This window comes from Ursus maritimus, unplaced genomic scaffold (assembly GCF_017311325.1).
Source record: "Ursus maritimus isolate PB19 unplaced genomic scaffold, ASM1731132v1 scaffold_13, whole genome shotgun sequence".
NCBI lineage: Eukaryota > Metazoa > Chordata > Mammalia > Carnivora > Ursidae > Ursus > Ursus maritimus.
In genome coordinates, this window is record NW_024423675.1 from 19374068 (window position 1) to 19641779 (window position 267712).

A 267712-nucleotide genomic window follows, 5' to 3' on the forward strand; every position below is an offset into this window, starting at 1 on the left:
TCTCTGTCCAGGCAGAGAAATGGAGCCAGAATGGAGATTATATCTATTTTTAATTATTAGAAGAGGAATATTCATGATGTGAGGATCACAGAAATATCTGTCCAGTGTGATGTCATTTTGGTAAACAAACAGATAAAAAATAATATATAAAGATAGATACATCTATATGTGCAGATTTTTGTATGTGCATGGAGAAAAGTATGGAAAGATATATAACCAGGCTGTTAACACTGGTAACTCAAGAGAGAGTGGCAATTGCAATGGGGAAAGGGATGGGAAGACATCAGCATATTCTAGGGATAGACTAAGATGTTAGAAATCTATAAACATAAAGTTTTCCTAAATGACCTAATTCTAGAAAAATAATTTGTTAGTGTACCTGTATTACTATGGGACCATGAGATATGAGAATTGTGTCCCTTAAGTAGTATACTAGAACATACACACACACACACACACACACACACACACATATGTATATATATACTTTTGTATCTTGTTTCATTTAACAGTGTATCTTGAAGATAGTTCCATATTTGTACTGCAGCAAAGTATTCCATGATATAATGTGCCATAATTTAACTTGTCCCCCTATTAATAAATATATATGAGATCTCAACCTTTCACTATTACAGTGTTATAATGAATAGCCTGAATATGCTATCATTACACACACACACATACACACACACACACGGGATTATATTTGTAGGATAAATTTCTGTAAATGGAATTACTAGATCAAAGGCTGTATATGTATTTATGAGAGATATTGCAAAATGTCTTCTGTACAGGTTTAACCAGTTTACACCCTGTTCAGCAATGTATGAAAGTGCCCGTTTGTCCATAGCCTTACCACCATGAAGTGTTATCAAACTTTTTAATCTTGAAATTGTATCTTTATTTGTATGTTCCTTATTCAACTGAGCACAGTTGAGCATATTTTCATATGTTTTCAAGGCATTCATATTTCTTTTTTTTGGTGATATATTTGTTCAGATTCTTTGCCCATTTTTCTATTGACTTGCTCTTTTTCTTGATATGTTGGAGTTTATTAAGTATTAAAAAGTAACCATTTTGTGTGATATAAATAGCAAATATCTTCCCCAGTTTAACTTTTGACTCTGCCAATGATGGTTTTTACCATGTATTTTGTAATTTAATTTATGTAGTTGAATTTATCAATCTGTTCTTTTATGGCTTCAGAGTTTTGAAGCATGCTTAGAAAGCCCTCCTCCTCTTATAAAAAAAAATCCATTTTTTTTCTAGACTACAGAATTTTATTTTAAAATTTTTTAAAATTTTTTTTAAAGATTTTTAATTTGGGGCACCTGGGTGGTGCAGTCGTTAAGCGTCTGCCTCCGGCTCAGGGCGTGATCCTGGCATTCTGGGATCGAGCCACACATCAGGCTTCTCCGCTGGGAGCCTGCTTCTCCCTCTCCCACTCCCCGTGCTTGTGTTCCCTCTCTCGCTGGCTGTCTCTGTCAAATAAATAAATAAAATCTTTAAAAAAAGAATAAAAAAATAAAGATTTTTAATTTATTTGTTTGAGATAGAGAGAACAAGCAGTGAGGGGAGGGGTGGGGGGAAGAGAGAGAGAGAGAGAGAGAGAGAGGCACACTCCCCGCTGAGCAGGAAGCCCGATGCAGGGCTCTATCCCAGGATCTAGAGATCATGACCTAAGCTGAAGGCAGAGGCTTACAGGACTGAGCCACCCAGGTGGTTTTTTTAATAGGTTTTTTTAAAAAAAATATTTGTTCCATCTAGAATTTCTTTTGACATAAGAGAAATGTGGATCTAAATCCCTCCCATTTGACTACCTAGTTGTTGCAACACCATTTATTAAACAATCTATTTTTTAAAAGTCTATTCTTTACTCAGTGATTTGAGATGGTTGTATTATTATACTTGAAGTCACATGAGAATTGTATTTCTCTTTCAATCCTGTATCTGTGACTGTATCTGGTATAATAAAAAATATACTGTTTTTTTGTCCCTGGATCTCAGCACTGAGCTCCTACTTTGGAACTTTCTGAGTGGTTGGAGTGTCTTTTATTATTCCTAAGGAGCCCCTTTCAACCACACCTGAGTTTATACTAATGAGGTGACTCAGGGCAGGGCCCCTAGGTAGCTTCAGGGTGGGAGCTGGTCACCAGAAAGGCCAAATGGGAAATTTCAATGTCCTGGAAGGTGACAGTGAGGAGAGGATATAAAAGTTCCACACACCCCTCCCCCAGACCTTGCCCTATGCATCTCTTCCATTTGGCTCTTTTTTTAACCAGACGGAAGAGATAAACCAGAAAACATAAGTAAAATGTTTTTCTGATATCTGTGAGTCGAATTATCAAACCTGAGGGGGAGAGTATGAGAACCCCCCCAAATCTGTAGTTGGCCGAGAAGAAGTGGATAGCTTTGGCACCCGATTTGTGGCTGTGGGGACAGTCTTGTGGGACTGAGTCCTTAATCTGTAGGGTCTGTGCCAACTTCAGGTAATTTGTGTCAGAATTGATTTGGATTGTTGGACACCGAGTTGGTGCTGGAGGATCAGAGGCCTTGGAGATGGTGGTAGTCTGTTCCAGTAGCGCATCACACAGTCCCTCTCCTCTCAAGGTTGACCACTGTACTTCCACAGTCAGGCAGATCAGCAGGGGGTTGCTTCTTAGTCTCAAGAGTTTGGAATCTCTGGGAGGCTTATACTTTAACTGAATACATCTTCACACTGATTTTCTTTGTATATTTGTTTGCAGTTTTATTTAAAGAGGCCAGGAGCTGGAGCTGGAGCTGAAGTTAGCCAGGCCCAGGTTGCATACCCCACTCTGCCAAGAAAACCTGTGACTCTCACTCTCAGCCTGCAGGTTAGTGACCACCTGTTGTGTTTTAGGCATGCCTTTTGAGGTGTCTTAATCCCCGCCCTGAGATTCTTTACAGAACCTTTCCTCCAAAACACAAACAATTCTGCATTTTGTTATTTTTTGTGTGTGATTGAGTGCCTTTTCTGTATTGATAAATCAGGCAGTGCCCAGCTGGTTGTATTAACATCAGAACCACGCTCTCTTGCTTTTTTCAAGTTCTTCTCTGCTAATTATTTCTTTTTTCCCGTATCTTCTCCTTACTCTTTGTGGTAGCCATGAGAATGTGTCTCTCAGATTTCCAGCCTCAGGAAACATAATTAACCTATGGCCTCAGCTGCTGTGCTCTGAAATTTATTACTGCATTTGCTCCAAGGCCGTATTTCCCACAGGCTGCTCCCAGCCAATGGCTGAGGATTGCTCAGGCATCAGGGATATAAGGCCCATTCCTGGGAGAGGAAAGACTCTTCTGATAGATAACATTGGATTCACTGTCTAGAAGTCAAAAGCAGCCATGACGAGGAGAAATTCCTGTTTCCAGTTAAGTGGTTGATTTCCAGGGTGGGGGAGTAGGAGGCAGGCACAGGATTCCTTTTGAGATAGAAGGGCCCCTGACATGCAGAGTGACTTGTTTCAAACATGTAAGGACAGGCAAGGTTAGTGTATACCTGGATCAGGGCGAAAAGAAGTCCTCAGCTGTGGGAGCACTGGAAACCATGCATTTGCATTCCTTCTCTCAAGAAAATGGATTACCAGCTTTCTGAGTAAAGAACCACCAAAGTTATCTTGAGCAGTGTTTCTCAAATATTTCTGTGTGTACAAATCACTAGGGGACCTTGTAAAAATTCAGACTCTGATCCAGGAGTTCCAGGATAAAGTCCGAGATTTTGTATTTCTAATAAGGTCCAGGTAATGCCAATGCTGCTGGTTTCCAGACCACAACGAGTAGCAAAGATCTAGAAAATCTCAAGAATGCGAGATACATTAATTAATTGGTGGAATGGGGAAAAAGTCCCATTCCAGAACCAGTGGCATCATATGGTCTCTTTAGCTGAACAGATATGTCCTTCTTAGGACTTTTAGGCCCTTCTGGCCATCCATGTGACAAATATGTACTGAGCACCTACAATAAACCAATGTGCTGGGTGCTGGGGTTAAGGGAGAGTATGGAGAAGAGGGAAGGTGGTAAACAAGATACAGTTTTTGCTTCCAGAATCTTTCGGACTGGTTATAGACACATAAAAATGAATAAGCCACGTCAACAGAGTGTGATGAGAGCCACTTAGCCCAGTCTTGAGGGTAGTATGGGAAGAATTCCAGGAGGAAGTAGCAATAAAACTAAGACATAGGGTTGGTGTTTGAGAGGCAAGGTGCCTGTGATTTGGGTGTGCGTGTGTGTAGGAGGTACATTCTGGAGATAGAGATAAACACATGCAGGCGCTCAGAGGAAAGAAAGAGCATGGCACAGCTAGGGAGCTACACGTAGTTCAGTACTACTGGAATGAAAAGGGAATAGAAAGGACTAAGGCCAAGAGGGACAAGGCCATGAGGGGGCATTACAGTCCATGTTTATGGTTCTGGATGTTATCTAAAGACTTTCTAAAGGAAACCACTGAATAAGAGTGATTTGATTTGATTTTTGGTTTAGAAAGATCACTCTGGTGGAATTAAGATGGTAAGCAGTGGGAATGTAGAAAAGTGAATAGTCTTGAAAAATATCTGCCCCCATTTCCCTGGTTTGACTCAAAGAAAGTACTTCACTAAGCAACTGAAGACTGTGGAGACCAAAAGTTTGTGAGATGCTAAGTCAAAGGAGGGTGTCGGGATGCAAACAGCACCACAACTCCTATTGGGACATGGAGGGCCCGGCAAATCTCTGTGAATTGGTGCCAGTGTTCTAGTGAAAGACATTAGCCACCAGCACATACACTCTCAGGCATACCAGGTTGGTTCCTAATCATATTTGTAAAGGAAGTAAACTCTTCTAACTATTCATTGGGAAACTTATCTGCATAAGAGATGTATTTGTCCAGAACTTGTGGGTTGGGTTTGGTGGAGAGCTTGACCAAACCTGCTGGACCAGGGCTTGATCCACTAGGCTGTTTAATGCTCCCAAATCTGTAAAGATCGCAACTTGGAGGGGGTGTATCACTACAATGTTTGCCACTCATCATCACATACTTACGCAGGTACCCATAGGCTATTTCCGTTTGTTGTCTTATTGGCTAAATCCAACTCAACATGTCTGAAATCAGTCCCGTCCCATTTACCCTCAAGCAATACCTAATATTTACATCCTTTTTGCTGTAAATATTATGAATATTTTTCTAATCACTTGAACTTACAACTATGAGCCATCTTTTTTCTCTTCTTTTTTGTCCATCCGTTACTCCCCTGCCACGTCTTAGTTTTGGTTAATGTTAGACTGCAGAGATCTCCATAGTGCTTTTTTTCCCCTCTAATCTCTCTTATCCATTATTTACATATTACCGTTCTGATATGTTTTTATATTATAAATACCTCGGCTAGAATTTTGTATTTCATATAAATGTGTCTGACTTGAAGACAATACTATGAGGAAATCAATTCTGTTTAATCAGGGCTTGGTAGAGGAGATGGGCAAATCCTTATAGCTGTGTAACCCTAGAAAAGTTACTTTGCCTGTCTGTGCCTCCATTTCTTCACATATAAGATTGGGAAAATAATAGTACCTACCTCACGAGGTGGTTATGAGCACTGAAAGAGTTAATATTTGTAAAGCATTTAGAACAGTGCTAGATACATGCTAAGCCCTGAAATCTGTGTAGGAGTCTCTAAGGAAATAGGTTTATCTAGAAAGAAAGAACATGGATGGAAAATCATAGGATGAGGCCCTGAACCATAATCAGGAGAGACTGATGGTGTGTGGCTAGGTTTGTGAGGAGATGATATTGAATGAATATTTTATCTAGATGAATCTAGTAGTGGAAAGCTTGATGATCCTCTTGACCGGAAACCTGAGCTTAAATCTATGAACAGAATGTTTCAAAGCCTTGATTTATTTACTGTTGTTTTAGATTCAAAACATTGGTTTTCACAGGCATTTCAGTGTAACGCAATGCCAATTAATTAGGTCCCAACTAAGACAGCTGTCACAGGAGGTTTACATTACCATAGCTTACATTTGAGAAAGGCAAAATTTTCAAAATATGGTTAGTTCCAAAGTATATTTTTGATAAACCAGCTTGAATACTGCATTGTGGATAACAAGGTTAAATAAAGGTTCTAATAAGACAAACAGCGACAATTTAAATAAATCAGATGTTTTTGCAGAAGATTACTCTGTGATTTTCTCCAATTATTCATGACATTTCACCCATTCATATTGTGATCTGCTTTAATAGTGGAAAGAAAAAAAAACCTTGTCTCCTTGTTTATTCTTTGTTCTCAAGGAGATAAGCTGTTTATAAAGATACGTTATTTGTTATTTAAATCACTTTTACTGAAGTTGTTTATTTCCTTGTTTCAGTTTCTAAAAATATTGCAACAATTGTAATGCTTCTTAGAGATGTCTATTCAATTCAGAAATGATTTGTACTGAAATTCCTTGCTAAATGGGCACAGGTGCTGATGTGTATAACGTGCTAGCGTGAGTCAAAACTAATAAATGCTAAAAAAAAAAAAGACAACGGGGATATACTTGTGTCAACTTTTGAAGTGTACGATTAAAAATATTTTAGACCTGAAGTCCCAGATATTTGTAAAGGTTATCTCTATACTTGCCACTTCATAACTATTTGATAATAGTAATAATAATAATAAATTAGGTAACACCAAAACTATAAGCAGAAAAATTGCATAATTTAAATCCAGAAATCTATTTCTTAGAAAATGCCCTTTAATCACTTTGTAGACTTTCAAGATCATAATTATTATATAAAAGTAATTACATTAGAAGATAATTTACCTGGTAGTAAAGTATAAAATTAAAGCTGAAAAACAGTACTTGTAAACAGAATTACGTTTAAAAAAATTTGTTGAACAGCAGATATGGAAAATTATACCTCCTTCTTTCTTCACTATGCATAAAATTACCTCCAGAAAAATTTTTGGTAATTTGATACTATAATGCTACATAGTAGTATAGCATACAGCTCTATATTATAAGTCTTGCATATCAATGTACAAACCCAAACTATGGCTTATCCTAAGTAATCAACAGGATTGATGTGTAAAATAAAGCCAAGTGGATTAGATATTTTATGGGAAAGTTGATTATTTGCAAGAACTGAAGCTTCAAAATCCAGCTGAGTTGATTTGGACTAAAAAATGAAGCCTGGTACCAGAAATTATAGTATGTATTCCTGCTGAGTAAGCCCTGGATACTGCAAACTTGGATCTGTGGATGCACATCTCTCCCTTTGAAGTTGATGAGAATTGCTTGGTCTAAGTGAGATACATGCTGGGAAAATTGGGTCCTTACAATTAGTGTGTATAGACATTAGAGGTCTCATGACACTTTCCTTATCTGTTCCCTCAGTTTTCCGCACACAGTCTTGGTTTTGGCAGAAGACACTCAACTTTGGAATGAACCCTTCTTGAATTAGGTATGTCCCATGACTAAAAGGTGTTCAGGTTTTATCATCCAGAGAGTCTAGATGAAGAACTTCTCTGTTGTTTGGGCACCTGGGTGACTCAGTTGGTTAAGCGCCTGACTCTTGATTTTGTCTCAGGTAGTGATCTACAGGTTGTGAGATTGAGCCCCATGTTTGGGCTCCGTGCTCAGTGCAGGGTCTGTTTGTCCCTCTCCCTTTGCCCCTTCCCCAGCTCTCTTTATGTCTCTTTGAAATAAATAAGTAAATCCTTAAAAAAATTATTTAAAAAACCCCAAAACTTCTCTGTTGTCAGTAAAGTTGGATAAATAAAACCCACCTTGATTTAAAACTTATCCAAGTAATCTCCCCAAGATGTCCAGTTGAAAACAAAACAAAACAAAACACCCAGCTGATTCCTTTGAAGTCTAGGCCAAATCATGGCCAATTTTGAGACTAATCACCTGGTGCAAGTACTAATACTGATTTAAACAAATGAGTTCATACAGTTTTATGATTGCAACTTTGATTTTCAAAGACTGGTTGCACTGTAGGCCAACTTAAGTTCCTCTGAGTAACCAGTCTATAGAACTGAAAAACAATCTATTTGATTGCCTGATGCATTGAATCAACCAACTAACCAACCAACAACACTAGATTGTTTTGACCATAACTGAGTGTCAATCAAAATTCTATATAGCACGATCTACTTTTTGTCTATATACAGATCTGATTTAAGGGCTATTTGAAGAACTATCTCATTGAATAGGCAGGGTATTAGCCCCTATTATTACTCAGTTAACTTCAAAAAGGAGTAGTACCTGTGTCATTGTGGGTAAGTTGTTTTTTTCCATTAAGTCTGGATATCCATTTATGTGAAGGTTTTTTTTTGTTTATTTTTTTGTTTTTTTGGTAATAATGAATACTGAGCATGTATACAGTATTAAATCTGGAATATCCTTGGAGTTGCCCTGGAAGTATTCAACTTCAAATTTTTTGGTAAATTATTTTTGTAATTATTTTTATTAATATGATTTTTTTTTCTAATTACAAAAAGAACACACTTAGGAAATAAAGAAAGGGGATAGGGAGTTGAGGATGGGATCAGTTTTCTGGTTTTTCTAAAATATATATAGCGGTTCATGAAAACAAATGAGATATTTGGTAAATCACTCATGACATGTTTTCTGAATCTAGATCATTTGACTACTATGAGAAAATAGTAAGTTAGGTAGCAGCCAGAGCTTGATTTTCTTTTTTTTTTTTTTTAAAGGTTTTATTTATTTATTTGACAGAGAGAGAGAGAGACAGCCAGCGAGAGAGGGAACACAAGCAGGGGGAGTGGGAGAGGAAGAAGCAGGCTCATAGCAGAAGAGCCTGATGTGGGGCTCGATCCCACAACGCCGGGATCACGCCCTGAGCCGAAGGCAGACGCTTAAGCGCTGTGCCACCCAGGCGCCCCAGAGCTTGATTTTCTAAAGGCTTATTATAAAGAAATTGTATTTCATTCTGTAGACAGTAAGAAATCATTGCAAATTTAGAATCTGTGATGGGTTGTGGTCAGATAGGTCATAGTTTTGGAAACAAATCTGACAGCAAGCTGAAGTAGAGGAGAGAGAGATGTATGTAGCCAGTTAGGAGGTGGCTGCATTTAGCCTTGGGAAGACAGGAGGAAGACCCAATGATAATGGTAGATTTAAGCCATATTAGGATGATAGGATTCAGGCTTATCTGGTGAAAGATTGGATGTGAGTGATGAAGAACAGAAACTAATTGAAGGTGGCTGCCAGATTAAAAATTTGCATGTGGGGTTGTGGAGGTTAGAATTGGTTGGGGGTCACTACTCTTTTAAAGAAAGATGGCAGAGAGGGCATGTGGAGAAATTATATAAAGAAAGGTTCCACTCCCCCCTCAAAGGTTGGGTAAAGAACATTTAAGAAGGAAAAATATAGGTAATACAGACCTGTTGTCCTGTGGTTCAAATTAAAAAAAAAAAAAAGAATATCCTAGTGAAGGATATTAAAAACTAAAAGACAAACAGAACCAGTTATTTTTAATCTGTTGTTGAAAATAAGTAGAAAGTAAATAAAGATTGGAGCACGGGACTTGACTTCCAAATATTTTGTCTTTGGGCAGTCTGTAGTTAAACAATGTTTCAGTAAAGGAAAAAAATGGTAATTTTTGTTGGAAAGTTAGCAAATATTTAATTCTTACTTATTAGAAGGAAAGGACTGCTTGCCCCAAAATTTATACTTTATGTAAACTTATATTACTGAAGTAGGTGTATCTTGTTAAGAAGTTTCCATAGTTAATAAGGCACTTAACCATATTTAATTAGTTTGTTGAAATTAAGTAACTTAAATTATATTTTTGGTTCAGAATTTTTAATTACGAACATTGGAATTTAGAAGCTAGATATTTGATTTTACTTTACAAAATGAGTTGTTATAGTTTTAAATCATTCCTTATGTGTCTTTGCGTGAACTATGTTGTTTCTTGTAGCTCTGAAGTATTTCTTTGTTAAATTAGAAGAACCTATAATTATGAGGTGCTGTAATTATGAGGAGCCCTGTGTAATGACAAGTCAATGAATAAATTAATAAGTGGAAAATAAGTGCTCTTTGGTTGTATTCCACTTCTGTGATACTGAGATTTGATGGTGTTTTTAATCTTTAAAATGGGCCACCTGGGTGGCTCATTTGGTTAAGTGTCTGACTCTTGATTTCAGGTAATCTCAGGGTCATAAGATCGAGCCCCGCCTTAGGCTCCACGCTCAGCAAGGAATCTGCTTGAGATTCTCTCTTCCTCTCCCTTTGCCCCCCTTCCTGCTTGTACACACTCTCTCTCTGTCTAAAATAAATAGATAAATCTTTAAAAATAAAATAAAATGGGCTCAAAATATTAGGAATATAACTGATTTCATGAAGCAGGTTATTTGCTTTTTCGTAGAGATTAAAACAACATTTTACTAATTTTTACTAAGACTTCTCATTCAGTCATTCAACAAACCTTGTCTACTAACCTAGGTGCTATCCTAAACCTTGGGGATACAGCAGTAAACAAAACAGACATAATCTCTATCCACATGGAGTTTAAATTCTGGAAAGAGCAGATAATCAACTAATAAATCAGTAAAGAATATATTATGCCATGATGGTAAACTATTATGGAAAAAATAAAGCTGAGAGGGAGGAAAAGGAGTGCTGGGTGAGACTAATTTTATATAGGTAGCCAGGGAAGGACTTAACTGAGAAGATATAAGGAAGTATGGACACGTGGAAGTGAACTAAGTAATCTCTTGGAGGAGAGCATTCCAGGCAGAAGGCATAGGAAATGCAAAAGCCTTGGGGGTGGTAAGCAGATTTGTGAGTTCCAGGAATAGCAAGAAAGCCAATGTAGATGGACTGAGGGAAGGTAAGGAAGAGTGGCATGAGATGAGATCACAAAGCCAGTTGGGGTCCAAGTCATGAGGCCTTATAGGATGTTTTAATAATTGAGTGATGGGGAAGGCACTAGTGGATATTAAACACAGGGATGGCATGATTCCACTTAACATTTTATTTTATTTTATTTTATTTTATTTTATTTTATTTTATTTTATTTTAGAGATTTCTTTATTTATTTTAGTGGGGAGGGGCAGAGGAAGAGGAAGAGAGAATCTCAAGCAGACTCTGTGTAGAGTGTGGACTCCAAGTTGGGGCTTGGTCTCATGACACTGAGATCATGACCTGAGCCGAAACCAAGAGTTGGATGTTTAACCGACTGTGTCACCCAGGGGCCCCTCAACTTAACATTTAAAACATAAATCTGGCTGCTGTGTGGAGAATGGATGTAGGGGACAAGAGTGGGAGCAGAGATGAGTTGGAAGGCATCTGCAACAACCGAGCAGGGAGATGATGGTGACTTAGACCAGTGTTGGTGGTGGCAATGTTGATGGTGTAAAGTGATGGGATTCTGAATACTTTCTAAGGTAAAGCCAGCAAATTCATTGTTGGACTTGATGTGGGATAAGAGAGAAAGAGGATGACTCTCTTATGATAGATGGCCTGAGCAACTGGAAGGCCAGCTGCCAGCTGCTATGATGGAGGGCCTACAGATAGGGTAGTGGAAGTGGGAATGTGGTCTTACGGTATCCTCCTCCCCCAAAGGAAATGGTCATAGAACAACAACAATAATAACAGTTATTAGGAAATGGTATACTGGCTGGTTCATGTCAGTGGCCTATTCCTTCTGCTCCTCTGCAGTCTATTCTGTCTCTACATGGCTTAAAGGCACTCTCTAAAATGGCAATCTTATGAACCTAGGTTTGGAAAATCATAGTGTATTAGTGCTGGAGAAAAATTAGATATTCCAAATCACCCATATTTATTATGGATTTTCATCTCATTTATTTAAATCCTACTTAATTTTTTTGCTTTTAATGAGTTTCATAAAATTGCCACTTGAAATACTAAGTTTCAGTAGAAGTTCTATTTATTTAAAAATTTCTCTCTGCTTTTTGCAAGCTTTAGAGTACATTACTTATTTTTACAATTCTTGGATATCACGAATCCATGCTGTCCTAGACTCATTATTTTAGATTTTGACCTTATCCCCTTTCAGTTTCTGTTAACAAGTGTACTTGATTCACCTTTTGTGTATATACATTATCTCATTAAATTCTCACAAAACCTCTGGAAGGTAGTTAGGATAGACATTATCTTAACTTTATAGATAAGAAAAACAAAGGGAGAGGTTAATTTAGTGACAAAATCAGAACCCAAATATTACTTTCCGACTCCTGCCATAGTATGTTTTCTGTCGACCAGACCACTTTCTTTCCCATTTCCTTCATTACTTTATTTGTCCTTCTCTGGATACTTCCAGTTTGGTTTTGTCCTTGAGATTAGATGCCAGAACTACTTGGCATTTTCTCTAGGGAGGCTTTTAAAAAAGGACAAGATAATGCTTTCTGGTTTTCTGATTTACTTTTATTACTTTTTCTGATAATGTTAAAAAAATTACTTTCAGGGTTATTTTTGCTTTTTCATTTGTTTTAGCAGTTGTAGGAACTGCAGGAACATGTATTTTAGTAAAATGGTTTACAATGGCTACTTAATTAGTCTTCTGGTCATAATGAATTCTCTTGAATATAACAAATGTAATCTAAGTTACCTCATACTGGCATGCAGTAAAGTTCACTTGCCATGTTTCTGTTCACTTGCACAGCCATGTGAAAATTTCTTGTAGACGTTCCTGCCAAATTGTCATTAAACTCTATGAGTGCTGTTTCACTTCTGTAATTGTTAAGCTGTTGGAATCTCTAATAAAAATAATTTCATTGACCAAGGCAAGCAACTATTTTCCCAAAGCAAACAAAATGACACTAGATAATCTCTGAAAGTCTTGAGTGTGATAAATATGTAAGTCAAGGAAGAGTAGTTCAGTTTTTTCAAAAGGTTTTTCACAAAGTGTCACACCCCAAATTAATAATATTAAATGAAATAAATATTCACTATAGCATGGAGGAATAGTCATGTCAGACAATAGAATTAAGGTAGAAAACAAATAGTGTAAATTGACTTATTTTGAAAGATACAATCAAAGTAACTTTTTCATAAATAATTTGACAGTAGAGAGTCTGCATATTATTATGCTATGCTATGCTCTCTTTTTCCTGTTTCTTTGGAATTTTCTATTGTGGATGAACTGCTTAACTTCCTGGAATGCTTTCTAGGGTAGTCGTTTTAATTTTCACTCAACTGAAATGTGGCTTTGTCCTTCCTATAATTCAGACTCTCTTGCCTGCCTGCCTTAGTTCAGGCTTTTTCCTGTTTTTGGAAGGTCTTCATCTCCTGTTAAAAGTAAAGCTTCCAGAAGGCCTTCCTGATTTCCCAGCCAAAGTGTTCTCCTTTCATTGATTCCATAACATCTGGTAGAATCTTTTGTTGCTTTTTTCATCCCTCTTGCTGGATTGCCAGCCTCTTCTGGACAGCAGTTTGTATTCTCAGTACACTTATAATAATTCAAACATTTTTTGTTTAATCAAATTAGGGCAACCACTTAGAAATTCCTCTTTGGATACGCTATCCCATGGCCACTCCATCCACTAATTGTCCATCTCGGGCCATTGGCTTTCCCATGACAGTTATAAATTCTTTCAAAGAATTTGAGTATATGCCATATTGAAAATGATTTATGCTATTCAAATATAGAAAGTAAAGTGGAAGGAGCACATTTCAGGTACTCTGCCAAAGATGAGTTGGATGCTGGAGGCAAAATAATTAGGGCTACCATTTAGGGAGTGTGACCAGGTAACATAATATTTCAGGTACTCAAACTGAGAAGACTCAGGGGTGGTTACGTGACTACACCTCATAATCACGTTCCAATTCCCTGAAACGTTTTGGGGTCCTGTTCCGCGAAAGTGGGCGGGCCCTGGGCGCAGGGTTACCCTACTCCCGAGCCCATCCTTCGCTTGGCTCCCCTCCGCCCCCTGCGCGGCCGCACTGCATGCTGGGAGTCGTAGTTCCGGCTGGAGGCACCCGGAAGAACGGAAGGGCTCCGGAGTCTAGCCAGACCTCTCGCTAGTAGAGGTCGCGTTCTTCCTCTGGCTCACTTTCTTTCTCTCCGGCGTAGGCTTCTGTGAGCACGGCTTCATTCGTCTGTGCTACCGTTTCTCTTTTGGGTTTCAATAAAGTTTTCCTCTTCCCTTGTACAGAGCTCAAGATGGCGGCCTCCTGGTCGCCCTTGGTTACCCTGCGCTTAGTGCAGAAACGGCTGAGAGGGAGATGTGTTGGGTGCGGGGCCTGGGCTGCTGCTCTCGCCCCTCCGGCCACCGCCCCTGGAAACACCTTTTGGAAAGGTCAGTGACTGTGCCATGAGTAGGCCGAGCCGACTGCATATGACCGGGGAAACCTCGGGTCAGTCACCCTCCCTACTTTGTTTCCCCCAGTTGCCTCCCGGTTTCACGATTTCCGGAGCTAGGATCCTTTGGAGAGGAGTTTCAGCCTCTCTTGTACTAGTCTGGCTGCTTATGAAGGAGCACTGAGGAAGCTGACCCAGGGCGACTTTCATTTTGAGGTCACAGGTCGATTAAGAGTTTGTCCCCAGAGTTAACACCTGGTGAGCCCAGGTGTGAGAGTGCCAGGCTGAAGGGATGCAAATGTGGGATAGGGGACTGGGGACCCTTATACTTGTGCCTTCCCTGCTCTGTAGACTGGTGACTGTGCACTGCATCTAAAAGCCAAACCTCAGACTTAACGCGGGCCAAGCTGGCTCTCGGGATTCTGGGAATGCAAGTGTGCAAGTATTCTCAGATTGAGGAATCAATTCTTGGTCTTTTCAAGTCACTAGAGGCTTCAGTGGGGTGTATTTTGTTACTGGGCTTGCTCCATTCATTCAAATCGTTAAATGTTCATGAGTGAATGATCATATATTATGAATAACCAAGTCTTCAGGAGTGCTGATTTTGCTGTTACATTCATATACCCCTGTTAAACTGCGGGCTGCTCAGAAGCAAGGACCAGGTGTCTTGTTTCTTCAGCACTTGGCACAGTGTTTGGTGCCTGATGGGCAAGGTATATTTTCTGAATGAATGAATGATGTTATTCTTATTGTCTCTTCCATCCACATACTTGTTTTCTTTTTTCTCATCTCTAAGCACCCCTTCCTCTGTCTTAATAAATTGATTCTCGTTGTCTTATCTAGCTAAAACCCTATCTTTAATATCATCAATAGAGTCGAAATTAATACTACAACTCTGATTAAGTCACCTTAGGTTTTTCTGCAAAGTTTAGCATAATTTACTTACCACGTAAAGGAATATTATGGTAGTGTAAGGATTGGGTCATAATATAAACTTTATTTTTTTATTTATGAAGTAGGTAGTAAAAGCAAATGATACAAGAAAGAATATGGTAAAATGTTCCACCCCTATCACTTAGCCACTTAGTTTTCCTCCCCAGAGGCAGCTTCTAATACTAGTTTCTTACATATTCTTCAAGACAGTCTGTGTATGAACAAACATGTATGTATGTAAGCATCTATATTTAAAAAAAAAAGTGGTAACATACATATCCTCCTGTATCTTTCTTTTTTTTCATTTAATATGTCTTGGAAATCATTACATATCAATACATATAGAACTGCCTTATTTTATTTTTAAAAATTAATTAATAAATTAATTTGACAGAGAACACAAGCAGGTGGAGTGGCAGGCAGAGGGAGAAAGAGAAGCAGGCTCCCCACAGAGCAGGGCTGGATGCAGGCTCCATGCAGTCTCCATCCCAGGACCCCCGATCCTTACCTGAGCCGAAGGCAGACACTTAAACCGACTGAGCCACCCGGCGCCCCAGAACTGCCTTATTTTAAATAGTTAAAATAGAATTCTATTTAATGCGTGTATCGTAATTTATGAAAATTTAAGATTTAAGGAACATCATCTTAATAATATAAGATCTACTGAATGCTTATTCTGTGCCGTGCAGTATGCTAAGTGCTTTCTGCATACATTATCTTATTTAATTCTTTTTTTTTTTTTAGATTTTTTTTTTTTTTTTTTTTTTTTTAATTTATGTGACAGAGAGACAGCCAGCGAGAGAGGGAACACAGCAGGGGAGAGGGAGAGAAAGAAGCAGGCTCCCAGCCGAGGAGCCTGATGTGGGACTTGATCCCGGAACGCCAGGATCACGCCCTGAGCCAAAGGCAGACGCCTAACGACTGCGCTACCCAGGCGCCCCTCTCTTATTTAATTCTTATTATCCTCATTTTGGGATGATGAATTCAAGGTTGCAGAAGTTATACAGCTAGTTAAGTATCAGAACTTTTGGCTTCAAGTAAAGGCTATACTTGGATTTACATCTGACCACAAAGGGTTTGCTATTAACCTGTACTCATATTTAAAAAAAATTAAACCAGGATATTATTGCTTCCAGAATTATCTCTTGGAATTTCAGAACTCACCAGAAACCAAAGGGTTAATGGGACTAATTGCAGCAGCAGGCTAATAAGCACAGCTGCAACTTTTCCTCCAGACCTTTTTAATTTGCTTTTAAATTTCCCTCCTCCTTCAGAGAGGTGGATTTGAGGTTTGTTCTCCCATCTTCTCATTTGGCTGCCTCTCCAGTAAACACTTTTCCTGCTGCCTACTTGATGTCTCAGTGATTGTCTTTGCTGCACATTGGGCAGCCAAACTTGGGTTTTGTTACAGATTTGGCAGGCTAGCCAGGAGTTCTTTGCCTGCCTGTGGGTGGTTTGTTGGCCCCCAGTTGGTGATGGGGGCCTGGTGACAAGTCCAAGCAGCTGCCTCGGTTCTTTGCCCTAGGGTCTGTCCCTGTGGCCCCACCCCAACTGGGTACCTTTGATTTTCGGCACCTCATTTAACCTTTGTGGCAAGGAGATGTTTTTTGGATTCAGTTTATATCTCTTGACAGATATCTCTTGGTGAGTAGTACTTCATGTGCGCTGGCGCTTGAGTTTATTTCTTCCTCCTGTTTGATTTGGCTCTTAGATTTCTTCCCAGTCGGTTGCCTCCAAAGAGTGGGTTTTGGTTCTCTTAGCCTCCTTTTCTTAAGAAAAGGCTGACTAGAAAGCCATTTGGTTCAGTCTGTGAAGCCCCAACTTTTGGGGAGGAACTGATGTTCACAGAGGTACTCCGGGCTTCATTTTGTTGTTGTTGTTGTTGCTGCAGCTTTTGGTTTTTTTGAATAAAACAAGCTGTGTTCTAATTAGAAAATGGGAAATGACAATTTCATCCCCACATGCAGCCCTTTGGGCTGTGTTCTTCAAAATTGGGCAGTCTCTTTTGGCAACACTGCTTGGCCACATCCATTAATCATAATACCATCTTGCAATTAGATTTGTGTTGTAAAAGGGGTGTATTTGGAAATTGGGTCTTTAAGATTTTGTTTCCATCTTGTGTATTTGTGTGTCCCTGTATGTTGTAAATGTGAAATATTTTCTCTACCTCCGGATGTTATTGCTAAAATTAATTTTGTAAAAGAGGCTCTATTCAGTTGGTTTAAAGGCAAGTAGTTGTACGAATTGGGCATTCTAAAACTGAAACAGATGGAAACTAATCCAGCTGTTTTTTAAGTTCACATGATCTTGGAAAATATTCAGTATTAAGGCTAATGAAAGGTTATTGGTTTAATTAGAATGGACATATCTTTAGAATTATCAGCATTAAATGTAAAGGTTTAATTCTTCCTGTCTTTACTGAAAGTCAAATAAATTCATGTTATCTCCATTGCAAAATTTGTTAGAAAAGAAAAAAACCCTTAGAACTTTGTCTTATTAAGTTTTATGGGCAAGCTAAGAACAAATAGATGAAATAATTTTAACAAATGTAATTAAGACTACTGGAAATAATAAGGGTAACAACTCTATATGCAAGGAAAGTGAGCCTGATTACCTAAAGAGGGAAAACTTAGGACAAAATTTGAATGTGAAAAGTAAAGTTGTTGTGAGGAGTTGTGAGAAGTAAAATTTTAGAAGGTTTGTGAAAAGGGGATTTTTGGAAAGGAATTTTGTGGGGACTAAAATTATGGAGATTAGTATGTAAAGAAGTTTATTAATGATCAACACCAGAAGAAGAGAAGGGAGCATAAAAGAGTGAGATTAGGCAGAAGTTGAGCACTGATACAGTATCAACAGAAGCCTTAACTGATTCTCTTAAGGAGTTCCAAATGTTGGATTATCCTTCAGAACCATCCTAAATTGAGACAAAAAGGCTGGACTTTTATAACAGTGATTGGATGTGACCACTTGGGAAGAGGGCATACCGTTGGCAAGGCAGCCGTCTTCGGTCAAGACAATCCTGATGGTGTCTGAGAGTTGAGGACTGTTGGGAGTGTTCCTACTGCTGAAAGTCCTTCATTCCTGATGGAGATATGTTTATGGATGGGAACAGTTCTGTGGATCGAAGACAGTGAAGAGCTGGATGCAATGGTGTCCCATCAGCTATTGTCCATTGCTGAGGACACCAGAAACTGGACTGAATGCTCAAGGGAACAATGGGCAGATTAAGCTGCCAGTTTGGCAAAGACTCCAAAAACCTTCTATAATGACTTCAGTGCCAGACATGGGCTTAACTAAATATCAACCTAGTGTTTCTGGTAGGACCTCAAAAGAGCTAAGAAATTTTTAGGAATAGAAATTTGGACACCGTGTTGGCACTAAGCCAGTTGGAACTAAAATGAATCTTTATCCCAGAACATCTTATGGAAGAAATGATTAACCATATTCACCAAAACACCCATTATAGTTAAGATACTATTAAGTGGATGCGGAAGTATATTGTGGGTCCCAATTTTCAGAGCACTGTTCAAAATGTGACATTTGTGCTAAAAACCATCCTAAGACTGGCCCCCACTAGATCTAAAAGGTGCACAACTTAGAGGTACCAAACCTGGAGAAAACCGGTAGGTAGACTTTATACTATTATGCCCAAAACAACAGGTAATTGTCAATATTTCTTAGTATTTGTAGACACCTTGAATAGCTCACAGTCTTGGAAGAGCAATGAAATTATAATAGCTAACATTTATCGAGCCCTATGTTCCAGGTGATCCGCTAGCAGTTTCTTTCTCTCATAATTTAATCTTCATAAAAACCCTGTAAAATTCTTGTTAACTCTTTCATAGGTAGATAAACAGGCATGTCCACCCAGCTGGGATATGAACCCAGGCACTTTTTGCTCCAGAACCACAAACTTAACTGTTGCCTTCTAGCTCCTTAATATAACAGTAGACATTAATAAGCCATCGTTTAGGCTCATCTTAAGTGTTGCAGGACAAAGTGAAAGCAGCTCTGCTTGGAGAGGGGAGGGTGTTGTAGCACAAGTGTAGAAGTGGGGTGTACCCGTACTGGTTTATGGGCCTTCAGGGAGAGTAGCTGGAGGTGAAGCTGGGAAGGTGGCCTGGATCTGGTTAAAAGTCCTGTATGGTGTGCGAAGACATCTAGGCTCAGCAGGATGCTGGTGGAGGTTTTATAAGAAGAAAAGTTGTATTGGTTTTAGCATGATTATTTTTATAGCTGCCTGAAAACCAGATTGGAAATGCCTGGGTGGGGAATACTGGAAGCTCGGTGGTGATTTAGGAGGAAGTTGTAGTTCTGGAGAGAGCGGTTCATAGCCTGAATTACTGCTGTGGTGAAGTGGGAAGCAGGGCAGCAAGGGAGGGGATTCAGAGACAGTTCTTTGGTAGAACTGCCAAGCTTTGGGGGAGACAAGGGAAGAGAAGACTTAGGAACAACTTAGGTTTCCTAGTTTGGGTAATTTGATGGCACCACCATTCATCTGTCAAGGGAAACAAACCAAACACACAAAAAGTAGGGCCAGAGGCATTTTAGGGAGAGATTCCATTTTGGGCTTGTTAACTTTGAGGTGGTTATGACAGTTTCGGGTAAGTTTAATTAGTTGTAGGAAATATGGGGGTCTGAGACTAAGAAAGGAAATATAAGGTGTTGAGAGGCATGAGAATGGAAGAACTACCCTGGGAATATTTGTAGAGTGAAAAGGAGAAAACACTTGATGGTGAGTCCTTGGGACTCACATTTTGTGAGAAGAACATGACCTTGTCGGAGAGCATTAAGAGAGGCCACAGGAAAACTAGAAGACAAACCAAAGAGGAGAATGTTTCTAGGTTTTCTAAAATTGAAAACTAGCGTATCTGAAAATTCTATTTTATTTAAGCTTACCTTAAATAGTTTTTTATAGAGGCAAGGTACTGTGAGAGCCACATCTTGTGATTTTTTTCCATAGTGTCTTTTTGTATCTCAATGTTGTATTTTTAGGTGTCTTTATTAAATGATGACTCATGTTTACCCTTGGTTCCACAATCTCTTTGCTATGTGTAACAGAAGATCTCAATTAGGCATTAATATGAGAACTAATGTACCTCAGCCATATGAATTGGTATAATTTATCAGTAGTATATATTAGTGATTAAGAAAATGGGCTTTGGACTTTACTACCCAATTAGATGAATACCCTATGTGAAACTTCATGTTTCTTGGATTTTCATTAACATCTGTTATTTTAGAAAAGAATGTTCATGCCTACTCCTGAGATTGATAACTTCATGGTAATGTTTTTTTCCAGTTAATTTTTGAAAAGCATAGCACAGCTTATTACGTAGGGATAACTGGTACTCTAGATGTAGTTCCAGGGGAGGGAGGGACAGATGACAAAGGGTGGGCCTAAGAATAGACCTGATAGGAAGGAATGTAAGAGGTGCAGAAGTGGGTGATTGATCTGTAGATTAGCACTGCTTTATACCTCAAGAGCTTCATTTTCTTTGTTTAAGAAAATAGTATTTAAATGGGGTATAACTATTCTTTTGATTTGTCTTCTCACTAAAAGTACCACAGAAATAATAGGTGTTAAGAGTCTAGAAACTGGAAGTTCAGCCTTGGGCCCAGTATAGTAATACGTTACATCTATAAATTCTCTGACAAGTGGTCTAGCCTCTGCTTGAATATATCTAACACTTGTTTTCCTAGGTCACTCATATTTTTCATTGACCTGTAACTAAGATTTTTTCTAATCTCTCTCTTAAAAAACCTTTTCTTTTTTTCTTTCTTTTTTTAAAAAAGATTTTATTTATTTGACTTAGAGAGAGTACAAGTAGGCAGAGCAGTAGATAGAGGGAGAGAGAGAAGCAGGCTCCCTGCTAAGCAAAGAGCCCGATGTGGGGCTCAATCTCAGGACCCTGGGATCGTGACCGGAGCTGAAGGCAGATGCTTAATTGACTGAGCCACCCAGGCGCCCTTAAAAAACTTTTTCGATATGTCTGTTCTTCCTGCTGTGTTATGTCTTCCATATCCAAGTTCCTCAATTGTAGTCCCATTTCTACTCTGCTGGAGGTTCCTCATACTTTAATCTCCGGAATCCTTTCTTAGCTTTTGTTTACTGTCCTGCTCGTGCTACCTTATTTCTTCTCTTCTTTGAGCCCATTCTAGGAGTTACTTTCCAATGCATCATCTATCCGTATTCTTTTTTTTTTTTTTTTAAGATTTTTACTTATTTGACGGAAAGACAGTGAGAGAGGGAACACAAGCAGGCGGAGTGGGAGAGGGAGAAGCCGGCTTCCCTCTGAGCAGGGAGCCAGACACGGGGCTCCATCCCAGGACCCTGGGATCATGACTTGAGCCGAAGGCAGACGCTTAATGACTGAGCCTCCCAGGCGCCCCATCTATCTGTATTCTTGACCGGGTAGCAGTTTTCAACAACTTTTAAAGTCTGAATATGTAATTCTTAGAGTAGTTCCTTCATAGATTCATAATGCAACTATATGTTAAATGTAAACCATGTAGATTTCATTAAAAAATTCTTACGTGTGGGAGTATGTAAAATTTTAAGTAAATGAACCTAACAAATGTTATTTTTCTTTAGCACTTGAAAGAAAATAGATCCCTTAGATCTCATTATTAAATAGTGTATGAAAAGGGTGAATATTAAGGAGTTACTCAGTATGCTAGGCCATGCCTATAATTACTTCAGAATAGCTTTATTCAGATTTTTAGGTGGTATTTTACTGATTTGTTATCATGAAATTTAAAGTACTGTTTTTTTCCTTTTGTAAAGTTATACACTGGCACATTAAGATTAACCAGCTTCTAAAGGAAAAGAATGATAACCAGCAAGCATTTAGTTTTAATTTTCATAATTTTTCTATTTAAATCAAAAGCACCCTTTTAAAGCCCCTAAATCAGCCTTTTATAAATAAAGTAAATCATCTTGTGATGCATTCCTTGATGATGGCTTATGTTGTTTTTCTAAAGAAAGAGTTTAATTAAGATTTGATTTTCTTCTATTCTGCACTTTGTTTATTCATCACTGAATCAAACATGGGTCTTTAATGTCACTGGTAAGTCTGACTTTTTGGGTCATTGATGACCATTGCAGTTTTCAAAAAACAGCTGAATATTTATATTTTGGGGTATGATTAGAACATAATAGAGCATAAATGGGCTGCCTATGACCTAAGTATGGGCTTCTGTCATTGTAGGAGAACATTTCTGGTCAGTGGCCACTGTTTACAGTCTGTTAAAATCAACACAAATGTACAAATAACTCATGAATAATTGTGAACACAGTATTTGAATGGATGTTTAATAAATATGCATTAAAAATCTAATTACAGTAATGAAGTTTACAGCTGAAATTTTAATCCAGCCCTTTAGAAATATTAAATGTGCTTTTCCTGATTGTGCATTTTTCTCACAGCAGTTGGGTAAACATTTTAAACTGGAAATCTAAATTCCTTATATAGTTTTGATTTCATTTAACTAAGCATGTGTTCTTTTTGGCAACAATCTTCTTCCTCTTTGTGAAGAAGTGAACCTCCTTTTATTCCATAACTGTTACTTTGAAGAATTTTGATCAGTTCTATCTTAGGACTGATGAACATATGGGATACCAGATGAATAATAAAATATGACCTGCAAAGACTAGATTGTGATTTTGGTTTCATTGATCATATTGGGACAGTCATTTAATTTGGCATTTCCATTTTCTCATCTTTAGAAATGGGATTAATTATCCTAATTCTACCTTCCTTGCAGGTCATTTCTGAGGCTCAAATAGGTTGTTATGTGAGAAAGTACTTTGAAAACTGTAAGAATTGTTATATAAATGTGGAGCTATGCTAGAAGTAATTGAAATATTAAAATGCCAGAGTCAGTAGATTCTAGTCAGTGAGTAGAAATGGAATGAATTCAACTCTGTACGGAATTACTGAAGTAATTTTAACTTTGGGGGAGGATTCATTAAATTAATGGCAAAGGACCCGGTCTGATTTCAGTGCGTTGAATTCTACAAAATACAGCTTTGATTTTTTTTTTTTTTAAGATTGTGCAAAGGCCCTCTGTAGGTAACCAGTGATGGTTTTTGTTCACCTGGATTTAACTACCTTTTCTCTGGATACTCTAAATACCTAGAGGTTCTTTGTCAGGGTGTTTCAAAGAAAACTGTTGAAGTTTTATTTATAGTATGCAAGTAAAATATCTTTAGTAAGAAGTTGATACTATTTTCAAAAGTAACTCAAGTATTTGTGAATTATTTGCTGTGCAGAAGGATATAAAGATAATATTTTATAGAATCAAAGAATATTAGAGCTGAAGAGGACCTCTGGGTCATGTAGTCAAACGATGTTAGATAGGTGTGTAGTTTCTGCCTTAATTGTTTCTTTCATTTTTGGATGCCCTATGTAAGAAATTTTTTAAAAAATTTTATTTACTTATTTTAAGTAATCTCAATACCAGCATGGGGCTTGAACTCATGACCCTGAGATTAAGAGTCTCGTGCTCTTCAGACTGAGCAGCCAGGTGCCCCTAGAAAATTCTTTAAGTAGAATGAAATTGGAGCTTTTCTTTACCTTTTTTCCATTCATCTTGAAACTTTCGTCAGGCACAACATACATAACTCTGGTCCTGATTGCACATATGACAGTTCTTTAAACATATCAAGACTGATAATATAATTTACTTACTTATTCATTCATTCACTCATTCATTCATTCATCGTCCTTGTCCTAATTCCATTTGGCAACCTTTCAGACATTAAAGACTTAGACTTCTTCCATTCATTCATTTATTCCCTGAATGTTTTTTGGTGCCATCTATATGCTAGACCTAGGGTGCTGGGATATTGTTACTATGTCTCTTCTCAGTGTCAGCCATCCCTTGTCCTGTTAGTCAAATCTCATGACATGGTTTCTAGATCCCCTAGAACTACTTACCTTCTTGAGATTACAGTCTACTTTCTGAATGTTGCTCTGAAAATATGGCCCCCATATCTCAATATATTCCTTCAGATATGTCTGGCTAGAGTAGTATTGTGGTTACCATTCCTGTGTCCTGTTACATTCATGTTTCACTTTAAGACTCCTAGGGCTGTTTAAGACAGATCTCTCCAATTTGTATTTGATTAATTTTTTCTTATTATAAAAATAGTACATGTGCATAGTAGAAAATACAGAAGAGACAACTATTATGTATACTTAAAAAATTAAAAAGTTGTGGGGTGCCTGCCTTTGGCTCAGGTCATGATCCTAGAATCCTGGGATCAAGCCCTGCTTCCGCTCCAGCTGAGCGGGGAGTCTGCTGCTTCCACGCCCTCTGCCCTTCCCCCACTCAATGCTCTGTGTGTCTCTTCTCTCCCAAATAAATCTTTTTAAAAGTTATTAAGGTATAATATTCATTTAGAAAAGTACACAAGATAATTATAAAGTCTACTGAATTTTCATAAGGAGAGTAGATCTGGGGGCGCCTGGGGAGCTCAGTCATTAAGTGTCTGCCTTTGGCTCAGGGGTGGTCCCAGGGTCCTGGGATCGAGCCCTGCATCGGGCTCCCTGCTCTGCTGGGAGCCTGCTTCTTCCTCTCCCACTCCCCCTGCTTGTGTTCCCTCTCTCCCTGGATGTCTCTCTCTCTCTGTAAAATAGATAAATAAAAATCTTAAAAAAAAAAAAAAAGAGAGAGAGTAGATCTGTGTAAGTACAACCTAAATCAAGAAATAGAACATTTATAGTGCCCAAGGCAACTGTCGTGCACCCTTTGAGTTGCTAGCCCTTTACTTGCAATGGTAATCAACATCCCGATACATATTACTATTAATTTATTTTGCCTGTTTTTAAATTTTATATAAACAGAATCCTGATTCTGGCTTATTTCATTTAACATTATGTTTGTGAGGTTCATCAATCTTTTACATAGAGTTAATTCATTTGCTAAATATAATATGACATTGTATAATTATACCACGGTTTTCTTAAGGATTATTTATTTATTTATTTATTTTTTAAAACGATTTTATTTATTTATTCGATAGAGATAGAGACAGCCAGCGAGAGAGGGAACACAAGCAGGGGGAGTGGGAGAGGAAGAAGCAGGCTCATAGCGGAGGAACCTGATGTGGGGCTCGATCCCATAACGCCGGGATCACGCCCTGAGCTGAAGGCAGACGCTTAACCGCTGTGCCACCCAGACGCCCCTTAAGGGTCTTTTATTTTTTTAATTGCAGTATAGTTGGCACACAACGTTACAGTAGTTCCAGGTGTACACCATAGTGACTGGACAACTCTGTATGTTATGCTGTGCTCACCAAAAGTGTCGTTACTATTGGTCACCATACAGTGCTATTACAGTTCATAGATTATATTCCCTATGCTGTCTCTTCATCTCCATGACTTACATGTTCTATAACTGGAAGCTTGTACCTCCCAATCCCCTTCACCCATTTTGCATATTGCCCACCTCCCTCTCCTTTGGAAACCACCAGTTTGTTCTGTGTTTATGGGTCTGTTTCTGCTTTTTTTTGTTCATCTGTTTTTTAGATTTCACACGTAAGTGAAATCCTATGGTATTCATCTTTCTGTCTGACTTATTTCACTTAGCATAATACTCTTGAGGTCCATCCATGTTGTTGCAAATGGCAAGAACTCATTCTTTTTTATAGCTGAGTAATATTCCATTGTATATAAATTCTATATCTTTTTTATCCATTCATCTATTGATGGACACTTAGGTTGCTCCATATCTTGGCTATTGTAAGTAATGCTGCAATAAACTAGGGGTGCATATATTTTTTCAAATTAGTGTTTGTTTTCTTTGGGTAAATATCTACTAGTGGAATTACTGGATTGTATGCATTTCTATTTTTAATCTTTTGCATTATCTCCATGTTTCCCAAAGTGGGTGCATGGATTTGTATTCCCACCAACAGTGCCTGAGGGTGCCGTTTTCTCCACATCCTCACCAACACTTATTTCCTGTCATTTTGATACGAGCCATTCTGACTGGTGTAAGGATTCTACCACAATTTTTAAATCCAATCTCCAGTTTTAGGTATTGGGGTTTCCAGTTTTTGGCTACTGCTATTCATAGTACTGCTATGAATTATATTTTGGACATATATTTTGGTGTACATACATATGCTTTGTGGTGGGCAGATACCTGAGCTGGATCATACAATATATGTTCATCTTTAGTAAATAAAGCCAGTTTTCTGAAATGATTACATCAAAATATATTTCTACTAGCAGTGCATGAGATTTCAGCTGCCATGTGTCCTCATCAATACTTGTGTTCTTTTTAATTGTAGTCCCTATACTAAATGTGTAGTGATATCTCACTGTGGTTTTATTTTGTTTTTCCCTGATTACTTTTGAGGTTGACTACCTTTTTTTACATATTTATAGGACACTTGTATAGAATAGAATCTTTTGTGACACACCTTTTCAAGTGTTTTGCCCATTTTCTTAATGCATTTTTTTCTATTAATAATTGTAGTTCTTTTTATATTTTGGATGTTAGTCCTTTGTCAGATGTATAAATTGCAAATATTTTCTCCTGGTCTGTGGCTTGTACTTTAGGTTTTGTGTGTGTGTGTGTGTGTGTGTGTGTTTTAATTTTAGTTTTTTAATGGAGTTTTTTCATGATCAGAAGTACTTAATTGTAATCTTATCAGCCTTTTTTTTTTTTTTTTGTATCTTATTTAAGAAATCTTTGCTTACCTTAAGGTCATGAAGGTATTCTGATATCTTTTAGAAGTTTATTATTTTATTTTTCACAATTAGATCCGTGGTCCATCTGGGATATTTGTATGTTATGTTAAACTGGGGTCAAGATTCTTTTTTTTTTTTTTTTTCATTTGGATATTCATTGACCTGGAACATTTTTTGAATAAACATCTTTTTAGCAGGCTACTGCAGACTACCTTTGACGTAAATCCAGTGACCATATATATATGTGGGTTTCTGTTTTTTCCTTTGGTCTGTTTTTGTGCTGATACCCACAGTGCCCGAATTCTTTAGCTTTATAATTTTAATATCTATCTGTATGAGTCCTCCAACTTCACTCTTTTTCAAGATTGTCTAGACCTGAGGGAGCTGTCTGGTACCACAGCCACTAGCCACATGTGGACATTGAGTGCTTGAAATGTGGCTAATGTGACTGGGGAAGTAAATCTTAAATTTTATTTAATTTTAGCCAACTTAAATACAAATTTTAAAAAGGATACCTGATTCAGATATTGGAAAACATTTTTAAAAAAAGACTATTTTTAGAGCAGTTTTAGGTTGACAGCAAAATTGAGCAGAAAGGAACAGTTTTCTCAGACACCTCCTGCCCTCATACTTACATAGCTTTCCTTGTTATTAACATAAGTATTCTTGGAACAACTCAGGAATATGAATCTACTTTCTCAACTGTAGATTTTGTGAAGTCTAAGTAGATTAAATATTTCCAGTGAAAATTTAGCATCCAATATGAGATATAGTCTAAGTGCAAAATACATACAGAAAAAATACGAAAAAAGATATTTAAAAATGTAGAAATCTGAGTACATGTTGATTACAGTTCTTGATGTCAAGAACTGTGAAGGATCTGAGATTTTATCCTGCTTGCAATAAACATGTTAGCTTGTCAGGATTTCACGAATGTTGGCAGAAGATGTGAAACCCTGGGTCAGAGACAAAGAATTTTATTACTCATGGCCAGCAGGCGATGTGAGTGTCGTGTTTGCCTCCATTCCCCTTGTCCCTCAAGCCCCATGGGGGTGATGCAGAGGTTGGCCCAGGTGGATGCTGACGTACTCCGTGGTTTTGTTTCACAGTTGAGGAACCCTGAGCTTTGGAAACCCTATCTTTTATAAGGGTGTTGCAAGCAAATCTTAGCTTTTGACCTGCAGGGAGACATCATTATACTAGACAACAACAACTATTGTCAAAAGACTCTCTAGAACAAAAGCTGTCTGTGCCACTACTCACAGTGTGCAGAAATGCAAAAGATCTATAAAAAATTATCTAACATTGAAATAATATTTTGGATATGTTGGCTTAAATAAAATATATGATTAACTTCACGTTTTTTAAAAAACCTTTTCATTTAACTTTTTAAAAGATTTTTTAAAATTTATTTTTGTGTGTGTGGGGGGGAGAGCACATGAGCAGGGAGAGGGGCAGAGGGAGAAGCAGACTCCCCACTGAGCAGGGAGACCAGTGTGGGACTGGATCCCAGGACCCCGGATCATGACCTCAGTTGAAGGCAGATGCTTAACCGACTGAGCCACCCACACACCCTTAAAAAACTTTTTTTTTTAATGTAGCTCTTGAAAAAATTTAAATGATATATGTTCACATCATATTTTTTTAGTGCTGATTTAGTCTATTCTAGGTCCTGTGCTTTGCTATATAAATTTCAGAATCAGTTTAGGAATTTCCTCAAAAAAATATGTTGGGATTTTTTTTTTTTTAAAAGATTTTATGTATTTATTTAACACAGAGAGAGGCAGTGAGAGAAGGAACACAAGCATGGGGAGTGTGAGAGGGAGAAGCAGGCTTTCTGCTGAGCAGGGAGCCCCATACGGGGCTCAATACCAGGACCCTTGGATCATGACCTGAGCCAAAGGCAGACGCTTAATGGTTGAGCCACCCAGGCACCTCTATGTTGGGATTTTTAAAAAAGTGAAGTAAAATTTACCTAGAGTGAAATGCACAGATCTTAAATGTATTATTCAATGAGTTTTAGTAAATGTATTCATAGTTACTTGCACCCAATGAAGATACAGAATAGGGGTTGACATACTTTTTTGGTAAAGGGCCAGATAGTAAATATTTTATGCTTTGTGGGCTATAGGGTCTGTATCACATTTTTTTCTTGTCCTTGTTATGCAAAAGCAGCCATAGATAATATATAAATGAACATGGCTGTGTTCTAGTACAACTATTTATAAAAACAGGCAGTGAGCTGGATTTGGTTCATGGTCTTTAGCTTGCTGACTTCTGATAAATAACATTTTCGTCATCCTAGAAAGATCAGTCTGCCCTTTTATTCATTCTTTATATCCTGTAAAGGTGATGGCTGTTCTGATTTCTAGCACCATAGATTAATTTTGCCATAGATTAATTTTTCTATCACAATGATTTTATCTGTTCTTGGAATTCATAAATGGAATTATGTAGTATATATTTGTTTATGTCTGGTTTCTTTCACTTTACATGTTTTAGATAAACTGCTAAAACATGAAATCACATGAGTCAGTTTTTATTGTTGAGTAGTATTCCTGTATATGAATATACCATAATTTGTTTATCCATTTTCCTTTCAATGGACATTTGAGTTGTTTCCAGCCACTACAATCTTATATTGGTTATTTTTGGATATGTTTTCATTTCTCTTGGGTATATACCTAGGAATGGCATTTCTAGTTCACATAGGGAGTATAGTTTAACTTTATAAGAAACTGCCAAACGATTGTCTAAAGTGATTTTACTATTTTATACTCTCAATAATGTGTATGAATGCCCTGGTTGCTCTGTATCTTTACCGACAATTGGGGTTGTCAAGGTTTTAAATTTTAACCATTTTAGTGAATGGAAATGGTATCTTACTGTGGTCTAAAGTTGCATATACCAGAGCACCTGGCTGGCTCAGTTGGTAGAGCATGTGACTCTTGATCTTGGGGTTGTGAGTTTGACGTTGGGTGTAGAGATAGCTAAAAAATAAAAAAAATAAAAAACTTAAAAAAATTTCCATCTATCCAATGACCAAAGATGTTGAGCAGTTTTTCATGGGTTTATTACCGTTCATGTATCTTCTTTTGTCAAGTACCTATTGATGCTCTTCTATCCCTTTTATTATTTATTTACTTCTTTATTTTAAAGATTTTATTTTTTAGAGAGAGAGTGAGAGCACAAGTTGGGGGAGGGGCAGCGGGAGAGAGAGAATCTCAAGCAGGTTCTGCAGTGAGTATGGAGCCTAATGCTGAGCTTGATCTCATGACCCTGATATCATGGCTTGAACTGAAATCAAGAGTTGGCTGCTTAACCAGCTGAGCCACCCAAGTGCCCCAGTTCTGTCCCTTTTAAAATTGGGTTGTTAGGCTTATTGGGAGATGTTCTTTATATTATACCAGTTACAAGTTTTTTGTTCTTTTAAAATATGTATGTATTGGGAATACTCCTATTGGAATTTTTAAAGAACTTTTTAATTAAAAAATCATACAATTCATATTCCATAAAATTTACCCTGTAAAAGCATACAGTTCAGTATATTTAGCATATTTACAAAATTGTGGCGATATCACTATTATCTAATACTCTTGAGCAGTCACTACGTGTTCCCCTCCTTCTACCCCCTCCACTGCCCCCAGACTGTGGCAACTACTAATTTACTTTATGTCTGTGTGAATTTGCCTACTGACATTTCATATAAATGGAACCATAAAACACGTGGTCTTCTCTTGGATTCTTTCACTTAGCATAATATTTTTGAGGTTCATCCAAGTTGTATGTATCAGTACTTCATTCCTTATTATGGCTGAATAATAGTTAATCGTATGGATGGATATGCCATATTTTATTCATCAGTTGATGGACTTTTGGCTTGTTTCCACCTTTTGGCTAATAGGAATAATGTTGCTATGAACATTTGTGTATATATTTTTGTGTGGACGTGTGTTTTCATTTCTCCTGGGTGTATACTCAGGAGTAGAATTGCTGGGTCATGTCATAACTCTAAGTTTTTGAGGAACTGTTACTGTTTTCCAAAGTACCTGCACTATTTTACATTCCCGCCAGTAATATCTGAAGGTTCTAATTTCTCCATATCCTCTTCAACACCTATTATTGTTGTTTTGATCTTTGTTCCCCTGGTGAGTGTGAAGTGGTATCATATCATGGTTTTGATTTGCATTTCCTTGTGGTATACTTATACTGAACATCTTTGCATGTATTTATTGACCATTCATATATCTATGTCTATTCAACTCTTTTGCCTATTTAAAAAATTGGGTTATAAAATTGAGTTGTATGAATTTTTATATTCTGGAGCCAAGTTCCATAGCAGATATGTGATTTGCATATATTTTCCTCATTCTGTGGGTGGTTTTTTCACTTTCTTGATAATATTCTTTGTATGAAAGTTTTAATTTTGATGAAGTTCAATTAAAATTTTTTTCTTCGGTTGCTTTTTGGTGTCATTTCTAGGAATCATTGCCTAATATAAAGTCATAAAGATTTACAATTATGTTTTCTTGTAAGCATTTTATCGTTCTTTACATTTAGGGTTTTGATCCATTCCTACTGGCATTTAATTGGGATTCATTAAGTCTGAGTTTCACAGGTGATTGTGATGTCCAGACAGGATTGGGCTTAGAAAGTCCACACCTACTAGGAGAATAGATCAGAGACTAGCAAACTTTTTTTTTTTTGTAAAGGAGCAGATAAAAAATATTTTTGACCTTGCAGACTGTATGATCTTTGTTGCAACTACTCAGCTCTTGTATTGTAGTGTGAAAACGGTCATAGACAATACATAAACTAAACTAATGGGTATGGCTGAGTTTGGCCTCTAGGCCATAGTTTGCAGACATCTATACTAAATGAATATTCATATGTAGTTTGTTTAATTTAATATTTATATTTAAAACCACCTGGAATTTATTTAGGTATGTAGTCTGAAGGGATAATCTAATTTTTTCTGTTGTCTCCTAGTGGTCCACATGTCACTTGTTGAATAATCTGTTGCCTCCCATTGCTTAATTTATTTATTCAACAAATAGTTATTGTGTGCCTGTCATATGCCAGGCATTGTAGGTGCTAGGTATATAGTGAATTGAACAGACAACCTATCCTCTTGTAGCCTGCAGTCTAGTTGAGAGGGACAGACAGATGAATAACAAAAATGTAAGATGTTAGATGATAAAAGAACAGTGATAAGATTTAGTATGCTTCCCTCTTTTATTATATATTAAATTATGCCATGAAGCCTTTTTTTTGAGTATTGCGTTCATCTTTTTTTAAAGATTTATTTATTTATTTTAGAAAGAGAGAGTGTGCGTGTGTGCACGTGCAAGTGGGGGAAAGGGCAGAGAGAGAGGGAGAGGGAGAGAGAATCGCCAGCCTACCGCGCTAAGCACAGAGCCTGACGCGGGGCTGGATCTCAGGACCCCTAGATCAGGACCTGAGCTGAAACAAAGTTGGATGGTTAACTGACTGAGCCACCCAGGCATCCCTATTCATTGATCTTTTGATCATAATGTTTTACATTTATTTTCATATCTGGTAGGCAAGATCCCCCACGTTACTTCTTCACAATTTTCTTTTTTTTCTTTTTTCTTTTTTTTAAAAGATTTTATTGATTTATTCGACAGAGATATAGACAGCCAGCGAGAGAGGGAACACAAGCAGGGGGAGTGGGAAAGGAAGAAGCAGGCTCATAGCGGAGGAGCCTGATGTGGGGCTCGATCCCATAATGCCGGGATCACGCCCTGAGCCGAAGGCAGACGTTTAACCGCTGTGCCACCCAGGCGCCCCTTCTTCACAATTTTCTAAGGATTTTTGGTGGAACTGTATTTAATCTGAAAATTGTGAAGAATTGAAGAATTGGCAATGTTGGTAAAGTTGTGTTTGTTTCTAATAATATGTCTATTTTTACAAATTTTCATTTATGCCTTTGAGATTTTTTATATGTCTTACAAAGACAATATTGTTCATCTTTATTTTAAACCTTTTATTGTAATTGTTAAGTCGGATCCTTTTTTTTTCTATTGTATTTTCCAACTGGTTATTGCTAGCATTTTAGATAAAACTTAAAATATTTTCCAGTAACCTTCTTTTTTTGCTTAAGAGGGGCCATAATCAAGCTACTGCATTCTTTATAACTCTTAAGTGGCTTCCTATTGTCTTCAAGGTTAAATTCAACTTGCTTATCATTGCAAGGCCCTGTGTCACTTGGTTCCTTTATATTTCTCTAGTAGCTCATCTCTTGCCCCATTCCCTTCTACTTTATGTCTCAGCCATGCTGAACTTCTTTAATTTTCTTTACTGTGTGCCGTACTCTTGTGTTTCAGAGCCTTCTCTCAGATGCTAATGGATCTCATTCCCTCCCTCCTTCCCTCCCTCCCTTCGCTGGGTAACATCCATTTGTCCGTTTGCTCTCAACTGAAACATCATTTCTTCCGAGTACCCTTCCTTAACTCCCTAGGCTAGGTTACTAGCTTTGGCTCTCTGCTCTCCTAGCGCCTCCTCCTTTACTACTTCCTATACTTCATTAGAGTTGTTGATGCACTTGTTTGTATCTCTCCCAGTGCACTGTCAGTATTTTGAGTGCAGTTACTGTGTCTTTCCAACTCACCCCCGATTGTATTAGAAGTTCTTAGCGCAAAGCTTTGCATTCTATAGATGCTTCATAAATATTTGTTTAGCTGCTGACTAAATTCAGTTCTTTTATTTCATAGGTTTTCAGTTGATTCTTTTCAGTCTAATTAAGCTTTTGAACTTATATGCACCTTAGTTAAATTTTATGTTGGGAGTTTCATCCAATTTTTGTAGCACATTAACATCCTCTTGAATCAGGATTGTTATCCAGCATTGATTTGTCTCCCAACTTTGTGTCCTCTTCATGTTTGAGGGCTAGGTCATTGTCTTATTTAGTGCCAAATATATTAATATTTTGTCATCAGAGCTCAAATAGGTATACATAAATTTGGTTTGTCAAAACCGTAAAAGCCAACAATGTGAAATATAAGGGCTTTCTGATTTATAGGGAGAGGAATTTTTTCATCCAGCTCTTCAGTTTGGGGCTTTTAATAGAAAAAGCTGCTGCTGGTGTGTTTTGGAAGTGCTGTTTCTTAACACAGGCAGGCTGACCCTAGCGTGCAGGCAGGGCAGAGCTCTGGCAGGGCTTGAGGAGGATGGAGATCCAGGAGGAGAAGGGGTTGGTGGTTGCTCCAACAGGCTTGAGTACTTCAGATTAGAGGGCCTGAGAGAGGTTCCTGTTTTGAGTTTCTATTGCCTGGCTACGACAAGTGGGAACACAGCCTTCACTTATCGGTAGTATTATGGTTGTTTTAATGAGAGTGACATCGTGGTGGTTTGGGTCACTTAGCTTCAGATGCTGACTTGGTCATTTACTTAAGTTTTCTAACCTTTTAAGTTATTTTAATTTCCTTGTTTGTAAGGAATAACAATAGCTACCTCACATTTTTTTGAGAGGAGATAAGTACAGAAAGTGCTGTGTGCTAAGCACGTAGTAGGCACTTCATAGTGTTAGTTTTCTTTATCTTTCAGAATTCTGTCACTCATGAATTTTCTTTTTTTCCCCTCACTCATGAATTTTCAAATGAATTCAAGTTTTACAAAGAAAACTTGAAGCTGTTAAAATGAACATAAAGCATATAGCTTTCTGGGTTATATAAATACCTCTTGTAGTCTGTTGATTTTGTGTAACTTTGATTATTCTACTGCAGTAAACATGCATACTGCCTTGAAGTGGTCAGATTCATCACACTGTATTGAGTGTTCTGGATATACAATTGTTCAGGAGTGAATAATGCAAAAAGATAGTTACCTTGGAAACTCTATTTTGTATAGTTGTGTGTCATGATGCATATCTTTAGTTCTTTCCTTTAATCATAGGATATTTTTGAGCTGAGAAGTCTTTATAGAAGGTTTTTGAACCAAACCCCACTTTACTAACAAGTTATGTGTAAAGTTTCTGCACATTAAACCACATCTTTACTGATTTTGAGTATAAAGTTAGAGATAGGTTCTCAAAAAATATTTAACTTTGGGGTGCCTGGGTGGCTCAGTTGGTTAGGTGTCTGTCTTTGGCTCAGGTCATGATCTGAGGGTCCTGGGATTGAACCCTGTGTCAGGCTTCCTGCTCAGTGGGGAGCCTGCTTCTTCCTCTCCCTCTGCCTGCTGCTCCGCCTGATTGTGCTCTCTCTCTGTGTCAAATAAATGAAATGTTTAAAAAATATTTAATTTCAAGTATTAGAAAAACTTAAGGATGAAGCAGACCTTTAAAATAACATTTTTTCTTAAATTTTTTATCTTAAGTAATCTCTCCACCCAGTGTGGGACCTGAACCCATGACCCCAAGATCAAGAGTTATACGCTCCATGATGGAGCCATCCAGGTGCCCCTTAATAACATTTCTTAATGGTAAAATGCTTACCTTCTGCTGAAATAGTCTGGTCTCCCATTTTGCTTAAGTCTCTAAAGAACATCTTCAAAATATTCTCAACTATCTACCTATGTGTAGAATTAAAAATCCATTCCAATTTAAAGCACCAAAGATTACAAAGTTCATTTATTCCCTTTGCTATTATCATTCCAGCTCTATAGAAACTGTGTTAATACAGTTAAGCTTTATAACCTAGGTATTAGTCAGGGTTCTCTAAAAAAACACAAGAAGTAGAGTATATATACATTTAGAAAGAGAAAGAGATTTATTGTAAGGAATTGGTTCATATCCCTCTCTGCCTCAGTTTCTAATTATGGAGGCTGATAAGTCCCAACATCTGCAGTCAGCAAGTTGGAGACCAAGAGTCCCAGGAGACTCAGTGGTGTAATTCCAGTCCAAGTCTGAAGGCCTGTGAACCAGGAAAGCAGATAGTGTAGCTTTAGTCTAAAGACTAGCAGGCTCAATGCCCAGGAAGAGCCTGTATTTCAGTTGGAGAGCAAAGACAGGAGAAAACTGATGTCCCAGGTTAAAGGCAGACAAGAATTCTCTGACTCAGGGAGGGTCAGCCTTTTGTTCTATTTAGGCCTTCAACTGATTGGACGAAGCCCATCCACATTAGGGAGAGCAGTTTGCTTTACTCAGTCTAGTGATTCAAGTGTGCATCTCATCCAGAAATACCCTCATAGACACATCCAGAATGATGTTTGACCAAATGTAGGGGCATCTCATGGTCTGATCACCTCGACACATAATGATCACAACATATCATCAAGACTATGATTGTCCTCCATGTATCACCGTTTTCCCTCATGTTCTTAAGATGCTTGCAATAGTCCAGGTACCCCATTTGACAGATAAAAGTACAAAGCACCTGTGTGGCGCTGTCGGTTAAGCATCCGACTGTTGGTTTTGTGTCAGGTCCTGATCTCGGGGTTATGTAATTGAGCACCTCCACTGGGCTCCATTGGGCTCCATGCTCACTGCAGAGTCTGCTTAAGACTGTCTCTCCCTCTCCTCCTACACAACCCCCCCTCTCTGCACTTACGCACACATTCTTTCTCTCTGTCCCTCTAATAAATCTTTAAAAAAGTACAAAGGCAGGAACGAATGAGTTATTTTTCTGCCTTTTAGAGATCACTGGGGGAAACTTTGGCAGAAGTTGACTTCCTCTTAGGGATCAGGCATCATTGGCTAGGATGGTGATCACGTGCCCAATCTGCCATGAAGAATATTACCCTGACTGAGAGTTAACTCCAGAGCCCATCCTGTCTCCCTGCTGTACCTGTGGGGACAGATGCTGGCTCTGCCAGTACGTGACTGTGGGAACCCAGACAGATTATTTACTTAGCTCCTCTCTGCCTCAGTTTCTTCACCTTTAAGAATAATGGTAGTACCTATGTCATAGAGTGGTTATGAAGATTAAATGAGTTAATGTGTGTAAAGTACTTAGACAAGTACCTGGCACCTAGTAAGTACTTAGTAAAAGTTAGCAGTTGCTGCTGCTGCTATTATTGGCCGCATGATTTTTGTCAGTTTACAGTGCTAACTCTGGTCCAAATTATGGACATCTTTGAACTAGACTGTTGTGATAGTTACCTGACTGGTCTCTCTGCTTTTACTTAAAAAAAAAAAAAAAAAATATATATATATGTAATAACTTTATTGAGATATAACTCACATACCATACAATCCATCCATTTCTGTTTCTACTTTGCATTCCTACCATCTTATTTTCTATAGAAGTAATCTTTTAAAAAATCATGTCATGCTTTTGATCAAAACCTACTTGTTCTTAATCCTATTTGTAAGTCTACACTGTTTACCATGGTTTATAAAGACCCTAAATGATCTGGTCCTTGCTCTTCTTTTCTTTTTTTTTTTTTCTTTTTTTTTTTTTATAATAATGATTTTTTATTATATTATGTTAGTCACCATACAGTACATCCCCGGTTTTCGATGTAAGGCTCGATGATTCATTAGTTGTGTATAACACCCAGTGCACCATGCAATATGTGCCCTCCTTACTACCCATCACCGGTCTATCCCATTCCCGCACCCCCCTCCCCTCTGTAGCCCTCAGTTTGTTTCTCATAGTCCATAGTCTCTCATATTTCATTCCCCCTTCTGATTACCCCCCCTTTCTTTATCCCTTTCTTCCCCTACCGATCATCCTAGTTCTTATGTTCCATAGATGAGAGAAATCATATGATAGTTGTCTTTCTCTGCTTGACTTATTTCACTTAGCATTATCTCCTCCAGTGCTGTCATGTTGCAGCAAATGTTGAGAATTTGTTCTTTCTGATAGCTGAGTAATATTCCATTGTATATATGGGCCACAACTTCTTAATCCAGTCATCGGTTGAAGGGCATCTCGGCTCCTTCCACCATTTAGCTATTGTGGACATTGCTGCTATGAACATTGGGGTGCATATGGCCCTTCTCTTCACTACGTCTGTATCTTTGGGGTAAACACCCAGTAGTGCAATGGCTGGATCATAGGGTAGCTCAATTTTTAACTTTTTAAGGGACCTCCACTTTTGCCATTCTAACTGGCGTAAGGTGGTATCTCAGTGTGGTTTTGATTTGAATTTCCTTGATGGCTAATGATTTTGAACATTTTTTCATGTGTCTGTTAGCCATTTGTATGTCTTCATTGGAAAAGTGTCTGTTCATATCTTCTGCCCATTTTTTGATTTGTTTATTTGTTTCTCGTGTATTGAGTTTGAGAAGTTCTTTGTAGATCTTGGATACCAGTCCTTTATCTGTAGTGTCATTTGCAAATATCTTCTCCCATTCCGTGGGCTGCCTCTTAGTTTTTCTGACTGTTTCCTTGGCTGTGCAGAAACTTTTAATCTTGATGAAGTCCCATAAATTCATTTTATCTTTTGTTTCTCTTGCCTTTGGGGATGTATCATGAAAAAGGTTGCTTTGGCCGATGTCGTAGAGGTTGCTGCCTATGTTCTCCTCTAGAATTTTGATGGATTCCTGTCTCACATCGAGGTCTTTCATCCATTTGGAGTTTATTTTTGTGTATGGTGTGAGATAGTGGTCAAGTTTCATTCTTTTGCATGTAGCTGTCCAATTTTCCCAGCACCATTTATTGAAGAGACTGTCTTTTTCCCACCGGATGTTTTTTCCTGCTTTATCAAATATTAGTTGCCCAAAGAGCCGAGGGTCCATTTCTGGGCTCTCTATTCTGTTCCATTGGTCTATGTGTCTGTTTTTGTGCCAGTACCATGCTGTCTTTGTGATCACAGCTTTGTAGTACAGCTCGAAATCCGGCATTGTGATGCCCCCAGCTTTGTTTTTCCTTTTCAACAGTTCCTTGGAGATTCGGGGTCTTTTCTGGTTCCATACAAATTTAAGGACTATTTGTTCCAGTTCTTTGAAAAACGTTCTCGGTATTTTGATCGGGATAGCATTGAAAGTGTAGATTGCTCTGGGTAGCATGGACATTTTAACTATGTTAATTCTTCTGATCCATGAGCATGGAATATCTTTCCATCTTTTTATGTCTTCCTCAATGTCTTTTAAGAGTGATTTATAGTTTCTAGAATAAAGGTCCTTTACGTCTCTGGTTAAGTTAATTCCAAGGTAACGTATGGTTTTTGGTGCTATTGTAAATGGGATGGATTCCCTAATTTCTCTTTCTTCGTTCTCGTTATTCGTGTACAGAAATGCAACTGATTTCTGAGCATTGATTTTGTATCCCACCACGTTACTGAATTGCTCTATAACTTCTAATAGTTTGGGAGTGGCTTCTTTTGGGTTTTCCTTGCTCTTCTTTTCAACTTCATCTTATATTCTATTTTGTTCATGTAAATCAGCCACATAAACTTCTGTTTTCTCCCTCAAAAATGTAAAGCTTATTTCCATTTTCACTTGAGGTTTTTTTTTTTTTTTAAGATTTTATTTATTCATTTGACAGAGAGAGAGACAGCCAGCGAGAGAGGGAACAGAAGCAGGGGGAGTGGGAGAGGAAGAAGTAGGCTCCCAGTGGAGGAGCCCGATGGGGAGTTCGATCCCAGAACCCCGGGATCATGCCCTGAGCAGAAGGCAGACGCTTAACGACTGAGCCACCCAGGCGCCCCTCATTTGAGGGTTTTTGCCAGAGCTCTTCTCTCTGCCTGGGTGTTCTCACAGATCTTCCGCAGACTCCTTTTGGCATTCAGGTGTCAACTTAAATGTCCCTTCCATAGGAAGGCTTTTACTTACTACTCTTAGGAGTCCCCAGTCATTCCCTAGCATTGTGCTTTTTAAACTTTAATGTGCATATGAAATGCCCAGGTATTTTGTTATACTGCACATTTTGATTCAGACCCTGGTAGGGGGCCGAGATTCTGTTTTTCTCTTAAACTCCCTGGGGATGCCCATGCTGTTGGTCAGAGACCCTAAGATATCACTTTTATTTTCATCAGTGTACTGATCACTGTCTGTTCCTTTCTTTAATTTTTTTGTCTGTTTTTCCCCTTGAGTGAAGGCTCCACAAGGAAAGGAATTTGTTTTTAGTGTTTTTTTTTTTTTTCCACTGATAGTACCTCAGATATAGTTGGTTTTCAGCAAACAGTGAATGAACAAATTTATCCATGAATTTTTTAGTTATTGTATAATAGGATTATTATGAGGATTAATAAAAATAATTATGTCGTTACTTACCCTAGTCCCTGGCACACAGTGAGTGCTCAATAAAAGTGAGCTGCTATTAATAGATTTTCCTTCTAAAACTCTAAGTTTTAGCAATTCTTTAAAACAGTGGTTCTTAACCAGTTTTTGTTCACAAACTTGTTTGAAAATCTGAAGGAGGCTATAATATATTTAGAGATGTTGTCTCAGAAAAAATACACAATAACACATACACAACACATAATTTTCTTTTAGTGGGCTCCCAGGCCTCTCCACCCCCACCACCATCATGGATCAGAAGTTAAGACCTTTTTAAAAAAAGAACTGTGTGTTATATAACAACTTTTGTCAGGGCTATTGGTGACAATTTGCCTTTTTCTAATTTCTTTTGTAATTGTGCTGTTCAGTTGCCTCTTCTTTCTGCATTGTAGGCTACTATGTGCCATTAAGACAAGCATAACTGTAGTTTATTATTTATTAACGTAGTGATATTAGTTAAGTGGAGCATATTAACTTGTTGACTGCAGAACTTCAGAAGAATTTTTTTCTTCCAAATTTCTGTCTTAAAATGAAAACTTAAGAATTGGGGGAGAAGAAACCCAGCTCTTGCTCAGCTCCAGTCCTTGGCATCGCAGTTTGGGCCAAGACACAGATAGGGACAGGAGCCAGGTACCAGTGGGTATGTTGCAGTCCCGGAAGTAATTCTGCAAACTGCATTGATGAAAAGGGACCGATATTCAACCTACTTCCAGGTGAATCCAACAGAAGTGGCTTGCCAACTGAAATTGAACAAGAATACAAACCAGTAGATGAAAACAATGCTTTTTCTTACAACTTCAGGCCTCTCAAGAGAAGTCTGCCCTCAGACACACAGGACTTGGGCCAAGATGGACCAGAAAAGATGATTTTATTATGTAAGAGAGAGGGGTTCCCATCTTCATGCCAGGCAATGCATTCGATGTATATTATGTACTGTAGTACATTTTGGAACAAAATATTTTGTGGAAATTTTAAAACATCTGAAAAAGAAGTTTGTTTTATCTTTTTTTTATCCCCCATGAATTCTTTTTTTTTTTTTTAAAGATTTTATTTATTTATTTGACAGAGAGAGAGACAGCCAGCATGAGAGGAAACAGAAGCAGGGGGAGTGGGAGAGGAAGAAGTAGGCTCCCAGTGGAGGAGCCCGATGGGGGGTTCGATCCCAGAACCCCGGGATCATGCCCTGAGCAGAAGGCAGACGCTTAATGACTGAGCCACGCAGGCACCCCTCCCCCATGAATTCCTAAAGCTTCCTTTACCTGTCCCATTGTCCTGGAAAATACCTGTTTCCTTTGTATCATATTCAACCAAAATCACTATGAAATTAACTAGACTGCCCATGTCTATAAAATTGCTGTAAAGAATAAATTATACTGTTTTTTAAAAAAATTCAGTTTGAGAAGCAAATTGACAGTATTTTGGCAGTGTTTCATATCTCAGTCTTCAGAAACCTGACTCTAATTGTGAATTATAGATATGCTTCAATTCTTATGAAAAACCCAGATGCAACACGGGGTGAATTTATAGAGTGGGTATTTGACAAGTCCAGTGTGAAGTGCTCTAATGTTACCATTGCATGTGCTTGTAGAGCTGGTGGACATTGTTGAGAAGTATGATTGCTGTCACAATTAGAAACTTAAGACCCAAATTAAAGCACAGTTATGTTCTCAATACTTCATACTGTTTTATTTTTTTTTCCTGGATATCTGTAAATTTTCAAACGTTACTCTATCAAAGCAGAACTATAACCAATGGAAAAAAATTGGGGGCTATCACTTTCCCTAGTAATAGTGCCCCAGCAAACCTGGTGAACATTCCCAAAAACAGTGGCGTTTCTTATAAGAAGGGGGGCACAAAGTGACAAGGGACAAGAAGCACAAAGATTCTTTGTATGCCCAGGGAAAGTGGCCTTTGATGTGAAAGTGTGGGGTTTGGAGCAAACAGTCCAGAAAGAATTCTTGAGACATCTTCAGTGCAAAAAGGTGGTTTTATTAAAGCACAGGGACAGGACTTGCGGGCAGAAAGAGCTGTGCTGGGGTCGTGAAGAGTGCCCGATTATATACTTTCAAGTTGGGAGGGGTTAGGGATAGTGTAAGTCTCTAAGGAATTTGGAAGCAAGGTTTCCAGGACCTTGAGGGGTCCTCTATTACTGTCTAGTAAAACCTTAGTCATGAGTCCCTTCAGATGTATATCAGTGGGCCATACGCTTGGCGGGCGATTGCTAACATATATCTTGGGAGGTAGAGGTAAAGGAAGTTTCCAAAGGGATTTTTATTTCTTAAAGTAGACTTTTAGGATCCTGGAGGTCAGGATAACGTTAAGCTAGGATTGCCTTTTGCCTTTAGCAAACTATTAACATCAAGGCAGTTGAGTTCCTAGACGGGGGTCACACTGCCTGCTCTCAAGGACTTGTCAATGGGCTGTAAGTTATAAGGAAATTTAATTTTTTTTCTTTTGCCTTTGTTCCCCACATCAGCCTTATTGCAGGAAGCAGAGAGGCTATGGTGGCAGACTAAGCAGATTTTCGAGGAAAAAGCTAAAACTACAAAGGAGATGGTGCTGTTGCCTGAATGTGTTGAGCCCAACTGCAGATCTAGACAGTGTTGGCCATTAAGACATTTTAAACCGGGAGGTGATTAAGATGAGAAAGGGTCAAGTGATCCAGTTCTAAGCTTCATCTCTTGTTTAATATGAAGACAATAAAATCTTGAGGTTATGTTCACTTCAAAAAAAAAAAAAAAGGAAATTGAAGTAATCACAAATGCAGTCAAAGGCTGGGGAAACTATTTTTTCTGGGGGTGGGTGTGTGCGGATAGAAATAATTGTCAAAATACTATCTAGGAAGTTATAATCGTTCAGACAGGAGGACATCATGATATTGACTAAGTCTTACAGCACATGGGCTATGGAGTTTAGTGGGATCTTCCTAAAACTTATTTAGGAGAAAGTAGTAAAACAAGGTACAAAATTGAGATATTAGTGCAGGCTTTATGGGCTTCTAAAATCTCCCATTTATGTTGTAGATCAGTGTGTGGATCTTCAGAATGGCATTTTCCCACTGTCCATTTGGAGTACAATAAGACAAATTAATACAAATCAAAATAATATGGCAGCAGCATCCCATAATTTGTGTACACTGATGTAGTAACAGATTTAATTTAGTGCAGCTTTTGAGAAGTCTTTTGTGTTTCAATTTATACAGCTGCTATCCAGGCCTAAGCTGGCCAATCTCTCAGCCTTGAGTGTCTTGTCTGACTGATTCTCTCTCTTTTTTAGACTTTTTTTTTTCCAAGATCAGTTTTAGATTCATAGCAAGACTGAGAGGAAGGTACAGAGATTTTCCCATATTCTCCCTACTCCCCCCTCCCCCACACATGCATGGATTCTCCTATTTTCAGTATCCCCCACCAGAGTGGTGCATTTGTTAGAACTGATGAACCTATGTGGACTCATTATAATTACCTAAAGTCCGTGCCTTACATTTGGGTTCACTCTTGAACTATGGGTATATATGTATAATGCATGACGTGTATCCATCGTTACGGTATCATAGAGTATTTTCACTACCCTAAAAATCCTCTGTGCTCTGTCCGTTCCCTCCTTCCTACCTCCCCACCCTTTGTCTACTGCTGATCTTTTTACTGTTTCCGTAGTTTTGCCCCTTCCAGAATGTCATATAGTTAGAATGTCTGACCTTATGATATGCAGCTTTTTCAAATTGGCTCTTTCTCCATGTGTTTTCATGGCTTGATAGCTCATTTCTTTTTAGTGCTGAATAATAATCCATTGTCTAGATATACCAATTTATTTGTCCATTTGCCTACTGAAGGATGTCTTGATGGCTTTCAAGTTTTGGAAATTATGAATACAGCTCCTGTAAACATCTGGGTGCAGGGTTTTTTGTGGATTTAAGTTTTCAACTTCTTTGGGTAAATACCAGGGAGCAAGATTGCTAGATTATATAGTAACGGTATGCTTAGTTTTGTAAGAAACTGCCAAACTATCTTCCAAAGTGGTTTTACCATTTTGCATTCCCACCAGGAATGAATGAGAGTTCCTGTTGCTCCACATTCTGGTCAGCATTTGTTCGTGCTCTGAATTTTGGCCATTCTAATAGGTGTATAATGGTGTGCCGTTATTGTTTTACTTTGCATTTCCCCAATGACATACAATGTAGAGATTTTTTCATACGCTTCTTTGCCATCTGTATATTTTCTTTGCTGAGGTGTCTGTTAAAGTCTTTGGCCCACTTTCAAATTGGATTGTTTGTTATCTTGTTAGGAGTTTAAAGAGTTCTTTGTATATTTTGTACAGCAGTCCTTTATCAGATGGGTCTTTTGCAAATATTTTCTCCCATTCTGTGTCTTGTCTTCTATGACACCATGGCATTGGCTTTCACAGAACAAAAGTTTTAAATTTTAATGAAGTCCAGCTTATCAATTATATCTTTCACAGATTGTTCCTTTGGTGTTGTATCTTAAGAGGCATCACCATACACAAGATTACGTAGGTTTCTTCTGTGTCTTTTATGTTTCTCCTATGTTACCTTCTAGGAGTTTGATAGTTTTGTGTTTTACATTTAAGTCTATGATCCATTTTGAGTTGGAAGGGTCTAAGGTCTTTTACATTTTTCTTCAGATTTCTTTTTTGACCCATATGTTAGAAGTGTATTATTTAATCTCTGTGTATTTTAGAAATTTCCTGTTATTTTTCTGCTACTGATTTCTAGTTAAATTCTGTTGTTTAGAGCAGACATTGTATGATTTCTTTTAACTTTGTTAAGATGTGTCTAATGACCTGGAATGTGGTCTGTTTTGGTGAATGTTCTGTGTGCACTTGAGAAGAATGTGTATTCCACTGTTGGATGAAGGACTCTATAAATGCCAGTTATAGCTAGTTGATTGTTAGGGTTGAGTTCAGTATGCCCTTACTGATTTTTCTGCCTGCTGGATCTGTCCATTTCTGCTAGGGGGATGTTAGAGTCTCCAACTATGATAGTGGATTCATCTATTTCTCTTTGTATTTGTCAATTTTAGTATCCTGTAGTTTAGTCTGATATTCCGTTGTTAGGTGCACATGCATTAAGGATTGATTCTTCTTGGAGAATTGATGCCTTCATCATTATGTAATGCCCTTCTTTATCTCTGATAACTTTTCTTTAAAGTCTGCTGTGTCTGAAATTAATACAGCTACGCCTACATTCTTTAGTGTTAGCATGTATATTTTTTGCCATCCATTTACTGTTAATCCATATGTCTTTATATTTAAAGTGGGTTTCTTGTCGACAATATATAGTTGGGTCTTGTGTGTTTTGATCCACTCTGACCATCTCTCTCTCTCAGTTGGTGCATTTATACCATTGATATTCAAAGTGATTATTGATTTAGTTGGATTAATATCTACCATGTTTGTTACTATTTTCTGTTTGTTGCCCTTGTTCTTCTTGTTTTTCTTCTCCTTTTCTCTGTTTTGTGGTTTTGAGTATTTTTGTATTTCATTTTCTCACCTTTCTTGGCATGTCGGTTATATTTCTTTTTACTTTTTTCAATATACATTTACAACAGATCCAAGTCCACTTTCAAATAACATTACACCACTTCAGGGGTAGCTTCAGAAATGTTTTTTCTTCCCTCTTAGATGGGAGAGAATGGTTGAGTGGGCTGCAGTTTAGTATTTCCTTTCTCCCACATGGAAGCCTAGAGTTGAGTGGAGTTGGGTGTTTTCCGTTCCCCCAGGTCATTTGGGCTCTGATAAAACCTAGCAGGTTAGGTTCCTTAACTGGCTTCTCCCAAGGGCAGGCCTTGTTAGGAATAACAAAGTGTTCTGGTGTATTTTAAAATGGTTTCTTGGGGTACCTGGCTGGCTCAGTTGGTGGAGCTTGTGACTCTTGATCTCAGGGTTGTGAGTTTGAGCCCCACATTGTGTGTGGAGATTACTTAAAAATAAAATCTTAGGGACTCCTGGGTGGCTCAATCCATTAAGTGTCTGCCTTCAGCTTAGGTCATGATCTCAGGGTCCTGGGATCGAGTCTAGCATCAGGCTCCTTGCTCATCGGGGAGCCTGCTTCTTGCTCTGCCTGCTGCTCCCGCTGCTTGTGTGTGCTCTCTCTCTCTCTCTCACTCTGATAAATAAATAAATAAAATCTTAATTACAAAGATCTTAAAAAAAATAAAAAGGTTTCTTTTCCCCTCCCATGCCAGAAGCATAAGGGGATTTTCCCCATATTAACATTAAGAACTTGGTTAAACTCCTGTAGGTAAAATTTAGAAAAGAGCGAGGGCCCCTGTATGACTGCGTACCCCTGGAGTTTTTAACTCTGAGTTGTCCATATTGAGCTTCCAGCAATTTGTCAGCTAAGTTCAGGTTTTCCTACCGGTTTCCACTTGTGAGTCTCTGCTCTTATAAGCCATTACTCTCTGTATTTGCCTTTCTCTTTAATCTTGGGGGCAGTGGTTTGCCCTGCATCCTCCCATGTCTTACGGATCTGAGAAGAGATGTAGATTTTTCTGTCTGTTCAGCTTTACATTGTTAGGATGGAGTGGCAACTTCCAGGCTCCTTGCATGTGGAACTGAATAACCGCTGTTTCTCTTTTTATGTCTGCTGACTAGCTCAAGTGATGTCTTATCTTCAGTATGCATTGGTTTTCTTTTTTAAAAAATGCAAATGAAGTATATACTACTAAATAAAGATGTTAGGCTAGTACAAAATAAAAGTAGAAATAAAGATAGTTAAGCTTCTCTAAAGGCAGATGCCAAGAGAAACAACATACTTTGCCCGCAGTCCTGATCTTTCCAATGACTAGTTTTAAAAAGTAGGTATTTGATGTGTAAAAAGGAATATGAAGACTGAGGAGTAGCTTCTGGATTCGGCAACAGTAGGTCTTGGGTGGGCTTGGCAGAAGCTATCTCAGGAGAAGCTTGACCACAGTGGGTTGAGAATTGAGCAGGATTTGAAGGAGTCACCAGAAAAAAAAAAGGTAACTTTTTCAAGGGTTTGGCTGTGAAGGAAAGGAGGTAGAGCAGATGTCTCATGACTGTGGGGTCAAGGAGGTTTTGTTATTATAATTTTAAGATAGGAAGGGGTTGAGTTGGTATGAAAAAGTGGGTAGAGAGGGGAAGGTTGATGATATAATACAGGGCTGGTTAGCGAAGAGAATGACATCTCTGAAAAGGTAGGAAGAGAGAGGATTCAAGATTATTTTTAATAAGCACCAATTGTATACCAGGCACTGTTCACTGGGGGATACAGCACTGAACAAAGCAGACAAAAATTCCTGTCCTCAAAGAACGTATACTCTGGGGAAAAGAAACATCCACTCTGGTGGGGACAGACAGAAAACAAAAAGGTAAATAAGTATAATATATGGCATTTAATATAACTAAATCTAGTGGTTCTTGGCAGATATATATGTCATATATATGTAAGTATATATAGTAAAATATATATTAAAAATATTGGACTATATCATGCATAGTTGTGTGTGTGTTTTTTTTTTTAACGATTTCATACTCTTACTAAATCTCTTATTTCATGAAATTTGTTTTTCAGTTGTATAGATGTGTGTGAATATTGGGTCGTGATATTCAGGAAAATTCGAAAGCCACTGATTAGAGGACAAGAAGGCTTTAATATCCTTGCTGGAATGAGTGATAATTCCTAGGCTAAGGAAAGAGAAAAGGATGGGGTAAATACAGGCGAGTTTGGAGGTTTGGTGGTAGGGAGCTGAGTGACTTTGAAGGATGGTGAGATTTTTGTGAGGGAGAAATTAAGCTGGCAGAGATTGGCAGAGGAGGACGTCCAAGTCAGGGAATCTGCATGAACAAAGGCATGACTATGAAATGAAGTAATTGAAAGTGTTTGGGACACAGTAAGTAATCCACTTAACTAGAAGGCAACTCACAATATTATTGAATCTTCCTTTGCATTTTCCAGTCTAACTAGCTTCCTGACATTTCTGCTATTGCCCATCCTGATTTGGGCCTTGATTATTTCCAACTTAGAATAGTTTCATGACCAGTTTCTCTGTATCCAAATTCATTTTACTTGCTAATGCCAGTTAATCTTGATACATTACTGCTGCAATTTTTTCCCTGCCCCCCGCACTTAAAATAATAATAGAAAACCCTGATATTCTCTATTACCCCATTACACATTACATGTGGTAGACAATCATTTCTTGTATGAGTGACTGCTTTCTGGAGAGTAGAAGGAGAGTCGTCTAGAAATGCAGGCTGGGGCCCTATTACAACTATCTTGAACCCGAGAATGAGGACCCTGTTTTTGGGGATCCCCAAAACTACCTCCAGGTTTGATAATTTGATAGGGGGATTCACAAGACTTAGCATATAGTTGTACTCATGGCTATGATTTATTACAGCAAAAAAATATAATAAACACAGTCAGCCAAAGGGAAGGCATGTGGGGCAAAGTCTGGAAGAAATTAGGTGCAAGCTTCCAAGAGTCTTCTAGTAGAGTCACATAAGAAATACTTAATTTTTCCAGCAATGAACTGTGACAACAGATGTGAAATGTTATCTATTAGGGAAGCTCATTAGAGGGTGGTGGGGGGTGGTGATGGTCGCATAGCTACTCTTTGCAGCATGTACCAAAATTCTGGCTGCATAGAAGGAAACTAGGTGTTCAGCATAAACCACATAGCTTGTACATGGTACAAACAGTTTAGGCACAACTATGCATGATATACTCTGGTATTTTTAATATATATTTTACTATATATACTTACATATATATGACATATATATCTGCCAAGAACCACTAGATTTAGTTATATTAAATGCCATATATTATACTCTTAACATTTCTGGGAATGGTGGGAGCCCTCTTGGAATCCAAGTTCCCAGCCAAGAGCCCACCTTGCAAGCAGATCTTTCTAAGGACAGTAATCTCAGGCCTGCTGTGCTCTTTTCTGTACACTGTTTGTACTTCATGTGCTGCTATCCAGTGGAAACGTGGCTTCAGGGGCTTCTTTGGAAGTGGGGGTGGTACAGTTTTAGAAAGGAAGGAGATGTGAAGAGGGTGGGATTTTGTGCCCCCTCTATTTTTCTCTAATAAATTGAGGATTGCATAGAAGGTTTTGTACATAAAAAAAAGAAAGAAAAAAAAAGGTGCTGCTGTTAAAATTGTGTTTGATGTTTGAAAACCACTCCTTTAAACAATGAGATGAATTTTAAGAAAAATATTAATAAAATCACAGTTTGGATTTTAGCAAGATCATCTCTGTAGTTAATGGAAGATATTTTCCAGATTGTTTGTGGTAAATTTGGAGCAGTGGAGGTGATCAGAGGCAGGGAGGCCACGCCAGAGATATGAGAGCCCCAGCTAGGGTGGTAGCATGAGGAAGAGTGGGAGGGGATGAATTAGAGTATTTGCTCTACAGAGTGAGTAGTATTGATGGATGATTGGCTGAGGACCTGGTTGAAGAGCGAGATAGAAGTTTATTCTTTTACATAAAAATCCAGTAGGTGCCCCAGGGCTGGTTTGGCAGCTCAGCATTGTTGGAGAACTTCGCTCTGCTTTGCTCAGCATTCTGTGGGCCTCTCCTTGCCAGGTTGGCTCTTTCAGCTACAGGTGTCACATCCCATTGGTTGGAACTGGTAGTATGGCTGTGCCTGGCTGCTTGAGAGGCCAGAAATGGGTTATGTAACTGCGCAGCCTTGTACCCAGCTAAAACTTCTATTAAGAAAGGAAGAACAGCTATTAGAAGACAGCCCTGCCCTCTCCCCAACACTCATGGTTTATTTAGGATTTTCTTTCCTTTCTTGGGAAAAAGATGGAAATAACATTGACTGTTAATTTTTCTCCCCAGGGTACATAATTTTCATATTACTGAAACAAAGGAAACATGGTATTCAATGAAACAAGGATAATACTGGCAATGTATCTTTGCAAAATCTTTGACTCAAAGAAGGGTGCCAGACCTGCCTAAAAAATATGCCTGTTTGCTGCTACTTATTGTTGCTTCTAAAAAGTACAGAGAGAGATAGTCAATAATATTATAATAACTTTGTATGGTGATAGGTGGTAACTACACTTACTGTGGTGAGTATTGTGTGTAAGGTATAGAATTGTTAAATCACTGTGTTGTCCACTCGAAACTAATATAACATTGTATATCAAATATACTTATATAAAAGAATAAATAAAATAAGAATAGAAGGGAGTTACTTGCTCATTGCACCTGGCCCAGATAAGGAATTGAGTTATGATTGATCTTGCCATGGCCAATCATTTCTCTCCCAGGAGAGGCTAAAAAAAGGATCAGAAAACCTCACTGCTTTGAAACAGACCCTCTGTTGTGTTTCAAGTCTTTGTGTTAAACTTAAAAGTTATGGAAAAGGAAAGGAATCTTACAAGCATTGAAATCAATGTGGTGATATCTGAATGCTGTGTGGTTTTGGATAGGGAGTAAAGGGGCAGTAGAAAACCCTTTGTGACTAGTCTCTGTCTCTGCTTTGGTACTCAAGAACCAGAATTAGGCTTAACTCAAAGGTGCCAGCCCTGCTGTAGGGAAGGATCTGATGAATCCAGGTGGCCCATTTAGTGGAGCGGAGGCAAAGCAGAGACTCTATGGCAGGTTAGGTTTTCTAGAAGAGGAGTTACAATGATAGCTTATGGGTTTGGGGTTTACTCTCTTTTATTAAAATGAGATGGTTATATTCATTGAACAAAATGTATTTTATCTTTTTATTTGTATTTTTTTAAGTAGGCTCCATGCCCAAGGTGGGGCTTGAACTCATGACCCTGAGATTGAGTCTCACGCTCCACCAACTGAGCCAACCAGGTGCCCCAAAATGTGTTTTATTTTTATCAAAATGAGATTTATAATAACTGTTCACATATATATACTTGTAATTGAAAGGTTTTAATGTGACCATTAAGAAATACGTGGAGTACTATGAAATATCTTCATTTAAGAAAGTCTAAAATTTTATATGTATTTTTATTTATAGCCTATACAGTCCAGACACCTGAGATTACATCTCCAACTGCGGCTGCAGAGGTTTATTCAAAAGCTTTGGCTGTTTGCCATGGACCACTGGACCATTATGACTTTCTGATCAAAGCTCATGAGCTAAAGGATGATGAGCATCAAAGAAGAGTCATACAGTGTTTGCAGAAATTACATGAGGACCTTAAAGGATACAGTATAGAGGCAGGAGGCCTTTTTTCAAAGGTGAGTTTTGTGTGATATTAAAGATGGACCAGTTTAAAGTAAGCATTTATAAAATGGATTAAATGCAGTCAGTACAATCATGAAACTGCTTGAAATTTCTAACCAGTTCCTTTTTTTTTTTTTTAAGATTTTATTTATTTATTAGAGCACAAGCAGGTGAAAGAGGCAGAGGGAGAGGGAGAAGCAGACTCCCTGCTGAGCAGGGAGCCTAACACAGGGCTCGATCCCAGGATGCTGAGATCATGACCTGAGCTGAAGGCAGATGCCTAACCCACTGAGCCACCCAGGCACCACCCCCCCCCCACCAGTTCCTTTAAACAAGCTTTGTTGGATCCCCATTCCTGACCTCTTGGTACTCCATACCTTTGAGGGGGATTCAAATAGCTTCATATTTAGGTAATGATTGATGCTGTCTAGTCGAAATGAAAATTGTACAATTTAAAAATTTCCCTTCCCTCTAGCTCAGGTCTGCCCCAGCAGTGCAGAAGGTGGAGTGATTTGTTCTTTCCCTTTCCCTCCTCCTCCTGTGTCTGCTTGCCTGGCTTCTCTAAGGTCGGGATGAGAGGATGGAAGATTAGAGCAAAACAGCAAAGTCTTAAGTGAACAGTTAAGGGCCTTTTGTGTGGTAGACACTGACATGCTAGTGCTTTGTTGAGAGGCACACTGGTGGGTTCTTTTGGACTCCCGTGGGGACTTCCCCACTGTTCCACTTTTGGACATCTTATGACTCTGAACACCTTCCACCACTGCATTCTGCTGGTCCCCCTTGTCTTTGCACTTAACGTTCTTGGGTGGGCTCCTGTCAGGACAGCTGTACCCAGTACACCTTTTATGGTGTCTACTTAGGCCACAGGAAGAGTAACATCTCCTTTCTCCAGTCCCTACTCTAGCTTCAGTCAGCCTCCTGGAGACCTATGGCAAGTTCTTCCACGGACACTTCCATAGCCTGCTTTGGTAACTGCCTGTGATTTCCTCACCTAAACAAGCATCCTGCTGGGGAGGGGGATGCCCATCTCGTCATACACTCAATCCTAATCTCTTTGGGTGCTTTCCTTGGGGAGAAGCACCTGCTTTTGGCATGAGGTTTATCTGCAGGAGGTACTACAACATTCCTTACTTAGCTAACAGCTTTCTAGCTTGATTATTTTCTTCAGTTCCACTTTGGTTTTAGGGCTGTTTCTGCCTCTTTTTTTTTTTTTCCTTCTTAAAGTAATTCCTGCATGGATATAACTAATATGTGTTTTTAGAATGTAGGGGAACTTGTTTCTCTTTGTCCTTAGCTTTGAGCTTTTGCTGAAATTCTGAGACAGGAAAACTCCCATTCCTTATCCCATTATAGAAGCTGTTGTCATCAGCAGTGTCCTCTTCAAATTATGAGGGATATTAATAGTAAGAAGAGTTAGAATATGGTTCAACCAAAGAAACTAGTTTTCCTTTAATTGACTGGCCAACCATCCTCCCCCACATACAAATATGCTATTATTATGAGGTCTTTAGAGGAAGGTAATATATAACATATGTTAGTAGTGCTTGATTTAAAAACTCTAATCAAAGTAATTTTACTTTTTTAAAAGCACTTTAGCGTATACTTACATAGTTTTGTTTTTATAGAAAGAAAAATGCGGCCATTGCGTTAACATCTTTTGGTTGAATGGACTAGGGATTCATTTTTAGGTTACAGAAAGAAATGGAGATTCAGAATAAGGCTGCACATGCAAATAACAGTGGAGGGCATCTCAGTTATACAGCCAGGCCTCCCGAGCCAGAGCCTGAGTCTTTGCGTCAGTGGTTTTGAGAGTCACAGGTACCTGCTGATTTTCACGCCAGTGCTCTGCCATTCATGTAAGTAGCACACTCTGTTGTTCCTTCCCCCACCTCTCTTTCCACTTCGGTTTGTCCTACCAGTTTATTAATTCTCTTCCCATACCTGTGGTTTAAATTCCCCAGTAAGAATCTGATAGGAAACCCAACCACTTTATCCCTGTTTGAGCAGAGCTTTCATACCAGGTTTTTTGGAGGCCACTAGCCAGTGTAAAGATCAGATCTCTGCGTAAGGTACCGTTTAGGGCTCCCATGAGTATGCTGGTTCCCTCCGAAGTAGACTGTGAGTGTGGTGGCCACTGTGATTGGCTGCTCTAGCATAATGGTTATAGGAACTAATAAGGAATTATCCCTTTTGATGGCCACCTTTTCTTCGTCTTCCAGTATTTCCAAAAGTTTATAGGCGAATAAAGAACTAAAAAGTTTAGAAAATGTAAACTGCTTATGTGCTGTGTACCTAATTATAGTTTGTAATACAGATGGTCTTCCAAATAAAATATTGGCTTGGTTATGTGTCACAGCCAGGAAGCAGGATGCTTTACTTAACTGGGTTTTTGGTTATCCGAGAGTGAAATTGCCTTCATGAATTTTCTGTTTTGTTCTCTTTCTAGTCCTTTCCCTTCTAGAAATACAGTCCTTTTTTTCCCCTCCTCCCCACTCTGTATCATCCCTAGGGCTCATCTTACTGTGACTGGTGAACTCATATCCAGTGAAAAGTATCCTTTAATCAATAATGTATCTGGTTGCCAATTCAACAACATGTTTTTTGTTTTTTTCCTTTAAAATAATTGTTTGGCTCTTCCCAGGGGTATTCTCCCACACTTCCTCCTTTGATTTCTGAATTGGCAATGATGGGTCTGCCTGGTTAATTGACAGTTATTTAGCAGTAAGTAAATGTAATATTTCCTACCTACAGTCCCTGGTTTTAATGTGTAGCTGAGTTTTTAATGTGTCTAATGAAAGCTTATATTTGTTTAATCCTAACGATATGTGATTAAGTCTTCTGTAGATCAGCATTTCTTTGTGGTAGTATTTGTTCTGTAGTTTCTTAAACTTGCCAAATCTTTAACATTGAAAAAGACCCAAACATCTAATGTAATCTGAGTAAAACATATATAAAAGCTTTAGTTTTTGTTTATTCATTTGTTTTTTAAGGAGGTAGAAGTTTTGAATAGAGGAGGGGAAAGGGGTCCTTTGCCCTCACAGGCATGGGCAGTCTGACCTATTTGCTGTTAGAACTTCAGACCACACCAGGGAGCCACCCTGGCTGGAGACCTTCAGTTGTCTGAGGAGTAGTCGGATTAGACTGCTGGAAGGATGAAAAGGGAAAGGAGAGGGAAGGAAGAATCCCTCCCAAGGGCAAGAGGGGAAATCCCTCACCCTTTTGGGCAAGGGCAGTCTAGCTGGTGCCTCCTGGGGCTTTCGATCCTCATCTAGGAGTAACCTCGGCCAGGAGGTGGGGGCACAGAGTCTCCCCATATGGGCCACCAAACGTGGTGTCTCTCCCGATCAGTTGGGAGCCCCCAAATATGGGGCAAGCAGTCAAGTGGATACCAGCAGTGTGGGTGGTGAAAGAAGTCACCCGAGGCAGAACAAAGAAAATAGAAGTTTATTGAATACATTGCAAGGGAGTGGCAGGCAGCATAGCAAAGCACAGACTGTCTGCCTAAAAGCTTTAGTTTTTGAAGATTGTAAAGACACCACAGACCCTTTTTTTTTTTTTTCAAGTTTTTATTTAAATTCCAGTTAGTTAACATACAGTATAATATTAGTTTCAGGTGTAGAATTTAGTGATTGAACACTTAACATGCAATACCTGGTGCTCATCACAAGTGCCCTCCTTAATCCCCATCTTCTGTTTAACTCATCACCCCTCTCCCTCTCCTTTGGTAACCATCAGATTGTTCTCTATAGTTAAGAGTCTGTTTCTTTCTTTGCCTTTTTATTCCCCCTATGTTCTTTTGTTTCTTGAATTCCACATATGAATAAAATCATATGGTATTTGTCTTTCTCTGACTTATTCTGCTTAGCATTATACTCTCTAGCTCCATCCACGTCATTGCAAATGGCAAGATTTCATTCTTTTTTATGTTTGAGTAATATTCCATTACACACACACACACACACACACACACACACACCACTGTTCTTTACCCATTCATCAGTCGTTGGACATTTGGGCTCTTTCCATAATTTGGCTATTGTTGATAATCTTGCTGTAAACATCAGGGTGCATGTATCCCTTTGGAGTAGTGTTGTTGGGTAAATACCTAGTAGTGCTATTGCTGGATAATAGGGTAGTTCTGTTTTTAACTTTTTGAGGAACCTCCATACTGTTTTCCAGAATGGCTGCACCAGTTTGCATTCCCACCAGCAGTGTAAGAGGGTTCCCTTTCTCCACATCCTTGCCAACACTTGTTTCCTGTGTTGTTAATTTTAGCCATTCTGACAGGTGTGAGGTGATATCTCATTGTAGTGTTGATTTGTATTTCCCTGATGATGAATGATGTGGAACATCTTTCCACGTGTCTGTTGGCCATCTGGATGTCTTTGGAAAAATGTCTGTTCATGTCTTCTGCCCATTTTTAAACTGGGTTATTTGTTCTTTGGGTGTTCTTTGGGTGATAAGTTCTTCATATATTTTGGATACCAACCCTTTTTTGGATATGTTATTTGAAAATATCTTCTCCCATTCTGTAGGTTGCCTTTTAGTTTTGTTGATGGTTTCTTTCACTGTGCAGAAGCTTTTTATTTTTATGAAGTCCTAATAGTTTATTTTTGCTTTTGTTTCCCTTACCTTGGGAGATATATCTCATAAGAAATGTCAGAGAGGTTACTGCCTGTGTTCTACTCTAGGATTTTACTGCTTTCCTGTCTCACATTTAGGTCTTTCATCCATTTTGAATTTATTTTTGTTTATGGTGTAAGAGGTCCAGTTTCATTCTTTAGCATGTAGCTGTCCAGTTTTCCCAAAACCATTTGTTGAAGAGACTGTCTTTAAAAGAGACTGGATATTCTTTCCTGTTTTGTCAAAGATTAATTGACGATATAGTTGTGAGACCTATGTCTTCTAAAAATAAACACTGATATGCTGAGTATCGGAGAAGGAAAATTTGGGCTACTAGGTTGTTTTAGTGAAAGGAGAAGTTTATTTTTAGATTTGTTGATTTTGGAAAGTAAGATTTATGATTTTAGTTTTTTTCTAAGCTTATTGAGAGATAAAAAGTGACAATTTGATACTCTTGTATTGCAAAATGATTACCACAGTAAGGTTAGTTAATAATCTCCATCCTCTCACATAATTACCCTTTTTTTTTTTTTGGTGTGGTGAAAAATTTAAGATCTATCTTAACTACTTTTGAGTAGTTTAAAAATTTTTTAATTTAAATTCAATTTAATTAACATATAGTGTATTAGTTTCAGAGGTAGAATTTAGAGATTCATTATTTGCATATAACACCCAGTGCTCATTCCATCAAGTGCCCTCCTTAATGCCCATCACCCCATCTCCTCCCCTCCAGCAACGCTCAGTTTGTTTCCTATGATTAAGAGTCTCTTATGGTTTGTCTCCCTCTCTGTTTCTGTCTTATTTTTCCTTTCCTTCCCCTATATTTATCAGTTTTGTTTCTTAAATTCCACATATGAATGAAATCATGATATTTGTCTTTCTCTGACTGACTTATTTCACTTAGCATAATACCCTCTAATTCCATTCATGTCATTGCAAATGGCAAGATTTCATTCTTTTTGACGGCTGAGTAATATTCCTCTGTGTGTGTGTGTGTGTGTGTGTGTGTGTGTGTGTGTGTCTTTATCCATTCGTCTGTTGATGGACATCTGGGCTCTTTCCATATTTTGGCTATTGTGGACATTGCTGCTATAAATATTGGGGTACATGTGCCCCTTCGAATTGCTATGTTTGTATCCTTTGGATAAATACCTAACAGTGCGATTGCTGAGTCATGGGGTACCTCTATTTTCAACTTTTTGAGGAATATCCATGCTGTTTGTAATACGGTATTGTTAATTTTATTATTTTTAAAATTTTATTTATTAGAGAGAATGAGCAGTGGGGAGGGGCAGAGGGAGCAGGAAACCTGATGTGGGCCTCAGTCCCAGGACCCAGAGATCATGACCTGAGCAGAAGGCAGCTGCTTAACCAGTTGACCCACCTACGTGCCCCACCGTATTGTTAATTTTAGTCCCCATGCTGTGCATTAGATCCCCAGAACTTGTTCATCCTATAGCTGGCAGTTTATGTTCTTTGACCAGTATCCTGCCATTGCCCCCAGGCCCCAGTAACCACCATTCTACAAATTTGGCTTTTTTAGAATTCTGCATATAAGTGAGAAAATACAGCATTTGTCTTTGTCTGACATATTTCACTTAACAATATGGGCATTTTTATGTGTGTGGGTTTTTTCTTTTAATGTAAGCTTTATGCCTAATGTAGGGCTTGAACTCATGACCCCGAGATCAAGAGTCACATGGTCTACTGGCTGAGCCATTTAAGGGCTCTTGGGCATTTTTTTTTTAAAGATTTATTTATTTAAGAGAGAGAGTGCACGAGCGCACACAAGTGGGAGGGGCAGAGGATGAAGGAGAGAGCATCTCAAGCAGACTCCGTGCTGAGTATGGAGCCTGACACAGGGCTCAGTCTCAACTCTGAGCAGAAACCAGGGTCAGGCGCTTAACTGACTGAGCCACCCAGGTGCCCCTTGTGCATTTGTTTTTAATGCAGATATTTAAACATTCATTATAGTGAATGTTTTTTTTTTCATTGTACTTCTAAGAAACTTGCTGTAAGGCCACACTATAATATAAAAAGCACTTTCACAAAAATGTCTGAATTATTGATGAGAATAAAACTGGTGGCAGTCTATTAGGTTGCTTTTCCCCTACCTGTATAACAGTGTTTTCTCTAATAAAAATTTGAAGAAGTTATGAGCAGATGACCATGCTTTAGAAGCAACAAACTCTGAGGAATGAGCATTTCTGAACGCTTTACCTTTGTTATCAAATAAAACTTACAACCAGGTTAATCTGACACATGTAATGTATGCATAATTGTTATTGTGCTGTGAGGTAATTAGGCATAACTGGTAAGTAGTTCATGTAAATCACTATAATTAGAATTACTTTCACACAGCCAAATCAAGCATTTCTAGAGTCAGGGAGGGAGAGAATCAGAGTGTGGAGCTACTCTGCAAGTCTGTTTCCGTTAATCAGGACTATAGAGGCAGCCAGGTTTTTCCATCTTTTGGGAGGCAACATCATAGCCCAGGAGACTTGGGAATAGGAGTGGAAGGCATTGTATTCCTTTCCTTTTCCTCCTGCTCTCTACAAAATAATTTTCAGTTTTTCCCTAATGAGAAATTATTTCCAACTTCCTTTTACATCCTATCATCTTTTATTTGGATAGTTCTCCTTAGCCTCCCAAAAATGATGTGTGTATCACATAGAAAAGACCTGCCCTGCCTTTAAAGCCAGCTAATCTAAGGTCTTGATGCTTTCCTTGTCCCGGCTTCTAGCACCTGGAAGCTATGAACGGGATACCTGGAATGCTAGCTGTGGCCTTCTAGGAGATGTGGGAGGCCTAGTCTAAATCCCTTTAGTTATTAATCCAGAACTAAGCTATTTGTTGTTTTTCCTCAGTTCTTCCATTCTCTCTTCCACCTAAGGGACTGAGCACTTCTTCTCTCCATTCCTTCTTAGAACTGGAATTTCCCATGGGTAAAGTAGGTTGAGCAGCATGATTTGGGTAAAGTTTCCCTGATCCCTTTATCCATTAGAAAATCATAAATAATGTTGAATACAAAATGGACAATATCTATAGCTACAGTTTTATTAAAGACCAGGATTTTTAAAAAATTTATTTAAGTATCTATATCTAATGAGGTCAAGAGTCACATGCTCTACCAACTGAGCCACCTAGGCACCTCAAGACTAGGAGTACTTTTAAATGAATGTTTCTTATATCAAATTTTTATGACAACTGAAACAAAAGCATTATGTCCTAACCCAATGATGGCATTGTCTGTAAGAAGTGAGATCAGGAGTCAAACTACATTGTTTTTTGAGAACTAACACATCCCAGACTCATTTAAAGTCTGAAATTTGAGAAACAGTGTGATAGGCCTATTTCCATCCCCAGAATAATTAACCAATGTATTCAATTACATTTTAAGTTTTGTCGTAATTCCTAAGGTGAAATTATGCCATCAACATAGATGAGAATATCTTTAGTAAGTCTTTTGAAATGAATTTAAAGGAAGGGCTATAGCCCTATTTCATAATGTTTAGGATTGGAATTTTTTCTGTCTTTATCAACCAAAGCTGACTACTTTGGTTATGAAAGCAAAATTATATAGAGGCATCTGTACTATGGAATCTGTGCTGAGATTATAGTCAGATCTTTGCATCAGGGGTTGGTAAATATTTTCTTTAAAGACCATATGGGAAACCTTTTAGGCTTAAGGGGCGATATGATCTCTGTCCCAACTACTCAGTTCTACCATTGTAGTCAAAGCAGCCACAGAAATACATAAATAAATGTACTCCAGCAAATATTTATTTACAAAAACAGGTTTCAGGCTGAGTTTGGCCCACAGGCCCTGATTTGCTGACTCCTGCTGTAGATAACTGCTGTCTGACCAGATTTTGAAGGCTGTTGGGAGACCATTAATTATATTCATGACCCTACTTGAACTGTACCTAGTCTTAGTCTAGCTTTCCAATCTAATTTCCCATTACTTGTCTTTATATATCCCTGCCTCTAGTCAGTAGAACCACTCGGTGTTCCATTATATAGACAGACAAATAAGACAAAGTAGAAAGTTCGGAACTTGCATGAAAACTTGATACACCATTGAAGTGGCACTGAAAATCAGTGGGGAAAAAGATGGTCTAGTCAATAAATAGGGATGAGACAACTGATTATGTGAAAAGTAAAATAAAATTAGGTACTTTTTTCTCTAAACATAAACATAAATTACTTAGAATTAATGTCCTGTACTTACATTTCTTGAAGAAAATATAGAGGAGTATCTTTATGAAACTGGGAAAAGGAAGAATTTATTATACAAGATATGAAAGCCTAGGGGTGCCTGGGTGGTTCAGTTGGCTAAGCATCTGACTCTTGATTTTGGCTCAGGTCATGATCTCAGGGTTGTGGGATCGAGCCCTGCGTTGGGCTGCACGCTTTGTGCGGAGTCTGCTTGTTGCTCTCTCTCTGTTCCTCTCCCAGCTCCTGCTCGCTCACTCACTTGCTCTCTCTCTCTCTCAAAAAAAAAAAAAAAAAAAAAAGATATGACAGCCTAAATTATGAAGGTAAAGATGGATACATGGGGTTATACTAAAATTTAAAACTTCTAGCCAAGAAAAAGCATCATAGGAAAAGTGAAAAGGCAGAACTGGGGAAAATATTTGCATCAGAAATAATTGACTGTGGATTGTTATCTGGAATGTGTAAAGAACTATAAAAATAGAAAAAAAAAACGGTAGAAGAGTGGATGAAGAGTCTGTTTTGGGATAATTACTAGCAGATGCCACAAAAATGGATAAATAAATCAGAATGTATTTCTAAAATGGAATGTTGCATAGCATGGGATGATTTCAAAATCAGGTTTGTTAACTCTGAGGGAATAGGACGCAAAGGGAGACTTCAGCTATATCTAATGTTTTACTACTTAAATTTTGGAATCAGTATGTCAAAATGAAAAGATTTGATAAAGCTGGGTGGTAGGTAACCAGTTATTTGATATTCTATCCAATTTACCCTGTTTATTGTATTCTATAGTAAAAATATTTTTAAGTGTAATTGTTAGATATTTCAACAGGTTATTTTAATTTATTTTGAGGAAATTACAACTTGATAATGTAACTTTAGACTTGTTCATCATTTGCTTCTTACAAACAGATTGAGGAAGGGGAACTATTATCACAGAGTTCAGAAAGGCGTAGAAAGTACCTTAAACTTCTTAGCAATGGACATTTTTTTCTGAAATTTCATAAGCTAATTTTCTTGGCCTTAAATCTTCTTCGTGAATGACTGATGTTTCTGAGTTCTATATGTGTAGTTATGTGTTCATTTAATATTGGATTTAATCTGCCCTTATTTTCAGTTATGTTTTGTCTTTTTCAAGTAAAGTACCCATTTCAAGTACTGGGGAAATAATGAGCCAAGTGTTTTCTTGTCTTCTAAAGGAGAATTAATAAGTCTTCTCAGTGGACACTGGGGAAAGTAGTTCTGTTGTGTAGCTGGGAAAAGCAAATGATTTTTAGTTTTATAGAAAAGTCTATCATTCTTAGCTAGAAAATGTATCTCTCTGCTTATTGGAGGACACTGAATTGTTATATATAAATTCAATTCAACAAAAAGAGAGTTGGTCCTCACTATGTGCTAGGCTTCATGATGGAAGCCAAGGATAAAGATGTAAATAAGAATAATGGTTTCAGATTTCAGTCATACCTTGTTCAGTAGAGGGAGTGATCATAAACAGTTACAACTCAGTGAATTAAATAAAAATTCAGGTGGGTATGAAATGCATATGGGAACAGTCTTTGAGGGCTGACTAAATAAAAGGATTTTAAATTTATTCTGTATTACTCCTTCACTTGGGACTTACAGTTCTAACTCAATTATAAAGAAACTTTGTAAATCCGAAGTACTATTGATTTACTCTTGAAGGACCAGATTCCAAATGTGGATATATACATTAAAATCAACAGCATTAAAGCCCACAAAAAAATATATGGTACAAATTTATATATTTAAGTTTATATGTATTAACTATGTACTCCTGAGAAGGATCAATATTAACTATATTTAAAATACTGTGTTCAACATGTTTAAAAATATGCCAATTAAAATATGTTCAAATTACTTTCACATTTGTGTTATTAAAATAAGTGAAGATACTACTATAGGCATATGATACTGGCTTTACCATGTTTCCAGTTTCTGAATTGGTGATGTGACTTTCAGTATTAAATAAATTTAGTAGTATTCCTGTAATCATTATTAAATATTACCGTTAAATGCAATATTTACTATCTACAGAGAATAAAATGTAAATAATGCACTTGATAAGATTAATAATTAAGCACTTCATAAAACACTTCTGAGAACCATTCTATAAAGCTTCCATTTGTGCTATTAAATAATAGCAATTTTTGAAACTAAAGTTGAGAATTCAAAATTAAGTTTGAAGAGAGACCAAAAAAGTCTCAGATTTCTTCTCAGATTCAGAATGTTCAGTAGACTTGTGTGAAGACTGAATGAAACCTAAAGGCAATCCTATCATTTTCAGTATGTGGGGATTATAGGGGGAAATTCAGCACATAGAAAAGGAAAATCAGGATGGAGAGATGGTAGGCTAGAAAAATCTCTTGGCAGAAAGTATTCATGGAGTAAGAAAACAGGTCTCCATTTTAAGAATTGTTCACTTAGATACACTGGCAACAAGGCCTTTGATTTGGGGGAAGCAGTGGGGAGGGAAGCATGGTAGCAAGGGTGAGAATCTGAGTAGTGGTGAGACATCTCTTTGCAGATGAAGGCTGACCTTTGGGTGAAGGGCACACTCTAATCAGGAAAGCCACATGATGTGATAGATTTTGATTTGTGTTCTAGTGATTTCATTCTCCCTGTAAAGTCACCAGTCAATCTGGTGCTGAATTGTTTAGATTTTCCTTTTATTTTCAGTTGTTTTCCCATAAAATCTATTTCAGCCTGAAGTTCAGAGTTGTCTCTCTGAAGCTCTTCACTACTTGCTTTCACATTTGCTGTTCCTGAAGATTCTCTGTGAAGGTAGCATCTTTGAAGGATAACTCTAAGAAGTTATTCCCTTTTAACAATATTAAGCCTTTCCAGAATTAGATATTTGCCTTCATTTAGTTTAAGTTGAAAAATAAGTGGATTTTGCTTTACACATTTTTTTTTGACTGAGTGAAAGCCTTTATTCTGAAATAGGTGATAGAAGAAAAACTGAGCAGTTGCAACCCATGCCCGCATCTTTCATGGAAATGTGCAGATACTAGGATCTGAACACATGTTTCAAGCCACACTGCTGTATCATGTACATTTTCTCTAAGAGAAGCTTAAAGCATAGTTCCAAGGCCATCTATACGTGCTTCATGACAACAGATACCACCACAGGGCTGCCTTCAGTTGCCTTTGCCCCAGTGAACCACACAAATGCTGCCACAAGTATTTATTCCTGGACCACACTTTTTTTTTTTAAAGATTTTATTTGTTTATTTGTCAGAGAGAGAGAGTAGGGGGAGCAACAGGCAGAGGGAGAAGCAGGCTTCCTGCTGAGCAAGGAGCCCGATGCAGGACTCCATCCCAGGACCCTGGGATCATGACCTGAGCTGAAGGCAGATGCTTAACCGACTGAGCCACCCAGACGTCCCTGGACCACACTTCTACCTGGCAACCAGAAATGCCTTGTCCGTGGAGCAGTTGGGAGTGGCGGTGTCCTTGCCTATAGTTTTCTACCATTCAGTGTATTCTCCAGTGTATCAAGACCAGTACTTCTAACGCATAATCTGATTGTTCCATTCTCCTGCCTAGGACTTTTCAGTACCCTCAGGTGGAAGAACAAACTCATTAGTGTGTTCTAGAAGGTCCTGAGAATCTGGTCCCTGCCTCTTGCCAGCTTCATCTGTCTTAGTTCTCTGCTTTTAATCAAAGCTCCAGCTGTGACAAACCACTTGAAGATTCTTGACAAGACCAGGACCTTCTCTTGCCTCTGGGTCTGCCAAGGCTGCCCCTCACTTCATCCTTTTATCTTATTTATCTCATATTGCTCACCTGGTGACCACATACTCCTTTAGTAAATACTTTGTTTTCTGGGTCTTTTAGGTCTGCAGAGCAAGGCTTACTGCCTGGTACAAAGTAGGTACTCAGTTTTCAATCCATGCTTGCAGAATAAATGAAAAATGAAAAACAAAGCCATCACTGAAGATTCACAAAACGATCTCTGCTGACTCTGAAGGCTGTCACCTTCTCTGCTGTCAGCCTATCCGTGTGTCTGTGTGAGAGTGTTGGTGTCTCTGTGAGTTTCTATAACCATTTGCCTCTCTGTAGATGTGTTTGTGTTCTCATTCCCTTTGTAGCATCAGTGTTTTGATAATCCAGGAGAAGCCTGGAAGGTCACTTTAATTCCTCAAATTCAAAACCTCAACCAGGTTCTGAATGAGGGGTATTTTTCACATCTTTTTCTCTTTATGAATTCCGATTGGTTTGAGATATGCTTATGTCTTGGAGATCCATCTGAACTAGTAGTGGACTGGAATAGATCACACCTAGCGTTTGTCTAAGCCAATCCAGAATCAGAGTATCAGTTAGGAGTGAGTTAACATGGGAGATATGCTGAAGAAATTGCCTCCTGCCGTTTATCTTCTAGAGGCACATATGAACACTCATAAATGCTTGTTGCTTGAATACATGAGGCATTAAAAAGTCATTTGCATCTTCAAACTCTGTTATAATCAGAAATTGAGCCATTTCTTTTGCTAGTTGTTCAAGAGATTTAAGCTCACCCACTATACACACTTGCTAGTTGTTTAGATACTTAAATAGCCTTAATTATACTAGTAAACTGAACAAATTGGTGTACTTTAGGTTATGAGGGTTCTTTTGCAATTCAGCTGAAGGCATTTAAAAAAAGATTTTTATTTAAAGAGAATTTATGGGTGCTAACATATAGTTCAGTCTTTTAGTTTTTAAAGATCTTCTTAGAAACCTGAAGTGATCTACTTTTATCAGAAAGTGGTCCATGTTGAGAATGATATAATGCTAGTTTTTAAAAGATGTAATTATGCTCAGCATTCCAGCTGGAATCATTGTCTCTGATTCTAACATTTTTGGAGATAATAATGGAATGATGAGGGGAGTGGGGAGAAACAGGAAAAGTAAGTAGTATTCCTGCATTTTAAACAAATTGAAAACAGCCCTTTTTATTTTCAAGCACCACCCTTATTATCTAATTGTCCTAATGGAAATTATGCTGGAGTAGCAGGTGGATAGTAACCTGGAAGGGTGGAGGACATGCTGTTTCAATTTATAAGTTTGATGGGAGTCACCTTGGATTACATTTAATGCTAAAATTTTAATATAAAACAAAACATAAGTTAAAATGATTAAATCAAAATATTCGGAATGAGGATGACAAATGTTTACTTTGCAGCAGTAAAAGGACTACTTTTGGCAGCAGTTTCGAAAGCACTCATCTAAAATGTAAATATGCAGATACTTTTAGAATAATTTTAGACTTAATTCAAAAGTGAAAGCAATCACCAAAAAAAGTAAAAGCAATTTAGTAATTAATTACCACATTTCTCCCCAACTTTTTTTTCTTATTTTTATATGTATTTTTGTCTAAATTCATTAATTAACATAAAATGTATTATTAATTTCAGAGGTAGAGGTCAGTGATTCATCAGTCTTATATAATACTCATTACATCATGTGCCCTCTTTAATGTCCATCATCCCGTAATCCCATCCTTCAACCCCCCTCCCTTCCAGCAACCCTCACTTTGTTTCCTATGACTAAGAGTTCTCTTATGGTTTGTCTCCCTCTCTGATTTTGTCTTGTTTTATTTTTTCCTCTCTTCCCCTATGATCCTGTTTTGTTTCTTAAATGTTGTTTCTCAGATTTCATATGAGGGAAATCATATGATAATTGTCTTTCTCTCACTTGGCTTATTTTGCTTACCATAATACCCTCTGGTTCCATCCACATAGTTGCAAATGGCAAGATTTCATTTCTTTTGATGGCTGAGTAATATTCCGTTGTAATATTCCACATCTTTTTCCATTCCTCTGTTGATGAACATCTGGGCTCTTTCCATATTTTAGCTATTGTGGACATTTCTGCTGTAAACATTGGGGTACAGATGCCCCATTTGATCACCAAATTTGTATCTTTGGGGTAAATCCCTACTAGAACAATTGCTAGGTCATGGGGTAGCTCTGTTTTCAACTTTTTGAGGAACCTTCATACTGTTTTCCAGAGTGGCTGCACCAGTTTGCATTCCCATCAATAGTGTAGTTCCCCTTTCTCTGCATCCTTGCCAACATCTGTAGTTTCCTGAGTGGTTAATTTTAGCCATTCTGACCAGTATGAAGTGGGATCTCATTGTGGTTTTGATTTGTATTTCCCTGATGCCGAGTGATGTTGAACGTTTTTTCATGTGTCTGTTGGCCATTTGTATGTATTCTTTGGAGAAATGTCTGTTCATGTCTTCTGCCCATTTCTTGACTGGATTATTTGTTTTTTGGGTGTGTTGAGTTTGAAGAAATTCTTCATAAATCTAGGATACTAGCCCTTTATCTGATCACATTTGCAGATATCTTCTCCCATTCTGTCAGTTGTCTTTTGGTTTTGTCGACTGTTTCCTTTGCTGTGCAAACAGTTTTTATCTTGATGAAGTCCCAATAGGTCATTTTTGCCTTTGTTTCCCTTGCCTTTGGAGGCGTGTCTAGCAAGAAGTTGCTGTGGCTGAGGTCACAGAGGTTGCTTGTGTTCTCCATTAGGATTTTGATGGATTCCTGTCTCACATTTAGGTCTTTCATCCATTTTGAGTCTTTTTTGTGTATGGTGTAAGGAAACAGTCCAGTTTCAGTCTTCTGCATGTGGCTGTCCAATTTTCCCAACACCATTTATTGAAGAGACTGTCTTTTTTCTGATTTTTCTGATATTCTTTCCTGCTTTGTCAAAGACTAGTTGACCACAGAATTGAGGGTCCATTTCTGGGTTCTCAATTCTGTTTCATTCATCTGTGTGTCTGTTTTTATGCCACTACTATTTTGTCTTGATGATTACAGCTTTGTAATAGAGCTTGAAGTCCGGAACTGTGATGCCGCCAGCTTTGGTTTTCTTTTCCAACATTCCTTTGGCTATTTGGGGTCTTTTCTGGTTCCCCACAAATTTTTAAGATGATTTGTTCCACCTCTGTGGAAGAAGTTGATGGTAGTTTGATGGGGATTGCATTGAATGTGTAGATTGCTCTGTGTAGCATAGACATTTTAACAATATTTGTCCTTCTAATCCATGAGCATGGAATGTTTTTCCGTTTCTTTGTGTCTTCCTCGATTTCTTCCATGAGTGTTCTATAGCTTTCTGAGTACAGAACCTTTGCCTCTTTGGTTAGGTTTATTGCTAGGTATCTTACGTTTTTTGATGCAATTGTATATGGGATCTATTCCTTAAATCCTCTTTCTTCTGTCTCATTGTTAGTGTGTAGAAATGCAACTGATTTCTGTACATTGATTTTATATCCTGTCACTTTGCTGAATTCCTGTGAGTTCCAGCCATTTTGGAGTGGAGTCTTTTGGGTTTTCCAGATACAGTATCATGTCATCAGTAAAGAGTGAGAATTTGACTTCTTTGCTGATTCGGATGCCTTTTATTTCTTTTTGTTGTCTGAGGCTAGGACTTCCAATACTGTGCTGAACAACAGTGGTGAGAGGGGCCATCCCTGCCGTGTTCCTGACCTTAAGGGAAAAGCTCTCAGTCTTCCCCCATTGAGAATGGTATTCGCTGTAGGCTTTTCATATTGTGGCTTTTATGATATTGAGGTATGTTTCCTCTATCTCTACACCGTGAAGAGTTTTAATCAAGAAAGGATGCTGTACTTTGTCAGGTGTTTTTCTGCATGTATTGAGAGGATCACATGGTTCTTGTCCTTTATTAGTGTAGTGTACCACCTTGATTGATTTGCAGATGTTGAACCACCCTTGCAGCCCAGGAATAAATCCCACGTGGTCATGGTGAATCTTATTGGCTGATATCTTGATGAGAATTTTGGCATCCATGTTCATCAGGGATATTGGCCTGTAATTCTTTTTGGTGGGGTCTTTTTCTGGCTTTGGGATCAAGGTAATGCTGGCCTCATAGAATGAGGTTGAAAGTTCTCCTTCCATTTCTGTTTTTTGAAACAGCTTCAGAAGAATAGGTATTAATTCTTCTTTAAATGTTTGGTAGAATTCCCCTGGGAAGCCATCTGGCCCTGGACTCTTGTTTGTTGGGAGATTTTTGGTTATTCAATTTTCTTGCTGGTTTTGGGTCTGTTCAGGTTTTCTGTTTCTTCCTGTTTCAGTTTTGGTAGTTTATAAGTCTCTAGGCATGCATCCATTTCTTTCAGGTTGCCTAATTTGTTGGCATATAGTTGCTCATAATATGTGCTTATAATTATTTTGTATTTCTTCAGTGTTGGTTGTGATCTTTCCTCTTTCATTCATGATTTTATTTATTTGGGTCCTTTCTCTTTTCTTTTTGATAAGTCTGGCCAGGGGTTGATCAATCTTATTAATTCTTTAAAAGAACCAGCTCCTAGTTTTGTTGATGTGTTCTGTTCTTTGGTTTTGATTTCATTTATTTCTGCTCTAATCTTTACTAATTCTCTTCTGCTTGGTTTAGGATATATTTGCTCTTCTTTCTCCAGCTCCTTTAGGTGTAAGGTCAGGTTGTGTATTTGAGACCTTTCTTGTTTCTTGAGAAAGGCTTGTATTGCTATATCCTTCCCTCTTAGGATGCATTTGCTGCATCCCAAAGGTTTTGAACAGTTCTGTTTTCATTTTTATTTGTTTCCATGAATTTTTAAAATTCTTCTTTAATTTCCTGGTTAACCCATTCATTTTTTAATAGAATGTTCTTTAACCTCTATGTATTTGTGGTCCTTCCAAATTTTTTCTTGTGGTTGACTTCAAGTTTCATAGCATTGTGGTCTGAAAATATGAATAGTATGATCTCAGTCTTCTCTCACCAGTTGAGGTCTGATTTGTGACCGTTTCTGGAGAATGTTCCACATGCACTCATAAAGCATATGTATTCTGCTGCTTTAGGATGAAATGCTCTTAATATATCTGTTAAGTCCATCTGATCCAGTGAGTCATTTAAAGCCCTTGTTTCCTTGTTGACCTTCTACATAGATAATCTGTCCATTGCTGTGAGTGGGATGTTAATGTCCCCTATAATTATTGTACTATTATTGATGTGTTTCTTTAATTCTGTTATTAATTGGTTTATATAATTGGCTGCTCCCATGTTAGGGGCATAAATATTTATAATTGTTAGATCTTGTTGGATAGACCCTTTGATTATGATACAGTGTCCTTCCTCATCTTTTATTACAGTCTTTGGTTTAAAATCTAATTTGTCTTGGGCGCCTGGGTGGCTCAGTCGTTAAGCGTCTGCCTTTGGCCCAGGGCGTGATCCCAGAGTCCGGGGATCAAGTCCCACATCAGGATCCTCTGCTGGGAGCCTGCTTCTTCCTCTCCCACTCCCCCTGCTTGTGTTCCTTCTCTTGCTGGCTGCCTCTCTCTGTGTCAAATAAATAAATAAAATCTTTAAAAAATAAATAAATAAAAAAATAAAATCTAATTTGTCTTGGGCGCCTGGGTGGCTCAGTCGTTAAGCACCTGCCTTCAGCTCAGGTCATGATCCCAGCATTCTGGGATCGAGCCCCGCATCGGGCTCCCTGCTCAGCGGGAAGCCTGCTTCTCTCTCTTCCACTCCCCCTGCTTGTGTTCCCTCTCCTGCTGCCTCTCTCTCTGTCAAATAAATAAATAAAATCTTTTAAAAAAATCTAATTTGTCTGAGATAAGGATTGCTACCCCAGCTTTCTTTTGCTGTCCATTAGCAAATAGCATGATAAATGATTTTTCCACCCCTTCACTTTCAATCTGGAGTGTCTTTGGGTCTAAAATGAGTCTCTTGCAGACAGCAAATCAATGTGTCCTGCTATTTTATCCAATTTGATACCTGTGTCTTTTGATTGGGGGCATTTAGCCCATTTACATTTGGAGTAACTATTGAAAGATATGAATTTAGTACTGTTGTATTACCTGTAAAGTCACTATTTCTCTATATTGTCTCTGTTCTTTTCTGGTCTATGTTACTTTTGGGCTCTCTTTTTACTTAAAGGATCTCCTTTAATAGTTCTTGCAGGGCTGGTTTAGTGATCGCATTCTTTTAGTTTGTTTGTCCTGGAAGCTTTTTATCTCTCCATCTGTTTTGAGTGACATCTTTGCTGGATGGAGTATTCTTGGCTACATATTTTTCACATTTAGCACTCTGAATATATCATTCAGCCAGGTCTCTGTGGATAGGTCTGCTGACAGTCTAATGTTTCTTCCCTTATAGGTTATGGACCTCTTGTCCTGAGCTGCTTTTAGGATTTTCTCTTTGTCTCTGAGATTTGCAAGTTTCACTATTCTGTGTCGAGGTATTGACCTATTTTTATTGATTTTGAAGGGGGTTCTCTGTGCCTCCTGGACCTAATGCCTGTTTCCTTCCCCAGATTAGGGAAGTTCTCTGCTGTAATTTCCTCCTACATACATTCTGCCCCCCTCTCTCTCTCTTTCCTCCTCTTGTGGAATCCCAATTATCCCAATATTGTTTTGCTTTATGTTATCATTTATCTCTTGAATTCTCCCCTTGTGACTCAGTAGTTATCTCTCTTTTCCTCAGCTTCTTTATTCTCCATCATTTTGTCTTCTATATCACTAATTCTCTCTTCTGCCTCATTTGTCCTAGCAGTTAGAGCCTCCATTTTTTATTGCATCTCATTAATAGCCTTTTTGATTTCAACTTGATTAGATTTCAGTTCTTTTATTTCTCCAGAAAGGAATTCTCTAGTGTCTTCTATGCTTTTTTTCAAAACTAGCTAGTATCTTTAAAATCGTTATGCTGATCTCTAGTTCAGACATCTTACTTATATCCATACTGATTAGCTCCCTGGCAGTCAATACTGCCTCTTGTTCTTTTTTGAGGTGAGTTTTTCCACCTTGTCATTCTGTCCAGAGAAGAATGGATGAACAAGAGAACAAAATACTAAAATGGCAACGGTGACCCCAGAGAAATATATATGAAACAAATAGAAGAGACCTGAAACTGAAAAAAAAAATAAATAAAAAAATAAAAGAATATAATCATACGGGTGAATAGAACAGAGCAATACACTGGATCCTGTGTGTATTTTGGTCTGTTTGTTAGAAAACTAGATCCTAAAATTATAAAGAAAGAAAAACTTATGTATGTAGAAAAATAAAATTAAATACATTGAAAGTATAGAACATAACTGTAAAAATGAAAATTAAAAGACAAAAAAAAAGGAGTATAAACAGGTGAACAGAACAGAGCAATACACTCTATCCTGAGTATATTTTGGTCTGTTAGAAGAAAAACTTTTATATATGTATATATGTGTATATGTCTGTATGTATATATATGTATGTATAGATGTGTGTATATATATATACAAAAATAAAATTAATTACATCAAAAGCATAGAATGTAAGTGTAAAGATGGGAATTAAAAAAGACATTAACAAAAAAAAATATGATCAGATGGGTAAAGAGAACGAGCAATACACTAGATTCTTGGTATATTTTGGTCTGTTTGTCAGAAGATACTGCATCCCAAAATTGTAAAGAAAGAAAAACTTATATATACAAGAATAAAATTAAATACAATGAAAGGATAGGATGTAAGTATAAAAAGGGAAAAAAAAGATAAAAAAAAGAGTTGATAAATTGGTTGAAAAAGGAAAGAGAAAAAAATTAAAATTGAAGGACTAAAGAATCATGGGGAAAAACCTATGAATTCTATATACTTTTTCCCCCTAGCACTGGAGTTTTGCAGTTCTGTGTGATCAGTAAACTTGGTCTGGGCAGGATATTCTTGCTAATCTTCTGGGGGAGGGGCCTATTGCGCTGATTCTCAGGTGTCTTTGCCCCAGGTGGAACTGCACCACCCTTGGGGGGGGGGGGGCGACCAGGCTAAGTATGCTATTCCAGATAGCTCTATGTGGCTTTTGTTCCCTGCAGGCTTTCTGAGCCTCTTTAGGGGATGAGAATGAAAATGGCAGCCTCCCAGTCTGCAGCCCCAGAGCTGAAAGTCTGGAGTCTCTGCACTCCGTGCTCACCCAGCCTATGACCAAGTTTTTCTAAACCCTGCAAACTCCTGCGGCTAGACCCGCGCCATTCCTCCCTGGGGGTCGAAGGGGGGCTCTCATGGTAGTTCTGCTGCTTGCTGGGCCCCTGCTCAGAGAACGGTCATGTCAGCATGCCGGTTGGTGGTTTATGGTGTAAGCTGAGAGCCCACTCCTGGGCTCACTGATTACAGCTGGCTTTCCTGCTCAGATGCCTGGGGACTTTGCCGCACTCAGGCATCCCCGGTCTTCCTGTGTCCCCAGGGATCCTGAGACCATACTGTTCCACCTAGAATTCTGCCCCACTTCACCACCTAAGCGTCTTTCAGGCAGGGCTGTCCCTCACAGGAACAGACTTGTAAAAGTTCTGATTTTGCGCTCAGCTGCTGTATTACTTTCCAGTGCTGCTGATGGAGGCTCCCCCACCTCCAGGGGTTTATCTATCCATTTATCGCCTCAGTTCACTTCTGGGCACCTTCTACCTTGAGAAAGTGGTTGCTTTTCTATTCGTAGAGTTGCAGCTATTTTTTGATCCCCGGTTGAGTTCACAGGTGTTCAGAATGATTTGATAGCTATCTAGCTGAAATCCTGGGACCAGAGGAAACTAAGGTCTCCTATTCCTCTGCCATATTGGACTCATCAAATTCCCTCCCCCCAATGTTTTATTTTGAAAAATTTCAACAATACACTTAAATCCATGAATGTTTAACATTTTGCCCTATTCGTTTCTCTCTGAATATATATATGTATATTTTTTTCTTTAATCACCTAAGTTGCAACATAATAACATAATGACCCTTAAAAATATTATGTATTTCCTAACAAGGACATCCTCCGGCATAACTATATTACCATTATCACACCCAAGAAATTTAACATTGATATAATAATATTATCTAAAATAGAGTTGCCTGATTTAGCAAAGAAAAATACAGGATGTCCAGGTAAGTTTGAATTTCAGATAAATAATACTTTTTTAGTATATGTATTTCTCTTGTAATATTTGGGATATATATATATATATACTAAAAAGTTATTTGATAATAATCTGAAATTTGCATTTAACGGGGCATCCTATATTTTATCTCACAACCCTAAATATGAGGCCCACATTTAAATTTTTTTAGTTGTTCCCTAAATATCCCTTTAACTCTGTGTGTGTGTGTGTGTGTGTGTGTGTGTTTGGATTCACACTTTGCATTTGATTGTGTCTCATAAAATTTTGATAGAATAATGATTAGTAAAATGTAAACCCCATGTTCAAAAGATTCTTTGGGTGGAAATTGGCTTTTATATGCTGTATATAAACTTCAAAACATAAATTTTACTAAATTTAGTGGTTTGGAGTGTATCACCAAATGCATAACAGCCAAGGACCCCAAACAATGGTGATATCAGGACAGTTCTTTTTTTTTTTTTTTTTTCAAGATTTATTCTTTTATTTATTTGAGAGAGAGAGCCCAAGTATGGTGGGGAGGGACAGAGGGGGAGTCCCAAGAAGACTCTGCACTGAGTGCAGAACCTGATCTCATGACCCTGAGACCATGACCTGAGCCAAAACCAGGAGTCAGACGCCTAACCGACTGTGCCACCCAGGGTACCCCACAGCACATTTCTTTATTAGACAATAGTTTAGCCATATTGTTCAAAAAAATTTTAATGACATTCTTTTGACACCTGCTTTTCTTATCCTCCCTTCTGATTTAGGTTATTACAGTAAGTTTCCTAAACTTGAGAAGTCTCTCTGACTAGAGAGTTCTAGGAGTTTTAGTTTTTGGTTTTTGTTTTAGATTCCAGAGGTAAGTAATAGTATTCATTATATTCTTTTTCTTTTTTAAAGTTTATTTTAAGTAATTTCTACACCCAGCGTGGGGCTTGATCTCACAACCCCAAGATCAACAGTTACAGGCTCCACCAACTGAGCCAGCTAGGCACCCCAGTATATGTCTTTTTCTGCCGGATTTATTTCACTTAGTATAATGCCCTCAAGGTCCGTCCAGGTTGTTACAAATGGCAAGATTTCCTTCTTTTTTATATCTGAATATCTCAGTGTATATATTTTCTTTATCCATTTTCAGTTGGTGGACACTTTGGTTGTTTTCATGTCTTGGTGGTTGTAAATAGGGCCGCAATAACATGGGGGTGCAGAAACCTTTCTGAGTTAGTGTTTTCATTTCCTTTGGTTAAATACCTAGAAGTGGAATTACTGGACAACTTTTGGGGTATCTCCAAAGGTGTACAGTGTGACCTCCCCAAAAGGGAGGACATTAAAATTCACTGTGCTATGAAAAAGAAAGATTACAGAAATTCATATTCTTACTAATTTATGAGCCTGCCTATCTCCTTACATTTTTGACAATACTGTATTCTCTCAGACTTTTAGATTTTTGTCATGGCAGTATTTCATTGTTATTTTAAAACACACCTCTTTTATTGTGAAGAAGAATAAGTATTCTTTCAAATGTTAAAGCCATTTGTATTTGTTTTCTTATGGGTTTGTAAAAACTCTAGGAAACAAATTCTTGGTCTGTAGTGTTGCAGGATATTTTCTTGCCTTTTTACTGTTCTTAGCATTTTTTCCCAACAGAAATGTTTAATTTCACTGCTTTTAATGTTTCAGTCTTTTCCATTATAGTTTTTGGGTTTATGTCTTGCTTATAAGACACTACACTTAAAGATTATAAAAATAAATTCACAAGAACACGTTTATAAAGCTGTTGATGAAAAGGATTACCAGAGAAGTGAAACTAATTAATTTGTCAGGCATGGTTCCTGGGAAGGTGGTGGGTGTGAGGACTGAGATCCAGAAATTGATAGAAAGTTACATAGGAAGAGGAATCATCTTACTTTGTCACAGGAGGGAGAGAGGAAAAAATGAATGCAGATATGGGTGGAATTGCAATTTCATATAGGAAGTTGAAGGAGTTCTACCCCAGTGCCTTTTGTTTTCTCTCTAAGAAGTAGGAGACATCTGCTGAAAGTGATGAGGGGAAGTGTAGTGTAGCTTGAAGGGAGCTGAGAAGGTTCCAGAGAATTATTGTAGAAACAGAGAATGAACTAACCAGTGAAACAGAATTGTTGGCAATAGGAAGGGACTGGGGAGAGGGTACACTCTGAAGGGCTCTTCAGACTTGTTTCAGCAATATTCCGAAGTCTGGGTGAACATGATGGGAGGGTTGATCTCTTAGTATGAGATTTTTCTTATTTTTAGCTATCCTTCCATCATTTATTTCTAATTTTATTACACTATGGTTGGAGTACACGAATTCTTTGGAATTTATTGAGGTTTCCTTTATGGCTTAGCATATTGACTATATTTGAAATCATGCTACATATTCTTGAATGTATTCTTTATGTGTTTGGTATAGAGTTTATTAAATAGATAAAAAAATAGCTTGAGTGCATATTAGTGTTGGGATCTTTGAGAGAGGTGTCTCACAGGGCGTGATATTTCTTTCTTTTTTTTTATGGTGCATTGGTTTTGATGGGAACAGATATCAGTAAAACATGAAGTTTGCAGTCTGCAGCATGAGTGAGTGGACCTTGTGATTAGTTATACAGAGCTGGGCAGTGAGTGGGAACTCCCCTGTGCTCTGCCCTGCACCTAATAGATAAGGAAATGGCAGGTTGTAGAGTTGATATGGCTTACCCAGAGTCACAAAGCTAGAAAGTAGCAGAACCAGCATTTTTAACCAGATCTTTTGGGTTCAATTCCAGTGCTCTTCTGCTCTTTTTTTTTTTTTTTTTTAAGATTTTATTTATTTATTCGACAGAGAGACAGCCAGCGAGAGAGGGAACACAAGCAGGGGGAGTGGGAGAGGAAGAAGCAGGCTCATAGTGGAGGAGCCTGATGTGGGGCTCCATCCCATAATGCCGGGATCACACCCTGAGCCGAAGGCAGACGCTTAACCGCTGTGCCACCCAGGCACCCCTCTCCTGCTCTATCTTTTGTACTAGTGGAGATAGGTGATAGGTTACCAGTACCTTCCCAACATCATTTTTAAACTTACCATCTGCACGATCTATAATATACTGTTATTGGATCCTTACCAAAAATCCATTAGAGATGGTATTGTCATCCTACTTTACAAATTTCCAAAGAATACAGCTAACATAGCAAATCCTATAACTGTTCACTGAAGAAACTTGTTCATGTTCAGAGTTTCAAGCCTTTGTCTAGTGTTAAGTGTGTGCATTTTAAGGGTAGGGTGTGCATCAGAGCCTTGGCAAGAAACTGTTCACAGCAGATGTTTCAAATAAAGACTGAATCAAGATGACTTAGTCATGGGCAGGGCAGGCTTAAGACAGCAAACAAGGGGGAGAGGGCTGAAGGGGGAGCCTGGAGTGGGCTGGAGCTGTGGCATGAGGCCTGACTGATGGTCCTGGAGGGATACAGCTCTGCCAGAGACACATCCCCGAGGCAGGGAGGGAGCAGGAAGGAATGGCCCGGTTTTTTTCTGCTCCCCGCTTCCATCTCCTGCAAGTAGTGTGTCCCAGGGGCTGAGGCCAGTTAGCAGCCAGCCAGCAAGGGTAGCCCTCCTGGGGTGCAGAGCAGGAGGGAGAAGACAGTGGGGGAGAAGCAAATGGAGAGTGTTAGCACCGAGGAATGATACCAGGGTGGAATTTTCTGAGGCCTAAGAACAAATGTTAGAAATTGAAACATTAAGAAAGAAAATTTAATGGAACTGAAAAAGAGGGTAAATTGTGAGAAAATGTAAATTAGGAGCATGTAAATGATGTGGGTTAGTCATTTTGAAGAAAACTGTGAACCTTACCTTCCCTGAATTCACTACTATGAATACAGAATTTTAAAACTTCTTTAAGATCATTTTATAGCCTTCCTGTTAGTCACTCAATTCTGATTTCCCCCCTAAAATACAGACTTTTAAATCCCTTGAAATAATTTCAGTAATTTTTGGTAGACTGAAAATATATTAGAAGAAAATTAGCTTACCTCTCAAAGTGAAAATAATTGGAGTATATATTGTTTAGGTAGACGGTATCTAACAAATTATAGTTATATATTATAATTATAGTTATAGAATTAGAAAATATGTATGTAATATCTAGTGTAATATATTTGCTAAAATGTTCTTTTCAAAATATGTTGTGTTTACGTAAGTAAAACAGAAGATTGAACCAAATGCTATTTTTTGGGGCAGCATTGATTTGAGTTCTCGCCATGTCATCTTTTTTCCCAATCTTTGTTAAATTTTTGCCTCGAACTTCATTTATTTAGCGTAGATTGATGATATCATGTGAATAGTACTAGAGTAGACCCGGTACTGTTCCTGCAAAATGTGTTGTAAAGAATTATGAATTGCTCTGACACTTCACAGAATACAGAATGTTGCTTTCAAAAGATTTCTAATACATAGAATATACTTAGAGATTATGAGGTTCTATGCAAGTTTTCCAATTTGAAGCTGTTCTAAAATTATTTAAGAGCATAATGCTTTTTTCTGGCAAGTTGAAAATAGAATAACCAGTGTGCAAGAATGGCTCATATAAGATTGTAAAACAAAACAAATTAAGAGGTTTTGGCAGGAGTAGAATCTGTTTTCCGTGGAGATTTAAGAATAGACGGAGAGTTAATGTGCAGAGGAACACAGGGAAGGCATCCAGCTGGCAGAATCAAAGCAAAGAAGGTCCTTTTGCCTAAACCACGGGGAAGGTTCTTCTGGAAGGGGCGTGCTGGAGTCGGGCTGGGTTCACAGAGAAAGCTAAGGGGAGCAGGAAAGCTAGAGAGGTTTCTGAGGTATGTTGGAGTGAACCCACAGATTAAAAAACAAAAGCATTATGTACTAGATTATATCAAAGCCTTTGAGAATGTTCTCTGCCAAAATCCTGACTGCTCTGGTTTGTACTAAGTGGCATAGCATTCACTTCTTTCTGCTTTGACCCTCTCTGAATTCTCTCTGCCCTGGCTTACCTTGGCTTTTACACAGGTGTCTAGGAGCTGTTGCAGAGTTTGAAGATGACTCTTCTAAGTGGAACAAAATTTAGGATGGTTATTTGGGTTGATAATAATATCAGGCAAAGAGAAGTTCCCTTTTGTTTCTTCCTTGGAGCCCTCCATCTTCCTGTTTCGGTCTGGACTTGATTGCTTTCTTGATCTGCTTGTGCTTCTGGGCTTCTGGAGCAACCCTTCTCTTACCAGGGCTTCCTTCCCAGGATCCTGTGTCTTTCCTGGAGCGAGGTGTTCCTATTCTGTTGGGGGAGGGTGTTTTTAAGACCTTGTATGTACGGAATGCCAGTTGTCCATTTTCATACTTGTTGGATACATTGGATGGATTAGGTTGGAAATCATTGTCCCTCAAATCTTATTCAAGTCTTTATCTGTTGTTTGTGACCTGTTCCCCTACCCCTTTGTTATCCTCCCCAAAGGCCACCTTGGACATTTGTAGGATGTTCTTTATATCCCTGGTATCTGAAATTTCAGGATTGTGACTTGGTATAGGTTTTACTTCCCTTCCTGCGGTAGGTACTTACTCTTTCCTCCCAATCTAGAAATCAAGTCCTTCAGATTTGAGAAAAATCTGCATTATTTCTTAGATAACTTCCTCCTCTCTTTTTTCTTCTATTTCCTCTTTCTGGAATTCCTTTTTGGTCAGATATTGTACCTCCTGATGAATTAATCCAGTAATTTTTTTATATTTTCCATCTATTCTTGTTGATGTTCATTTGTTGTATTTTTTGAGATATTTCCTCAAGCTTGTCTCCTAATCCTTTTTCTGAAATTTTATTTCTGCTACCATATTTTTTGAAATATTTTTTTATTTTTAGGTAATCTCTACACTCAACATGGGGCTTGAACTCATAACCCTGAGATCAAGAGTCACATGCTCTACTGACTGCCAGCCAGGCATCCCCTTGCTACCATATTTTAAATTTCAAAATTTTCTTTTGTTCTTGATGTTCCTTTTTCAAAATTGCGTTTTGTTCTTGCTTTACAGTTTTAACAGCTTCTCTTATTTTCCCCAGCATATTAATTATATTGATTACAGTTTTATTTTTAAAAGATTTATTTATTTATTTGAGAGGGAGGGAGAGAGAGAGTGCATGTGCATGAGCAAGGGTGGGGAGAGGAGCAGAGGGAGAGGGACAAGCAGACTCTGTACTGATTGTGGAGCCCCACGTGGGGCTCGATCCCAGACCCTGAGATCATGACCTGAGCTGAGATCGAGAGGTGGATGCTTAACTGACTGAGCCACACAGGTGCCTCTGTTTCCTCTCAGTTTTTATCCCCTCTGTACCTTGTTCTGGTCTCCAACTTTCATCTTGGATGTTTTCCTTTTTAAGTTTCTACTGATTCTTGTGTGTCAGTTCATTTTATAATCTTTTCAGATACTAACAAGCCAATTGAAGGCTTTATCATAAGAGGTTGGTTGACTGGTGTGCTTTACGTAAGGTGATCTAACAGGGACCAGTTGTTTCTTTGGGACAAGTCCACACATAAGTACCTTCAGGTTTTTGTTTGTTTGTTTTCTTTTTTTTTTTTTTTTTTCTGGAGACTCTTCAGTGTCTCTAGGAAAATTCTCCTGATCTCTTGCTTGCTGGGAATGAGCTAGGCAATTATTGTTTGGGAAGCCCATTTAGGAAAGAGGGGGAAGATTACATAGTTCCTAAATGATGTAGGGGATGTAAACTCAAGTTGTGTGACTTCAAAGCCCTTGCTCTGGGCTACTATGATTTCTGCCTCCTATATTAAAATGTAAGTTGGGGTTCGTAGCCTTTTACATCAAATTTTTTGTACTTACTGTGTACATAGCCCATTTTAGTCCTGTATTTGACAGTTAGGAACACTATGTGTATGACGATATTTAATTATTTCCATGTTAGAGATTTATAATTTGTTTTTAATTTGCAGCTTTTTTCAAGGAGCAAACCTCCAAGGGGACTGTATGTTTATGGAGATGTTGGTAAGTGTGTTAAGGTAAATTTTGAGTGGTCCAAACAGGAGGTTCCCAGCGTTCATTCAGGCATATTTCCATTTCCACCCCTCAGTCCACTACCAGTTAGGAAATAGGATGTGGCAAAGTAAAATGGGGGGGGGGGGTTGTGGGGAGAGGAGGGCAGTTATCTTAGTTTTCATTTTTACTTCTCATAGGGTACAACTGTAGTTTAAAGCAGGATTAGTTAGCATGGTAGGGTGCAGACATTGTTTAGTGTATAAATTGAGTTGATCTCAGGGGAAGGTAATCATCAATAAATAGGTTATTAGATAAATCAGAATCTCACTGCTCAATGCTATTTGACTCAGCTAATAATTAAAAAAATAAGCTGCTCTTTTTTACTGTTAATTTCCACTAATATTTTTACTCATAATCTAAACGGTTGTCCTCAATTTAGTTATTATTATATTTAATTTAGTTATTAGTGGGTATTCTTAATGAATGAGTGGTTACATTTCCTTGGTCTCCACCATCCTTATATTGGGCACAGAGACTCACCTTTTCTTAGAAACCTTATGAGCTATTGCTTACTTTTTAGATTTTCCGAATCAGTGAATGTCGTGCTTCTTTTCTGATTTCATTCTTGGTCTTTTTTTTTTGGCTTCAGTTTCCTTCAAACAAATTCTTCTCTCCTAATTCTAAATCTCTCCCTATTTACCCACCTTCACCGATGTCATGAAGGTGACTCTTACTTTATTTGGTCTTATTGCTTATCAATCATTTCTTATATTGGCCTCTCAAAATGCACATTTACATATAGCAAAGTCAGTTTTGCTCCTCAACTGATAAAGCTTAGGCTCCCCCATAGCCATAAGAAATTTGCGTTATGAGGACGTGGTGGCAAAGGTCCTTATCTTAGTAAGAATTTTGGGACAAGAAAAATAATAGGAGCTGAATAAGTAGTTATTAGTGCCTTAAAGATCCAACTGTTCCTTCCTGGGTCCTCCCTCTTCTTATTTGTTTTTGAATGCCTGTTTTAAACGATTTAGCAAATCCGATAAAAAGAATTGGTGAGTTCATAAACAAGTGAATGAGAGAGCTTGCCCTTTATCTTTATGTTCTTCGAGCTTACAGATTTGAAAACTGTCAAAGAAGCTCAAGCTGGGGTGCCTGGGTGGCTCAGTCGTTAGTTAGGCATCTGCCTTCGGCTGGGGGGTGTGATTCTGGGGTCCTGGGATCCAGCTCCACATCGAGCCTCGAGCCTCGCCTCGCATTGGGCTCCCTGCTCCACTGGGAGCCTGCTTCTTCCTCTCCCACTCCCCCTGCTTGTGTTCCCTCTCTCACTGGCTGTTTCTCTCTCTGGCAAATAAATAAATAAAATCTTAAAAAAAAAAAAGAAAAGCTCAAGCTGTTCTTTTTCTTAGTTCATTGGCTAATTGGTATTTTTGAGAACGGTGTTCCTTCTTCTTCTTCTTCTTCTTCTTCTTCTTCTTCTTCTTCTTCTTCTTCTTCTTCTTCTTCTTTTTTTTTTTTGCTTAGTTCTTATTTAGAAAGGAATTTATACCAGGTGCTTGAGCAGTTTCATGTATCCACACCTTTGGGTACTGCTAACACCTCTCATTCTGTTGTCCTCTCTCATTCTTTGCCTCTTTGGAGAACATTTACTTCCTGTACCTTCATTTTCATGTTTAGTCATTGCTAAAATCAACATCTTTGTTTCTCCTGTTACCTCAACCACTTAACCATAAATGGAGATGGTTAATAAAACACAACTGTTTCCACTTCTGCAAAAGGACTTAAAAAAACAACAATAATACCCTAAACCTATAAAAGTTAATAGATTTTAGTTTGGAAAACACAGTCATATGCTAATAAATTGAAGGAAGGTATGATAACTGTAATTCATCTGAGTGCTTGAAAGAATTAGGATATGGTAACATCTATGGCTGTTCACAGAGCTGGGTACGTGGCAGCATTTGGTTAAAAACATCTTTACAATGCTAGAGGGGAAGAAAAAGGAATTCTGCAGTAGGAAGGGAAATGAACATTTTGATGGCTGTACTCAGTTTAGTTTAGAACACTTACAAAACAGGTAGTAAAATTAGATTCTCATTTTGCTGGGGGCTAGGGGGTGGCTGCTATCTGTCTGGGAGAATAACCTCAGAATGCTCTCACAAGCTCCTTTTCCTTACTATTTTCCTTTTTTAGACTTGGGAAACAGGTGTTCAATTTTGAAGAGACTCAGTGGGAAAGATGTCTGTTTCATAGCACCCCCGTCCGCTCCTTATTCCTGTACTTGCCTTAGGCTCTGTCATGAACACTCCACTCTGCTTGTGTTGAGATGATTGACTCAGATGGACCCTCAATCCAGGGAGCCCCAGTAGAGTTATGTAAACTAGAGACCTTATCATCATGATTCAACCTTGAAATGTTTTCATTAATAAAATGCTTAGCATATCTCATGCGGAAGCCAAACGCAGCAGTGGGAGTGTTTTGTAGCTTCGTTCTTACCCTATTGTTGGCTCCCCCCCCCTTTTTTTTTTAAGATTTTAGTATTTGTCAGAGGGGGGATAGAGAGTGCGTGTGCACAAGCTGGGGGTGGGGGTGGCAGGCAGAGGGAGGGAGCAGGCTCCCGCTGAGCAAGGAGCCTGATGCGATAAGGAACTGGATCCCAGAACCCTGGGATCATAACCTGAGCCGAAGGCAGATGCTTAACAGACTGAGCCACCCAGGTGTTCCAGTATAGTTGTCTTTCTTACAACAAGATTGTAAGGTTTCGCCTCCTGACTAGCAGTGGTGATGGCAGGGTTAATGATTCCTCCTGTACATTTGGAGAGGATCAAAGTACATTTTTGTTGGTTAGTCCCTTTTCTGCTACCTCCTGGTAAAATTCTGGGCTCGGGTGATGGAGGACAGCACTTCCAGCTCCTTCAGCAGGGTGGTTGGCTGTGAAAAGGGCAGCACTGGGAGGGGACATTCAAGTAGTCATTTTTGGCTTCATAGTTATATAGACTTGAAAGTTAGAAGAGCTTTAGGTTTTATAAATTATTCCTCTAGTAAAAATCTCTTGAGAAAAACACAAGATTTATTTAGGGTACTATAGAGACCAAAACAAAATTGTGAAGTAGGTAAAATTTAGTGTTGGTTTCTTCCCCACATTATTTTAAAATCTGTCCTCATTCTTGCATTCACTTCACAAAGTTTATTGAACATTTGCTGTGTACCAGGCAGTGTGGTGTTTGTGCAGATGTAATGGTGAATAAAAGCAGAGACAGCCTTTGCTCACCCAAAGCTTATAGACCCTTGCGATGGCTCTGAAATATTTTTGAACATGACCCACAATAACAAATATTTTTACATTCTGACCTACATATGTATGTGTGTGTACATGTGCACACACATACCTGAAAAATAGTTTTATGAAAGAAAACTTACTACGTGTGATATGTTTGGATATTTTCTATTCTGTTCTAGTCTATGAAAAAATAATTCTGGTTGTAGAGACAGTTTGAAAAACAGTGGTCTAGTGTCTCTAGTATCCATTACTACATGTTGGTGTGCTAGGGTTTGTTCCTGCTGTTTCATCTTTTTGGGCATTAGGATTTCTCATGCTGGCCCTTCCATAGGACACAGCTTTCTCTACTAGTTAAACTAAACTGATTGTACTCATATTATCCCAGGATCTGCCTTCTAGCTAAATGTCTGAATTACTTCTAAGCTGTTTCTTATCTAAACTATTCTGAACTACTTGCTAAAATTTTAATGGATTCCATTGGATGAGTAGGTTACCTCACCAGAACATTTGCATCTAAAAAGAATCTTATAGGGGCCCTTGGGTGGCTCAGCCGGTTAATCTGCTTTCCGCTCAGGTCGTGATCTCAGGGTCCTGGGATGGAGGCCCCACGTCAGGCTCCCTGCTCAGTGGGGATCCTGCTTCTCCCTCTCCCTCTGCCCCCCCCCCCACCTTGTGCTTGTTCTCTTTCTCTCTCAGATAAATGAATAAATCTTTAAAAAAATTTAAAAAAATATAAAGAGCCTTCTAAGAGAATTTCACTGAAACTTGTTATGTGAAATAGAACTGTAGCGCTCTAGCTGACTACTTGGTGATTTGGGGCAGAGAAATCTTTTGTCATCTCTGAAATTCTACCACACACAGCCTCTTGCCCACCATACCGAATCTAATGGTGCTTACCATAGCCACATGGAAGGAGTTTTACATTTTAGAAAGATCTTTGTTACCTTTTTCCTCCCTTTTTTGGTAGTGTTGTGAACTTAACGTTTCCCTCATATTCTCTCTAAGCACTGTTTGGTGTTGAGGAAAGTCAAATATTAATAATTACTTGGGTATATCTACTAGTCTCTGTTAGAAGTAAAAAAAAAGTAGATGTTGGTAGAAATAAGAGAAAACAAAATAAGAAATTTAAGTATATACCATTTTCACACTCAGAAATTAACATTATTTTAAATTTCATTAAATATTCAGTTATTCAGATTTCTAATTATGTCATAAATGTTTCTGTTTTCAATGTGATATTAATTATTAAGTCTTTAGTCTCTTTCTGTGTGTGTGTGTGTGTGTGTGTGTGTGTGTGTGACATCATACCACAGAGATGCATCAGCAAAAATCACACTGTTACATATATATATATACACACACACATATATAAACTAATTTGTCCTGTAGGATTTCCTACAACTTGGATTTTGCTGATGCATCCCTGTGGTGTAATAGGAGTCTTCCATCTCTGCCTTTTTCATTGTTTTGGCTATTCTGTGACCTTTGCATTTCTACATACATTTTAGAACTGGCTCGTTAATTTGTTTAAAAAAAAATCCTCCTGGGACTTTGATTGGGATTACATTGAATCTATAGATCAATTTGGAAAGAATTGATAACTTAAAATATTGATATTTTTGATAAATACTGATTTTTTGGTGAAGATTGAATCTTCCAATCTATGGGCATGTTATGTTTCTTCATTTTTAAAGATCTTTAATTTCTCTCAGTGCTGTTTTGTAGGTTGTAATGTAGAGTTCTGCCATATGTTTTGATAAATTTATTCCTATGTATTTTATGTTTTCTGGTGCCACTGCAAAATGGTATTGTGTTTTAAAATTTTAGTTTCCAACTGATTGCTGCTAGTGTATAGAATCAATTGATTTTTTTGTGACCTGGCTACATTCAGTTATAAACTCTAGAGGTTATTCGATAGATTCTTTAGGAGTTTTTATGTATACAATCATCCTGTTGCAAATGAAGACGATTTTTCCTTCACAATTTGTATGTCTTCTGGTTCTTTTTCTTGCCTTATTGCAGTAGCTAGGAACTCCAGTATAAGGCTGAATAGAAGTAGTGAGAGTGAATGTCCTTGCCTTGTGTGAAATTTTAGGGGAGAAGTGTTCAGTCTTTCACTAGTAAGTATGACGTTAATTGTAGGGTAATTTTTAAAATGTATTCATTTTTCTTAATGTGGCAAAATATACATAAGAAAATTTACCATTTTAACCACTTATACTTGTCAAGTTCAGTGGCAGTAAGTACATTGACACTGTTTTACAACCATCACACCGTCCATCTCCATAACATTTTCATCTTCCCAAATTGAAACTCTATACCTATAAACAATAATTCCTCATTCCATATGCCCCTCCCTCCCAGGCCCTGGCAACCACCATTCAGTTTTCTGTCCCTGTGACTACTCTAGGTATCTTATATATGGTGGAATCCTATATTATTTAAATTTTTGTGTCTTGCTTATCTCACCCACCATAGTTTCTTCAGGGTTCATTTATGTTGTAGAATGTGTCAGAATTCCATTACTTTTTAAGGCTGAATAATATTCTAGCATATGTTTCCAATTTTTATCTATTCATCTGTTGATGGGTGTTTGGGTTATTTCCATCTTTTGACTGTTGTGAATAATACCGCTATATTTGTTTGAATCTCTGCTTTCAGTTCTTTTGTGTATATACCCAGAAGTGGAGTTGGTGGATCATATGGTCTGTGTTTAATTTTTTAAGCAACTGCCACACTGTTTTCCACAGAAGCTGCACCATTTTATATTCCCACCAGCAATGCACAGGGGTCCCCATTTTTCCACATTCTTACCAATTTTTATTGTTTTCTTCCTAAAAAAATAATAGCCATCCTAATGGGTGTTGAAGTGGTATCTCGTAGTTTTGATTTGCATTTCTCAAATGATTACTGATGTTGAACATCTTTTCATTGTAGGTTTCTTTTTGTATTTGTCCTTTATGAGTTTGAAAAGTATGCTTCTTTTCCTAGTCTGCCAAGAGATTTGATAATGTGTGCTGACTTTCGTCAAACATTTTTTCAAAGGAATTGATTATATGGTTTTTATATATTGCATTTTATTTTCATAGGGAGTTAAGTTACTTACATGCCAGCTTGATTCATTTGAAGTATTTTTTTAAAAGTAGTTTCCATGCTGGGCATGGAGTCCAACATGGTGCTTGAACTCATGACCCTGAGATCAAGACCTGAGCTGAGATCTAGAGTAGCGTGCTTAACCGACTGAACCACCCAGGCACCCCTGAAGTATTTTTTTAATTGAAATTTTTATTGAGATAATTATAGATTCACACTTGTAAGAAGTAATACGGAGATATCTGTGTACGCTTTACTCATTCCCCCCAAAGGTAACATTTTGCAAAACCAGAGTATAAATATCACAGACAGAATGACATTGATACAATTCATCGATCTTATTCAACTTTCTTGTTTTACTTGTATTTATGTCTCTGTATTTAGTTCTGTACAGTTTATCACCTGAGTAGGTTGATGTATTTACCGCCACAGTCAAGATACTGAACAATTCTATCACCACAAGTCCCTCATGTTGCTCATAATTTTGTAATTGTACCTACTCACCCTCCATTTCTAAGTCCTGGCAACCACCAAGCTGTTCTCCGTTTCTAAAATTCTGTCATTTCAAAAATGTTATATAAGTGGAAAAGTACCTAACCTTTTGAGATTGGCTCCCCCCCCGCCACTCATCGTAATTTCTTAGAGATTCATTCAAATTGTTGTATGAGTTCAGCATCTCTGAAATTGTTCATTTTACAGTTTCCTGGTGGCCATCCTTTGCCTCACATCATGAAGTATCACCCTACACATGAGTAGCTAGTATTCAGCCAAAGACTTAAGAGTACCCACATGGTGATTCTGCAGGTCTTTCACAGATAGCTTCCTCCTCCCTGGCACTTTGCCTTGCAAATTGCACTGGTGTTGGACTCCCATAATTCTGATCTCTTTTAACCCAACTCAGCCTGTCCTAGGTGTTTTGCTTGGATTCCTCCTTTCTGTGCAGCAGTCTGGAGGGTGCCTCCAAGCCGAAAGCTGCAGTGATATACGGCTCATCTTGTTTTTTCCTTCTGTCAGGGATCAGAGTCTTATATTTTTATTTTCCAGTGTCTGAAAATATTAGCTTTATATATTTCATCCAGTTTTCTAGTTTATGTTGGGATAGCAAGTCTGGAAACAGTTACTCTCACATGGTCTCTCAAAAGTTTTAATTTTCTTGATACACATTGCTAAGCTTTTCTTACTCCAAGGTGATATAAATGTTCATGCATATTATCTTCCAGGTTTTTCATATTTTTTAGCACCTTGGATTCATCTGGAATTAATTTTGGTCTGAAATGTGTGTAGGAATCTAGTTTTATTTTTTGCAAATGGCTGAGTATTTGTCTTTAACTTTTTTTCATATACACTGTTATTATATATCCTTAGGTCTGTTTAATTGGTTTAGTTGATTTTTTAAAAAATCCAGTACCACTCAAATATAATTTCTCTAATTTCATAATAAATTTTTATGGTATAGTTTCTCTTCCTCCTTGTCTCCCCCAGCCTCTATTACTTGCTACTTAATTTTGTTTCAGAGTATTTTTTGGCACTTTTAATTTTTTCATTTTAATTTTTTTTAAGATTTCATGTATTTGTGAGAGAGAGAGAGAGAGAGAGCACGCATGTGTGCACAAGCAGGGAGAGCAGCAGGCAGAGGGAGAAGCAGGCTCCCTGGGAGTCTGATGCGGGACTCAATCCCAGGACCCTGGGATCATGACCTGAGCCGAAGGCAGATGCTTCACCCACTGAGCCACCCAGGTGTCCCCTTTTGACAGTTTTTAAAGAAATTAGTCACTCAGGAGAATTTTTAAATGTGTGGGTGTTTTTATTTTATTCAAATGTTAAGGATTTTATTTTCTTCTAGTTAATTGTGGGTCTTAGATATCATGTCATATCAGAACCTACTGATCTACCTCATTCATTTTACTGGGTATATACTATTTTATTATATGACGGTTCCATGATTTACTTAATCAGTTTTCTGTTGATAGATCTTTATTTATTTATTTTTTATCAGGAGATTGACTTTAGGATCATGTCATCAAGTTATTTCTAAATTGATTTTGATTGGGATTCCATTGAGCTTTGAAATAATTTAGGGAGCAAAAGTATCTTTAAGTATTGATTTTGGTTCTAAGTATTTTTAGATACTCGGCCACCTTTTGATTGACATGGCCAAACTGACTTACAGAGGGTTGGTTTTATACTATCATCGGAAGTATATTAGAGTGCGTGTTTTCCTATATCTTCACCAACATAAAAATGGTATATCATGGGTGTTTTTCACTTGTATTCCTTTTATTTCTGGTAGAATTAAACTTTTAAAAATGTGTTTAAAGCTATTTATATTTTTGTGTCATTTCTATACTCATGATTTTTTGTACATTGATCATCTTTTTTTCTTTCCCCTGTTAAATCTGTCCTGTTTAGTATTCTTTCAGTTGTAGTGAAAAAAAGAAGCCAGTTGAATTAGCTGAACCAGGGGGACAATTTAATGGCTAGTTTAATTATTAAGTTGAGTAATGGTCTGATTCACCTGTGGGCAGATCTGTATTTAATGTCTTAAATGATATTTTTGGGATCTGTCTCCCTGTCCCTCCATTTCCCTTTTCCATCATATTTTGGTCCTGTTTTCCTTTTTGGCTTCATTCTTGTTCATAGTTTTGTCATTGGCTTCATTCTTGGTCATAATTTTTTGCTGTTATAGAAAAGATTTCTGGAATTTTCTAGGTTGCTCCTTTAAAAAGAGAAGAGATGTTTCTCATTTTCAGAATACACATTAACTGCCCCTAGAGAACACTGATCTAACTGGGTCCTGTGCCCATTACAGGGCCAACCACAGTGGATATGATAATGGGGTGTTTTGATTGGCTTATCCTGTGATTGATACCCTCATAGAATCATGCTAAGTAGAGAAGTTTTCAAAAGTAAGAGATTTAGGACAGACCAGAAACAAAAACAAAAACAAAAACACCCCAAAACAGCATTGTAGTTTCTAAGAGTTCTTCATATTTAAAGATATGTAAGGTTAATCTTTCAAGTTTCATGAAGGCAGGGATTTTTGTCTGTTTTATTTACTACCCGATCCTGATCACCCAGAATAGGGTCTCACACATATATCCAGTAACAGTATATTGATTAAATAAATAAGGATATTAATTTTATTTATAGTAATTTTGATATTCAGAAGGTTAAATTTCATGTAACCATTTTTTTCTTTATGATTTTTTTTGCTTTTATCTCTAGAAGTTTTTTATGTGATGGTCTTGTTATATCTTAAGCCTGTTTTTTAAAGAGAAGTACAAAGATTACATTCAAATATATATTATTCACATTTTTGGCTAGCTAGATCATGACTTTTTTCTGGATCTGTAAGTATACTGTGTTTCCTGCAGCAGAATTTAAAATTTTATTAATATTTTGCATAAATGTAATGATTTAAATCTGTTGCCACTCACTGTATCAAGAAATATTATACTAAATATTTTTGCAAAAAAATTACTTTTAAATCAAATTGGTTTCTTCATTAATGACTGGATGTGTTTGGTGAATTATATTTTCATATACAGAAAACTTTCTGGGGATTCAAATGGCATGGGCTCAAAGTCATATGGAATGGAGGAAAGCCAAATAGATTTAAAACTCAGGTCTCATGTCCTGTGAATACTTGTAGCTCCTGCGAGGAGAGGATGGGCACGGTGGTGGGGTGGTGCTGGAGGGACCAGTGAGGATGAGGGACAGCACCAGCGTGCCCTGGCCTGGCCTGGCCTGCTGAGGAATGCTGGGTCTGACCTGAGCTTGAGTCCTGCCAATGTCCCCAGAGCTCTGGGCTTGCTTCGAGGGAATAAGACTTACTGTATGTATTTGTTAAATGTGACTCTTTGATTACTAAGGCAATCACAGTGTTGAAAAAAGTTCCAGTGTTTGGGACGCCTGGGTGGCACAGCGGTTGGGCGTCTGCCTTCGGCTCAGGGCGTGATCCCGGCGTTATGGGATCGAGCCCCACGTCAGGCTCCTCTGCTGCGAGCCTGCTTCTTCCTCTTCCACTCCCCCTGCTTGTGTTCCCTCTCTCGCTGGCTGTCTCTGTCTCTGTCGAATAAATAAATAAAATCTTAAAAAAAAAAAAAAAAGAAAAAAGTTCCAGTGTTGAAAATTAGGTAATTAAATTATAGGTAATTAGGTAATTAAATTATAAGGGTTAACGGTTTCAGTTTCTTCAAGTAGGCCTCATTTTGAAAGATTTATGTTCCAAGCTTTTTAAGAAAGTGTTACATATTAAGAACACTTTATTTTTTTTAAAGATTTTATTTATTTATTTGACAGAGAGAGAGACAGCCAGCAAGAGCAGGAACACAAGTGGGAGAGGAGGAAGCAGGCTCCCAGCAGAGCAGGGAGCCTGATGCGGGGCTCGATCCCAGGGTCCTGGGATCATGCCCTGAGCCGAAGGCAGATGCTTAACGACTGAGCCACCCACGTGCCCCAAGAACACTTTCTTAAAAAGCTAAAACGGAACAAGCAAAGGAAGAAAAGACAAAGCAAGAAACAGACTTTTAGCTACTGAGAACAAACTGATGGTTATCAGAGAGGCAGTGGGTGAGGGAATGGGTGAAATAGATGATGGGAATTAAGGAGGGCACTTATTGTGATGAGCACTGGGCGATGTATGCCAGTGTTGAATCACTATATTGTACACCTGAGACTAATATTACACTATATGTTACCTATATGGTAATTAAAATAAAAAACTTAAAAGAAAAAGAACATAGTATCAACATTTATAAAGGAAATCCTGTAGGATAGGAAGGAGAAATAAAGAAAAACCTACAAAAAAAAAAGTGTTAAAATTGGCAGTTCTCTAGTTCTAATCAACATCTATTATTTGTTTTCAGCATTTATGTTAGATACTAAACTTTATTTTTTTTTTATTTTCATCTTTGAATTTCCCATAGTGCCTAAGACCACTCCTCTCACTTATGGCCCAATAAATATTTACTTGATTAAGTTATTTTATTCAGATTGATGTCTTTTGTTTTTTTTTTTTTTAAAGATTTATTTATTTACTTATTTATTAGACAGAGAGAGAGACAGCCAGCGAGAGAGGGAACACAAGCAGGGGAAGTGGGAGAGAAAGAAGCAGGCTCCTAGCGGAGGAGCCTGACGTGGGGCTCGATCCCGGAACGCCGGATCACGCCCTGAGCCGAAGGCAGGCGCTAAACAACTGTGCCACCCAGGCGCCCCTCAGATTGATGTCTTTTGGACGAGAAACTGAAGAATGAATAATCTGCAGATCTTGCCAGTTTATTTACATAGTTCTCTGGGGGAAATAGCCCCTGTAATGTTAACTAAATGTTGTATTTCCTAATAACATGATTTTCACAGGAAAGAGCAATATCAACATTTTATTTTTAGCTGGTTTAACATAAAAAATAAACACTCCTTTTAAAAAAAGGAACATAGCCTTAAGCTTTCCAGTAGAAGAGTGTGGTTTCATTATCCCAAAGCTAATGAACAATCATTAGAGCAATCAGTACATACTGTTTAATAGTGTTGTTTTTTTTTTTTTAAGGTACAGGGAAAACAATGGTGATGGACATGTTTTATGCTTATGTGGAGATGAAGAGGAAGAAACGGGTTCATTTTCATGGTTTCATGCTAGATGTTCATGAAAGTAAGTTAAATGGTCTAAAAGAAGGGATTTTTGGGGCGCCTGGGTGGCACAGCGGTTAAGCGTCTGCCTTCGGCTCAGGGCGTGATCCCGGCGTTATGGGATCGAGCCCCACATCAGGCTCCTCTGCTGTGAGCCTGCTTCTTCCTCTCCCACTCCCCCTGCTTGTGTTCCCTCTCTCGCTAGTTGTCTCTATCTCTGTCGAATAAGTAAATAAAATCTTTAAAAAAAATAAAAATAAAAATAAAAGAAGGGATTTTTAAGTGGGCAAACACTACAAAATAGTTTTCATCATCTTTTAAAATTCTTAATCTTTGAATCTTTTAAAAAATTAGTTTGCTTAAAGTAAGGTTTTATTTGGTTTCATTTGTTTGTGCTATATTGAAAAAACTCATGATGTATTTAGAGTTGGTCCTAAAGACAAATTCAGTACTTCCCATTAAGAGAAGAGAGGTTATGATATGAAGATCAGGTGTTTTCTCTTTCTACTAAGGATCAATAAGAAATGTTAAAAAACTCGCTTATTTCAAGAAGTTGTTCTTGATTAGGTCCTTTCCTCTGTGTCACCTTAGCACGTAGGCATTCATGTACTTGTGTGTTTGCCTTATTGCTTTGTCAGTGTTCCTAGATTATTTCAGTTGTGCATTATTTGTCTACCAGCTATACTGTAACCTCACCAGGGCAGGAAGATTGTGTTTTTCTTCTAATACTTCCAGCTTTCAGTACACATATAAGGAGTGAAGTGGGACTGCCTAGAAATAAGGGAACATCCTGATTACGTATGCTAGACATAGGGCAGGATCACCTCCTCTGCGCACATCCCTGAAATCCTCAGCAGTAAGATTGATCTGTTGATCCTTCTAGTTACCATCTTGTCATCTAGGCTATCACTTTGTCATCTCTGAAGTGATTGAAGGGTGGGAATGGAATGACTACAAAGTGTCTTTACAACCATGGGAATGTATTAAGATGTGAACAACTTATTTAGAGGTGGGGAAAATGCAACCAATTTTCAATAATCACACTTGATTTTATGTGGCATTTAAACTTAATTTTTATGATCACACTACAGTTTCATTTAGAGATTTAAAAGATACATTCTAGTTGTTTAAAATGTACTATTAATACAGGATTTGATTTGTGTTTAATTTCATCCATTAAAGGAATACACCGCCTTAAACGGAGTTTGCCAAAAAGGAAACCAGGATTCATGGCTAAATCATATGATCCAATAGCTCCCATAGCTGAAGAAATTAGTGAAGAAGCATGTCTCTTATGTTTTGATGAGTTTCAGGTAAGGTAGAGACTTTCATAGATGTGGAATGGTATTCTGAATGACATGTGAGGATTTAAATTCTGTTCCTGATTTTATCATTGTTTTATGAATTGATTTGACACACTACCTCTTATGACTTTATTTTACTGTCTAGTCTAGGAGTTGGCAAACTGTGGCCCACACAGAGCAAATCTGGCCTCTCTGCTTTTGTATGGCTGGTGAGAAAAGAATGATTTTTATATTTTTAAAGGGTCTTTTAAAAAAGAAAAAGAAAAGGCAACAGAGATCACATGTGGCTTGCAAAGTCTAAAATATTTATTACTCATCCTTTTGTAGGAAAAGTTTGCCCACTCCTATCTTACAGTCATGGATTTACGTTTCACCTGTACCATGATGGCGATAATGCCATGATTACAAAATAGTGTCTTTAAAGATGTTTGTGGGTTTTTAAAAAAGTGTTATATAAAAAAACAAGTGATTAACACATCTTACTTAAGCCTCACAACTTGTTTGTGATGACAGGAGGGAGTTGGTCCTACTTGAACTTTCAGTTTCTTCTAGTTTTAGGATTCTCTGAAATTGTGCATTTAAATTGGTGATATGTAATTTTCTGATCTTTATTTCTTACGAGAGCAAATATGGCATGCAGGCAAATGCCATGTCTTATGCTTTTTCTGTATCCCAGTGTTTAATGATGATGATGATGATGGTGATGATGCTTTTTCTGTATCCCAGTGTTTGAGGAGGAGGAGGAGGAGGAGGATGATGATGATGATGATGATGATAATAATAATAATAGATACTCTAGGTTAAGAATTACTTCGTCTTTATTTGCTTTCTTCAGTAGTTCTGAAATGTAATAGTTGACTTTTCTATAGTGCTTACCGTAAGAGCAATTGATTATTGGAATGAAAACAGAAAAATCCACAAGCACTGAATATAAGCTTAAAAATAGGCCTTTACACCCAGAGCTTTTGAGTAATATTTCTGGAGCTGAGTACATAAACTCTTGTGTCTGATTGCCTAGAATAAAGGCCCAGAGAACTTTGAAAGGCTAGGAAGCTGACATTTGTTTTGTGCCTACTGTGAAGTGGGCCCTGGGTGAGTCACACATCTTATTTAAACCTCACAACATACTTGTGATGAAGTGAGGGAACTGTCCTAGTTGAATTGTAGAGCTTCTTATAGTTTTAAGATTCTCTGAAATTATGCATTTAAATTGGTAGCGAGTTATTTCTTTTTCTTCCGTGTTTAAAAACCTGCGTTGGTGGGAAGATAAGATAGCCAGGTTGCCTTTATCCCAGATAAGGCATGCTAGGTCTCCTTTAGCAACTTGATGCACTTACCTAACAATGGTCTGGATTTATGATAGATGAGAAAGAAGAGTTTTCACCAGGAATGGTGTTACACTGATTCATCTGGGGAGGAGGAATCTTTCTTTCTTTCTCCTTCAGTCATATTAAGACAGCCTGGCATTCACTTTTTTTTTTTTTTTAAGATTTTATTTATTTATTTGTCAGAGAGAGAGAAAGAGAGAGAGTGCACAAGCAGGGGGAGCAGCAGGCAGAGGGAGAAGCAGGCTCCCCGCTGAGGAGAGAGCCCTAGTCCTAGGGGGAAGGCAGATGCTTAACTGACTGAGCCACACAGGCATCCCATCACCTTTTGTACTGTAGAACTACAAAGGTCTTCGGAAGAAAGGCTTATAGGGAAGAAATGTTCTACTCTAAAGAAGTGTACTGAGTACACCAATGTGTTGCAGAAAGAGAAGGGCCTTGTTTAGTTCTAAAAATAGTACTGAGTTAACAGTTATGTTTTCAACAACAAAAGTCAGTGATAAATCTGTGAAGGTCACGTCTCTTGTTTTCTCGTTATGAGTCTCTTAATCACAGTATCACTAAATAAAATTGAATTAGCACAGTTAAGTTTTTGATTAGGGCATTGAAGTTAAATTTTTTAAAAAGTATGTTAATACCTAACCTTTGTAAAATGATGCATGGTTTACAAAGTGTTTTTATATCTATAAAATAGTTATTCGTTTAATTCTATAAAACAGTTATATTCGTCATATAGATGAGGAATAGAGAGGCATCAGAATTTCCTTGGTATCATATAAAAATCATGACGTTTAACTTAAAAAATATAAATTTTAAAACATTTAGAGAAAAGATCGATCTGTTTCTGTGACACGAAGACCATTGGCAAGACTATTTAAGAAGGTTAGGAAGCGATGACAATTTGGTGGTGCAAAGGAGATCCTCAGAGGATTAATAGCAAGCAGGGCCAAATCACCCATTAGGTGTATGTAGTAGGCACAGTACTTAGGGCCCATGATACTTTCAGGGGCCCATGAAAATATTTTAATTTCTTTTAAAATTTGCAGAAAAAAATGACTATATCATAATGAATTCAGCCTGTATCTATATATATATTTTATACCAACCCAGTCATAAAATACTATTTATGTATGTAAACAAACATATTTTCAAATGCATTTTTGTTTTTTGAAGATTTTATTTATTTGAGAGAGAGTGTGCCTACGCACATGAGCTGGGGGATGAGGAAGTCAGAGAGAGAGGGAGAAGCAGACTCCCTGCTGAGCATAGGGCTGGGTCCGGGTGGTGGGAGGGCGGGGGGGGGGGGGCAGGGCTTGATGAGGGGCTTGATCCCAGGACCCTGGGATCATGACTTGAACTGAAGTCAGACACTTAGCTGACTGAGCCACCCAGGCACCCCTCAAATGCATTTTCTAATTGATGAAGGGGCTTATGAAGGTAGAAGTGCCTAGGACCTATGAAAGTCATAATTCCGCCCAAATAGTGAGGCCCTAACAGAAACCTCTCTGGTTGCATTGGGCATTCTCTATTGAGTTCAGATTTCAGAATGTTGATGCATGGTTGGGAAGAAGGAAAGAAAAGCAACTCTCAGGATGCTTGTGTTCCAAATGAGTGAGTCTTGCAAAAGAAAGGCAATAAAAAATGGTTTTTCAAACTATGTATTAAGTATAAAGGAGATCAAGGGGGAGATAGGCCCCTCACTTGTAAAATGTTGCTTGCTAACAAAGAGAGAGTGGATGTGACGGAGTGGTCATCGCCTGCCCTGTCTGGAGTTGATTTGATGTTCATTCATTTGTTTACTTATCCATCCCAGTGACCTTAAATAAAGAGCCTTATCCCATACTACAGGACCCGATCTGATCTACAGTCAAATGGACCATGTCTGGACATCTGATCTATGAGTACCAAGCCCACAAGCTTGCCAACAACATTGCACTTGTGTGTTGTGCCCTGGGGATTGGGCCGATCATGTCCTCTGTCTCATGTCTTTGAACTAAAAGGCACTGAGGACAGTTCCCGCACAATAATGAAGCAGGAACAAAGAGACATAGGAAGTAACTAATCAATTTGGGGGAGGACTACAAGTCTGATCCCTGGACAGCTGCTGAGCTCTCCAGAGGTACCACAGCTCCAGTTCCCAGCAGGTGCTATCAGTGCTGTTCGCATCCTGGAGTCTCAAGTAAACCCCTTTTCTTTAGCTGCATCGCCTGTGTCTGCTGCTAGCAAACAGTCTTAATGGGGATGGATCTGTTCAACTCATGTTTTGCTCTTAACCTCTGTATCAGGAGAAACTTCCCTATGGCCTGTAAAAGATAGCATAAATAGGAGTACTGTGAGGAAATGTCACCTTCCTTCATGTAGAATCTAGTACCTCCAATGCAAGGAGAATTACCTGATGGCCTAAAGACCAAAGAGCAAAGAGATGAGGTATCTCCTGGGATGCTTTCTACTGTAGGTAACAGAAAACCCAACTTACAAAAGCTTAAACTCTAAGTGGGGTGGGTGTGGGGGGGTGACATAAGATAAGATAGTGTCATTGCTTTTATTCAAGCCTTCCTGCTTTGTCTCTGGTCTTTATCTCCTATACTTTCAAGCCTTGATCCTTGCAAATAGTTTCCAACTCTATTTTCCTTGTAGATTAGGGAACCATAGCTAATAGTAGGTGTTACACCAAATGCTTCTTTTCCACCAGGGCTCTGAAGAATATATGCTCAGAGATGATAAAACAAGACTGAGTATCAAATTGATTGCTTTTATTTGATCGCAGATGCTTCTGGAATGTAGCATTCTATTATGTTAGAGTTGACAACATGAGAGAACACTCTGTTTTGGAACAAAGTTGCCCCGCATGTCCTGGGATGAGAAACGTTAGTAATTTTGCTCTTTTTTTTTTTTTTTTTTGTAAGATTTTATCTATTTATTTGACACAGAGAGAGGCAGTGAGAGAGGGAACACAAGCAGGGGAAGTGGGAGAGGGAGAAGCAGGCTTCCTGCTGAGCAGGGAGCCCGATGTGGGGCTCGATCCCAGAACGCTGGGATCCTGACCTGAGCCGAAGGCAGACGCTTAACGACTGAGCCACCCAGGCGCCCCTGTAGTTTTGCCCTTTTATTTCCTCTGCAATTCCAGACTGAAAGCCTGGAGTTTACCACTGTATGCAAGAAAAAGCCAATTATCTGTATATACCCACTGTTGAGAAGAACCAGAGAAAGCAAGAGTATAAGGGCAAGATTATGGCCCCTAAGGGCAGAGGTGATCACCGAGCAGAACCTGGATCTCCTAGTTTCAATATCTGGAGTATCTTCTACTGGTTTTAGAAAAGCTCCTCCAGCACACCAAAACTGGATTATTGCTAGTCCAGATCTCTACCTGTCCCCTTTTTCTAAAATTTGGGAGTAAAAGGATATCCCCCAAATATTGCTGCAGCAGCACTCTGATTCCCAGCATCCATACAACGTGGGACAAACAAGTAGAGCCTTTGCGCTGAACTTTCTGCCTGGGGCAGTCTCCCACAGGTACCCCAAAGAGTCTCACTTCTTCAGATCCTTGCTCAGTTATCTCCTTAACAAGGCCTATTCTTAAAAAATTGTGGTATCCTTTATTGTCCTTTTTAAAACCATTCTTTTTAAAAATAACATGTATCACCTTCTGGCATATGTATATTATTTATTGTGTTTACTGTTTATTATATATATATATTCCACCAAAGGAATGTAATCTTGAAGGCAGGAATCTTTGTTTTGGTAATTGATGTATCTCAGATGTCTAGAACAGTGTTTGAGGATGAGTGAATGCATATAGTGAATGAAAGAATGAATGAATAAAGCCTACTACCAAATGATAAATGTCGAAGTAGTCTCTCAACTAAGTCCCGCTTCCCTTATATATAATAACAACCCACAATATTTCCTGTCAACATTCTGAATTATCTTAACATTTTTTGTCTAATAGATGAAAAATGGTATCTCATTGTTTTAATGTATATTTCTTAAGTAATAATATAGTTGAATTTTTCTACACTTGTTTACTAACTAGTTAAAATTCACCTTTTATGAACTGAGACAATTCCATTTATTGGAATGCTTATATTCCATCTATTATGTATATTCTGTAATAACAGTAGTTGTTGTTTATTGGGTACTATGTGCCTATGTTCTTAACCACAGTACTATGCTATGTACCATTCTATCTACAGCTAAAATTCAAGGAGCCACATATAAATAATATGCAGTTATACTAACATATATACCATACACAGATAATAGTCCTAGCTAACATATCTTGAGGAGTTACTATACGGATCATAACAATTTTGCAAGGTAGGTATTATTACTACCACCTTCATTATATTGATGAGGAAATTAAGAGTCTGAGAAGTTAACTAACTCGTCCAAGGTTACAGCTGGTAACTCAATCTGAATTCATCATTAGTGCTCTAATTCACCAGTAGTAACAGCTATGTTATATGTTCTCTTCGGTATATGATGTCTTGTATTATGTATTTAAATATACAGATCTGGATTTGGATAAGCTTTTAGTAGATGTTTTAATGGTAGAACCTAAAAATTATCCTTAGGCCTATTAATCGTAGTACAATACATTGCTGATTTACTAGAAAAGAATTTTTTAGGCACTTTATTCTTAACAATCGTATGTCTACAATCACCACTTCACTTTTAAAATTGAATCCTATTAGTAGTCTTGATTTTTAACTAGTTATTATTGGCCTTTAGGTGGTGTTAATTAATATAATAGTTTACTAGGGAGCTGAATAAGAATTATTGCTGCTTAAAAACAAGAATATATGTGCTCTTGAATTTGGGGAATATTAAAATTATGTTTTGGCAGCATTCAGATTACATTTGCAGAATGTATTCCTCATTAGCTTGGTCGTCTTTACTAAGTATAGCATTTCAGTTTTGCCTCTGGTGTCAAATATACTATTATTTTATTTGAGAAATTGTCTAGGTTGGTTGTTTTTATGTGTTTTAGTTGCTGAAATAAAAGAGCAGCTTTTCCTCAAAGTTTTCTTTAGGGTCTTCATTATGTTCACTTTGAATATTTATGTTTTTTTTCTGAAACCATGTATGAGTCTGAAGGCATACTGAAGGAAACTGATTTTTTTTTTTTTAAGTTATTTCTTCCTGTCTCTTTTAGGGACATTGGATAGATGTTTCACTAATATGGTCTTAAAAAAAAAAAAAAAAAAGAATTCCGATGAGCAGAATATCATGCAAAATTCTCCTCTATAAGCTATCAATATCATTTAAAAAATAGTTTTGACTGTTTTTGTAAAACAGGAAAGCTATTAAAAACTGCTAATAAAAAATAGGTGCTTATTTTTGTGCTAATACTAATTACTGATAATGCATGCTTATGTTTGTCACTCATTACATGGCACTGTACCAATCAGTGGGTGACTGAGACTCAAGCACTTACATATGTAAATTAGCCATTAGATTTTTTTTTTCTTTTTTACTTAAGTGAGTCATAATGGAAAGCAACTCTAGGTCATAAAAAATCTTTTCTCTTTAATGCTAATGAAATGTCTCCCCCTCTCTGTATTAGCAGACTACCCTTATTGGTAATCTGTAGCCTTCTCTTTTGTTCTTGGTGGTAATGAAATGCTGGGTGCTAAAAAAGCCCGCTCTCCAAGAATGTGTGGCCAATTGTCTTCTGTTCACTTATACTGTAAAATTACTGTTCCCCAGCAAAGCTGAACAAGTGCGGGGACAAGATCAAAAGAGTATACATTGGCACCCGGCTGCCCCAAGTGACTCCTGCTTTATTAATTAACCATAGCTTCTCCAAGTTAATTTACTCTGATAGAGCAAAAACATTTTGTAATACAAAAACAACAAATTATGATTCAACCACAAGTCTTTATTGTTTGCTTTTCTTCAACTTCCAGCTGAAACCTTTGCACTGTTATAAGCTAAATGTCTCTCCACTTTCCTAAACCGTAAGCACAAAAGCTATTTTTAATTTTTTTTCAAAAACATTGGTGAGATAGTCAAATGACCATTTTTATTTTCTAAAATTGGGCAACTTTTAATTGATATCATTCTCTTTCAAAGTCAGTGTATTGGGAATCCAATTTAAAAGTGCACTTGCTTCTAAAATTTGCAAGCTTGTTTGCTCTCTCATCAGAAATGCCACTGGTGTCTAAGCATTTGAAAAGGGCCTTCTCCGTGAGTATTTTGCGGAAGCAAAATTTGACAGTGATCCTAAGCTCCAAATTAAATATCACTTTCCTAAATAATTAAATAGTACAACTTTCCTTTTCATTTTAATCACCACTCTGTAAGTTCCTGAAGTCTTTTTCAATTTAAGGAATCTTCAGTAGTTTTCTAGTTAATGTTTTAAAGTTATAGCCTGAGGCAGCAAAAAAAAAAAAAAGAAAAGAAAAGAAAGAACAAAGAAAAGAAAAGAAAAAAAGGCTTTGCACATCCCTGTTTCCTGGTTTGGTTTTGTTTTTGTTCAGGTGGGAAGGAAATAATGAAACTTCTGTGTAAAACATGAGCTGAAAAGAGAAAAGTGACATGACCTGTGTAAGCCAGTTGGTTGGTTGTTGTTACCAACCACTTAGTTGGTAACTTTCAGTATTTTGCTAATTTGAAAGAATTCCCCCAGTTTCTATGCTCTAACATAGTTTAAAAATAACAATGTGATATTTATTGTATGTTTTTGAGAATATAAAACAAAATTTATTAAGATGATCTAAAATGCTATTAGAGATCAAAATATTTTTACATAAGAAGTATCTAAAACCCATATTATTGTATTTATAAAGGAAGGTGCAATGATTCATAGCTACCTTCACTATACATTTGTTTTTGAACTCAACTTTCTTCCCTCCTTAATTTCTCTATTTCCTTGTGATTTTAAAAAGCTTTTTAAAAAGTTAATAAGCTTACTCCTTAATTGTGGATTTTAAAAAATTTTAGAAAAGATAGTTATATGTATTTCTATAAATTAGATGGAATAGTTTTATCTATATTACGCATTTCTGCTTTTGTCAGAAGTAATTTTTTTAAAAGCACCGCATGAACCATTCTTTTAAGGTTTTTCTTTTCTTTCTTTCTTTTTTTTTAATAGAAGGAATATTTGTGTTTGCGAAGGTTAGCAGAGGCTGGCTGTGCTGGAAGTGACTGCAGTGCCTTTTGATTATTCATGGACAGTAATAGAAGGCACTTAAAAAGAACAATGAAATTGCTTATTTTTGTGATGGGCCATCTGTTGAATTGTTTTGTGCAACAATTGCACAATAGTATCTATGTCATATCATTCTATTTTCAACAGCAGCTGATTATGTCTCACTGGCTATTTGTCCTTATTTCTAAAGTCCCATGACCATTTAAAGTCACCTTTTCAGGGACCTTTGCCAGAAAGGTATTAGAAATCTCAATCAGCTTGTTTATTATTCTTTTTTCTTTCTTTCTTTCTTTCTTTTCCCCTCTCTCTTCTCTTTTTGCGGTGGGGGGGGGGGTGTGGGTGGACGGAGTCTGTGATGGGAGTAGGAGGAGGGATTTGGTCATGTTAGCTCTAATTAATTAGACTTCCTAAATGTTTAGGACAATTATCTGTGCTTTCCACCTGTAGTTTATAAAAGAAGTTAACATAGAACCATTTGATAATTTGGGTAGAAATGATAGCTTGCAAAAAAGAGTCAAGTTTAAAAGATTACATACAGTCTTTCATGCTTTTAATTATTTACTCTTTTCTTCTTGATGATAATTAGAATTTTTCTCTTGGAATTCATTTCCATCCTTAAAAAAAAAAAAGATGAACCATTAGCAAATTTGTTAGAGCAGAAGTGAAATTAAAATAAAACAAATGTGTTGTTGTCCACAGGTCACTGACATTGCTGATGCCATGATTCTGAAACAGCTTTTTGAAAATCTGTTCAAAAATGGGGTCGTCGTTGTGGCAACATCCAACAGGCCACCGGAAGGTAAAAACAAACATTGTGCTAGTCTCATCCAATTAGGTGGAAACTAACAGGCTTTGAAAAATCTATAATTTTTTATATTCATCTTATTGTGTTAATAAAATCTGATGACTTTGCTTATCATTAATTTTATAAAGGACTTAATCTAAAAATTCGGTATTTGTATTTGAAAAATGTTTATATTCTTAGCAAGGTAAATCCATGTGATCTCCTATGTTCGATAGACTTGCTGTTTTTCTGAGTATTTGATATATGTTCATAGCAAAAAATGATGCTGGCAGGCCAGGTCTGAGGACTGGAAGGGTTCCTGTAGGACCAGCCAAGAGGGCCCTTGGCTTTGTGCAGGATGGAAATCAAATGCAGGCCAGCAGGAAGTGAGAACAGAGTTTATTGAAGATATAGGGAGAGCAGATAACAGGCGAAGCTACTGGGAGACTTGCAAAGGAAAGGAGCATGAATTTCGTCTTTGTTCAGGGTCTGGGGTTTTTTATTAAGGATCATGGTCTGGTGTATGTGTCCTCTCAGGCATCCAGGAACCAATTAGAAGGGATATGGGACCCAGGTGTTATTCCTTGGAGCCAGGGGTTCTCAGTGTTGAGATGTCTCGCACTGGTGGTCTAGAATACGCGTATGACAGCTTTGTTCAGTCATTGTCACCTGGTCCTTCCCTAGATGTTAGTTGTTCTGAAGAAATCATGAACTCCTTGTCCCTTACAAGAAGGACATACACTACGTGCATTCTGAGGCATGTGTAAAGTGGGGTGGGGGTGCAGGTCCTAGCAAGAATAGAAGCAGGAAAAGGACTAAAAACCAGATTTTTATGGACTTCTTCAGTTTCTCTGTCTCAGAAATACAAGCCTTTCTAATTGCTTTTTAGGGGCCATAAAAGAAACTCAATGAAATGAAAGACAGAAAACTCCTAATTGAATCTTAGAAAAAGACTTAAATCTCGCTTGCATATAAGTAGTTTTTAATACTTAATTTATCTCTAAAGAAGTACTTGTGGGAGACTTCAATTACTTAATACCTTTTTAAAAAAGATTTATTTATTTTAGAGAGAGAGAGTGCAGTGGGGGAGCAGAGGGAGAGAATCTTAAGCAGATTCCCTGCTGAGTGTGGAGCCCAGTGCCTACGACCCACGAGATCATGACCTAAGCCAAAACCGAGTCCGATGCTTAACCGACTGAGCCACCCAGGCACCCCAATTACTTAATACTTTTGAATCCAGTTATTCAAACAAGTGTGATTACACCCAGTCTGTTACACTACAAGAGAATTATGAATGATTCTGTCAGATACACTTATTAAAATTTATATAGTGTTATAGATAGCATTCTTATGATTTACCAGGGTGGCAACTGTATGAGACAAGGCAGTGAGTTTTTTCATATTACATCATTTATCAAGACTCTACTTTAGCTGACTTAATAGTGTCATCAGTATTATCTTTAGACATCCAGTGACAAGCTAGGTTCATAAATAGCAGGGTGCTAGGATAAGCTTGGAACATTGCCTCCTCCCTCACCACCAGTAAAAGACTGCTGAAAAGAAAATTGCAGTTGGCTGCTCAGTGGCAGTGGTAAACTGAGGAAGGACTGCCACAAGGAAATGTTAAGGAACATTCTGGAGCTCATAGCTTTGTAGAGTAAGCAAAGTTACAGGCCCACCAAGGTAGCATGTAGAAATTCAAGGTGGAAGGGTGCCTGGGTGGCTCAGTCAGTTGAGCGTCTGCCTTCAGCTCAGCGGGTGGTGATCCTGGGGTCCTAGGATCGAGTCCTGAGTCAGGCTTTTCCCTCTGCTTTTCCCTCTGCCCCTCCCTGTGCTCACTCCCTCTCTCCCTCACATGCTCTCTCTTTCAAATAAATAAAATCTCAAAAAAAAAAAAAAAAGTTCAAGGTGGAGCCACTTTTCCAGAGAAGGCTGAAAGTTAAAAGATGTGGAATTGCAAAAATTGGGCATTAGCCACAAACTTAAATCCTTTTTAAAATATGAACTATAGAAGGGATACTGTCATATATTTGGGTTTTTGGCCATGGCAGATAAATGATCATCATAAATGGCTTAATATTTTAATATAAAGAAGATGGCATGTATATATAGGCCAGGAAAAGATAAAAGTATAGAATAAAGAGTAAATAGGTCAGTGGTTGCCAGAGACTACAGTGGGAAGGCGTTTGCCTGCAAAGGGGCAACATGAGAGAATTTTGGGGGGTGATGGAACTGTTTTGTATCCTGATTGTGGTTGTGGTTACATGTATTCAGACTGATAGAATGCTATACCAGAAGAGTTAACTGAAATTAAGAACAAATCACACGGATAATCAATGGCAGAAAAGAGATTAGAACCTAGGTTTTGTGACTCTTAATGCATTGTCCTGTATCACTTCTCCTTGTGGGTCATCACTGATCTTTGTCTACCCTGTCCTAGAAAAAGTGGCGTGTCCTCCTTTCCAACCATCAGAATGCATTCACCTTTTTCTTTAGGTCACAGCTTTTAATTTAGAGCCCCAACAGAGGTTGTTACTGTTTTTAAATAGCATCTACTAATTCTTAGAGTGTTACAGGAGGTGGGGGAAGAATCTTCTTGTCAGAGCGTTCCCCCAATAGCTGGAGAGAGAGTGACCCATGTGAAGAATTGAAAGGTAGCCAGTGTGGCTGGAGTACCGTGAAGGAGGGGAAGTAGGATGCCGTGAGGTACAACATATCTGGAGAAGTGACAGCTAGACCTTATAAACAATAGTAAGGGTTTTGGATTTTAGTCTAAGAGAAATGTGAAGATACTGAAGCACTTTAAGTAGGGACTGACAAGATCAGAGATGGAATGTCACTGGTGTAGTGTGGAGAATGGTTATGGAGTTGGGTGCAGTAATATGGTGGATTCAGCGAAGATGTATTAGGAGAGTACACTGGATAAGAAATGGTGTTAGCCTGGTATAAGGCAGTGATTGTCACCTAGCGGTCGATTTGGCAATGTTTGAGGCATTTTTGGTTGTCACAACTAGGCAGAGTGGAGATGGGTACTGCTACTGGCCTCTACCAGTTCTGTGGAAGCCTGGAATTCTGCTGAAATGTCCTAGAGCATAGAAACTGGGGGAATTCTGTCAAATTAGCACGGCTACTCCCCACAACAAGGAATTATCTAGCCAAAAATGTCTGTAGTTCTGAGGTTGAGAAATTCTCATATAGGGTGATACCTATGGGTATGGAGAGGGTAGATATGAAAGATAGTGAAGAAGTAATATGCATAGCACTTGGTTGTAGGTTGAATATTGAGGAAAAGAGAAAGGAAAATGTAGAAATTGTTTTAAAATTTTAGGCTTGTACAACTAGGTGGTGATGCCTGTCATTCAATAAAGACAGTATAACCTGGGGGTTAAAGGTCCAGAAGATAGTGCTCAGTGGAGAAAAACATTTTTTTCCTTCATTAATTTTTTTAGCCTCTCTGCTTAATTTTCTTCCACTTCATTCATTTCATTCCCTCCATTTTTAATTGTAAAGCATCAACTTCATGAACAAGAATGGAGATTATTGTTGTTGATGGAAGCTACTATTATACCCTAATCTTGTAACACCTTATAACTTAACTGTCAATTAATAGACAAATTATTAATTTTAGTAGAAAATTATCAGAAACATTTAATAAGCAAATAATAATTTTAATGGAAAAAAATCGATAGCCAAGTGAAAGCAATACCAGAGTTTAGGAACCTGAGAGAAAAATCCTGTAGAAGAGAAGAAAGGGATGCAGTACTTGGGGAGGAGGAGTGAAGGGAATAAGGTATACCACTGAGTGACTGCCTGTATGTTACTTTTCTCTAGTCCTAAATTTGAATTCTTGTCTTGCTTGGATCCAAGGCCTCGCCCTCTGTACCCCATGTAGTTGTTAAAATCCCAAACCAGTATTAGCTGATGATTACTACTTTAGCTTTTAGCCTCCTGTTTGCTGGTCTGTAGGGCTTTTCCTAGTTTCTTGCAAGCTCAAAATATGTTTAGTGTATTGTAAACAACAGTTGTAGTGTACCATTTGTAGTGCTACTATTTTATGTTTTGTAGGATAATCTGGTTAAGGCTTTTGAAAGTGAAACAGAGAGGATCTTGGATCAGATCCAAGGAATAGGAATAGGAAATTGCTAGAAAATTTTCAGATAAACTAGATCTAGATATAGTTTGTATTTAATTTCTTATTTTTGTAAAACCTCAATTAGATGATTTATTTGTCATTTTTGTCATTTAGGGAAATATATAAATAGACATAGTTTTACTTTTCAAAGATTATGCTGTCAGGTCATTAGACAAGCCTAAAACAAAAATCTATAATTAAAATTTCATATATATGCTATTCAGTTTTTAGGTTCTGAAATAAAATTGTGTTAATTACATGATATTCTAATAGAGAAAAAAATATTTAAGAGCATGGAGACCCTAGCAACAAATTGATAATAGACAAGCGGATTAAATTAATTAAAATGTGAAATTAATAAATAAGTTTAAGAACTTAAAGAATAAGAATACATTTTTGTGGGGAAATAGAATATGTAAATTCCTTTCAACTGTGCTTCTTTGATAGCAAAACAGAGTGGTAAAAAGAAAAAAGTCCCCTGTTGACTGAAGTTAGAACTGTGAGAACAGTACATTTTGGTCTTTCTAGTTTTAAATTTACTGTTTATTATAATGAAGATGCTACAGGCAGCATTAGAATGCCCAAGAACAATCTTGTTTTACTTAGATTATCAGGCAGCAACACTATGTGATCCTTCCTCAGGCAGTCCATCCACAGTAAATAAAAAGCTGGATATCACTAGAAAATTGGCTAACAGTTATGTACACACATAAAACAAATGTAATTTATCATATTAATATTTCTAGGGACAAAAAATCCAATTGTGTTCACCATAAAAGCTACAAACACTTGGCAAAATTCAGTGTCTTTCTTGATAGAATCACTCCCTAAAATATAAACAGATGGGTAGTTTCTATATTAATATGATATCAAATATGTGTATATCAGTTCAAAGTCAGAATTCTGCTTAGTGGGGACACTGATACTTCTATTATAAGTATGAACAAAGGAAGGATGCCAACTATCACTTTTTAACGTTGAACTACAGTAGAGACAGAGACATTATAAGAACAAGGAAGGAGGTTAGGGAGGGGAACCAAGGAAAAACCACATATCTTCATTATAGGGATTCTCCAAGATTAGTCATACCACTCCTTTTTCAAGGTTACATAAAAAGAAAATACCATAATATGGGAACAATAAATAGAAAAGAGAAGTAAGTGTTAGAAAATTTCTGTTTTATATTCTTTAAAAATCAAGAAAACATGGACTGTGTGGTATGGAAGATCTAAGCAGAGAGAAGACAGATTGACTTGAAAACCTTTTTACTAAGAAATCAGCTAAAATAAAAGGAAGCTAAATGAAATAAAAAAGATTAAGTTAATTAAATTAATAAAAGCATTAGAAGCACTAAAATATAGAATTGACACTACAGAAAATGAAATCAGTGATGTAGGAAAACAACTTAAGAAGTATGTAGAAATAGAATAAAGAGAATAAAATGATGAAAAAAAATAAGTGTCCTGTAGGAAAGAGGTCTTAATGTGAACTTACTAAAAAGAAATGTTTGAAATAAGAAAATTGATGATACCAATGAATTGAGTGTAAATGAATATTTGTAGTTACTGCTTGCTTAGATATTTGTAAATTTTGTTCCACTTGGAGACAGTGTTTGCAGATCCTGAGTGACAGTATCATCATTTGTTGTACTTATAACTAGGGAAATACACGGTCAAATATTTTAGAATCTAAAATACACCTTCTACTTTTCAAATAACTAGAAAAAAGATAAAAGAAAAAATATTTCTTAGAGCAAAATCTAGAAAGCAGAAGAAACAGCAAAAAGTATGGGTAAAGAACAGAAAACAAAATCAGGCATGTTGACAGGAAATGTAAATGGATTACATTTCTCTTTTAAAAACTAAAACTTTTGATATGGCTGAGTAATATCCAAAATCTATAAAGAACATATAGGACTCAACACCAAAAAACCCCAAATAATCCAACTAAAAAATGAGCAGAGGACCTGATAGACATTTTTCCAAGGAAGACATACAGATGGCCAACAGACACATGGAAGTATGCTCAACATCACTAATCATCAGGGAAATGCAAATCAAAACCACAATGAGATATCATCTTACACTTGTCATAATGGCCAGTATCAAGAAGACAAGAAATAGTAAGTATTGGCAAGGATGTACACCCTTGTGCACTGTTGGTGGGAATGAAAATTGGTGCAGCCACTGTGGAAAACATATGGAGGTTTCTCAAAAAATTAAAAATAAAAATGGCATATGATCCTGTAATTTCATTCCTGGGTGTTTACTCAAAGAGAATGAAAAAAACTAATTTAGAAGATAAATGCACCCTTACGTTCATTGCAGCATTATTTACAATAGCCAAGATACGGAAGCAGCCTGAGTCCACTGATAGATGAATGGATAAAGAATACACACAGCAGAATATTACAGCCATAAAAAAGAATGAGATCTTGCTATTTGTGACAACATGGATGGACCTAGAGAATGTTATGCTAAGAGAAATAAGTCAGACAGAGAAAGACAAATATCATATGATTCCACTTACATACGGAATCTAAAAAAGAAGAGAGATAAAAAAAAAAAAAACCAAACAGACCCATAAATACAGAGAACAAACTGGTGGTTGCCAGAGGGGAGGATGGGCAAAATGGTTGAAGGGGATTGAGAGGTACAGGCTTTCAGTTATAGAAAGAATAAATCATGTGAACGAAAGGTATAGCATAGAGAATATAGTCAATAGTATTGTAATAATGTTGTATGGTGACAGATGGTAGCTACACTTGTGGTGAGTGTAGTGTAATGTATAGAGTTGTCGAATCACCATGTTGCACACCTGAAACTAATATAACATGGTACATCAACTATAGTTCAATTAAAAAAGAAGAATATAGACAAAGATATTCTGATATAAAAAAACTAAAAGAATTCATCACTATTGGGCCTGAACTGTCAGATAGTCTAAAAGAAGTTCTTTAGGTAGAAAGTAAATAATAACAGATGGACTCTTGGGTCCTCTAGAAGAAATGGTAAATATTGGGGTAAATATAAATAACTAGTTTTTCTTCTTAATTTTTTAAAAATAGAAATAATTATTTTTGTGCAATTATGATATTGTCTTTAAGAGTTTATTATTATATGTAGATATGATGCATATGATACCTATCATATCAAGTGGGGAGTTTAGATGGACTTACATTGATGTATATTTTCTACTTTTTTTTTTTTGTGAAGTGATATGATATTGATTCTGAGTGGAGTGTGAAAAGTTAAGGATATATATTGTAACCCATGGAATAACAAAAGGAATATAAAGGCCAATAGACAAATGAAAGAGGAATTTAAAAATATATTCAAATAATCAAAAAATGTCAGGAAAAAATGGGCAGAAGAAAAAACGGGGACAAAAAGAAAACTAATAATAAAATCAAAGACTAAATATTTATTAATGAACTGAACATTCCAATTAAAAGATAGAGATGATGAGAATGGATTAAAAATTTTCAGAAGATATAATTTAAATGTAAAGATAGATTGAAAGTAAGTGGTTGCGAAAAAATATACCATACAAATAGTAACGATATGAAGACTGGCATGAGTTTATTAATGTCAGATTAAATTGACTGTGGCAAGCCCTGCTGGTCCCTGTGGCCCCATTAGAGGATACTTATGCTGGGCTCAGCTTCTCCTTCAGTTCATGGCAGCAGTGGGCCTGTGCGCTTGACTCCTGGGCCATCATGCTGGAGTTCGTCTGCTACGGATTTCAGTTGTAGGTAAATCAAGTATTGTATGGTAGTTTGTAGAGAATAGTTTTGAGCCTAAGATCATTTCAGTAAGAGGGCATCTTTTGTCTAGAACCAAAATGAGCATGTAAATTTCCTAATCTGGGATATAGCTGCATAAGAATGATTTTCTGCTTTACCAGAATGTACTATTATAGTTATCTTTAGCTATAATTTATGATACCAAAAAGGAAATATTTTCAACATTAAGGAATCAATTAAGAGATTGACAGCAAGACCCATCTAATTTTGTAGTTGACATTGCAGGAAATAAGTGTGATATTATCATAAAAGGGAAGTCATGGAGAGAGATGCTAAGGACTCCACTGACTCATCCGTACAGTTTTTGTAGAGATCAGTGCAAAAACCACAATGAACTTAAATGAACTCTAAAGAAATTTGTGAAAGAATTCATTCATTCACACTAATACTCCATTTGGTAGTAAGGACCTCAGAGTACAAAGATAACTTTTATTTAGAGTCCAAATGAAAGCTGTTGTTAATTAAGCCTCAGCTGCTCACACTTGATAATGAAATAGATGGTTCTAAAAGTTAACAGGAGAGTTGGAGTCTCTGTCACTAATTTTTGCCTGGCTGGGTTTGGATCGTCTTCATGCACAAAAGATTTCCCAGAAATATAAAGGTTCTGTTCTCTCATTGAACGCTTAAGTCATGATACTTAAATCCATTGACTTACATTATAAAGAGAAGCTCTGGGGTGAAAAACTACTTTATTGATCTTTAACTTTACTGAAAATAAATATATAAGTATGTGGATGGTAGTATTTTTGTAATCAAGATTTTATGTAACATTTTGTAAAGTTTCTCTTTTGTTGTTCTTAAAAACAAGACCCCATGGAGCCTATAATTTCCTTGGATTCCCATTATCACTCTTACAGGGTGTATCCTTTAAAATGTTGTAGGATATCTAATGTGAAGGGCTGGCAATTATTATTTAAATAAAAAATGGATTTAATTTACGGGACTGTTTGTAGGATTGATGGGAAGGATTTCATCTTCCTGCCATCATCTCTATAGCAGTTTTCATTGAAAATATTAACTAAGGATATATGCGGTAACACGATATCAAAATAGTAGATGTGTAGATCACCCTAACTTTTCTTCCTGATTTTTTATTTTGTGTATCACCAACCACATTATTGGCATTTAAAAAAAAATAAGCCCTTATGATCAAGATAGTGGTGGTACCAAGCCTCTGTAGAATCAATTTAGTTTTGTTGCTTTAAACTGACTGGCAATGATTAAAAAGGAAGGAAAAAAATAGAAGAAAGGAAAGAACTAAGGAAGAAAGAGTAAATTTAATGTAAATGTTAATTTTATATTTAACCCAAATGTTTTGTGAAGAAGAGATAGTTAAGCATTATCTAGTATGTGTAAAGTCTATATGAGATCTGTACTTATGGTTTTATAAATTATATAAATACTTTTATAAATCTATAAATTCCACGTTTCATCCAAAACCCCAAAAATGTAAATGTTAAAACATATATTACTAGAGATTAGAATGACAGTTCATAATGATAAAAGTCTATTTATTAGAAAGCCATGACAATCTTAAATATGTGTACCTCATAACACATCTTCAAATTACACAAAGCAAATATAGATGAATGAACTAGACAGTTGAATAATCATAGTTGGAAATTTGAACATCCTTCCTAAAGCAGTTGAATGAACAAAAATTTGTAAAGATATAGATAATCATCTGTTTTGACCTAATTAGTATTTATTGAACATTAAACCCAGTAACTGCAGAACTCAGTCTTTTTAAGTGCATGTTGTATGTTCACCAAGATTGAACATATGCTGGGCCATAAACCAAGTCTCAACAAATGTATAAAGTTTGAAATCATATAGAATGTACTCTGATCATAGTAGAATTAAATTAAATGTCAATAACAATAAGATATCCAGAAAGTATTTGCAAATGTTTGCAAATTAAATAATACATTTAACTAATTGTGGATTAAATAAGAAATCACAAAGAAAATTAGAAAATGGCTCAGTTGGTTAAGTGTCTAGCTTTGGCTCAGGTCATGATCCCAGGGTCCTGGGATCAAGTCCTGCATCAGGCTTCCTGCTCAGCAGGGAGTCTGCTTCTCCCTCTGCTCCTCCCCATCCCCCTCCCCACTTGTGCTCTATCTTGCTCTCTCTGTCTGAAATAAATAAATAAAATGTTTTAACCCCCCCAAAACCCAAAATAAAACAAACAGAAAAATTAGAAAATATTTTGAAGTAAAATAAAATGAAAATGTAACATTGAAATTTTTAGGATGTTGCTAAAACAGTTCTCTGAGGAAAATTTGTAGTTTAAATGTTTTTTTAGAGGAAAAAAAGTCTCTAAAATCAGTAGCCTAAAATTTTACCTTAAGCTAAGAGGCAACCTACTAAATGGGAGAAAATCTTTGCAAATCATATATTCAATAAGGGTTTAATATCCAAAATATAAAAAGAGCTCCTACAACTCAATAGCAAAAAACACACTGATTAAAAAGTGGGCAGGAGGCTCTAAATAGACATTTTTCCAAGAAGACATACAGCTGACCAACAGGCAAAGGAGCTCAACATCACTAACAGTCAGCGAAGCTCAAATCAGAACCACAGTGAGTTATCGCCTCACACCTTTTAGAATGGTTATTATCAAAAAGATAAAAAATAGGGGCGCCTGGGTGGCACAGCGGTTAAGCGTCTGCCTTCGGCTCAGGGCGTGATCCCGGCGTTCTGGGATCGAGCCCCACATCAGGCTCCTCCACTATGAGCCTGCTTCTTCCTCTCCCACTCCCCCTGCTTGTGTTCCCTCTCTCTCTGGCTGTCTCTGTCAAATAAATAAATAAATAAATAAATAAATAAATAAATAAATAAATAAATAAAATCTTAAAAAAAAAAAAGAAGAAAGAATCCAGAGGGGTAAATTAAAAGTAAGTAGAAGGAAGGAAATACAAAGGTAAGAGTAGAAACCAATGAAATTAGAAAACAAACAATTGTAAAATTTAACAAACCCCAAACTAAGTTTTTTGAGATGAACAGAATTGAAAAACCTTTAACTACACTGATAAGAAAAAAAATACACAAATGACCAATATTAAGAATGAAAGAAGGATTATAAATATTAAAAGGATATTTTAAGAAGAAGAATATTGTGAGCAACTTCATGACTACAAATGTCACAACTTAGATGAAATGGACAAAATTATGGAAAAATAAAATTTGCCAAACTGACACAAAACGAAAATTCAGAATATCTGAATATCCATATTGCTATTAATGAAACTAATTTGTTATCAAAAACTCTCCCACCAAAAACTCTAGGCCCAGGTGGTTTCACTGATGAATTTTATCAAACATTTAAAGAAGAAAGAGCCGCAGTCTTACACAAACTCTTTCAGAAAACAGAAGAGAGGGAAACATTTCCCAACTCCTGTTATGTGTCCAGTGTAGCCTTACCAGTAAAACTTGACTAAGTCATTCCAAAGAAAGAAAACTAACAAGATAATATTTCTAAAGAACATAGACATAAAAAAAATTAACAACATATTAGCAAAGCACTTCAGCGGCATATTAAAAAAAGGATAATACATCAAACTATTTGGGGTTTATTCTACGAATGCAACATTAATTTAAAATTTGAGAAATCAGTGTTATCTATATTAACAGAATAAAGGAGAAAAATAATACTTCAATAAGTAGGGAAAAAACATTTGATAAGATCTAGCTCACATTCATTATTAAATGCTAGGGCTAGCATTTTATTAAAAAAACAACCAACCAACAAACTGGGAATAGAAAAAAAACTTCTTTCTTTTGGTAAAGAACATCTACCAGAACCATCCACCAAAACCAGTAAGCGTATTTAATGGTGAAATATTGGACATTCTTCCTCTCACACTAGGACCAGGACAAGAATGCATACTTACTCTTCCCGCTTCTAGTCAATGTAATATCAGAGGTCCTAGTCACTGAAATAAGGCAAGGAAAAGAAAACATGGACTGGAAAAGAAGAACTAAAGCAATCTATTTTTACAGAAGACACTGTTTACATAGAGATGTCTTTAAAATCTTCAAATAAGCTTGTAGAGCTACTGTGTAAATTTAGCACAGTCACAGTTACATGGTTAGTGTACAAAAATCAATGATATTTTTATATATTTACAGCAAGGAATTGGAAAATGAAAGAAAACATCTAATTTTTAATATCATCAAAAACATAAAGTAAGTAGAAATATGTTTAACAGAAAACCTGCAATATCTCTCTACACTGAAAAGTAGAAAACATTGCTGGGAGAAATTAAAGACCTAAATAAGTGATATTCCATTTTCTTGGATTGGAACATTCAATATTAGAAAAAATATCACTTCTTCTTAAATTGATCTGTAGATTCAGTGCAATCATAGTCATAACCCCAGCATGCTTTTTGGAGGGGTAGAAATTGACAAGAGTTATATAGCAATGAAAAGTACCTTGAGTAAGCAAAACAATCTAAAAAGAAATAAAGTTGGGGCACCTGGCTGGCTCAGTTGGTAGAGCACATGACTCTTAATCTCAAAGCCATGAGTTCAAGCCCCATGTTGAGTATGGAGTCTACTTAAAAAAATTGTTTTTTAAAGATTTTATTTATTTGCCAGAGGGAGAGAGAGAGAGAGAGAGAGACAGCACAAGCAGGGGGAGAGGCAGGCAGAGGGAGAAGCAGGCTCCCTGCTGAGCAAGGAGCCTGATGCGGAACTCGATCCCAGAACCCTGGGATTATGACCTTAGAGAAAGGCAGATGCTTAACTGAGTCACCCAGGCATCCCTCCCCCAATTTTTTTTTTTTTTTAAGGAACAACAAAGCTGAAGGACAGTTTCAAGATTTACTAAAAATCTACAAAAAATTAAGATGTGTAGTATTGTCATAGGATAGAAAAATTAATCAGTGGAGATTAATGATTGGAATGGAGAATGGAGAGCTCAGAAAGAGATAACTACTTATATGATCATTCGACTTTTTTTTTTTTTTAAAGATTTTGTATATTTGACAGAGAGAGAGACAGCCAGCGAGAGAGGGAACATAAGCAGGGGGAGTGGGAGAGGAAGAGGCAGGCTCCCAGTGGAGCAGGGAGCCCGATGCAGGACTCCATCTGAGGACCCTGGGATCACGCCCTGAGCTGAAGGCAGATGCTTAACGACTGAGCCACCCAGGCGCCCCTGATCATCTGAGTTTTTGACAAAGGCAGTGGACAGTCTGTTGGGGAAAGAAATGATGCTGGAATATCTGGATATCATTATGGGAAAAAATGAACTTTGACCCCTACCTCATGTATCATAAAAATTGATTTGAGATGGATCATAGACCTAAGTCAAAAAAAAAAAAACTATAAAGCTTTTCGAGGAAAACATTGAAGTATGTCTTCATGATTTAGGGGTAGGCAAAGATTTCTTAAACAAGTCCTAGAAAGCAGTACTATAAAAAAAATGATAGATTTCAACAAAATTAAAAACTGCTGCTCCTTCAAAAGCACCTTAGGAAAATGAATGGGCAAGCCACAGACTGGGAAAAAATAGTTGTAAATCATATATTTGATAAAGGAATAGAATCCAGAATATACAAAGAATTCTCAAAAGCCAATAATAAACCACCTAATAAGAATTGGGCCCAGTTTTTGAACAGGCACTTCTTTTGGCTAGGAGACACATGCAAAAATGCCAACTTAAATAGTCATCAGGCAAATGCAAATTAATAGCACAGTGAAACATCATAATTCATACCCCCCGCAGTGACTCAAAAAGACTTGCAGAACCCACTACTGATGAGAATGTGGGGCAACTAACACTCTCCTACACTGTTGATGGGAATGTAAAGTGTAAGACACTTTGAAAAAAGGTTTGACATTTTCTTATGAAATTAAACATACTTCTAACCCTATGATCCAACAGTTAAACTTTTAGATATTTACCCATAGAAATGGGAAGAAAAAAAGTGGACAAAAAAACTTGTACAAGAATGGTTCTATTAGCCAGTATATAGACTAATTGAACATTAAAAAAAAAAAAAAAGAATGGTTCTAGCAGCTTTATTTATAATAGCCAATAACTAGAAACAACTCAGGTTTTCATCGTCCAGAGGATGGATAAAGAAACTGTAGCATATGAGTAAAATGGAACACTACTCAGCAATAAAAAGGAATAAACACATAACAACATGGGTAAATTTCGGAAACAAGCTGAGTTAAAGAAGCATTATACAATATAATATATACTCTATAATTTCACTTTTATGAGGTTTTCGAAAAGGTTTTATGGTTTGCTTTGGGGATTATAGTATAAAACTTTAACTTATCAGTCTACCTTTAAGTGATGTTATACCACTTCGAGTATAGTGTAAGAACCTTACTTTTAACAGTATACACCCATTTTTTTCTTTCCAGCTTTTGTCGTATTGTTTTCATACATTTTACTTCTGCACGTTATACATGCCAAAATATACTGTAATATTTGCTTTAAATAGTTACCTATTTAAAAATTTTTAAGCTTTTTTTTTTGAGAGAGAGAAAGAGAGGGAGAGAGCGTGAGCATGAGCAGAGGGGAGGGGCAGAAGTAGAGGGAGAAGCCAGGGATCCTGATGTGGGGCTTGATCCCAGGACCCTGGGATCATGACCTGAGCCGAAGGCAGACACTTAACCAGTGAGCCAGGGAGGCGCCCTTATTTTTAAAAATTTTTAAAGACTTTTTTTTGAGAGAGAGAGTGAGAAAGAGCGCATGAGAGCACAAATGGTGGGGGAGGCAGGGGTTGGAGGGGCAGAGGAGGAGGGAGAGGGATAAGCGGACTCCACACTGAGTATGGAGCCTGGTGGGGGCTCCTGTATCTCATGGCCCTGAGATCATTACCTGAGCTGAATCAAGAGTCTGCCTCCTAACCAGCTGAGCCACCCAGGCACCCCTAAATAGTTCTCTTTTAAAAGGATTTAGGTAAGGGGCACCTGGCTGGCTCATTTGAAAGAGCATGAAACTCATGATCTCAGGGTTGTGAGTTTGAACCCCACGTTGGGTATAGAGATTACTTAAAAATAAAAATCTTAAAAAAAATAAATAAAAAAGGATTTAGGGGCGCTTGAGTGGCTCAGTTGGTTAAGCGGCTGCCTTCGACTCAGGTCATGATCCCAGAGTCCTGGGATCGAGCATCTCATTAGACTCCCTGCTCAGCAGGACGTCTGTTTCTCCCTCTCCTCCCCCTCCCTCTGCCTCCCTCCTCATGCTCTCTCTCTCTCTTTCAAATAAAGAAATAAAATCTTTTTTAAAAAAGGATTTAGATAATAATAAAGTTTCATATTTAGCCATAATTACCATTCCTTGTGCTCTTAATTCCTCTGTGTATTACAGGGTTCCATCTAATATTTTTTTGCCAGAGGACTTCTTTTTAATATTTTTTTGTAGTTCTAGTATTCTGGTGATGAATTCTTTCAGCTTTTGAATGTCACAAAAAGTCTGGATTTTGTTTTGTTTTTTAAAGTAGGCTTCATGCCCAGCATGGAGCCCAACTCAGGGCTTTAACTCATGACCCTAAGATCAAGACCTGAGCTGAGAGCAAGAGTCAGACACTTAACTGAGTAAGCCACTCAGGCGCCCCCAAAATCTGTATTTTTAAAGATGCCTTTGCTCAGGATAGAATTCTTTGTTGACAGTTTTGTTTTTTCCATCGTCCTTTAAAGGTGTTGCTTCACTGTGTTCTGGCTTCCACTGTTTCCAGTGAGAAGGTGCTGTCATCATTATTTCTTTATATTTAATGTATCTTTTTTACTCTGGCTGCTTTTAGGATTTTTGTTTTCCTTTAATTACCATTTTTAAAAAAAGATTTTATTTATTTATTTGACAGAGAGAGAGAGAGAGCCAGCGAGAGAGGGAACACAAGCAGGGGGAGTGGGAGAGGAAGAGGCAGGCTCCCAGCAGAGGAGCCTGATGTGGGGCTCGATCCCAGAATGCCGGGATCACGCCCTGAGCTGAAGGCAGACGCTTAACAACTGAGCCACCCAGGCGCCCCCTTTTAATTACCATTTTTAAGCAGTTTGATTATAATATGCCTTGGTGTTGTGCTTGGCCCTCATAGAGCAAATTGGATCTGTGGGTTTATAGTTGTCATCAAGTTTGGAAATATTTTGACCATTATTTCTTCAAGTTTTTTAAATATCCTCTCCTCTTCTCCCTCTTTGGGTACTGCAGTTACATATATATTAAGTTGCTTAAAGTTGTGCCACAGATCACGTATTCTCTCTTCGGTGTTTCTTAGTTTTTCTTCCTCTCAGTGCTTCATTTTGGCTAGCTTCTATTGCAGTATCTTCAAGTTCACCGATATTTTTCTTCACTGTCTAACCTACTGTTATTCCCATCCAGCATATTATTCATCCCACATATTGTTTTTGCCTCTAAAAGTTCATCTTAAGCCTTTTTTATATTTTCTGTGTCTCTATTTGATTGGGACAATCTTTATGCTGCTTGAACACATGGAATACAGCAATAACTGTAATGTACTCGTCTTCTAAATGTATTACCTGTGTCAGTCCTAGGTCTGTTTCTCTTGATTGATTTTTCTCCTCATTATGGGCCATATTTTCCTTTTTCTTTGCATGCCTGGTCTTTTCTTATTGGATACCAGACAATGTAAATTTTACTGTGTTGAGTGCTGGAGATTTTTGTATTCCTATAAATACTCGTGAGCTTTTTTCCTGTTCTTAGAAATGGTATGATTTGTGTGTGTGTGTGTGGGGGGGTTATTGCCTTTAAGCTTTGTACAGCAGGACAGAGCAAAATTTAGTCTAGGACTAGTTTTTCTCACCAGCAAGGTAAATCCTTTTCAGTACTCTACCCAGTACCCCATGAATTATGAGGTTTTCCAATCTGACTGGTGGAGACAGGCATCATTCCCAGCCATGTGTGAGCTCCAGTGATGGTTTTCTCTAATATTTTCAGATATTTTTTTGCCTGGCTTTGGGTAGTTTCCTCCCACACATGTCTGTCTGATCAGTACTTCACTGAGGACTCAATAGATACCTTTAGCAGCTCTCCAGAGCTTTTCCCACTGGGCAGCTTTCTTTCCTCTGGTACTCTGCCCTGGGAACTCTGCTTGCTTTTCTTCCCTGGACTCTCATCCGTCTCAGTTCAGGGAGGCTGCCAGGTGCTGCCTAGGTTCCCCCACTCTGAGCAGGATCCTATAAACTTTCCCCAGGCACCAAGCTGGGGCAATTGTAGAACTCAATGCACTTGTTTCCTATTCTCAGGGATAACTGTCCTTTGATCCTGGTGTCTGATGTTTACACAAAGGTATAATACCAGGTCTGGGGATTAGGGGGGGTCCACTCTAAAACTTTGTCCACCATAGTGGATTCAAGAAAGTTTGATTCAGAATGTGTTATTTGAACAATAGATTGTATACTATTAGAAAAGAAGGTAGAGAAAGTCATGAGCTATCCTGACACTTGTGCCTAGAATACCCTTCCTTCCTCTTTGCTGGGTCGCACCCTGCTTTTTTTCGCAAGGTGGTCTAGTGCCACTGTTACCTTTGTAAAGCTGCCTTTGAACCATGATAAAAGGAATAGCTTCTTTTGTGTATTATATTTATACTTCTGTCCCTTTTTACCTTGAATCATGGTTATAGTCTGGTTGTGTCTGTCAGCTATGATAAGCTGAACACAACATGGTTCTGAAGAAGTCCACAAGTTTTAACATCATTGAAGACCTTGACTCCTAGGTATACCTATTACTGGCTGGAAATTCAACAAATTATCTGAAACTATGAATATTAATTTCTTTTGCTGTAAAAGGGAGGTAGAAATATCTGCTTTATAGTGTTACTGTGATTTGTATACATTGCCTAGCAAATTGCCTGGCTCCTAGTCAGTATTCTGTAAATCCTAGTTCTTCTTTTTATCTTTCGTCTTCAGCACTCATTTCAGCATAACTATGTAGTAGGAATTCATGAATGTATGTTGAAATGGATATAAAACGATAATATTTTTAACTTCTTGAGGAACCTCCATACTGTTTTCCAGAGTGGCCGTATCAGCTTGCAATCCCACCAACAGGGTAAGAGGGTTCCCTTTTTTCCACATCCTCGCCAATATTTGTTGTTGACATTTAATTTTAGCCGTTCTGACTGGTGTGCGGTGGTATCTCATTGTGTTAAAAGGAAAACTCCTTTTAATTATCGATCCTCAAGGTTTTCTTACTCTCAACAGATATGTACTCTCAACAGATATAAATAAGCATTAAACCTGTTGGTTTTGACCCTTGGATTTGTTTTTTAAGTTTTTATTTTAATTGCAGTTTATTACCATATAGTGTTATATTAGTTTCAGGTGTACAATGTAGTGATTCAGCAATTCCATACATCACTCGGTGCTCAGGTGCTCATCATGACAAATGTACTCTTTAATCCCTATCACCTATTTAACCCACCCCCCAACTACCTTCCCTCTGGTAACTATCAGTTTGTTCTGTGTAATTAAGGGTCTGTTTCTCGATTTGTCTCTTTTTCCCTTTGCTTGTTTGTTTTGTTTCCTAAATTCTACATATATATATGTATGAAATCACAGGGTATTTGTCTTTCTCTGACTTATTTCATTTAGCATTATACTCACTGGCTCCATTCATGTTCTTGCAAATGGCAAGATTTCATTATTTTTTATGGGTGAATAATATTCCATTGTGTATATATGCCACATCTTCTTTATCCATTCATCAATCGATGGACACTTGGGCTGCTTCCATATCTTGGCTATTGTAAATAATGCTGCTCTAAACATAGGGGTGCATGTATCCCTTTGAATTAGCGTTTTCATATTCCTTGGGTGAATACTCAGTAGTGTGATTGCTGGATTAGGGTAGGGTAGTTCTGTTTATAATTTTTTGAAAAACCTCCATACTGTTTGCCACAGCAGTTGTATCAGTTTGCATTCCCACCAACAGTGCACAAGGGTTCCTTCTTCTCCACATTCTCACCAACACCTGTTTTTTCTTGTGTTGTTGATTTTAGCCATTCTGACAGGTGTGAGGTGATATCTCAATGTAGTTTTGATTTGTACATCCCTGATGATGGGTGATGTTGAACATCTTTTCAGGTGCGTGTTGGCCATCTGATATCTTTTTGAAAAAATGTGCATGTCTTCTGCCCATTTTTAAATTGGATTATTTATTTTGGGGGTGTTGAGTTGTGTCAGTTCTTTATGTATTTTGGATATTAACTCTTTATCAGATGTGTCATTTGCAAATATCTTCTCCCATTCCATAGGTTGTCTTTTAGTTTTATTGGTTGTTTCCTTTGCTGTGCAGAAGCTTTTTATTTTGATATAGTCCCAATAGTTTGTTTTTGTTTTTGTTTCCCTGGCCTCAGGAGACATATGTAGAAAAAAGTTGCTAAGGCCAGTGTCAAAGAAGTAACTGCCTTTGTTCTTTGCTAGCATTTTTATGGTTTCAGATCTCACATTTAGGGCTTTAATCCATTTTGAAATTATTTTTGTGAATAGTATAAGAAAATGGTTCAGTTTCATTCTTTTGCATGTTGCTGTCCAGTTTTCCCAACACCGTTTGTTGAAGAGACTGTCTTTTTCCCACTGAGTATTCTTTCCTCCTTTGTCAAAGATTATTTGACCATATAGTTGTGGGTTCCCTTCTGGATTTTCTGTTCTTTTCTATTGATCTATAAGTCTACTTTTGTGCCAGTACCATACTGTTTTGATTACTATGGCTTTGTAATATAACTTGAAGTGTAGAATTGTGATGCCTCTAGCTTTGCTTTGCTTTTTCAAGATTGCTTTGACTATTTGGGGGTCTTTTGTGGTTCCATACAAATTTTAGAATTGTTTTTTCTAGTTCTCTGAATAATGCTGTTGGTATTTTGATAGGGATTGCATTAAATATGTAGATTGCTTTGGGTAGTATAGACATTTTTAACAATATTTATTCTTCCAATCCATGAGCATGGAATGTCTTTTCATTTCTTTGTGTCATCTTCAATTTATTTCAACAGGTCTTTTACCTCTTTGGTTCGGTTTATTCCTAGGTATCTTATTATTTTTGATGCAATTGTAAATGGGATTGTTTTCTTAATTTCTCTTTCTGCTGCTTCATTATCGGTGTATGGAAATGCAGCAGATTTCTGTAGATCCTGCAACCTTGCAGAATTTATTTATCAGTTTTATCAGGTTTTTGGTGGAGTCTTTTGGGGTTTCTATATATACTATCATGTCATCTGCAAATAATGAATGTTTTACTTCTTCCTTACCAATTTGGATGCCTTTTATTTCTTTTTGTTATATTATTGCTTGGACTTCCAGTACTCTGTTGAATAAAAGTGGTAAGAGTGAACATCCTTGTCTTGTTCTTGACCTTAGGGAAACAGCTCTCAGTTTTTCCTGATTGAGGATGATGTTTGCTGTGAGGTTTTTCATATATGGCCTTTATTATGTTGAGGAATGTTCCCTCTAAACCTATTTTGTTGAGAGTTTTTATCATGAATGGATGTTATACTTTGTCAAATGCTTTTTCTACATCTTTTGAAATGATCATGTAGTTCTTATCCTTTCTCTTACTGATACGATGTATCACATTGATTGATTTGTGAATATTGAACCACCCTTACAACCTCGGAATAAGTCCCACTTGATCATTGTGAATGATTTTTTTAATGTGTTGTTGGATTCTGTTTGCTAGTATTTTATTGAGGATTTTTGCATCTATGTTCATCAGATATAGTGGCTTGTAGTTCTCTTTTTTGTGATGTTTTTATTCGGTTTTGATATCAGGGTAATGCTGGTCTCATAGAATGAATTTGGAAGTTTTCCTTCCTTTTATATTTTTTGAAATAGTTTGAGAATTATAGGTATTAACTCATCTTTACATATTTGGTAGAATTTGCCTGTGAAGGCGTCTGGTCCTGGACTTTTGTTTGTTGGGAGTTTTTTGATTACTGGTTCCATTTTTTTTTTTTTTTTTTTGCTGGTTGTCAGTCTATTCAAATTTTCTTTTTCTTCCTGTTTCAGTTTTGGTAGTTTATCTGTTCCTAGGAATTTATCCATTTCTTCTAGGGTGACCAATTAGTTGGCATTTAGGTTTTCATAATATTCTTTTATAATTGTTTGTGTTTCTGTGGCATTGGTTGTTATTTTTCCTTTGTCATTTGTGATTTTGAGTTCTTTCTCTTTTTTTCTTGATAGGTCTGGCTAGAGGTTTTTCAATTTTACTGATTTTTTTTTTTTTTTTTTACAAAGAACCACCTTCTGGTTTCACTGATCTATTGTTTTTTTTTTTGTTTGTTTTTTAGTTTCTATATCATTTATTTCTGCATTAATCTTTATTATTTCCTTCCTTCTGCTGGTTTTAGGTTTTGTTTGTTCTTTTTATAGCTCCTTTGGATGTAAGTTTAGGTTGTTTATTTGAGATTTTTCTTCTTGAGGTAGGCCTGTGTTGCTATAAATTTTCCTCTTAATGGAAAATTACTTTTCTTCTTCTTACTTTTGCTGCATCCTAAAGGTTTTGGACCATTATGTTTTCATTTTCATTTGCTTCATGTACTTTTTATTTCTTCTTTTATTTCCTGGTTTACCCATTCATTGTTTAGTAGCAGATTATTTAACCTCCATGTATTTGTGGTCTTTCCAGATTTTTTCTTGTTGTTGACTTCTAGTTTTATAGCCTTGTGGTCTGAAAAGATTCATGGTATGACTTCAGTCTTCTTGAATTTGTTGAGTCTTGTTTTGTGGGCTAAAATGTGATCTATTTTGGAGAATGTTCCGTGTGCACTTGAAAAGAATGTATATTCTGTTTTAGAATGGAATCTCTGGAATATATCTGTTAAATCTATCTGGTCCAGTGTGTCATTCAAAGCCGTTGTTTCCTTGTTGATTTTTTGTTTAGAAGATCTGTCCATTGATGTAAGTGGGGTGTTTAGGTCCCTACTGTTATTGTATTGTTATCAGTTAATTCCTTTATTTTTGTTATTGTTATTACGTTTATTATTAACTGTATGTATTTGGGTGCTCCTATGTTGGGTGCATAAATATTTACAATTGTTATATCTTCTTGTTGGATTGTCCCCTTTATTAATATATAGTGTCTTTCTTTGTGTCTTGTTACAGCCTTTGTTTTAAAGTCTATTTTGTGCGATATGAATATTTTTACTCTGGCCTTCTTTTGCCATCCATTTGCATGATAGATGTTTCTCCATCTCCTCACTTTCAATCTGCAAGTGTCTTTTGGTCTGAAATGAGTCTCTTGAAGGCAGCGTATAGATGGGTCTTGTTTTTTTATCCATTCTGTCACCCTGTGTCTTTTGATTGGAACATTTAGTCCATTTACATCCAAAGTAATTATTGATGGATATGTATTTATTATTTGTTTTGTGATTGTTTGTAAAGATGTTCTCTGATCCCTACTTGTCTTTCTTTCATGTTTTGCTGAATTGTTTAGTGGTATGTTTGGATTTCTTTCTCTTTATTCTTTGCATATTTATTAGTGGTTTTTGATATATGGTTACCATTAGGTTTGTATATAACCTCTTCTGTGATGTTTGGATTTTTAAGGAAAAATCTGTATATCCATGTACATCTCCAAAGTATTTAGATCCTTGTAATTACTTTAAAAATCCTCTTTGCATGTATTTCGTCTGTAAGTATTATTATAGTTATTCACTGTGGAGAATGTAGAGGTCCTTATTACCAGTCTTGAAAAATGAATGTGCCATAATTTCAGTACTCTCTCTTATATGACCAAGTGCTCATTTAACTCTGTTTAGAGATCATTAAAAAATTGTAGGCAAGAACTTCTGAATTTTTAAATAGTATTTAGTAAACAATGACAAATGTTGATATAAATGTGTTATAAAATCTTTATGCCTGAGAAAAATAATATTAAACAACTAGTATGAAAAAAACGGTAGCTAAGTAACATTTCAGGAGATGGATCTATTGCATTGATAATTAGCATAATATTTGAATTGCAAAAAACTCTTCAATTTAATGAGTACAGTTCTTTTTCACTTAAGTGTCCTATAAAAACCTAAAGGTTTTCAAGCCAAATGAATTTTGTTTAGAATTCTGTTTAGAAAATACTTCTCAGAGCACAAAGTTTGGATTATATATCCTTATAAAGGGAGAGTGTTTTTAAAGTTAACCCTTTAAAAAATTAACTCTTGAAGACCGAAAGGTATTATTATTTGATTTTAACTTTGCTGACAAGTGGAAACTTTCAATCAAGAATATTACAAGTAGTCCTTTCTACATTTTTCATTGTCATGAGCCTACTGAAAGGTACACACTTGTTAAGTTACGTCTCAGAGCCTTATATGTTCATAGCAAAGATATTCTGTAAGTGAGACCAAAAGGTTACCTTAACATAGGTAAACTTTTCATTTGTGTAATATCTCAGCATTAATTCTATAACATTGTGTTCTTCAATATTCATTTTGGTATTTTTCCCAATAAATTTTGAAAGAACTTATTAAGGTATAATTGATATACAATAAATGGCACATATCGAAAGGGTACAATTTACAGAATATTGGCATGTGTATACTCTGTGAAAATACCACCACAATCAATATAATGAATATTTCCATCGCACTCAAAACTTTCCTCTTCCCCTGTTTTCGTCTCTCCTGGTCATTGTTGTCCTGCTGGCCCCTTCTCTAGGCAACCACTAATTTGCTTTCTGTTACTGTAGCTTTAGTTTGCTTTTTTTAGAGTTTTATATAAATGGAATCACACAGTATGTACCCCCCCTTTTTTTTGGTCTGACCTCTTACTCTGCAAAATTATTTTGAATTTCATCTGTTTTGTTGTGTGTATGGTTTCTACTTTTTATTGCTAAGTAGTATTTCATTTCACAGAAATGCCACAGTTTGCTTATCCACTCACCTAATGATGGACATTTGGATTGCTTCCTGTTTGGAGCTATTAAAAATAAAGCTGCTATAAACATTGAGTGTATTTAAATTATCTTATTTTTTGGGACATCTGGCTGGCTCAGTCAGTGGATCATGTGACTGTTGATCTTGGGGTCGTGAGTTCAAGCTCCACGTTGGGTGTGGAGGCTACATAAAAAATAAATAAATAAAATAAGGCTATTTTATCTTCGAATTTTACCACTTATTGGCAATCATGGCTGTCAACTCTTGTCATACAGCAGTGTTTTTATGCACCTTCCCCAACAACTTAATAATTAGAGAAGATTTTGAAAATACCTAACTTAATAACCCATTTCCTGTATTTTACCTATTTTACTCATTTGAGGTATTGATTATAGGAAAGGAAAGATCTTATTTTGAATTTGAAAATTCCAACAACCTGGCCAGCATTATCTTACCTTTTATAATATCCCTAAATAAATATATTAAATGTAATGGAATTAAAGCCTCTTGTCCTTAATTAACCAGAGCTTTGCAAATACGTTTCTACACTGTAATGATGTTATGATGAAAAGAGAATAAATGTTTCCTAATGACCATCTTTTATTTCCATAAGTAAATGTGGCAGTTGAAGTCTATCTCAGTTATCAAATTTTCTCTAAAGAGGGAAATATAGAAAGGACACTATAAAGCATATTTGAAAGAAAATTGAGACATATAACCTAAATCATGGGTTTTATTATTGAGAACACTTTTTACTGCTCCCAGTTTTATACTTAAAAAAAAAAAATCTCATTACTCTAGATTTTACTTTTAAAAGGAGTGCTATATTTATATGCAATAACATTTCAATCTCTTGAATAAAATTCCAAGTCTTCTTTTTTTAGAAAGAAAGAAAAAAGGAAGAATAAAGAAAAATATGTAAAGCTTAAAATTTATCACCCCTTTCCGCTTATTTGCTCTTGACAGTGTCTATTCATGTGTGTGGATAAGTCTGAACATACATGCACTGTGACAAATGCATATATAAAAACCACCATTCTAAGGCAAAAAATACTAGCTGTTTATTATTTTATAACTGCATTGAATTTATAGTCTTTTGAGAATGAAATTTTTATTTTTAGGTAATTTCTTTTAAAGTAAAGTGGCCTTAGTATCATTTACCTCAATGTTAAGTATGTGGTCTTGATACAAATACTTGCACAGTTCTGTCTATTGATGTGTTTTCTTAAAAGGCTAATCTTGTTACACACTTTTAATTCTGTACTGAGAATTTTTACTATAGATTGAGATAAAGGGCAATATAATTCCTTTCCCAGTAAAATTCTATATGTTGAAATATTAAATACTTAAGAAAATATCTTTTTCTATAGTAATTTTTTATTATGTTAGTCACCATACAGTACATCCCCAGTTTTTGATGCAATGTTCCATGATTCATTATTTGTGTATAACACCCAGTGCACCATGTAATATGTGCCCTCCTTAATACCCATCACTGGCCTATCCCAGTCCCCCACCACCCTACCCTCTGAAGCTCTCAATTTGTTTCCCAGAGTCCATAGTCTCTCGTGGTTCATTCCCCCCTTCTGTTTACCCCCCCCTTCATTCTTCCCTTCCTTCTCCTACCGATCTTCCTGCTATTTCTTATGTTCCATAAATGAGTGAAACCATATGATAATTGTCTTTCTCTGCTTGACTTATTTCACTTAGCATAATCTCCTCCAGTCCCGTCCATGTTGCTGCAAATGTTGGGTAATCGTTCTTTCTGTTGGCTGAGTAATATTCCATTGTATATGTGGACCACATCTTCTTAATCCAGTCATCTGTTGAAGGGCATCTCGGCTCCTTCCACAATTTAGCTATTGTGGACAATGCTGCTATGAACATTGTGGTGCATATGGCCCTTCTCTTTACTACGTCTGTATCTTTGGGGTAAATACCCAGTAGTGCAATTGCTGGATCATAGGGTAGCTCTATTTTTAACTTTTTAAGGGACCTCCACACTGTTTAAAAAAATATCTTATGTTGAGTTATTGATTTAGGATTATTTGTGATATCTTCCAAATTCTTTTATTGCTTTAAACTATAGTTTAAAGCCAATTTGATTGAATGTCTTTTGATTTTCTTTCATAATTTTGTTAATTCTTCCTCTTATTAAGAATATAATGAATTTTGTGTAGTACCAGAATAGAAATCAATTTTGGTTATTTTTCTTTTGCATGTTTATCATTTTTATAAATAGAAGGCTTTATTTTCCAGACTGAGATATGAGCTAACATTAGATTTAGGCTAAATAAAAAGCTAATAGCAATTTTTTCTTTCAGATCTCTATAAAAATGGACTCCAAAGAGCTAACTTCATACCATTCATTGCTGTCCTAAAGGTAAGGGAAATCACTTACTTGTGTTCACTGATTAATATTGTATTGATTGATAATGAAGGGCTTTTATAGCATTGCCATGGTCTTGCATTCAAGTAAAATTCATTTTGATATTAGATAGTTACAGTCAAAGACACTAAAGAAGAAAAGAATGTTTTTTATATAGTATTCATCAATGTGTACACAGGAGAAATTATAAAATATAGTCTAAATTATTGTCTAACTGAAACATTTGATAGTTTGCATTTATAAATTTTAATTTGAGGTTTGCTCATAAATATTATAGTGGAATGTTTAACCTTATACATTGATTTCTGAAAAAAATGTTTAATGTTCTCTGTTTCTTTCAGGTTAATGGTCTTTAACATGTTTTCTCAGCTATTAAAGTTGCTATTCTAGAGTAGCATTATTACAAAAATATTCTAATATATTTAAATGTGATTGCCATCAAGTTATCATGAAATTATGTCAAGTTGAGGCACATAAATAGTTTAAATATTTGTGTGTATCATCACTGCATAGAGTTTGAAATAGTCTTCATTACAATCTGATTAAGAATAAAGAAAACCTCCTTTTTCACTGTTAATTTAAATAATTTTTTACACAATTATGCAATAATTCTATATTCTACCAATATTTATTGAGAACCTACTATGTACGAAGTGCTGCGTTAGCTGTGATGGGTAATGCAGTCATGAAATACTCTATGTTTCTTGCTTATAAGTCATTTATAATTTAGTTGGGCATATAGTACATACACAAATATCTATAACACAAAGCAAAATGAAGTACCAAAAAAGTACCAAAAAGAAGCATATGTGCCAAAATATAATTCCCATAATTCTTAGTTGCATAATTTTTCCCAGTCTATAGCAATATAACTGAAGAAGGGATAAAGTTGTATTATTTTTTAAAACCTAAAAACCTCAATGGGGCGCCTGGGTGGCTCAGTCGTTAAGCGTCTGCCTTCGGCTCAGGGCGTGATCCAGCGTTATGGGATCGAGCCCCGCATCAGGCTCCTCCACTGTGAGCCTGCTTCTTCCTCTCCCACTCCCCCTGCTTGTGTTCCCTCTCTCTCTGGCTGTCTCTCTCTCTGTCAGATAAATAAATAAAAGCTTTTAAAATAAAATAAAACCTAAAAACCTCAAAAATTCTTACGAGGAAGGAGAAGTAATGGGGTGCCTGGGTGGCCTAGTCTGTTCAGCGTGGACTCTTGATTTCAGCTCAGGTCATGATCTCAGGGTCCTAGGATTGAGCCCCCCCCCCCCCCAGCTCTGTGCTTAGTGGGAAGTCGCTGGAGATTCTCTCCCTCTCCCTCCACCCCTCCCCCCAGCTCACATGTGCACGTTCTCTCTCTCTTTCTCTAAAATAAGTAAATACATCTTTAGGAAAAGGAGGAGAATGTTTTTTTCTTCAAATATTCTAAAGATATAGTCAGAGAATCTTTTTGAAGTTGTTGTTGGTACCAAACTTTATTCCCTGTGCTATACTTAGGAGAATTAAAACATCTATTTCCTTGACCAATTTTAAGTTCCCAGAGGTTTTTATTTTTTGTGAGATATTTATAGATGTAAGAAAAAGTACTCTTTGAAGATTTATGCTGTTAGTATTTTTCCCCTTTATATTCATGTTTTACATTTGGGGAGAAGGTAAATCTGCAGTGTTTTCTCCATGCTGGGTATCCAAAGTGATTTGATATATGTAGATAGCAAAATATAAACAGGGAAGCTGAGAAAAATGGGTGCTAAAAATAGTATCTTCATGTAGCAGAAAATATACAAATTATAAAGAGTGAAGGCTCACGTAATGAAACAAGTTAAAGGCGCTCAGGGAACTTTGTAGGTACTTTTTTTTTTAACCACAAGTCTTAGTTTTTGGCCAGTAATTTGTCATATTTTAATATATAATAACATTATTAATAAGCAACTAAATTGGCCAGGTTTAATTTTTTTCCCTTTCTTACCCTTAATTTTTTTTTTTTTTTTTTTTTTTGGAGAGGAAGGAACACCAAAGAGATAAATAATCCAAATTTGAAATTGAACAAGAACTGAGATAAATTTGAAATTGAACATAAACTAAAATTCATATAAATACCAGATTGGATGAGAAAATATTTAAAATGTCTCATTTATTCAAAAGACTTTTCACATGTAGCAGACTTTCAGCCTGATATATATATGCTGTGGCTGGTTTCCCTGGAACTTTTTTGGTGGACATATGAAGTTTCCCTTGTAAGGACAGGTGGTTTCATATTTATTTAAATGATATTTTGCCTATTCACATATGCTAGCATTACTCTTGCATATTAGCCCAGCTGAGAGAAACATAGCAGAAGTCAATCTTAAAACAAATAGAGAATCTTGGTTTAATGAAAAGAGATCATACGAACGCCTGGTGGCTCAGTTGGTTAAGCGTCTGCCTTCACTTCAGGTCATGATCTCAGGGTCCTGGGATCAAGCCCTGCATCGGGCTCCTTGCTGAGCAGGGAGCCTGCTTCTCCCTCTGCCCTGCCGCTCCCCTTGCTTGTGCTCTCTCTCTCTCTGACAAATAAGTAAAATCTTTAAAAAAAAAGAGAGAGAGAGATTATAAACCAGATAGAAATTTATTTGGGGAAAAAGTACAGTGTAAAATCCATTTTTTCCTTTAGGTTCTCCTCTATAAACCAAGTGATAACAAGTCTAATTTACTACAAGAACTTGTGATTTATTGCTTGGACTATTGCAAAAAAACCCCAAGAGCTTATAGAAGCTCTTAGTAAACAATAATATTGTTATAAAATAGTAGAAATGATGAGGAGGACTGATATGCTATTAAAAAACAAAATGTGGTATATTTATACAATGAATTATTGTTCTACCATAAAAAAGGAATGGAATTCTGACATATGCTACGTTATGGACAAAACCTGAAAACATACTGAGAGAAGCCGGAAACAAAAGGACACAAATTATATGATTCCACTTATATGAGGTACCTGGAAAAGGCATATTCAGAGAAACAGAAAGTAAAATAGAGGTTACCAGGGGCTGAGAGGAGAGGGGAATGAGTGGATATTGTTTGAAATTGGGTAGAGTCTCTCTTTGGGATGATGAAAAAGTTCTGGAAATAGACAGTGGTAATGATTGCATAACATTGTCAATGTACTTAATGGCATTGAATTGCACACTTAAAAGGGTTAAAATAATAAATTTTATGTTGCGTGTTTATTTTATGTTTTACCACAATTTATTACAAAAAGAAAAAAGTCATAGTACTGGAAAGGATTTATAAAATATTCAGGTACATTTCCTGTAGGAAGTCTTCCTAGAATAACCCCTTCAGACAAAGCAAGGCAAAACAAAACAAAACAAAAAGCAAACCCTTACATAATAATTTCCACTGCCTTTTAAGTAGGGAGGCTCCTATTTCACTGTTACTTGCGCTTTCTTTGAGTTTATTTTGCTGTTCTTTTTCTAATTTCCTGAGATTAATTTTTTTTAAATCTCATTTCAACCTTCATTCCTAAATGCATTTAGGGCTATTTATTTTCCTTTAAATAGCTACATTCGTTAAGTTTTTACATTTAGTATTTTCACTGTTAAGTTCAAAGTATTTTCTAATTTCTATTGTGATTTCTTCTTTAACCCGTGAATCACCTGGAAGTATGTTTCTTAATTTCCAAACAAACATAAGAAATTTTCTAGTTATACTTCTTTTTTTTTTTTTTAAAGATTTTATTGATTTATTCGACAGAGATCTAGACAGCCAGTGAGAGAGGGAACACAAGCAGGGGGAGTGGGAGAGGAAGAAGCAGGCTCATAGCGGAAGAGCCTGATGTGGGGCTCGATCCCATAACGCCGGGATCACGCCCTGAGCCGAAGGCAGACGCTTAACTGCTGTGCCACCCAGGCGCCCCTCTAGTTATACTTCTGTTACTATTTTCTTAACAAGTGCTTCATTGCATTGTGGTTAGAGTATATGCTCTGTGCAATTTAAATCCTTTGAAATTTGTTGAAACTTGCTTTATGGCCTAATATGTGGACAATTTTTGTAAAAATATTGTCTGTATTCTTTTTAAAAATATTTTTTAAAGTTTTTTTTATTTATTTAAATAATTTTTACACCCCATATAGGGCTTCAACTCATGACCCCAAGGTCAAGAGCACGTGCTCTTCCGACTGAGCCAGCCAGGCACCCATGTATTCTCTGTATTCTTAAAAATAATGAGTATTCAACCACAGTTGTTTGTGATAATGTATATAACACAGTACACTCATTAAATTAGAATTTTTAATTATGCTGTTCCAATTTTTATTATTTTTTTTCCCATCAACTATTATGAAGTTCATGGAAAACATCACTCACTATGATTGTGAATTTGTCTGTCTCTCTGATAATTCTGCTGTTGACCTTACATATTTAGAGGCTATGTTATAAGTTGCATGCAGATTTAAAATTATTAAATATTGCTTATGAACAGAACTTCCTTAATGAAATTTTTTACTAGGTAGTAATATAAGCTCCTTTGTTTCAAGTGTAGTTATAATTGCCTATTAAAGCATTTTTGTCTTGTGTGCTTTAAATTGCTCATGCGTAGGGTAATTTTATTGGATAATTTTAACGTCTCTGTCATCTTGATGTTAGCATCTGTTGATTGTCTTTTTACATTCAGTGTGAGATCTTCCTGGTTTTTGGTATGAATGAATTTCATTGGAATCTTGGACATTTTCATAATTTGTCATGAGACTTTGGATCTTATTTTTTTAATCATTTTTTTATTGTGGTAAAGTACATGTAACATAAAATTTACCATTTTAACCATTTTTAAGTGTACAGTTCAGTGGTATTAAGTACATTCACATTGTTGGGCAACCATCACCACCATCCATCTCTAGAACTTTTTCATCTTCCCAAACTGAAATTCTGTCCTCATTAAATAATATTTCCCTATTCTCCTCTACTTCCAACTCCTGGTAGTCACCATTCTCCTTTCTATCTCTGTGAATTTGCCATTTTTAGATACCTTATATAAATGGAATTATACAATATTTGTCCTTTTGTTTCTGGCTTTTTCCACTTAGCATAATGTCTTTAAGTTTCATCCATGCTGTAGCATGTGTCAACTTCCATCCCTTTTTAAGAAATAAGTTTCCATTTTATGTATATACCACAATTCGTTTATCCATTCATCTGTTGATGGACATTGGGTTAATTCTACCTTTTAGGTCTTATGAGTAATGCTGCTCTGAACACTTGTGTGCAAATACTGGTTTGAATCTTTTTAATTCTTCTGTGTATATACACAGGAGTGGAATTTCTAGGTCATATGTATATATTGAAGTTTTTGAGGAACTGCTATACTGTTTTCCTTAGCAGCTGCACCATTTTATATTCCCACCAGCAACACACAAGGTTTTCAGTTTCTTTACATCCTTGCCAACACTTGTCTTCATCATTTTTATTATTATTATTTATTATTATTATTTTGAACAAGAGCCACCCTAACAGGTGTAGCTTTGATTCATATTTCTCTTTGATTCAAAGTGGTAGCTCATTGTAGTTTTGATTCATATTTCTCAAGTGATTAGTGATGTATAGCATCTTTTCATGTGCTTATTGGCCATTCGTTTGTCATCTTTATTTCACCTTTTTTTAAAGATTTATTTATTTATTTTAGAGAACGAGAGCATGAGTGGGGGGCAAAGAGAGAGGGAGAGAGAATCTCAAGCAGACTTCATGCTGAATGTGGAGCCCAATGCATGGCTGGATCCCACCACCCTGAGATCATGATCCGAGCCAAAACCCAGAGTTCGTCACTCAGCTAAATGTGCCACCCAGGAACCCCTGTTTGTCATCTTTAAACTTTAGTTTTAGATGGCTTTTTTGGACACTTCTGACAGAAATTTGGGCACTGTCTCATTATTGCCAGATGTAGGTAGAAGTCGAGGTTCTTCATTCAGCATCTATTGAGCAGATGTTCCTTGTTTCTGCTGGTGCAGAGGTTCCATTGATGCCATCAGAGGAGGGAAGGGTGCTCATTTTTGATTGGCGGGGATGAAAGTTTCAGTTCCCTACTTGGTCTTCTCTGACATTACTGGCAGGAGGGTTAGAGTGCCTCTTAACAGCCTTGTGAGAATATATTTCTAGACTCCTCTCTTGACTGGAATGGGTGGAGGTGGCACCACAGTTTGTTTTCCCTGCAGTATTTGCTGCAGTAAAAATTATTGTTGAAAAGTTGTCTCTTGTTATGTTGCCATTTTCCTGGTCCTTTGGCTAAAGAGAGCAGAGTTTTGTTGGGTCCTCATTTGTCTATGTCCATTGGCATTTCTGAGATGCTGGCTTCTTCAGCTCCAAGTCTGAAGAATTTGAACTGAAAAGAAAAGCAGAGAACTCACCATTCTTTTGTTTCTCGGGTCTTGAGATCCCTAGCTGATCTTTCTTCTTTCCACTTTTTAGTATGTTCTTATGTTTATTTTATATATAATCTCCAGGATTTTCAATTGTACATAGCAGGAGGAATAGGGAAAGGACATATACTCCATCTTCCCAGAAGTAGAAGTCAATTTATCAAATGTCCTTGTCTGCTAATTCCATCATTTCTGGTTTTGTTTTTGTGGTCTGATTTTTCCCCCTGGTTTTGAGTCCTACTTTCCTGCTTCTTGGCAAGTTTAATAATTTGTGATTGGATGCTGGACATTGTGATGATTATATTGAGTGTTACTTCCTTCTTGGCAAGTTTAATAATTGTGATTGGATGCTGGGCATTGTGGTGATTATACTGAGTGTTACTTCCTTTAAGGCTGTTGAATTTTATTTTGACAAGTGGTTAAGTTTCTTGCAGATCAGCTTTATCCTTTCGAGGCTTGTTGTTAAGCTTCAGTAGTGTGTCTCAAGTAGTCTTTACCCTAAGACTATATTAGCCTTTCTTTTACATGTGACCTTTCTAGGCTCTCTACTGAATCCCCTTAGTGTCACTGACGTCTCTCTACTCTGGCTGTTGAGAATGCTCATATCTTCTAGCTTCGTGTGGATTGTTCTTTCCCCAGTCTTGTGAAGTTTCACCTTATGCACATGCAATTTAATGTTCAGCCAAAGATTATAGACATTCTCTATGCAGCTCTGTAGAGCTCTTGCTCTGCATACTTCCTTTTTTACTGAACTGTTTCATGCAAATTCCAACTGCTTCAGTTTCCCTAAACTCTGGTCACCGTCTCTTCAACTCATTTAGACTGCGGTGCTGCTGTCTAGAAATTGCCTCTGACAGAAAGCTATGGGAAATGTAATGCTTGCTTGCCTGGTTTATTTCCCACATCTCAGGGATTGCTGTCCTCTGCTACCCATTGTATGACATCTGATAGCAGATGTTTTACATGTTTTGTCCAGGGTTTTAGTGTGTAATGGCGGGAAGGTAAAATTGAGTTTTAAATACCCTGCCTTGCCTAAAAGTATAAGTCTCTTTCTTTTTTTTTAAGTATAATTAAAATACATTTTTAATTCAAGTATAATTAATATATATTAGCCTCAGGTGTACAACATATTGATTCAACAATTCTGTACATTACTACAATAAGCGTAGTCACCATCTGTAACCAAATAGTGTTATTACAGTATTATTGACTATGTTCCCTAAGCTGTACTTCTCATCTTCATGACTTACTTATTTTATAACTGGAAATTTGTACCTCTTAATCCTCTTTATCTATTTCACCCATCCCCCCACCTGCCACCAACCATCAGTTTGTTCTCTGTATTTAAGAGTCGGTTTTTTTCCCCATTTTTTAATTTGTTTTTTAGATTCCACATATAAGTAAAATCATATGGTATTTGTCTTTTTCTGTCTGACTTATTTCACTTAGATAATACCCTCGAAGTCCAACCATATTGTTGTAAATGGAAAGATCTCATTCTTTTTTATGGATGAATAATATTCCATTGTGTATATATACCACATCTTCTTTATCCATCCATGTATTGAGGGACACTTGGGTTGTTTCTATTATCTTCGCTGCTGTGTAAATAATGCTGCAGTGAATACAGGACTGCCTGTATCTTTTTGAATGAGTGTTTTTGTTCTCTTTGGGTAAATACCCAGTAGTGTAATTACTGAATAGTGAATATGCTATTTCTGTTTTAAATTTTTGAGGAACCTCCATACTCTTTTCCACAGTGGCTGTGCCAATTCACATTCCCACAGTAGTGCACCAGGATTCCTTCTCCTCTACATCCTTGCTAACACCTGTTTGTTTATTCACTCTTTCTTTCTTTCTCTCTCTCTTTTCCTCTCTCCCTCCCTCCCTTTCTCTCTTTCCTTTCATAGGCTCCATACTTGAACTCACTTGAGACTTGAACTCACAACACTGAGATTAAGAGTCGCATGCTCTGCCAACTGAACCAGCCAGGCACCCCAATACTTGTTATTTCTTGTCTTTTTGATTCTAGTCATTCTGATAAGATGTAAGGTAATATCTCATTGTGGTTTTGATTTACATTTTTCTGATGATTAGTGATGTTGAGCACCTTTTCATGTGTCTCTTGGCTGTCTGGCTGTCTTCTTTGGAAAAATGTCTATTTAGGTTCTCTCCCCATCTTTTAGTCTGATTACTTGGGACTTTTTTTGGTGTAGAGTTGTGTAAGTTCTTTATGTATTTTGGATATTAACCCTTTATTGGATATATCATTTGCAAATGTCTTCTCCCATTCAGTAGGTTGCCATTTCGTTTTGTTAATGGTTTCTGTTATCTTGGCTTTTAATTGTAAAGAAGAAGAATACAGGATATTTTGTAATTTAGGAACTCAGGGCCATATTTTTTTTTTTTACAGAAACTTTAAAAATATAAATAAGATAACTATTTTAAAAAAGCAGTGATGGGGGTCGCCTGGGTGGCACAGCGGTTAAGCGTCTGCCTTCGGCTCAGGGCGTGATCCCGGCGTTATGGGATCGAGCCCCACATCAGGCTCCTCTGCTATGAGCCTGCTGCTTCCTCTCCCACTCCCCCTGCTTGTGTTCCCTCTCTTGCTGGCTGTCTCTGTCTCTGTCGAATAAATAAATAAAATCTTAAAAAAAAAAAAAGCAGTGATAGGAACATCTTTCCCATGTTTAGAGGAATCTTTAAATGATGGTACAGTCACATGAAGGGATACAGAATACTTACTTGGAATGATATTTTCAAAAAGCTTTTGATAATATATAGTAATGCTCACAGATAATGTGAGTGAAAAAAATATGATGTAAGAGTATACCTATAACTTTCTTAATTATGGAGGTAATATACATGCATAGGAAAATACTGGTAATAAGTACCCCAAAATGTAACTAGAACTTATTTCTGGATAATAAGATTATAGATGATTTACATTTTCTCTGTTAGACTTTTCTAAGATTTCTAACATTTGACTTTTATGGAATGATCTTGTGTAATTTTTTATAATCAAACCCATTTTTTTAGCAGGTCAATTTTTGCCCTCCCTTCTTAGGAAATCAGACATGGATAGGACTACTCACATTCGAAGTTGAGAAATTCACAAAAAGCAAGTGGAATGAGCATAGGTCCTATGTACAGAGGCTATCATGAAAAGAGTGGAATGGTGGGGCATAGGAAGGAAGCAGCAGGAGCAGACAGGAGAGGTAGATGTGTACTAACAAGCAAAAGCCACAAAAGGGTATACTTTGGAAGAGCTACCCCAAGAAATGGGAGACTTTTTCAGATAAAACTTTTCTGTATTTTAAAAGAAATTAAAGAAGTTATGGGTACCAAAGAAATAGAACAGAGATGAAGTAACTATGAGATTAGATGGAAAGTGAGGTGACAGAGGTAAGAAAAGAGAGTGAGGGGAGACCCATTAAAGAAGTGAAGAGCATCTTAGAAAAACCAAGTTAAAGAATCAAAACTGCTAAACATAAAATTAGTGATACAGAGACCCAACTTATGAAAAAAATCACACAAAATGAAGGTAAAGAGTCAGAGAGAAAACTGTTGTAGTGAAAATGCTAACTATGGAAAGCAGACAACAGAGATCAAACATTCACATAATTCATATTTCTAAAAGAGAAAAATAAAATAGAGGAATAATACATTTTTCTGCTGCATAACTGAACTTCAAGGATAAAGAAAGAGTCCTACAGTTAAATAGAAGAAAAGTCAATGGGAAAAAAATCAAGCTGGATTGAGACTTATTTGCTCCAAGTAGATAGTAGAATAGAATGGTTTTTACTTTGTTTAAAAAAAAAAGTGTCCTCTTGTTAAGTAAGCTGTCATGAAAATCTTAGCCTGCAGATACATATTTTTGGATATATGGTGTCATAGAAATTGTAGAACTCATGAAACTTCTTGAACAAACTATTTTAAGATTAAGTCAAAATTAATAACTTGTGAATGGAGATATTATAAGAAAACACTGGTGTTGATCATTGAATCTGATTAATATTGTCTTACTTTGGTCTGTAAGTCAGTAAAATTTTTTTATAACCAGGGCGGAATTTCTGTAATTGAATTAACTACAGAATGCTAAAGAATATAGAAAAGGGGCGCCAAGCCACTCTAGCGGTTTGAGTGGAGTAGACAGTACATGTCAGGAGTATTTCCAATGAACAAATGATACTTAAATTAAAACTTAAAAGTCAAATAAAAGTTACCAGACAAAGTGGGAAAGGGCATTCATCATGGAGGAGAAAACACATGGAAAAGACAGAAGCATGAGAATTACCAATTTAAAATTTTGTGATTAGTAATTCTTTGAGATTTTTATAAAATAATAACTATTGCTATTCTGTTTGCTTGAAACTTGGAAATTTATTTAAAAGTCAGACTTTTGGGATGCCTGGGTGGCTCAGTTGGTTAAGAATCTGCCTTCGGCTCAGGCCATGATCCCGGGGTCCTGGAATTGAGTCCTGCATTGGGTTCCTTGCTCAGCAGGGAGCCTGCTTCTCCCTCTGTCTCTGCCTTTCCCCTACTAGTGCTTTCTCTCTCTCTCTCTCTGACAAATAAATAAAATCTTTTAAAAAAAAGTCAGATTTCCCCCCCAAAATAAAAGAATGTGTTTGTATTTTATGTACTGTAGTTCCTTGTTATCCATAGTCTCACTTACTATGGTTTCAATTACCTGAGGATCCCCCATGGTCTGGAAGCAGATCATTCTCCTTCTGACCTATTGTCAGAGGGTCAGTAATAGCCTAACACTACGTCATAATGTCTACACCTCTCACTTCTCTTCATCTCACCACGTTGGCATTTTATCATCTCACCTCATCACAAGAAGGGTAAGTACAATGCAGTAAGATATTTTGAGAGAGAGAGAGACCATATGCACATAACATTCACTACAGTATATTGTTGTAATTGTCCTGTTTTATTATTATTTTTGCTAATCTCTTACTGTGCCTAATTTATAATTTAAACTTTATCTTAAAGTATGTATATATAAGAAAAACCTAGTATATATAGGATTCAGTACTATCTGCTGTTTTAGGCATCTTGGATTGTATCCCTCACAGATAAGGCTGGGGGGAGTACTATAAATTTAAAAAATAGAGTACTTAACATTCCCTTATGTCTATAAAAAAGTTGGTTAATACTATGTTTATTGTGCCTGCTTCACACTTGAAACTCCTTGCTGACCATGTGACATAGTGTCCCAATTTTGCTGATTTATTCTCAAAGGATCTTTGTTGTGATTTTAGTAAAACTTAGGCGGTTCTTGTAAGTATATGAACAGATATAATTGTGAAGGCATGTGTTGGTATCTACCTAGCACTGTTCTATAAAGTTCAGTACGTCTGTCTCAGTTCTGTACTGCAGGACTGTGATAATCTATACCAGGAGTTGGTTAACTATAGCCAGTGACCAAATCTGCAGCCACCTGTTTTTGTAAATAAAATTTTATTGAGAAACTTCATGCTTATTCATTTATGTATTGCCTGCGGCTGTTTTCACACTATAGTGGCAGAGTTAAGTAGCTGTGGCACTTACGGCCTTCAAATCCTAAAATATTTACTATCTGGCTTTTTACAGAAAGTTTTCTTATCCCTGATTTATATAATATGCAAAGGAAAGAGAGAAGTGTTTAAAAGGACATATGTATATAGCGCTTTCTTTCTGTAAAGTATGACTTGTTTTATGTGGTGGAAATCATGTGTCAGCATAGATTCATTACATTAGTAGGTCTTGCAGAAAGTGTCGTTTTAAGAGCTTGCTATATAAATGGTTGATAGAAGGGATGAAGCTTGGAAAACCAGAGGGTAAGGGGGTGGTTCAGTATCAATTTCAAATAATTTGGTAAGTTGAGAAATATCAGCTTTGTTAGGATCAGCTTTCTTGGAAATATCTTCAATTTTATACATTTAAGAAAATAACATCTTAAATGTGTGGTCATTGTATAATATACATTGAACATAATCTTGTTCCATTGTAAACATTATTTAAAATCATTGTGGTTGAAAGAAAAAGAGGACCAATTGGTATTTTGAATAGAACAGTAGTTTCTTGGGTTAATTTCAACTGGACTGCTATTATTGGCTTTCTTGATACATGGATTGCATGGCAAGCATTGCTCTTCTCATCTGATCAAATTCCATCAATTCATGGTATTTTGGACAGCTGTTTTATATTTGGGTGAAAGATCTGTGTCTTTACTCCATCATACTTAAATAAACCATTGTGTCTGATGCATTCCATAATAAGCCCTTAAAGAGATAAATGCTATTCATAATTTCAGAGGTAAAAAAATTTGGAGAATTCCAAAATTCATATGGAGAAATTTTTTTTAACTTTTTATGATTTTTTTTTAAAGACTTTATTTTTAAGTAATCTCTACATCCAACATGGGGCTCGAACTAACAACCCTGAGATCGAGAGTTGCATGCTCCACTGACTGAGCCAGCCAGGCACCCCTTTATGATTTTCTTAATCAGTTTAACAGTATGGACAGATCTATAATAATCCCCCCACGGGAAATGTTCTTGTGCAATATTATATGTAGTGTTTTGCAACATAGTAATAGATTCTATTTTCAGTAATGTGGCATTTTAACTTCCATTCACACTAACATTTTAGCAAACTATCTTCTTTATTAAGTTTTAAAATTTCTATTTAAAATTAAATGAGTTAAAAAAATTAAATGAATTAGGTGATTAATAGATTACCAAAATCACAGCTGTAAGCTGGTCAGAAGTAATCAACAAGGCATTCTACATATAATTTTCTCTTTGACGAATGTTAGTTAGTTGATGAAATTAGAGAAAAATAAGATACTGCATTAAGTCTTATAAATGCAAATTTTCCTTTTCCTGATAAAGAGTTGTCCATTTGGAAAGCATCATAATCTGATTTGGTTTAAAATTTGTTGGGTGTAAATATGCAACACATAAAAATGCTATATTTATAATCTAAAGTAGTAATAGCTTTGTTATTACCATTTTTTTTGGTATTTGTTTAATATTCAGGTAATAACTTCATTTCTTCTACTTGGTTGTTAATGTTTCTCAGTTGTTATGCATCCTTTATCTAAAACTTAGACACACAAAAAGCCATGTGTTAGCTTTTGGTTTTGTTTCCTGAGGGATTTTTTTTTTTTCTAAGAAATCTTACATCTATAGTGAACTCTGAGAATATTCCCATATTGTCATTTCTACTTATAAACTTCAGAAAAATTGTTTATAACCCTTAGGTAAAACACTGTAATGCTCAGACTGCCCAGCTACCTGCTTTGGGATTTATAGAGTCGCTAAGTATATATTCTCCATTTCTTCCTACCACAATTTTCATTTTACTATTGAAATTGATTCGTCAGTTTGTTCATTATAACTTGCAGTACTGGAGCTTTCAGATGGCTAAATAATCCGAAGCAGCTTTTGAGGTCCGTGCTAGCCCCACTAACCTCCACTGTGCTGTCACCTGTGTCAGTGTAGCAAGGATTCACCCTTCGTTAGTGTGATATGATAATATCTTGACTTACGAGTTAACTTTTTATCACAAGATTGAAAGAAAGAAAATATAGGAAAATAGTAGTCTGGAATTGAAAAGAGTATGGCTTTCCCCCACAAAATACTAAAATGTTCATTTGAACTTTGGTACTTAGTGTTTTAAGATACAAAAATGACTGACTTGCAGAACATTCCTGTATTTTGTAATTTTAGGCTAAAGAAATTAAGGAAATCTAAGATATTTTCATACATGTTTGAGAAAATACATTTAAGCAAATTGGCTGTAGTAACAGGCATTAAGCTTTATTTGTTACAGTGTTTTTGTGCTGTGTCCTTGAAATTAATAAATATCTAGAATTAAAGTTGTTGTAATGTGGATTTAAAATATGATTCTTGTCTGTCTTCATACCAGAATGTACACTTTATATTAGTCAGGGCCTGCCTATGGAAAAGTAATTTTGGCTGTATGCTTTCTAAAATAATACTTTCTGTAATAGTCTTACATAAAATGAAAACAAAGATTTCCCATGAAATACATAAATTATATATTTGTATTTAAAATATAATATATAAAATATAAAAATGATATGTTTGTATCAAACTGGACTACAGCAAGCTATTGCTTATATGTATTATACATAAAATATGTATTATTAGGTCTTGAATACTCTTCTCTTAGAATAATAAATAGTTATTTTTGGTTAAATTAGAAGAAATCAGTTCTTTAATGGTGAAAATGGTTGAAAGGAAGTGTGTCTTAAATATGAATTAGTTGTTTCTTTGACTCATGAGATAAATTAGTTTAATTACATGTGGCAATTTTCTTGGCTAGTGATGTAATGTGAAATCAAATTCTCCCTTTCCCCTCCCTGAAAACTCAAGCCAATTAATAGAACTTTTAAGCTCTTTGTCATAGGCCACCATGGAGGTCTGCAGAGAAGAACTTTAATCCAATAAACATTTCATTTAGATCATGAAAAGAAAGCATGAGGAGAAGCTCCTATAAGAGAGGGTGTTACTATGATTCCAACCATGAAGAGATGTGAGGAATTTGCCAAATTAACCAAGAGGTCCTCATATTTAACGCATAAATGTGTCAAAACTAACAGAATAATTATTTAATTTGCTTGAACTTTATATTGAGAAAACTCTAAAAAGCCACAACTGTTTTCTTCAAAGCCTTCACTGTTGGGCTGGATGGACAGGGCAAAGGGAGGTTGTGAGAAATCCAGATAGCAAATAACACTGGCCGAAGCTGGTCAGAAAAGGGAATAGATAATTAGACGTAATTAGCGTGTATGAATTGTTGTCTCTCTGCCCTTAGCTTGAATAAATTTTGAAGAAAAAACCCTGGTGGTGAAAATCCTTTGATGTAGGAAGAGTCATTGTGGCTTGGCAGCATAAAGGCAGTGTTTTATACTTCTTACATAATGGTCGTGATACAGAAAGAGTGAATGGACTCTGCACCCCCCTGTCTGCTTTATAGCAAGGACTTTTGGGTTCTCTTGAAACAAAATGCATCACAAGTTTTCAGTTGTTAGTAATGAGGTAGCGGACCTCATCAGTGCTCAGAGGAAGCCATCTTTAGCTTTTGTTTAAATCTTAATCACAGTTTTTTTTCTTTCTGGGAAATCTGTTTTCTTAAATCAACACTTCTTTTCCCTTCTTTGCTTGCACCTCCAATAAGAGGAAGGAGTAATGATCAAGAAAGCTAAATAGGAGAGTTAAACAAAAATTATCACATAAAAGACATACATTTTTGTGTGTCTTTTTTTTTTTTTACATTTTTACATTTTTGTGGTTTTAGTCCCATATGAAAAAGATGCTTGCTAATGCCTTTTTTCCTCAGATTGGTAACAATCTAGGAAGGTCGTTTTATAATAAGATGTATAAGAAAACATATAGGAAATGATTTTAGATTGGTTTTAGAAGGAACTTATTTTTCAAATTGAAATTACACAAAGTAAAATGGTAAATATGTACCTTTTCCACTGTAGTTAATTTTTTAAATGGAAATCAGCTTGGTTAAAAATATCACTCGGTAGATTTACTGTAAACTTTACTTATTTGAGGGACATAGTGAAAATATAGGTTTGGGAACCTAGCTCTGTGCAGATATTCTGTATCTACTACTGAGAAGACAGGAATTATTCTTGAGAAACATTGCATTTATTTTGAAATCTTCTAACGCCTGAAACAATAAATCACCTAAAATGCAGTATCAGTTTATTCTGACAGTTGAATTATGCTCACCTTGACTATCAAAAATATTTTTAAAAGTCTTCAGCAAAAAGAGAAATTAGCTATTTCAAAACTGTAAAGCAAATCATGTATGGAGGGGGAGAGGAGAGTTGCTGATGTTAAAAGAGTTTGCATTATTATCCTCAATATCAGAGTAGTAGCTCTAAATAAGTTTATATTTCTGATAAATTTCCATCCTCTTCCATCAATTATTATGGTCTTACATTAAAAAAAAGTCTACCCTTTAACTGCTCAGATTTCCTTCTAATTAATATTCTTCTTTTAACATATTTTAATGATAAGACTTTCTGCAGTAGTCATCAGGATCCATTTCTTAATGTGTAATCTATGAATCTATTTTTATAAGTGTCACTTTGCTTTAGTGTATTTTTGTTCTGACGTTTTGATTCTGGATAGACTTCTTTCAAGCCACAATGCTCTGAGATGCTTTTGGCTACTTAACCCATTTTGCATATTGTGCCATTTGTAGAATAAAGTAGCCTTTTATACTTGAAGTTGATTTGAACTCTGAAAGGCAACACCTGAACATCTCACAAAACTGGATAATTATGGCTGATTGTGTTTTTCAGGTATAGGTCACAGGAAATTCATTTGGGGTAAAGTATGTACAAAGCTAAGAAATATGCAGATTTTCTGTTGTAGGATTGTGTAAAAATTATTTACAGTTAATACTTGCATAAAGGTTAGAAAGGTTGATGAAGTGATATTTAGTTTTGCTTTACTATTCACTGCATGTCAGAATGTAATTATGACTGATTCATGAAACTGTCTTAGAAACGAAGCATCTTTATTAAAATGCTGATCAAGATAAGAGCTGACAGTAATAAAGAATAGAACATTTTAGTCTTGTTGCTTTTGAATGATTGCTAATTACCCCAGAGGTCATGTATAGTGCTTGGTAGGATTCATTGACATTATTTCTTTTAAGTCTGCTGTTTCAACAACATCCAAGCATGAAGACACAAACTGTGTGCACACCGAACAATAGTTTGGCCAAGTTTGTGAGGCTTCAAGATATCCAAGAAACCTTTTCCTGCTTTAGTGAATTTAGCTTTTCTCTCTCAAAATTATAGTATATTAGGGGTGCTTGGTACAAAATACTTTGTCTATTCTTTTACTGTTGACTGTATCTACACTTCTCATTTTCAGGCTGGTGTTAAATAGTATACAGCTTATTGAGACAATGTCCTCTCTGAATATACACACACATAAAATAAATGACAAAATGTAGATTGGCACTAAAATTAGAATTAATAGAAAGGACTTCTTAATGTATAATTGGAATGTACTTTCAGTAGCGTTTCAACTTGTTTTTGTTTTTGACTAAATGTGCAGTTTGTAATTTGTCTCTGAAGACATGTGAAAGTCCTTATAGTGTATTCCTCAGTCAATAATGATCATTAGGATTCCTATATTTTAAAGATATGGTTGATTAACTGAATAAACTCTTCCATAAAATCTTTAAAATTCTTAACAGCTGAAAGCAGAAGAAACCAGTCATATACAGTCATATCACACATATTTATGTGGTGTCCATGCTATAGCAGAAAAACAATGGTTTAAGAAGGTAGTTCTTTTTTTTTTTTAATATTTTATTTATTTATTTGACAGATATAGAGACAGCCAGTGAGAGAGGGAACACAAGCAGGGGGAGTGGGAGAGGAAGAAGCAGGCTCCCAGCAGAGCAGGGAGCCTGATGCGGGGCTCGATCTCAGGACTCTGGGATGACGCCCCGAGCTGAAGGCAGATGCTTAATGACTGAGCCACCCAGGCGCCCCAAGAAGGCAGTTCTTTCTGAGCCTAGCTCTGTTCCTGACTTTGGGCAAGTCTCTTGAATCCACTTGAGTTTACAGTTTTTTCATCTATAAATGATGGGATTGGACTGCCAGACTGCTATGGCCCTGATATATCGTGCTACAAATTTTCAAAAAAGATTAAGTTTCAGAACTTTACTTATAAATTATTTCTTTTGAATTATGATAGATTTATCATCCAAACATTGTTCTAAATGTGGTGTTACAGTCCTAGGCTAGCTAGTCTATGAGAGCCTAATTGCCCAAGTAGCTCAAATACTACACCTTTGTAAGATAAAATAGAAGAAAAACAATATTCAGATTTCAACATGCATTTATTAAGTGCTTAGCTACTGAGATTACAGTGATGAAATTGTCCTGAAATGAATCCTGCCATCAAGGAAATCAGGATGTTCTAGTAGAGGAAATAGGCACACCAGCAAATAATTATAGTATAGGAAAAGTATTATACTTCAATATAGAATGAGTTAGGAGTGGTTAACTGTGTGTTGGGAGATAACAGTGCTAACAATGATAAAAAAACAGTGATAAACCCACTAATGTTAAATAAATTTTCCGCTCTGTAATGCTGGTGATTGTGGAGGATATGTGAATGAAATGGAAATTTATGTGAATTCTGAATGGACTCCTGTGTGTGTCTGCAAATTTCAGAGTTTGATGCAACCGAGGCTTTTGTTTGTTAGGCCTTTTGTTTCCTTCATTTAGGTGTATCCCTGCCATCACTCTTGGTTTAATAGTCATGCTTATGGTTTTGCTTTGCTTTAATTGGAGTTAAGTGAAGATTTTCCTGAGAAAGCTGGACAAGGCTTAGGAGAAAAAGGTGAGGGCAGAGGGAGAAAGCGAAAAACAGTTTCGCTGACAAATTACAAACTGCACATTATGTGAGAGAAGATACCTGATGTGGCACTAAATAAGTTATGAATAGTGAGAGCTGAGAAATCCAGAGCAAGGAATATGTTGAAGGATCCTTAGAAACATTTATAGCATCACTTTATACAGTCCGAGCAATTGAGGCTCATGCCTAAGATTGCCTGGCTAGTGGCAGAGCCCACTCTAGGACCCACATTTCCTGCTTTTTCACTGAGCGTTCTTTCCACAAACCGTGTTGCTCAGTATGTGTGTGCGCATGTGTGCGTGTCTTACCATTATATATTTGTTATATTTACATGTTGTAATCTTGTCTTTGGGTAGAATTAATTATATTCTCATTCGCTTTTATCAACAAGGAGTTCTTTTTCTTTTATAGAAGTATAATCTACTTTATTAATCTACCTTTAGTTGTACACAATGATAAATATAGTGATGTTCAATCTTGTTTTAGCTAATAGCTTAAAATGCATTCTCCAGATCTTTTATCAGAGATGAGAATAAGTTACAAGATTGACTGAATTCATCTTCTTTCTCTTCTCTTTCATCTTTAAATAAAAGTGCTAGTGAACAGTGAAATGACAAAAAGCCGAGCAAATACAAAGCAGGAAGAGCAGAACCAGAGTTAAGAATATTTCTGAATGCTATCCCGGATACTGAAAGTCTTAACGAAGTCTCTGAAAATTATTTTTTAAGCTAAATATTTTGAGATTTAGTTTATATCATTCTAGAACTTGTGATTATAGTATAAAGGAATCACATGCATTATGTACTTTGTGTATTTATATGGTTTTATTTTTTAAGATAGAGAAGTTATTGTTTACCCTTGCTTATTTGTATAGATGAAGGAAAAAAACTTGTGAGTAAATTTACCGGTTTTTCAAAAACAGATTTCGCAAAGCCACAGATGTAGTGGGAAGTTCCTCTGGGCCTGAGGGTATATTGCACAGTTCCTTTTTGTGGGAGAAAAAGAAAGCTTACAGGTGCTGCAGTTATGGGTTGGTAGCATGGTTATAAAAAAGATTCTCAAAAGGCGTATACATCAACTTCTTGACAGTCTGTGATGTCATTCTTATGTTTTTCTTTTTTTGCCTCAGGAATGAGGACTCTGGTTTTCTTGGATAAAGTAAACAGTGGGAGAAGAAATGGAATATTAATTAAAATTCTCTTGGTTATGATAGAGCTGGAAATGTATAGTGGCTGCGATTTCAATAAGACAGCTACCAGCTTTTTCCAAGTGCCACTATTTGGGGACAATACATGGAGTTCTCTAAGATCTTTCCTTTTATAAAATTTCATGAGAGAGAAATGAATGCATGCTATGTTAAAAAATCTGAACGTCACATAAGTGTATATTTACTAAATATCAAATGCTCCCTCCTTCACTACTCTCCCCTCTCCCCATTTCCTCCTCTCCTCCACCCCTATTTCATTCCTACTTCCCTCCTCAGGAGTAGCTGCTGTTAAAAATTTAATGTGGAGGAGTGACGTCAGTATCATGATTGAATAAGACATCTCTTGTTCGTGCTCCCCCCCCAATGAACAATAATTTGGTGTCTATTCATAGACAAAAGTGCCTTTGTGGGCGGTGTTGGATTTAGCACCATAAGCCAAGGCACCTGGGAGGGTCCTTGCCTACCCATGTGTCAGGTAATAAGGATATAGACCTTGGTCCTGGCTGTGGACCTTGCAGTGGTTTATGAACCAGCTCTAGCCTTTCTCAGTTGTGGTCTGGGAGCCCCTGGAAACACGATCTTAAACAGTTGCCCCAGGATGAGAGAGCCTTTGTAGATGTCCAGGTTTCTAGTGGAAGAGTTCCAGCATACTGTTGGAGCAAAAAACAAACAAACAAAACCTGAGTTTGGACACACTGGAGAGGGTAAGAGGAACGGTTTGACTTTACCTGCAGCACCCCTCCCCCAAGGCAGCACAGCTTAGGGCCAAGAGAGAACTTTGTGGCCTGTGATTTCTCCTGCAGGGTATCGTAAGAGGATGTGAGTGATCACCCCGCTTCCTCAGCTGTGTGGGAATGCTGCTGAAGAGGCTCATTTCTCTTTTGCCCCATCCAGAGTACTGAATCATGAGCTGCATGACTAAGGGCAGGAAGAGTCTAGGAGAGGAGCAGATAAAATTCTTTGAAGGCATTAAAGAGAGGTGGATCCTACTAACTGCTTCACATACATCAAGAAGCCTGCTCACAAGCTGCTGGGGACCCTCACCCAGAACCCCCTCATTGGCTCAAGGGCATCCCCAGTGCTCTGCATATCTCTCCCCACCCCCCCACACACCCTCACTTCATAGCTGATGCCCTGTGTATGCTCCCAGTGGCTGTGGTAAGAGTGAGCTTTGGCAGATGGTTAGTGAGCATGTTCAGAAGGCCAGCCTGAATCTGCACACCAGGGAGAGATTACAAACTTGAGCTTTAGTGCTCACTTTGGCAAAATAAAAGGAGGGTTTTCAGCACTCAGGATGTTGCAGGATTGAGAGAAGGCATATAAGCTTAAGAATTCAAGAAAGAGCAATCATTGTGGAGCACATATATCCATAGACGGTCTGAGAAAGGCTCAAAATCCCTAGCAGGCTGATGGAAGGTATTTCTCTCCTGAAAGTTATTAGTAAGACAGGAGGAGGAGGACTGCTACTTCATATGTGAAGACAATAGTACAAAACTTCAAAGAATATGAAAAATCACAGAAACATGACACCACCAGAGGATCACAGTAGTCTCCCAATAACTGATCCAAAGGACATGGACATCTGGGATTTCAAAATAGCTGTCTTAAGGAAACTTAATGGCTACAGGAAATCAGGAAAATCATACACAAACAAAATGAGAAATTTAACAAAGAGAAATCATAAAAAAAGAACCAAATAGAAATTCTGAAGCTGAAGAATACAATTAATGAAATGAAAAAAAAAATAAAAGCAATAGAAAACAATCAGCATTAGACTTGATCAAGTAGAAGAAAGAATCAGTGAGATTGAAGGCAGGGTTTTTAAAATTATCCAGTCAGAGCAGAACAAAGAAAAAAGATTGAAAGAGAATGAAGAAAGTCTGCATAAACTATGGGATACCATTAGAAGAAACAATCTGTGAATTATTGGGGTTCCAGAAAGAGAAGAGAGGGAAAAGGGGCAGAAAATTTATTTAAAAAAATATTGGCAGAGACCTTCCCAAATCTGAGGAGAGATTTGGATATCCAAGTTCGTGAAGCTTATAGGTCATCAAAAAAACTCAAAGACTCTTTTCCAAGTTACGTTATAATAAAACATTATAATAAAACTCAAAAGTCAGAGACAAAGAATCTTAAAAGCAACAAGAGAAAAGAAACTTGTTACTAGCACAACATAAGGCTATCAGATTTCTCAACAGAAACCTTACAGGTGAGAAAAGAGTGGGATGATACATTCAAGTATAACTTAAAAAAAACAACAACAACAACAACAACAACCAAAAACCTAAACCCTGCCAATCAAGAATACTCTATTCAGCAAAATTATTCTTCAGAAATAAAGTATAGACAAAGACTTATCCAGACAAACAAAAGCCGAGGGAGTTCATCATCACTAGACCTGCTTTATAAGAAGCTCTTCAAACTGAAATGAAAGAAGAGTAAGTAGTAACATGAAAACATGAAAATATACAATACACTGGTAAAGGTATATGGTCAAATTCAGAATAGTCTAATTTTGTAATATGGTGGTGTGTTAGCCACTTAAATCTAATATAAAGGTTAAAGAACAAGAGTATTAAAAATAACTATAGCTACAATAATTTGTTAATGAATACACAATGTGAAAATGGCTAACTTAGGACATCAAAAACAAAAAAGGAAGGGTAGTAAAAAGGTAGAGTTTTTGTATGAGACTGAGGTTGTTACCAGTATAAAATATACTGTTATATTCATAAGGTATTTTATGTAAACCTCATGGTAAACACAAAACAAAGACTGCAATAGATAAACTAAAGATAAAGAGAAGGGAATCAAAGCCTACCACTATGGAAGGCAGCAAGAGAGAAAGAAAGGAACAAGGAAACAACCAGAATATAACTAATAAGATGGCCTTTATAAATCCTTACCTATTGATAATTACTCTAAATGTAAGTGGATTAAATTCTCTAATCAAAAGGCATAGATTGGATGGATTAAAAACAAAAAAGGAAGACCTAACTATATGCTGCCTGTAAGGACACATAGTTTTAAGGACATGTAGGCTCAAAGTGAAGGGATGAGAAAAGATATTCCATGGAAGTAGAAACCAAAAGTGGGCAGGGATAGCTATACTTAAATCAGAGAAGAGAGAAGATAGACTTTAAGTCAAAATTTACTGCAATGAGTCAGAGAACACCACTATATGATAACAAAGGGGTCAATCAAGAAGGCATAACAATCACATGTGCACCCAACATCTGAGCACCTAAATATATTAAGAAAATACTAACAGATCTGAAGAGAGAAATATACAAACAGTACAATAATAGTAGGGGGCTTCAGAAAATGGGCAGAAGAACCGTGTAGACATTTTTCCAAAGAAGAACTATGAATGGCCATGGGTACATGAAAAGATGTTAAGCATCACTAATAATCAGGAAAATGCAAATCAAAACCACAATGAGATGTCACCTCACATCTGTTAGAATGGCTACCCTCAAAACCACAAGAGACAAGTGTTGGGAGGATATGGAGAAAAACCTTTGTGCACTATTTGTGAGACCACAAATTGATGCTGCCCCTAGGGAAAACAGTATAGGAGCTCCTCAAAACATTAAAAGAAGAGCTAGCATATGATTCAGCAATTCCACTTCTGAGTATATATCCAAGGAAATGAAATCACTATCTTGAACAGACATCTGCATTTCCAGGTTCTCTGCAGCATTATTCCTAATAGCCAGGCTGTAGAAACAACCTAAGTGTCCATCCATGGATGAATGGTTAAAGATGTGGTATATATATGCGTGTATGTACACACACACACACACACACACACACACACACACAATGGAATATTCTTCAGCCATAAGAAGGAAATGCTGCCATTTGTTACAAAATAGATGGACCTTGAGGGTGTTATGCTAAGTGAAATAAGTCAGAGAAAGACAAATACCATATGATATCACTTATATGTGGAATCTAAAAAAGCTGAACTCATAAAGACAGAGAGTAGATTGATCATTGCCAGGAGCTGGTGAGTGGGGAAAATGGGGAGATGGATACAAATTTTTAGTTGTAAATGACTAAGTTTTTGGGATCTAATGCACAGCATGGTGAATGTAGTTAACAATACTCTGTTATATGCTTGAAAGTTGGTAAGTTCTTGCCATAAAAAAAAGAAATGGTAATTATGTGAGGTGATAGGGTATTAACCAATATTACTGTGGTAATCAGTTTGCAATATGTCAAGTTTATCAGTTGTACACCTTAACCTTACAAATGTTATATGTCAGTTATATCTCAATAAAGCTGAAAGAAAATCTGTATCTTTTCAAGCATTTTTCTATACATTTATATGCATTACATATCTCTATATATGCCTAAGCATATAGTTTTGTTGTAAATTAACAGGGTCATAGTTACATCTTAATCTGACTTGTGCTTTTATACCTTGGAGATATTCTGGAGATCTTTTTATATCAGATATAGCTCTTTGTTTTAAATGGCTGCTTTGTATTTCTACTAATGGCCACACTAGTATTTTTAAACTCATCTGCAATTTTTGTATACTTAGGTTTACTGTGTTTTTTTTCAAATAATGCTTAAAAAATCTGTTTGCAAATGCATTTTTATCACAGGAGTCAATGTTTTTGTAGGATAGTTTCCTAGAAATGGAATTTCTAGGTCAAAAGTTCTTTTTTTTTTTTTTTAAATATTTTATTTATTTATTCGACAGAGATAGAGACAGCCAGCGAGAGAGGGAACACAAGCAGGGGGAGTAGGAGAGGAAGCAGCAGGCTCATAGTGGAGGAGCCTGACGTGGGGCTCAATCCCAGAACGCCGGGATCACGCCCCGAGCCGAAGGCAGACGCTTAACCGCTGTGCCACCCAGGCGCCCCTCTAGGTCAAAAGTTCTGTTCAATTAAAGCTTTATTAGGTTTTGTCAAATTACACTTGTATATCAGATAACAATGAAAATTAAATGGTGAGGGGCGCCTGGGTGGCACAGTGGTTGGGCGTCTGCCTTCGGCTCAGGGCGTGATCCCGGCGTTATGGGATCGAGCGCCACATCAGGCTTCTCTGCTATGAGCCTGCTTCTTTCTCTCCCACTCCCCCTGCTTGTGTTCCCTCTCTCGCTGGCTGTCTCTATCTCTGTCAAATAAATAAATAAAATCTTAAAAAAAAAAAAAAGAAAATTAAATGGTGAAATTGAATATACAAATAGCAAGATGATTTTTTTAAAGAAGCCACATTAATTCTTCCAGAACACAGTAGGGTACAAATAAATAAATGATGACAAATCATGTGGAATTAATATGTGATACTCTGGGAGTTTTACTGGATGTTGCTTGGACATACCAAGTCAGTATCATGTTATTGCAAAAATCATAGTGGCCAGAATATTTAAGGGTGGTGGAATTTTTTAGCTTTTGTTCTATGTCTTTTTCCTTTTCTTTCTTTCTTTCTTTCTTTCTTTCTTTCTTTCTTCTTTCTTTTTAAAGATTTTATTTATTTATTTGACAGAGAGAGAGAGCCAGCGAGAGAGGGAACACAAGCAGGGGGAGTAGGAGAGGAAGAAGCAGGCTCCCAGCGGAGGAGCCTGATGTGGGGCTCGATCCCAGGACTCCGGGATCACGCCTGAACCGGAGGCAGATGCTTAACGACTGAGCAACCCCGGCACCCCTATGTCTTTTTTCTGAATATAGGAGATTTGTGTAGTGGTGAGAAGCACATGGTCTGCAGACCTGAGTTTAGTGTCTGCCCCCTAAGAGCCAAATAACTCTATAGACAAGTAGAGAGCAGAATATTTGCTCTTTTTAAACCTTAAGTACTGCATTGGTAAATCGAGGCCAATAATCCTATCTTTAAAGGTTGTTGTAAAAGTAAGTGCTTAATGAAAGGTAGCTGTAGTTATTTTTATCCTTTTGTAACAGTTTTATAAAATATAAAGATAACCAGGATTAAACATTTATATATAAGATATATATGATTAAACATGTATATGGCAGCAGGGCATATACCAAGCAGAAAACATGTAAACTTTATGTAGCATCCTATGTCTCAAAGGTTACCACTGTTCTGAGGAACAGAAAATCTCTTCATATAAACATTAGGATTCTTTGTTTTGTTTTCCACCCCTATGCCAAAACAATTTGATAGTGTAAGGACAAAACTTCATCAGTTCTGATGTGCTCCCTATCCTGGCACATAGCTCTTTAAGATACAAATTGGTATCTTAGATCCTCCAAATTAATTAAGTCTTATCAAGAAACCAGTCTACTAACAGCACCTAAGGTCTTGACCAAGTTGACAGAGGCAGTATAGATTCTTGTTCTTTACAATTTCCTACTTCTTGGTAGTCTAGAGATGATAAATACTTCAGTGTACAAGAGTCCAAATATTTTCAAAGAATCAATATGTCTAAGATAAAGACTTTAGAAGGGAAAGTAAGTCATTGGCTTACATAGTAGCAGTTGCCACAGTCAGATGTTTCACCTTTCCTTTTATAGATGGTGAGAGTGGAGGTGTGTTTTTGAAGGGCCATGGTTTCATCTCAGAATTCCAAACACTGACAGACAGATCCTACAGCTGTTGTGCTGGGCTTCAGTGCTACACCTGCTAAGTTTGATCAGGTATGCCACCAGATGCTGGTGCTTTGCCTCTTTATTTTTGGAAAATATTTCTAGTGACATATCCAGGAACTCATTATTTCAGAGGACTATTGGAATGTTCCAAATCATAGTGGTGCTCAAAAAGATAAGGATGTAGCCTCATTAACAATATGAGATGTGAGTTGAAAACCCAACTCTATAAACTTAGGGTCATCTAGTTTGAGATGTTGGAGTCCTCTGCTGGACCAGTCTCTCTAGTCTCCTTCTGTTCTTTCTGTACATTCTCATATTTTTATTTTCCCAAGGGGAATTTATTCCAAGTCCTCTTCATCTAATCAAACTACTCCAATTATAGAATATTTCTCCAACCCACATTAAGCTGTGTCGGTCCTTTGTTTACTTAGTAGTATTCTTTTTATTGCCTTTGTTCATTCAAATAGTTCTTGACAACTCATATGCTTTTATGTCTAGCCCCATTGCAAAGTAATGGTGATTTCTTTTTCACCTCATTTTATCCAAACATAAGCAAGAAAGCAATCAATGCTACCAGTCTCTGACTCTTTTGATTCTAGGACCATAAACACCAACCCTGGGTGGTCTTATGACTTTAGTTGTTACCTATGATGGACACTGTGATTGTTTTCTCCAAAATTCATTCCACCTCTCTTCTGTGTAGTAGCCATGTAGTTTGGATGGGACCTAATCTGGCCCCACCTCCAGATTAGGCTAAGCCAGTCGTTTTCAACGCTGATTGTTCGTTAGAACGACCTAAGGAGCTTAAAATAAAACAGACAAAATGAGCCAATGTAAGCCCTCCTCTACAAAAATGTCTGGGAATATGACCTGGGCATCTGTACTTTTTAAATAATTGCCAGCTAATGCTAACGTGCAGCCAGTGTTGCAAATCACTGGTCTACCAAACAGGGTATTTCCATCTTCCCTGCCACTTGCATTGGTTTAGGAAACTCAGCGTTATCTTGTATCTTTTCCTAAGCTCCACAAGTTGATTGTGGTGGGCGTAAGCAGCCTAATCGGCATAGCTCAGGACTTTTGTTTTATGAATGTGGATATGTTCTCGGTTTCCTCTCTTTGTCATTGAAGAAATCCTGCCTTGGGATGAGGCTCTTACTTGGAGGAAGATAGAATTCCTTGGCTGAATTTTCTTTTTCAGCTGAGTTCTGACAAAGACTTTTCTCCCTGACACTTTAGTTAGCCTCCTTGAAGCCCTTTTCTTTACTAGGCCTCAACCTTGGCCTACCATGTCCGCGTCAGTCTTTGGTAAGTCTAGTTTTAGCAAGAATTCTGCTAAGTCAGTTCCCATTTTGTCATAAAAGCTCCTGGGGAAAGGGATTGTACTAATTGACTTTTTCCTGTAGTATTTAACATATTGACTTGCACCTAAGCATTGCACATAGATGAGTTTGCTAATGATTTGTTCAGTTGATCAGTATTTACTGAGCATTTACTATGTACTAACTAGATAGTGTGCTAGGTGCTAGGGACACAATAATGAACAACATAAACATGATCCTTATCTCAGAGCTTACACACTTGAAACCCAAATCTGTTTCTGTTAGTCAGTATAAGAAAGCTTCCATTTTTTTATGTGCAGTATAATGTAACTAGATAGAGTTTCTAAAAAGTTGCTCCATATCATTTTTGTATGGGATATGGCTACAGTAAGTAAATGAATCTGTTCACTGCAACACTGCTGCGACTCAAGATAACCATCAAGACTAGGCCTTACTTGGTTAGCATATGATCAGAAGACAGCAGAGGTAGGACTTTCCCAAGCAGGCCGACAGAGTTCTGCAAAGACTTTGCAATAAGCCCATTGCATTGCTTTGAATATCCAAGTAAGAGACCTGGTTGCTTGAACATTTCTGGGGTATGGAGGCAATATAGCAAAGCAATTAAGAATATGAACACTGGCACCAAAATGCTTGGGTTGGAATCCTGATTCTTTTACCGAAACCCAAGTTTGGCTGCTCCTTGCTCAAAAGGCCAATACCAAGAGATGAGTTTTAACTGGAAAGGAATATGAGTTTTATTCAGGAGGCTGGCCAGCTGGGTAGAAGGCGGACTCTTGTCCGAAGGCCAACTCCAAGGTTTCTGCCTGGCCCAGAGATTTTTAAAGTGATTTGATTGGGTAAAGAAGTACAGTGGTCTGTGACATTTCTTGATTATGTGCAGATTTGATGATGCCAGCTACAGAGTTATCTCGGTGCTCGGAGGTTGTGCAAGAAGTTATGGTTCCGTGGTGCCCAGGGGTGATTGTGCAAGAAGGTCTGGTTCCTTGGTACCTGGGGATGGTTGTGCAAGAGTACTCTGTTTTTCTGCAAAGGCGGGCAAGATCTACAGATGCGCAAAAGGAGGTCAGGAAGTGTGACCTTAAAAAGAAAAAAAAAACGTTTTACTCAAAGATTGCTGGCCTAATCAGAAAGCCAATGCGGCTTCAAGCAGACTTGCTGGCCTCCGTGGCCTAGGAATATTCTGGTCCTTCTTTCCTCAAAGCTGGTGGTCTGTAAAGAAAGTAGATTAGTTCTGTTACAGATCAAGGGCCTTAAGTGAGCAGGCAAGGGAGTGTGTCAGCTTGAAGCAAGTTAACCCTTAAGACCAGCTGGACAGTTCTACCACTTTTGAGGTTTTTAGTAATGGACAGGTTACTTCTCTTGTGCTTTAGTTTCCTTATCTATCTGTAAAGTGGAAATAATAATAATACCACCAATTTTCTAGAGTGTGAGAGGCATCTGTTTAAAGGGTGTACCTTTAAAACCCTTACAAAAGGGTTTACCCTTTAAATATGGGACATGGTAAACCCTTATGTCAGTGTTTGCTATTTAATGATGTTGATGATGAAGATGGACCCATTTATTTACATCTCAAATTCTTTTCCTGAGTTTATGGCAGTTTTATTATGAGATCTTTTAAAATATGAGCAGAAACTTCATATGTATTTTGTAGAAGAGAGTAATCATCCGAGATTAGTTTGTACTTCCCCTTTTTGCACCTATGAGAGAGGGAAATAAATCATCTTCATCATTGGACTCCAATCCTGCTTCGTAGGGCCTGCGAGGATATGGTGCCAGGTAGTGAGTTAAACAGGCAGTTCTTGCTGTCTTAGAGTTTACCTTCCAAGACGGACAACCTTAGTTTAGATGATCAGGTACAGGTCACAAAAATAGTGGACTCTGAGTTGACCAGACACTTTAAACATAGAACGTCCTATATAATGGCAGATTACTATAATACAATCCAGTGTAGTGTAGAACTTAGTATAGGATGAACATATCTCATACACAGTTTTGCACTAAACACTTAAAGGAAATTATAGTGGAATCATACAGTATGGACCTCTAGAAGAGCAATTAGCATATTTATGCTGTGCGGAGGTAATTGATTTGGGACAGGGAGGGAGGAATTGGGGAGCAAAAAATAATCATGTGAATTGTATAAGGCTAAAGACAAATGATCCTGTAGCTGCTGTGTAATAAGGCAGTGTGGCCTGGTGAGAAGATCACAGATTTGGGGGCGTGAGTGACCTGGGCAGATCATGGCTCAGCCACCTGCAAACTATGTGGCCTCTCTAGAGCTCTTTGAGTTGTGAAATTACTGTATTTTCCCTTCCAACTGTGACTACAGAAAGAGGCAGGTTTGTGACTCACCTTACAAGCAAGTATATACAGCTGTGGTTTTTAGTTTCAGTCGTGGCATTGTTTTATGTCACAATTGTTCTTTCCTTTTTTACTGTTTTTAAAAAATGTCTTCGTGTATGCTTACTAATGGGACAAGAGTGTTAGTATTATATTAGTTTGCTTGGGTTCCCATAACAAAATAGCACAGACTGGGGGCTTAAACAACAGAAATGTATTTGCTCATAGTTCTGGAGGCTAGAAGTCCAAGATCAAGGTGTTGAAAGAGTTGGTTTTTTCTGAGGCCTGTCTCCTTGACTTGCAGATGGCTATCTTTTCCCTCTGCCTTCACATGGTCCTTCCTCTTTTGCATGTCTGTGTCCTAATTTCCTCCTCCTATGAGTACACCAGTCATATTGGATTAGGGCCTACCCTAAAGACCTCATTTTAATGTAATCACCTCTTTAAAGGCTCTGTCTCCAAGTACAGTCACATTCTGCAGTACTGGGGGGTTAGGACTTCAACATATGAATTTGCAGGGAACACAGTTTAGCCCATTGCAGTGATTTTTAAAAAGTAATCTCCTCCTTAAATTTCCTCAGCTATAAAATGAGGATAAAAAAATTACTCTGTGTATGATAATTGCGAGGATTATATGAGGTAAATTCAAGTTATCATGCATTAGCACGAGTGAGACATAATAGCACCTGGCAGTGGTTAAAGTATCTTACTTTCCTGCTTTTTGGAAGGGAAGAGAAATTCTGAAACTGCTTGATAAAAAGAAGGGATGCAAACCTTACCTAGTAAGGTGGTAGGGTGTGGATATTTTAAGTGAGACACAAGTGGGATAGCCAGGGAAGTAGGAGTGGAGCAGTGGGAAAAATTTTTTTTAATGTATTTTGGAATAGATGAGCAAAAAAGCCAAGGAGGCAGAGTGGTTTGTGGTAGACTCTGAGGTTTGGGTCTACTTCAGAACTAAAAAAGCGTGAATAAGAACTTAGCTGTGAAGTGTGAGAACTTCAGGATTGTATTAAGAATTTTAGACTGAGGAATGCCTGGGTGGGTAGCTCAGTTGGTTAAGTGTTGGACTCTTGGTTTCAGCCCAGGTCATGATGTCAGGGTTATGAGTTCAAGGCCCCCATCTGGCTCCACACTTGGTACAGTGTCTGCTTGAGATTCTCTCTCCCTCCCCCTCTGCCCCTCTCCCTGCTTGTGCACATGCCTGTGCATTCTCTCACAAATAATAAATAAAATCTTTTTTTAAAATTTATTTATTTGAGAGAGAGAAAGAGAGAGCATACGTGCATGAGTGGGGGGAGGAGCAGACGAAGAGAGAGAATCTCAAGCAGACTCCCCACTAAGCATGAAGCCCAACTGGGGGCTCGATTTCACAGCCCTGAGATCATGACCTGGGTGGAAATCAAGAGTAGGCCGCTTAACCAGCTGAGCCACCCAGGCACCTCAATAAATCAAATCTTTAAAAAAAAGAATTTTAGACTGAAGAGATCATAATTCAGTTCCTTTATTGTATAGAGGAGAAAACTGAGGGGGAAGTTAAGTAGCAGGCTAAATCGCACTTCTGGGAAATTGGCAAAGGACTTACCAACTTTGAAAAATGATGTCCATGATTGGGAGAAGAAGAAAATGGTAACTTTGAGGCACAGGCTGTCAGAGCAAAAGCTTATTCATTATTGTATTTCTACGAACCAGGGAAGTACCCAGTATATAGTGTTCAGTGTTTGTTAAGTTAATCCGAAATAAATATTGAATTTTCAGAGGACTTGTTAAACCATAAGTGTATTTTTTAGTGATATAAAACAATGTAGTGTATTTGCAAAAAATATGGTACATCTTTAGTATCATCCTGAAAAATTAACATACAAAAAATATTACATGAATAATAGAATTTCTAAGACTGTTGGATATAAGGTGAGTATTCAAAACTCAATTGTATTTCTTTATACTAGTAGCAAACATACTTGGGAGTGTAGGCTATGCATCGCCTTGGAACCCTGACAGTGTTCACTAAAGCTAAGTGGACTCTTAACCGATGGCCAAGCAATTACTCTTCTAGGTATATATTCAACAAGAGCATGTGCATGTGTGTGCCACGACGCACAGGCAGAAATGTTCGTGGCTGCATTATTTGAAAGAGCAAGTAACTAGAAACAACCCAAATGTCCATCAACAGTAGAATGAGTCCATAAATTGTGACTTATTCACACAGTGGATATGACACACCAATCAAACTGTAACTATAGACAACATGTGGATGAATGAATCTCGCAAACATAAAGGAGCCCAATCGCACAAGAATACGTACTGGGTGGTTCTACTTATATAAAACTCCCCAAACAGGCAAAATTCTATGTTGCTAGAATCGGCATACTGGTTACCATGGAAGAGATAGAAGAGGATATTAGGGGGACTTCACAGGTGCTAGCAATGTTCTGTTTCTTGACTGAGCTGGACATTTATGACTTGTGTACTTTTCTGCATTTATGTTTACTTACATCATAAGAAGCTTTATTAAAAATATGTCCAAGTTTATAATGTATTGAATTTTTATGTATCGTTGCTTAAGCTTCAAGGTGGTAGCACATGATTGTTTTAAATGAGATGGAAGCAAGTGTCTTAGAATGTACACCTTCTTCAGCATGTATATCTGGATGTATACCTGCCTCAGAAAAAGAGACCCCCACCCAGTCTTCCTTTTTTGGCTCAATATCTTCCTGTGCTCTTACTTGTCATTTACTTATAGAATTATATTCTTAGCAAGCAAAACAGTACAGTATGCGGTGTAGCTTTCCTGTATTTAAATCTGGTTATTTCTCTCATAGAACTTTTAAGATATCAGAAAGAATTAAGCTTAGAACTATGTGTATAAATATGATCCCTATTTCTCTATCATCATCTTTGTACATGTAGAAAAACCTTGAAGGATATCAGCTATAAGCAAACTGTTTTCTGAGAAGGGGATAGACTTTCATTTCTACTTTCACACTTTTAATATTTGCATTTAGATAAGACATAAAACTTTGATTTATGTGTTTTTTCTCTTTTTCCAAATTTTCCATTGTAAGCAATATTACTTTTATAATAAAGAGTATTTAAGGTAGGCAAATCTTTATTATTTCAGTATTTGCTTACAAGGTTAATATGTTGTAGTTTTAAAGGATTTTCTCCACAATGTTTATTGTTCTTTTATTCCAACTTGCAAGGGAAAAGCCAGAGTAGAAGCTATATAAAGTTATTTTGCGAGATGGCCATTTTTCTAATGGTATTATTCATAGCTGCTAAAAATACACACAATAGATCTTGAGGAAAATGCAAACTGCTAGAATATGGTTCTTTTAGTGGTACATTTTTCTTTGCAAGGCCTTTCGTTCATGCATATGTTCCCATGGGTGTGTTAACCTCCCTCTGTTTCCTCCCCAAATTTCCTAATTTCATTTTTAGATTGTTTAATTGTATTTGTCCTTTGTATATGTAAATATACAAACTATTTTAAAATAAATTTCTTTGGGTAGCTGATTAGTTTTATTCATTGCAATTGGATGGTGATAAGAGGTCACAGGTCTTGTAACTATCCCTGGAAATTAGGAAATTAAATCATTCCTCTTTGACTAGATTCATCAACTTGGAAATAGCTTTGCTTTCACCCTTCTTCATCCTCTGCAAAGTGTTCTGAAGAACTTAGCTTAAGTGAATAAAATCTGAAAATTTGAGGTTTATTTTTCTTTAAAAATATAAACGGAGTGTTAGTATTTTTCAGACAATTAAGAGCTAAAATCTGAGGGCTTTGGTTGTAGTTCTTTTGCTGCTGATTAGGTATTCCTCAGTGGTGATTAGTGAATGTACAAATGCAATCATTCAGTAGGGCTTAATCACTCCTATGAGAGAGAAGTTAGTTACCCAGAAAGAGAAATTGAAGCTTGTATAACTTCCATTAGTCTTATTTCTTTAATAGCAAAAAAAATAAAGAAGAAAAAAGTTTGGCTAAATTAGGAATATTGGGTCATATAAGATAAAATTGTGGTTTAAAAGAAATAGAGAGCCTGGGTAAATATGCCTACATGAATATATTGCTGTGCTATTTATTCTGTTGTCTGTGGTACAGGTAGCTTATGAAAAACTGGCCCTTATCACAGCAAGACAGATTTCCCGGAGAGATAGAGTGTGAAGTGCTCGCTAAACAAGTGCATCTCCTCTTTGTATTGGGTGGCTGGGCCCCCACAATGACAGCCTGGCAAGGGGAGGAAGTATCTCTTTTCCCAATTTTAGTACATTACTCAAAGTTGAGAAGCAGAGAGATATATGGCTATACCCTTTATAAAAAAAAAACAGGTCATCTGAGGCAAGAGGAGAATGGAATGCTTGTATTTGGGCAATACTGTATTCCTTTCTGGTGAGGTGGGTTACAGGGCCCGAGTCCTGAGAGTGAGGCCTGGGGAGTGGGTTTGAGCCACTTGGAGTGGTGAGATAGGGAGGTCTGTATGGGAGGCCAACTGGCTGCTCAGGTCTAGCATTATAGGGTGGCATGTTTGTCACAGGTATGGTTCAAAAACTCTGTTTTGTAGACTTCCCCAGAGGACCAGCTTCTTCTCAGGGATTATTTTGTTTTATTTTATTTTTTTAAAGATTTTACTTATTTATTTGAGAGAGAGAGAACGAGAGAGCACACACATGAGTTGGGGGAGGGAGAAGGAGAAGCAGACTCCCTGCTGAACAGGGAGCCCATCGTGAGGATACATCCCAGGACCCTGGGATCAAAATACTCCAGCCTTCCAACCCAGATTTCTGGGTTCTTCCTAAGGTGATCAACTGTCCCAGTTTGCCCAGGACTGTCCTGATGTGAGCACCAAAAGTCCCGCATCCGGGGAAACCCCTCAGTCCCAGGGGGTGGTTGATCGCCCTATTTTACTTTCTTGAGCCACTTAGCAGGGCAGCACAGGAGGAGGGGAAATGTATATCCCCTGCCACTGTGGACAGTCTCTTCCCTATAGAGCAGATGAGAAACAACCCTCGGCTCTCGGGTAGCAGTTCAACCCAGGATGCAGTTTCGGAGAGGAAGAATGTTGCTACATTTCGAGTGTGCCCAGATATGACTGTTCTGATTATCTATTGCTGTGTAACAAATGACTGAAAAAATTAGAGGCTTAAAAAAACATTGCTTCATTATCTGTCCCCGTTTCTGTGGGTCAGGGATTTGGGAAAGCCTCAGCTGGCAGTTCTGGCTCCCTTAGTACCATAGTGGCAACAACTGGAGCAGCTGGGGACTGGTCAGACACCTCTGTCTTCATGTCATCTTAGGGCCCCTCCAGGCCGTGTGTCTGTCTGGGCTGCCTTAAGCTCTGTCCAGGCTGTTTGATGCTTACCTAGCAGTTCAGGGTTCGAGAGCAAGTGTTCCAGCCAGCAAGTGAGAAGCTGCCTTGGGTGTCACACAGGCTGCTATTGCATAGCATCATCTTGCCATAGTCACAAGATTCGGGGGAGGGGGAGCGTAGACCCCACTTCCTGATGGTTGCAATATCCACATCACGACATGTTGGCATGGACAGATTGTTGCAGCCATCTTTGGAAAATACAGTTTGCCACAATTACCTTGGCCCAAAAAAGCAGTTTTTCACTAATAAAGGTAATGAAGTTGTTAAAATACAATTTTTTCCTCATGAATTTTCATAAAGCAATTTTCATTTAGGATGAAAACAAAAAGATCAGCCTGTAAATGCTTCTTGAATTGTTCTGAAAACCCTTGCTCACCATTGTTCTACTGGAATGACTATGTGTCTATAATATATAATATATATGCCCCCCCTTCCCTCCAAAAAAAAAGTCAACTGACCAAGGTAGGTGTAGCAAAAGTTCATAAGCTTCTACAGGAGGAGTTTCAGTGTGTGTGTGTGTGTGTGTGTGTGTGGTGTGAGTTTCCACACACATGTGCAGCCTGTGGGGGGACGGAAAGGAAAGAGTAATTGGGAGAATAGAAGGACATCAGTGACACAGAACTCAAGCTGAGGTGTCTACAGCAGGAAAGAACTCTAAAGACATTGATAGCTGGAAAAGGGACTCTAAGGGACAAGGGCAGCAACAGTCATTTACAAGTGAAGGACAGGTATACATATAGTGTCACTTTAATAAGAGCATTTGGTTTAGAATGGGGATACTAATGTTCTGGCCCAGCTCTCTCCCATTGTGATGGTGAAGACCCACGAGTTATTCTTTCTGATCGCTTCTTACTTAATGGTTAACAGAAATTGGGATTTAAAAGTTTTTTAATGTAATGCAATTATGTGGGGAATTTGCTGATTAGCATTGTTTTAGCAAAGTTGCAGAAAGGCATGCTGCAGATCTTAACTTTTTTGAACTGATTTCTTTGGGCTTGATATATATTTAATGTTCAACCTTTACGATTCTTGTGACTTCTCTTGTTTTGTCCTAAACTGATTGTTCTACTGAGGAAAAATTTCAAAGATTAAAAAAAGGGAAGGGATAGCAGAGAGATCATAATTCTAAGCCATCACTTGTTTGTGTGTTTGGATTGCAGAAATACTGTAATACGGTCCAGCTAGATTCTGGGATTGACTACCGGAAAAGGGAACTTCCTGCTGCGGGAAAACTCTACTATCTGTAAGTTTTTCTTTTTCTAAATTTAATTTTCTAAGTTTAATATCTAATAATTAATCAGGAAAGCATGAGAAATATCAGCAGGGTAATTATTAGAGGAGGAAAGGCTAGTTCTGAAGCCTGTGATTTTTAGAATACAAAATGTTACAATGTTAATAACTTCTTTAAACTGTGTTTTTTGCCATTCACATTTGCATGATTTACAATGTGTGATTGGATGAAACCCTAATTAGTTTTTTGGGGAGGAGTGATGACAGATGGTTAGAAAGTAATGAGATCCTCTTATGAGACTCTAGGATTAAGAGAATATCTTTATTGTGCGAAAGTAATTAATTATTTGTGGACAGCTCCTGACAAATGTGCCATTTCTGTTCCCCAAAAATTGTTGTTTTATTTTGTTAGACAGTCTGTTTGTATTTATCATTGTTGATTGACTTCCGTACATAACTATGTAAAATATATATACACAAGTACAACTGGATTTATCTTATATTTTAAAAACAAAGACTCTCCTGAGTAGAAGCCATTTATAATAATAGATATATTCAGCACATGCAGTTAATGGTGAAAAACAAATAGTTGGTTTTAAAATGTCATTTGTGAGAACCTGAAAAGGGACAAGTGCTTTACAAATGTAAACTGCTGTTTAACATACGCCACCAGTGTTGGGCACATGGTGGGTTCTCAATAAATAGATCTAAGGACTAATTGTGATTTAACTCAAAGGCATGTTTCTGCTAATTTAAATTTTGATGACAACGTGTACATGAGAGGTTCAGAAAAGTTCTTGTCTCTGCCACCTTGTAAGCAGAAGTACATTACTGTTTTTATGCAGAAATTAGCTAGAAAAATCACATAATTAAAATTGCATGCTTTACAGTGTGCCAAGGGGGACTATTTCAGTTTATTATTCAGATTCTGATGATTATTGTAGAAGGTTCTTCATGTGCCCTTAAGTACTTTGTCTTTAAAGTACTTTATAATTTTTAAAGATTCTTATAGCACCTCTTTCTGCTTTAGCTTGGACTCCCCTCCCCCCTGCCCCGTTTCTTTTGTTTGTATTTTCTGGTTTTTAAATTTTTCTGATATTTGCAATCTTTCCTCGATTCTTTTTTTTTTTTTTTAAGATTTTATTTATTTATTTGACAGAGGTAGAGACAGCCAGCGAGAGAGGGAACACAAGCAGGGGGAGTGGGAGAGGAAGAAGCAGGCTCATAGCAGAGGAGCCTGATGTGGGGCTCGATCCCATAACGCCGGGATCACGCCCTGAGCCAAAGGCAGACGCTTAACCGCTGTGCCACCCAGGCGCCCCTCCCCGATTCTTTGCTACCAATTTCTTGATATTCCAGATGTGTGGTACCTAGAAATTAGCTTCTTATTATTCTCTGCATTCTTTTTCAAAGGGGGCAATCCTTGTTCCCTGTTTTCCCACAAAATGTATCCTTATGTTGAAGAATTAAAACATTTTCCTAATGGGAAGTTCCTTCAATCGGAATGGTAGTCTGGTCTAAAACATGAAATTTGTTTCCTATTGCTAGAGAGCTCTCAGTGGATTTTACAGGACGTGGAAAGCTGCTTTTGTTGGGAGGATAGCCATTTTCTCTCTGACCTTCTCCCTGAGGCTGCCTCTTCCTTTTCCTGCTAAAGTACAATTTTAACACAATGAAATTCAGGTTTGTACTTAAAATATGTACTGGAGGAAAACAATATCTAACAACAACCCAGAGTCCAGGAATGAAAAACTGGATCAACTTTCTTAAAAATATATGAATTCATTTAATCCTCAAGAAAGATAGATTTTGTTTGTGTATTGAACATCAAAAAGTGCTTCACTGTAATCTGATAACCAAAACTAGAGAACCTAAAGGCACACCTCACTCAGAGGGTAAGGCAGGTATGTGTCCCTGAAGAGAATCAGGAATTAAAATCCTCTCGGGAGTGGGAGAATAATATTAGATACGGAGACAGGGTGCTAAGGATGTAATTTATATTGTTTCACACTGAGCCCGTAGGGAGAACTTCTTTCATGACAAAGAAAATTTCTTAGGGTCATGTTAACATTTCTGATTTAATTAAGTTTCTTTTGCTCTTGTTCTTATAGGGAAACTTATTAATTTCCTCCATAACAGATTTCAATGCACCATGCTATATATTGCCCTATTACAGCATGTGTTTCTCTTTATTACCTTCGGCCTAAACATCTGGCATTCGTTCCTGAACATGCAAGTTCAGACTCAACCTTTGTCAGTCTCATTGCCCACCACCCCCACAGCTGCCTGAAAAGAAAAACAAAATTCTAGCTTCCCTCCTGGGGAACATGAAGGATTATCTCAGGATTTCATACAGGCAGAATCCTATATATGATCTTTAATGAAATAGAAATATTCAATAATTCAGTATTTTATTAGTCTAACTTTCCAAAACCTAATTCAAAATATCCCAAAACACAATCCAAATAATATCAAGAATTATCAGAGATTTTACAAAGTACCCAAAAAGTTCCCACGGGAACACTTTCTATGGTTCATAATATTGTCTGGGTTACAAAAGAACTAATTCATATGTGACATTATATGTTTGTATGTAATCTATTTCAGTTGTAGTTTTGCATCACATTAGATGTAGAAATCTTACAGTACCTTTATAAATAAGTTCCAGATGTTTTTGGCCCATCCATAGAAGTTTTTAATCTCATATAAAACAAACTCAGAAACTTCCAATTTAACAAGTTACAAATGACAAAAAGCTTAAGCCCAGATATCTGAACTTTTGCAGAAATTAAAGCACCCATGGTTGTCCAGTTTTTCATTCTGTGGTAACTGCATGATCACCCCAGACATGAGCACGAAGTCATGCCCTTCCTTGTTGCTTGGTGGATTGGGCTCAGTAGGAATCCCATGTGGGGAATATGGTTTGCCAAAATCCAAACAGGTCAGACTAAGCATTGGGCTTCCTGTTTACATTTGGGTGGGGGCTTGGACCAGTAATTTTTTTGAACTGCCTGGTGTTTGCCAGGGGTGGCCCTATCCTATGCTTTCCAGAGAATTTCACTGCTTCAGATTAGTTCTCTGCTTGGGGGCAGGTGACAGTGAAGGTTATCGTTTTATATATGAAATGAGCATCTCTTTTCAGACAGGAAACGCCACTGCTGAGGGGTCCATGGGATGCTGCCCCAAGCTATTTTGCTGTCACTTTTGTGAAGTGTTACAGTTTTTCATGGCGAGACGAGGTCAGCTCATGTTGGACACTCCCTTGTTCTTTTTTCTCTTTTTCTTTTTCATTCAGTAACTGAGTAGTACAGGTTCTTTTTTCTAAGTCTGTTGAAAGAACTAGGGATTGGGGATGGAGAGAGGGTTCCTGTTCAAATACCATATCTTCATCATGCTCACATAAAAACACCCCACCCCTAGCACAAAGGCCATGGCCTCAATGGAAGACTTTAAACTGAACCAAAATGGATGGGGGGAAGGTATTGGGCCTGGGATTTGATTTTACCCAACTTACCAGCTAATAGGTTTGCCTGTTATTGTTTCATGGATGCTGGCAGAAGACACGAGAGACCTGGGTCAGAGACAAAGGATTTTATGACCCTTGGTGTAGAGAGCATGTTGTGTCTGCCCCTCTTTGCTCTGTGGTCCCACTGTGGGGGGCACTTACTGCCATAACACAGAGTTTTGCCAAGGGCCCAGGTGAATACCTGCATAGGCAGTGAATTGTATTATAGCACAAGAACTTTGAACTTGGGGAGTCTACCATTTTATAGCCAGAAGTAAGCAAGCCTGTTTTTTGTCTCAAGGGAGACATTGCCTCATCCCTCAAGGTCTCTCGTGCCAAACACAACCTTGAGAAATGGCTAGGGCCACGCATTCTTGCCAATGCTCAGCAAGATGTGCAGATGAGTGAGAGACCCAAGGAGGACTGTTTCTTCCAATAGAGGGCATTGATCAGACTTTTAACCTTCAAGAAGCCAGGCTTTCTCCTTTTATTTCTTTTGGCTCCTATCCACCGAGTCATCCACTTCTGCAAAATTATATCTGAACCCGTTATTCACTTATTTAATATTTCAATTAAATTGTCTCAAGACCATTTCACTGTCATGTATATGGGGACTATGGGTCATACTGAAATGATGAAAAAATATGTTACAACTTTCAGACAAAGCCCAAATACATATTTTTACGTGGCTTATTACAGAATATATATTCATCTATCTTTTGAGCCAATCTCAAAAAGAAGTTTCTTTTTACTTTTACCAATAGAAGTTTTATGTCTCGAGTACTTTTAATTTCCCACTTGGGAAATATCTGTTCCAAATAGAAAATAATTTTTGAGGGGCGCCTGGGTAGCGCAGTCGTTAAGCGTCTGCCTTCGGCTCAGGGCGTGATCCCGGCGTTCCGGGATTGAGTCCCACATTGGGCTCCTCCGCTGGGAGCCTGCTTCTTCCTCTTCCACTCCCCTGCTGTGTTCCCTCTCTCGCTGGCTGTCTCTCTGTCACATAAATAAATAAAATCTTTAAAAACAAACAAACAAAAAAAGAAAATAATTTTTGAGAATATATCTTTGAACATTAAAAAAAAAGTTTGCTGGCAAAAACCACACAGCTCTGTTTTAGAAGAAAGGTCTGTGAAAACAAAGACTGGAGCTCATACATGTTAAAACATCCCCACAATTAAAAACTTCATGTTTCTTGCCTGTGATAGTTTCTGCACACACTCCTCCTCCCTCAACTGACAGAGCCAGATCAATGAAAATTTAAAACATTTCTTAACTCAATTGTCACATCTTTTCATACCTAAAACATTGGCAGAGATCTGTCTTCTGCCTGGAAGGTTGCCACTTCTAGTTCACCGGAGTCTCTAGGACATCTTGGGACCTTCTTCCCCATCCCCGAACCCCCATCATCACCATTCCAGGTGTTTCTGTCTTAGACATTGGAATTTACAGTGTCTGTCTTAGTTTTTCTTATCAGTTAGGGTACCAGCCCAGTCAGTCATTTCCTGTTCCAATTCCCACTGAAGAAATTCTGAAACATCTGCCAATATGAAGCAACTTGAAAATTGTTAAGTCTAGTTCCTTTCCTTTTCAGACCATAATTTGTTTCAGTTCCATGTTCTTGACTGCGCAGAGTCCTGTAGCAGACTGTGTGGATACCCCATTGAAACAATTTTTCTCTCATTATCTATAACAGATTTTTCAGTCGAATGCCAAATATGGGCCCCCTATATTTTTTTCCCTTTAATTCCCTGAACTCCCTCATGTATCTTTTAGAATCTTCTACGTTCATATTATTCCTACTCTGACACTAATTTTCATAGTGTCACAATGGAATAGTGATAGTGTTGAAGGGAAAATACCACATAAGTTAAAGAGTATAAAATTTGTTTAGCAGCAAAGCATACAGAAATATATCCATATGATGATAGTTGCACAAAAACAGAGGATGACTCAGCATATTCTCATTTGAAGTTGTAAGGTTTTCTGGCATTTGAGGGCCCATTAGCTGACAAAAGTAGCACCCGAACAGGATAAGGATCCCATCAGGTTGTGTTTGTCATTCTTGGGTTGGTGGATGAGTAGGAGAGAAGGGAGTCTTATACCCCCTGGTAAGTCTTGACTGTTGTGGAGACTTTGGCTATTGTACATGACTATTCACCAGGTACAGTTACCAAGTGCAAACTCTAGGATATGCCTGATTGTTCACCCTCAATCAATGTGAATCAAAGCTCAGTTTCTAATCCTTCATCAAGACCAGACATTAAGCCTTCCTGAAGTCTGTTCCTTAAAGGATAAGGGAAAGAATTTCTGTCCCTGGCAGTTAGAGAAGCTACTTTCATGGGGTTAAGACTGTTGATCTGGCTAATCCTTAAGCTTGGGGAAGGGAAGAAGATGGTTGGGGACATTTTTGATGTTTACAGATTAAATTTTATTCCTTCTTAATGCCATAACACGGAGCATATAGGTTTATATACTTAAGAGATAATCATATTCATAAACTAAAATATTTACAGATAAAATAATACAATGTGTGAGATTTGCTTCAAAATAATCCAGGGTGAGGGAATTGTGGGAGGGAAGTGGTTTAGATGAAACAACATTGGCCACAAATTGAGTGGGTGATTGTTTGTGTTGAGTTTATTATACTGTTCTCTCTCCATATGTGATGTGTGAAATTTTCCATACTAAAAAGTTTTTTAAAAGATACAGAATCTTTTTTTTTTCTGATCATACTAGGAGGAATTTTATTAATTATGATTCTAAAGAAATCACTCTTGTTATATTGATTTTTCTCTATTGCTTTCTGTTTTCTATTTCATTGATTTCTGTACTTCTCTTTATTATTAATTTTATTCTGCTTAGTTTGAATTTAATTGGCTCTCTTTGTAGTTTTTAAAGATAGAAATTTACTCTTTTGCACGTAGTTGTCCAATTTTCCCAGCACCATTTACTGAAGAGACTGTCTTTTTTCCACTGGATGTTTTTTCCTGCTTTGTCAAAGATTAGTTGCCCAAAGAGCCAAGAGTCCATTTCTGGGTTCTCTATTCTGTTCCATTGGTCTATGTGTCTGTTTTTATGCCAGTATCATGCTGTCTTTGTGACCACAGCTTTGTAGTATAGCTTGAAATCCGGCAACGTGATGCCCCCAGCTTTGTTTTTCCTTTTCAACAATTCCTTGGCAATTCGGGGCCTTTTCTGGTTCCACACAAATTTAAGGGCTGTTTGTTCCAGTTCTTTGAAAAATGTCATTTGTATTTTGATCGGGATGGCATTGAAAGTGTAGATTGCTCTGGGTAGCATGGACATTTTAACTATGTTAATTCTTCCGATCCATGAGCATGGAATATTTTTCCATCTTTTTGTGTCTTCTTCAGTGTCTTTCAAGAGTGATTTGTAGTTTCTAGAATGTAGATCCTTTGTGTCTCTGGTTAAGTTAATTCCGAGATAACGTATGATTTTTGGTGCTATTGTAAATGGGATGGATTCCCTAATTTCTCTTTCTTCAGTCTCATTGTTCGTGTATAGAAATGCAACTGATTTCTGAGCATTGATTTTGTATCCCGCCACATTACTGAATTGCTCTGTAACTTCTAGTAGTTTGGGGGTAGAATCTTTTGGGTTTCAACATTTGCAGCAACATGGATGGGACTGGAGGAGATAATGCTAAGCGAAATAAGTCAAGCAGAGAAAGACAATTATCATATGGTTTCACTCATTTATGGAACATAAGAAGTAGGAAGATCGGTAGGAGAAGAAAGGGAAGAAGAAAGCGGGGGTAAACAGAAGGGGGAATGAACCATGAGAGACTACAGACTCTGGGAAACAAACTGAGGGCTTCAGAGGGGCGGGGGGGGGGTGGGGAATGGGATAGGCCGGTGATGGGTATTAAGGAGAGCACGTATTGCATGGTGCACTGGGTGTTATACACAAGTAATGAATAATGGAACTTTACATCAAAAACTAGGGATGTACTGTATGGTGACTAACATAATATAATAAAAAATTATTATAAAAAAATAAAGATAGAAATTTAAGTCCTTGATTTTAAACCTTTCTGTTCTTTTTATAAGCATTTTAGTGCTATAAATTTTCTTCTAAGTATCATATTAATTGCATTTCATACATTTCAGTATGTCCTGTTTTCCCTTGTGATTTTGTCTTTGACCCATGGGTTATTTGAAATATGTTATTTAACTTCCAAACATTTGATGATTTTTCTATACATATTTTGATTCCTTTTTCTATACATCTGGCTCTGAAATCTATGCTTAGTATTAATGTAGCCACATCAGCTTTTTTAAATTTAGCATTTGCATGATCTATCTTTTCCCCTCCTTCTGCTTTCAACTTATCTGTGTCCTACTTAAAATGGTTTCTTGTGAGCAAAACATAGTCGGGAATTTATTTTTTATGTAATCTGACATTCTCTTTCTTTAATGGGGGTGTTTAAACTATTTACATTTAATGTGTTTATTGCTATGTTTGTATTTCAATACGCCATTTGTTGTCTCTGTTCTACCCATTTACCTGTTCCTGACTTATTTCATTGTTAAGATTCCATTTTCTCTCTTATATTAGTTTATTTGCTATACCTTCTTGTTTTTGTGGTTGCTATTGAGTTTATAGTAAGCATCTTTAACTTATAATAGTCTGCTCTCAAGTAACATTATACCTCTTGATGTAAAATATAAAAACCCTACAACAATATACTTCCATTTTCAGTATCCTGGCCTTTGTGCTATAATAGTCCTTTATTTTATTATGTAATTATGTATTTTATTATGTAATATTATATGTATTATTTTATTTATTACCGCTTAAACAGTCAATAATCTTTTAAAGAGTTTTTAAATAAGAAAAAATTCTTTTACATTTACTTACGTGAATACCACTTCTTATGCTCTTTATTCTGTTGTATAGATTGAAATTTCCATTTGGTTTTATTTTCCTTCTTTTTGAAGGTCTTTAACATTTCTTGCAGTGGTACTCTGCTAGTGGTGAATTTTCTCATCCTTTATAGGTCTCATATGTCTCTAAAGTCTTTTGTTTTTATTTCTGAAAGACATTTTTGCTGGCTAGAGAAATTGTGGTTGACAGATTTTTTTCTTCCTTTCAGTACTTTAAATGTTGTTGCTTAATTATCTTCTGACTTGTATTGTTTCTAATAAGAAATTTATCATTCTTTGTCCTTCTTTACATAAGATGTCTTTTCACTAGCTGCTTCTACAGGTTCTTTTTGTTATTGGTTTTAAGCTGTTTATGATGTGCCTTGGGGTGGTTTTTTTGTTTCTTTTTCCCCAAGGTTGGTTGTACTTCTTGGATCTGTGAGTTTATAGTTTTAATTGAATTTGGAGAATTTTTATTCCTTATATCTACACATACTTTGTCCCTTCTCCCCCTGTCCAATTTCTGGGACTCCAGTTACACCTATATGAGACCTCTTTATGTTGTCTTACAGCTTCCGGGTTCTCTGTTCATTTTTTTTTCCCAATCTTTTTTTCAATCTTGTTTCATTTTGGGCAGTTTCTTTGGCTGTGTGTAATGTGCTATTAATCCTATCCAATGTATTTTTTTCTTTCTAGAAATTCATCTTCTAGAAGACTTTATATCTTCTTTCACTGTTCTTAATATCCTCACTCCTTCCAGGGCACCTGGGTGGCTCTGTTGGTTAAGTGTTTGCCTTGGGCTCAGGTCATGATCCTGGGATCCTGGGATCCAGCCCAGAGTCAGGCTCCCTGCTTGTCCTATTCCCTCTGCCCTTCCCTCTGTGAGCTCTCTCTCTCTCTCTCTCTCTCAAATAAATAAATAAATAAAATCTTTAAAAAAATATCCTCATGCCTTCCTCTACCTTCTTGAACATACAGAGAATATTTATAATCACTGTTTCAGTGATTTGTCCACTAATTCTACCATATATGTCATTTTGGGGTCTATTTCTACTGACTGATTTTTCTCCTTTTTATTTTAAAGATTTATTTATTTTATTTTGAAGAGAGCACGCAAGCGGGAGGAGGGGCAGAGGGAGAAGGGAAAAAATCCTCAAGCAGACTCCCCACTGAGTGTGGAGCCCAGCATGGGACTCGATCCCAGGACCCCAGGATGACCACCTTCACAGAAATCAAGAGTCAGATGCCTAACCTACTGAGCCACACAGGTGCCTGGGTTTTTATCCTTTTTAGAAGTTATATTCTCCTGCTTCCTTGCATGCCTGTTAATTTTTATTGAAGGCCAAATACTGCGAATTTTACATTTTGGCCTTTGTTGTGGGACACAGTTACGTTCCTTGGAAATAATTGTATCCTTGCAAGGCTAAGCTTTGTAAAGTAGGACCAGAGTAACCTTTATTCTATGGCTGATTATTCCCACTAGTGAAGTGATACTCTTCTGAGGACTCTACTTGATTCTCCATGTGTTAGTAGAGCTGTCTACTATGATTGGAAGAAATATGAACTATTTCTGGCCATTATGAGCTCCAGGGGTAATGCTGTGTGATTCCAATGGCGTTTGGGTGTTGTTTGTTTGGCCCAACCTTCCTCATGACCCCCTCCCTGCCACCCCGCTCCAGAGGGCTGGGGGTACAGGAGACAGTAAAGCCAAGAGTCCCGTTGTTGGGCACTTTTGAGGACTCTGACACTCAAATGCCAGGGCTCCTGGTGATGACTACAGCCTCTTGGTCTGAAGTCATCCATTTTCTTATTCTTCGCTCTGCTTCACCATTGGCATATCCCACCCCCGGCCTTGAGTCATCTCTTCTCATGCATGCACAGATCAGTATTCAGTTCTAAGACCTGAGGGGGGGGACCCTTTGCAGATCATGGAAACTTTGTCTTTGGGTGTGTAGCTCTCTCTTCAGTATTCTACCTTGCAAATTCTAGCTGCCGTCACCTCCCCAAATTCTGAATTCTGTTTTCTCAACTCAGAGACCATTGGGATCTGATCGGGTTTCCTCTTCTGAAGCCTGGAAGCTCAACTCATTTGTTTTCTGTGATCCAGTGTCTGAAAAACATTGTTTCCTATAGTTTAGACAGTTTGTAGTTATTTAAGGTAGGAGGGTAAATCTGGGCCCTGTTACTTCATTATGGCCAGAAGTGGAAGTTTCCAATCCATTATCCTGAAAACAAGTAAATAAAAGAATCAAGTTTTTTCCTGCCTGTTTTAAAAAACTGAATTTTAGTATAACAAAATAGTCGATGGGGGATGCTTATCTTTATAGAAGTTTTCTAGATAACAGATGAAAAAAGAATTAAAGAATTCGAATATCACCGTTTTGTAAAAACCTCATAATTTAATGGAACTAGTTAATGATCTTAAGTTCTATAATAATTGCAATAGCAATGGAACCTGAATTTGATCAATTTACAGGAAATATTAGGAGCAATGGAATGTGTTAAATAACATCATGGGAGTATATTCATCAAAATGTAGACTGCAGATTTTTTAATGACATAAATAACTTGCTTCTTCAACAAATAAAAAAAGAGAGAGCACCAATAGCTTCAAAGAGACTTAAGGAACATATAACCAATTGCCATGTGTGGACCTTACTTAGATCCTGAATCAAACCAACTAAAAACAAAGCAAAAACAAAAACACTATGCAACAACAATCAGAGAAGTTCACACACTAACTGCATATGTCATGACATTGAAGAATTTAGCATTAGCTTTGTTAGATGTGATAAGGATATTATATTTATTTTTTACAGCTTTATTGAAATAGAATTCACATTGCCATATAGTTCACCCAAAGTGTATAATTAATGAGTTTTAGTATATTCATGGAATTATGCAAGCGAAACCAGTCTGTTGTAGAATATTTTTATCACTCAACCAACCACCGACCAGCCCAGGCAACCACTAATCTACTTTCTGCCTCTCTGTATTTGACCATTCTGGGTATTTTATATAAATATAATCATATAAGATGTGTTCCTTTGTGATTGCCTTCTTTCACTTAGCATAATTTTTTCAGGATTCATATTATTATTGCCAAACAATAGTCCATTAAATATAGAACTTTTATATGTCCACTCATTAGTTGATGGACACTTGGGTTGTTTCTGCTTTTTGGCTATTGTGAATAATGCTGCTATGAACAATCATGTACAAGTTTTTTTGTGTGGACTTACATTTTTTATTTCGAAGTGTGGAATTTTTGGGTGTGGTTAGTTCTACATTAAGTCTTTTGAGGAACTTCCAGACTGTCTTCCAAAAGCAGCTGTACCATTTTTTATCTCCACCAGTAGTGTATTAGGGCTTCAGTTTCTTCACATCTGTGACATCACTTGTCATTACCTCTATCATTGTGGCCACCTGTATTCGTTTCCGAGGGATGTTGTTACAAAGTACCGTGATCTGGGTGGCTTAAAACACCAGGAATTTATTGTCTTGCAGTTCTAGAGGCAAAAAATCCCAAATCAAGTTTTCGGCATGGCCTTGCCTCGTCTGAAACCTCCAGTAGAGAATCTTGCCATTACCTCTTCTCGTTTCTGTTGTTTGTTGTTGGTACTTGGTGTTCCTCGGCTTGTAAATGTGTCAATCCAAGTCTCTCCCTCTGTTGTCACACGGTCCTGCTCTGTGTCTCCTTATAAAGGTATTGGTCATATGGGATTGAGGGCTCTCCCACTTTACCAATTACATCTATGAAGACCTTGTTTACAAATAAGGGTACGTTTTGAGGTACTGGGATTTGGGACTTCATATCTTTTTGGGGAAACACAATCTACCCCAAATCCAATCCTAGTGAGTCTGAGATGGTATTTCATTATGGTTTCCATTTGCATTTCTCTGATGGGTAATGACATTGAGCATTGTTTCATTTGCTTGTTGACCATTGTCTGTCTTCTCAGGAGAAAAGTCTGTTCAGATACTTTGCCCATTTTAAAATTTGTCTTTTTAGTATTGAATCTCAAGTGTTCTTTATACATTCTAGATATAGATCCCTTGTCATATATATGATTTACAAAAATATTTTCATATTCTGTGGTTTATCTTTTTATTTTGTTGGTGATGTCCTTTGAAGTACACAAGTTTTAAACTTTGAAGGTGTCCAATTTATTTTTTTCTTTCATTGCTTGTACTTTTGGTGTCATATTTAAGAAACCATTGTCTAATCTAATATAAATCATCTATGAGTTTTATAGTTTTAGCTCTTATATTTAGGTATTTGATTAATTTTAAGTTAATTTTTATATATGATGTGAGAGAGTGGTCCATCTTCATTCTTTTGTATGTGGATATCTCATTGCCACAGCATCATTTGTTGAAAAGACTATTCTTTCTGTATTGAATTATATCGACACCATTGTTGAAAATTAATTGACTGTAAATGTAAGGGTTTTTTCTGGTCTCAATTATATCCCATCAACCTGTTTGTATATCTTTATGTCAATGTCACACTGTCTTGATTGCTATAGCTTTGTAATAAGTTTTGAAATCAGGAAGTATGAGCCCTACAACTTTGTTCTTTTTTCTCCCCAAGATTGTTTGATTTATTCTGGGTCCTTTGAATTTCCATGAGAATATTAGGATCAGTTTGTCAATATCTACAACAAAGCCGGCTAGAATTTTGATAAGGATTGTATTGACTCTGTAAATCACATTGGGAAATATAGTATCAAATATTTTAATTCATGAACATGAAATGTTTTACTAGTGTCCTAGGGTTACCAAACAAAGTGCCACAAACTGAGCGTCTTGGAATAGCAGAAATTTATTCTGTCATTGTTCTTGAGGCTAGCAGTCCAAAATCAAGATGTTGGCAGGTTGGTTCCCACTGGGTACTCTGAAAGAGAATCTGTTCCATGCTTCTCCTGTAGCTTCTGGTGACTCCTTGGTGCATCACTCCAATCTCTGCCTCTATCTTCATATGGCATTCTCCCTATGTGTCTTTGTATCTAAATTTACTGTTCATATAAGGATACCAGTCATTGCATTAGAGACTACCCTAAGCCAGTATGACCTCATCTTAACTTGATTATATCTGTAAAGATCCTATTTCAGTATAAGGCCGCATTCACAGATATTGGAGGTTAGGAGTTTAACATTTTTGGAGGGCACAATTCAACCCATAACAAATGTCTTTTCATTTATTTTGGTCTTCTGTAATTCATTTCAACAATGTTTTATAGTCTTCAATGTATAAAGTTTTGTAATTCTTTTGTTAATTTTATTCGTAAGTATTTTATTCTTTTTGAAGCTAGTGTAAGTGGAATTGTTTTTCTGATTGCACTTTTGCTTTCTTTATTGCTACTATGTAGAAATACAATTGACTTTTGCATATTGATCTTGTAACCTGCAACCTTGCTGAAATTGTTTATTTGTTCTAGTAGTTTCTAATAGTTTGTTTCTGATAGTTTCTAATTCCTTAGGATTTTCTAAATATAAGATCATGTCATCTGTAAATAGAGATAGTTTAGTTCTTCCTTTACAATCTGGATGCTTTTTTTTACTTTCCTTGTCTAATTTCCTTGCGTAGAACATCTGGTACAATGTTAAATGGAAGTGGTATATTCCATTATAGAGTGGACATCTTGTTTCTGAGCTTAGTAGGGAAGACTTTATTCTTTCACCATTAATTATGATGTTATCTCTGGGTTTTTCATAGATGCCCTTTATTAGGGCATCTGTTGTTAATTACTGAGTATTTTTATCATGAAAGGGTGTTGGATTTGGTTGAATGCATTTTCCGTGTCTATTGAGTTGATCATGTTTTTCTTGTCCGTTCTGTTGATAATGGTATATTTCATTAATTGATTTTTGGATTTTAAGTCAACTTTGCATTTCTGGGATAAATCCCATTTGGTCATGGTATATAATCCTTTTTATATGTTGCTTGATTTTGTTTGCTAGTATTTTGTTAAAGATTTTTGTGTTTATATTTGTAAGAGATACTGGTCAATAGTTTTCATGATGTCTGTCAGTTTTTGCTATCAAGGTAATACTTGCCTAATAGAATGAATTAGAAAGTGTTCCCTCTTCTATTTAGATTTTTCTCTTTCTTCTTGAGTCAGTCTCGGTAGTTTATATCTTTCTAGGAATTTGTCTATTTAATTAGGCGATCTAATTTGTTGGTATATAATTGTTAATAGTATTCCCTTATAATCCTTTTTATTTCTAATATTCTCCCCTCCGTTCCTGATTTTGATAACTTTTGTCTTCTTTTCTTTTCTTGGTCTATCTAGATAAAGATTTGTCAATTTTGTTCACTTTTTCAAAGAACCAACTTTTTTTTAATTTGCTGTATTATTTTTATGTTCTCTATTTCATTGTTTCCACTCTAATCTTTATTATTGCCCTCTTTCCACTTATTTTAGGTTTAGCTTTTTCTTCTTTGTCCAGAATCTGATGGGGGAAGGTTAGATTATTAGTTTGAGATTTTTCTTCTTTTTTTTTAATGTAGGTATTCAGAGTTAAACTTTTCCTTCTAAGCACTACTTTAGCTGTATCCCATAAGTTTTGGTATGTTGTGTCTTCATTTTTGTCATCTCAGATATTTTCTAATTTCCTTTTGATTTCTTTCCTTCTTTTTTCTTTTCTTTTTTTTCAACCCATTGATCATTTAGGAGTATGTTGTTTAATTTTCATGTATTTGTGAATTTCCAAAATATCTTTCTGTTATTAATTTCTAATTTCACTCCATTATGATTGAAGTACAGACTTAATATAATTTAATTCTTTTTAATTATTAAGGCTTGCTTTATGACCTAGGATATGATCTTTCCTTGAGAATGTTCCATATATACTTGAGAATAATGGGTATTCTGCTATTATTATGTAGAGTGTTTATATAGATATCTGTTAGGTCTAGTTAGTGTATATTGTAGTCCAAGTTTTATATGGCCTGTTGGTCTTCTCCCTAGTTGTCTTATCCTTACTGAAAGTTGGGGGGTACCAGGCTGGCTTAGTTGGTAGACCATGCAACTCTTGATCTTGGGTTGTAAGTTTTAACCCCACATTAGGTGTAGCGATTACTTAAAAATAAAATCATAAAAAAAAGTTAGATATTGAAGGCTCCAACTATTATTGTTTCTCCCTTCACTTATGTCGGATTTTGCCTAATGTATTTTGGGACTCTGTTGTTAGGGGCCTATGTTTATAATTGTTATGTTATCCTGATGGATTGAACTTTATCATTATGAAATGTCACTTTTAATCTCTAATCACATTTTTTGTATTAAAGTCTATGTTGTCCGACGTTAGTAGGGGTTGCTATTTGTGTTAATATGTCTTTCTTTTTGTCCTTTTACTTTCAACCTAGTTGTATCTTGGAACCTAAAGGATATCTCCTATGGACAATATATTGTTGGATCTTGCTTTTTTACTCAAACAATCTCTGCTTTTTTTTTTTTTTAAGATTTTATTTATTTATTTGAGACAGAGAGAGTGAGAGAGAGCATAAGCCACAGTGTGAGGGGCAGAGGGAGAAGCTCTGGTCATCCCCACTGAGCAGGGAGCCCGATGTGGGCTCAAACCTGGGACTCCAGGACCATGACCTGAGCCAAAGGCAGATGCTTAACGCACTGAGCCACCCAGGTGCCCCTAATCTCTGCTTTTGATTGAATTGTTTAATACATTCACAAATTATATTATTATTGATATAGTTGGATTCACACCTGCTCATTTACTTTGTTTTATGTTTCATGCCTTTTTTGTTCCTCGGTTCTCCCTTTACTGTCTTTACATTATGTGAATATTTTTAGTGTAAAATTTTAGTCTTTTAATTTTTTTACTATTTTTTGTATTTTTTAAAGAAGAACTATTTCTGTCTGGTAAGTATAATGTTTCATCAAACTTAAATGTCCCAAATTTATAATGAAGCATTGTATGTTGCTGTATGTTTTGAGAATTAAAAGGTCAGTAATGGTAATGAATCTGTACTCTAAGCCTACCTGGAGGAAAAAGGGCTCTATGGTGGAAGAAGATAGTTGGTTCTCAAAAGCAGATGCACAGTATCTTTCTTATAAGAACCTCTATTGATATTTTATGAATGAGTAAGGCTCTGTGATATTACAAACTTATAATTTTCTGTTAGTAAACCACAGCTTTCTGCTTTATATCTTGTAGGGCATAGTCAGGTACGCTGTTTATTATGTCTGTTAAAATCACAAAACTGTCGTATTTGACATAATTTAGATGCACATTTAAATATTGATTAATCCTGTATTAACTTAGTACTTAATTAACAATTTCAAGGGTTTAGAACTATTTGAAATACCACCTAAAGAAGTGATACAGCAGCAAAAGAAGTTCTTCTTGTATTGACTTCAGTATCAGACTCTGTCAGTCAGCTCAGCATACCGTTTATCTTCCATTCCTTATTGAACAGTAATTTGACAATAGCATATCACAGTGTTTATTTCCAGTGGGCCAGACAAGGACGAGAATAGAGCTGGCCCACTATTTCCCACTGAACACATTGACAAAGTATTCAACTGTATGGCTGTCCTCATCTAGTAAAGTGTAAGATAAGCTATATACACAATATGTACATGAGTAAATAATATGTATGCTTCTACATATAAAAGTACAGAATAAAGTTTTTAGATTTCCTTAGAAATCTTTTATTTCATCTTCAAATAGATCACATTTGAAATAAAAGTCATTTATAAATTTGTAAATAAAGGTCAATCTTCAACATTAAAAAAGCTGCTCCAGCAAACGCCCACGGTCTTTATTAGTTCCTTGCTGTGTACCTTTTTTAACTATTAAAACTCCTTTGGCCTCTCTTTCCGAGGTGGATGTGACCATTTTCTACTTCAGAAAAGGAGTCAGAGCTTCTTACTTTCTAGCTTTTCCCTCGTTTTTATTTATTTATTATCGTAATCTTCAGTCCATTCTGACTTTTCTTAAATTTTATGAAAAGGAAATATTATTGTATCTACCAAGTTGTAATTCTGCGTGTTACACCACTGACTTATTTGGGGGGAAATGCAATATTTAGATTTGGTGGAAATTTTATATGGAGTTTGGGGCTGAGAAGAGGGGGTGAAGGTCTGGAATTGGAGAGCGAAAGGTGCTAGGTCCCACTTTCTGCATTATACACAGGTCAAGATTAATGGAACCAGGTAAGTTACTCTCCAGGTGATTGAGAACGGTGGGAAATTTAGAGATTGAAATGGATCTCTGAACAGTCAATTAAGCCTTTGAATGATTGAGAAGATAAATAGTAGGACAAAATCCATTCTAACAACTGATTCCGTTATGTAAAACAAACCTACAGGATTTGAAATGCAACCAAGTCTGTTTTATATTAAGGCAGATATAAACCAACTTAATCTTAGACCTGCCTCCAGCCCCAGATTATGTTTGGTAAGAGCACAAAGAGCTGTACAGCCTGAATGCACAAGGAATCAGTAGAGTGAGAAGGCTCCCTGCCAGGGAAGTTTGGCACAAGAACTCTAAGAGGAAGGGGAAATTTCTCCCTCGTTGAATCAACTTTGGCTCTCTGGAATAGAGAACATGGAGAGAGAGGGACCAAGGAAAGCCAACCCTATTCTACTTGTTGATACCCTAACAAGCTGTTGATTTTAAAAAGGGGATAAAGGGGCAAAGTGTGGGTAGCATTCTGTTCCTCTGAGTCAATCCTAATGAAGTGGGAGGTTCTTGAAGAAATTAATTTCCATTTAAATTCATGTGTGACCCTCTTCTAGAAACCTCCACTTCTTTTGGAATTTTTGTTGAGAATTTCAAATGATCCAGCAATAATAAGGTCTTTTTTGACATGTTCTATTTCTCCGTCTAAGTTTTGTGTTGAATGCCTGATTTCAGCTATAGAAATTTTCTTAAAATTGGAATGACTGATTACTTTCCTCTCTGTTTACTAATTTAATATGGAAAAATAAATCATGATTCTCCTACTTCCAAAGCAATCAGGCTTTTAATCCAGGGTACTGTACTGACAGGTTTCCTGTAGGAGTTGATGCCAAATTTCCTGGCAGCGGAACAATGGTTGATTCCAGGGCTTTTCTGACTTAAAGACACAGTGGTACTACTTAACAGAAAATAGAAACCTGCCCTCCCACCCGCCCACTACAGTTTCTGAGCTTAGCAAAAAAGTGACAGAAGCAATGAAATGGGTGGATTTTACCAGGACATTATAGAGCAAAGGAAAAATAGTCTGCATTCTACTTGGGCCCTATACCCACCCTCCAAACAAAAATCATATGAAAAGAATGACTTCGCTTTTTCTTCAGAAATGACTTTAATTCTCTTACCTTTGATTATCTGTGGGCAGATTGTGTGTTTCACATCCTATCTGCCCCAAACACTGCCATGCAGTAGCATCCCTTCGGTGGGGCAATGACCCAGAATTGAAGGAAGTCACTTCAATTCTTTATCCCTACTCAGTTGTAGGAGCTTATGTTTTGTTTCCCCTCGGGGAAAGGGGCTACAGTTCATAGCACTGAGCTTAATTCCTGTATTTTCTCCTGATCATATTGGTGCTACCCAAGTCACTCTTCCTTACAAATATGCCACTTTGTGGTTAACGTTGAACACAAAGCTAACAGAACATTTTCTTCCTTGCTATGTGACATATTCTTGTAGCCCTGAAAGAAAGCTCTGAATTTAACTTCCCTTCTATGCTGAAAAAACCATTTAGTTTAGTGCCGTCTTCAGGCTGCGGCTTTCCCATAACTGCTCTTGCCTCCAAGCTATTGCACTTTCTCGAATTTTACTGGTTAGGCTGGAATAATTTTAAATTATGTTTATAACTTAGGTCTAATTTTAATCACTATTTGTATTTTTGTATAATTTATATCCTTGTGTGTTTTTTGTACGTTTGTTTTCTGAATATGCCTGTTGCCAGCTGTGGGTCTTGTATGCCAAACACTTGATTTTTCTTTAAAACCATCTGACCCTGGTCCTTCTTTGGAGCTTCACAGGTGTGGTCATATGTTTGAGTATAGATTTTTAGTGTAAGGTAATGTTGCTATCTTTTTAAATTGTTTCCCCGGGAAACTGACTAGTAGGGCCCTTGGAGTCATAGACTCATTCCCGTTACTCCAGTTTTTTCCATTATAAATTCTTTTCCTATTTTGAGGTTAAAGTCATTTTCTATGGCTGAAAATTCTTGAAATTTCCTACTTAAAAAAAAGTCAAGAGATCTTAGTGTTTTTAAGAATGGTTTTTAAATTTTATGTATATCATAATGACATGTTACTAAGAAAATGCTTCTGGATTAACTATTGCATTATATATCTGTGTTTTTATGCCTCACCCATCTCTAAAAATAATTTGAAGCAACTTACCTTAAAATGATTTATAATATCATTTATAATATGTCCACTAAAATTACTAAAATGGAAGAAATGGGGAAAAAAAGGTGTAGGCAAGGGTATGGAACAAGTAGAACTTTTTGTACATGCCAGTAAGAGAGTAAACTGCTACAACCACTTTGGAAAAATTGTTTGGCAATATTTACTAAGCTGAACATTGGTATACCTTATGAGCAGTAATTTGGCTCCCATTTAGACACCCAACAGACGTGTATACAAAAGTTTACTGAAAGGTGTGTGCTAGAATGTTCACATAGCACTATGCATAGTAACCCTGAACTGTATACTACACAAATGCTCATTATTAAGGACTGAATTGTGTCCCCCCAAAATTCATAGGTGAAGTCCAAACCCCCAGTGTGACTGGGTTTGGGGATAGGGCCTTTAAGTAGATAATAGTGAGTAAATGCAGCCAGACACATGTTAATAAGGGAAATGAGTTTATATAAAGCAATATATATCATTTTTATGTTATTGAGATATATCACAATATACGTCATATAATATAGAAATATACATCATAGTATATTGATTTGTAATGGTGATAAGCCATGAATTTATTTTTATGCCATTTTTTTTCATAGAAAACCGCTGAAGCTTTTAGTATAACCCTGTAACAGAAAAGTGATTCACTGTTTATTAGTATTGTGATAAATACAGGATAACTTATGATTTCAGGAATTTTCAAGATTAATATCTTCTGGGACTTTGGAAACACTTGTGGGGATTCCCCTGGATTTCCCACCTTACGTGGTTACCCCCAGCTGTCCTCTGGTTCTTCAGGCCAGGACTGCAGGTTTTCTGTTGGAGTTGTGGTTACCCTGAGCAGTCCTGACTTGATTATCTTCAGTCTGGAAGCTGTAAAATGGGTAATTCACCCCATGTTTTTCCCTTTTCCCAAGTGTCTGCTCCCTCCAGAATCTGCCTGCTTCTGTTCACTGCCCAGTGCCTTCAGGTCACCCGTTTTTGTATTTTATCTGGAGTTGATAGCTGCCATGGGCAGGCGGGCCAATGAGGGTAGAGCTTATTTGGTCCTACTAGACCCAGAATTTTTCTGCCTGTTCTGAGAGAGCCCGGCCTACCTAGTATCTTATGAAGAAGGCTGTATGGGAAATAGCTTTTTTTGAGAACTCACCTGTCCAAAAATGTCTTTATTTTGTTTGATTAATAGTTTGACTGGGCATGGTTAGTTTGACAATAACTTCCTTTTAGAAAATTTTAGATGCATACCATTTTCTTCATGCTTCCATTATTACAGCTGCAAAGTTTCATGAGAATTGATACAAATCAGTTTCTTGACCTTTTATATTTAACCTGTTTTTCCTCTTGAAGTTTTTAGGATATTCTTTCTTTATTCCTGGCTTCTGAAATTTCCTGATAATATGCCTTGGAATGGAGCCTTTCCCCCATTCTTTGTCGTGGGTGTTCACTAGGCTCTTTCAACTTAGACACTCATGTTCTTCGGTTCTAGGAAACTTAATTTTTTCATTGATGCTGCTTTTATTTTTTTTCCCCATTGTCTTTGGAGCTTCTCCTGGTTAGAAATGGGGCCTTCTGGGTTTCTTTTCTGATTCTTTTATTTCCCCTTCTGTTTTCCAGTTTTTGTTCTTTTTGTTCTATTTTCTGAAAGAGTATTTCAACTTTTTCTTTTAATTCTTTTCCTGAATTTTTTTATTTAACAGTCATATTTAGAGCCCTTTCTAATGCACTAATTGTTCTTTTAGTTTATAGCATCCTTCTTTGTTTATGCATGTAATAGCCTCTTCTCTTTAGGTGTGTTAGAGTGTATTTCTCTTTACTTCCTCCAAGATCCTCTTTTTCTGTCTCTTTTAATCTTATATCTTAGCGGCTTTCCTTAAATGCCTAGAAATACTCGGTTGTCCATTCACAAGATTGAGGCATTAAAAAGCTGATCAGAAGTACTGTATGCATGGATAGGGTTTTATTGATTGGTAGGCTTCACTGGAGGATGGTAGATAAGGTGGCAGATTAGGTTTTCCTTTCAAGAACCCCCAAATGTCCGTATCTGCAAGTCTGTCTTTTGGCTATTCAGTTTCCTCCAGAGTGTTTCCTTCAGTCTTTCTACTTCCTAGGGTGGAAGTTTGGCTAGTAGGGTTCTGGATGCTGAAGAGGGAATGACTGCTGGTTTCACTATTTAATATGTAGGATTTCAGTATGGTGTCTGTCCCCCTTTCTTCATTGTTAAAACTGACCCAGATGGTAAACTTACCAGTCTCAGCTGGAGCGGAGAAGGTGTACAGGGCTCTTCCTGTCCAGGTAAAGGCAGGGCATCTAAAGAACTGCCTTTGTCTTATTTTCCAACAATGCCCCTGTTTCCAGCCTACCCCCTCACCTGTAACTTCAAGTATATCTAGTAATGCTAAACCTTTGGAGGGTTTTTAGTGAGAACTGGCTTGCTTCATGTTAGCTTAGCACCCCACCTCCCACCTTCTGACTTCTCACTCTACCAAGGTTCTACACATCCAAATAAGGACAACAATGCCAGATTTTGCTTCTTTCAGGCTCCCCTAATCTTTCCAGGTGACTCGTGTAGAGAGCCCTTCCCTCCCATCACTTGTCTTTGGGGGAGGGTAAATCACCCTCTTCTTTCCTAAGGGGAGGGCACTTACATCAATATACAGATCATCTAAACTGAAAATCAATAACGAAACAGTGGCTCCGAATGACACAATGGACCAGATAAATTTAACAGATAGATTCAGGACATTCCATCCTAAAACAGCAGATACACATTCTTTTCAAGTGCACATGGAACATTCTCCAGAATAGATCACATATTAGGTCACAGAACAAGCCTCAAAGAATTCAAAAAGATTGGGGCGCCTAGGTGGCTCAGTCGTTAAGCGTCTGCCTTCCGCCCAGGGCGTGATCCCAGGGTCCCGGGATCGAGCCCAGCATTGGGCTCCCTGCTCTGCTGGGAGCCTGCGTCTTCCTCTCCCGCTCCCCCTGCTTGTGTTCCCTCTCTTGCTGGCTGTCTCTCTCTCTGTCAAATAAATAAAATCTTTAAAAAAAAATTCAAAAAGATTGAAGTCATACTGTACATCTTTTCTGACCACAACACTATGGAACTAGAAGTCAACCTGAAGAAAAAAATCCTAAGGGGAAGAAGGGAAGAAAAAGGCTCTTACCACAAATACTGGACGTAAAGACTGCTGATCCTTTTCCCCCTCCTCATAAAGACACTGTGGTGTGGTGAAGAGGAAGAGGTGGTGGAGGAGGAGGAGGTGGCATTTGGAATAGGGCGAGTTCTCTTCATGATTTAACCATGGGGGCAGGAGTCTGGATCCAGCCATTGGTGGCGCATTGGTAGTTCTCTTTAGAAACGTGGGAGCACTAAGCACTTCTAGGCATCAGCTTCCCTTAACTGCAGTTCCAGGATAAGAGGGAAGAGTTGTACTCCAAAACTGCATAAGATTTCACTGTGTGGGGGCGCCTGGGTGGCACAGCGGTTAAGCGTCTGCCTTCGGCTCAGGGCGTGATCCCAGCGTTGTGAGATCGAGCCCCACATCAGGCTCTTCTACTATGAGCCTGCTTCTTCCTCTCCCACTCCCCCTGCTTGTGTTCCCTCTCTCGCTGGCTGTCTCTATCTCTGTCGAATAAATAAATAAATAATCTTAAAAAAAAAAAAAAGATTTCACTGTGTGAGTGTATTCAAATGTGCTTCATAGTTCCCATTGTGGGACGTTAGGGGTTTTTTTCCCCTCACTTTTTTGATGCTAGAGGTATTAAAATGAACATCCTTATAGTTGTTAACCATTATTATTTTCATAGGTGAAATTCTTATGAGTGGAATAGCTGGGTGATGTGGTATGCATGTTTTTAATGCTTTTATTACATATTTTCTGGTTGCCCTGAAATCTTGTACCAATTTTATACCACTCCGAGCAGTATGTGAAGAGAGTCCATTTTCCCCTTACCTACACTTGCTTTAGCTTTTTTCTTATCTCTGCCAGTTTAGACAAAAATAGTATTGCATTATTTTACTTTGTATTTATAAAAAGTAAATGAATGATTTTACATAGACTTCTTGCCTGTCGAGCTATTTTTTACATGCATTTTGCCTTTTCAGATCTTTTGTCATGTTTTCTATTTGTGGTATTAAAATTGTATTAATCTGTAATACATTGATAGTAATATGCTATCCATGTTGCCACTGTGTTTCCTGGTTTGATATGCCTATATATTTTACTTGTTATACTTCGTTATACAAAAATTTTAAATTTTTATATATTCAGATCTTAGATAAGTGAGGGCTTAATTCTCTGAGTCTCAGTTTTCTCTTCTGTAAAAGTGGGATAATAGCAAATACTACATGGAAGGGGGGGTAGTATAGGTAAACTAATTGTTACATAATAGTTGCTTGATAAATACAGCTTTTGTTATTCCCTGTGTGACACATTGAAATAGTTCAGAATCATCTAAATTTTTTACTAGAATTACAAAACATATTCATAGCTGTTTGAACCAGATATGAACCTGGGTAATGAGTAAAACTCTGAATCTTTTAAGCTAATATGGACAGGTAAGTTTTAATTTCTCTTTTTACTTTCCTGGTTCTCATCCTTCAGAAAAGTTCATGAGCTCTGATTGATGCATTCTCTTAAATAGGGAAATCTGGTCTGAGTGGAGTGTGAGAAGACTAGTGTTTTCTTGTAAATTATCTGTTAAGGGATTATAAATAAGTTCATTTCTGGTAAGGATTTCTTTCACAGCATCCTTACTTGTTACATGTCAGTATAGAGATATATCTAATAAAATCAAAACACATACTAGCCCCTCCCGCTTTTAAGATAATATGAAGCTGAGGTTTCTGTTCTTCAGCTGGTCAATAGAATTCACTCCCTGAGGTCAAGTACAGTTTGGCTTAGACGGATAACAGGCTGTTCAGTTGTAAGTTACATGAACTACTTTTGTGAATATTTATTTTTAGGCCTCTTAACACCAGTAAAAATTTTTATTTTGCATGTTGTAACTTCTGAGTAACTTCTTATGATAATGTAATAGACTTTTATGTATGTATTTATTTTTGTGAGAGAGAGAGTGTGCGTGTGTGAGCAGGGGTTAGGGTGGGGGGTAGAGGGAGAGAGAAAGAGAATCTTAAGCAAGCTCCATGCTCCATGTAGAGCCCCACACGGGGCTCAATCTCATGATCCTGAGATCCTGACCTGAGCCAAAATCAAGAGTTGGATGCTTAACCAACTGAGCCACCCAGGCGCCCCATACAGAATTTTTATAAGATACTGCTATAAAAAAATAATTATGCCATTTCACATATAATTTCACTGTAAGTGAAATCATACATGGTAGTTTCATAGATGACGTAGAAGATGTGGCCTGACTGAAGTCTTATGAGCCACATTTTAATATTAGAGTATATTAGAGTACAGAGTATGAGAGAAACCACTACTGAGGGAGTTTGTAAGCAATTGTTTATTCACCAGATAGGCTTTTAGAAATGTAACTGTGTTCCGTCTTGGTTATTTTTCAGAATTCATTTCCACCCCTCTGTTGGGTAACATGCCTATCCTAAGGAGAAGTTAACTTTCTGCAAGCCAGCAGATACCCTGGGTGGCTGGCTTTGCTCCTTCTGTTTTGTATCCCTTAAAAATTACCTTCGCTTCTCCAACGGTTGTGTGTGTTTCCGCCACCATTTCAAGGTGGAGACAATTCCAAATGAATTCCCAAGAATACTATTGGCAAAGCTATGTAAACATACATGTGCTTGGTGTGGGCACGGACATTTACATTGGCTTGTGTGTTTTCTTCATACCTTTAAAATTGTTTTTTGTCTCTGTAGTCACTTTCTGTAATGTCATTTTATTATTGTAATACTACCCTATTCAAACGTCATACAAGGCTTTACTTAAGTCAAATAGCATTTCCCCTGCAAAGTTTGCCATTGCAGATGATGATTTTAAGATCCTTCGAGGTGGAATGGTTATCACTTGAAAGGTGACAGTTCCAAACCCTTCATAATGACCGTGTGCTGTCCTGTATTTTAAAAGCATTTGCTGTACAACAGTTGAAGAATTAGGTGCTTGTGTGGCAAATGCTTGCCACCTGGTAATTATCTCAAGGGAGAATTGAGTTTGGTTTCATTTAAACTTAAAGAAAAAATAATTTGTCATGTTAGTTTTCAGAAAGACTTTATTAAGATGAGTGAATGTCCAGAATTGAGTTTAATTGCTTCCACACCTAGATAAGAGTGATTTGTATGTCAAAATTAAGCATATCGGCAGGTCATCCTTTGTAAGTTTGTATGTAGCGTTGAAGTAAACTTACATTTACACTTGAAGTTTTTTTTTTAACAGCATTTATTTCTTCTGCCAGTTATTTTATTTTATTGACAGTTAATTTACAAACCCCTCTTTAAAAAAAGTGACAGGAAAAAAGGGCATAGTGTTAACACATTTGTATATGTGGGTTCCCTAAACCATATGGTGATTTGTAATTAGAATACAAAGGATTCTTTGATGAGACTAACTTCCTAGGAGCTGCAATGGTAGGCATCACAGAAGGAGAGAGTTTTCTTGAATTTCTGACAAGGACACTTTTGAGAGAAACTGTGTGGTCTATAATTGTCCTTATACTCGAAGTCCGATAAAGTTATTGATGTGCAGATCAAGTTGGTATTTCGAAGCTGGTAATTTAATTCTGGATGTTTGATCCTCTCAGTCAGTGGCTTGACTTGGTTTTTTTTTTTTTTAAGCAGCTTCAATATTTAATTTCACATGTACCCTCTCAGTAGAGATTTCAAAGGATACTTTGCTGGATGCTTGACTGCCTTGTCTATTTGCTCTTGTTTTGCATGCAAGAGAGAGCCAGAAGCCTTTCTTCTCATTGTGTACACATAGTATTAATGGATTTACTCTGCCTGTATCGTCTCATTACTGGAAACAGCCAGAAGCACAAAAGTCTTTCAGTGTATGCAAATAAGGCAGAATCATCTACCTGAGAGTTAATATTCTCTGCTTTTAAGTGTATTCTAAATCTAATGTTTGTATTTAGAGCATAACATCCTGTTCTCTTTTTTTATGGGCAAAAAGCTAAGCAGGCTCAGGCAGCTGTTTGATGTTGGCTTCAAGTGTTATTAATTTCATATTCTATTATTCTTTTCACTGTAGCACAAGTGAAGCTGATGTGGAGGCTGTCATGGATAAGTTGTTTGATGAGCTGGCTCAGAAACAAAATGATTGTACGTAAGTTAATTTCTCTTGAAAGAGAATACATTTAGAACACAATGCCCAATCTCCACTGACCAATTAATAAGTTCCATTGCTGTATATGGGTTGATGCCACGCTCAAGTGGCAGTCATTGTATCAGCATTTTGTCTAATTTATGTGTTGAATCATGTGCTATTATTCATCAAGCTATGCATTTCCTATCTGTAAGAGATGAATTTTATAGTAATTATCCAGACAAGATTGAGTCTTTGTTCATGTTCCCATAGTAACTAGACCAAGGATTCTAAAAGTGCAAGGCAGAGAGCTGCGGCTGAATAAAGCCTGTGGAACTGTTGCCGACTGCACATTTGAAGAGCTGTGTGAGAGAGTAAGTATCCAGACACGTCCAGACTCGGCCTTTTCACATGTTAAAATACTTCAAATTTTCCTCTCTGCCTGTTTCAGATTTTAAAATACAGTTCACAGAGTCGGAACTGATTTAATGGTCTTATGAAGGGAAATACTCATCCGTATATGTCATGCGCCTTTTATAGACGTTGGCTCAAAATTTGCGCTTAGAAGGGTGCTAAAACAAAATTGGAAATACAGAGAGAACTAGCAACTGTTGCTGGAAGCAAAACAGAAACCAGTTTTAGGGATTTTTGTGAAAGTCAAACGTAAGAGAATTATGTTTTCTTAAGTTGAGGTAAGGTTGGTATGCGGGGCAAGAAACATGAGGTGATACTACCATGATGCAAGGACATATGACGTGAGATAATTCTTAGCCCTTGTTCTCATTGCCCACCTGTGATTGCCATTTCTGATCTATTTGGGTGACAAAGAAAGTGAATTTCTATAACTGTGAGATCTAATATAATAATATATTCAACAGAGAAAAAATGTATGTAACACACACATTCATATAAATGAGAAAGACCTTGATTGCAGATTCATTATTGATATAAATTCTGTCTTTTAAAGGCTCTGGAATTCTCATTACTCAGTGGATATTCAATATATTTATTGACTATAAATCTTGAGAAAAACAAATCCAAATTATACATAACTTTAAGCATGATTTCTCAATTGTCCTGTAAGTGGTCTCTGACTTATCTTAAGTTTTAAGATAACTAAAAAAGAATTGTTTTTCAGTGAGGGGGAAGAGAAAGTCTTTATTTATAACTGCCAGCCATTTTGTGAGTACTTTTCTCAAAAGCTAATGACTTAGTTACTTCTAACCAGTGTAAATTTGTAATTTTTAAACCAGAGAGATGAATCTAGTCTGTAGTTGTTATTAGAGAAATAAAGCACTTCAAATCAATAAGGTTTAAGATCAAGTAAGATCCTCTGACAGGGCGAAAATATCGTCCATGGTGNTAGGGAAAGTCATCCTGGGTAATATGGACCCTGCACACTTCTATGGGGTCAGTTTCATCGAGGTCCTAATAACCTATTCTCTCTAGACAAAATTCGACTAAGGCTTCCTTATAAGCTTTACTTACTTTGCTAGAGAAGTAAACTTGAGAAAAATATTGTATATTGAAAAGATGAAGCTCCTCTTTATTCCACAGAAGGGGACCTAGTGAGGAAAGGGGAAGGGTAAATATGGTCTCTTGGAGCAGACACTGAGTATTTGTATTTTTTATGTGTTCATTATTTCAGGAGACACTTAGTGCCAGGAAAATCCACTACTCAGGGACCCAAATCTTCATATTCTACTCTGGGGAGGTGGTAGGGAAGAAGATTATTGCAGAGAATTCTTTTTCTTTTATTTACAAAGTTCCAGAACAATTAAATAAATTCAGATAAAAGGTTATTAGTGTACATCTTACCTTTTTAAATCAAATTATGGTATAGGTCAATCACAAGATTCTCTTCCACCCTTTTTATATAATTCTCAGGGCCCATGTGAAACAAGCTAGGTCCAGGTATGTCTGTTGAAATTTTACGTTTAACTGCATGTGTCCTAAATTCCTTCTCACACATTCAACCACATCCTGCCAATTGGCATTGCAAGGCAGCTAAAGGACTAAAGTTTGTAGGGAGGATTCAGGATTGGTTGAACAGGTGGAACTTTCAAGATGCCTTTCAACACCAAGATTATGACTGTTTAACTTAAGGATTGATGAGGAATGTGAGGAGAGAAAGAGAGGACAAAAAGACTTAGGGATAGTTTTTTAGATTTTGTTTTTTTAATTTGACAGAGGGAGACCGTGCTTGAGCTTACACAAGTAGGCAGAATGGCAGGCACAGGGAGAAGAAGAAGCAGTCTCCCCACTGAGTAAGGACCCCGATGTGGGGCTCGATTCCAGGACCCCGGGATCATGTCCTGAGCCGAAGGCAGCTGTTTAACCAACTGAGCCACCCAGGTGCCCCTTAGGGATAATTTTTGACATTGGATTCACATCCTCCCTATAAGGATCTGACCCATTCTGTATTAAACTCTTTGTAATCTCACTTCTACCATACCTGTCCCCTATGCTTTAGCCAGGCTGGCTGCCTGCCTTATTTGGACGTGGCATTGCTCAAGCTCAGCATATTTGGGAAACGGCACACACAAATCAGCAATGCTGCAGGAATGGTTTTGCTGCTGGGAAGGTAAAGGGCCAGAGAGATTCCTGGGCTGCCTCAGTTCTGGTGATTAATGCCCTTATTCCCTGATGCTAATCACCACTGTTGGCATCCAAACACCATCAGCCTTGACTCTTGGCCAAATAGTAGAGATAAAAGCTATTCATCCTTTAGTATTTCCTGAGAGTGTACCAAGCATGGGACACAAACCAGAAGACGTTCCCAACCAGTGGTTTCATTTGGAATATGTGAAATGAAATAAAGCATAAAATAGAAATAGAGAAGTGAAATGTTTTTTAACAACTCCCCAAGAGATACTGTTAGGTACAGTTATAAGTCTAAACACATGCAAACTAATTTGATATAATCAAGATTAATAGATAGATGAAGGCCAAAACATGTATCTGATGGATCTCCATTCCTTGAATACTAAAAACCAAAGAAGAAAAAAGCTAATAAACAAGAAGTTGACAGTGAACAGTGTATACCCATGCATATGCATCAACTGATATATTTCTCTGCTTAGACTTTTTACAAACACACCTGGCTACCTGTCATTATTTTTAAGACACAAATAACAAACTACTCCTGCAAATAGTTACTTGTGAGCACAGTTATCAGTTGAGGAAACAATTTTCTGCAGGTGTAAAAATTACATTTTTCAATAAGGAAAATTTAGGTATAGTCAGTTTACTCATTAAGCCTTTAGAATTCAGTTTTGGCTCACTTCCTTTGAACAGGGTTCTTTCATTTTTGATCTACAAAAGCTTAACCCTAAAGCAAGAGGTTCTCAAACTGTTCGCTTTCAGGACCCTTTTACACTCTTAAAAATTATTGAGGAACCCAAAGAGCTTTTGTTTATATGGGTTATCTCTCTTAATATTTACTCTATGTATTAGAAATTAAAACAGAAAATTTTGAAGTATTTATAATCGATTTAAAATAACAGTGATAAACCCATTATATTCAACCCATCAAATTAGCGTAAATATCACTTTTATGAAAAATATTTTCCAAAGTGAAAATAATGTAGTAAGAAGAGTAAGATTATATTATATTTTTTGCAAAGCTCTTTAGTATCTGGCTTAATAGAAGCTAGGGGCATCCTCATATCTGCTTTTGCAGTCAATCTATTATGAAAAATTGTTTTGGTTAAAGCATATAAGAAAATCTGGTCTCATACAGATACGTAGATGGAAATGGGAAAAATATTTTAATAGCCTTATCAGATAATTATGGACTCTCTTTTTTGATGCTACATGAAAATTCAACAAGAGCTTCCTTCCAAAGAACACAGTTTGGGAAAAGGGGGAAAAGAGTAACTGGATTTGGAAGTGTATGAAAGTGTATGAAAACTCTGTACTATCCTTTTCAATTTTTCTGTAAACCTTAAAACTATTCTGAAGACTCTGTACTATGAAAACTCTGTACTATCTTTTTCAATTTTTCTGTAAACCTTAAAACTATTCTGAAAAAGTCTTTATATTTTTTTAAAAAACTTGACAAGAAGTAGATTTTAAAATGTTAGTTACAATGTAGAATCTAAGACAGTATCAGTGTATTTTTGACATACTATTTTATTAAAATCCATTAATCCTTCTTGAACTTTATTTTTCTTTTAAAGATGCTTTATTATTTATTTGAGAGAGAAAGTGTGAGCAGGGGGAGGGGCAGAGGCAGGGAGCCCAACACAGGGCTTGATCCCAGGACCCCGAGATCATGACCTGAGCTGAAGGCAGACATTAACCAACTGAGCCACCCAGGTGCCCCTCCTTCTTGAACTTCAAATGGATCTTTTGTCATATGTGATTTTGTAAGAGAATGAATGCAGTGTTATTGGTAAATATTGGTTGACTGAGTACATAGATCTTCCAGATGTTGACACATTTAATTTACACAATATCAAAGCATCAGTCTCATCAGAAAAAAATGTTTAAGAAATGGAAAGCTGTCAAGTTCATGGTGGCAGCAACAAGTTTTCCAATGTTCTAATTTTCACTTGGTTGCTCAGATCTTATCACTGGCTGGCAACAAATTACTTTTAGTTGTTTTCCTTGAAGTGACAGGTTCATTTTCAAGAAACTGTCTGTGGAACATTGTAAGAAAATATCTGCCTCATCAGAATTACCATGGTTTGCCTGCAGTTCAGTCTTTCAAATAAAAATGATGTTCCATGATAAAAGTGGCTAGTTCAGCTAGCAACTCAACCACACAAGTGCTTTTCCTCAAGACAGCCATTATATTTGGTGTATAGCAGAAGTACTTTATGTGTGCTTCCTTCACCACAAAGAATAATAAAAAGATGTATTCTCAGGGGTTGAGATTTAACAAAATCCTATTTACTGATTCTCTAAGGATGTTCTTAAGTAGAACTGGATTTATTTTTAATTTTTTTTTTTTACTGTGGATACACGGGCAGTGAAGAATACAATATGGTTTGGTGCTCTTGCTTTGATTTATGCTTAAGTGCCAGTAGTTTTACCCACCATTGCTTTTGCACCATTACTGCAAGTGTCACCACAGTGAAAAAGGTAAATAGTGTCCTGATATTATTTTAGAAAGTGTTGACCTCAGGGACCCTGAGAGGGTCTCAGAGCCCCCTAGAGATCTAAGAACTGTATTTTGAGAGCCACTGACTTAAGTAACAGTATTTCTGACTTCACTGCCCTCTACTTGAGCCAAGTAACTATGTCAAGGAAACCTAAAAGCTCAAGTAATGTCCTCAGAGATGAATCTGCCTCACTTTCCCATACTATAGTTCTGATAGGGAGGGATTGACAAGGACGACAGGGAGCAAAGACCACCCAAGTATATTCTCCTTTACCCTTTCACAGTTCCCTAAAACAGGGCTTCCCAACCTTTTTCATATTATGACAGGGAGAGAAAATGATAGTATTTTTATTAAACAGTAAAGGAATAAGGCCACCTAAGGCTTAAGGTCACTAGCCTGAAGGTATAGGTCCTTCCAGCTTACAGGAGGACGCAGGGGTCAGTAGCATAGCTACTGGATAGTGTGGATATGCCAGGACACATGAGTTGGACAGTTCTGTACTAAGGGTCTCAGCACAGAGGGGGCTCTCATGCTTCATAAAAAGCTCAAAGGTTAGCTCAGATATGGGAACTCACAAAGTATCTGATTGTATTTCATGGTAGAACCAGAATTGAAGATTTGATGCAACTTGTCCAGAACATTTTCAGATAGATTGTAGTGATTAAGAGCATAGAATCTGATTCCCAGACTACCAAGGAGTTCAAGCCCTGGTTCTGCCACTTGCTAACCATATGGTCTTGTGAAAGTAACTTAACATCTCAGTGCCTCAATTTCTCCACCTATAAAATGGGCACAATTATAGTGTCTACCTATTGTAAATATTAGATGAGTTAATACATAAAAAGTGCCTAGAATAATGATTGATACATGGCAATGTGTACTTTATTATTATGCAGGTGCTATGAGCTCTCCTAATTGGGTCTGCTTTTCTGGGCATGACAGTACTGAATTGTAGACTTTCAGAGAAAGAGAATCCTAGAGATACCAAGAAACTAGATATTAACCTTGGAGCAGGGAGGGAGAGAGGTGTGAGAAGACGGGAATGATTTGGACTTTTTTAGTTTTACTTATGGCATACATCGATGGCTTAAAGTCAAAACCTTCTTTTATATATGATGGCACTAATAGACAAATTTCTACCTAATCTATAAATCTAGAAATATATCATTTTTTCTTGGAAGGGGCCATGGCTCAAAAATAATCTTTACAGACCGTCAACCCATTCACTCTTTGCCAAAGGTTTTGTTTCGTGGTGGTGTCAGGTGTGGTGGTTGGGTGAATCTCAATCTTCAAGAGCCTCCCAGAAAACTATGACATCTAAAGCTGGGACTGTCCCAGACATACCAGATGCCTGCTTTTTCACTTGCTGTTAGATGTGTTTTTTTCTTTACTGAATGGTTTCTTTTTGTTTTCTTTTGTTTGTTTGTTTTTTTTAAAGATTTTATTTATTTATGGGGTGGAGGGGGAGATCATGAGCAGGGGGAGGGGTAGAGGGAAAACCAGACTCCCTGCTGAGCAGGGAGCCTGATGCAGGACTCGATCCCAGGACCCTGGGATCACGATCTGAGCTGAAGGCAGATGCTTAACTGACTGAGCCACCCAGGCGCCCTGAATGGTTTTTGTTTACTGAACTATTTAGCCTGACTCAAAGGATCATTATAATTAAGAATTTGAGGTTATGGGGCACCTGGGTGGCACAGCGGTTAAGCATCTGCCTTCGGCTCAGGGCGTGATCCTGGCGTTGTGGGATCGAGCCCCACATCAGGCTCCTCTGCTATGAGCCTGCTTCTTCCTCTCCCACTCCCCCTGCTTGTGTTCCCTCTCTCGCTGGCTGTCTCTATCTCTGTCGAATAAATAAATAAAATCTTAAAAAAAAAAAATTGAGGTTACATCTAAAACTGAATGATTTCAAGAGTCCTCTTCATGCAAGTATTCAGTATCTGAATTGCCACCCTTACAAGGTTGAAAAGAAATGCAAAATTATTCGAGCGCCTGGGTGCCTCAGTCGGTTAAGCCTCCGACTCTTGATTTCGGCTCAGGTCATGATCTCAGGGTCCCAAGATCACGTGCCACATCGGGCTCCGCCGTGGGCGTGGAGCCTGCTTAAGATTCTCTCTCTCCCTTTCCGTCTACCCCTCCTCCCCCTGTGCACACATGTGCACTCTTTCTCTTAAAAAAAAATGCAAAATTATCATAACAAGACAATAGTCACAGATGAACTGACCACTTAAAAATGTAGCCCTTCCTCAAACATCTCTCACAGCTTAATACTAGCAAAGTCTTTGGCCAGTCATTCAGTGTTTGTCTGATGTAGGAAACATCCCACCATAACGATATAGATAAAAAAGTAAACCTATCTGTGCAAAGCCACTGAGAAATGAAGATTGGCCGACTTGATGAAGGAAAAAAAAGTGAAGGATAATGACACCATAAAAGCTTTAAAAGAAAATAATTGAAATATTTATTAATTAAAAGAAGACTTTGAAAAACCTGATGAAATCCTTAAATATTTTTGTTAAAATATTTTTCTGTGTAGTTGAACCGATTTTATCAGGTTATGCTGAAAATAAATAGTGATTTGTTCATTATTTATTTATTCTAGGAATTTAGTTCATAGTTACTTTTGTTATTTTTGTTAAGCTAAAATGACATTTTTATGTGTTATTTGCATTTTTCAAGATAAAGCAAGATTGGAGGTTGAATTGAAGGATCAGTTTTTACTAACTGTAGATGGTGATTTTTATCTTCCAAGAAAATAACTGTATATTGGGTTATAAGCTGTTAATGTTTTTTTGTATTTTGCTGGTTTAAAAGGAAAAAGAAAAAAGACCTTTACAGAAATGCCCATAAAATAGAAGGCTGGATTAGAAATTTGAAAACTATAACTGCTTGGAATATGGCCATTTCATGATGTAAAGGTGGGGAGTGGGGGGAGAAGCATCACAAGGAATGAAGAAAAACTGGCTTGAGAGAACACTTTCCTATTTTCTTCACATGACAAGTTTTCTATTACAGGGCACATTGTGAAGCCGAGCAGTCTTGCTTACCTTCTGTTCCCACACCAGAGCAAGAACAGCTCCTCAGGTGACGCAGTGTGTGGCTGTAGGTTTTAAACCCTGCAAACCTTTGATGACTTAGACTCAGCTGCCTGAAGCTTCTCTGAGGGAGAAAGCTGGCTTTCATTTTCTATGAAAATGTGTCTGGTCCCTGTAATGGAGAGAAAGCCCCTAGGGATTCCCAGAGTGTCTCGAGGGACAAATGCATGTGCTGAGAACTGTACACCTTCAATATGTTCTCTGTCTTAGGAGTAGAATTATTGTTTAGTAGTAGACACAAGTCCCCATGTTCCCTTTAAGATCACTTCTGTAAGAAAGTATGACAAACTAATATTTAATATTTCCTTTGGTCTTTGAGAGGAATATGTCATTTACCTGCTCCATGATTAAGAAGCATGAATTAAAATTTTAAAAATTAGAGCGGTTATTAGCTTTTAAAATTAGAACTTGTTTTTAATTTTAAAGTGATCTGACTTGGATTTAATAGTAAATATATCATAACCCTAAACTACAGAATCTGATTCCCAGAGTACCAAGGAGTTCAAGCTCTGTCTTTGCCACCTACTAGCTATGTGATCTTGGGAAAGTAACTCAACATTTCAGTGCCTCAGTTTCTCCCCCAACAAAATGAGGACAATAAAAAGAATATTTCTCAAAAACAGAAGATCTGTACAATGAAACATTGGTAAAGTGTTGAGGAAATACAGATCAACCAATTAATAAGACTGTAAAACACTTTATAGGTAATTTAAAGGTACTTGTTTTTATTTTTTTAAAGTTTGAACACTGGTGAGTTTTCTAATGCTTACCTACCAGTTGGCTCTTTTTTTTTCTTTTTTTTTTTTAAAGATTTTATTTATTTATTCGACAGAGATAGAGACAGCCAGCGAGAGAGGGAACACAAGCAGGGGGAGCGGGAGAGGAAGAAGCAGGCTCATAGCTGAAGAGCCTGATGTGGGGCTCGATCCCATAATGCTGGGATCACGCCCTGAGCCGAAGGCAGGCGCTTAACCGCTGTGCCACCCAGGCGCCCCGGCTCTTTTTTTTTTTTAAACAAAAAGTTTTATATATCAAGTAATTGATTTTTAATTTTCAGGTTTTTCTGTTTCCCACTACAAGATACATTATTTGATATACTCCATAGTACCTTTCCCTGGATTAGATCAGTTGACTCAGAATTAGTGATTCCTTAGTACATTGCTAATTTGATATTTAATAAGATATATGCCATTAGATATATTATAACTTTGAAATGTATTTTATAGAAAAAAGTTTGAGAATTGTTAGAATACACTATTTGTTTCTTAAAATAACTTGGTGAAGATATTAAGTCAGGCAAAGATTTTGGAAAAAACTAGAAATGAGTTAGAGTATCAAAAAATTGTAGGATCAGGGCACCTGGGTGGCATCTGCCTTCAGGTCAGGTTATAATCCTGGAGTCCCAGAATCAAGCCCCACATCGGGCTCCCTGCTCAGCAGGGAGTCTGCTTCTCCCTCTGCCCTTTGTCCTGCTTGTGCTGTCTCACTGTCTTTCTCTCAAATAAATAAATAAAATCTTTAAAAAAAGATTTCTTTAAAAAAATTGTAAGATTTCTGTGTATTTTGGAATCAGATGTTACTTAGCTCTTTTATCTTTTATTGTTAATCAAGAAATATATGTGGGTAAAATCCCCCTTTCCCAAGATTGTTACACTGATTCAGTGGCCAGCAACTATTCCTTAAGTGCTTCCATACTGGTATGCCACTATGTTATGAAGAATATAAAAGAAGTATAAAAAGTTTCTTTCAAAGAGTTTACAATTTAGTAAAGGAAATAACATATTAGTGTTGTAGAGTGGAAAGAGCTCCAAATGAATCAAGAGATAGGAATTCCAATCCTTATCCAGATACTATGTAGCTGAATGGCCTTGGACAGATCACTTAACCTCTCTGGGTCCAAGTACCTCATCTGCAAAATGTGGGATGTGATCAACTACCTTCTTTCTTTTGTTTGAGCTGTAACAGTCTATTTTGAGGAGTTGTGCTCATTAGTACATATAATAAGTACATCAGAAGTTAAAAGTAAGATAGTAGGGATTGGGAAGACTCTGAGGAGACATGAGATTTAAGGAGGAAATTGATCTTGACCTTGATAGGTGAATAAAATTTAGATGAGCAGAGTGAAGGTATTTCAACCATGATCTGAAGCCAAGCACTGAATGTTTCAGGAGGAACAGAAGATACTTGCCTAGCGAGAGCAGAGTACATGTTGGAGAATAAAGGGAAATAAGAATGAAAATCTCAGATCATCCATAAAAACCCGGCAGAGAAATTTAGACTTTTTACCATGATCCACAGAAAGTCATTTTAGATTGAGCAGGACCATGGTACATAAAGTAATAGGATGATTAATGGGGCAGTATACTTTAGGAAAGTTGGTAACTTTCACCACCATGTTCCATTGGGTCAGCAAATAGTATTTCCTCTTGCATATGCCTTCCTTTCAAGAAGGAAAACTTGGGTTAAATAAACCAACATGCTAGATAATTGTTTGTTACCTTTTATGCAAGATAACAGAGAGAGCCCTATTCTTTTTATATTTTATGGTACTTCTTTCTAGTCATTCAACAGATATTTCCTGAGTACTTAATGGAAGGCTGGCATCATTCTAGGTGCTACAGGGAGTACCAAGATGAATAAGAATTAGTCTCTCATACAGTCTTAATTTAGAAGAGAAAACATCATCAGTACCTAGATCACTAGAATGTGAGGTAGATTTTAATTAGTACTGCAGGATCAGTATGAGCAGAATGCTTTGGGTAATTAAAGAGGAACTAGGCCTTAAAGGCTGGAAGGTTGAAGATTCTGCTGGTGGGGGAGAGTGTTATGGTGGCTGTTTGGTAGTTCCTAAGAATAGGGGATCGTGAGGGCAACCTTTGATCTTTTCCTCCTCTGGGGTTTTGTGTTATTATGAAAAACATGGAAGTAGGAAATTACAGAGTATATTCAGAGAATTAAAGACTCAAGAGGGTTCTACTTCCATTAATGATAGAGTAGCACCTATTTGACCAACCCACTTTTATTTATTATTTTTTAAGTAGGCCTCATGCCCAGCATGGAGCCCAACATGGGGCTTGACCTCATGACCCTGAGATCAGGACCTGAGCTGAGATCAAGAGTTGGATGCTTAACCAGCTGAGCCACTAAGGTGTCCCCAACCCACCTTTAGATCATAACTGCAACTCTGGGCAAAATCTAAGAAATAACTCTGGAAGGCACTGTTCAGCAACCAACATCAGGGAGAAAGTGGAGCACAGGCCATACTGGAAGAAAGGATTGACACTGGTGAATTTCTTGTTTTTATAGTTTTTTTGCTGGAGGACAAATCACAGTTGTTCTCATATGGAACATCTAAAACTTAGTAGAAACCTGCAATATTCCTGGCCTAAGGAATGAGAAGAGAATGACTATAGCAGCTTGAAAATAAGAACATTGTGGAAAGGAGAGAACCACAGAGGAAGAGCCCAAAACTCTTCACAGAGACTGCCCAAATCTTGGGCTAACCTGTGAACTACACATGTACAACTAAGACTAAAAGTACTGAACAGAGATTTCAGTTGCTGCCCGTCACAGAGGAGACAGAGTTTGGAGTTTGAGACTAGCCAAGTTAATTACCTGCTGAAATAGCAACAACAGAAAATCAATATATTTTGGTGGAGTATAAAAGAATTCCAAGTCTCCAACAATATATCAGTCACAATATCTAAAATACAGTCCAAAATTGCTAGATGTATGCAGACACAGGAAAATCTGATTCACTTTTAAAAGAGAAATGAAAACAGAAACTGACCCTGAGACAATACAAATGTTGGAATTAGAGGCAAGGATTTTAAAGTAGCTTTTATATCTATACTCAATGATATAAAGGAAAATATGCTGATAATAAACAAATAGGAAATCTTAGCAGAGAAATGAAAACCATAAAAAAGAACCGAATGGAAATTCTAAAACTAAAAATTGAGAATTCTAGACCTAAACATTTTGAAGTTTATTGTGAGTACTTAATAACAAATTGCAGAAAACAGGAGAGTCAATGAACTTGAATATAGATCAATAGAAATTATGCAGCAATCTGAAAAATGGAGGGGGGGGCGGGAAGCAAAGCCTCAGGGCATAAGAAACCATATCAAAAATCAAACTATATCACTGGAGTCCTAGAAGGAAAAGAGAGAATGAGGTAGAAAATATTTTTGGAGAAGTAATGGCTGAAGTTTTTCAGCCATTAAGATAAGTATGAATTTACAGATCCCAGAAGCTCAACAAACCCCTAACAGATACAAAGAAAATCACTTCTAGGCATTTCTTAGTCAAACTGTTGAAAACCAAAGATGCAGACAGGGAACAATAGTATGATTAAAGACCTCTCATCAGAAGCAGTGAACACCTGAAAACAGTGTAATATCATCTTTAAACGCTGACAAGGAAAAACACCCAACAATCCATAATTCTTTTTCCAAAGGATTTAAGGGTCATGGCTGGAATTTAGATTGTATGTAGGAGAGTGGTATGCTCTCAGGCAGGAATGATGGGTTGAAGTCAATATTAAAGGGGCTTGCGTATCAGGTGGTAGGGTTTGAATAGAACCTTCATCAACGTAAAACAAACTAGTCATTCTTTTTTAACAGATCTGTATTGGATAATCTGGCAGAGTTGTAAGATTGGCACTGCTGCTACCATACGTGGAGCTTTTGTGTGCACTAGATAAAGCTCCCCAAGATGGGCATGGAGCTAAGTGAGCAAATCATGCCTTTATGTGGTCCTTCCTCTAGCTGGATGCTGCCCCTTCCCAGGGTCCATGGCTTGGCAAACAGAGCATGGACTGAATCTCTGCTCCCAGTTCGCCCCCTAAAACAGGTAAACATGATAGATTGGAAAGAACAAGATGAACATGAGGGAAATCTGTAAGATTGGATGTAGAGAGGTCCCAGGACCAGACAAGCCATCTAGGGCTCTGATGTTTTCAGTTTGGGTGACCAGAGGAATGGCAGGACCTGTAACAGATACCTGAGGCAGGAGACGGGTACTTACAAACAACTGGGAATCTAATCCAGATCTGGAAGTCATTTATAGAGATGTGTTAGTCTGAAGTTGAAAGTAGTCAATGAAACCACCTGAACTGACATTGACAATGGAAAAGATGAGGGGTGTGGATGGGATTGGAAAACCTTATCATGGGATTTAGTGGAAGGAAACAGAGTCAGGGTCCTAGTATAGCTTGAATCAGTTATATTAGAAACAACTAAAATTTCCCACCATTTTCTTGAAGAATTTTTTTTTAAGATTTTATTTATTTGAGACACACAGAGCAAAAGAGAGCACAAGCGGGGAGGAGAGGAAGCCCGACACGGGGCTCGATCCCAGGATCCTGGGATCATAACCTGAGCCGAAGGCAGATGCTTAACTGACTGAGCCACCCAGGCTCCCACTTGAAGACTTTTTTTAAAATGGAAGTAATTTACTAGATTGGTAACATCTCAGGATTTGGAAATTAATTTGTAGAAGGTCTTAGTAGACGTATGTAACAAGCTTCTGCTCTTAATAATCTAATCTTACTGTTTTCCAGCCTTAATATACATGGAAAACCTCTGTAAATTGTAAATTATTATTCACATTTACATGAAGATAAAAAGAATTATCCTGCATACATTTTCCCCCAGTGTTATTGAGAAATAATTGACATACATCGCCATTATAAGGTTTAAGGCATACAGCATGATGGTTTGATTTACATATATTGTGAAATGATTGCCACAGTAAGTTTAGTTAACATCCATTGTCTCATATAGAGAAAAAGAAGAGTAACTGTCTCATAACTGAAAGTTTGTACCTTTTGGCCGCTTTCCTCCATTTCCTCTCCTTCCAGCTCCCTACCTCTGCTATCTACAAATCCGTTCTCTTATTCTATGAGTTTGCTGTTGTTTGTTTTTTAGATTCCACGTATGAGTTAAAGTCAGCTAACTAACAAACTTAAAAGAGGCACTGCTATTTAGTATCTGAAGTTCTCACATTTGATTTCCCTGGATGCCCTTTTGCTTCCTATTTAAAAGCAAACTAAATAACAAATAAGCTTTAAAAAGAAATAGAAAAAGAGGAGCACCTAGGTGGCTCAGTCAGTTAAGAATCTGACTCTTGATTCCAGCTCCAGTCATGATCTCAGGGTTGTGAGATCAAGCCCAGCATGGAGCCTGCTTAAGATTCTCTCTCTCTCCCTTTCCCTCTTCCCCTCCCCCCCTAAAAAAAAAGAAATAGAAAAAGAATAATTGAGGCGTGTATTTATTTATACCTTACCTGGTTCCAAAAGGTATTACATGTACACTCACAAATAGAATTGTGTAGATTTTTTTTTACAGCAGGGCAAAGAGAAAATAGAGAATAAGTTGAAAGGAAAAGTTAGTATATGTAAATCTATGTCATAAACTTCTACGAGATTCTTAAATTGAACAATTAAATCAGCTCTCAGCCGTTTCTCAAACTGGGAAAGATGTCCAGTAAGTTAGAAGACCAAAAATCTGTTAGAGGTGAAGGTCTTTCTGGCACTTGGACCTTTCATACGGGGACTTCCTAAAGATGCCAGCAGACGGTTTTCTCAGCACTGTCCCTGCTGCCAGTACAAGTTTGTATTGCACAGATTCTTATAATTAAGCAGGGGCATAATGGAAAAGCACTTTTTAATGAAACTAGTGCTATAGAGCTTAAAAAAACACTTTATAAGTAAGCTTTTCTATTTATTATCAGGCTTGATTCAGAGAAATCATTTAGAGATTGGATAAATGCTCAGATTGGATAGACTCATGTTCAAGCCTCTCGAGAATGTTGTATAAAACTTTGGGCAGCAGATCATTCAAGGTTGTCTTTTTGGTAAGAAGGTGGAGTGAAAAATTCTGTTGGTCTTACTCAGTTTGAAGGGTTCAGCCCTTTGTGTATCCAGCAGCACAGAGAAGCATTCAACCTTGCTCTGATTAACTTTAATATCTTTAGAATATGAATTATCATTTTTCACCACGTATTTCTGTGATTTGGAAAGCAAAAGAGTGGGAGGAAGAATAATTCTCTGATAGCCATTTCTTTTCCAACTCTGATGAGGCTTTTTCAAAAATCCAAGTCTAAGCGGACTGGGGAGACCCAATGAACTCTCACAAGGAAAAGCAAAACAAAAATAACAAAATCTCTGCATTTGTAAGACTGTAACATGTTCAGAGGTCATCATCCTCAAATTTAAAATAAGTTACCTGCTATTCTAAAGCCTCTCCTTGCTTTATAGTGTGTTGTCACTTTTTAATGCCTCTTTACTTGGATTTCCAAGGGAAGAAGTTTGCGATGATAGACCTTTCTTTTCAAATGCACATGTAGGACCCCTAGCAAAGGTAGAACCTCCTTGGGGAGTAATCTTTCAAATTTCTTCTGGATCTCAAAGCCAGGCAAAGTTAGAGGTTTCCACCAACAGAGATGTAGCAAATACTGCCCTCTACCGAGGGGATGCTGGGAACGGCTTGATTATGTTAATGATCAAGTGCTAGTCTTCAGCTACTGATTTCAGTGAATTTGGTAGAATCATGTTGTTACTAATTACTTCATCATTACTGTATACATTCTTATTAAAATCATTATATTCAAAAATAGACAACAGGATGGAAACATATTTTAGCCTTGGCCACATACATTTATTACCTTCTGTAGTCTGTACAATCAGATATGATAATGCCTGAGGCATTAATAATAATGTTTAAATTTCCATTTGTTTTAAACTAGCTAATAAAATCTTTTTTTGCCAGTGGGGAACTAGAAGGGGTTGTTACAGCATTGTTTTAATAAATGAGTTTGTTAAAATAATTCTAGTAGTAGTTGCGCTATTTTTCTTCCCCCACCAATATTTTTTTCAGTGTCTGCTAGATTGCTAATAACCTAGATTAGCCATTTCAAAGAACTAGCTGTTTGTGCAGCTGAAATAAGTTTTCTCTCATTCTTTATGCTTTTATGGGTTAATTATATAAGGTTAATAATCAGTAGAGTATCACATTAAATACCTTCTAACCAAAAACTCCTTTAAAAAAACCTAACCAATAAAATAGTTATAACACACTCACATACATTTGTATATGGAATATTTTTGAAAAGTGTCATACTATCTGTGTTCCTGGATATGATGAATATGGGTTCTGTTATTATGCTAAATGCTTGATATAACACATTGTTCAACTAACTTATTTAATTCCCATTTTTCTAGAATCTGGTTTGCTTAGGGTTGGCTTGAAGCTAAACAAATTTTAGAAGCCACGAAAAATAAAACCTCATAATCCAAAGTGTGCCCATGGCTTCCTATAAAATCTAAAGCTTAAGGTCACCTGGCTGGCTCAGTTGGTGGAGCATGTGACTCTTGATCTTGGGGTTGTGAGTTCGAGCCCCGTGTGAGATCTTGGGGTTGTGAGATTACTAAAAAAAATAAATAAACTTCTTTAAAAAATCTAAAGCGTAAACCTCTTGTAACCTTAAGTCAGAGATTTTAGATACCATGAGAACTAGTAGGAGATCTAGCCAGGTTGAATAATCTCATGGTGAAGCCAGGTTCTAGGACGAGGTTAGCCAAGGTCTGTGAGGGAGGCTGTCAAGGTTCATTTCCCTCAGCCTTAAAAACCAAAGAAGCAGGCCTGTTCTTCATAGACTCTAGGCTGCTTTCTCGCTATCCCACACTATAGTTAAATTGAAAACTTGAGCTGAATACAATACTTGGGCAAGACTTTCTAATTCCAGAAGTATTTAGAGTTTTTCTGAGTGGAGGGATCTAAGCCACACTAATTTTTTCATTATTGTTCATCCCTTTGGCCTGGTTGAACCCAGTCTATCCCACTTTCAAAAGAAGCAACCCTTGAGTCCCCTGAAGTTTTAGATGTCTACTAAACAATTGAACACTCCATCCTAGTCAGATGCCAGCTCATCGTTTAACAAATTATAGTCTGGTTTACTCAATCCCACGTGGTTAGTATAATCCATCTCAGTAATTCCTACCATCTAATGGAGATTCTTTTATAGTTTTTATGTTGTTTCCTTGGAGCCGTATTGGTGCTTACATTCAGTGGTGCTTGTTAGTAATAATGATGATGCTAATGATCTCCTGCTTCTTCATATTCTTCTAATGTTGTGTTTTTAACTTACCTCCACATTTTTCATTTTTGTTTTCTCTGCTATAGGCTATAAATCAAATGTCTTTGTGCCAGTTGTTGGGGTTTCTATTTCCCAAATGAACTGGAAGTATTCCTAGGAATAAACCCAGCACAATGCTTTTCATATAGCAGGCACTTAATAGATCTGATTTGATGTGGTTTGTGTTTTAAGAAAGTTGCTGGTTCTGGAATCTCCAGAATTAGGTATCTCCGGAATGTGGACCCTCTGGTTTGCCGCACTGATTTTTTTTGTTTGTTTGTTTAGTCATTGTTTCTACAAACTCTGTTAAAAATATGACACAACCCCAAAAGAGTACTATATTTGGCCATAGAGGGGACAGAGTTTAGTAAAAATCTGGTGTAGATCTTTTGGGTAGAACTAGGTAGAACCAGCCTCCTGCCATTGAGACTCCAAAAGTCAAGCAGTAAAACTTTTCCTCAGCACCCTAGAGAACACCTTCTGAGGTAGAATGTGTAAGAGATAGTAGTATTTTCTGGAATGGTGAGATATTTCCCAGTTGGATATTATGGACTTCATATTAATGAGATGTCTCATAGGAAGGGGCCATATTACCAATCTTGGGAAATTCTGTACTCTACAAATACACACATTTCAGTGTTTTGTTTTTCTAACTATTATCTTTACTGATTTGGTGCACATTGTTGTATTAACAAATTCATATGATATTCTTTGTTTTGAAAAGAACCCATGCATCCTAATTCCATTAAAGTATTTTTTTCTATTAAAAAGTACTTTTTTTAAAGATATGAGGTGCTGTCATTTCTGTGTACACAAAGCAGGATGCCACACATACGTGTTTAATGAGGAGTTATCAGGGTAACACTACAAGGAATTTATAAAGAGTCTATAGAGATAAAGAGTAACCCTTAGGACAATATAATCTAGACAGCGCTTGAAATAATAATCATCCTACTTGAGCTGAAATAATGGTGGCAGAACAAGCATTAGCCCGGGAGAGAAAAAAGAAACTCAAGCTGACAGCTCATTCGTGTGTGCTGAAGTGGTTCAGCCGCTCCTTGCAGGGCGGAAGGCAGCCCGGTAGTAAGGCTCGTGCACTGCACACTGGTGTGGCTTTGAGAAAATCCCCACTCTTGGCACCAGGGTTAAACGAAGCGGACCGCTGTGCCGGTTCGCATGTGGGAGAAAGACGACAGCAGGCAAGCTCTTTATTCCTCAAAGTTTGTTAGAGAAACCGTGCTACATATAATCCAGCTGTATACTCCAGGTAATTAAGGAAAACAAATGCTCTTTGCAGACTCATTATAGATTTAAAGTTCTTTAAGTTTTCATCAGGTTTCCACAGAAACAAAGAGTTTGAAACAATAGTCGAGAATGCACAAACCATCGAATAAGTGGATTTTAATTGTTTCTGTTTAGAAAATTATTCAGATAACCAGCCACATCAAAGACTATTAAACTTTTTAATTGCTCAGGTAGAAAGATGGAGAATGTCATCATTATCTATCATAAGAAGAATCTGCATTAGATAATGCTACTTGAATTTTGAGCTAGAATAACGTACTCAAGGATGCTACCAACTGAAGTGGCGTTTAGTACTCGAAAATAATCACATGCGTTAATTATTCATAGGACACAATGCATGAATTTACAATACTAATTACGGTTTCAGAAGGTGTCTTATGCTATCGTTTACTTACGGAAGGGGATCAGCTAATGCAAAGTATAAATACTTGCAACTGCTATGGATAACCCTGTGCATGCAATTTAGTGGTATGTTAGGTCGAAAGAGTGGAGAAACGTGTCTTTGTGTTCTGCCAAGTTCTTGTAAGATTTAGTACAAAACTTGTATTTTTTAAGCAGTCAGGAGTTATCATTGATTCTGAAGAAGACTTGGTGATAATGTGTTCGCTTGTTCACTAGTCTTGTATTGTGCAAGATCCTGTTCCCTGGGGGCGCCTGGGTGGCTCAGCCGTTACGCGTCTGCCTTCGGCTCAGGTCATGATCCCAGGGTCCTGGGATCAAGCCCCGCATCCAGCTCCCTGCTCTGCAGGAAGCCTGCTTCTCCCTCTCCAACTCCCCTTGCTTGGGTTCCCTTTCTCGCTGTCTCTCTTTGTCAAATAAATAAATAAAATCTTAAAAAAAAAAAAAAAGATCCTGTTCCCTGGTGGGCTAGGTGCTGTGGGCACTTAGGTGGACGAGAGAGTACCGACCCTTCTGGGACTCCCGTGTTGTACAGTGGAGTAAATGAGGGTGGCAAGGGCAACTTTGAATAGATTTGTAGTGCCTCAAACTCTTTAGTATATGCACGTACAGTGACTGTTTTACACACTCACTCTTCCTTATTAGGGGAGATGCAGGGGATCAAATAGCTGAAAAACAAAAACGAAGAGTATGCATTGGACTCAGTAAAGATCTTCAGCATTGTTTTGCCACATCATTCTGTTTTTACTCTTTTGTCATGATATATTTTGTTTCTCTCCCTTTTGAAAAATACATAAAAATCTAAAAAATAAAGATGATAAAATATTATAAAATATAGTCCTCTAAGTCTGTCACTCAGACCATTTAGAGATAACAATTGTTAGCATTTTTACATATTTATTCTGCCTTTTTCCTATGTATATATTTTGAGCAAAATAGATACCTTAGTACAATTATAATTTTGAATTTTGCTTTTTTTTCACTTAGCTTTTTATCATAAGCATGTTTCCATGTCATAAAATGTTTCACAAACATTGCTGTATGTTGGTAATATGTTCCATTATATCAGTGTGCCATATCTATTGAGCCATTCCTCTGTTGTTATATTTTGAAGTTGGTTTTGGTTCGCGTGGTTATAAATAATCTGTATACAGCCTTTGGTTGAATTTCTGATCATTTCCTATAGATTGATTTCTAGAAACAGAACAACTGGGTCAAGTTTATGACTTCCTTTAGGGCTCTTAATACAATCCAACACATTTTTTTGGAGCAACTGAACTAATTTACTTCTTTAGTAGCAATGGATGTCTCATTATCTACTTGCCAGCATTGAGTAGTATAATTTACTATTCTTTGCAAAATTCGTATATGAAAAATGATATCTCATTCTTGTTTTTTCTTTCTCTGGTTACTAGTGAGCTTGCCTATGTTTTTCATTTGTTTGTTAGCCTCTTAGACTTTTTATACTTTTTCTTCCATGAATTATCTATTCATATTCTTTTTTTTTAAAGATTTTATTTATTTATTTGACAGAGAGAGAGCACAAGCAGGAGGAAGGGGCAGAGGGAGAAGCAGGCTCCCCACTTAGCAGGGAGCCTGACGTGGGGCTTGATCCCAGGATCCTGGGATCATGACCTGAGCTGAAGGTGGACGCATAACTGACTGAGCCACCCAGGCGTCCCTCCGTTCATACTCTTTGTCCATTTTTCTGTTGGAATGCTCTTGCAATTTTAGTTTCATTGCAGTCAGTCCTTGTCTCTCCCAGTTTCCTTTTTCATGTCAACTTGTTTTCTCTCTCTGACTTTGTTTTTTTATTTGACTGGGTCCATGCCTTCTTTCTTCTATAGAGATGCCACATAATTTTCTAGCTTTCTTTCCTTCTAGTTCTTGTAAACAGTAAATCACAAGTTTTATTTTTAGAAATAAGTTTTATACCACACCATAAAAATTCCAAAATTGATTAATAAAAATAAATGAACATTAGGGCGTCTGCATGGCTCAGTTGGTTAAACATCTGCCTTTGGCTCAGGTCATGATCTCAGGGTCCTGGTTTGGAGTCCCGTGTAGTGTCAGGCTCACTGCTCAGGGGGGAGTCTGCTTCTCCCTCCCTCTCTGCCCCTGCCCCTGCTCATGCTCTCTCTCTCTCTCTCTCAAATAAATAAAATCTTTAAAAAAAGAGAAATGAACATAAAACAAATGACAATATGTGTTTTTATATGTCTTTATCAATGATGTAAAACCAGTCTTGCTACAAAGGCTAGACATATTTTTCTACATGTGCTGGACTTGCTAAGGACTTTATGGGCTTTTCCTAGTAAATCTCTGTAGAAAGTATAGTGTTTCAGTTAGCTATTGCTACATAACAAATCACCCCAAAAATTCAGTGGCTTAAAAAAATAGGCATTTATTATTGCTCCCTAATCTACAGGTCAGCTGGGAAGTTCTTTTGATAGATTTTGGATTCACTTATGTGTCTGTAGTCAGCTTTGCTGGTCATGGTTGGGTTCTCTCATCCACTGGGGGTGGGTGGGGACAGCTGGCTATAGGCTGGCCTAGGATGCTTTCTCAGCTTAGAAATTGGCTCTCCTTCTTATGTTCTCTCGTTCATCAGCAGGCCAGCCTAGCTGTTGCAACACAGTGAACAGAAGCGCTCAAAGCTTCTTGAGACCTAAGCTCAGCACTGGAAGATTGTGACTTTTGCCTCATTCTGCTGACAGTGGTAAATTACAAGTCCGGCCCAGACTGAAGAGTTAGGCAGACTCCATGTCTTAATGGGAGAGATGGAAAGTCACAATCCAAAGAGTGTAAACAAGGAGGCAAGAACAATTGGTGCCATTATTATAATCAGATTGCCCCATATAGGCATTCTTCATTTCTCCAAAAATATTTTAAATGGGTTTAAAATTATCATAATTTTTTAGAGAATTTTTAACTTAATGCACTTGAATGCCCCAAGCACATTTCAATACTGAATACTAGGGAAAGGGGATCAGTAGTCCTGTGGCAGCATACCATTTGGGTGGTGCACAGGGCTCGATAAGACAATTTGTCAGCACCTATGTGATGAAAACACTTACTAAATTTCTATGATATAATCAGAAGAAAAATAAATTTACAAAGATACTTTAAATATATCAAATATTGAATTTGAACAAAAATTTTTAAATAGAATCTCTTCAAATTTGTAATGAGAAAAGTTGGCTCCATGAACATAACTTTTTAAAAATCAGCTTTGATTTGAAATGGTTAAGTGCAGTTCCTGATTAACAATTTTTAATGATAATACAATTTTTTAAGTTTAAATTCAATTAGCCAACATATAGTACATCATTTCTTTCAGATGTCGAGTTCAGTAATTCATCAGGTGCGTATTGTAATACCCAATGCTTATCACATCACCCCGTTACCCCATCCCTCCATACACCTCCCCTCCAGCAACCCTCAGTTTGTTTCCTATAGTTAAAAGTCTCTTATGGTTTGTCTCCCTCTCTGATTTCTTCCCATTCAGTTTTCCCTCCCTTCCCCTATGATCCTAAACCATATGATAATTGTCCTTCTCTGACTTCTTTCGCTCAGCATAATACCCTCCAGTTCTATCCATGTCGATATAAACAGTAAGATTTCATCCTTTCTGAAGGCTGAGTAATATTTCATTGTGTATATATGTATATATAAATATGTATATATATGTATATATATATATGTGTGTGTGTGTGTGTATATATATCACATCTTTATTCCTCTGTCAATGGATATTTGAGCTCTTCCCATAGTTTGGCTATTGTGGACTTCGCTGCTATAAACATTGGTGTGCTGGTGCCCCTTCAGATCACTACATTCGTATTTTGGGATAAATACCTAGTAGTTCAATTGCTGGGTCATAGGGTAGCTCTATTTTTAACTTCTCGAGGAAACTCCATACTGTTTTCCAGAGTGGCTGCACCAGCTTGCATTCCCAAAAGCAGTGTAAGAGGGTTCCCCTTTCTCTGCATCCTCGCCAACATCTGTCGTTTCCTGACTTGTTGATTTTTGCCATTCTCACTGGTGTAAGGTGGTATCTCATCGTGGTTTTGATTTGTATTTCCCTGACTCCGAGTGATGTGGAGCATTTTTTCATGTGTCTGTTGGCCATTTGTATGTCTTCTTTGCAGAAATGTCTGTTCATGTCTTCTGCCCATTTCTTGACTGGATTATTTGGTTTTTGGGTGTTGAGTTTGATAAGTTCTTTATAGATCTTTATGGATCTTCATCTGACATATTATTTGCAGATATTGTCTCCCATTCCGTAGGTTGTCTTCAGTTTTGTGGACTGTTTCCTTTGCTGTGCAAAAGCTTTTTATCTTGATGAAGTCCCAATAGTTACTTTTTGCTTTTGTTTCCCTTGCCTTTGGAGATATGTCTTGCAAGAGGTTGCTGCAGCCAAAAGGAACACAATAATAAAATTTTTTAATGATAATCTGAAGAAAACTTGAAGAGAAATTTTTGATAGTTACCATCTTGTGTGAATAAGAATCCTATTCACATAGAAAATGTCAGAAAGCCTTCCACTTCCAGTAATGGTGGACTCTGTCATTAGGGCAATGAAGGAAGATGGGTGAAATCAGAATTGGTATGGACCAACTGCCAAAATAACTCCAAATCTCAGAGGCTTAACAAACATGTATTTCTTGCTCATATCACTGTTCGGTATAGGTTGGCCAGGTCACTGCTCATGCTATCCTTCATAGAACCAGGCTGGTCCCTGTTGTGCTGCCACCCCTCCTTCAAGTCCTCAGAGCCCATCTGTTCAGCCTGCAGATAAGTAAAGGAAGTGAGGATTCTGTAGGCCAGATCAGGAAGCCATGCATATCGCTTTTTCTCACATTCCACTGGCCTGAACCTGATCATATGGCCACACGTAAACGCAAGAGAGTCTGGGGAATATAGTCTAGCTCTGTGCCCAGGAAGATTAGGAAGACATGGATAGTGGTGAGCACTAGCAATCTTCTTTTAAAAAATAAGCTTTTAGCAGCGTCACTGGGCCAGTGGGACAAAAGTTAGAGTTTAGGGGCAGTCCAAGATGGGAACCCAGTAAACCCACTTTGGATGGAGCCGCAAAGGACTGCATGCTAGGAATAAGTGTGAGCCAGAAGTCAGCCAGCTCTCTAATGGACTTCAGTCAAATTCAGTGAGCTGAGTAACTTATAGTACTTCAAGCCTTGAACTTGGATTTCTTTCTACAAGTATTTTTTTTTTCAAAGATAAAATCCAGTACACAAAGATAACCAAACATATGAGGAGACAAGACACTGTGGATGTGAACAAGCAAAAAGAACAAACGATAAAATTAGGAACTCCGGTTTTTTTTTTTTTAAGATTTTTATTTATTTGAAAGAGAGAGTGAGCACAAGCAGGGAGAGCGGCAGGCAGAGGGAGAAGCAGGCTGCCCGCTGAGCAAGGAGCCTGATGCGGGACTAGATCCCAGGACCCTGGGATCGTGACATGAGCTGAAGGCAGACGCTTAACCAACTGGTCCACCCAGGCGTCCCAAAATTAGGAACTCCAGGTATTGGAATTATGAGTCCACATTTTAAACATCCAAGCTTATGTATTCAAAGAAGGTTTTTTTTTTTTTTTTAAGATTTTATTTATTTGACAGCGAGCACAAGCAGGGGGAGCAGCAGGGAGAAGGAGAAGCAGGCTCCCGTTAAGCAGGCTCCCGTTAAGCAGGGAGCCCGACACAGGGCTCGATCCCAGGACCCTGGGATCATGACCTGAGCCAAAAGCAGACAAACGCTTAACCAACTGAGCCACCGGGTGCCCCGAGAGTTTCTGTTTTTTGTTTTTTTGTTTGTTTTTTTTTTTTAAGCTAGGCTTAGAAATATAAGTGTAGGGATCTAGAGACTATAAAAAGAGATATATCAGCTTTGGAAAACAATCAATAGGCATTCTATACCTGTAAAGCACAATAACCAAAATAACTCAGTGGATGAGTTTAAGAGCAGGTAAACCACAGCTTAGGAGAAATATAGTGGACTAGAAAATAGGCCAGAGGAAACTGTCCACAGTGAATCGTGAAGAAATGAAAAAAAAATAGAAAATAAAGGATAAAGCAGTGGAGAATTTGAAGTTTAACCTGGTTCCCTTTACAGTGCGGGAAGGAGAAGAGAGAGAGTGGAGCAGAGGCCGCGTACTACCTGTACACAGACTGGGTATCGTCTGACGTTGTGGAGAAAAGGAGTACTGACGGCACTCTGGTCATCAAGCCTGGAGAAAATTCACTCAAGTCAAGACAGGATATACATGGGGGTATATCAACTTGGGCTGTGACGTGGATTTTGACATCACTAGGCCTTTGATCTGGGGAACTCTGGTGCTTGGCTGCAAGAGCTAAGCATGAACTATTGGGGGTGCTGCCATTCACCTCATCCTCTCTCCCTCTCTCTTGCTACTCTAGTGAAGAAGTATTAGTTGAATGTAACTGTGTAACAGAAACCAAATTTTACCCCAAATATGAAACCCTTTATGCTTTTGTCAGACTGTAAAGGAGAAAATATATGTTCAGCCTTATGTTTTATTTTCTTTTTAAATGTCCCTGAAAAAGTTCTACTTCTTCAGATTAAGAAAACTTGGGGGAAAAAATGTCCATGACAAAACTCATGATCTCACATGTGTGAGATAAGTGATAAGATGCCCATTATAAAATGACCCCCCAAAAAAGCATTGTTTTTGCCGTCTAAAATTAACACAAGTTCATGGGGCAGGTGTGGCGGGGGGAGATTTAAAAAAGTATAACAAAAAACCAAAATTCATCTTTTATTCCACCACCCAAAGATAACTGCTGTTAACATTTTGGTTTATATCTTCCTAGACTTTTCCTGTGTACATACGAGAATATACAACAAAGCCTTGCCTCGGGAGTGAGGAGTTTGGGCCAAATAAGAAAGAGTGGGATTTCTTTTTTTTTTTTTTTTTTTTTGTAGGTAGTTCAGTTGTTTTGGAGGCAAATGGGTATAAAAGAAGGAATAAACCTGCTCCTCAGGCTATGTTGTGTTTTATTCATCAGTCATTCACTAATTCATTCAGTAAACGTGAAGCACTTCCAGTGTGCCGTGTGCTGGGGTCGGGGCTGTTCGTGCTGTGGGCCTGAGGCCCTCCCCCACATGTGGTTAAGGGTATTACCGAAACAGTGGGAGGAGAGAGCCTGAGACAGATGCTATTTTTGTCATCTCTAAATATGATGTCATGGAGGGCCGAGGCGCCTGGCTGGCAGATATTTTGGTGGACCGGAGACAGCAGGAAGGACCAGAGGGTGCCGCTTTTACCTCCTGAGTACAAAGTCAGAAGCAGACTGGAGCCAGCTATATTGTTCCCTTGTTTAGGCTGCCTGGCCTCCTGAGCTCAGGAAAATGTTATTTGATAGTTAATAAAAGAGTGGCTACTATTCAGTAAGTACCTATCTGTTGTAGGCCAAGTGGGTACTACGCGTATATCATTTCATTTGCTTTTCACCTGAACTCGGTAGATGGCATTTACTGAGCACTTACTGTGTGACAGCCCCTATTGCAAGATCTTACATGTGGTCAGTACTGTGAAGCCTCAGGACAAACCTGAGACACGTCCTGCCCTGATCCCGTTTACAGATGGGGAAGATTGCTCAAGGTCACATGAATGGATGTGACAACCCAATGATTCCAAAGCATCTTAACTTGGTTTTTGCCAGAATTGTTTAACTTATTTATGTAATGAAAAATAGCATTTCTGAGTCATAAGAAAACCCCCAATCTCTCACCAACATCAGTCCTGAAAGTTTGTCACTTCTTGGATAGTTTACCATCAAAGCCAGTATAAGAAAACACTCTTTTAGACACCTTCTAAAAACTCATATTTTAAATTAATATTAATCTTGTTGGAGCTGATTTCCTTGGGGAAAAGATGTACTTCTTCAATTAATACATTTCACTCTTGCTATGTTTTTTTATTTAAGAGAGTTATTCTGGGGGAGCAAAGGGCAGAGGGAGAGGGAGAGAGTCTTAAGCAGACTCCTTGCTGAGCACAGAGCCCCAAGAGGGGCTCGATCTCATGACCTTGAGATCACGACTGAGGTGGAACCAAGGGTCGGATGCTTAACTGACTGTGCCACGCAGGCACCCCCCCCTTCTTACATTTTTAAAGAAGAAAGTAATATTGTTATCTTTTTGTGGCCTAAATTGGGATTTCTTTGGCAACAAATAATATTTCTTAGTTTTAATGACCTTTTTTTGTTGTGGTGGTAAAATAATACATGACGTAAAATTTGCCATTTGTAACCATTGTTAAGTGTACAGTTCAGTGGCAGTAAGTACATTCACACTGTTGTGCAGCCATCACCACTGTCCGTTTCTAGAACTCTCTTCATCCCAAAGTGAAACTCGGTATCTATTAAAAACAGCAACCCCTCATTGCCCCCCATCACTTTTGTTTTTTAAAAGAGATAGGCAACTATATAAAGCTTAATTTTCTTTATGTGAATGAGCACATACTTGTTTTAGGGATGTGAAGGATGGGGATGTTTGCTAATATAACGGCAAATGCAGAACCTACTGACAAAGGTATATAATTTGTAAAAATAGCTGAGTGGGCAGAATCCTGATTTTCAGTTGCCCCAGGCACTTCAGGGCCCTCCTGATGAAGATTTTCCGTGGGCATGTAGTTATACTGATAGAAATCACATCCGTGCATAAAGAACGAGTTTAATTATACATAACTACATACCTGAGATGAGCCTTTACATTTTTTTGCATATACTTTCTGATTTACAAAAGATGAGACGCTAAAGTGTAACTGATCTTGAAAATGTGGTGTTTGTCGCCCTCAGAGCCTGCGTGTCTTGTTGTAGGAGTTTTGCTTTTTTACCCGAAGACACCGTTATCTTGCCTTCCCCCCGCTGCAGGGAATTGTCTTCATTACGTGGGATGCCACGGTCTCCGTGGGTCCCTGCTGTGACTCTGAGGACGGGCAGATGCACAAAGACTATTGAGGGTTTTGGATATAGTTGCTGGTGGAACAAAACTAACTGGTCCTATTGAGAATGACACTTCTTTACGTCCTCAACTCGTCAGTAGTGAGCCTAATCGTTTGGGCTCAAAATAATCGAAATAAAAAGCAGCCAAAGTGATTTGAGAGCTTCTGTGTGTGCTAGGACTGTGCTACATGCTGTACACGCATTCCGTCGGGTAATCCTCACAATCCTGTGAGCCAGGAGTCAACCTCCCAGTTTATAGATAGGAGCACTAAAGGAAGAGAAAGATGATGTGACTTGCCAAAAGTACACCGTTAATAAGTAGCAGACTGAGGAGTCACTCCTGGTCCATAACAGGCTTGACAGCAGGGTTCTCTCGTAAGAGGCCTGAGGTTAAACAGACAAACCAGCAAACCCCACACTCCAGTCCCTGTGTGGCCCAGTGAGTGGGGGAGTCTCAGGTAAGGCCAGGCCAGGTCTGGAGGTAAAGGCTGCCCAGCCAGGGAAGGGAAATGGGAAAGGCAAGGGTCCCCTTTTCCAGCCCCATTTGTTGCCTGGGTGGGGAGAGGAGATGAGGGGAAGGGACATCTCTAAGCAGGTTTCCAAAGGAGCTGGGTCCTTCTTTGTGCTCTCTTTCCCATTTCCTGTCCCTTTGCCCAGGGTCTCATAATTGCTGCATCCTCCTTAGAGCTGCTCTCCCTTGAGGGAACCACTTCCCCGGAGTTTCACTCTCTGACGTACTCTCACGTCCCCACACCTCCAGGAGAGGTCTCTCTTCCTGAGTGTGACTGGTTTCAGCTGCTTGTTAGGGGAGTGTAGGCTTAAATGGATGGGCTCTGCAGTGGGAATGACGGTCTCCCCTCATAAATCCCTAATTCTCCCAGGGACATAGCCATATCTACATTTCTGGAAGAAGTTTTGATGCAGATGACTCCCCAAGTGAGGGAGACACTTCTGGACAGGGAGGAATGTTGACAGATTCTGCCAGAAGTTGAGGAGGCTCAGCTGTGTCCCAGGGATGGGTCCTGGTGATGCAGGAGCTTTCTGAGCTGAGTATCTCTGGCCGACTCGGGCCCTGGTCTCGTCCGCATTCCAGCCAGGCCAGAAACACTCATCCATCTGCAAGTTAAAATAAAGAGAGGTAATGCTTGCTGGGAATGTTCCCAATCCCCAAAAATGTGTTTGCAGATTGTTGTCGTAATTTTCATGAATTAAATTCATGTTTTGGGAACAAGTGCCTACATTCGTAGGTGGTGCCTTTGTGGGTGATTTTGTGAACCTTGAGTGTTGTACCCTTCTCACATCAAGAGGGAGCATGTTGCACCAAATTATGGTCCAGGTGTCTGTCTGCGTCTGGTCATTAAACCCTCCCGTCTTTCCTACGGAAGTTAGCAACAGTCACTACATTGCACCTGAACAGCCGGACTTCCAATTAAATGAAAAATATTTTCTGATGATTGCACACTGAAACATGGTCTTTATTTCAAAATGGTGATAGAAGAGTTGGCATGCCACTGTAAGAAGGCACCATTCAGCAGTAGTGACAGTCTGCAGTTGAGCCGTAGGAAGGATTTGTTGGGACATGTTTACAGTTACGTCATATAAATTACAAAATTTATATGTCCCTGTAGGGACAGGGACCTACAAGATACCAGCTGAGGTGGCTTGAGATATTCTTTCACTCCCCACCACACTCTTGTCTTCTCTCTCGCCCCTTTTCTCCATCACTATTACAGTCACAATAGACACCATCCTTAGCCTACAGTGCAAACACTGCTCCATTTGGTCAAGTTACCCCAAAAGCTGCCACCTAGATCAGACCGTGACCAGAAAAAGAAGTGTTTTCAAATTCAGGGCCACCGGAATTGATTTCAGTTTTCTAGTCTTTATTTTCATTTTAATTACAGCCACTTGGAGCCAGTGACTATCTGGAACTGTCAAAGAATTTTGATACAGTATTCTTACGAAACATTCCACAATTTACGCTGGCAAAGAGGACACAAGCTCGAAGATTCATAACTCTCATTGATAACTTCTATGATTTCAAGGTAAGAATGCAGTGCATTGTCTGAAGACTAAACATTTTGGACTGTGGAGTCAGATTGCCTGGACTAGAATCCTGGTTTATTCCCTGTGCCTCAGTGTCCTCATCTACAGATTGGGGATAATAATGTTTCCTTCAGAGAATTGTTGAGGACAAAGAAGCTAATCCATGAAAAGCTCTCAAAGTGACCCTTGGCGCAAGCCAAATGCTGTACACATAGTGTCCGTGATAGCAGATACCAGTGATACCTTCTGTCCATCAAAGACACTGCGATGGTCACGATGCCATCATTCCCCAGACATAGCATGTGCGCACTATGGTACGTACAACGGGATGCCCTACCCAGACCGAGGGCTCAGGCAGTTCACGTGTTGCATGAATAAATGATTGGACTTCAAAAATCATGGACAAATGAATGAGTGACTGGAGACCCTCCTCAGTATGGGAGCTCTCTCTCTGGGACCCAGAAACCCTCGTCTCTAGTTGCATCGGCTTGTTTTAGCATGTGTTTCCAAATGAGTTACCGAGCCCGCGTCCATTCCTCAGAGGCAGTACAGTCCACTGATTCAAGAATCGGCTTTAGGGCCAGGCTGTCTGCCTCGAGGACCAGCTTAATCTCTCGAGCTGCAGTTGCCTTCTGTAGAAAGAAAGTGGCTAATAATGGTACTTACTCCATGTGGTTGTCGCGAGGATTAAATGAGCACATAAAGCGCTTAGAACGTTGTGCGGCATAGAGTCGGCTTTCAGTGAAGGTGAGCCACTGTTAATAATATATATACGTAGGGCGCCTGGGTGGCTCAGTCAGTTGAGCATCCAGTTCTTGGTTGAGCCCCACGTCGGGCACCACGCTCAGCAGGGAGTCTGCTTGAGATTCTCCCTCTCCCCCTGCCCCTCCCCCACCATGCTCCAGCTCTCTCACTCATAATCTTTTAAAAAATAATATCTGTAAATACATATTTATAGTAAAAGCATAAGTACAACTTCAAGATAGAGTTAAATATTATTTTACTGTTAGATATAATTTTTCTCATTGTACAGAAATAGAGCAGTGATTCTAAAATTGAAGGGATTTTAAAGGGGAGTAGAAAAGTACCAGAATCCTCTGGGAGGAGGAGATGAGATTTTAATGTTTCTTTTATTCATTCAGTCAACAACCTTTCTCATGTCAAGTGCAGTGCTAAATGCTAGAAATTCAACGACAGGCAAAGCCAGATCTGGTGCCTGCCTTCATAGAACTTACAGTCTAGTGTCAGAGAAGCATTAATCAAATACCCACAGAACTAGAGGTAAAGTCATCCCTGAGGGCTGGTCTCTTGGAAGGACTGAGAGAGAAGTATGGTGCCGTGAGGGTCTGGGGGAGAGGAGACTGATCTCTGTGGGGGCCGGGGAACCTAGGGAAGTCCTGCTGGGGACGGTCTACATCGGAATCCCCTGGGCTACTTAAGATCCATGTTCCAGAGCCCACCCCACCCCCAGCCCAGTAAATGAACCCTAATCCTAGGGGATAGACCCGAAACCTGCATGTTGGTAAGCCCCTCAACTGCTGCTTATAAGTGCTGAGAAGTGATGCCTAAACTCCAGTGCAGGGGGGACGTTTGCAGCAAAGGCCCTGTGGCAGCCTGAGCACGAAGGGCAGCTAGCGTGGCTCAGGCGCAGTGCTGAGAGGAGCCTGCCGTAGTGAGTGACATCCAGATGTGCCACACACTCCTAGGGGGCCGGCGTACACGTGCTCCTGGAGGCAGGAGAGGCAGGCAGCTGAGAACACCAGAGCTCAGGGATCAGGTCCTGTCACTTACCAGACACTGCTCTGAAACAACCATGCGGGGTCCAGAATAAGGGAGTGAGCCTGGAGGTGGCCCTCTGTTTTTAGAGGGCTAATGCTTCCAGAAAAAAGTGGTAGAGGGGCAATAGTAGGTGGTTCTTAGAGTAGGAAGATCGATAAACTCTTACTTGTCTACATGTCAGCTAGGAATACCTTCAAGAAAACATAAGGTCCCCAGCCCTCTGTCCTACCCCCTGGGCCTGTTTCACTTCTTAGTTCATGGGAAGGAAGAGTTCTGTGGCAATATGACGGAATACCAGAACCACGGTCTAACATTTGCTTTAACTATATCACACATTAAAGTTTATATTCTTCGTTTAAAGAATAGTTGAAATTATCTTATTTCAGAAATTGGGAGCATTAAAAACAGACATAAGTCTAGAATGTATTCATGGAAATTTGTGAAATCAGGGTATTCCTATCTAAATAATGAACAAGGTGTCATTTGTTATTAGAAAGAACGTATGAGAGGAGATAGAAGGCCATTCGGATATGGAAAAACTACTCCCAGTGTCAATACATTAAAGTACTGGCATTGTTGTTTAAGTAATGATGTTTAAAGGGTAACTGTGAATCCTAAAAACAAATTCAGGACTTATTAAACATCAAGAAGAGAGTTTTTATTTAAACTGGTGGACATAAAATTCATGAAGATATAAAAGCTGTTTCCAATATATGATCACATATGCACACTCACTCAGACACTTGTGTAATCAAGAAATATTCATGTCAAGCTTAGCCTATTTGAAGAATGTCTGTAGGATGCTGATATAAATGTAGGTTCTGGAAATTCAGGGTCTAATTAGAGTGGTGATGCCCTGAACTACCACTCACCTGTGCAAGAGCTGGTAGCGTCTTTGCAGCGCATGGAAGGGACTGCCGCGTGCACAGGCCCCGCACAGCCAGGCGTAAATGGACCTCGAGCCGGGAGGCCTGAGCTGGCGGCGTGAGCTGAGACCTCTGCAGGCCTCAAGTCACCCGATAAAGCCTTTGCTCCCTACTTTATAGGATGTTACAAGCTGTGTGGAAATATTTTGAAAAGCACTCTGCAGTTTAAAAATATCACTTTAAAGAGACACGAACTAGCTCCCTGTGATGACAAAGAGAAATGCTATTTTGTGAACCGGAAGGAGTGCTCCCATTCGCTCATTTCCTCTCCCAGGTGCGCGTCATTTGCTCGGCCGCGACTCCTATACCAAGCTTATTTTTGCATCAACATCATGACAGTGAGTTGGAGCAAAGCAGAATACTGATGGATGATTTGGGGCTGAGCCAGGTAGGCAATAGTAACATAATCTCTTTTTATTATAAAACAGCCTAATTGTTTTTGGTTTTATACGTGGCTACATTTTGAAGAAGGAATGCGGTATATATTTAACCATCAATCTGCTGCTTTCGTCTAAAGCCAATAAAGCAGACTTTTCCTCAGTATCACTAAATGTAAAGAATATAGTCTTAGGGTAGAAGGAATCTTCGTGATCCGTTTTTGCATGTAACAAAAACAAAGGCCAGAAAGGTGGACCAGTGGGCCTGTGGTCGCACCGCTGACTAATGGCAGGCCAGAGCTGGACACCAGGACACCGTGTCTGGTTCTGGGCTCATTCTGCTACACTGTGCTGCCTTTTCTAGGTACTCCTCCTGTCTACTGGATTTGTAAAGTGCGAGATACAGTATCCAAGCGTGGGGGCTGGCTACCCCAGGCCCACGGGGTGCCTGGCAAGGCCCTTGGCTTACAAAGAAATCCATTATTCATCTGCCAGCCCCATTCCGTAAACATTTCAGGAGCACCTGTGGTGCGGGGCTCTAGGGACACGCTGTGGAGAACGAGCCGGTGCTGGCCCAGTTCTCTTGGAGCTTGGGTCTGGTGGTTTGCCCCAGGCCAAGCGGAAGTGATTTTACATTTCCTTCTTCTGTATCAACGTTACAGAGTATATTTATCAACAGTTGAAATATTAGTCAAATTTTTAAAGCTATCCATAAACACTTAGCTCCAGAATGAGGGGAGCCCCATTCTTCCAACCCCAGAGGTGAAAGGCCATTTGGGATGAGGAAACAGTTCCTTATTGACCTGAGTAGAAATTATGCATTCTTAGGAGTTTGGGGGAAATGAGGCCTACAATTCATTTAAAAAATGAACTTTCCAAATATGACTACTTAAACCTATGTGTAGAAATAAACAGTTGCTTATAAACCCACATGCTGGGAACCTTCAAAATGGTGGTTTCTCTAAGAGTAATACATCTGTCCAAATAATGTCTTTAACAGTTTGAAAAAATGTACATGGGCTATTTCATTTCAGTTTCTAAAGAATTGATCCTTCAATTCTTCAATTTTTCTCCCTAGGATCAGGGTTCAGATATAGGGCCAAGCAAGCTTAGCATGTGGGGCCAACAATATATGAAGAAATGAGGGCTCGTGACCTCAGGGTCATGCGGTTTTGCAGTGGGTCACCCGGGAATGCATGGACTAAGGAGTCCAGAAGTTTTCTCGGAGGAAGTATGATAGCAAACCCCTAAGGAAAGAGACATAATTTCTCTTTCTCACTTACTGGTCACAAGCCCGTGTTGGTATCACCAGTCCCAGGCTGTTTGCTGGCCTCACAGAGAGATTCCCAAACTTAACCCTGGTTGGCAGGAGCAAGTGTCCCAGAAGCTCAAGACCCAAGGCAGCTCTGCCTTCCCGAAGCAGACTCGCAGGCCAAATCTCCAGGCCCACAGACCTGTTTCCCAGCCAGTGCAGAAAAGGCTCTGGAGGCTTGTCCTCAGCGCCTCCTGTTGGGAACGTGGCCCCACCCAGGGCGCTTCGCAGGAGGGTGTCAGCCTCTTCCGAACTTGACAGAACTGCTGTTTGTTGGTGTTACTTATTTCTGACATGCATTTTTTGGAGAAAGAATTCTTTTTCTGTCTGACATTGTCCTTCCTTTAGGTTTTGCAGAAAATTTTCATCCTGCAAAAACTTTCTTCATGCAAAAATCTTTATATTTGAATTTTGGGGCATTGGCTTTAATTACTCTTCTCATGTTTTCCCTATTATTTTCTCCCTGGTAATGTGTTCTTTCTATTGATTATTGGTTTAAGTTAGTTGATTCTCCAGTCTAATTTAAGAGATTGTACATGGAAAAAGTGTATAGAACATTTTATAATCTAAACCTTTAAATCTAAAAAGTTGTTTCAAACCTGTACTTAGTTCTGTAAATTTTTTTTGTGGTAGTTTTAATTGGTGCTGGGTTGTGTTTTTGGTTTGTGTTTTGGTAACCAGGACTCAGCAGAAGGACTGTCTATGTTTACTGGAGAAGAGGAGATCTTTGCATTTCAGCGCACGCTTTCCCGACTTACCGAAATGCAGACTGAGCAGTACTGGAATGAAGGGGACAGAAGCAAGAAGTAACCATCGCTTTTGCGTGAATAAAACTCTGGACAAATGATTACGGCAGGGAGAACTCTTTTTTATGGACTTGAAGGAATCATTTTTCTCATCATGAATTATGCACTTTGTCCTCTGGACCATTTTTATCTAAAATTACTGTCAACGATGGAGTGGATTAGTAAGTTAAAGCCATTTTTATAGGTTTACTTTTTTGCCTATTTATTTGGCTTTATTTCTGCACTACAAAATTAAAATCATCACTCCTGAAGATTAATGTAGGACCAGACATTTTGGCTTCATATTAAGCCACTTGAATAACACACACACACAACACACACGTACACGCACACACGTGATGATACAAACACTCCTTTTATGAGAGGGGGGAAAACCTACATTTCAATACAAATCAAAGAAACTTTCTGATTCTATTATAAAGAGAAAACATTTTCGAATATGGGCTTATACATGTGATTTTGGGGGGCCGTAAGTTATACTAAGTCTCTTGGCCTTCAGGTTTTCTCACAACTGAGAGTACATTTTTTTACCCTGAGATCAAGCTTGGCAGGCAGGAGCAGATCTTCAGTGGACACAGAGTTCCCTGAAAAAATTGAGAATTATGACACCAATCAAATAAGGAGCATGGGTGTCAAATTCTAACCGACAGGCAGAGCCTGCAATCCTGCCTGCCAGCAGGAGAACAGACACCAGGGAAAGGGGCCAATGAAAGCGAGTCAGGAGCAGACAGAGTCCTGGACACGCCAAGCAGCAGAGTGGACTCCGGTTCATCGGAGGCCAGCAGGACCCCTGCAGACGGGGGCTCCTTTCCACCGCTCAGACGCGTTCGCTCTGGCTGCAGAATCCCAACCCCCACCCTTGCCTCTGCTTCCATGATGAGACGGATTTAATAGTAAATAGGAAAGAACACTTGATGAACCTACTTCAATAAAATCTGACTTGTCCTTCATTGAGGTCATTCCTTGATTCATTCAAGCACCACCTGACTTTGCTAACTATTATCACAAAAGCGATCTTAGTTGAGGCTGTTAAGAGACTCTGAATCCCTCGTCAAGAAAAAAAGCAAAAAAGGAAAATGTGACATCAAGTGTTGTGAAAATCAAATGTTTTTGAGGGGTAGGCACAGTTCAAAAAAATGGTTATGGTTGTCAACATAAGTAAGCTCTCTGAATCTGTTTAATTTATAAGTGAATAATCTATCCCCATTAGTCTATTTTGGACATTAACCGAAGTCAAGCAGGTAGATGGATAGGGTACCCAAATACAGAGAAAAGTTTAAATCATGGCTTCTGAAAATTAAATGTGGGTTTAGAAACATTAAAATTTTCTAAAACTGAAGTACAGTTGGCACAATATTACTTTAGTTCCGAGTGTACAGCGTGATTCAACAAGTCTGTACATTATGCTGTGCTCACCGCAAGTGTAGCTACCATGTGCCCCACACAGTGCTGTTACAGCACTATTGACTGTAGTCCCTATGCTGTGCTTTTTTTTTTTTTTAAGATTTTATTTATTACAGATAGCATGAACTGGGGGAGGGGCAGATGGAGAGGAAGGGAGAGGCAGACTCTCCACTGAGCAAGGAGCCCGACGTGGGGCTCAATCTCAGGACCCTGGGATCATGACCCGAGCCAAAGGCAGATGATTAACAGACTGAGCCACCCAGGTGTCCCTAAAAGGCACGGTGCCTTTTAATCCTGTGACTTCTTCATTCCATGATTGGTATCGCCCACTCTGCTTCACCCGTTCTGCCCATCCCCCCTCCCCTCTGGCAGCCATCAGTTTGTTCGCTAGATCTATGGATTTGTTTCTGCTTTTTGTTTGTTTTGTTTTTCAGATCCCACATGTAAGTGAAATCACATGGTGTTTGTCCTTCTCTGACTTGTTTCACTGCATGATACCCTCCAGGTTCATCCATGTTGTTGCACACGGCACGATCTCATCCCCTCTTATGGCTAAATATAAATGTATCTTTATCGAAGTGAGACAAAAGAGTTCAAAAGAGACACATTTTTTGCCAGACACTTTCATGATCTCAGGTTAAAAAAAAATCTATCCTTGGGAGTAATCGAATTGTCCCTGTTTATAGATAAGGAACCAAGGCTTGGAAAAGTTAAGTAGCTGGACCTGAGATTCGCAACTACAAAACTCACGGACTATACCACAGCACCTCTATAAAAAAGAGATTATTTTAAGTAGTGATTTTTAAAAAATTCAGTGAAGATGAATTTACGACAGAACCATTGGCTTTGAACTTTATAAATATAAAATGTGTAACTCGTTTCTACCAATCTTAACTTTTTGCTTTACACATTTCTTTGGCAATTATGCTGTACCTTAATAAAAAGACAGTATGAATGGGTGGACAGACAGACAGATGGACAGCCTGATTGACAGAGAAATTGTCTCTGCGTGTGTTGGGTGTATGTGAAGTAGTCCCCACTCAAGTTCTGTTGTAAAAGTTCAGTTGAGGTCAGGTATTTGGACCTAGGTTTTAATTTTTCCACGGAAACAATGATGTGATGTTAGGGCCCTGGCTCAATGCACAGAAGCCCACAGGATTCTCAGTGTAACTGCACCAAATTTTGGTATTAACTTAAACTTTTAAATATTGTCTGTTTAGAGCAAAACTATAGTTCAGGTTTCACGTGAGTACCTGGATCATGTCGCTGCTTCTGTCCGGTCCCCTCTGCCCCACGTCCTCCTGGGCCTGGTAGGCTATAGTGAAGGGGCTGTCTGAGCTGGGAGTGGGGGAGGGGGAGTTCCATGGTGGCTGGAAATGGCACATCTTTGTCCCCATCTCTTCTCCGCAAAGTCTGTTTCATAAAACAGCCTGCAAGAAAGAGTAACAAAAGTCTTAAAGAATAGCTATTACAAAAATAAATAAGTAAATAAATAAAGCAGTTACCAGGAAACAATATGGTACTAAAAGAAAATTAATGCTAAAATGAGACATGAAAAACAACTTTTAGATTGGAAAGCAGTGTTTCAATTCATATGTTTTTCTTCCAAGTTCTGTCCCTATTACATTCTCAACATTCCAGTCTTTCTCCCTGGGGTTGCATGAAATGTCTCAGAGCAAATGCTCTCTCTCTCTTTTTTTAATGCTTTAAACTGATACTTGGGTTTGAGCTGAGTTGCGGTAGAATACCCCCACTCGCCTAGAAACACAGATGGAGGAAATCTTCAGAGTTGGGAAAATGCCCGGGGTACCCTCTGAAATGATCCCTAATTTCCAAACTTAGAAGAAATTAAGGGGCGGGGGGGAAGGAAAGCTTTTCTTTAAAAAGGAGAAAGAAAAATCTGATCACTGCATTATTCTTGCCCAATAGGCTTATGTGCCAACACCAGTAATAATGAAAAAAAAAAAAAAAAAAAACCATGGTGGACCTAAAGATTTTGTAACCTATTTGTTTACAAAATGCAAAAGACCCTAATACCATTTAATCAAATTTAAGCATTTTCAGTGGGATTTCAAATTTTAGTCATAAGGAAATACTTTAATCTTCCTGAAGTATATTTTTTGTACCTGCAAGTGTACAAATAACATAATGTTTAAATTCCTTGGAATCCTGAAAAAAATTAAGATTTCACTTGTAAAATACATAAATGGATGTGCTCCTATCCGCTTATTTATTTGACATTATTTAAGAAACATAATGCTTACTGTGTGCTGGGCATGGTTCTAATGCTTTGTACATAAACTCTTGATCCTTATAACAATCCTGTGAGCTAGGTGCTGCTCTTACCATTTTACACACAGGGAAGCCAAGGCACAGAAAAGGGAAAAATGACACGCTGATTGCTAAGAGGTACATTGGAGCCGTAAAATTACCCACATTCTAATTTATGAAGCTTTCCCTGTAACTGCTTCGGTCCTGAAAACAGTCTCCCTAGTCCAAGTACTTGAACCTAGACTTGGAGCCCCTTCATCTGTAATGGAAGCACCCAGAGATACTGGGGTCCTGGGGCCCTGACACTGGGGTTCTGACTGAATGCCAGAATCTGACAGCAAGTCTGTAATGAGTGATCTCATGATCTTGCAAATGGTCAGCATCAGGGCTGCTAACCTGTAAGACATCCCTTGCTGATGGAAAAAGATTTTCTTTGGAGATGGAGTTTACACCTTTTTCTTAAGGCAGAATGAAGCTTTATTTTTCCCATTGACATAACAGTTCATTTTCCTGGAACATAAAATTAAGACTAATAAAATCTATCCTCTTGTCTAATGTCTACTGAGTCTGTCCAGCTTCGCACTGGAAACATCTCATCTGTGACCTCAGCAGGCCACTCGGCCTGGTCGAACATGTCTACTGACCTGTCATCTGGGATAGCTTGAAACCCCAGAGGTTATCTGTCTTTCCTGCTTGCTTAAGTCTTCCAGAGGTTGTCCTGAGAAGTTTCCTGCCTCAGCGCTGTACTTTTGCGTCCCCAGGGGTTGACTGCTGGTCTCTCTGCTCTGCCCGCTCGTCTCATCCGAGTACAATGAGACGGGTTCAGGATCTGGTTCTGCCAACTTTGCTTTGTGACCTTGAACTAGTGCTCTGAGCCTCAGTTTTCTCGTCGGTAAATGAGAACAGTAATACCCATTTCCTAGAGTTATTCTGAGACTAATTGGTGAAAATTATTTTGCAAATGGTAAAGGGTTACATGAAGAGTAGTTGTTACTGATATTAATAATGAGGATCATAAAGCAGTAATAAATGCCAACTCTGCTTTGCATTATAGCCTTTGAGAAATACGGAACAGTAGATGCCACATCCAGAACCCAGTACGGTTTCTAGCCGAAGGGAAAAGAAACACATTAAATGGCTAGACCGAAGGGCATGGAATTCTGGCTTAATGAGATGCTGTGAAGATTGTCAAATTCAAATGTATTCTTTTAGGACTAGAGAGAAAATAGACTGTTGCCTGCTTGGTGAACATCGAAGATTTCCCAGAAAGAGGGCTCCATCTTGTGGTCAGTGGGATGAACTGACAGAAAAAAAGTCCAAGAATGCCAGCAGGGGCTCTCCAAGCCGCATGTTCCCAGGCCTAGGTCCCACCCCCGGAGAGCCTGATGCACTTGGTCAGATGTGGACTCTCAGGGCCAGTACCTGTTAATGCTCCCATGGGATTCTAATGGCCAGCAAGGGTTGACAACTGCCCGTCAGGAGCTTGTGCCCATGACCGCACAGCCAGGAAGCACAGAGTTCAGCCTACAGCTGGGTCTTCTGACTCCCACATCGGGCCACTTCCCAGGGAGCAAAGGCTGCTGCTCAGAGGTCCTGGAGCCCAGGCCATGGCGTATGAGGGCATCTCAAGGGCCTCCCTGCTGCCTCCCAGTGCCTGCTCTCCTTCTCCCATCAGCTTATGCGTTCCTTCTGTTGTGGTGTGACACATCACGTAGCTTCCCAAAAATCCAACTGTATACTTATGAGGGAGAGTGAGAAAGGTCCAGAGTGTCTTAGTGATACCATGAAAAATAGCTTTGACCTCACAGACTCACTGGAAGACACTTTGGACTACACTTGGACAAGGCTGAGTTTATTGCTAAAGGGATAAAGGATTCCTCTGAGTCCAGTGGGGCTCAGGGCCCACCGGACCTGGGAGAGGGCACAGAGCATGGAGAAGGGGTGGGCTAAGCCAGATGGGAATCTGAATACAGAAGATGGTGGCCAGTCTACCTAATGAAACCTCCATCTCTCTCCAGCCAGCCCTAACTTCCGATCACCAAGGGCAGAGCCCTGGCTTTAGTCATCGGTAGCTCCTGCTCTTCTCAAGCACTTGGCACTTCACCCCCCCAGCCCCACCTTTACAGCTCGCTCTCTCCTCGAGCTGCCCTGAACCAATGCTTGGTTCTCCTCCTGCCCTTTACTTCCTCCTTCTCGAATGCTTCTGGCTCCTTTTCCTTTTTCTTGTCCCCTAAGTTCCTTCTTGAACCCATCAAAAATGGTAATTATAAAAAGACCCCATAGTATACAAAATACTTTCACACCTATCATCTTCGTATTCTCTTCGTGATTCCCACGCTATAAATACCACCCGATGCCAATAAATCCCAAGTGCGTATCCCCATCCCTGACTTTCCCCAATCTCCTGCTCTGTATTGCTGGATCTCTCCTCCTGAATGTTCTTTAAATTCGGTATGTCTAAAAGGGTACTTATTTCAACCCAGTCTTCCAAGTCCACAATATCTTCTTGCAATGATATCATCCCAGGCATTCATGCAGCCACAATACTCGATGAATTGGCAAGGGCCAGTGATGTTGGGAACAGAAGTGATAGACTTTAGAAGCATGTTGAAACATGCTTGAGAAATGGTTCAAGCAAGTATTTGTGCAGGACCAGACCTGGTAGATGGTTACTTACCGGAATGAGTAGCAAATCCGACAATGTGAAGATAGGAGCGGTTTGAGCAAACAGGATCCCAGGCCCCGTGGGCCTGTCCTGAGTCTCCACAGTAACTGAGTCTGGCCTCCCCTATCCTCCTTATTCACCCGGGGGCTGAGGAGAGTTTGGAGCCTTACAGAAAGAAATGGGGAATACAACAGATAGTTGATAGTTCACATTCCTCTTGTTCAGCCTCTAACTTAAGGAACTGAGAGCTTGTGAGGCCCTCTGCCAGGTGCTATGTGGGATATGACGGTGTAAATGCTTACAAAGTCGTGGTTATTTTGATAAGGGAGTCTATGTGTTGACTCAACTATTCCTTAAGGAAATCTCTCCAATTTAAATCAAAATAAAACTACAATTGGGCAGGGATGAGCCATACTTGTTGAGGGTCCCCAAATCTTAGCTAAGACAGACTTTATTCATGTTTGGAGATTCAGATAGTAAACTCGGCAAATGCCTGGACTCTACCTGGTTTCTCACAATTCCTGTTCTTGTCTTCAGCGCGCATCTCCCCTTTGCTTGGCTCCTCCTCCACAGTCCAGACACCGTTCTCCATCCCCTACCAGACAGGGATACCTAATAGATACAAAGACCCCTCCAAGAACTCCCCCAGGGAAGACCAGAAAGGACCTCCTTCTCCAGCTGTGGCAGATGTTACTAGAATTTGCCCGCCGTCCAGTTCGCCTTCCCCTCCAAGCTTATGGGAGGATCGCACCTCCCAGCCCATCCACACTTAGGCAAGGCCATGTGACTAAGTTCTAAGCAACCGGTTGTGAGCAGAAGTGATGTGCTGTGTCGCTTCCAAGGTGAAGCACCCATTAGTTGTTTTTGAAATATTCTAGATTTCTCTTGCCATGGAAAACATGGAAATACATTAAGACAGATACAGCCAAGATGAAAGTAGCCTGGGGGCACCTGGGTGGCTCAGTCAGTTAAGCGTTGGGCTCTTGATTTCCACTCAGTTCGTGATCTAAGGATTGTGAGACAGAGCCCTGTGTTGAGCTCTGCGCTCAGCCCAGAGTCTGCTTGGGTTCTCTCCCTGTCCCTCTGCCCCTTCCCCTGCTCTCTTGCTCTCAAATAAATAAATCTTTAAAAAAGGAAGGGAGGGAGGGAAGGAAGGAGAAGAGAGGATGGGAGGGGAGGAAAGTGGAGGGAAGTGGAGGGGAGTGGAGGGGAGGGCAGTGGAGAGGAGGGGAGGAGCCTGGAATGCTGAGCCACCACTTGGAAACCCATGGTGAATGGTGCCTGAGCAAGGGATACAATTACATTCTGATAAGCCATGGAGATTTTTGGTGCTGCTTGTGTATTGCCGCATAAACTAGCCTCTTTTGACTAGGTACCAGCCATTCCCCAGGCCAGCTCTTTTCATTTTTGTTAATTGTCAGAGGACCTCACTCTTCCCTGAGAATTCATATTAAGAATGGCTTCTCCCATCAGCTCTATCTCCAGTTCCACCTGCTGTGCCCCTGGGAGGACGAAGCAATGTCAGCTTCTCTCCATATTCTCCCAACTCCAACATCCGTACATACCCTAGAACTGCCCTCACCAGCCCCACCTCCTTAACTTGAAGTACTTTTTAAAATACTTGCTATCTCTTTCATACTTTCTTCTTATGTGTGTTCATGGTCACAGTGAAAACATTTTTCTCCTATGACTTTAAACCCATCCTCGCTTGCACTCTCGGGGCTAAGAAAGCTTCTTCAAGTTATTTAATGCTTGGAGTTCAGTCACCAGTTGCTTAAAACTGTAAGTAGCTGCAAGTTATAAAAACCATCTGTTCAAGTCCAAAGTCTGTACCCAGGGAGAACCATTTTCAGAGACGAAACCCACCCAACCAAAGGAGAAAAGATACAGCATAAAATCAAAAAGCACTAGAGCACATGCTCAAGCGGATTCATATGGAATCCAATCACTTCCTTCATCCAGCGGGACAGCAATCCGGAGGGGACCTGATAGAAGGCCGGGTGGGAAGAACCGAGCGCCGGTTAGGAGTCAGGAGTCCATTTGTAGACCCTGCGCTGCTCCTGGGCGTGCCTCACCTTGGGTACGCCACTTAATATTACTCTTTGGGACTCATCTGTGATGTTTTCCTGTGAAGCTCTGGCATTTTATCATTTGGTTCAATAGCGTACAGATACAAGTGGCCAATAAGCACGTGAAAGAATGCTCAATAACTCATTGAGGAAATGCAAATCAAGACCACAGCGATACCACTCCGGCAGAGGGATGGCTACAACCAAAGAGAAAGACAAAATAACAAGTGTTGACCAGGAGGTGGGGAGAGTGGAACCCTCATACATCACTGGTGAAAATGTAAAATGGTGCAGCTTTCGAAAATAGCCTGGCAGTTCCACAAATGTGACACATAAAGTTACCCCAGAACCCAGCAATTCTACTCCCCTTTGTAACTACCCAAGAGAAATGAAAATATATGTCCCCACAAAAACTTGTACATGAATGTTTACAGTCGTCTTATTCATATTAGTCAGAAAGTGGAAACAAATATCCACCAACTGACGGATGGCTACACATTACCTGGTTTATTCAGACAAGGGATTATTATCCAGCCTTTAGAGAATGAAGTACTGATACCTGCTGCAACATGGATAAACCTCGAGCGCATTAGGCCAAACGAAAGAAGCCAGTCACGGCCGCCATCTATTCTATGATTCCATGTATATGAAATGTTCAGAATAGGCAGATCTGTGGAAACAGAAAGTAGTGGCAGGAATGAGAAATAATTGATGGTGGATACAGAATCTTCCCTAGGGGTAGTTTCAGGGGGCTGACTATTAGATGTCTGAATTATTAGACGTCTGAAATTCAATTGTGGTCATGATGGCACCATTCTTTCAGTATCCTAAAAACTACTGAGCTGTACACTCTGGATGGCCGGATTTTATGGTATGTGAATTCTATCTCAAGAAAGCTGTTAAAATCATGTGCAGACCGTCACTAACCATTTATTCGTTCATTCATCATTTACTTGCTATCTACTCTGCGCCAGGAGCTAGGCACACCAAGGTGAAGCATGCCCTTTTGGGGCCAACACAGGGACATCATATAGCAAATGCCAAGAGGGCAGCTTGCTCAGGTGTCCTGGCAACACCGACCGCACTCAAGTCCGCCAGGAAGTTTAGTAAAAGGTGGAGAAAGGACAGAGTGACAGACACTCTGTGCTGGGGGAGAGGTGCAGGGTGGCAAGGCTCGTCGCTCCTCTCCAGGAGATTAACCTGGTATAGAGGCAGTACCAACAGAGCGCAGGGCGTGATAAATACCATGAGAAATTACTCAGGGTTTTGGCAATTCAGAAGAGGGAGAAATAATGAGTTGAATGTTATTCTTTGAATGTTGAGAGAAATGGGATATAATTTGGTCCCGCCGGACTTAACAATTCATTTTTAGAACGCCAAATTTAGGGTGCAGGGTGTAAAAACTGCTGCTGTCATTAAACCATGCCCACATTTTGCACTAATAACCTCTCATATTTTTAACCAAATTCTGTATCATGCAGAATATTACATTCAATTGCTAAAAAAGTATCAGTTGATTTCTGTTGATTAGAGTAACATGGTCTGTAGAATTAAAAATAATTGCTTACACCTTGGTGGTACTGACAGACTCAGATTAAATGGCACAAAAATAATCCTGTAACCATGATAAGTAGCATTCAGTTTGGGGCAAGGAGACACCCAGAACTTGGGTGAGCTACATCGTCATGTTAGGACGCTTGTGACGGACCACCTCAACCTGTGGTGGGACGACAGAGGACTCCTTCAGGGGCACCGAGGAGGGACAGGACACCAACGGCCAGAGCTGCCGTAGCACAAGGCAGAGGGTCCCAGACCGTCCCAGAGGGCGGTCTTCCGATGCCAGCTGGGGGCAGCTCCTTCCTCCTGCCCGAGCTGGTGTGACCAGCGCCCAGAGAGGCCCAGGGCCCAGCTCTGAACTCGGGGCTGATGGGGATCTGCAGCCTGTGTGTGGCCCCCGGGTCCTTCCCACCTACCTGGCTCAGAAAGCGCTTTCTCCTCCAAGGCTCTGGACCGTCCCCAGTTTGGGCCACAGAGGGACAGCCCCATCAACTCTGTCTGCAGGCCCAGAAACGGTGCCCCGGGGTTGCGTGGGTGGGGAGAGCTGGTGCTCGCCCCGTTCTCTACCTCACAGCCCGCATTTGCCCGTGCAAGTCCTAGGCAGAGCGCGGCTTCCATTCCCGGCCTTCATTCGTGCTGGAACAGGTGCAGCTGCTCGGGGGGCCCAGCTCTGCGCCAGGGCAAAGCACAGTTCCCACGGACCTGGACCTAGGCGTCCTCACTGCGCCCCCGGGGTGGGAGGGCAGCTCGGCTCTCGGCAGCCGCATGGCCCTGGCGTGTGCCCTCCCCGCGCTCTCCCGCACGGCCGCATGGGAAATGGGGCGGAACGCAGCGGCCTTGCGGCCTGTGACGCGGCGAGCACGTGGCCACGCAGCCGTCCGTTCCGTGGTCATAGTCATCTCGGATTCTCTTCCCGAGACGTGCCGGGTCACACACCCGTCTGCTCCGTTTTCCAAGGCCAACATTTCAGTTCCATCTGCAGGGTCTGAGAGGCGGTGCTGGGGACCCTGCCCCATGAACTCGGAGGCGCAGAGGACGACTGGATGACCCCGGCCGGGGCAGCCGGCGGCCGCCTTCCGTCCTCCTCGGCCCCGGGCTAACAGCGCAGCAGCACCTGTGAGCGGGGCGAGCGCCCGCCTGGAGCCCCCCAGGGACCGAGGCCCGCAGGAAGGGCCCGCGGGGAGCCTGTCTCGCTTTCTCAGCGGGGGCTCAGCCTCTCCACCGTTCGGCTCCCTCGAGAGCTGACATGAACCCCAGCAGCGTCTTCTCGGACGGAGTAGGGGAAACGCGGCCCACGCCGCGCACAGATGCTCTGAGGCCTTGCGTGGATTCCCGGGGGCCCCGGGGACCCCGGGGACCCAGATTAAGAGCCCCCGAGTTACAGCGCCTCTCCCAGGAAGGGAAGGGGCTCAGGTGCCCGCCTGCCTCTGAAAGCCCGGCGTTCAGGGTGGCCCCGTGCAGCGGAGCGCGCTGCCCGCCTCCGCTGCAGGCCAGCAGCCCCCACGGCCCACACGGGGGCGTCTGGCACGTTCGAGGAAAGTCTGGCCACGCGTCAACGTTATAATCAAGTTTGAAGCAAAATCTTTTACTTAAAAAAAAAACCAAAACACGGTTTTCCTCAAACAATGAGCTTTGAAGCAGTACGACGAAGCATTGATACTGTTTTCTGGACGACTGGGGAAGGGAAAGTTACCGTATTGTCCCCAGACCCACCTGCCAAGCCTAATGCCAGCAGTGCAGCCCCCCTGAGACTTCCTGAATTCCAGTCTTCTGTGGAGGGGCCTGGAAATCTGTGTTTAAATAAGCGCCCTCAGAAAACCTGCTGATTAACTGAGACTGGGAAACATGGACTGAGGACATTTAACATTTCTAGAGAAATTCGTGGACAAATCAAATACTCAGCGTTCCAACCCCGAAGTATTTTCATGTGTTTATTAGTTCTGCCAACTTTTGTCTACCATCGAAGTAAGGTACCTTTGAGAGGCACGTAGAAACACAGTGAGTTGTTTTTTTGTTTTCTTTTGTTTTAACTGAAGTAAGAGAAATGAAACAAATCAGATTTAAAAAGAAGTTAAACTAAAGCTGCGTGGTCACCTCATACATCAGATTTCACCGGAGCGATTTTGACTTTCTTATATTCCTCCCTCTCCCTGTCTCTCTCCGTTTTCCTCCATAAGTGGATTTGCGGTCATCTCAGGTGAGACCGTTTCATCAAACTGACTTTAGAAAGTATTTTAAGACGACCTGAGTGAAGTCTCTTACTCAGTGTTTATGGTCAGCAGCCCTGACCCTTATATTAGTGCGCGTGTGCGTGTGTGTGTGTGTGTGTGTGCGTGTGTGCTGGGGTGGAGGGGGGCAGACAGTTAACAAACCACCATAAAACTAAACCAGAAAACATCAGGGTGTGCTTGGAGCTGGGACGAAAGTGGAGACAGTGCCCGGCTTCCCTCCGTTAGGTCCGAGAGGCCCTTGAGGAGGTTGCATCTGAGTGCAGCCCCGATAGACATAGGGACCGACACTGGGACCCTCTGTGACATTGGGGACCCTCCGTATCTAAAGACCTTTTTTAACTCACGACACAAAAATTTGTATTTGAAACCCAAGGTATCTGGGATACTGTAGGCGAGGCTACTATATTGTTCCAGCCCATGACCTGTGGATTGTTTTAATTTGTCCTTGAGAGTGACGTGGTGAGCTCTTCCTTTTCGATCTATACTTTCCCCTGACAGGTTCTTCTCCTTGATGACATTTCTGAAAGGCCACTTCATCATCTTCTCTCCATCCTTTCCCCTTGTTGCAATGGCACACAAACCGGTACCACAGAACAGCATGCCACCTCTTCCAGGAAGCCTTTCTCAATCCTTCTAGGGAGAATGAGCCAGAACCAAGAGTCTTTAGATTCCTTCTCCCACAGCCCTTTCTTGCATTTCTCCAGCAGCTCCTACCTCATTCCGCCCTGGATTATAGGTCATTCCTCATTTACACATCTCTCAGCCCAGCACATGAGGAAGCCTCGAGAAAGAGGTCTAGGCTTTCTTCATCTGAGCCTTGCCCTGCCGGGTTGCTGGGCGTCTGTACATCAGAGGGCTCATTGTTGGTGGAGCCCACTCATTCCATTAATCCGAGGTTTGGAGCCCCTGAGCTTTGCTCTCCCTGTGCTAGATTCTTGGGAGGGACGGGAAGGACAAAGCAGAGCCCTTGCTCTTAAGAAGCTTAGAGATCTAGAGTGGGTGGGGGGCGGGAGGACAGGCAAGACTGGCCACCGGAAGTACTCTCAGGGGCAGTGGTCTCCAGACGAGGAGTGCACACCCCAGCTGGGATGCAGGAAGAAAGCACGAGCAATTCTGTTTTGTCGTATTGCTGATTACAGATTTAGAAATAAACACTTAGAAATAAAAATTGTGTTACTGATTTTCGCTGTCTGGCTTGCCCTGGGCACCTCTCTAGGCCCCTCGTCGGCCAGCCGCAGCCACGGGGCTCCTCCTGGGGAGGTGGCAGTGGAGCGAGGAGCCCGGGCCACCTGCCCTCACTGGTCCATCTGCTATCGATGTGTCACCTCACACTTCGGGCTGCAGGAGGCCATGGGCATGGCTACTTTTATAAAGGCAAGACCTTTAAATAATAGGAACTTTATGGTATTTTGTACATGAAATGGTGGAGAAGAGGAGTTGGTCATGAAAGTCTCTTGAGCCACGTAGGGGTTTTGGATTGCTCCTGGCAAAGGGTTTAAAACAATTGCTGGACTTAAAGATGAATGGACATTTTTCCTTAATAGACAAATAGAAGAAAACGTAACTTCTCACTGTGCCCGCCTTTCCTGGTAAGTAGTTTAGTAGCATGCCGCCAATGAGTGTGTTTTAGTTCAGTCCTTTCAAGGGACGGGTGAGGTTTTTAAATAAGTGTGAGAAAGAAGCAGCCTTCCCACAGCCGTCGCTACTGTACAAAGACAGCATTTTGAACATGTCTGGGAATATTGCATCATGACAGGGTGTGTGGCCAAAAATGATGTTAAGTGTCATGAGTAAGAACTCTCACATCTGCACACTTAAAGAAACAAAGTCTTCCAAATTCAAGGTGCATTTGTTAAAAACAACAACAACAACAAAATAAAACACCCTTTGGTGTCAAGAGGAAGGAAAAAACCTCATAAGTGGTGGAATAGAACTGAAATACTGGTATCATGAATTAGCAAGTGCAGCCATTAATACAATTTTCCTAATTTGAATCTACAAACCATTTCTTGTTCTGTGACAACAGCCTTTAAAACCAAGTATGGAAATAAACCTAGGACTGGGCTTTTGGATCCTCAAGTATTAAACTATGATTTTTAAAAGAGAATAAAGCATTTCTAAGCAGAATATTTTTTTTAAAATTGAGGTATAACTGACGTCCAACATCATGCTAGTTTTAGGTGTACAATATAATGATACGTGTATATACTGCATTGTGAAGTGATCACTATAATAAATGTAGTTAATATCCATCACCATATATAGTTACATTTTTTTTCTTGTGATGGGAACACTTAAGATCTACGACTCTCATAGCAACTTCCAAATATGCAACACAGTATCACTAACTCTAGTCACCGTGCTGGACATGACATTCCCAGGGCTTATTTATCTCATAACTGGAAGTTTGTACCTTTTGGCCACCTTCACCCATCTCCCCCATCCTCCAAACTTTTGCCTCCCCTCTGGTAACTGTTTGTTCTTTACAGTTAAGAGTCTGTTTCTTGGTTTGTCTCTCTCTCTTTTTCCCCTTTGCTTATTTGTTTTTTATTCCATATATGAATGAAGTCATATGGTATTCATTCTTCTCTGACTTATTTCACTTAGTATAATACTCTCTAGCTCCATCCATGTCGTTCGTTGCAAATGGCAAGATTTCATTCTCTGTTATGACTCTCTATATATGCCACATCTTCTCTGTCCATTCATCAATTGAGGGACACTTGGGCTGCTTCCCTATCTTGGCTATTGTAAATAATGCTGCTATAAACATTACCGTGCATATATCCCTTTAAATTAGGATTTTTGTATTCTTTGGGTAAATACCTAGTAGTGCCGTTGCTGGATCGTAGAGTAGTTCTATTTTTTAACTGTTTGAGGAAACTCCATTCTGTTTTCCACAGTGGCTGCACCAGTTTGCACTCCCACCAGCAGTGTGAGAGAGTGTGGTACACCTTTCCTGGCTGTCCCTAGCATCTATCCCTTTTCTTCCATCAAAATTGAGGGTCCAGTTTTCTTTGGAGAATTCTCCCACCCCACTTTGTGGCTGTGTGAGACTGTGCTGTGTGAGACCGATTCCACCCTAACTCCAGAGCGGACCCTGTTTGGCTTAAGTTAGTCAGAGGATCCCTCCCACCTTCAGGCATTGTGATTGGCCTAGGGATAAGAGCAGGACCCAGTCTGGTCCTCACAGAGATAGAGGGAAATACTCACCAAGGACTTCTGACTGGGAAGCTTCTTCGATTTTCCAGGCACTACCAGAAGAGATCTTGTGTTTCTCTGGACTGTGGAGCGTGCAGATACGAGCCTTGCCTGGCACTGCTACAGTGAGTTCTGCAGCCTGTGGCTGGTGCCAACAGCCAGAAGGGTGAGGGTAGAAAGAATCACACAGACGGACCCAGAACCCTGACGGCAACATGAACCTCTGGATCAATCCATGCCTGAACTTTTCCCTCCCTTTGTTTTTTTCAGTTGCATGAGCCAAGAAATTCCTTTTATTCTGTTGGTATTTTATGTCAGTCAAAACATGAAAAGTCCCCATTAAAACATTTAGAGAATAGTGCATTTAGCTGAGCTATGGAACAGCGACATCGTAAGTGTTCTGGAATATCACTAACAGGAGGGTGCAATGCTGGTTCAATTAAGACCTGTTCATAAAGCCTGTCCTCAAGCATAGTTAGCTCTGCACTTTATTTTTTTTTCTTGTAAAATGTTTTACTTTATTTTATGTTAAGTGAGAGATTTTAATTTTCTCAGTATTGTTTTATATCATTTCTTTTTTCTTTTCTTTTATTATGATATGTTAGTCACCATACAGTACATCCTTAGTTTTTGATGTAGTGTTCCATGATTGTTTGTGTATAACACCCAGTGCTCCATGCAATACCCATACCTGAACTAACCCATACCCTCACACCCCGCCCCTCAAAACCTCAATTTGCCACCTGGAGTCCATAGACTCTCATGGTTCATCTCCCCCTCTGACTCCCCCCCCTTCACTCTTCCCTTCCTTCTCCTAGTGTCCTCCATGCTATTCCTTATGTTCCACATATAAATGAAACCATATGATAATTGTCTTTCTCTGCTTGACTTATTTCACTTAGCATAATCTCCTCCAGTTCCATCCATGTCGATGCAAATGGTGGGTATTCATGCTTTCCGATGGCTAATATTCCATTGTATATAGGGACCACATCTTCTTTATCCATTCATCTGTTGAAGGGCATCTTGGCTCCTTCCACAGTTTGGCTATTGTGGACAATGCTGCTATGAACATTGGGGTGCACATGCCCCTTCTTTTCACTACATCTGTATCTTTGGGGGAAATACCTCGGAGTGCAATTGCTGGGTCATAGGGTAGCTCTATTCTTAACATCTTGAGGAACCTCTATACTGTTTTCCAGAGTGGCTGTACCAGCTTGCGTTCCCACCAACAGTGCAAGAGGGTTCCCCTTTCTCCACATCCTCTCCAACATTTGCTGTTTCCTGTTTTGTTAATTTTTGCCATTCTAACTGGTGTAAGGTGTTATCTCAATGTGGTTTTGATTTGTATTTCCCTGATGTCGAGTGATGTTGAGCATTTTTTCATGTGTCTGTTAGCCATTTGAATGTCTTTTTTGGAGAAGTGTCTGTTCATGCCTTCTGCCCATTTTTTGACTGGGTTATTAGTTTTTTGATTGTTGAGTTTAAGAAGTTCTTCATAGATCTTAAATATCAGCCCTTTATCTGTAATGTCATTTGCAAATATCTTCTCCCATTCCATGGGCTGCCTCTTAGTTTTATTGACTGTTTCCTTTGCTGTGCAGAAGCTTTTTATCTTTTTTTTTTTTTTTAAGATTTTATTTATTTATTTGACAGAGACAGCCAGCGAGAGAGGGAACACAAGCAGGGGGAGTGGGAGAGGAAGAAGCAGGCTCCCAGCGGAAGAGCCTGATGTGGGGCTTGATCCCAGAACGCTGGGATCACGCCCTGAGCCGAAGGCAGACACTTAATGATTGCGCCACCCAGGCGCCCCAGAAGCTTTTTATCTTGATGAAGTTCCACAAGTTCATTTTTGCTTTTGTTTCACTTGCCTTTGAAGACGTGTCTTGAAAGAAGTTAACTGTGGCTGGTGTCAAGGAGGTTACTGCCTATGTTCTCCTCCAGGATTTTGATGGATTCCTGTCTCACATGAGGTCTTTCATCCATCTTGAGTTTATCTTGTTATGGTATTAAGGGAATGGTTGAGTTTCATTCTTCTATATGTAGCTGTCCAATTTTCCCAGCACCACTTATTGAAGAGACTGTCTTTTTTCCATTGGATATTTTTTCCTGCTTTGTCGAAGATAAGTTGACCATAGATTTGAGGGTCCATATCTGGGCTCTCTATTCTGTTCCATTTACCTATGTGTCTGTTTTTGTGCCAGTACCATGCTGTCTTGGTGATCACAGCTTTGTAATATAGCTTGAAGTCAGGTAACGTGATGCCCCCAGCTTTGTTTTTCTTTTTCATCATTCCCTTGGTGATTCAGGGTCTTTTCTGGTTCCATACAAATTTTAGGATTGTTTGTTCCAGCCCTTTGAAAAATGCCAGTGGTATTTTAATAAGGATGTCATTGAAAGTGTAAATTGCTCTGGGCAGGATAGACATTTTAACAATGTTTATTCTTCCAGTCCATGAGCATGGAATATTATTTCATCTTTTTGTGTCTTCCTCAATTTCTTTCATAAGTGTTCTGTAGATTCTGGAGTATAGATCATTAACCTCTTCAGTTAGGTTTATTCCTGGGTATCTTATGGTTTTTATTGCTATTGTGAATGGAATTGATTCCTTAATTTCTCTTTCTTCAGTCTCATTGTTAGTGTATAGAAAAACAACCGGGGGCGCCTGGGTGGCTCAGTCGTTAAGCGTCTGCCTTCGGCTCAGGGCGTGATCCCAGCATTATGGGATCGAGCCCCACATCAGGCTCCTCCGCTGGAAGCCTGCTTCTTCCTCTCCCACTCCCCTTGCTTATGTTCCCTCTCTCGTTGGCTGTCTCTATCTCTGTCAAATAAATAAAGAAATAACTCTTTAAAAAAAAAAGGCAACTGATTTCTGTGCATTGATTTTGTATCCTGCCACATTACTGAATTGCTGTATGAGTTCTAGCAATTTGGGGGTGGAGTCTTCTGAGTTTTCCACATAAAGTATCTTGTCATCTGCAAAGAGAGAGAGTTTGACTCCTTCTTTGCCAATTTGAATGCCTTTCATTTCTTTTTGTTGTCTGATTGCTGAGGCTAGGACTTCTAGTACTTTGTTGAACAATAGTGGTGAGAGTGGGCATCCCTGTTGTGTTCCTGATCTTAAGGGAAAGGTTCTCAGCTTTTCCCCATTGATAATGATATTCGCTGTGGGCTTTTCATAGATGGTTTTTATGATATTGAGGAATGTTCCCTTTATCCCTATACTCTGAAGAGTTTTAATCAGAAATGGATGTTGTATTTTGTCAAATGCTTTTTCTGCATCTATTGAGAGGATCATCTGGTTCTTATCTTTTCTTTTATTGATGTGCTCCAGCACATTGATTGATTTGCGAATGTTGAACCACCCTTGCATCCCAGGGATAAAACCCACTTGGTCGTGGTGAATAATCCTTTTAATGTACTGTTGGATCCTATTAGCTAGGATCTTGTTGAGTATTGTGGCATCCATATTCATCAGGGTTATCGGTCTGTAATTCTCCTTTTTGATGGAGTCTTTGCCTGGTTTTGGGATCAGGATAATGCTGGCCTCATAGAAGGAGTTTGGAAGTTTTCCTTCTGTTTCTATTTTTTGGAACAGCTTCAGTAGAATAGGTGTTATTTATTCTTTAAATGTTTGGGAGAATTCCCCTGGGAAGCCATCTGGCCCTGGACTTTTGTTTTTTGGGAGGTTTTTGATTACTGCTTCAATTTCGTTACTGGTTATTGGTCTATTCAGATTGTCTATTTCTTCCTGTTTCAGTCTTGGTAGTTTGTAAGTTTCCAGGAAGGCATCCATTTCTTCCAGGTTACTTAATTTGTTGGCATATAGTTGCTGGTAATAATTTCTTTCTTTTTTTTAAGATTTTATTTTATTTATTTGACAGAGAGAGAGACAGCCAGTGAGAGAGGGAACACAGGCAGAGGGAGTGGGAGAGGAAGAAGCAGGCTCCCAGCGGAGGAGACTGATGTAGGCTCGATCCCAGAACGCCGGGATCACGCACGCCCTGAGCTGAAGGCAGACGCTTAACGACTGAGCCACCCAGGCGCCCCGCTGGTAATAATTTCTAATAATTGTTTCTATTTCCATGGTGTTAGTCATGATCTCTCTCCTTTCATTCGTGATTTTATTTATTTGGGTCCTTTCTCTTTTCTTTTGGTAAGTTTGGCTGGTGGTTTATCGATTTTATTAATTCTTTCAAAGAACCAGCTTCTAGTTTTGTTGATCTGTTCTACTGCTTTTCTGGTTTCTATTTCATTGATCTCTGCTCTAATCTTTATTATTTCTCTTCTCCTGCTTGGTTTAGGTTTTATTTCCTGTTCTTTCTCCAGCTTCTTTAGGGGTAGGGTTAGCTTGTGCATTTGGGATTTTTCTAATTTTTTGAGAGAGGCTTGGATGGCAATGTATTTCCCCCTTAGGACTGCCTTTGCAGTATCCCATAGGTTTTGGACCGATGTGTGTTCATTCTCATTGGTTTCCATGAATTGTTTAAATTTTTCTTTAATTTTCTGGTTGACCTATTCATTCTTTAGTAGGATGCTCTCTAACTTCCAAGTGTTTGAATTCCTTCCAAATATTTTCTTGTGATAGGGTTCCAGTTTCAAGGCATTGTGGTCTGATACTCATGCAGGGAATAATCTCAATATTTTAGTATTGGCTGAGACCTGATTTGTGACCCAGTATGTGGTCTATTTTGGAGAAAGTTCCATGTGCATTCGAGAAGAATGAGTATTCTGTTGTTTTAGGGTGGAATGTTCTGTATATATCTACAGAGTCCATCTGGTCCAGTGTGTCATTCAAAGTTCTTGTTTCTTTGTTGATCTTCTGTTTAGATGATCTGTCCAGTGCTGAGAGTGGAGTGTTAAAATCTCTTACTATTAATGTATTATTATCAATATGATTCTTTATTTTGGTTAACAGCTTGGCTTATGTAGTTGGCCGCTCCCATGTTGGAGACATAGATATTTACAATTGTTAGATTTTCTTGTTGGATAGACCCTTTAAGAATGATATAGTGTCCCTCTGGATCTCTTATTACAGTCTTTGGTTTAAATTCTAATTGTCTGATATAAGAATTGCTATCCCAGCTTTCTTTTGAGGTCTACTGGCATGAAAAATGGTGTTCCATCCCCTCACTTTCAGTCTGGAGGTGACTTTAGGTTCAAAATGAGTCTCTTGTAAGCAGCATATGGAAGGATCCTGTCTTTATATCCAGTCTGCAACTCTGTGTCATTTCATGGGAGCATTTAGGCCATTCATGTTGAGGGTTACTACTGAAAGATATGTGTCTATTGCCATCCTATTGTCTGTACAGTCCCTGTTTCTATGTATTGTCTCTGTAAATTTCTGGTCCATATTACTCTTGGGGTCTTTCTTCTTTTATAGAATCCCCCTTAGTATTTCTTGCAGGGTTGGCTTGGTGATCACATATTCTTTCAGTTTCTGCCAGTCCCGGAAGCTCTTTATCTCTCCATCCATTCTAAATGACAGCCTTGCCAGATAAAGTATTCTTGGCTGCATGTTCTTCTCATTTAGTACCCTGGATATGTCTTGCCAGCCCTTTCTGGTTTGCCAAGTCTCTGTGGACAGGTCTGATGTTATTCTGGTGTTCCTCCCTCTGTATGTAAGGAATCTCTTCCCCCTAACTGCTGTTAGGATGGCTTCCTTGGTTCTAAGATTGGCAAGTTTTACTATTACATGCCGGGGCATTGGTCTGTTCTCCTTAATCTTGGGAGGGGGTCCTCTCTGCCTCTAGGACATGAATGCTTGTTTCATTCCCCAGATTAAGGACGTTCTCAGCTATGATTTGCTCAAATATATCTTCTGGTCTTCTCTCCACCCCCTCAACTCTGCACTTCAGAACAAAGTTGGATTGATGGGAAGGCCCCAATTCTCAGGGCACCTCATCTACCCAATTTCAGCAAAAGTTCAACTTGGTAGAAGTTGGCATCTGACGTTTTCTGCCACCTTTTTTGATAATTTTACCATGCTCTCAAACAATCAGTTTCTTTCCCCCTGTTTTAGACTAAGGGGTAAATGAATTATGGGTCTGGTGGATTCTTCCTCTCATGGTATGGATTGTAAGGGATAGAAACTCACTCTCATTCTTCAGGGAGCATGGGAAATGAAGATTGGAATTTGCATGTATGCTTGGCTCACAGCCACCAGATGGCAGGAGAAGACCAGTCAACACAGGCAGAGCCCTGAGTCTTCGGGCTCTGCAGAGACCGGACCTGGAAACACTCACTCCACCTTGAGGAGACCACGGCGGACCAGCTCCTGGCAACTTGCCTGACTCGGTAAGTTAGAACAGACAGAAATAAATTTTTTTTTAAATCTAGAGTTCCCTGTAAAACAGCGAGAGGCACCGAGGAAGGCAAGTAGAGGCTGTGAAGTTTGATAGTGATGGTAACCAGAGGGAGGGGTGTATGTTTCTGCTTTCTCTCTCCGTCTGCCTCTCTTTCTCCATGTAGAGAATTAGGGTTCTGGTTGTGAACTCCCTCACCGTGATAAAAGCAGGTGTAAGATACACAGAGTGCCTGAGAGCCACAGAGGGAAGATGTTTTTCTACAAAGACTGTGTCTGACCCTCCTGGAACCTTCTGGGCATGTATAGTGTGGCTGTGGACCCTGGATAGTCTCTAAATGTGCCTCCCATTTTGACATCATTCTCCACCTGAGTAAGACAGTGACACCCACTGAGTTACAGACACTCGCAGGAAGGAGTTGCCTCTTGAAAGAGATCCTGGGGCAGAGGGAAAGAGGTTTTCTTCGTGGGGGAGGATTCTGGGAAGGATGGATTTGACATCCGGTGCTGTGGTGAGTCCCCAGCTATGTTCTGACCGAGCGTGGTTCTCGACCACAACACTTACCCCTGGAAATGAAGGAATACCTACCCCATGAGCCCCTCAAAGGGCTCAGTGGAGATGACAAGAAACATTAGTTATGATCTGAATAAACTTTGTCCATAATCATGTGTGGGAGTTAGAAACTGTCTCTTCCTGGTCCTTTGTGTTGAATTTTGCCCTTTACTGAGAATGTCTGATTGTCCTTATCAGGGAAACTTGGAGTCTAGGTACCTCACTGCATTAGAAGTGGTAGGAGGGCATCATCTGTGGTCAGCTGGTCAGCCAGTTTGGGTTTCTTTCTTCTTCTACTGAGTAACTTCATCCTATTTCATAAATATCCTTGTTATTTCTTAGCATCTTAGGTTGGGAGATGAGCAACATAACAGGGATCTCTGTATTTTTTCACTTTGGTCAGGAAATTCTTCTTGAGACTTCACTAAAGGTCTTTCTGTTTCCATTCTGACCCTCCAAATGTGTTACATGTGGTGGCTGGGAAGTGAACATTAAAATGAACTGTAGGAGAGGTGCCTGGGTGGCTCAGTTGCTTAAGCGTCTGCCTTTGGCTCAGGTCGTGATACCAGGGTCCTGGGATCGAGCCCCACATCAGGCTCCCTGCTCAGCGGGGAGCCGGCTCCTCCCTCTCCCTCTGCTACTCCCCCTGCTAGTGCTCTCTCTGTCTCAAATAAATAAATAAAGTCTTAAAAAAATAATAAAATGAACTGTAGGAGACTCTGGCGTTACTAGGCCGAAAGCACTAGAGGAGGGAGGGTGTGCTCAGGGCTTGGCGAGTGGGTTCTCTCACGTGATCCGGTTTTCTCCAAGTGCAGCTGGAGCAGCCCTCCTGGCTCTTGGGGAAACTGGAAAACCTGGCCTAAGACCAAGCCCTTCTTCTTCTGCCGGAGTGTTTCTGGAATGGGTACCGGGAGAAGGTCTGGTGGCTGGAATGAAAGGCACTTGAGAAATAGAATTAAAGTGAAGACACGTGACTGGTACAAAACAACTCGGGAACAGGCCGACTGAGGTGGAGGTAGTCTCTGGAAGCACTGTGAGGTGGCAAGCAAGTGCTGAGCTCCGAGGCTGGCTCGCCTGAGGGCTTGCTGGGAGCTCAGTGCCCTCGGGGGCTCCCTGGTGGTGGCCTTTCTGCACGGAGCTAGGGGACCGTGGCAGCTGGTGGCAGCAAGAGTGGGGAGCCCACAGCTAGTGGGTTAATGACAATCCACAGCGACCCCCACAGAGAGACTGATGTCAAACAGCACCACACGGATGCTTCCAGCAAGGATGGCAGCGGCAAGGGGTATCGGGACTGCTAGAGCAGCACTTGGCTCAGGACACACAGTAGACCAATCCACCCTGCTTCCCGCAGGGTTCCCGCAGGGTTCCCGCAGGGTTCCCGCAGGGTTCCCGCAGGGTTCCCGCAGGCACGAGGACTGACGGAGATCTCAGTTGGCCAGCCCCAGTTTCAGCTTTCATGATTATTCTGAAAAATTACACTTCCGGGAGAAAAATGCTCCAGACTTGGGTCTCATCCCTCAAGTGACTGAATCACTTTTCAGCAACAATTCAATTTTTTAAAGATACGCAAGATTAGAATGAGGATGGTGGTTATAAAACCCAGAATAAATGTTGGGGGCTTTCTTAAGTAGCTCATCTCTTCAAAAAGGGTTTGGGTTTTTTCTTTCCCCAAAAGCTGAATCTTTCCTATGACAACAGTTACAGGCCAGCTAAGGCAGAAGCGTAAAGACATCAAGCCCATCCATCATCCACTGATGCCGAATCCCTTTGCTCATGAGAAAGTGTTGGCATCTTTCCTTAGCCGAATCCCAAAAGAACAGGAAGTCAGGGATCAGGAAGGGGGCTAAAGGGCCTCCGTCAGATAAGAAATATCCATTGTTATCTTTGGCCAACCTTTCTGTATATGAGGGCTTCCTTTCAGTGTCAAAAAGAACTATGGCCTCTCCCATGATTGTGGCTCTACTTTATTGTCCATTACCTGAGAAAAATTAATAATGACAAGTGTTTATAACAGTGCCTAAATACCATTCGAAAATAGTAACACATGGATGTGTAAGATAGTGTTTTTCAACCTCAGGCGATGGTTGGAGGATAGCGGCAGAGCTGTTTTAACAGCTCCTGGAAATGCAGGAGGGGAAAAAGCTAAGACATATCCTTACCCTTAAGAAATCTATCATCACAGGGACACCTGGGTGGCTCAGTTGGTTAGATGTCTGCCTTCGGCTCAGGTCATGGTCCTGGGTCCTGGGATCGAGTCCCGCGTGGGGCTCCCTGCTCAGCGGGGAGCCTGCTTCTCCCTCTGCCTGTTGCTCCCCCTGCTTGTGCTCCTTTTCTCTCTGTCAAATAAATAAAATCTCAAAAAGAAGAAAAAGAAATCTACCGTCTAGTTTTAAAAGTGACCTCACAGAGATGGGATCACCATAGCCCTGGGAGACTGAGAGCTATGGGACAAGTCAGGGATTTACTTGGCCCTTGACACAGTACCTTTCACCCACAGAGTTCCTCTGGAAGTGCTCTGAATAACTGGGGATTACTGAGGGGGAAGCAGAGGGGAGGGATCCCCCGTGGTCAGAGGCTGTCCCAGGACAGACATCCACACAGGACAGAAGCAAGTGGCTGTCTAGCGGCTCCACACTTGGGGCCTTCCTTCAGAACGACTACATCTCCACTCACTCGAGAACTGTGAGCCTTGTAGACAGAAACAGCGTGAAGTCAGCCTGTCTCTATTACAGGCTCACTGTGGTGCTTTGAAAAATAGAGTTCACCTTTCTACCAAGAGGTTTGTCTAGAAACCTTAGAGGGAAGTGGTAAAGAAGAAATAAATCAGCAGCCTAATCCTCCAAGACCAACCAGTGGTCAGACTTTTTAGAGGGGGGGTGGGGGAGAGTGGGAGGTGGCAAATCGGTTTTGCACCTCCCTGCCCCCCAGGGAGAGGTCTGGAAGTGGAAGTCCAATGATTTTTTCTCAGAGGGCAAGGGGTTGTCCTGTGAGTGTGGGAGAGCACCCTGGCTAAGCACAGGAGAACTCCGGTTGAGCAAACTAAAATTTTGTATTTTTTTTTAAAAGATTTTATTTATTTATTCCACAGAGATAGAGACAGCCAGCGAGAGAGGGAACACAAGCAGGGGGAGTGAGAGAGGAAGAAGCAGGCTCATAGCGGAGGAGCCTGATGTGGGGCTCGATCCCATAACGCCAGAATCACGCCCTGAGCTGAAGGCAGACGCTTAACCGCTATGCTACCCAGGCACCCCTAAAATTTTGTATTTTACACTTGAATTAGGGACATAGTGGTAACTGTGGTCTGGAAATGGAACTGGGGCATATTCAGAATAAGTCACAGGTCACCAGGAAGTTTGGCAGAGCCCAGAGCTAGACCCAGGTAAAGAAAATCAGACCTCCTTCCTAAAGAGCGCCTCTAAAACACACTATCAAAAACTAACAGAAAGCAGGTTGCCTTACATTAATGCCAATTCAGCAGAAATAGAGGATCTCCCAGAGCAGTCAACTTTCTATGGTTAAAAGCCAAATGAAGCTGGTAATTTTATTATAATACTTTTCCCTTCTCCTTTGCCCTCAGGAACACTTGGGATCCTTTATCAGGGCCATGATAACATTAGGTACCTGCAAAAGGCTTCAGTAAAAAAAATGTAATTTAGTACAGCTCTGACGATCTACTGGTTCAGTAAAATGTCAGAGCTTGCTACCAATGGCACCCTTCATGGACAGGGACTGTGGTTTATTTATTTATTTTTTTAAAAAGATTTTATTTATTTACTCGACAGAGATAGAGACAGCCAGCGAGAGAGGGAGCACAAGCAGGGAGTGGGAGAGGAAGAAGCAGGCTCATAGCGGAGGAGCCTGATGTGGGGCTCGATCCCATAACGCCAGATTCACGCCCTGAGCCGAAGGCAGACGCTTAACCGCTGTGCCACCCAGGCGCCCCAGGGACTGTGGTTTAAATATCGACTCTCTCTGTGCTCAGTGATTATCACAAGTATGGGAAGATTCCAAATATCAGTCCTTCTTTTCTCCCTCTTGCCCTTCCTTCCTTTCTTCCTTCTACATTTATTGAATGTCTGCTCTGTGCTGGAGATACAAATTAGACACGATCCCTAGCCTCATGGAGCTTCCAGTCCAGTTGGGAAGTAGCAAAGATGGCTCTTGCTAAAAAAGAACTAAATCTAATGGTTAGAAAGAGGTAAGCCATGAAGAAATAGCAAATGTCCACAAACATGTAAAGAACAGAAAACAAAACCGCTCTGTGGCATTTTATCTGAATATCAGTGATACGGGCCAGAGGTTTTGTTTGTTCAAGGGTGCAAACAGAAGGTGTTAGATAAGTGCTTTTTGAAGAAATTAATTAACACAGTCACAGATGCTAGCACCACCAGGTGCCTCTGAGATTCTCTAGGCTAGTTTTCATTTTATAGAAGAGGACATTGAGACATGGGAAGGTCAAACGGCCTGGGTGAGCTGAGGCTGGAGCAGGGATCAGCAGCCACGTCTCCCGGCCCTTGCGCTTTTTCTGCCATGTTGCTCCTGGTCTGGGCATTCCACATGCAATTTTTTGTTTTGTTTGCTTATTTTATCTTATTTTATTTTACTTTAACCATTTTACTGAGGTATGAGGATTGATGGACAAAAAGCTGTACATATTTAAGGTATACAAGTTGATGAGTTTAGAGATAAGTATATGCCCCTGTGACAATAAGGTCATAAACTTATTCATCATCCCCTCTAAAAGTTTATTTCTGCCCCATTTCTTTCTTTCTTTTTATTAATTGTTTTTTCTTTTGTGGTAAGAGTACCTCACATAAGATCTAAGCTCTTAGCAAAATTTTGAGTGTATGATACAGAATTGTTCACTATAGGTCCTATGGTTGTACAGATCTCCAGAATTTATTCATCTTGCATAACTAAGATTTTGTCCCCTTTGACTGACACCTCCCCCACAACATATGATCTTTTTAAAGGGATTAAAACATAGTCTTTGTCTTCAAAGAGCTCAGAGTCAGGGAGGGAAAATGCCACTGCAAAAGGACTAAGGCTGAGCTGAAGGAGAAGGAAGTGGGTTTCTGGGCATTAAACAAAACAGAATAAACTAGTTAAAAGAGTGTTTAAGAGGAATCCTTTGTAACAAGAGGAATGTGGTTCGGCTGGGTCAGTGCAACATGAGCTCTTGTAATGTTCCCTCAGGTAGTGGACTCTGTGAGCTGAAGAGGTATGCCTGAGGTCAGAGCCAGGGCCTGGCACCCAGTGAGGGCCGTGGGTGGGCTCTGGGCAACATACTCCCAACCCAGGCATCTGTCTTCCGGATTCTGGTTAGGTGAAGCAGAGGTCAGGGATGGAACCGTAAAGGAATGTGGAGAGAGTGTGCAGCCAGACCTGAGTTCTAGTCCCAGCTCTGTCATGGCCTCTGCTGGGACACTTCCAGCTTGCGGCTTTCATTTTCCTCCTTCATGAAATGGAGAGAACATCATCTCCTTTCTAGGGCTGTTGTGACTTAATGATGATGAAGTACATAGAGAAGCTCCTGGTACGGGCACTGCATCTTAGCAGATGCTCAGTAAATCTCCATTAAATCTAAGTCGTTTAAATCCATCATCACTAAAAGAAGAAAATAAAAAAATCAAGCAGTTTAACAATTTGCAGTGCTAGTGAGAATGTGGACAAGGAGCACACTCATCAGTGCCGGTGAGAGTGTAAACGGTACAACCACTTCAGAGAACAGTCCAGCATTCAGTGAAATGGGAGATGCACGTGCCTATGACCCAGAAAGTCCTCTAGCAAGAGTGCACTAAACTCATGCATATAGCCTCGGTAAGTCAGAGCAACGTGTGCAGTTGAGCTAGACCGCAAACAACCCAGGCAGCCGTCAATGTTAGAACAGATAAACTGACTAGTTGTAGATTATCGCTAGATGGCGAGCTGTTCATACAGTGGATGGTATGGCCATGGAAATGAATGTCAGCAGCACACGGCAACACAGGTGAACCTCACAAACAGTATCAAGAGAGCAGCAAGACCCAAAACTGGAAAAGACCCCCCTGGAAAAGACCACATGGGGGGCACCTGGCTGGCTCAGCTGGTAGAGCAAAGAACGAAGCTTCATTGCAGGATTGTGGGTTTGAGCCCCACAGCTGGGCGTGGAGCCTACTTACAAGAAAAGAAAAGAAAAAAAAATCACATTCAGAGATGTGATCCTATTCACATGAAGATTAAAAACAGGCAAAACTAAAGGATTATGTTTAGGGGTGCAAACATAGGCGGAAAGCTATAAAGAAAAGCAAAGACATTACCACAAAAATTAGAATTGATTACTTCTAGGGAGAGAGAGGAGGGCTTTGATGGGTAAGGGCACCCCAGGGATTTGTAGGGTGCTGGTAATGTTCTATTTCTTGACCTGAGTGTAAGTTATATTATGTTCTCTTAAGAAACATTCATTAAACTGTACTGTCACGTAAACTAAACTCTTCTGTGATTTTCTGGAGGCGTGTTAGATTTCTCAATAAAAAAGTGAAAAAGAAAGTATATATTGTAAAAGGAGATAGGCATATCATCCTTATAGATACAGGACAAGTAAATATAGATGTCTCTAAAATATTTTAAGTGCCTTTGTTTCATACTGGATAAATGGAAAGATTCAAGGTTAATAAACTTTTTTTTTTTTAATATCTGAGAGAATGAAAGCATTAGGTGGGACCACATGAAGGACTTCTAGAAGGGATTTTCCAAGCATTCTCATCTTCTGAGTATTTCTTGAATCCCCAAGTTGAGCAACAACGACGTAAGAATTCTGACTGGCCTGATTTCAATATTAAGAGACTACAACTGTGAGACGGGGGAGGGGGGCTAACTTAAAACACACCCAGATAAACTGGTTCTTGTACTTTTGAGAAAGGAATGCAATTCTAATTGTTCACTAGGGGATCAGTTCGTTTAAAAAGAACAATTTCTTGATAATATTGTGTTTTTAGGGGGAGGGGAAAAAAGGTCAAAATGACCTCTTTCAGACTGAGCCTCACGGAGTTCTTCCACCTGCGGGTTTCCCCAGGCTGGCTCTGATTCTCTATTCAGCAGGTGAAGAAACTTGATTTCACCACTTTACGCAGAGTTGTCAGGTCTGGGGGACAGCTGAGAAGGGTTTCTGAGGCCCCTGACCTTCCCTTGGCTGTGCACTGGAGAAAGGTTGGACGTGCAGGCCCCAGTCTCTCCCATTTCTAGGCTCCCTGTGGGTCACAGAGCTTCCAGTTGGTTGTCATGACAACTGATGCACTCTTCAACAACATAGTTTCATCGCACAACCGGAATAGGAAAGCCTGACCCAAAGTGATGGGGTTTGGTTACTTCCCTGCACAGGACAGGTACCCTAGGGATTGTGGTTTTTTAACGGAATTATTCACTTGGCTTCATTATTGGTTTCCAAAACACAGATTTTATAAAAATCATTTTAAGAGTAAAAAAAAAAGCCCTCATGTTATACATTTGAGAATTGGAGTTGCGAAAGGGCTCTCAGTGGGGTGCCAATGTGTGTGGTTCAGATGTTATGCTTTCATAAAGGGACTTGTGTTTGGAGGCCTGGACATTTCTTCCTCACATTTGTCTCCTTAGCGATTCTGTTACCCATTTTGTTGGCATCAGCTGTCTTGCCAGGAATGAGCATGAGTAGCCCCAAAGAGGGCACAGACATGTGATATTAGAGGAGAACTATCCAGAGGGGAAAAGGAGTGAAGGTGAGACCTTTCCAACACGTAGAGAAGAGTGGATGGAACCGCCAACCGGAATTTCCTCTCTGATGAGAAGCCAGGTGCTCAGGCCAGACACCTGGATTGCTTCTCGGAGTGGACACAGAGACCCGGAACGGACTCAGAAAGCAGGTCCCACTAACACCAGTAGGATTCCTGCTCAGATGGACCACCAAGAAGGGGTCTGGCAGGAACTGAACTGAGAGAAAAGTTCCTCCAACGAAGGATAAACTTTCTTCTAAGACATTTGAACCATCACTAATGAATAACATTCAAACTCAAGTACACCATCCTTATCAAGCAACTGTGATAGCTTACTTGGTACTTTTCTATGCCAGGGTTTGCTGTAATGTATGTGCAGGCCTCATACCTTGCTAGTTTGAGAATTTTAAGCCATTTACATCAGACTTGCAAAATCTGTCAAACTTTTATATGTTTCCTTTGTCAACTTTCTGTTCCACAGGTTTACTCCATTTCCAGCTGGGGATGTAGGAGAGGCAATAATCAGATCTAATGTCTCTTGAACTCTAAAACATACTCTGTGGGGATTTTAGTTATTAGACTCTTTGGAAAACTTGACACACCAATGGACATAACATATTGTACCAGGTAGATGTAATACAGTCTGAAGAGTAATGAATTCTTTACTTGGTTTCTTTAAAGTACCACATCAATATTTTATTTTTTTAAAAGATTTTATTTATTTGAGAGAGAGAGAGAGTGTGTGCCCAAGCAGGGGGAGGGGCAGAGGAAGAGGGAGAAGCAGACTCCCCACTGAGCAGAGAGCCTGATGTAGGACTTGATCCCAGGACCCTGAGATCATGACCTGAGGCAAAGGCAGATGCTTAACCGACTGAGCCACCCAGGTGTCCCTGCATCAGTATTTTAAAGTAATTTGTATTTAAGATTCCAATTACTAGGCATTTGAAATAGATTTTCTAATAAGTGGACAGGGACCCAGGCTTACTTCACTAGTATTCGCAAGATAAGAAATGGAGTGGAAGGACCACTTACAGAGCCCAATGCCATCTGCCGCCGGCCAGTCAGCATTGCATTAATTCTGCCTTCATGCCTTCCTTTCCTTTAGAAGTGATTTGTTGGATCTTACAATAGGATTTTAAAAACCGTGGTCGCAAACTCAATTCCTACTGCCGGCTTTCAAAAGAAGAGTTGAGTACTTCTTCCTTCAACTGACAAACACAACGTATGGGGTATTCAGCCTGGCCCCTATGCCTTCAACGACCTAAAATCTAATTGGGGAGACAAAATTAAAAATAAATAAGAAGTACTTTGATTTCAAATCTATTTAGCTTTTTTTTTTTTTTAGACTCTTGTTCTCTTTTATTTCTTGAAGTACATTACACACACTTAATTTCTGTGTCTCCCTATTCCAATACCCCAAATCTTTGTGTCTCTGATCTTATTTTTTGTTTCTATCTGCTCTTACTTAGGGAGGCTTGCTTCCTTATTTGTTTTGTTTTCTGACTGCAAACTTCTGTTCTCGAAGTGGGCATTGTGTGGGGCCTAAAGTCAAGATAAGATCCTCTGGAGAGGATTTGTGCTTGCTGTGCCGGTTGTTTGGAACACCCCAAACCTGGACTCATGAAGCTTTAAAAATTCCATGGTGTCTTGAATTTCGATCACCGTCTTCCATGCAGACCACACTATAGTTATGAGCTCTCAAGGAAGAGTCATATCTCCTTTTTGCTTTTCTCCATCCAGCACCAGGATCAATACAGGCAAATTGGGAGGGGGGGGTTGTTCCTCTTCTGCATAGCAAGTCAAGTTCACATTCATCTTTACTTTGGCTCTTTGGAATCCCAGTTTTATGAAAGAGGTTTTTTTTTTTTTTAATATGTGTCTTATTTTATATGAAATTATTTTCTCCCAAATTTATTGAGGTGTAATTGACATGTAACGTTATACAAGTTAAAGGTGTACAATGGGTGCTCACTTTGGCAGCACGTACAATAAAATCGGAATGATACGGTGAAGATTGGCATGGCTCCCATGCAAAGGGGACATGCAAGTTTGCGAAGCATTCCATTTTTTTTAAAAAAAGGTGTATAGCATGATTATTTGATGTGTGCCTATATCGTGCCATGATTATCACCATTAGGTTAGTTGACACACCCATCACCTCACATAGTTACCCTTTTGTATGTGTGTGGTGAGAACATTTGAGATTTACTCTTTCAGCAACTTTCAAGTATAAACTACAGTGTTGTTAACTATAGTCACCATGCTCTACATTAGCTCCCTGGAATTATTTATTTTGTAACTTAAAGTTTGTATCTTTTGACCAACATCTGTCCATTTCCCTCACAAAAAGCCCCTGGCAATCACTACTCTCTGTATCTATGAATTTGACTTTTTTGGATTCTACGTATATGTGAGATAATACAGTCTTTCTCTGTCTGACTTATGTCACTTAGCATAGTGCCCTCAGCTTTCATCCATGTTGTCACAAATGGCAGGATTTCCTTCTTTTTTTGTGGCTGAGTAATATTCCATTGCATATATACCAAATCTTCTTTATTCCTTTATCCTTCAGTGGACACTTAGGCTGTTTATATGCCTTGGGAAACATGCCTTGGGTATTGTGAATTATGCTGCAGTGAATATTGGGGGTGCAGATATCTTTTTGAGATAGTGATTTCATTTCCTTTCGATCTCTATAAGTGAGATTACTGGATCATATGGTTCTATTTTTAATGGTTTGAGGAACCTCCTTACTGTTTTCCATAATGATTGTGCCAATTTAAATTGGGATAGGTTCTTATTTTGCTTATGATTTTGGGTAGGCTTGAGGGTTTATCTTCTGTGTCTCCATCACTGCACACCTGTCAATGTGGAAGTTCAAGGACACTGCAGTTTGACAGATTTTCTAGGAGCTTGCTCACTTACCAGGGGTCCTACCTTAACTTTGTTTTTTCCTCGCTTTCTTGCCAGCTCAATGGTTCATTTTTAAAAAATAGTAAAAAAATCTTATCCAACTTTGGTTTTCATCAAAAGGTTTTTTATGGGTATCTACTCTACATGTTAAATGGAAAGTACTTCCATTTAAAAGCAAGGTTAGCAGGCACCTGCGTGGCTCAGTCAGTTAGGCATCTGACTCTTGATTTAGGCTCAGGTTCTGATCTCAGGGTCCAGCCCTATGTCAGGCTCCTCGCTCAGTGGGGAGTCTACTTGAGATTCTCTCCCTCTCCCCCTCCCTTCGCTCCAGTTCTCTCTCTTTCTAAAATAAATAAATCTTAAAAAAGAAAAGGTTAGACAATGTGTAATCAATTGCTTAGCAGGATTGAAGTAGTTTCTCAAATGCTTCTGTTCCCTTCACTTTCTGTTCAGAACAAATCTTTGTCCTCAGAACACCAGACAGTGGCTGAGTGGAGTGGGGGCAATGGTGTGCTAGCAAACTGACTCTCAGGAAAAAGAAAACAAAACAAAACCCACAAAAGACTTGATTGTTAGCCATTTGCCAATTTCCATGGGATAACAACTCCTATAACAGCCCATTTCAAGCAACCAATCTGATTCACTGAACAAAGAGCTGGGAAGGGACGTGCACAGTTGTTTCTCATGAGCTGCAATGAGACACCCCCGCCATGCCCTGTAGAAGTAGAAGATACAAGCGAGCATGGTTAAGTCCAACGTCTAGCTAGCTGTCCCTCAGGAGACATAAATGAAAGGCCTGATGGTGAAGAGGTGAGCTGGAGAGCACATACCAGCTAAATGTTGCCACATGTTACCAGATCTTATTTTTTAAGAAGAGTGAGAAATCTGACTTTCGGGTGAAATATCGCCCTTTCCAAGGCTGCCAATTGATTAGAAAACTTTAAAAACAGATAAGAGATCCAAGAAAACAACTGGATGGGTGCAGATTTGTCCAAACTCCAGCTTTGGGTTGGTTGAGTTAGTGCTTGGGCTTATTTCTTTGGTTCCAGCCTTGTGTCTGTCTCCAGGCTAAATGGGCCACATAGGGAAATACTGCTGAAAAGCACTGCAGGGTTGGGAAGGGAACACCGGTCAGAGATCCACACAGACTTCGGTTCAGATTCTGGGCCTGCCACTCACTGTGTGACAAAGTGCTGTGAAATGAGAGGGATGGTCCCTGCTGGGGTAGTCATTCTAGAGACAAAGGGAGATGTTATGGTTATGGGACCTGCCCGCTTTGTGCATACTTAATGACTGTGTCATCATTCTTGAGCGGAAGCCAATAGTCATAGCAGAGGGCTATGTAAAGTGTAAAGAAGAGAGAACTCTAATTCAGCGTTCTCAATTTTCACTGCCTTAGATTCACTTGGCAAACATTAAAAAAGAAATTAACACACTCTTAAAGATTGTGCTTAGGTTGGTCCAAGATGGAGCCTGGGCATCACTATATTAAAAGCCAACCCCTCCCAGTATTCTAAGCCTAAATGCTTTAGATTCATCTCATTTAACCTATCTTTCCAATAACCCCCCAAAATATTACTCTCATTTCATGAATGAGGAACTGAAGCCAAGGGTTAAATAACAGCCCAGGTCATTTGGCTGATAAGTGAGGGGATCAGACCTGAATTCTTAAGCCTCGTGCCATTTAGCATTACTGTACCTACCTCGGATGGTCTTTAGGAGGGCTTAAACACTGCAAATAAAGTGCTTAGTTCGGGGCCTGGAAGCAACAAACAAAGGTTAGCTATCATCGTTACCTTATAATACCAAAACAGAGAATCCTTTCCATTTTCTCTTCTCTATGCAGTTCCCTTTCAGGTAAATCTTCAATCTTTTTTCGATTCCCCACTTCTTTCCTGCTGTAAACACACAGAGTTGTTCTCCAAATGAATCCTAGGACAGTCACCATAATGACCGGGGAAGCTCTGCCAGGGTAGGTCATGCCTGAAGAAAGCAAAGAGGAGGAGTGAGGAGAGGAGCTCCAGAGATTCTTGGAGAAGGTAGTGATGAAACCTGTCTCAAATGATGCCCTGCTAAATAACAAAAATTCAGTTGAGTAAATTTGAAGGTCAAATTGGCTTCATTAAACCATTCATGAATTGAGCAGCGTCCCATCTAGCAATAGAAAGGAGCTCCACCAAGCTGTAGAGAAGGAAAGGTTTTTAAAGGTGGAAGGGGATGGACAAAGGAAATTATTAGAGAAGAATGCATTGTTTCAGGCAAGGTTGCCTTCCTAAGGGGATTAGAAAGAGTCTATCAGGTTGGCTATCTCATTAGTGCTGACCAGGTAATTCCATGTTGACTGGTTAAAGGTTACATTCCTGGGGGTGGGATGGGGTGGGTGTTGAAACTGCAATTAAGTTAGGTACGCAGTCTTGGTTTGTTGATCTGGGACTTAGCATAAGTAACTCCATTTTGGGCCAGCTGTCTCCTTAACACCCTGAAAGACAAGCCAAAGTTCAAGCTCTTTGGTATATAGTATTCAATATGTTTTTCCCATAGTAGTTTGCAGAAGAATGGGGAGACAGAGGAAGGGACTGATGGGCATGTCAGACAAAGGGTGGGGAGCAGCTATAAACCCGAATATTGAGGATCCTTCTTTCTTTCCAGCTGGCTCACATATTTGTTTGGAGACTTATATTGTATTTGTTTTCACTCTTCATTGTTGAGATGGATGTAGAAGCCAGTCATAGAGGGAAATGAGCACTTTGTTGACAGGCAGCATGCTCAGTTCCTAGTATTTAGGCTCTGGGGTCAGGGAGTGTGTAGCTGACCTAGGTGAGGGGAGGATAAGGCAAGGACACAGGTGTTTAGTGGTGGCCCCCTTAGAGGCAGAGCTCTGGTATCTGCCACCAACTGCCTCACAATTAGATGTTGGAAATGGTGAATTTACTTAGCTTATTCAGGTAAAAAAATTTCTTTCTTTCTCTTCTTTCTTTCTTTCTTTCTTTCTTTCTTTCTTTCTTTCTTTCTTTCTTTCTTTCTTTCTTTCGATTGTATTTATTTGAGAGAGAGAGCAGAGACAGAGAGCACAGTAGGGGGAGGGGCAGAGGGAGAAGCAGACTCCCATTGAGCGGGGAGCCCAACTGGGGCTCCATCTCAGGATGCTGGGATCATGACCTAAGCCGAAGGCAGACTAATCAACTGAACCACCCAGATGCCCCCCAGGTAAATAAAATCTTAAACAAAACAAAACAAAATGAAGTGGACAATCACTACCTTATTTGTAAAAATTAACAAGAAGTAAATTAAGTGAGGAAAATTTTGACCAAAAATGCTGGCATTCCTTCTCAATCAACAATCATAACTTACTCAGCTTTCTTATACAGATCTTCCTTGACTTATGATAGAGTTATGCCCTGAAAAAACCCAGTGTTATGTTGAAAATATGGTTAAGTTGAAGATGTTATTTAATACACCTAGCCTACCAAACATCACAGCTTAGCCTAGCCTACCTTAAACACGTTCAGAACACTTACATTAGCCTACAGTTGGGCCAAATCATCTACCACAAACCCTATTTTATTATCAAGTGTTGTTGACTGGCTCATGTAATTTATTGAATACTGACTGTACTGAAAGTAAACACAGAATGACTGTATGGGTACAGAATGGTTCCAAGTATATTGGCTGTTAACACCAGGTGGCTGACTGGGAGCTGTGGCTCACTGCTGCTGCCCAGCGTCACATATCGCTGTGGGGTTGGGGGGACTGGGGGGGTATAGATTAACATTCAAAATTTGAAGTAGAGTTTCTACTGAATGTGAATTGCTAGTGCACCATTGTCAAGTTGAAAAATCCTAAAATCCTAAATTGAACCATCGTAAGTTGGATTATATGTGCAAAAAGGTTTAGGGAAAAAAAGGTGGACAGAAGAAACGAAGGACGATGGAGGCCTTAGAGGGAAAGCAAAGGTCAAAGCAATTTCAGGCTAAAATATATCAATTACTGAGGTTCAACCTCTTCGTTTTCAAAGGTTTGCCCACAGGGACAAATCACAAGAGAGTTTACTCTCTGGGTGTGATGCACATTTACCAAGCTGAATGTTTATAGTCGCTGCCATTTGAAGTTTTGTTGCTGTTTTTCCATTTGAAGTTTTGATCCTCAATCCATTTGAAATTTACCCAACACTGTGCATGACCTCTTGTGTTTTTGTCTTGTACTGCTTTTCAACTCTTGAAATACTGAACTTTTTAATGTCTATCTCCCCACGACTGTAAGCTCTTTGAGGGACATAACTATATCATGTCCCCAACCCCCATTCCTCACCAAGAGGGTCACAAAGAGCTCAATTAATCTACCAAATCTTTAACTCTTCCATTTTCTTGAATGCCCTTGGGATATGCATTCTGTAAATGGACACTCAACAGGTTTATGGTGAAACTCTTAATGGCCGAGAGCCCAGCCAGTGTAAACATATTCTTTCTAAATATGCATGTATTTTAACGACAAAAGATTGCTTAGATTCTGAGAGGAAAAAGCGTGCGTTTCTTGTACAGTGTGTTATAAATATTAAGAAGGAGCAACTGAAGTTCTCTGGATTTTATGCTGTATCACGGTGCAAAGCACTGGGTGATCTGGCCTCCGGGTTCCTCCCGAAAAGCTGAACAAGACTCCCAGTAATATGCCCAAAGCCCCGCCCCCCCATATGCACTTTGCAGCCCTGATCCACCCCTCCCACCTCCTGTGGACACCTGCAGTTCAGTGCTGTGGTCGTATATCAACGTCCACATTGCCATGCTATAAACCAAAAGCAAACTCAGGGCTTCTCAGAAGGGCAGGCCCACAATGAGAGGAGAGGAGCAGCAAGCACAGGAGCAACCCCAGGAAGCAGTCAGAGCCCCCTTTCCCAGAGTTCCCTTCCGAAGACAAGCCGGGGTAGCAAAAGCGTTGTATTTGGCAGAGCTGTATGCCCCAGTGACGGGCGCATAAAGGGCTGGGGACATTCTGAACAAGGTAGCGAGGTCACAAGCTACGCAAGGTGATAACAGTCTACCTCGCGGCCAGGGTGTAGTGTGCCAGGGAATATGTGAGCGTGTGAAATTGGCTCTGGAACCTGTGGCCGCGGAGCCCGGCCTCGTGCGGCCTCCAGGGCGAAGTGAAGTTGGTGGCTTTGTTCCCGGAATGTGAATGAGGGAGCCGAAGCCGGGCTAAAAGAAGGCAGCTTTCCGCGGCAGGAACTCGACATCTCCGTGGAGGCTTTGGCAGCGCGCGAAACTCGCTATCAGGCTCCCCGGTCCCAGCCAGCCAGTGCGCTGGAAGCCCGCAGTGGGGACAGCCTGGCTGGCCGTGAGCTGAGCCCGGAGAGGCCGTGGCGCGGGCCTGCCGCGTCCCCAGCCAGCCGGGCGGCCCCACGCGTCCGCCACTCAGCCGCGCGGCCAGCCAACATTCCATTTAAAATAACACCCACGTGCGCTGGTAAACAAGCGCGCGCGGCTACGTGCCGCGCGCCCCGGGCGAGCCAGTGCGGCGCGCGCCCGCCCTCCTCCCGCACGTGTCTGCCGGCTCCGCCCGCGCCGCTCCTGCGTTACTCACTCTCCTCCCCCTCGGACGGCTGCGCACCGCCCCGAAGCCCCGAGTCCTGCTGCTCCAGGGCCCTAGCGTCCCCGCACTCTGCCAGGCACGCTCCGCAGGGTGCTCTCCAACTTTCCTCCCCGACACCGCCACAACGCGGCAGGACCCATCGCCCCAGGTCGGCTCCCCTTCTCTCCTCCCCTGTCTTCTCAAGTCCCCCTCCTTTGAACTCTTCCCTCAGCGCGCGAAGGATTGGCTTCTGGGTTGCCCTCTCTTTCTCCTCTCCTCCCTCCCTTCCTTTCTTCCTTAGAATTTTACTCGATTGTTTATTATTTGCTGGGGGGCGGGGGCGGGGGGCGGAGAGGGGTGTCTGGGGCCTGGAGACTGGTGGCCACGGCCAGTCAGCGCGCGGCGTGGTTTGACGAGTAGGCGGCTCAGCGAATGGGGACGCGGCGCAGAGCTCTCCGGTCACGCGCGTGTGGATACAATGACATCATCTGTTTGTACGCGTCGAACTAGCTTGGTGCAGGGGCGGGGCCGCACGTAAGTTGAGTGACGGGCCCTGCGCAAAGCCCGGAGCCTGGAGTCCGCTGGGTGGGCGGACTCCTGAGTACCCTGGGTTGGACCTTTTTGTGTATTGGGTTGTTGAGGAGCGAGCTCTAGATTCTGAGCTCTCTCCAGTGACTTAGGAGGATTTAAGAAAAAAGGGAGAAAAAAAGATATTTATGAACCAAAGTGAATAGACTTTTGGTGTGCGTGTCGCATGGAGTGCATTCTTAGTGCACAAACGAACAATTTAGGCACCGATAGGATAAGGACTTGAGAAGATGTTTCTCTAAACCTAAAGAAGTATCTTTTTAAAAAACTCAAAAATGCACAAGTAGCCATTCTGGAGTCATTTACAGGCTAGAAACAAATTATTTCCCATTCATAATTGTTCAAAATCTGCTCGTGCGTTTAGGAATGGGGGATAATTTGCATTTCTTCTGAGTTAGTTACACTTCTACCCTCATTTGCCACGAAATCCGTGAAAAGTGAAACAACACTGCGGCGAGCGTCCTAGGTAAGAGACTTTGCTGCAAACCTCTCGGTGCCTGATCAAATCTGAAGGCATCAGTTTATCGAAGTCCTGTAAGGCACCAACATCTTCGCTTGTCAGTATTTCCACGCCGTGGTAATCCTTGCGATCTGCGGTCAGCATCTTATCGCGGGTGTTATCTGGTGTCCGATTCTAACCGGGAACCGGACACCAGGGCCGGCCCAGAGCCTGGCGGACGGACGCGCCCGCCGGGGACCCCCGGTACCAGGCGCCCTGCCCGAGTCTGAGAGACCACGCGACTGCGCTCGTGGAACGTTTGGGGCTCTGCTCTCCGCCTCCCTCTTCTGCTAGGCCAGCGCCGCGCTTTGTTGTCGTTGAGGCCCTCGAGAGGGAGGAGGAGCCCGGCGGGGACGGCTGCGGGAGCCCGCCTAGTCCCGGCCCGCGGCGCGCTCCCTGACACCCACGCCCGCAGTCCCGCGGAGCCTGGCCG

At 38.7% G+C, this 267712-nt stretch overlaps 2 protein-coding genes and 1 non-coding gene across 8 annotated transcripts; 2 read left to right on the plus strand and 1 right to left on the minus strand.

Annotated features, from left to right (window-relative positions):
* Nucleotides 1–13890: 13890 nt before the first annotated feature.
* Nucleotides 13891–228685, plus strand: AFG1L (AFG1 like ATPase). Of its 4 annotated transcripts, XM_008704963.2 has the most exons (13): nt 13908–14264; nt 51002–51225; nt 79859–79910; nt 91817–91918; nt 93079–93209; nt 102378–102477; nt 128572–128630; nt 165412–165494; nt 192408–192478; nt 192735–192835; nt 222394–222534; nt 225515–225628; nt 227611–228685. In XM_008704963.2, the coding sequence occupies exons 1-13, from the start codon at nt 14129–14131 to the stop codon at nt 227737–227739; spliced, it is 1443 nt and encodes a 480-aa protein (XP_008703185.1). In that variant the 5' UTR covers nt 13908–14128; the 3' UTR covers nt 227740–228685. The 4 variants fall into 4 exon arrangements, with proteins under 4 accessions (XP_040483535.1, XP_008703186.1, XP_040483534.1 ...); XM_040627600.1 differs by lacking the exon at nt 91817–91918 and having other exon boundaries at nt 13904–14264; XM_040627601.1 differs by lacking the exons at nt 222394–222534; nt 225515–225628; nt 227611–228685 and adding an exon at nt 194110–195453 and having other exon boundaries at nt 13891–14264.
* Nucleotides 220202–238481, minus strand: LOC103675831. Of its 3 annotated transcripts, none has more exons than XM_008704967.2 (4): nt 238118–238475; nt 236647–236814; nt 230393–230569; nt 220202–221605 (listed from the first exon to the last, which is right to left on the minus strand). In XM_008704967.2, the coding sequence occupies exons 1-4, from the start codon at nt 238317–238319 to the stop codon at nt 221598–221600; spliced, it is 555 nt and encodes a 184-aa protein (XP_008703189.1). In that variant the 5' UTR covers nt 238320–238475; the 3' UTR covers nt 220202–221597. The 3 variants fall into 3 exon arrangements, with proteins under 3 accessions (XP_008703189.1, XP_008703187.1, XP_008703188.1); XM_008704965.2 differs by lacking the exon at nt 220202–221605 and adding an exon at nt 228194–228319 and having other exon boundaries at nt 238118–238481; XM_008704966.2 differs by lacking the exon at nt 220202–221605 and adding an exon at nt 228194–228319 and having other exon boundaries at nt 236704–236814.
* A 21200-nt stretch (nt 238482–259681) lies between these two features.
* On the plus strand, nt 259682–259788 carry LOC121102342. Its single transcript, XR_005834460.1, has one exon. It is a non-coding gene; the product is annotated as a U6 spliceosomal RNA (small nuclear RNA).
* Nucleotides 259789–267712: the final 7924 nt, after the last annotated feature.

Bases quoted from the DNA above. Each gene is read 5' to 3' on its own strand.
- AFG1L (XM_008704963.2), top strand. From the start codon at position 14,129: ATGGCGGCCTCCTGGTCGCCCTTGGTTACCCTGCGCTTAGTGCAGAAA. The intron at 128,631-165,411 runs GTAAGGGAAATC...TTTGGATTGCAG, and splicing joins CATTCATTGCTGTCCTAAAG to AAATACTGTAATACGGTCCA. The intron at 165,495-192,407 runs GTAAGTTTTTCT...TTTTCACTGTAG, and splicing joins GCGGGAAAACTCTACTATCT to CACAAGTGAAGCTGATGTGG.
- LOC103675831 (XM_008704965.2), bottom strand. From the start codon at position 238,319: ATGGAAGCCGCGCTCTGCCTAGGACTTGCACGGGCAAATGCGGGCTGT. The intron at 236,815-238,117 runs GTAGGTGGGAAG...CTGTTTCCACAG, and splicing joins GAAAGCGCTTTCTGAGCCAG to ATCTGCCTATTCTGAACATT. The intron at 230,570-236,646 runs GTAATGTGTAGC...TCTTTCTTGCAG, and splicing joins CCCTTGTCTGAATAAACCAG to GCTGTTTTATGAAACAGACT.